The sequence below is a fragment of the Artemia franciscana genome, chromosome 1 (genome assembly GCF_032884065.1).
Source record: "Artemia franciscana chromosome 1, ASM3288406v1, whole genome shotgun sequence".
NCBI classification, from domain to species: Eukaryota; Metazoa; Arthropoda; class Branchiopoda; order Anostraca; family Artemiidae; genus Artemia; species Artemia franciscana.
The window spans coordinates 54202804-54447237 of NC_088863.1; the positions used below are offsets into that span (position 1 = coordinate 54202804).

Here is a 244434-nt window from a genome sequence, read left to right on the forward strand (position 1 = left end):
CGGAGAGCAAATCTAGTCACCCTTAAGGAAATGAGAGTACAAATTTCCTTATTATTTTGCCAACAATATCGTGCATAATCCTTGTACTACTTCTCTTTTCCCTAGTGAATATTTACCCACCCGCCACGTCAGGGGCGGATCTAGGATTTTTTTTTGGGGGGGGGGGTGTACATGAAAGGTTACTCCGATAAACTTGTGGACAAAGAAATACCAGCAATTTAAAGGGAACTGTAACAATTTGTAAGTCGTGGGTAGGTAGTGGACATGGACTTTAATTTAATATAAAATCTGATGAGTTCTATTGAAATTAAAGTCAATTAGAAATATTGATACAAAAAAAGTAAGTTTATAAGAACCACCTCGCCATAAAACACAATTAAAAGGTTGTTCACCCTCTACAAAAAATAATATATTTAATCTTTTCTGCATAATTTTTAGCATTTGCACTTCTGGCGACTATAGCGAGTTACTTAAACTTTGTATTGTCAAAAAAAAATTAGTACCATATTTTGGTATCATACATTCTTTGGAACTAATTATTGATTAAACATTAAGTAATAGTTCGTTTGGTGGTGTAGCAGGAAAAATAGAACAAAGAAATAGAAATATAATGCTTTCTTATTGTTGCTATTAGCAGCGGATTAAGTCAGAATTTTAAATCTCCCCTTCTTACGAATGAAGATTTTCGCCTCCCAGTTGGCATTTGTGGTAATACGGACAGATCCCCTTGATAAACTTAAATTTAATTAAATACTTTTTGGGGACATGTGTCATTAATAAAAATCTAATAGAGACTGCAAAAAGTAACTGAAACCTTGTTTCAAACTTGTTTGCAAAAAGAAACAGCCTTGATAACTAAAAACTTACTAAAAACTCGACTATTAAAAACCAAATAAAAAAAAAATTCGTCCCTAAAAGAACCAGAGCAAGCGGTCCCAACCACAAATCTACTGCTATGTCAGGGGGAGGGTGCCCCCTGCATTCGCCACTGCCCCACGTTCTAATTCAACAAAAATCCCCCTTCTTGCCCAAATAAGAGTTTCCACTGAAAAATATAGAAGAACGTTCATCCTTCACATATTTGAAATTTTAAATTACTAACCCTTCGCTCTTATCGCTCCACTTTTAACTTGTAGTTTTAATGCTTATTTTGCAACTGCAAACTTTACAATTCTTGCAAGGTAAACTAAATTGTCATTTTGTTTAAATTTGTTTTCCCGGTTTTAATTTACGACTTTTTATGGTTTGACTTTTTTACTGATTGCAATTTTATGAGTTTAAACTGGTTTGATATTTATTACTGATTGGCATTCACCATTTTTTTAAATTTTTTTATTGACACTAAAATGTGAATTTGGCCCTTTTGGGCTTGTGATAGCCGTTTTTTAGAAATAAATCTTGTCTTGTCTAAACCGTAATTTGAAAATAATGTGATAGATAACCCGTGAAATATGACAAGAGAAGAGCCAGAACTTGAGTACGAAGATGAGATTGCTAAAGAAATAGCGAAACAACTGCCGATTATTCTATATAAGCTTTAAATTGTTGGTAAAACCAACAATAGTGAAATTAAACCAACCTAATTAGATACCGTCGGAGCGTTCTGTTGTTTTGGGATGAAAATATCTTTAAAAGTTATCGAACATTCTTTCTCTATAGCAGAAAAGACAATTATCAAGAATTAATAAGGTACAAGTTGTATTAATTGCAACCCAGAATAATTCCCCATCCTAATAATTTTGATAGCAGTAAATCAATGACGTAAAATGAAAGACAAAGAAAAACTTACATGTGGTGAATCACGAGCTTTTCATAATTCTCAAAAAGGTAAGGCAGATCCACAATCCAGCGTGAGCCTTTTAGAAGGTCTGACCCCAAATTTCTTCCAGAAGTGATAACTTTCAACACAAAAGGGGAATTTGTTCCAATGCCTTCGGAACTTGATTCGTCGTGAACCGAAGCATCCGTTAAATCTTCTAACATATATTTTGGTAAACGCGGTCTGCCTCTAGCCCGATAATTTAATTTCAACTTTTCACGATGGGCCTGCACATTTGGCAAATGGAGCCCTCGCATATTTCTTTTTTTTCCCATGTTACTGTGGTCAATAACAAGAACTATATAAGAACTTTATTAGGGTTTTGACCATTTTTATCGGGGTTCACTTACTAAGGGGTTGAATTGTTTCTTGGAAAGGCCTTGGACTTGAGACTGGTCATTTGACTGCTTTAGTATGGGTAATTTTTATTGGGGTTTATTTACCAAGGGGTTGGATTGTTTCTTGGAAAAGCCTTGGACTTGAGACTGGTCATTGACTGCTTTTGTAGTTTGCTTTGGTAGTTCTACAGCAAGACTCGGGTCTTGCTATAACAAATTTAAATATTCTGGGGACATTTTGTTTCGTTCATTAGTTATTTTGTTTCATTCATTAGTTATTAATTAGCTTGTTTCATATATTTTTAATTCTTATTTCAGTACGAAGATTATGCAAAATTGTACTTATACTACAATACATAAATTTGTCCTGAATTTATTTTAATTAAACCAAAACGATAGATCAATCTTTTTAAAATAAAACCATTGCTTCTTATTCGGCCCTTGTGCTGTGTTCAATTTATCTCCAGGATTAGACGCAGCTTATCCTTAATTATTTATACAATACAATTTTCTTATATATTCATTAACCGGCAGTTTGGTGTCTGCACCTTACTTCTTCTCTAGACTCTGTTTAAACAGGTTAGAACTAAATAATGCTTGACTGAATCGCTCCTGAACAATCCGAGTGGTTAGCCCCTTGGTGTAATTTTTGCATTCTTAGATGCTCCGATTACAGCTCAATCTAACCTTTTGAGGGGAAATTTTGATTTCGGAACACAAATATGTAAAGTATTTGAAGGGACTGCAGCCAGGAGGTATATATTATAGAAAAAAGTTTCTTATTGATGAATAGAAAATTTTTTGCTCTATTTTTTGATACCCCACAACAACAATGTCAAGCATAGCAATCTAGAATGTAAACCCGAAACAGGTTTTATAATTATTTTGGAATTATAAAAAAAATAATTGTCGGCTTTAAGATTTGATTATGCCAAAATATTCACCAGATTTTTTTACTTCTATTGACATAAAAACCGCCAAAATCACTAATTCAGGAACGTCAGGCAAACTCCAAATGTTTAACATGGGAGGTATAGGAAGATTCTTTGCGAGTCTGTCCTGCCTTAAGATGGCTAGGACGCGTTCTGTGGATGAAGAATAACATATCGTCAAAGATTGTCCTTTTCGGGCAGCCGTCTAGGTTAAAATTAAAAATTAATTTTTATTACTTAAATTGAATATTTATTTGAAATTGATTTAGAAAATCAATCTTAAAATTATTTTATTTAAAATTGACCATTAAAAAATTCTTGAATTCGGTTATTTCAAATTGAGAAGCCGCATTGTCGTTCTTGATGGTGCTATGAGTCTTGACGCAGAAATAAATGACATAAAATTAAGAAGATTTTCAAATCAAGATTTTTTTTTTCGCCTTTCGATTTGTGATATGAAGCTTTCATTTCTTCAGGACAATAGTACTTAATTTTTACAAAGTGTATTAATGAAATTGCGGCTAAAGCTGTTAGAAAGCTTTCTTTTTAGTTTATTTTTAGTTTCGGGGTTGTTAGTATTGCTGCTTTCGAGGATTTTGTTTTATTTACGGTGTCTAGGAGTGCATTATTTAAATATTTCTTTTAAAGGTGCTTCAAAATTGGTTACAAAATGGGATATCTGAGGTTTCTATGAATTATAGATGCGGATGCTGATGCTAGATGCCTAAGCTAGATGCGTAAATCATTTATTACTTTTATGACTTTAATTTCTGCGTCTTTATAACGGCGCATAAGATTACTTTGTTGACACAAGTTTCATTGTTGCCCATTGTCTACTCTTATAATTAGTGCTGTCCCTAATGTTGATAATAGACCTGGATGTGCGAAAGTCTGTGGCACCACTCAGAACGGGATATGGTTATGCGCCTACGCTATAATTGCTTCTTGGTAATACACCTTCAAAAAATAGAAAATTGTGACAGATATGAAAAGTGCATGAAAATATACAGGACAAATACTGAAAAGGATTATTTTCTCAGGCACCCAGTCTTTCAAGCCCCTCACTATACATGTGCTTTTTACGGAGGGTGGGGGTAATTTTCAGCGAGTATGGAATTACCCGGGAGAAATTTTATGGAGGTGGAGTGTATTTTAGGAGGAACTTTCCACGGAAGAGTTTTACATGAGGGAAAGAAGTTTTTCACGGAGGGGGAGCCAGATTTACCGCTACTATTTGAAAAACGATAAGAAATGAAATAAACAAAACATGGTTTTTTTTTAACTGATAGGAAGGAGCAACCTTAAAACTCAACACGAATAGAAATTATTCCGTATATGAAGGGATTGTCCCCCTCCTCAATACCTTGCTCTTTACGCTAAAGTTTGCTGTTTGGCCCAATTTTTAGAACGACTCCTGAAACAAAAGTACTGCTTAATTAAAATAGGAATCCTGTGTAAAAAAGCTAAAAACTTAAGCGTGGAGTGCAAGGTATTGAGGAAGAAGACAAGCCCTTCATATACAGAATAATTTCCGTTTGTTTTTTTCGTTCAATTTTCGACAAGAGCAGGATAGCTTTCGGATATTGTTATTTGAGCAGTAAAATAGAAGAGGAAATCCGCATAACTCCATCTCCCCCCAGTGTTTGTTGAATCAGTATCCTCGAAAACCCTATATTTTAGGGCAGCTTCTACATCACAAAATATAAAACTGTTTTAAGCTGTAGAAAGGGTGAATAAGATAGATATTTTCTTAAGTTAGGCTTTATTGAGAAAGGTTGTTCCTGCTTTGCCTGTCTCTTAGTCTCTTTGGATTGTTTAAAATACTTAACTTCCTGCAGTTTAAATATAACTTCCTTCCGAAACCTTTTTTTTTAAATACTACTAATACCGCTACTGGTATACTACTATGATTACGGGGGGGGAGCAGTAGCCAAACTCCTGTTTGTAGTAATTTCTGTTCGTTTTATGTTTTCTTGAGTATTTACTTTAGTTTCTACTCCTTTTAGAATCCATTTGTTCGTCTATATCACTATTTGCTATCGTTATGTTTGATGTGACTGTTCATTATAAGTTTAATTTGTTTTGCGTTTCATCTATTCTTTGAGAGTAATTCCTGGTCTTTTTAACTTTGAATCATTATGGAGCTTCTTCTAGTCTTCAAATTTCTCCTCGTCTTAATGTTTAATACTGTTCTTAACCTTTTAGAAAACTTTGTTCAAAAAATTGGTTTTTTAAAGTTAATCAAAATAGGGAACGATATTTATTGTATGAGCAGAAAATCTCCAAAAAATTTATCTTCTGTTGACAAAGTAGTATTGTGTGCAAATGGTAGATACGTGGAGTTCTGGATAGAATAAGTATCAGAGGATTTTCCTTAACACCGTTTTTTAGCTTTTTGGCGGTTTAAATAATCTCAGTAGGGGTAGGGGGAAAGTCCTATCTATATAAAGAGAGAACGTAAGAATCACAGAGATTTTTGTGGGTCATTGTAGAGGGAGTCCATTCAGTAAATTTCCAAAATAGTAAGCCCAGACTTCATAGACAGCTGATTGTTCTGTTATCAGTTTCACCTCTGGGTCTCTAATTGGTCCTTGCTGTATTGTTTTTTCCTATTTGTTGATTTGTAAATCTATACAGTGCTTTAGATCCTCCTGTTTTCGTTGCCTCTTCAGCTTTGGTAGCTTTTGCTTCAACTAGGTTCCGCTTATCTGCTGGAACACTTTTCTTAGGTGCTTTGCCGACAGCTCTGCATTCTTCGTTCTTGTGCATCATCCGCTCAGGAATTAGTCTTTGGAGAAGGAGCAATTTTATTTTCTTCTTTTTATCAAGAAGCTGCCAAGTTTGGTCTGATTTCGTCCTCGCTCTTTTGATCTGGTCCCTGGAGGCATAGTTATTGATTCGTTTAACCATTGTGAGAAAAAATGGATATCTCAAAATTTTGAAGAATGTCTTTGGATGTTGGGGGGAGTTCAGGCGGGTAAGAGGGCATGAGAGGGGGCCTGGATGCCCTCCAATTAATTTGGCACAAAATGGCACTATTACTTTCGGTTTATAATTGAATGAGTCCCCTTCAAAGTTTCTACGACAACTCCTTCCATACTAAATATTCTAAAAAAAAAAAAAAAAAAAAAAAAAAAAAAAAAAAAAAAAAAAATCCGGAATCAACTTTATTCTTCACTTAGGCTCCGCTACTGTGCTGCCTATGATAATAGAGTCGTCTATTTGGTTTCTAATATGACCAAGAGGGGATATCCGTGAGTATGTCTTCCACGGAATCAGACAATTTTAAGAATTTTTTTGTATCTGCAGAGTTTTTATTTTGATTACTATAGACCTTATGAGATGGCTCTGAAGATTTCTGTCGGTTGTGACCTGTTCAGAAAAATAGCAGTGTATGGGTGTGAAGAACCTCAACCCCTATAAAAAAAAATATAACCTGAGTGCTAATATGGCTCTTGCATCTAACTGCAAATGCTTTGTACCGGATTAGGCTCAAATCCCATAAAGATGTAACTAGAACCCTAACTGCTAAACACTACCAAACGTCATCGAAATCCAATAAGTAATCCTGTCTGAAGGATTGCGATGACAGAAGTTCAGCCTTTTCCTCAGAGAGATTTGGTCTAGCTCGGACACCAAAAGTACTTGTAGCTATTGAATAGGTTTAGTTGAACGAATTGTGTCTTCCCACCCAGCAATTGGGCTTACAACAAAATATTTTGAATTTTTTTCCCCTCTGCAAACTCTAAAAATGTCACATCTTAAAAAGGCACAACTAGAAGCCCAACTCTTACTTACCATCAAGTTTGACTAGGACAGGACGTCTTTTTCTGTTAAACAGGCTCATGACAAGGAGCTAGGATGCCCTTCTTCCAGTTGCATCAATTTGCAGAGATGTATGGGTGCAATTTTATTGTTTTCCGATTTATTTTCAATGGAAACACCAAAAAAGCGATTTTGAGAAAATTCTCCGAAAAGTATATGCCAAAATATTTAGAGGGGGAAAACATCCAGGGGATGGGTCCCCCTACTACCTTCCTCCTTTCCTAGAGGACATAAACGGAACGCTACATCTTACTTCCCATCAAGTTTGACAAGAATCCCATGACCCCTTCTGAAAGATGTCTCGACAACAAGAACTGAAGATCTGCTTTTATCCTCCTCTACAGAGGTTGAATTGTTCCCTGACTTTATGAACGAATTCACCCACTTTTTAGATGTTGATAGATGTTGTGCAATAACGATATACTCATAAAAACTCACCGCAGTACTAAGGTCAACACAGCTACGGTTGCTCCTGCTCCATCCCAATCTATTCAAGGTCTCCCTCTTTACAACCTCCCAGGAAGTTCCCATTTCCCTTAATGTTTCTTTATGACATCCTCCCACCCCACACAAGGACAACCTGCTTTCTGTCTAGCCCTAGACGGTTGGCCGAAAAGGGCAATCTTTGGCAATCTGTCATCCGCAGAATATGCCCTAGCCATCTCAACCTTTCTTTCATTATAGCCATAGAAAGTAGGATTGGACCCAATTTTTCGTACAGCCAACTCTTTGAAATACGGTCAGTCAACCCAGAACAGTCCTATGGCAATTTCTCTGGTAAACATCTAGCAAATCTTCATCCGCTTTTCGGAGCGCCCATGCTTCAGAGCCATACTTGACCACTGTCATCACTGTAGCTTCCAATATTCTAATCTTGGTTTGCAGACTTATCTTCCTATTCTTCCAAACTTTTTTGTAACTGTGAAAAAGCACTCTGAGCCTTGGATATTCTACTTTTAACATTTTCACTGCTCCTACCGTCTTTACTAATAATACTAGCAAGATAACTGAAGGTGCCCACCTGATGAATCTTTTCGTAACCCAACGTCACCTTTTCATCTCAACTTATTCCTAGCCTTAATGACTTAGTCTTCTTAACATTAATTTTCAAACCATTTCTGTTACCCTGAACTCGTAAAACCTCTAATAGTTCATTCATTTTGATCACACTTTCATCTAGGATACTTAAATCATCAGCATAATCTAAGTCCAAGAGAGCTTTTCCTCCCTATTTGATTCCATGGGCTCCCATAGCCTTACCTATGCTCTTTAAGACAAAGTTCATCAAAATCCATATAAAGGTGGATAGAACACAACCCTGCTTAGCTTCTGATTTAATACTAAACCGGCTGCTAACCTCATTTCCTACTTTAACCGCAGCAGTATTATTCTCGCACATAGCACTAATCACTTTATAGTATTTGTGTGGTATACCATTCAAGGATAGCACTTTTGCAAATGCTCTTCTATCAACAGAATTTAACGCTTGCTCACAATCTAAGAAACTAATGACCTAAAATGTTTGACAAATCATAGAAACAGTGACGCTAATACGTGAAGGTACCTGGGCGAGGGGAAAGCAAAATCTGTTTTTCAAAATCTAGCCGAGGGATATTTATTTTATTTCTTTTCGTTTTTCCTATGAAAATCCCAAAAATACGTAGTCTTCGATGAAAATGGTACTTTTCAATGGTGAAATTTAATAGGAGAAATCTAAGACGAGCATAGTAAGAGTTTGACCTTCCAGCTCCTCAAACCCTTAATCCTTAACACCTACTTTATAGCATTATAATACTAATTCTAAGACTTGTTTTCCAATTTTCAACTGTGAAAAAACACTTAAATTTGAAAGCTAAACTTAATTCTCTTAAATTGTAATATAAAATATGAAAATAAAATTGCTATTACTGAAAACTTTCAAATGGAGACTTTCATTATAATATATTTTCCAACTAAAATGAAAGATATTATACAATCAAAGGCTTTATTCCTACTTCAAAGAAGATACTCCCTTGGGCTACAAATAGTAAAGGATCCCATTATTGATGAAAGTAGATCAGGAACTTAAATCAAGGCCGAGGAGGTATCCTATGCGGTCGATTTTCTATTTCCGCGCATGTATTTGTCTCTAGTTTTTCAGCGGAAGCTTGAATTTCCATTGGAGTTGTTTTATTGTCAAGAGAGAGCTGATACTAGCAACACCAAGGGAATAAGAAAGCCTTGCTATGTTGATCATTATAAAGGAAATAGATAGCATAACAAACTTCTTGCCAGTTCTGCAGAAATCTTCCCAAGGTTTCATCAAATGCTAAGGGAAATTCTTGTCAGTAATTGAACATCAGGTTATGCCTCTGGCGTTACAGGGAAAAACGTACTCAAATCATATGTAGTGCTATAACACTGCCAAATTAAAGAGCGATAAAGCTTCAATGTTATTTTTTTCTTTTCCCCAGGCCACTTAGTCGAGAAGGAGTTGTTAGTTCCTTTTTTTTGAAAGTACTAGTACCTCTTTAAGAGTCAAAAGTGATAAGCGAATAACCAGCCTCCCTCCTACGTTAGCTGCCCTCCCTCTAAAGATATCCGTTTAAGACTTAGAGACAAGAATTTCGTTAAACAGTTCGTGGTAACGAACTGTAGTAAGGAACAATCCGGCTCAATAGTAACCGAAACTCTAAAAAATGGAATTTTGATACCAATAGTTACATCAAAAGAATCGCATTTTAATGCTGATTTTAAATATATAAGTTTCATCAAGTTTAGTCTTACGCATCAAAAGTTACGAGCCTGAGAAAATTTGCGTTATTTTAGAAAATAGGGGAAACACCCCCTAAAAGTCGTAGAATCTTAACGAAAATTACACCATCAGATTCAGCGTATCAGAGAACCCTACTGTAGAAGTTTCAAGCTCCTATCTACAAAAATGTGGAATTTTGTATTTTTTGCCAGAAGGCAGATCACGGATGCGTATTTATTTGTTTGTTTTTTTGTTTTTTGTTTTTTTTTTTTCCCAGGGGTGATCGTGTCGACCCAGTTGTCCTAGTATGTTTAGAGAGGGCTCATTCTAACGGAAATGAAAAGTTTTAGTGCCCTTTTTAAGTGACCAAAAAAATTGGAGGGCACATAGGCCCCCTCCCACGCTAATTATTTTCCCAAAGTCAACGGATCAAAATTCTGAGATAGCCATGTTATTCTGCGTAGTTGAAAAACCTTATAACTATGTCTTTGGAGACGACTTACTCTTCTACAGTCCCCGTGGGAGGGGCTACAAGTTACAAACTTTGACCAGTGCTTACATATAGTAATGGTTATTGGGAAGCGTACAGGCGTTTTCAGGAGGATTTTTTGGTTGGGGGGAGGGGTTGAGAAGAGGGGTATATACTGGGGGAACTTTTCATCGAGGAATCTGTTATGGGGGAAGAAAATTTCCATGAAGGGAGCGCAGGATTTACTAGCATTATTTAAAAAAAAACAATGAAAAAATAAATATGAAAAAGTTTTTTTCAGCTGGAAGTAAGGAGCAGCATTAAAACTTAAAAAAAAAACAGAAATTATTACCCATATGAGGGGCTCACCTCCTCCTAATACCTCGCTCTTTACGCTAAAGTATTTTTAGTAATGTCAACCATTTATTCTACGGCTTTTGTGATTCCGGGGTCATTCTTAATGAATTGGAACAAAATTTAAGAATTAGTGTAAAGAGAGAGGTACTGACGAGGGGGCGAACCCTTTCATATGTGTAATAAAAACATAAGAATAAAAAATTCTTTACGTAAGCTAATTTATAAGTTACGTATATCTTTTACTAATAAAAAGATTCGTAAAAAAATTAAAAGTTCTAGTTGCCTTTTTAATTAACCAAAAAATTGGAGGGCAACTAGGCTTCCTCCCCCACTCTTTTTTTCTCAAAATCATTCGATCAAAATTATGAGAAAGCCATTTAGCCAAAAAAACTAAATATGCAAATTTCGTTTTAATTATTCCTCTGCGGAGAGCCAAAATCAAAACATGCATTGATTCAAAAACGTTCAGAAATTTAATAAAAAAACAAGTTTTTTCAACTGAAAGTAAGGAGCGACATTAAAACTCAAAACGAACAGAAATTACTTCGTATATGAAAGGGGCTGCTTCCTCATCAACGCCCCGCTCTTTACGCTAAAGTTTTTTACTATTTTAAAAAGAAGAGTTGAGAGAATGAGTCAAACTTTAGCGTAAAGAGCGGGGCGTTGATGAGGAAGCAGCCCCTTTCATATACGAAGTAATTTCTGTTCGTTTTGAGTTTTAATGTCGCTCCTTACTTTCAGTTGAAAAAACTTGTTTTTTTTATTTAATGCTTACGTATAGTAATGGTTATTTGGAAGTGTACAGACGTTTTCAGGGGGATTTTTAGGTTGGGGGGTGAGAAGAGGGATATATGTTAGGGGAACTTTCCTTGGAGTAATTTGTCATGGGGAAAGAAAATTTTCACGAAGGTAGCGCAGGATTTTCTAGCATTATTTAAAAAAAATTAAAAAAAAGTATGAAAAAGTTTTTTCAACTGAAAGTAGGGAGAAACATTAAAACTTAAAACGAACAGAAATTATTACGCATATGATGGGCTCACCTCCTCCTAATACCCCGCTCTATATGCTAAATTTTTTTTTGGTAATTTCAACTATTTATTCTACGGCTTTTGTGATTCAGGGGTCATTCTTAAGAAATTGGGACAAAATTTAAGCTTTAGTGTAAAGAGCGAGGTACTGACGAGGGGTGAACCCCCTCATATACGTAATAAAAACATGAGAGTACAGAAGTTCGTTAAGTAAGCTAATTTGTAAGTTACGTATATCTTTTAATAATAAAAACATTCATAAAAAATTAAAAGTTCTAGTTGCCTTTTTAAGTAACCAAAAACTCGGAGGGCAACTAGGCCTCCTCCCCCGCTCCTTTTTTCTCAAAATCATTCGATGAAACTATGAGAAAGCCATTTAGCCAAAAAAACAAATATGCAAATTTCGTTTTTATTATTCATCTGCGGGGAGCCAAAATCAAAACATGCATTGATTCAAAAATGTTCAGAAATTAAATATAAAAAAAACAGGTTTTTTAATGGAAAGTAAGGAGCGGCATTAAAACTTAAAACTAACAGAAATTACTTCGTATATGAAAGGGGCTGCTTCCTCATCAACGCCCTGCTCATTACGCTAAAGTTTTTTACTATTTTAAAAAGTAGAGTTAAGAGAAAGAGTCAAAATTTGGCGTAAAGAGCGGGGCGTTGATGAGGAAGCAGCCCCTTTCATATACGAAGTAATTTCTGTTCGTTTTAAGTTTTAATGCCGCTCCTTACTTTCCGTTAATTTTTTTTTTTTTTTATTTAATATATTAAAGGTCCAACAGCTAGGCTTCCCGCGATGTTCTTTGTTTTGCAAGTTTCAAAAAAGTTTACACATAAGTTTTGTTATTGGGAAAGAAGAAAATGTTTCATTATGCGTCTCCAAGAGGACTAAGGGTATTAAGACGAAAATTTCAGAAAATGTTGAGCGTGATATTGAGCTAAATCAAAACACACTGTTTGCATGGAAATTATCAAAAGGTTGCATTAGCAATATCTCAGAAACGGCTTAGTGTGCTAAGTTGGGGATTTCAGGACATTTTGCGGGGGACATCGAACTATCCATAGAACACTATGAGCATAATACTATTACTGCTGTTACTACTAGCACTACTACAAAGACAACTACGACTGCAATTACTATAACTTCTACTACTATGACTACTACTGCTTAGACTGCTACTGCTGTGACTACGACTACACTCTAGTTCGTTAGTAAACCACGAAAAATGGTTGCATCTTAGATTGCTCTGACCTTCGAATGTGCAATAAATAAAATTATGTTCCACAACATCATGAATAACAATTCATTATTTGTTATTATTTGTATTCTAAGCATTCTAGTGGCTAAACTTGTTGATATCTGCCATTTTAAGCCTTATGTATAGGCTTGATTAATAATAATCAATTAGTAATATAATAAATTATAATCAATTAATAGTAAATAATATAGCGACAAGCATTATTGCTTACCGTTTTTTGTATTAATAAATAAAATTAAAAATAATCCTTTTTCCTCCGAGACAACGGATAACCCTGCCTTTTAAGCTATTTTTTTGCTATAAGTGTGGAAACGGACAGCAATAGTATCCCTGCTTTATGTGTTCTATACATTTTAGGGGTTAAATTTGCTAATATATGCCGTTTTCAGGTAAAAATAATAATTTAATTATTATCTATGGCTATTATGTTCTCTAATACAATTTAAGAATGCTTATTTTTAATTTAACTCGGAAATTTATCTTTTTCCATAAATGGACCGATGTGACCTTTGAGTGTGACCTTTGAATCAGACAAATATACATGAATATTTGTTGGAGCCGGAGGGTCCCCAGTGCACACTCTTGCTTCAAATGGTGATTGCCGTTGCATCTTTTGTGGCTATCAGATGGTCTAAATTTTTTTCTCTAACCTCATCATGTTGCGTGGCTACGTGTTCAAAACATCAAAAACTTACCTTAATTTCAATACTTTCATTTCTTAAAACAACCTTATTTCTTAGTATTGAAATTTAACAACTTAAATTTTTTGAAAATTGATCGAGCGTAACTAAGTGTAAGTGTAAGTTAAGGATTGTAATTAAGTACAATGAAGTAAATTTGAAGCATAATTAAACAGGTTTATTTCAGAATTAATAATTAAAAAATGGTAATTGTGGTATTCTCAATCTGTTCAAAAATTAAAAAAATTACTAACTTTTTTCTTGGAACTGTGTTAGAAGTTCCTGAGCAGCTAGAAATTTCTTTAGTATTTAATTTTTTAGCATTAATCACTTTATTAATTAAATTTATTAAGTACTAATTAAATATATTATTTGATTTTTTGAGTTCAGATTTTGCAGTATTCTAATTTTTTCTTAATTTCGAGTTTTTTAAAATTTTGAAATCTTAAAAAAGACCAGTATACTGACTGTGATTTAAATTGCAACAAGTACGCTCATTTGGAACTGAAATCGACTTGTAGGATTGTAAATAAATGTTCAGAGCCATGACCAGTTGAAATATAAACCAAGACAGATAGTCTGAATAAGTGGTAAAGCTGGCATAAGTCCGTTTCAGAGATGTAAAAAAAAGTATATGGTTTATCCACACGGATATCCACATTGAATCTCTATAGCCACGATAGTGACGAAACTTACGTCTAATGGTGGACTTTGCGGTTCAGATAATATGGACTATAGTTCGTGCTTTAATATAAATTATGGACTATTACATTTCTTAGCATTTGACGTTATTGTTTCTTACTACGCTGCTTGCTACTACTACAACCTACACTTGATCGCTTCTTACTAGGCTGCAAGCTACCGTTACAACCCTGATTAAAAGAATACAAAAAAAAAGCCATTGGCTTTTTCCTATTTGGAATAACCCCATATAGTCAGGCAGCTATCCGTATTTGTAATGAACTTTGTAATTTCTTTTTGTTTTATTTGTTCACTTGAAACCATATATTTCCATGTTTAAGTTTCGATCCATAAAATCACGCATCAAATAGTTAGAAACTAACAAAAAAAGTCTAATTTGACATTTTCTGATGTTTTTCTAGTTTTAGGTAAGAAACTAAAACTATTGCCCAGACACCATAACTGTTTTTGTAGTTTACATCATAACTTTAGCGATTCTGAATTTAAAACTGAAATAAAAAGAAAATCTGCAGAAACTTAGCACAACGTTATAGAGATACGCACATTAGGTGTTGCGTCTCTGACGCCATTTGTAATTATGGCCTAATGTATTTTTTAGCATTGGTTGTGATTGTCTCTTAATATAATCTCGCCCAGTTGACCCGAGTTCGATTCCCGGTATGGTAAATTTTTACTTATTATGATTTCTTAAGGAATATAATTAAAATAAATTTGTGCTACACTATCATTTCTAAACATGAGTATGTTTTGCATCATTATCTGCTTATTGATTCCTTTTCATACTTCAGTTTCTATTGGCTACAGTTTGTTTCTTAATGTAAAAGCAGTTTGTTCTTTATAATCTTCCAACGTTAGTGGTATTACCGTCATTTACAACTGCATCTCGCAAATGAGTGTATTGTTCAGAGCGGAGCTTGGTCTGATTCAGATGGAGTAAATAACAAACGTTCTGATTCAATCTTTGCATACATATCAACGATGTATTGGTGAAACAATTGATTGTATTTTAAAATATAATTATCTTCATTGTGACGAATCATTAGTCTATAGGAATAATAATTCATTGCACTGCATTTCTTATCCGCTTGTTTGTTAGTGGATGGATCTATCAATTTATTATTAAAGTGATAGCCGTCGGCTCCATGCCAAAAAATGATAGGATATTGTAGGGCATCGTAGCATCGATGAGTTTCAGCAATTCTTATCAACTGAGCGTTTCGCTTATGAAAAATAATATCTCGAGGTAAAAACTGATCACCGACCATAACGATTGACACTTCGTCGATAGTTGGAGCATTGTATCTACGCACATGTTCGCCAGTAGGCGTTTTGTCAGCGGAAACAAAAATTTTATACGTATCAGTAAGCATCAAATCGATTGCTGTTTTGAACAGGCGCACTTAATCATTATTTTCGTGAAAAAGATGTTGCAATTGGGAAACGATAGTCCCAATTCAAAGTCGGGAGAAATTTCGCAACGTGCATTCAATTCAGAATTGCTATCACTGATGGAGTACAGTTGTAAAAATTTATGATTCTCTCCTGAAAATGGTAGAAAAGACCCTGCTCTATGATAAATTTGCCCTTTTACTTTGAAAGTAGGCATAAATTGATCTTGATTTTCGATTTGGGCACCAAACGATGTCATTTGGAAACATGGGTTGTATTTTCTGATGTTTAATAAAATACGCTTAGATTCTGACGTAGTTCCAGTAAGCAAAGTCTTCAATGGCTCTGGTGGTGCAGCCAGTTGAGGAAGTTTAACTTTTCCTGAGGCGCAACACATTCCCATTGTTTCACCATTAAATTTCAAGGCCTTGCAATAGGGACAAATTTTAGACGTAGTCCCGATTTGAACACATCTACTCAAGGTATAGTCTTCGACTGGGCTGTACCTGAATGCCAGGCGATTATACACGCACTGCTTTTGTAATACAGCGACACGCCTTCTTTCTTTACCTTCTCTATCAGCTGCAAGCCTGGTTTGCGTTGCTCTGGTAGTTCCTCGACACGCCTTCTTTTTTGCTTTCTCTGTCCACTGCAAGTCTGGTTTCGCGTTGCTCTCGTGGTTCCTCGACACGCCTTCGTTGACGTAAATTGCACATTCCTAATCTGGCCCTTTCTCTTTGAACCGCAAGCCTGGTTTTGCGTTGCTCCAGTGTTTCGTCCTGGTGTTCAATTATTGGTAACCGTCGAGGATAATTTCTTTTTGACATTAATTGACGCTTGGACAAATTTTCTTTGAGTACCAAGCATTCTAAAGCTCAAAAATTTCTAATAAACTTCAAACTTTTGGGTTTCTGTTTTAAGGTTTTCGAATTACTTTAATCCATTGTCAAAATATATTGAAATATTTGTGCAATTACCAGTTTTTTACATTTTAAACAATTTAATAAAGTTGGAAGAGCCTCAAGTCTTTTGAATACTTATTATTCAAAAAAAAGTATTATTGAATACTTGATTAAGATAGAGTGGTAGAGAAAATGAAAAAGAACTGAAACCTCTTTTTTTAGTTTTTTTAAATGATTGCCATTGTGCTTAGTTTTTTCTTTTTTTCCTTTTTCTTTTTTCCTTTTTTCAGTTTTTTCTTTTTTTAGTTTTTCTTTTTTTAGTTTTTTTCTTTTTTAGTTTTTTCCTTTTTTCGTTTTTTTCTTTTTTAGTTTTTTCCTTTTTTTATTTTTTCTTTTTTTAGTTTTTTCTTTTTTCTTTCTTTTTCTTTAGTTATTTTTTTTTATTCTTTTTTTATTTTTTTATTGTTTTCATTTTTTAGTTTTTTAGTTTTTTTTAGTTTCTCCTTTTTATGGCACTTGGTATTAACCAAGTGACATATAGCAGTCGCCAAATCTGTCGGTCTGTCGGTCTGTCTGTCGGTCCCGGTTTTGCTACTTTAGGCACTTCCAGGTAAGCTAGGACGATGAAATTTGGCAAGCGTATCAGGGACCGGACCAGATTAAATTAGAAATAGTCATTTTCCCGATTTGACCATCTGGGGGGGGGAGTGGGGGCCCGGTTAATTCGCAAAAAATAGAAAAAATGAAGTATTTTTAACTTATCAGCGGGTGATTGGATCTTAATGAAATTTGATGTTTGGAATGATATTGTGTCTCAGAGCTCTTATTTTAAATCCCGACCGGATCTGATGACATTGGGGGGAGTTGGAGGGGGAAAACCTAAAGTCCGGTTTTGCTACTTTAGGCACTTCCAGGTAAGCTAGGACGATGAAATTTGGCAAGTGTATCAGGGACCAGACCAGATTAAAATAGAAATAGTCGTTTTTCCGATTTGACCATCTGGGGGGGGAGTGGGGGCCGGTTAATTCGGAAAAAATAGAAAAAATGAAGTATTTTTAACTTATGAGCGGGTGATTGGATCTTAATGAAATTTGATGTTTGGAATGATATTGTGTCTCAGAGCTCTTATTTTAAATCTCGACTGGGTCTGATGACATTGGTGGGAGTTGGAGGGGGGAAACCTAAAATCTTGGAAAACACTTAGAGTGGAGGGATCGGGATGAAACTTGATGGGAAAAATAAGCGCAAGTCCCAGATACATGATTGACATAATCGGAACTGATTTGTTCTCTTTGGGGTAGTTGGGGGGGGGGGGGGTAATTCTTAAAAATTAGAAAAAAGAGGTATTTTCAACTTACGAACGGGTGATCGGATCTCAATGAAATTTGATGTTTAGAAGGATATCGTGTCTTAGAGCTCTTATTTTAAATCCCGACCGGATCTGGTGATGGAGGCGAGGAGTTGGGAGGGGTAAACCTAAAACTTGGAAAACACTTAGAGCGGAGGGATCGGGATGAAACATGGTGGGAAAAATAAACACAAGTCCTAGATAGATGATTGACATAAACGGAACGGATCCGCTCTCTTTTGGGTAGTTGGGGGGGGGGGGGTATTTCTGATATCGTGGCTCAGAGCTCTTATTTTGAACCCGAACGGATCTGGTGACATTGGGGGGGGAGTTGGGAGGGAGAAACCTAAAAATTGGAAAACACTTAGAGTGGAGGGATCGGGATGAAACTTGGTGGAAAAAGAACACGAGTCCTAGATACATGATTGACATAACCAGAACGGATCCGCTCTCTTTGGGGTAGTTGGGGGGGGGGGTTAATTCTGAAAAATTAGAAAAAATGAGGTATTTTTAACTTACGAACGGGTGATTGGATCTCCATGAAATTTGATTTTTAGAAGGATATCGTGTCTCCAAGCTCTTATTTTAAATCCTGACCGGATCTGGTGACATTGGGGGAAGTTTGGGGTGGGGAAACCTAAAATGATGGGAAACGCTTAGATTGGAGGGATTGGGATGAAACTTGGTTGGAAAAATAAGCAGAAGTCTTGCATACGTGATTTAAATAATTGAAACGGATCCGCTCAATTGCGGGGGGGGGGGGGGGGTAATTCTGAAAAATAAGAAAAATGACGTATTTTTAACTTACGAAGGAGTGATCGGATCTTCATGAAACTTCAAATTTAGAAGGACCTCGTAACTCCGATATCTTATTTTAAATCTCAACCGGATCAAGCGTAATTGGGGGGGGGCAGTTGGGGGGGACCGGAAATCTTAGAAAATACTTAAAGCGGTGAGATCAGGATGAAACTGGATGGGAAGAATAGAAACCTGTCTAAGATACGTGACTGACATAACTGGACCGGATCTGCTCTCTTTGGTGGAATTGGGGGGGGGGTAATATTGAAAATTGAGGTATTTGTAACTTACGAAAGGGTGACCAGATCTTAATGAAATTTGATATTTAGAAGGATCTTGTGCTTTAAAGTTCTAATTTCAAATTCCGACCAGATCCTGTGACATTCAGGGGAGTTGGAGGGGGGAACCGGAATTCTTGGAAAACATGAAAATTGGAGTATTTATATCTTACGAATAGATGATCGGATCGTAATGAAATTTGATTTTTAGAAGGAATTCATGTCTCAGAGCTCTTATTTCAAATCCCGACCAGATCTTTTGACATTGTGGGGATTTGGAGGGGGAAATCTTGGAAAAACATTTGGAGTGTAGGAATCGGGATGAAGCTTGGTGGATAGAATAAACAAATGTCCTTGATACGTGATTGACAGAATCGTACTGGATTCGCTCTCTTTGGGGGAGTTGGGGGGAGGGGTTCAGTGATTTGGCGAGTTCGGTGCTTCTGGACGTGCTAGGGCGATGAAAATTGGTAGGCGTGTCAGGGAGCTGCACAATTTGACTTGACAAAATCGTTTTCCCAGATTCGACCATCTGGGGGGCAAAAGGGAGAGGAAAAATTAGAAAAAATTAGGTATTTATAACTTACGAGTGGGTGATCGGATCTTAATGAATTTTGATATTTAGAGGGACTTTGTGACTCAGAGCTCTTATTTTAAATCTTGACCGGCATTAAGCCTCTTATTTTCCTTTTTAAATCAATCTATTGATTCATAGAATTTTGTTAGAGCTCATACCATATGATCTCTTGGCTCTTAGCTCTTCTCGCCTCGTCACAAGTGCCATATGAGCTCTTAGCTCTTGTTTTAATTTGTATTCTTTTTTAGTTTTTTCCTCTTTTTTTTAGTTTTTTATTTTTTTTAGTTTTTATCCTTTTTTCATTTTAGTTTTTTAGTTTTTTACCTTTTAAAGTTTTTTTATTTTTTTTCTTCTTTTTAATTTTCTTTTTCTTCTTTATTTTTTAGTTTTTTTTCCTTTCTTGGTTTTTCTTTTTTGTTTTTTTCTTTTTTAGTTTTTATCTTTTCTTGTTGTTTTTTTTTTAGTTTCTTATTTTTTTAGTTTTATTTTATTCTTTTTTTCTTTTTTGGTTTTTCTGTTTTTCTTTTTTTTCTTTTTTAGTTATTTATTCTTTTTTTGTTTTTACTTCTTTATACTTTTTTCTTTTTTAGCTTTTTCAGTTTTCGTTTTTTTCTTTTTAGTTTTTTCTTAGTTTTTTACCTTTTTTTAGTTTTTTTTCTTTTTTTTCTTTTATAACGGTAATAACGTGTAACGGTGTAAAGGTAAAGATAGTGTAACAGACGGCCAGGCAGACACTACATTTGTATATATATATATATATATATATATATAGAAGACTAGCTGTTGGTGTGGTGCTTCGCGCCACACCAACAAACGTAGTTTCCCTGTGTCCCATCTGTGAATATACATATATATATATATATATATATATATATATATATATATATATATATATATATATATATATATATATATATATATATATGTTTTAACTACGTAAAACTTGCGAATATACAACATTCTTCGCTGTTGTATATATATATATATATATATATATATATATATATATATATATATATATATATATATATATATATATAGAAGACTAGCTGTTGGTGTGGTGCTTCGCGCCACACCAACAAACGTGTGTCCCTGTGTCCCATCTGTGAATATAGATATATATATATATATATATATATATATATATATATATATATATATATATATATATATATATATATATATATATATATATATATATATATATATATATATGTTTTAACTACGTAAAACTTGCGAATATACAACATTCTTCGCTGTCCCATTGTCTGTGCATATACAAAGCCTTATATACTTATAATGACGTCATATGCAAACGCTCTTTTTACAAACAAACAAACATGCATACATACAACTTATTCTTATATAGATATATAGATAGATAGATAGATATACATATACAATACAAATTAAATACGTAAAACTTGCGAATATACAACATTCTTCGCTGTCCCATTGTCTGTGCATATAAATAGATTGTCAGGTTTACTGACCCTCGAACATGCAACGTACAATTGTCCATGGGAAAAACAATCTGTATTAAGATCTATACCGCATTTTCTAATGATTGCTTTTGGATTTGTTGATGGTGATTGCAAATGCTAATCGAATTGGGAATTGCAATCTTTTAAATTGAAAAGGCAGATCTGTTGGAGTCATTGGAATGCGAGGAATAAGAACAACCTCACCCTCAAAAGGCCCTGTCAAGATTGTTGCCTCTATTACGTTTTCCACTGTTTTTTTACGGTAAGTCGCGTGCCATTGCAAAGCTTTGGTGGGTTGATATTTTGTAACAGTATTATTGGTATGCCTATTTTTAGTTGTAGCACGTGTGGTGGAAACCCTGGGAGATCCAGGGAATTTAAAAATTCAGATGGATAATTAACCGCTTCGTTTGGTTCCAGAACTATGTCGACTGACTTGTAAAGGACTGCCTGGTCTCGAATCTTGGTCAAAATAATATTGTTGATTTCGTGGACGTCTTTATTCTTGGCTGCTTAATCGCTCGTTCACTTAGCCATTTATGATTTTTATAATTGGCTAGAATATTTGGAAATACCTTTTCAACCAATTCATTTTTGGACGTCAATAAATTACAGAATTCAGCAGGCAGTTGTATACGTCCTGAAATTGAGTCTACTTGGAGCTTTCCATTTCCAATTGCCAGCAATTGATCTGAAAATGATTGACCAGAGTCATCGTTTTGCAATCGGACATGCATATTTGTAGTTAATTTTAATGTCTTTATGTGTGCCCATAAATTATAACTTTTCAGGCAAGCATTCATTTCGTCTGCAGGGTTTGATCTAGGTATTATAAGTAATGTTTGCCTGAAATCTCCCGCAAGCAATATTAATCTGCTGCCAAAGGGTTTCGAATTTCCTCGCAAATCTCGCAATGATTGATCCAGAGCCTCGAGCGATTTTTTGTGTGCCATTGTGCACTCGTCCCAAATAATAAGTTTGCATTGCTGCAATACTTTACCCATCCCAGATGATTTGGAAATATTGTGCGTGGGAGTTTCTGTAGAATACAAATTCAGAGGCAATTTCAAAGCGTAATGAGCAGTTCTCCCACCAGGCAGCAACAATGCGGCTATTCTGGACGACGCGATTGCCAACGCTATGTCATTTTTTCATCGAATCGATGCCAGAATCAATTTTATCACAAACGTTTTACCAGTACCTCCTGGCGCATCCAAAAAGAAGATTTCTCCAACGTTGTTATCTACACAATGCATTATCTTATCATAAATGTCTTTTTGCTCAGACGTTAACTTAGAAATATTATTTTGTACTTACGACAATAGATCACTCGCGTTGTAACTTTGTTCACGATTCAATTCTACACATGTCGAAACAGTAGCGTTACGATTAGGTGAAGGCATTCCCAAATCCTGAAGAGGTTTGTTTGCCATATATACGCACAAATCTTAGTAATAACTAAAGTGTAGTTATAAATTTCTAATGTAAAATCAAAGGTCATATCTAACGTCTCTAAACGTTTTCAATGGAGTATATCCTCGGCCATTTTCGATTTATATTTCTCCCATAACTCTTTAGGAGCTGAAGGAGAGCAAGTTGTTAGTATGATTCCAAACAATGCACGAATTTGACTTGGAGTTGACGTTTCGCACGCGTCATTGATGCAGTTATCCCAGTGTTGGTCATTCTCTAATAAATTCAGAGCTTGGCATGCACTACGGTAAGTCTCATGTATAGTACCGTTTACAGTTCTCAAATACTCAAAGGACGTCGGACCGGGTACATTCACCGAAAGCAGGCGGAGAAAGAAGCATTCATGTTGATTGGGACGAATGGTGTAGAGTCTTCCTATCATGGTTTCTTTGAAGATGGTAGGTTGGCCGTTGACTGACTTACCCTGTTTTCGACGTTCAAATACTTTATTTTTAGCATTCCACGTGTAATACGAAGGCACTTCAGTATACAGCAGTTTTTTTGCAAAACAATCATTTTGACATAACGAAAAGAAAGCAGTTAACGTTGTATCCGGTGGATTCAGGGTTCTTTGCTGCACGTTGGATTCCGAAAAATAAACACGTTGACCATTCTGTAAATGTACCACTAAGTGAACAACAGCTGGACTTTGTTTATGTATCGGAAATGAAAGAATTCGCCAAACAGCTTCATTACTGCTTATGTATCTTCCAGCCTGATATTGTACGATTTCATTGATATCACTGACTTCGGACGGCTAGCCAAAAACTGCCATGTCGCTGCCTTTTTTTGACGTATTTACATATGTATTTGATTGCCTCTACGGAGTTACAGTATCCAACGTTTATGTGTGCATTAAATGTTTTCGACAATAAAGGTGAATATGGAACAACCCACTGATTATCTACTTCGATGGTGGTACTGTTATGCTTCTTTATTATTGCTGTTTTACCGCCATATTCAGTAGATCTTTTTCTATATTGTGGGTAACCATCATTGCCAGTAATCGTGTTGGGTACTAAAAGTCGAGGATATTGCTTTGTGCACCTTCCTTTGGCCATGCATGGTGATTTTTCATTCAGTGCACCGCAAGGTCCATGTATCATATTGTTTACCACAATATCATATATGCCCTTATCGACATTTTCATCAGGAATTTCAGCGGAAATCACATCGTCAATTTCATTAGAAGAAATTTTATCAAATAACCATATTAGTATATGTGCGTGTGGCAATCCTCGCTTTTGCCATTCCACTGAGTACAACCAGCATCGCACTGAACCAAACACTTTAAGTTTTACTATGTAGTTTATCAGTGATATCAACTTTTGCCGGAAGACACGGGCCGTAATGTCATGTCTATGAACCGCCGATTGTCCTTGAAGTAAAAGCTGCTGTATCTCGTCCCAAGATTGATTACATGTAAATGTAATAAATAAATCTGGACGACCATAGAGACGAACATACGCAATAGCATGTTGAGTATATTCATGCATATGACGGGGACTGCCAGCATATGACGAAAGTGATAGCCGTCGGCTCCATCCCAAAAAATGATAGGATATTGTTGGGCATCGTAGCATCGATGAGTTTCAGCAATTCTTATCAACTGAGCGTTTCGCTTATGAAGAATAATATTTCGAGGTAAAAACTGATCACCGACCATAACGATTGCCACTTCGTCGATAGTTGCAGCATTGTATCTACGCACATGTTTGCCAGTAGGCGTTTTGTCTGCGGAAATAACAATTTTATGCGTGTCAGTAGGCATCAAATCGATTGCTGTTTTGAACAGACACACTAAATTATTATTTTCGTGGAAAATATGTTGCAATTGGGAAACGATAGTCCTTTCAACGTCGGGAGAAATTTCGCAACGTGCATTCAGTTCAGAATTTCTATCACTGATGAAGTACAGTTGTAAAAATTTATGATTCTAACCTGAGAATGGTAGGAGGGACCCTGCTCTATGATAAATTTGCCCTTTTACTTTGAAAGTAGGCATAAATTGATCTTTATTTTCGATTTGGGTACCAAACAACGTCATTTAGAAACATGAGTTATATTTTCTGATGTTTAACAAAAAACGCTTAGATTCTGACGTAGTTCCAGTAAGCAAAGTCTTCAATGGCTCTGGTGTTGCAGCCAATTGAGGAAGTTTAACTTTTCCTGAGGCGCAACAGATTCCCCTTGATTCACCATTAAATTTCAAGGCCTTGCAATAGGGACAAATTTTAGACATAATCCCGATTTGAACACGTCTACTCAAGCTATAATAATTGACTGGGCTGTACCTGAATGCCAGGCGATAATTTTCAGGTTGCTCTTGTGATTCCTCGGCACGCTTTCCTTTGGCATTATCTCTTTGAGCCTCAAGCCTGTTTTCACGTTGTTCTTGTGATTCCTCGGCACGCTATCTTTTGGTAATTTCTCTTTGAGCCGCGAGCCTGTTTTCACGTTGTTCTTGTGATTCCTCGGCACGATTGTTTTTGGTAATTTCTCTTTCAACCGCTAGCCTGTTTTCACGTTGTTCTTGTGATTCCTCGGCACGATTTTTTTTGTAATTTCTCTTTGAGGCGCAAGCCTGTTTTCACGCTGTTCTTGTGATTCCTCGGCACGCTTTTTTTCTTACTTTCTCTATTTGCCGCAAGCGTTTTGGCATTAACTATTTGAGCAGCTTCCTCGGCTGTTTCTTCTGCCATTGTAGGATTTATACTAAAATTTCTCTTTTATTTAACTCTTTGAGCAGCTTCCTCGGCACGCTTTCTTTTGGTAATTTCTCTTTGAGACGCAAGCCTGTTTTCACGCTGTTCTTGTGATTCCTCGGCACGCTTTCTTTTCTTACTTTTTCTATTAGCCACAAACCTTTTGGCATTAACTCTTTGAGCAGCTTCCTCGGCTGTTTCTTCTGCCATTGTAGGATTTATACTCAAATTTCTCTTTGAATTAACTCTTTGAGCAGCTTCCTCGGCACGCTTTCTTTTGGTAATTTCTCTTTAAGCCGCGAGCCTGTTTTCACGTTGTTCTTGTTATTCCTCGGCAGGATTTTTTTGGTAATTTCTCTCAAAGCCTTATATACTCATAATGACGTCATATGCGGACAAACAAACACATATGCGGACAAACACAAAACATGGACAAACACACAAACTTACAACTTATTTTTATATATATAGAAGATAGATAGATAGATAGAGGATAGATAGTAAGAGACGAACTTTTGAGAATCAGGCAGCTAACTAAGTCTAATGTGTGCCAGGGTTTGTTCTTAACTAGGTTTCAGCCATCTCTACAGCCGTGATACTGATGAAACTTGCATAATACCTATTTATTAATAATAATTCCTATGGGTTTGAGTTCACTCTTTACAATAATGATGTTTTTTCCTATCAAAAAAAGGGCACTGTATTATAGTGATGTGCACTTTAGGAGTTGAGCCAAAAATTTTTGGTTCCGGGAGATAATTATAACTTTGAACTCACTAATGAAATAAAATTTCAAGTAGTTAAAACCAAACAAAAAACAACTATTTTAAAATTTTCAAGTATTTTTCTGGTTTGAATTAAAAAATTAAACTTATCGGTTGAACATCATAGATATTTTCGCAGTTTACAGTTAAATAAAATTGTTTTAATCAAAATTTTCAAAAGTTTCAGTTCACAAATCAGATTTTTTGTTAGTGCCCCCCAAAAATTACTGTATTTTATATAACTATATTTACATGCTTTTTATAATGGTAAAAATCCTATTTGATTTTCTATAGCTGGAAGACAATAATAATATTCGCTACTACACAGTTATAGAAAAATATAGTTTATCATAAAAAAATTGATTTTGCTAGATACATTTTGCTAGCTGTTGGCTAGGATACGATACAACCTTCTGTACATACAACTTTTATTAATAAAACAAGTTTACAAACATTATTAAAACACAAAACGAAAGCAATTAAACCACAAAAAATAAAATGTGAAAGAAAATTGTAAAGGATTAAATATAAGCAAAAACAACAATAAATTATAGAAAGATTGAAACCCTAGCAACCAATTCCAGGGAGGGGAAGGTTGGAGGGTTGTTATTAGATATCAACTTAAGCCTTATTAAGATGTGTTTCCGAGCGTTTTTTTTTACAATAATTCAATGTTTCTATTAGACACACTTGTGATAAAAACAGACACCTTTTTGGCATTTGGTTATTTATGAGAGGTTTTAACGAAAATGCCGCGTTTCTTTGAGCCAAGAATATAGACCCCCGGTCGACAAGCGTACATCTGCATAATATTTTCTCTTCAGATTTCACATAATCTGGTTAGAGGAAATTCTAGCCACATTAAAATATTTTTGAAGGCTTTTAATGCAAATGCACCGTTTGATTGAGCCAAGACTAAGCACCTCTGATTGACAAGCGCACATTTGAATGATATTTTCTCTTTGAATTTCGTTAGAGGTAAAATTAAGCTATATTACGATATTTGTGAGAGCTTTTGATGAGAATACCGCGTTTCTTTGAGTCAAGACTATGCACCCCCAGTTGACAAGCGCACATTTGAATAGTAGCTTCTCTTCAAATATCACATTTTCTTGTTACAGTTAAATTTAAGCCACGTTAAGATATTTTGAGGGCTTTTAATGAAAAACCTGCGTTTGTTTGAGCCACAACTATGCACCCCTGGTTGATAAGCGTACATTTTAATAATATTTTCTATTCGAATCTCACATAATCTTGCTAGAGGCAAATTTAAGCCACATTAAGATATTTTGAGGGCTTTTAATGACAAAGCCTCGTTTCTTTGATCCACAACTATGCGTCCCCTGTTGAAAAGTGCAAACTTGAATAACACTTTGTCTTCAAATCTCAAATAATCTCATTAGAGGTAAATATAAGCCCAATTAAGAGCTATTTCTAAGAGCTATTAGCAAAAAAGCTGCCTCTGTTTCAGCCAAGACTATGCACCCCTGGTTGATAGGCACAAATTTGATATATCTTTTCTCTTCAAATTTAAAATAATCACGTTAGAGTTAAATTTAAGCAACATTATGATATTTTGAAGGCTTTTAATGGACAAACTACGTTTCTTCGATCCGTACCTATGCTTATTCACGTCACCGTGAGAATGTGGACTTAGCCCAGCCTAGCAAGCAATTCCAGAGGGGAGGGTTGTTATTAGAGATAAATTTAAACCTTATTATGAGTTATTTCTGTGGGGTTTTAATGAGAACCCTTCATTCCTTTGACTGGATTTATGATTTCAGTCACCCCACCAAGTCACCTACCAACTTAACTTTTAGCTGTGGAACATATTAGTCCAAGCAATTGAAACGATCGTAGCAATATGTGTTTACTTCATGGCACCCTATGATACATATTATCATTCCTAAGATATTTTCATTATATAAATATGCTTGAAGTCTAGTGATTCATGTTTTTGCAAGCCACCCCTGAAGGTGATGCCCTTCATGGAAATTCACGCTACCGTGCTACATCTTTACTGACCCTCTGGCACCCCTTGTCACTCTTAAGACATTTTCCAGATATTTTCTTGTTGAAAATAATGCATTAAATCCATTAGTTCGTGTTTTTTGCAAGGCCACCCTATTAGGGTTGCAGCGAAACAAGAACTACATTACTTGAAACACCTTGTCCTATATCCCTATAGAAAAACTTATCGTCCCTTGGCTTGAATAGCGAGAAAAATCTATTGGCTTGAAAAATAAAGTGTCTGCAACCACGACACACTGCATCTGAGTCCTCTTTTTCTAGTCTTTCTCCTCAACTAAAGGGCACTGGAGCATCATAGAGCGTTGTTTAATGGCTTATTTTTAAGGAACTTGCTACATCTAGTGTCTTTTGTAATTTAAAAATAACTTCAGTTTTCAAATTAAATTTCAAAATTCAAATTTTTCAAATTAAACTTCAGTTACTATGGATTAGAATTCGTTCTTTAATGTCAACCTAAAATTAACCTAAAATTAGACTCGGTACTAGAGTTATTGATTTTGCTGTTCTTTGTTTATTGGCAATTATTTAAAGGATAAACTTGCAAATATAGTGCTCCTGTAGTCTCTTCTTGTTCGGTATTCAACCTATAAAGAAGATAAATTAGTTACATAGGGCGTTTCTTTTCTTCTCTATGAATTCTATTGTTTTCTTTTGTTTTATATTGTTTCATTGTTATATTCTTGTCAAATTTTTCTTTTTGATATTTTTTTAGCGCATTTTGGAAAGTGACGAAAATGGGATAATGGTCGCTGCAATACTGTTCTGAGACGTTCAAAGGGTGTGTTGATCAGAGGGTGTGTTAATGGAAATCAGATCTATTGTTGGGCTGTTAATTGTAGTGGGATCGTGCATGAGCTGTTGAAGTCGAAGGTTGGTAAGGGCCTATTTTAAAAAATTGTATTCAGTATTTGTTGTTTCTTTACTATTTATATTAAAGTCATCTAACAAGATTGTATGACCGTTGTTAATACGCGGGGATAATAAGTCGCTTGTGCAGTTAGTGAGTGTATTAATGCACGCGTGATTTGGCGTGTAAATGTAGAATATGAAATTTATTTGTTGTGGATGCTCCATTGTAACTTTTATTAGCTCAATGCTGTTACACCTGTAGTTTTCGACTTTATTGAGATTTGAGTTCAGGGTTTCAGATACGTATACGGCAGAGCCATACGGATTGTTGCCTGAGTTATCGTTTCTAAATAGTTTGAAACCAGGTATTGTAAGCGTTTCGCTGTTTATTGAAGGTACAAGTCATGTTTCCCACAAGAATAGTACGTCTGCTTCAACAGGTTTGGGCTGTACCCTCGAAGTGATCGAACATATTGATAAACGACTTTAAAGTTTCTATGGTCGAATTTGTGTCTTGGGTCAGTGAATCGTACCTGTTGCAGTCTTTTCATCTCTTCTTTTACATCAGGAGATACTGCTATCTTTTCTTTATTGAGTTGAACTATCTTCAAACCTTGGAGTGATTTGGCTCTACTTACGCCGACATAGTGAATGTGAGGAAATGCTCTGGAACCTGTTAAGCCTATCTCTACTTCTTCTAAGGTGTCTTCCTGCGCTTTGTATATGGTTTTGGCAGACGATGGTTGCAAAGAGAATTGGAATTTTTTTATTTCAGTTCCTTCTTTTTTCGTTATTCTGACCATCCTTACTGTGCAGAAGATTGAAGTCTAGTCTTTGAGTACTTCATTTGGAAATCTACTTTTGAAGTTGTTTCTAGTAGCTTTAACAGTATTTTTAAACAGTATCCAGATAATATTATCGCTGAGAGCTTGTACAGTTTCTTTATATCCATTGGCAAGATGATTGGTAACTTCTATGTTGATGGTGTATTCTATACGTTCCTTAATAGCGAGTCTAAGTTCAAATGATAAGCCTTGGTTTGTTTGGCCTTTCCAAGAAGACATTGTTTAACGGATTGGACGACATCATCTTTTATGGAATCTTTTGCGGTATATTGTTTTTTCTCTGTTGTTAATTTTTGATGCGCTACTGCCTTGAACGTGTCTACCGAAGTGTTGGACATGAAAAGACGTTGAACTGTCAATGGTGCTCTAGGGAGTTTACTCGTTTGAAACAGTTGAATGTCTTCTTCAGTATGATCTCCAGTTCATAAACGTTTAAAATCTTCGGCAAATTTTTTGTCTTCTATTGGTCTCATAATTTCGTCAAGCTCAAACATGATTACGTTATTTCACAAGAAACTAGGGAGGAGAGCTTCGTATGGGCTAGTAGGGGGTTAAAATACATAAAGGTCTGCTACGGGTTGCAACTGGTACAGAAGGGATTTGATACTCCTCCAAAGTCTTGTTCAATTTCCATGATTTGTTTTAGTCTACGATTTATCATTTCGAACATTTTCGCTCCTTCCATAGATACTTCATCAATAATCAAAAGCTTCAGTTTAGTTAATTTTACTCTTAGCTAATTTAGCTTATCAGCTGTCAAATCTTTGAATTTTTTCATTCCTTGACCTACTGGTAAACTTAGTGCATAGTGTAAAATTGATCCTCTGATATTACATTCAGCTTTACCTGTTGGTGCAGACAATAGTATAGCAGTCTTCTCAGGATCGTGTTCATTATCTTTCTTATGGATCATAAGCAGTTGGTGAACTATTGATTTTAGTACGTGAGTCTTACCGGTCCCAGCGCCTCCGGTTATAAAAATATAGCATGGCTTTTCTTCGTTTCTTGACAGATTCAAAAATGTATCAAAAACAAATCTTTGTTTCGAATTTAGTTGGTGACCTAAATTTGAAAATTCGTTATTGTTCATTTGAGTGATGTGTGATAGTTATCCTTCTGAACTATTTATTGATCTGTCAATTTGTTCCAGATACAGATTAAGCATATCTTCTTCCTTTTGAATCAACTGTCTCTTCGGCATTTTAAACTATTACTTCCGTCACTTAGCTTAAAACCCTTCTTTCATCCATAATCTGCTCTTTGATCAACAATGATCCTCAGACTGAGTCTAAACAAAACGCGTCAACCCTTTCACCAGTAATCGTACCAACAAACGGATAGACAGAAAACTTTTACGAAACCAAAGCTAAACCATTAGCTGAATTTTAGGATCTAAACAATTTTATTCACTCACAAAACGATTATATTATTTTATTGTGACTGAAACGTTTCCTATAACATAAAAAAGAAACATGTTGAACCAATACCTGAATAGTAGTTATTACTCAACAAGGGCAAAAGTTTCAAAGGGATCACAAAGGTCAACATTGTTTCCCAATGCAGTGGATGAGGTCTTGCGAATAGCTTTCAAAACGATGGAGATACCTGATCATCATAATAAATCGTTTAACTAATACCTATTATTTCTCCTGTATTTGGTTTTCCTCCGGGTCAGACCGGTCTGACCGGGTACGGGTCAGAGCTGGATTCACTATTCCTTGTTTTGACACAGAAAATTTGTAGTATCGTCTTTTAAGATTTATCTGCATAAACGAAATAGATAAAACATATCTTAACGAAAAGTATTCGAGCAGTAGGCATTTTAAGGATTCCCCTCTTTCCCGAACTCCTACACGACTTGACACGGAAAAATACATTATTAAGGGTTTATCGACGATTAACTGTCATCGGTTTAAGGGTAATGCAGTCTTAATCTGTATTATTCTTGTTAGATAGTTACTAAAGGCCTCATAAATATAGCAAGTCAAATTAATCCTAATTTCTTTATAACGTTCGGCAACATGAAAAATGAAATTCGCAGGCTAAGGCATTAATGACGATCAAGTATAGCCGGTTTTAATATAACATTTTTCTATTCTCTATTATTTTTCTCAGTAAAAGAAAAACAGTATACACACAGAAACGAAACGAAATAGATATTTAAAACAGACCTCAACTTCACTGCACCTGGAGACAAAGATATTAAAAAAAACAAATCCTACCTTTTCTGAAACTAGACCTCTCTGAACGCAATTCTTAAGAATTCTAAGATGTGTCAAGGATCCTCACTGTCTCTGTCATACATACAAATCAAACACTTCACTATTTACTTGTATCAACCTTAATGATCGAAGTTCCTCACTTCCCTTTCTTAGTAATGAAGAGCCCAAGACAAAAGATTGTACAATGTTGAACTTACGCATCGGACTTTCAAAAATATGACCGGGCCAAAGGCAAGACAACGTTGCACTGACGAATCTCCAAGACAATCTGAGAATGATGAGGAAATGTTGCAAGGTACCAAGGCGCCCTAATCATCTACGAAACCTAAGGAAACAGCACATATCCATCATTTTGCAATATAATAGTTGCGTTTTCGCAGAGATCGTGTTATTGCAAACCACGGTCTAAAGTCGCTTTTGCAGTTACCGTAGAATTATTAGTAGAAACAGTAATTCTTTTCTTAAAAGTAGTCATTTTTCTTAAAACAATTGATCTTTCTTGAAAACAGTCTGTTTTATAGTTGTTTTTATTAAAATCAGCCGATTGTATATCTAAAAAGTCATCTAAATCTCAACTTCTGTCGCGATGGTGGGAAAAATTTTTGGCAGTTAGTGATATAATGGGTATCAGTTTGTCTTTTGGCAAGTCTGCAACCGTATATCAGATACCACGGTAACATCGAAACGACTACTTGCATATCCAGTTAACATGGCATCAGACAAATAACGTGACCTAGCACTTGTCGACTGGTCTGGTCACCACATTGGACGCGTTCCACCCTATTTACTATAGTTACTGCGCATGATATCATAGATTTTTGCTGCTTGGCGTGTAGGCTGGTACGTATGTTTTTGGATCGCAAAAAAATAAGTGGAGGGATACCAACGACTTTGCAAAATTTGTCCGTCTGTGCGCTATATAACTCTCGAAGGAAACGAGATATTTTGATGAAACTTGGTGTGAGGACTGAAACTTGGTGGTTGTAGCCTTCATTTAGATATGGGGGAGGGGTTTTTTAACAAAGGGGAAAACAAAACATTTTTAAACAGCTAATGTGATAGTCGTCCGATCCGAATTGAAAATTGGGCATCTAAGACACGAGATCTTTCTATATATCAAGTTTCATTAAGATCTGATCACCCATTCGTAAGATAAATATACCTCAATTTTCATGACTTCCTCTGCCTCCAGCCACCCCAGATAGTAAAATCGGGCAAACGACTGTGCTCAAGTTAATTTGTGCAGGTCCCTGACACCCCTACCAATTTTCACTGTCCTAGCACGTCAAGAAGCACCAAACTCGCCAAAGCTCTAGAAATCCCTCCAACTCCCCCAAAGAGATCGGATCCAGTCCATTTATGCCAATCACATATCTAGAATATGTCCTTATTCTCGAACTCACCAAACCGCTAGAAATCCCCCCAGCTCCCCCAAAGAGATTGGATCCGGTCTGGTTATGTCAATCACGTATCTAAAACTTGTACTTACTCTTTTTCGTCCCGATTTCTCCACTCTAAGCGCTTCCCAATATTTCTGGTTACCAAGATTTCTATTTAAACCCTTCACCCCCCCCCCCCCAATTTCCCTGGATCCGATTCGAATTGAAAATGGAACATTTGAGACCTAAGATCTTTCTATATGTCAAGTTTCAATAAGATCCGATCACTCATTAGTAAGATAAACGTGCCTTAATTTTCACGATTTCCCATTCCCTCCAGCCCCACAGATGGTCGAATGGGAGAAACGAATGTAATCAAGTCAATTTGTGCAGATCCCTGACATGCCTACCAGTTTTCACCGTCCTAGCACGTCCAGAAGTACCGAACATGTGAAAGCTCTGAAAATCTGTCCCCCCCCCAAATCCCCCAAAGAGATCGGATCCGGTCCGGCTATGTCAAACTTGTATCTAAAACTTGTGCTTATTCTTCCCACCAACTTTCATCCCGTTTTCTCTACTCTAAGTGTCTCAATATTTCCGGTTTCCCCCTTCAACTCCGCCCTATGTCGCCGGATCTGGTCGGGATTTCAAATAAGAGCTCTGAGACACGAGGTTCTTCCCAATGTTAAATTTCATTAAGAAACCATCATCCGTTCGTATGTTAAAAATACCTCAATTTTTACTAATTTTTCCAAATTAACCGTCCCTTCACTCCCCCCTCCAGATGGTTAAATCGGAGAAGCGAATATTTCTAATTCAATCTGGTCCAGTCCCTGATACGCCTGCTAATTTTCATTGTCATAGCTTATCCTTAAGTGCCCAAACTAGCAAAATCAGGACCGACAGACCAACCAACCGACTGAGAGACCGATGGATGGACAGAAATTGCAATTGCCTATATGGCAGTTGGCTAGTGGACAAGTGCCATAAAACTAGCATTTCAATGCTACAGTTTTGCAAGTAACTTGAGTCGTGCTTCGAGAGAACATAAGCTCTCATTTCCAAGAAGTTGGGATAAAATATTCAATACCTCAGATGCTTAGTCCACAGAGGGAACGCTATCGGTCTTTTTGCACAGATGTGCAAATGGGCTGGAAGCTTCATTGAGTTTTTCGAGTTGTTCTCTCTAGAAAAAAAAAAGAAAAGCCAAAGGTTGCCTCTAGTTTACGCAGCATTTCCTTTTGCAAAAACTATTCCAGTGACATTAGCCAAAGTTCAATTGATATTTAGCAAGATGAAAATTGTCAGGAACAGATTGAAGTCAACTGTAGAAATCAGGTAAACGTATCACAGTTAATATTATTGACTTACCAATAAAGTGAACAAACCAGTCGATGCCTTTTTTCATGCTCTTTATGAATATAACAATCCCTTCTATCGCAAATTCAAATTTAAGCAGTTTTGGAGCTCTTAAAGATGACAAATTTTCAATTAAAGTTTGAATTACCGATCGTTTTCGACAAAATATATACTACATTTTCTCACTGCCAAAATTATTTATAGTTACGTTTGGTTATATTGGGTCAGGTTAGGTTAGGTCTAAAAGTGCTTAAATTTGAATTTGCAATAGAAGCGATTATTATATTCGTAAGGATTATAAAAAAAGCATCGAGTGGTATATTCAATTTATTAGTATAGTAACTCAATAAAATGAACTGCGATACGTTTACTGGAAAACATTGTCTTGACCATCTCGTGCTCATGTTTAACTAAAAATAATAGGGTAGTTTAGACTACTAGGCCTGTTTGATGTGGTAATATCTGATTAACCTACCAATGTGACAGCTGCCTTCCTAAGAACCAACCTTTCTAACTACCAAAAAACTTTGCTTCTGAGTCCTTGTTAATCTTAGCCTAGTAGCCTTTGCAAGATGGACCTAGCCCACCAAAAACCCTTTAGGTTCTAAATAATATGTTTAAGTTTACTTCTCCGAAGAGCTAAGTTTTATTATTTACAGTTTCCTTAGTCCTCGGCACAGTAATCCTGAGCTATCTGATAAAACGCTTGATTAGTAATCCTACTTGTCCTATAAAGTAATCGGACAATTAATCAAACGCAGGGGAAATATTTACTGGAATAAGCTTGAAGTAGGCCTACATTAGTCTGATCTGTAAGAATGGATAAAGTCAATTCTGGAAGAAGGGGCCACCTAAACTGAGAGAAATTCTTAGAAGACAGAGGCAAGATTCTGAGGTGAGGCTTGGGAGAGGCTTAGGTTCTTTCCAGGGTAAAATTCTAGCTTAGCTACTTTTTTCTATCTTGGAAAGGAGATAGTTTTGGAAAATGAAACTTTCAGTAATAATTAATATACAGCCGTTAGGAAAATGAAACTTTCAGGGATGGGTCTACAGGCTAAAGTATATCCTGGGAAGGTGTTTTAAAGTACCTATCTCCACTCCTTCTCGCTCTAGAGAGCCTTGAAATTCGTCTTCATGACAGGTCTTTACCTATTGAAATTTTGACAAAACAACATTTTACCTTAATTTTCAGTTACCAGTTGCTTTTTCTCTGCCTTTAGTTCTGAAATGCAATTCCTGTTATTTGAGTAGAATTCTGAGCTGTATCTGTTTTTTTTTTCAAAATTTAGGAAATGTATTTGCATATCTTTAAAACCTTGTAAATTAGGAGTGAGCAAAGTTGTGAAGCTGAAAATAATTTTGTTGTACTTCATTCAAGCAGAAGATCTATTTTGCAAGGTTTCACTTTTATAACACACATATTTTTGAAGGTCATCAAATGTCAGGGCCTTCTATAAGGAGAAGGAGCAGAGGTAGGTACTTCAAAATACCTTCCCAGGACATACTTTAGCCTGTAGACCAATCCCTGAAAGTTTAATTTTCCTAGCCTAACCCCTTTCTGAGATAGCAAGAAGTCACTCAAGTAGAATATTACCAGGCTAGTTTCTTCAAAATAGCTTCCCAGGACATACTTCAACAAAGGTCTAGATAGCCCACAGGGCATATGAAAACTTTTTAGAAACCAATTCTTGCTTCATAATATATAGAGTAATTATAATTTATCACATTTTGTGTGGGATAGCCTTTATCTTCTCTTATTTTATTCTTTTACACTTCTTTTACAAAATTTCTGAAAAAAAGCATGGATTTGGTTAGTATTTTCTCAGTTTTCAAATTTTTGCTGGAACAAATGGAACCCAAAAAAAGATAAACTTAGAGAATAAACAAAAAATTCTGAAATTGGTTTGAAAATATGTAAAATGATGAAATAAGTAAATATTTTCATAAATGATGAAATAAGGTTACCCCTATGCAAAATGTGTTAACTATGATTATTCTGTATATTATGAAGTGAGAATTGTTTTCTTAACATGTTTCCTTATGTCCAGTGTGCTATCTAGGCCTTCATCCATACTTTAGTCTGTAGACCCATCCCTAAAAGTTTAATTTTTCTAATTTAACCCCTTTCCAAAATAGAAAAAAGGAGTTAAACTAGCATTTTACCAGCCTTTTTTCTTATTGGTTCAACATTTTCTACTCAATTAAGAATGTTAAAGATTCAATCATTGATCAATGTATGCTAGACTCCATAGCTGACATAGGGACAGGGTGGATATACTTCTCGATTCCCTTTTATATGCAATCAATAATTTTTTATTAATAATTTTGTTTAAAATTTTATGCAATTATTAATATGTAATTAATAATTTATAAATAATATTCTTTAGTCACTGTATGTAAGAAAAATTATTCATAATGGGCTTTTTGTTATCTTGAAAAATTTGACTTTCATGTGTTATTACCGTAATTTAACTTAATCTTTATTATTAGTTTCTGAGACTGTTTTATTTGAGAGACTATTCCTTTGGTTTACTACTGTTGGTGATGTTAAGTTTTGACAGATGATTTGAACAACTACTTTGAATGTCTCCTCCTGTCAGTCCTAATATTTTGGGAAATTGGCAAATGAATTGGGGGGGGGGGTTCTTGTGAGGTAAGCTTATGTCATAAGCATATCTGCTCTTCACTGTTGGTAAACCAGTGTAGATAATTTAAGCTCCTTCAAACATTCATCATAAGGCTTGTCACTCATCTTAGATACTGCCTTTGTGCCAATCCTTTGCACTCCTTCCAGAAGGCTTCCATCACATGTGTATCTTGGTGATGCTATGCACATTCCAACCTAAGCACTGGGTGGCAAGGGCCTTGATTGGATATGATTATAAAAAGGTAAGTAGCCTATTACAAGGGTCTTGATGGGGATATGATTATGAAATGTGTAGTAGCCTATTAGTTTTTGTTTGATCAGGTCAAGATACCCATGAAATAGGGAGGGGGTGTCACCTACTGGAAGCAACTCTGAAGATCTAGTGAATATGAAATATTTAATAATAATGAAGTAAAAAAGTTTGCTATTAAGCTTAGGCCTATAGTAATTAGTTCAGAAAAAAGAGTAAAAATACTGTCACTAGATTAACATTTCCCTTAAATTGAGAAAGGATAGAGATTGGGTACTGTTCTTTTTTTTTGTTTTTTAGTTAGCAGAGGGGGGGGGGTGAATTGTCTAGAATTTCTCTCTGAGGGGGGTGGGTAAAGCTTTACTACTAGTAGTAGCTGAGCATGGCACCAACTGTCAGAAGCTGTCAGATGCCAACACAGTAATGCTCCTCCTTTATCCTAGTCTGTTCAAACCTTCCCTCTTTATACCCTCCCAGTTGAGGGCTGCTGTTAATCTTGGGACATAATTTAGGAAAGTGAATAAAACTCAGAAAGGAATGTTTAATGCTAAGGGTCTCCTGGAAAGGTATTTTACAGTACATCCTTCCACCTTTCTCCCTCCAAAGAACACTGACCTTCGTAACAATGAAGAGTTAGAGCTGTACTGAAGGAAGCAAACTAACAAAATAAAAGTAGTACCATTATAATCTTATTTTAGGCTGTTTCCAAATTTCTTAGCTGCTTTTTTCCTCTTCTGATGGTCCTATACGTAGTCATATCCCGCTGTACAAAAAGTGGGATAGCAAAGTAGCAATGCTACTTGGCAGTTTTCAAATTTGTTGACAGATTTTGTCTGAAATTATCATTTTTACATATGAAATCGCTTTTTGCTCAAAGAAAAGCTGTTAAAACACAAGTTGTGCTGCTAAACTGTTGGCAGCTTTTGGAATTCTGTCAAATACTGCTACTGGGAGCTTTGGAACTTTTTCCACACCTAGTCTTAACAATGTGTAAAAACCAAAAGAAAACATCAAAACAATTAAATTCTTACTTCATGACATCCAGTATGTTTCAATTAATCATATTACCACATTTCCTTCCATTGTTATAAAGTTTTGAAAATTATTTGAAATAATATGGTAAATAGTGGGTAAATTCTAGTTTAGCTACTTTTTGCTATCTTGGAAAGTGGTTTGGTTAGGCAAATGAAACTTTTAGTAATGACTCCAGAGCCAAAAACATACTCAGGGAAGGTATTGCCTAGGGTCTACAGACTAAAGAATTTCCCAGGGAGGCATTTTCAAGTACTTCCCACTCTAGAGGGCAGTGACCTTTGATAACCTTTCAAATTCTTTGTATTATGAAAGCAAAACCATGCGAAACAGAGCAGACCATCTACTTAAATGAAGTACAAGAAATCTGTTTTCAGCTTCACAACTTTGCTCAATCCCAATTTATGAGGTTTCAAAGATCTGCAAATACATTTCCTAAATTTAGAAACAATCCATTGATATGGCCTAAAATTCTACTCAAATTACAGGAATTGCATTTCCAGAACTAAAATCAGAAAAAAAACAACACATTGATAACTGATAAATAAAATAAAATGTTGTTTTATAAAAATTTCAAATAGTATAACTGGTCAAGTAGGCAAATTTCTTAGACTTAGAAATCAAAGGGGGGTTAACGTGGAAGCTTGTCAATACCTTCCAAGAGTATGTTTTTGGCCCTGGAGTCACTACTGAAAGTTTCATTTTCGTAACCTAGCCCCTGTCCAAGATAACAAAAAAGCAGCTAAGCTAGAATTATAACAAAAATTGCAACAAAACTAGATTCCATTGAACCAACAGTAGAAAACCTGTTTTGTTTTTACAAAAAAAAAACAAGAATTTACAATAAAATTCAGTTATTAAAGCGTTTTGTAATAAGGCCAATGGTGAATATATTTGAAATTCCATAACTGAGGTAGGGAGATTGATGAAGATGCTATTTCGTGTCTTTTTATATCCTACTCTTTTCAAATATAGTAAGCCAATTGTTTCCTTTTTAAATGATAATTCTTTTATGGTCTTATATACAACCCTAGGACATGGATTTGCATAAGAATAAAACAAACTAGGCTAATTAAATGACAAAAGTCTGAATTTATAACATGCAGCATGTTTTTAAGGTTTATCACATAATCATGCTTATTCTTATTGTTATCTGCATTTGCAAACCATTTTAAATTAATATTCAATGTCCAGCAGACCAGAAGTCTCTTATCATCATTGGATGAAGGTCTAATTGTTTTAATGTGCCAAGGAACCCATTCAATGCAAAGACAAAGTACTGCCAGACAGGGATACCACAACAATCAAGAAGGGCAGTTTCAGATATTCAAAGTTTCTGCTGTTGATTACTAATTGGCACCAAAATGCCTGTCTTAAAAAAATTATTTGTACAAAACCCATCAAAAAGTTTTCAGGATTTCATGATAAGTTAGCAATAAAAGTAACATTGAATTGGCAACATTTTTTTTAGTATTTGGTTTCTTCATTTATTTAGTTTTTCACTCCATTATATTTTTCATTATCATATAAAAGACAGCACTAATAGATTTATTTATTATTAAGTTTTAATGAATTTGATTGTTTTTGATCAGTGCCAGTTGGATATATAGTTTGGGAAGAATTGATTTAATATTGATTGGTATGTTTTTAACTTGGCCACTTTTCGTAACTCATTTCTTGTGCAAAAGATGCTGTATCATGTTCTTTACTGCTTGAGCAGTATTTGCCATTGTGAAATCTTTGTATTTACTATTATGAAATAAAATGAGAATATAATTGTGTTCCAGATCTAATAAAAAGTTAACAATATTTAATAAAAATTAAATTTACTCTTCCAGGTGAGAGCAAATTATCAACTGGAACAATCAAAAATGAACAGTGTTAAATTTTTGTGAATATGGTTGACTAGCAGTTTTACTATAGTAATTTCTGCACAATCATTATAAACATGGGAAAAATGGATGCAAACAACCAATAAGAATTATGAGTATTGAGGCATTAACACGTACATTCTTCATGTTTTACTCATTGCTCATTAAAATTACATTTTAATAATCAGTATAATGTATATCAAGGCAGGAAATCCATGAAACCATGGATTCATGGAAACTACTATATATATGACCCTATATATATAGACTGAGTAATGCTAAGTTAGAAGCATTTAACTTGTACCATAATATGCTGAAATCAACTATTTGCAGAGCTAAAACATTATATTTTACTAAGAGATTTGTTGATTGCAGTAAAAGTATAAAGAATACATGGGTTGTGATTAAGGAAGTTAGTCAGCCATCCATGAAACCAGAAGGTCTCCCTAAGTCTCTCGTTGTAGACAATCAACACATCACAGAAAAAGGCCAAGTACGACATCATATGAACAAATTCTTTGCAGAGATAGGGAAAAGAAACTGCCAATAGCCTTTCTTATTGCTCTGTGTCATAGTCTTGGAAGCAGTTCCTAGGCCCCTCGTTCTTGAAATCAATGGTTCTTGAGGAGTTAACACTGCAGGAAATTAGAAATATTGTTTTGTCTTTAAAAAATTCTTCAGCAGGTTTTGACAAAATTTCTGCTAAAGTAATTAAACATATCCATCCATCAACTGTCACCCCAATTTGCCATTTAATTAATAGGTCATTTCAACTAGGAGTATTTCACCAGCATCTTAAATTGGTGGATGTTATAGCTCTCTTTTTACAGAGGTGACCGTGAGGATCCTAGGAATTATGGGCCAATCTCTCTTTTGTCAGTGTTCTCTAAGATATTTGAAAGGGAAATGCTCAAACCTCTGGAGAGATTTCTTGAAGCTATTTTTTTCCATCAGCATCAGTTTGGGTTTCACACAAAATATTCTACAAAACATGCTTGTTGTGCACTTTAGATTCTATTTTATTCCTATAGCCATTTTTCTTGATGTAAAGAAAACTTCTGACAGCCTTACACACAAGATCCTCTTTGCTAAACTTTCTCATCATGGTGTGCATGGGGAAGCATTGTGTTGGTTCTCTTCATACCTCACTGACAGATCTATCGCCATGGAAAATACAGACAAACAAGTTCCAAATGAAATGTGGAGTACCCCAAGGTTTAATTTTTGGGCCAATCCTCTTCCTCATCTATGTGGAAGTTTTTCCCTCTACCGACTATTTAACACCCTACCGAATTTTACACTCTAATCTCTACCGACTTTTTACACCCCAATTACCAATTTTTGCTGTGGGTTATGTCATAAATTTTACTCTCAGACTATGTTTGCATTCACATCTGATAGTCGAGAAGAATTGATAGCATTTGAAGATGACACTGCTCTAGGTGCTGCAGCTCCGGATGAATCCTCCCTTATTCTAAAGCTTCAAGCAATGGCTGAGAAGATACTCAATTGGTTTGACATAAATCAACTAGCTTTAAATTTAAAAAAGTTGTACCTTCTTATTTTTGCTTGTATAGGTGTATGCTGCCCCGCAATTACTGAGTTTCCTACACCAAGAGCCTCCATAAGTCGCCCTCCTGATCGATATGTGTGATTCCTGGGAGTTCTTTTGGATGAAAATCTATCGTTTAAGTGGCATGTTCAAATAATAAGAGTGAAAATTTCCCGTGGACTTGGAATCATCCGAAAATTAAAGCATTTATTTCCTTTTTCTATCCTCAATCTTTTATGTTTCTCTCTCATTCACCCTTATCTCATTTACCTTATATATCTCTCTCATATTACTGTTCGTCTGTATGGATGTCTACATTTTCTTTGGTACTTGCTCCTATTCACCATATTGAGGAGAAAGCAGCAAGAGTTCTCCAGTCGACTACACACACTCCTGTTGACCTCCTTAAGATTAAAGATATTTATGTTGTGTCTCTATCTTTGTTAGCATATCAATACTTCCAGAGAGATATCCCATGTTGCTTTTCTTGACTACTTAAGCTAGTAGGGGAAATAAATTAGTACACAGTTAAAAACTGGGAGGATGATCGGCTACTCCCTTGGTTCATTCAGACGAACTAAGGGAGTTCGAGTCGGATAATTTTTAGTTGTTGTATGGTTTAATTTTTTTTTTGGCTGTTATTTTGTTGGTGTTGGATCCTCGGTGACGTAGAGAATTTTAAATCGTTTTTTTTTATTGTCGGATGATAGGAGGGTTGCTGTTTCGTGAGGACTGTCGTTGAAATAATTTCTTTTCCTTATGTATTTATATTTAGACGTTGTTTAGTATGTTTATGCCAAGTGTTAATATTATTTATTTATTCTATGATGTTTCACAAATAACGGGCCATTGAGCCTTTTGGGATATTGTTTTGTTATTTTTATTTTATGGAAATAAATGGAACTTGAACTTGACAACATTTTTCTTGCCTTTATTGAAGTTTTAACTCAAAAAGAAAACAAAAAAAATACTAGTATGTAAGGAGGAGCTTATGCTAATAGTAACTAGCTTCAAAAAAGGAGTCTTGGTACTAATTTATAGATAAAGAAATCGATTCCTCATTTTGACTCTAAAAATGTAACCTTCATTAGGTTTGAAACTACCCACCAAAGATTGTGAGCCAGTGTGAATTTGCTTAGTTTCCCAAATAGGGTGGAAAACATGCCCGTAAGGTACTGGTAGTAATAGTGCTGAAGATTAACCTCTCCAATTCAACTCATTCTAACATTCTCTCTTTGCACCATAGCAAAAGGATTAAAGCAAAGGAAAGTGGTGCTTTCTACCATTGTTTTTGGTGCAAAACAAGAATTTCAACTCAGAAAGGGTCAAAACAATATCAACTGAAAATTCTGAGAACTATTTAAAGGGTATTTATATAACCTCCCAATCTTAGAGGCAATATTGGTACGCAGTATACTATTTATCCCTAAGCAAACATGCTGTCCATAAAAAAGCAACCATTATTATAGAACACCTTTCTAACAAAACTGAAAGGCATAGAGTATAATGTATTTGCATACAGTTAGCATGGTGTTGCCAATGGATTCTTTTATAAGATGGGATAACTTGGGAGTTGGGTGTGTAAACATTGGATCTAGAGATTGAAAAAAAACTTATTCTATATTTTCAAACTTCAGATCAATAGAACAAGCAGGATGATTTCATGTTTAATCTTTGTTTGTTTGTAAGAATATATGTATGGATGAATGTAGCATGAAGAGGGATATAAGACTGCTGGGGGAGGGAACTCCTTTCTTTTCCTGAGACAATATTTTGTTCAAGAAAATAATCTTCAAAAGCTCTGCACTGTTCTTCAAAATGTAAAAGCGGTGTTTGAGGGGGGGAGGGAGGGGGCTATTCCTCCCTGTAGGTAGAGTAACCAGGGACGTAATTTTTTTTTAAATCCTTGGGAGAGGGGGTTAAGTTGGAACCGATTTATAAAGTGAAAATGTTGAAGTAAAAAATGAGCCATAATGTACCAAAGGGACAAAGCTATGGGCATACTGAAGAAAACTGATCTGTTTCTGTGGATGCTTGAATTATGACAATAAAACAATTTCAAAAACAATTTTGAAGACACTAAATTTCAGCTGGAGGGGAAGAAGGATCTGAGGTCTAGGGGGCAGTCACTCCTCCCTGCCCCATAGCAATTTATACCCATGAGAGTAACCTTGGATATGATACTAAAAGTAGATATAAATCAGATTTAAAAACCGTTAAATTGAAAATGAAATATAAAAAAAAAAACAGAAATTATTCCGTATATAAGGAGCAATGTCCCTCCTCAACTTTGTCCTCTTTAAACCAAAGCTTGGCTTCCCTCCCCTGATGCTTAAATAATGATTGCCAAAACACAAAGGTAATTTTATTGGAATGAAAAGTATATTTCAGATGGCACAGGAATGTAGGAGCTTATCTATAAGCATTTGCTTTGAAAGAAAGTTCACAGTTTAAGTATTTCAGAGGTAATTGATAAGTAAAACACTTGTAGCTACCCATTAATTACATTTGTTGTTGCTCGTTAATTCTTTCAGTTAAATACCATGAAACCCTAGCTCAAACAGGGGAGTGGAGAAGGGAGTATCCCTCCTCATATACCGAATACCTCTTTCTTTTCAGCTTAACTCTTGTTCTTTAATTTTATTTTAGAAGCATGTTTTTTTCTAATTTAATTAAATGAAAAAATGGAATACTAGGACTCTTCCTTACATAATAAAAATATGGTATGAGCTTGCTAATATCTTAGAAACATAGTTATTTTAATTTAATTGAAGGGAAAAAATGAATCCTGGACTCTTGCTTACATGATAAAAACATGATATGATCTTGCCAATATTTTGTGTATGAACGTTTAATATTATGCAACACTAATTGTATGGCCACTAACTCTTTGGCTTTTATTCATACAATTAGCCAAGGGGAGGGAAAAGGTCTCAGGATATTGAGCCAAACAGGGGAATGGAAATTTCTTCCCTGCCTTGAAAAAATTCTCTGGCTTTTGATATATTTACTTTTATAGATTTTTCGAATGTATAAAAGAATTTTGATCTTTTTGGTATTTCCCTCAGTGCAATTATTTATGCTCGTTTTCAAGCATTAGTTTTTGTTATCATGTTTTTGTTTTTTAGTGTGGATCTGACTGTCCAGATATTGATTTTGTATATGATGACTCAGATTCATATGCGAATGATATTGCAGAACTTTATACATATACAGAAGTCCCTGAGTTTCAACTGAATTTGAAGGTATGCAAAAAAATTTACCCTGTTATCTAAGGTTTATATACATTATATGTGATGTTTTTATTTTTTTGATATGGAAAAATCTTGTCCTGTAAATTCTTAATGCACCCTAAAAGTGGTGGATCAAGGCACAGCATGTATGTGTGAGGGGGGTTAATAACCCAATTTAGTTTTAAGTGCTGTTCACTTTCCCGTAGTTTGTGCTTACATTTATATAATACTGTTGAGCAAAAAAGTTGAAGCTACAACAAGAATTTCACGAATACATAATAAAAAGCTGAAGGAATTTTATGTGCGAAAAGAAAGGGTTACCATAGCTCGAGCCCCACTAAAAAATTTACAAATTTGTTTTGGAATTTAATTTTTCAATTATTGTTTAAATCATTGATGCAGTTGCTAAGAATATCACAATCTCGTTTTGAATGCACATCTGGTAGTAGTTCATATTAGTAAAGTTTCTGAAATACTTCCATGGGAATGGGTGCTGTTCCAACATATATCTGTTTCACAGACAACAATAAGAGAGGATATTGTCTGTCATAACTGGAAAGAATTTTCTAAATTGTAAAATTAGAGTCATGTATATCTTAAATATGTGCAGATGGTTCTGTCAGAAACAGTAGCTGGTAGAGTAGTTTGTAATCTCTGAGATCTTATGAAACATAATCAGACCAGCTTGTGAGAGCTCCTTTAATTCGTACTACTGAGCTATGAGGAACGGAAAAAGATTTTTAAGAAGTATTTAACGTATTGATGTAATTTTTCTTTACATTAATAAATCGTCTGAGAGAAACTTGCCTTAATCTATAAAACTCATCCTGGAAGCGCCAAAGAAGGCATACTATTTTTTTACCATAGGTTTAAGTATTTCACAATTTTAAATCGTAAAATTGATTAGAAGATTAGGATAACAGGGTCGTCTGGTAAGGTGCTCCAAGTCTGGTGGAACCTATTAACAAAACTTAAAACTCCTGCGTGTTTTTAAGACTCTGATGAGTAAATTTGATGCATGTGCTGATGTGTTGCGTGACCTTGAAAATTTAAACTCTGAATGGGTTTACATAGGGAATATCGTGAGCAATACAGTAGGTATTAATAAGGTCACATCGATTCCCATTGAATTCCAAGGTTGGTAATTCTAGTACTTCTGTCCATGCCTTATATGGTAAATGCTTACGGTACAGGACAAACTAAGATGCATGTCTTTGAATGTATTTATTTTTTACAAAGGATTAATATGATTTATTTGATGGATACCACATTGAAGAACTGTACTCCATGCATGGGGTAATAATAGTCTCATAGATCATTTTAAAATTTCTAAGATTGAATTTATTAAACGCCCAATTTAATCATTTGGATTGAAACAAGAATTCTTATGTAAAAACAAGCTATAACTCAACACTTTAACTGAAAACTAAACTATAAATTTATGTGATTTTAAGTTTTAGATATTTACTGTTTTCCATTAAAATTATTCTGCTTTTGATGTGAAAAAGGGGCTTGTTATTTTGGTCATGTTCGATTGAACACAGAAAAAGAAATGCCATTGATGATCCCATTTTGCAGGAAATAAAACCCCTGCCCCCAGATACTGTGTATCCATAAACATAAACCTTATGAAAATGGTAAACAAAACATATTTAGATAAGCTATGCCAGTGATATTTCCTGTGCGGCATGAGAGGCCTCTAGGAAATCTAGTTTCGGTATGCAACCTCAATTAATACCTATGAAATATGTGTTAAGACTTCAACCCAATATTTATAGACTTCAACGAATATTTGAAACGTCAAACCAATGATGAACATCACACTAATGTCTAAATTGGTTGAAGTGCTTTTAGAACACTTGCAATGATATATCAGAAAAATCATCTCGACACTAAAAAAATTGTCAAATGTGCAATTGAAAAGTCAACCAGTAATATTAAATAGAAACTACATGTATATTTAAAGTCCAGTCTCTTAAACGAAAATTGGCATTATGAAAAAAAATTAGTTTGATCCTGCTAGTTCAGACAATTCTATTGCATCCGAAAGATCGACTTTCTTAATTCAGTTTTGTACCAAAAGACTGCCTCCTCCTCCCTTCGTGAAGTCTTAATAATTAATTCAATTATTCATATAATTTGCGAGCATTTTTAAAATTTCTGCCCTCTCCACCCTCCCAAACAAAGTCATGTATATATACTTGCTTCTCAGTCCTTTTTTAGGCGTTTGAAGAAACAATGACAGAATTTGGTATGACCTTACAATGGATGACAGCATCACCTAATACTAGAAAAACAATTCTCATGAAGTTGTCTGATAGGCTGGAACTTACAAGCAAATTGCTGAGAATGAAAGCAGCTAGAGCTGTTCTTTATATTGCACTGGTCCGAAATATTTTTTTTCTTGTTAGAATCTTTGCTTTCTTTAGTAGCTATGTTTGGTTTTTAGTTTTTAATATTAATTAAATAAAACAAACTAATTTTTTTAGCTGAAAGTAAGGAGCGACATTAAAACTTAAAATGAACAGAAATTACTCCGTATATGAAATGGGTTGTCCCCTCCGCAATCCCTCGCTCTTTACGCTAAAGCTTTTAATTGTTTTAAAAAGTAGAATTGTGGCAAAAAGTCAAACTTTTTTATTTCTGAACGTTTTTGAATTAATGCATATTTGGTTTTGGCTCTCCGCACATAAATTATTAAAATGAAATTTGTATATTAATTCTTTTTTTGGCTAAATGGCTTTCTCTTAGTTTTGATCAGACGATTTTGAGAAATAAGGGGTGGAGAAGGAGGCCTAGTTGCCCTCCAATTTTTCGGTTACTTAAAAAGGCAACTAGAACTTTTAATTTTTAACGAACGTTTTTATTAGTAAAAAATATACGTAACTTAAGAATTAACTTACGTAACAAACTTTCATAACCTTATATTTTTATTATGTATACGAGGGGGTTTGTACCCTCGTTAATACCTCGCTCTTTACACTAAATCGTAAGTTTTGTCCCAATTCTTTAAGAATGAACCCTGAATCAGAAAGGCCGTAGAATAAATAGTTGAAATTACTAAAAATACTTTAGCATAAAGAGCAAGGTATTTATCTCCTCCTAAATACCTCGCTCTTTATGCTAAAGTATTTTTAGAACCCCTCATATGCGTAATAATCTCTGTTAGTTTTAAGTTTCAATGCTACTTCTTCCTTTCATTTGAAAAAAAGTTTTCATGTTTATTTTTCATTGTTTTCTTATAGTAATGCTAGAGAATCCTGCGCCCTTTTCATTGAATTTTTCTTCCCCCATGACAGATTCCTCCAAGGAAAGATCCTCCAACATAGCCCCCTCTCCTCAGCCCCATCCCCAAACAAAATAAAATCCCCCTGAAAACGTCTGTACACTTCCCAATAACCATTACTATATGTAAACACTGGTCAAAGTTTGTAACTTGCAGCCCCTCCCCCAGGGATTGTGGGGGAGTAAGTCATCCCCAAAGACATAGTTATTATGGTTTTCGACTATGTTGAACAAAATGGCTATCTCAAAATTTTGATCCGTTGACTTTGGGAAAAAAATGAGCGTGGGAGGGGGCCTAGATGCCCTCCAATTTTTTTGGTCACTTAAAAAGGGCACTAGAACTTTTCATTTCCGTTAGAATGAGCCCTCTTGCGACATTCTAGGACCACTTGGTCGATACGATGACCCCTGGGAAAAAAAAAGAAACAAAAAAACAAACAAATAAACACGCACCCGTGATTTGTCTTCTGGCAAAAAATACAAAGTTCCACATTTTTGTAGATAGGAGCTTGAAACTTCTACAGTAGGGTTCTCTATTACGCTGAATCTGATGGTGTCATTTTCGTTAAGATCCTACGACTTTTAGGGGGTGTTTCCCCCTATTTTCCTAAATAAGGCAAATTTTCTCAGGCTCGTAACTTTTGATAGGTAAGACTAAACTTGATGAAACTTATATATTTAAAATCAGCATTAAAATGCGATTCTTTTGATTTAGCTATTGATATCAAAATTCAATTTTTTAGAGTTTTGGTTACTATTGAGCCGGGTCGCTCCTTACTACAGTTCGTTACCACGAACTGTTTGATATACCTTAAAACAGGCTTGGCTGATGGAGTTCTTTCTGAGAATACCCGAAGTACCCTTCCCCCCATACGCACTTAACAAATTGCGTCCTAAACAGTTTTTTGTATATGTGTACCCTCTCCCCCAGTGGTTGAAAATTGGCTTATGTGTCCCTTTTAGTGTCAGGTTGGTCCAAGATTCAGGGAAAGAGATGACCGTAATGACCTTTTCGGGGCTTGTTGGCTATGATTTTGGGCACTCTATTTCTCTTTTTTGTTTTGCTTGATGAGCACGTGTATAATCCGTAGCGTAGAATTTGTTATTTTTTTGGGGGGGGGAGGGGGGGGGCTCAAAAAGACACGCATAAATGTAAGGAAGGAGTGGCAAATAACAATCTTAATCCATGACCCAACTTTAAGCTGACGTATTATGGTGATGGCCTTTGTGGCGTTAGCCTTAACCGAGTTTTGTGAGTCTGTTTATTTTACTAATCACCGTGCTTTAAGCCTATCCAAGGAACAGTCGAATTTAAACTTAAACTTTAATATTCACAGAAGTAGCAATTTATTAACTCTTGCCTTAAAGTTTAGACTCTTGGATATTTTCCGTGTATTATGGGAATTGTATAAAGAAGGGTTTTTATTCTGCGAAATTTTTAGGAACTGAAATTCTGTAACGAACTTCTGGACTGGTTGTGAAATCAGAAGTAGGTGTTTAGACAGTGTAGCTTGGATCACTTCTACGGATAGTTTCTGAGCCAGTCGGCTGACACAGTTCTTTGGTAGTATTACTTTTGGGTGCCTGGTGGAAATTATTATCGTTTTTACAGAACACTGCATACAGTTTTATTTTCAATAGAGAAACAAACTTTTTACAGAATTTCAGTTCATCTATCATGACAGGAAAGTAAAGAGTGAATTGTAGTCTTATCGAATGAGACGCTGGTTGCTTTCCAACCCACATCATCTTATAGTTTAAAAATGAACGCTAAAATGCACATTTAGGGCATTTGTTATTTTTAACAAAGTCAAAACTGATTATCAGGTGGAAGGGATATTGGCCACAACACATCAGAGGAGCCTTTTGCAATGTTTTAAATGATTGTGTGATGCTAATAGCAATTTCAACGATGTAGGAGTCAACGATGACCGTACTTACGACAATTTATTTTGCAATCACGCAAAAAGTGAAGAGATGTATAGCCACTTACAATCCCCCCTCCTTCCCGCACTTTCTACATCCATTTATTGTGAGCAGTTTTCAAAAAAGGGGGCTGTATTGTTTTTTGTTTCCATTGCCAGTCATCCAATGATTAGTCATCTAATGAATAAATTTTGGATTTCTAATTGATGAATTTTGTGTGGACTGATTTCTATGTAGGTTGAGTTTTGCTGGATAAAAATTTGTATGACTTGAGTCTTGTATGAGGTGGATACTAAATGAATTGAATTTAGCGTGGAGTATTAAGATACCTCGTTATTTCGTGTGTGTGTTTTTTTAGGCTCAATAATGTAAAGTCTAGAAGATTACCAGCTGTTTTTTACGTGTGTTTATTGTGAATAAGGAACTTACTTAAAATTACATTTTACATAAGGAACTCTATACCCATTCATTCATCAATCCATAGGTTATGTTATTTTATTCATATTATACCGACCTGGAAATTATTACCAGCCCATTATGGTCCCAGGTACTGAAATATTCCAAAAACTGGAAAAATCTGGGATTGGAATTTTGGGGTCAAAACGACTTTTTAAGGTTTCAAGATCTTAGTAAAGGGTTCTCCAGCCCTCCACGGGGCTTTCGAGCTTTCTGTTTAAATAAATCTTAATTTTATAAGATGCGTAGCCCAGTGAATTGGTAGGGAATGAATGAAAGAGAGGAAGGATATTTTAACATTTCTTTGTATTAACACAATTGACTGATATTTATCCTGAATGTAAACTATGGTCCTAGGAAGACTGTTCACATAAAAAATGTGAACACTCAAGAACTTTTGGGGTTTTGGAGTTGGCACGATAAATGGATTCCACTTTAAGTCTTCTGTAATGGGATAGGTAAGCTCCATGGGCAAAATGTTCTAAGTTAAATGAATCATGGACATAAAAATTGTGCCTCTGTAGTCATTTTTATTTGATTTTGTAGGTACAAACTACTCACCTGGAAGGATTGTTCCAACTAACGTTGTGTTTATTGTTTTCAGGGATGCTGGGGTGAAGTGCAAAGTGACGCGGAGCAGCAAGAGATTGCTAGAAAAAATTGCATTCTTCTCTACCGAAATGGCATCTTTCACATTTTTATTGAGCTCCTTAACTTGGAGGCAGAGTAAGCTTTACTTTTTGTTTCTTTTAACATAATTTGACCCTGCTTAGGTTTATCTGAGAATGCTTCTTTGCTGCTCAACATCTGGGTATTGGGGACAAAAAAAAAGGAAGAAGAAAAAAACCCTTTTTGTTTCCTACCGGCTTCCAAGCAAAGATGGAAAAAGTGGACGACTTTATACTAGCAGTAATCAGTTTCCAGTTCTTCTGTAATCAGACAATCAACAAGCAGAATTTCGAGTTAATATAACCCGAGACTTTCGTGAGGTTTCTTCTGACCATTGATATTTCTCATTAATTAGGTAGTGTAAGTGTTGTACTGAATTTTGTTTAACTATGTGTAATTATTTAAACTACAATGCACTTGATACGAAGATTTATGTACTCTGTTGTAAGAACCTTTGGTGAGGTACATAAGGGGCTACATACTACCTAATAAAATTTTGAAATCCAAAATGAGTTGGGATAAATCAAAATGCTTAAATCACTTGGGTAGAAAAGGAGTTATCTAAAAATAAACAAATCCTAAGTTAAACACAGGTGAAAACAATTGCCCGTATGTCACGAAAGAACATACATTTTTGTCATAATTTTCTATTTATGAATTCAAGTGAACAAATTAATTACATTTGGAGACTTCTGTTATTGAATATCTGTTCTAAATAAAAAACCATATATCAACATCTTGCCTGTGAAATTGCGACAACTGAATTTAAACTGAAAAGAAGCAAACATTTACCTCAACAGGGCCATACAGATAGACATAGCAAACGTTCAACGCGGACATATAGGTAGCTCATATACCATGAACTTAAAAAAAGTTACACATGTTGCCTTATGAATTATATTAACGCATGTATTTCTTTACCTAGGGGTTTGCGAACCTCAGACTTGCAGCTCAAACTCAAATTGTATCGAACCACCAAATACTTTTCAGGGTCTAGTCAATTTATTTTGGAAAATGAACGTAGCTAGGGACCCTTTGCATACGTGGCTGGTTGAAATGAATCAGAGTTTAGATAATCATGAATACTGCACTACCTCCATCCTACAAATGGTGAAATAAAACCAAATAAATGGAACTGAATTATCGCCCCCTCTCCCATCGACTAGGTAGGCCTACAGTCTAATGTTGTGCAGTTTTTACTTAGACTATATTTTTGAAGATTGTGTCGACTGCCAAGGCTGTACCTCACTGTATTGGCCCCACAGCTTCTCTTAATTTATTTTGAGTTTATTAGAAACCAATAGCCCTCCAACACATCAAATGAAATTGAATGTGTTTTGAATAATTCTATGAACAAATTTTGAGATAGCAATTTTGTTCCCTTTTCTAAGAACAGATAGGAATATAAAATTGGAGGCTGTGTTCTTATGCTTGTCTCTATACACTGCTCACATGAAAATATACTAGCAATGTACGTAATGACGAGTAATTTTACTCTCTCTCTCTCTCTCTCTCTCTCTCTCTCTCTCTCTCTCTCTCTCTCTCTCTCTCTCTCTCTCTCTCTCTCTCTCTCTCTCTCTCTCTCTCTCTCTCTCTCTCTCTCTCTCTCTCTCTCTCTCTCTCTCCTCTTGCACATGACCTACCGAAATATTGCCATGTCCCGCTTATGGGACCTGTGCCCCTTGTTGGGAATCACGGATCTAACCTAATGTAGAAGAGAGGAGTAAATGTCTTGGTGCGCTTGTCAGAAAATTCAGAATTAATTTTTTAACATGCTTACTACTATGCATTTAATAGTTTTTTAATAGTGTGCATTTTCTGTGATAATGGCGTGGTAGACTATTTTGCTGTTTTTTTGTAATTTATTTTGACATCATACATCTCTACTTTGGTGTTAGTGCGTCAAATGATTTAGAATTGTTTCTAGATGAGCTAGAAATGCTGTAAAAACGGGCCTTAAAAATTATCTTCAGAACCAAGTATTTTAATTATAAATTTGCCCCGCTTCTCTACGAATCCTAACTACAGTCAGTTATGAGTTGCGCTGCATTCAATATAAGCATACGACAGTGTAGACCGGTGCCGTGCTGCATGACAGATCGTTTCAGTAATTCTCTCATTCCTTTTTTTACTGGTGTGATAAATTGGATTTAGTTTTTACTTTATGTCGTAAAAGTGAGAGTAAATTATCTGTGACATTAGCCTATAACTACGATAGCAACTTTTATTAAGTGAATCTTGCATCTTGAAATATGAAGTGTTGTTCAACATGTTAGTGCTATCAGTATTCAAAACTGGAGAAATTTTATGCAGATAATTTTCACGTGGCTAGTTTTAAAATATGACGTTTAAATGATTTTTTTGTAAGATATACTTGAAATATTTACAAAATTCAAAAGAAAGTTTTTGTCTTCAAATATATTAACAATATTTTTTTCTTTTTTATTGGTACCAGAAAGTGTTTCCCTTGAAAAGCTATGAAAGTATCACGGTCCTTCTACGTTTTAGTTTTACAACTGATAAAATAAAAAACTCAAAAAATATATATAGCTCGGCTCTTGATTCTTCTAATTCCTTAATCTTTAATACTATCGTCTAAGAGTAATATATGCTTGATAGAGACATGCTTGTTCACCCTTCATGCTTACACTTTTTATAAATTTATGTATATGTATATAAGGTATTGAAACACGATTATTGAATATTTTTCTTCTTTGGGATTTCTTGTAATCAGTGTTCGATCATTAAATAGCTCACTGCAACAAACTGTAAATAGGGGAGGATCACTGCCGATAATAACTGAAGTTAAAACAAAACGGGAAGTTTGGAAACCAGAAATACCCCAAGAAATCTTCGTTTGTCCTTCTTCTAAATGTGTAACATCTACTAAGTTTAATCTTGCTCAACAACTGTTAAATTTTAGATGAAAAGCGAAAATACCATGGACTACGCTCTTGCATGGAAGATACAGTTAAGTGGCGAAAACGATGCGGGCCTCTTCTCCACCTGCAAATGCTGCTGATTTGATTGAAGTCCAAAATCAGGTGAAAGGTATCTCTCGTCCTTTTCGCAGGGTATGCAAGAGGCATTTTTTTTTATTTGTAGTTTTGTTATTTGACGCTTATGCATTGTAGATGATTTGCTACTCTTGATCTTGCGCAGTTAGGTTTAAATTTCTACCAATGTTAGTGTGTTTGCACATATGTTTGTGCCAACACTCTTCTCACACCGTTAGTGCGTTAACATACTATTTTGATCTCTTTTTATTCTTCAGAGTAGCCTGACGGACAACTGAAAAAAAAAAATTGTATGTTTAAGTCATATTTTCCAAGAGAAAAAACTGTACTACTGTTAAATTTGCTATTTATACTTTTCTAACCAATTTTGGCTAATATTCCAAAGAATTTCAAAATTAAATTATTATTATTTTTTTGTGATCTAATTTTGTTTTGGGACCGTTTTGGATTCTCAGAAGGATGAGTAATTTATTTTATTCCCTTTCCCGTAGTGTTGTGCCATGATTAACATCATAAGGTGTAGCCTACGACTTAATAAAACCAGTTTGGGGAGTAAATTTATTAATGGAGACTTGTATTATTTCATTAAGCTACTGCTAATTTAGTTTGGATAAATTTAAATAATTTCTTCATGGCGTAAAGCTTTTCTTATTTTTTCTAGTAAAATATGGCGTTCAATAATGAGCTTACCAACGGAACCATATACCATAGCCACATGATCTAAATGCTGTGTATGGTTTGTCATTTAAACTGAGTTAATGCTTTTTTTTCAAGAACAAGGCTGACTGACTCTTTAAAATATGCAAAAAAAGAAAAAAAATAGTCATAGAGTAAAAAAAAGGAATATAGATATAATATTAATGGAAAAAACAGATAAGAAATTAAACTTTTGATTTGAGAAGTCCCAAGACTTATATGCACATTCTAACGTCTAAATGGTCCGCCTCAGACTTAAGTGGTCGGTATGGCTAGATGAATAGTATATGTTATTATCTAATATATAACTGCTAGAAGTGAGTACAGTAACTGTTGGCTTTAGACGGTGGTACAATATCTAATAGACTTTAAACCTAGTTAGTACTAATGCTTTCTAGAACCCATTCACTCTTTTGTCCCGGCTTTGGGCTTTTGTGCCCAACTAATACTTGTTTAATTACTACTTTCGAATGGAAATACATTCTATGGCCTATCCTTTTGTACATTTCGATTAATACTATTTATACTTCTCTGCTTAATAGTTTAGAACCAATATTGACGCTTAAACGGTAAGAAGTTCTCTTAGTTCTTTGATGTATTTGTTGTGAAAAAAAATCAATTAGAACCTCTTAGTTCTTTGATGAATTTGTTGTGAAAAAATATCAGTTAGAACCAATTGACGCTTAAACGATAAGAATTTCTCTTAGTTCTTTGATGAATTTGCTGTGAAAAAAAAAATCAATTAGAACCAATTGACGCTTAAACGGTAAGAAGTTCTCTTAGTTCTTTGATGAATTTGTTGTGAAAAAAGATCAATTAGAACCAATTGACGCTAGAACGGTAAGAAGTTCTCTTAGTTCTTTGATGAATTTGTTGTGAAAAAAAAATCAATTAGAAGTTTTCAAAATTAAACCTTTTTTTGTTACAAAATAAACATTAGTACCAGGACCTTTTTTTGTCTGGTAATATTATCTAAATGTCACAACAGTAAAACTGAGTAATAAGAGACGAGAAAAGGACTTGATCAGCATGTATACAAAAATATGTGTAATTATGTGCTTGTATGTGCGAAAAGCAGTCAAAAAAGACAAGAAGATGATAAAATATGAAAATTAACAACAAGCTAATACCCATCAAATCAGTGAAATAGGGTGGACAAGGAAAAAGTTGATCGAAGAAGGTACCATTAACGCTCATAAAGTAATGGGAGGACCAGGCACTTAGATGGGGTGGTTTGAACCCCCATCTCCCTTAAAGCCAAGTGGTTTAAATACTTGCTTACTTTACTGTATGTGGGGACAAGAGAAAAATCTGTATAAAGAACATCAATGGACGACCGGGTGACGTAATCCAACCCACCTGTCAGCAGTATTATCTTTTGAAATAAATAATGACGAAGACCACGCTGCCTTTCCATATCAGACAAACACAACTTAGAAGCAATAAGGAAATTTTCTCAAGATTGCGGGATTCCATTCAGGGAATATTTCAGCCCTGTTTCAAGGGCCTATGTCCTTGGACATAGAGCCCGAAATGTTCACTGAATTGAATTCTACTGTCTTGAGAAAATCTCCCTATTGTTTCTAAGTTGTGTTCGTCTTCTGAAATCTTCAGCTAATCCTTATCCCAGCGATTGCTTTGTTGGTGAAAGACACCTAAGGATCTTGGTGATTCTAGACTGTCTGCTAGAGACTTTCTCTGGTCGCCCGGTTTTCGTTTCCAGATCAAGATGGGATGTCAAGTCTTACATTCCAGGACATTGTTCCAAGTGGTACCATGTCTAGTCATTTCAAAATTTTAATACATTCTTACAGATGTTTGCCACCGGCTTTCAGGAATATCATGTTCCAAGTTGTGATCACATGTTTGAATTGTAAAATCTCAAAGGCCAAAGGTTTTGGGACGTTGTTTGTTGTATTCGAAAAACCAATCATTATTATCTTCTCAAAATGATAAAATTTGAATTTATATCGCTCTAGGCATGTCTGAAGCATTAAAGGTCGTGTTTTTAATAAATTATTCTAGAAAGACCAAAGAATTGGATGAATATAGGCTACAGCATGTTTGCACGTTTTGCTGTGACGTACGTCGCTTTTTGTAGACGGAGTTGTATTAAAATTTATAGGGACTTGTGAAGCAGAGTTCACTTGATGAGTCATTGGTCAACGCACTCGGTGGTATTGATATGGACGGCACGGAAGCGTCATTAGATGATGAAATGGCAGAAATAGAAGAAAGACGTGCTCTAGAAGAAGCTGGGGAAATACCTCAACCACCTAGTCCAAGACCTACAACCCCTATGCCAAAGAAGGGTGAGACTTTCTATTTTCTGTAGTTTATTTTGTAATGGGATTTCGAAGTTTCAGTAGTAAACCAAATTAAGATAAAAAATAAAGTAAATTAATAAAAAAAACCTTACACATATAGGCTTCCAAAGTTAAAGACTAAATAAAATCTTTCGCTAAAATAAATTACCCCTGAAATCAAATCTATTGCTCTCAGTTATAGTTATGAAGGACTGTTAAACATTGTAAGATAAGTTTGCTGTGGTGAGTGCAATAATTTTCCAGTTAAAGCTGATGAAGGAGGGAAGTTGGTTCTCTGTTGCTATGAAAGAAAATATATATTTTTGCAGTCCTTAAGGAATTGTTAAAGTATCTTGACCAGGATTAGCCCACAAATTGCGGGATTAGACAAGAAGTTAATGAAAAGTTATCTGAAGACAATTACCAAAACATAGTCAAAGAAAAAATTTCGGTTATGTGACTAATAACCGTCTATGTCATAATCTAATACATATACTAAAACAATAAAACCAATAAGAATCTAAATAACTGAAAAGCTCTTCGAATAAATAACGAGGAACAAAAACTGTAAAATGCGGACCGGCCTTAGCTTCATTACCTCATAAAAGTTCAGTCAACATTTTGCCTTGGACTCGCGGCTTAACGTCAGTGGGATAATAAAGCTAGGGCTCTGTCCAAATTATGTGAACAGGCAAAATTTGTTGTTTTTTTTTGGGGGGGGGGGTAGGGGGTAACAACTGTTAGATCTTGTTAAGTGGTAAGTGCATGTAACCCTGCAAAAAGAGCCAAGGGATGACCAGTAAACCGAGCTTGGAACTTTTCTCCTCACTAAGTGCTTACGCACCTACCCAGGTGACTGCATTAATTTAGGAGGGGGCAATTTTTGGTGAAATTGGTTATCATTGCTTTAAAAAGTTCAAAATGTATTATTTTGTATGAGTAGTAAAATAAAACTACCAATTGATTTTTTTAAAATAGGGTCTGTTTGAAGATAAGTGCATAACGAAAGATTATTTCTAAAATGTAAATTTATTTTCAGAAAGTACTCACTTTGCTCAATTTTTTCGCATAGTTCCAAAGTTTACTCAGTGTAATTCTATACTAAGATTACTGTTTACTTTACAAGCTAGGTGAAGTGGTGCCTGAGCTTTTGGTCGGCTTCAACAGGGGTGTTGCAGGAGTAACACTTCGGATTGTTTTCTCTGCCATTGACTAAACTCTGTAGTTGTCGGCCTCTTAAAGCTTTTAAAATGATATTTTCCCAGAAGAATTCTTTCTTTAAAAAAAGTAATGACACGTTCCTAAAAGTGGGTCACATAATTCGCTTTTTCGCTTAAACTAAATTTATTATCTATTTATCAACATTTAATCAGTTTTATTGGCATTAAAGCACACCATTTATAAAAAAGATAATTTTGTTATACTTTGTTCGAAAGCAAAAAACCTAATCTAGTTTATTATTTCTAAAAATGACGTGCTTGTACAAGATAATGATACTTCGTTATAGCGCTTGTTATTCATTTCCAGTGCATTTAGAGCAAACCACACGTTGTTTTGCTCCAAAATATAGCACTTGTTATTTATTTGTGGCGCATTTCAAGCAAAAGATGTGTTGTTATTCTCCAAAACATAACATTTCTTAGTTTTTTTCTGATGCTTGTATAAGCTAACGATACTTTTCCAAAACATACTACTTTTTGTTTGTTTCCGATAAATTAAATGTAAACAACAACTTGATCCTATGTTTATCACTGTGTGATTACCACATAAACACTTAACTAACAACTTTAAAACTACGACATTTTTTGCAATGTTACTTAAAATGTTTTAGTTACTGCTTGTATAAAGAGAACGTGTGCTGTCCCAAAATGGATTCGACAAAAAAAAAAAAAAAATATCTAGAGATCAGCACAGTTACGTAGCCCCATCACCACTGAAGATGGACGTAACCTCCGATCCCTGCTGATATATCAGTTTTCATTAGAGAGGGAAAAGCGCCAAACATTAAAAATTTGAAGCCTGCTTGAGAAGGGGCTAATGTGGTAGACATTGTAAAAGTTTTACACGCCTACCCAACGATAAAATATTAAGCCTTGGGAAGAGTAGGGGGGGGGGGCTGTTTAAGGGGACATGTTAATTTTTGCATCATTAGTATGGATTGAAAATGCCTGCATTATTCCGCTTCCAACAAGCCTCTAGTCATAGAGGTTAAGATACCTCATAGAGTTAATTAAAGATCACTTTTGTCGCAACATGCCTAACTTACTGCAGAAGTTGATAGTTGGAGGGGTGAGGACGCTGCAGGGACCCTGGGCTTACTGTATGTCTTCAATTATATAAATTATAAATCCTTGTGTGATTTCCTTTAAAAAAAAGGCGCAACATGTCTATGTTTTTAATAAAAATTGATAAGGTTTCGACGGACCTCTGGTTGACTATGATTATCCAACCTTGCCGATTGAATTTATTTTTTTGATTGCGGTTCAAATATGCCGCGTATGACTGCCTTTCTGCCAGGAAATTTGGTGGTGGGAGGAGCGGGGAAGTTAAAGGGCCCACTTTATGCCTTTCCACTAAATGAAAATCTTTGTCAGGTATAGGTTCAAACAAGGAACCGCTTTTTTTTAAAGTCTGATTGAGTGGGGGAAGGGAGGGGCATAGAGAGGCCATACTTCCACGTTTGTCATCAAATCACACAGATTGAAAATACTTGATGATTTTTCTGCTAAAAAGATGGTTGCACCAGATCAAAACCTGGATGGTTTTTCTGTAGTCATTGTATAATTTATCTCTTTTTTTTCGACGTGTAACAAAGCAGCGAAGTGGTCAGCTCAGCAAAGTTTTCAAAAATTTCCAAAGTTTCAGAATCGTGTGTCTCATGAACAGATTTTTGTACAAAGAAACTGATGTCTTATCCTTTGATCGGCTCGTCAGAGATTTTTGATCAGCTTAAAAAAGTGTATTGCTTCGTTCTAATCTTTGTTTTCTTGCTGTCTGCCATCTATAATTTCGATTTGAAACTGGTGCCATCTAGAGAGTGGCTGTTCTGGCCTCTTGTGCACCCGGTCCAAAACCTCCAGTCTCCCACAAAATTTACAGATCAAATTAAAAAAATGATTTACAGACAAAGTTATTTTCTCTTTATTAAATAATTAAAAATTTATATTTTAGCTATTTTATATTTTTTTTTAATTTAGTTTTATTTATTAATTGATTAATAATTTATTAATTCTTTTCATTTAGTAACTGCACCCTCTACTTTATTTTAATAAAAATAAAATTTCAAAATTAAAAAACGGTTATATCTGTCAAATAATTTATTTGACATTTCACTCCCCTGAAATTTCTGCACCCAGGGCAATTGTCCCCTCTATTCTCCACCTGAAATCGTCTCTGCTACTGGAATAAAGATTTCTTTTTGAAAGAAGAAGTTTGGCTAGAAAAAACGAAACATTGGCGGAACAACTTCATACGAGGGGAGATTAAAAAAAGACTGAATTCAAATTCAAATTCACTTTATTAAAAAAGCATGCGACGGACAGAGCCGATTATTAGTTTTTCTTTGTCATGTACAGATGAAAATCATTCGACGAATTCAAATTAACATACATAAAATTATAATATATACAATTAACAACAATAATTGTCATATACACACGGAAATCAGTCGACAAGTCAAAATTAACATACACAAAATTATAATATATACAATTAACAACAATAATCCTGATTAAGGGGAATGAAGGGTTTGAAGTTGAAACTGATTAAGGAGGGATATGTACGGCTCTTTTGGGGCTTTTGAGATTACTAGGAGGGCACGGTATTGCATCTTCTCAACCCGGTCCGACTGTTCTCTAGTCAGCTCTAAATACCATACAGGGCAACAGTGCTCAAGTGTGCAACGAAAAAAAGAGAAATAGATACGTAGGAGGTGTGGTGCAGGGGTTCCATGGCGAGCCAACAACTTCAGAGACCTCATGGCCAAATTAGCTATTTTTTAAACATGCCATCAACACGTTTGTTCCACTTGAGATCCGAAGTGATATGAACACCAATCAGTCTAATTTCGGTCACGTGACTGGCACTGGGAATAAGTGGGTTAAAAACTGGCGTAGATTTTAAAAAAGAAATGGTTAAAATTACAGATTTGTCAAAGCTGACAGTCATTTTGTCCACCTTTGCATCTTGACATATATCATTCATTAGTGAACCTGCTCTGCTTGGGAGGTTTTTTTCGACAACATTCAATGAGTAACAGATCGTCGACATACTTCCAGCGATCATCCAGTGTTGTTGCTAAATCATTTATCATGACTAGAAACAAAAGTGGTCTCAAGAGGGTACTTGGGGGAACTGCACAAAAAATGGGCAGTGGGTCGGAGTAGGTGGACTTATATCCTGTCCGTCGACATCTACCAGAAAGAAAACTAGCAATTAAACGCACAAGGAATGAGTGTACACCTAGTCCAAGAAGTTTTTTTTTTCAAGAATATTGTGGCAAATTAAATCAAAAGCTTTTCTTAGATCTATTGTAATAAAATTTATCCAAGAATCTGGTTCATCCAGTTTTTGTAAAACACTATCAATTATACTTACTAAGTAATGAGATGTAGACGTTTCGGCATATTTCCAAACTGCCTCGGATCAATTTTCTCCAGAATACAGTCTTTCATCCATGCTTCAACAAAACTCTCATAGACTTTGCTAAAAATGGGTGTCATGGTGATAGGTCGGACACCCGAAAAATCATAGGGTGCATCTTTTTTTTTGGTATTGGTGTGATGAGCCCATTTTTCCAAATTGATGGATACTCACCTGTTTTTGTCACCTGATTCAAAAGGAGTTTTAGGGGGGCCACTAAAATAATCTGGAAATGCTTTGATGAGATCGACAGGAATATCTACAGGGGTAATGCTTGTTCTTTTAAGCCCTTTTAATTAAAAAAAACACCTGGACTCTGATATTAAAGGGAAATCAAAAGACTCAGGAGGAGGGGTGGGTACTTCCTCGCTCAGTAACGACGGGAGGGATTGCAAAATGTTACCCAGATGTTTATTAAGGGAGTTGGCTGTTACGGCGTCATCTTCATCAATGTCAAAATCGACTTCTTTTTCCACCTTGCCTGTCATCCTTTTGATTCGGTTGTACCACTGGCTTGGTTTAGACTCGAACAGATGATTAACATCACGTTCTACATATTTGTTCGCGTGTTTTTGAGTGACTTTTCTTAGTTTGTTTTTCAACATATTGGCTTGGTGGGTATTACCATGACAGAAAAGCCATCTCTTTTCCATTACCATTTTCTTAACTTCTTGTGTAATATACGGTCAATCTGACGAGAAACGTTTTGTTGACTTCTCAGGAAAACAGGCCTTGTAATTTTGCAGCAAAGTTTCTTGGAAAATAGTAGCTTTTTCATTACTACTTTTAGCATCTTGAAATTTTTCCCATTTCTCGCAACTTAACCATTGGCCAAAAGTCAGAAGTCCCTCATCTGTGATTGGTCGACTGATAGTTACAGTTGTAGTGTAATCGATCTTTGGTGGGGTTAAGTTCAAGAGAAAAGTCGTAACTTCCTCCAATCGGAGCCCCGGTCGTAGGTATGTTGTAAAATTCGTGCATATTTGTGGAAATTCGGTGAAGAGAGGTACCACCTTTGGTTGTGGGAAAATTGACGAGCTGCTTCAGGCTGATTCCGGCGTCCAGGTGATTGAGCTTTAATTCATTGGTATCGCCCATCATGAAAATTCCGTATGATGGGTATTTGCCAAACACAAAATTCGAACTGAGTTGCAGCTTTTCTACGAATGCTTGGAGGTATTCACTCGTCTGACCCGGCGAGTAATAATACGCGCAGAGAGCAATACCAGTGAATTTCCGGGGGAGATGTCGCGGTTTTAGAATGACCCACATTACTTCGTCGTACTTAGTAAAAAAGGGACATGAAGTCTAGCTGCTCTTAAAATTTTATGGACATAAATAAGAACCCCGATACCTTTTTTCCCCAGTGGGTGGTCATCAGGTCGCATTTTTATAAATTCATCAAAACCACATATTTTCAGGATTTCCTGTTTTTTTTTTGTGGTATTTCCTGGTTTTGTCGATGAACTTTAGAAACCATTAGGACAGATGCCTCTGTTGCCTGAGCTAGACTTTCTAACTCAGCCACATTATCAAAATTTAAACTTTCAGCATTTGCGTAAATAAACCTAGGGAAGGAAAAAACTTCAGAATTATAATACTTTATCTTACTGGTTTTTGATGTTCTTGTTGTAGGTCATTGTAAGAATATTTTGTTTCCCTGGTGGGCGTGGCTGTCATCAGGATTACCCACACCAACAAGGGGCTCAAATCTATTCAGTACTGGAACTGCGGCTAAAACGAGAAAAATTCTGCCCTCGCCTGTGGGGCTGCAAGGGTGGCCAGAAGGGGGAGGAGGTGCGGGGATTTCAAACACTTTCGGGGTTACTGCAAGTGCTTTAATAAAAAGTTGCAGTACCTACGAGATATTACGATGAATCTCTTTCAAATTAGTCCCTTACTGAATAACCGACCAATGAAAAAAGGATAGCCTATGCCAATTAAAACGAACTGAAATAAATTTTATTGAACTTTCCACAAAACACGTTATTTAAAGAAAAGTAAAGAGCTACATTAAACCGAAGAGGAGCAGAAGTCAAATCAAATAATGTATAGGGGTGAGTATGGAAAAGCATAGGACAGTGAGGGAAGCATTGGGGGAGTCTGTTATACGAAACAAGATGATCTTGGATGGGACAGATAAGTCAATTCTGGATACGGAATGTCGGTTGAATAGAATAGAGAGTATGCTAGAAGTAGGCAATTGGGGAGATGTCCAAACAGGTATATTCTATTTTAGTCTATTTGGAAAATTAAAAGTTGGGGTGCCAGATCAGAAAGTCTGGCTCTTGGTTTGTATTCTAGGATAAAAGAGGAATGGGAAGAGGAGATATATTTTAGAGGCTATCTAGGGAGGATTATAAGGGGATAATTCCTATTAGTGGTAATTTTAGGCCACTTTGGGGAAGAAGAAAATATTTTGGAAAGGTTAGAATGAAGAGGGTCTTACAGTTGCCCGATGTGTGGAGAGTAGGGGTAAAAGTTATTGCGTTTTTGGAGGAAGTTTAAAGGATTAAGGGTATTTAGAAAGGAAATTTGGAGTGGATGAAGGGTATTAGCCTTGGGTAGAAAAGTTGTTGGGAAAGGGTGTTTTGTTAGCATTAAGAATATGGTATAATTTATTGGTTATGGTATAACCCATCGTGAGCGTGTTATGTGATGGCCCTATTTGTTTGTTTGTATTAGTGTTTTTGTATAGTTTTCTGCTTTTTAATTGTTTTGATGAAAAATCTGAATTAAATCCTTTAACTGTATTTGTAATTTTTTTTTGTGGTCATTGGCTTATGTTTTGTGTGTGTCAAATACACTATACCATATCTCTTTCTTATCAGTTGGTTCAGGAAGCAGGTAGAAGTAAGCAGGGGGCACATTAGGGGAGTATGGAAGCAGAAGAAGGTTGGATTTGGCTGAAAATGCCTCGATTGAGAAGGTATAGTGCGGAAATGCGCTCTTGGTGATGAAAGATTCTACGCTTCTCCTTTCCTATGGACCGTTTCTTGTTCAGAAGCTGAAGGATAGTTCTCTTGTATTCTTGTTTGACTGTCTATTTCCAAGGGGAGATTCATAATACCTTAGAAGGTTCAACATTGTCTTCAGATTCCACCAACTTTGTCACCTTTTCTTCACTTGGGGTGAATTTGTTCCCTTCCATAGAGAATGTTACACTCTTTGTTTGGGTCATATCCAAAATCCATGGTTCGTCGCCATTTATTTCTCTGTTCAAGAATTTTAGGCTAATTTCACCTCGATTAAACAGTTGTTTGAACTCTTCAAGTAAGTGTTGTTTCTGCTCGTCCCGTAATGATTTTGAATAAATTTTTGCACACACTCTGTGCACGTTCAAATCATTAAATAAGATTAATTGAATCGCATAGAAACTCAAATCCAGGTTTTCAGCCATCTTCCTGATTGGAAGTCGCCGAGTCGAGTACTCTAGTTCGGTAACGTCGATACTTTTTAGTCAGTTTTGCTATGGAAATCCTAGCCGAAGGGTGGTTATCTTCGACTGACTAAGGACCATCTTTGAATCTGTTCAGCCAAATAAAAAAGTTTGACCAGGTTAGACATTTATCTCTAAAAGCTGTATTCAGAAGTTGGTATTCTTCAAAGCAGATTTCTCAGTTTGACACAAAATCTAGACTAACATGATGATTTAAAAAAAAAAATTACAGTTAATAATCCCCAAAAGCAGACACGCACCCGATCTCAAAAGGTTGCGTCAGCCCGCTACAGCCTACAGTGTGGCAGCTCGGCAGTCACAATATTGAATAAAAATTGCAATGCTTGTTTCGACACTTGTGGATTTCTCTGTGACATATAAGACAAAGCTTCGCTTCAGCTGACACACTGTAGGTTCTGACTCAAGGACAAACGGAAACCATCATTTTTGACCCCGGAAAATATTATATGCTGGTCATTTTCATCAATCTGGGCTGAGATCCTCACTTTCTATAAAAACCATTAGATTATCGGGTCAGACTAAAGGTAAACTTTAGAGGGTATAGAGGTCTATCCTTACCATTACGCCTTGCTTGCCAGCAAAATGAAATGAGTAGCATAAAAAAAAACTGCGCTAATCTAAAGTATTGCTTCCATAACACAATTATGCAGAATAATTTGGAATAGTCATAATGGGCACAGGTTGCAAAATCCTGAATATAATCAACTAAAAGAAAAATAATAACTGGAATATAACGTTATGATTTAGTAGGTGTGAAAAAATATAAAATAAAACACTTTAAATGGACTAAATGTGTATAGATAGGGTTATATTATGAATGGATGAAACAAAGCAGAGAGAAGGGTCACGGATCATTCGGGATTGTGGCTTGAATGAATTAAACGTGGAACATAAGCCTATTCTTGGTATACCCTGCGTGAATTTGTACGCAAAAGCTCTGCCAATTATATCAAGTTTTTTTTTTTTTTTTTTTTTTTTTTTTTTTTTTTTTTTTTTTTTTTTTTTTTTTTTTTTTTTTTTTTTTTTTTTTTAGCGTTAACGTGGTCAACGAAAGTTCGCGAAAAGGACATTGATATTTTTCTTAACAACACAAGAATGAAGTTTGTTGGCTATCATTTGTCAAATGACCGAGAGTCATTGGCAGGTTTGCCTGGCATTTCCGTTCTGAAACAGGTAATTTGCTTGGTATTGTGTGTCCTCTCTCTCTTTGTGGAAAACCTATTGCCAGGTTTAAAGTAAAGTGGGGAAAAGTTTAAAAAAAAATACTACATTTTGTGTTACGTAGAAAGGAATTTGAAACCTCTGTTCTTAGGTTTGTAGTCATGCAGAGTTTCATCGTGCAAATTTTGTCAAGAAACTACCCCTGTTTTGGACTTTCCCGTATTTTTAAATTTACGAAGCTATAGTTTTTTACTTTTGGCGAATAAATTTACATGGAATCAGCAGAAGAGCTAAATTTTTAATTTATATTCTGTTGCCAAAATCTTGTTTATAGATTTTCTCGCCATTGAAAATTTAAATTATCATGAACAGTTTGACATGTGCGAAAATTATCGGTTTGGATTTTAATCTGAAGAATTTCTTTTACTTATTATGGCTATTTTTATAGTAAGGATGTGAAATAATTTAGAATTCTTTTGAAGCAACTAAATGAAACTTTTCAGCCGATTCGGACAGAGTTGTTGAGGCAGCATGAAAGGCAGTAAGGGGATTGAAGTCTGATCTCGCCAATGGAGTAAATGGAATTCGAATATCAGAATTGCCATTCTTTTAAAATGTTGAATTTAGTTTTAGTTTAGCTTAGTGTATTTTAGTGTCAACTATGTTTACTTTGGATTTGGCTTGTTGTATTTGATTAAGGATTTGATAACCATTGATAGATTCGTTTCAGGATAACCGTTGTATAGTCCATGCGTCTTGGTGTTGATGTAAATCGTCACAAGGAAATAATTGTGAAAGCAGTTTCAGCTATTCTGTTGCTCCTGTTGAAACATTTCAAGTTGAATCATATCTACCAGTTTGAATTCATGAGTCAGCATTTGGTATTTGCTAACTGTATTCCTCTTGTCCTAAAATTCTTCAATCAAAATGTTTTGTCCTACGTCACTGCAAAGAATGCGTGATTTTTTTTTTTTTTTTTTTTTTTTTTTTTTTTCTGCTGAGACTTTTAATTGTTTTTTTGTTGTTGGTTGTGTAAACTTGCCGTTTCGTAAAACTTGCATCTTGCTTAGAATAGCCAGAAAATTTTCAGTTATTGTAGTTGTGAAAAATCTGGCTTTCCAGGACAAAAGGATGGTTCTGAAAGCCTTTTCAGAATTCACATGGTATATAAATATTCTGCCTTGTCAGAGACTTTTTAAAATCAATTTAAATATAAATTATGAAAAAAATCAATTATCAGTGAAATCATTAAAAGAACTTAAGGTGTGTAGTCAATATACTTTACAGAAGTTTGAGTTTTATTATTCTCGCTTTTTTTACTTCAACATTTTAGGAGAACTAATCATTAAAAAAGAAAACGAATTCATGTTTGAAAGAGAATACACATTTAAAAAAAAAAATATTTTGTATAAAGCCCTCTTTATGAGAAATCTTTTCGAAATTCAGATTCTCCTTGCAGAACTAGAGTCTATTCAATGTCACAATTGGGAAAACTAAAACTTATCTTATCCTGAATTACTAATTGACATACCGTTGCATAGAAGTTAGTATGATTGTATAGAAGTTATAGAATGTAAAGCTGTTGCTATCATGTTTAGTGATTGTTTTAAAAATATTAGGTTGTCTTTGTCTCAGCAGAAATCCACCATCCTTCTCTAGGTCCCACAAGCAACATCTCCCGCCCTCTGAATATACAAGCATATTTCTACCACTTATTAATTTTGAGGAGATTTTAAAGGTTATTAAGAATCTTAAAAATGGTAATGACATTAGGATATGACAGATAATCTACTAAAAAGTATTTCTAGACTGATTTTGAATCAGTTCTTCGTATATCTAATTCATGTATCCATTCCGGTGCATTTTCAGAAGATAGAAAATTGCACGTATAATGCTATTACAAAAAAAGGAAATAAATCCAGACAACTGTCACCCTGCTGTGATTCCGTTGCCGTATTGTTAAGTCACGGAGAAAATTCTAATAGGTTCGATTTCGTCTTATTTAAATAAAATAAATTTATATAACAAATATTAGTTTGGATTTCGTGCAGGCCATTCAAGAGAGCAAGCCCCCGTTGGAGCTCTATTATTTGAGGCAAATTAATGCTTAGACACTTAGACACTTAAAGTCTAAACCTTCAAAAATCTGTTGAATACATTAGTATTAGCAGACACATTAATTGGCTACTAAATCTATTTTCTTGTAAATGCCACTTTGCTGTCCCATTAAAAACTTGAGAATTCATATACCCCGAAGAGGAGTATTCAACAGATTTGTAAGTGTCAGGCTTGAATAGTATTAATAACCTGACCATTATTTAAATCCTATAACTGAAGTGTTTACATTACTTTATATCAAAACCTTCTGTTTTAAGGATTGCAATTTTGGATTTTCCTTCATGTGTTATTGGAGATCAGCCGGATTTGACAACGGAAACTCTGGAGATTGGTGTTAGTCAACCATATTGCTGGAGGAATTTGTTCGCTTGTATAAATTTACTGAGAATTTTAAACAAATTAACCAAATGGAAAAACTCACGGATTATGGTGACTTTTTTTTTATTTTCTTCTTTTTTTTTAAATAGCTTTCAACATTATATGCCTTATAGGCAGGAATGCCTATTTTCAAAAAAAAAAAATTTGGATCCAATGAAACTTTGGGCCTCAGTTAAACTGACTTGACAATGCCGTTTATTTTGGAATTTGTTATCATTTATATTATGAGGGTTAGCTCCCTTACCAAATAGTAAAACTCAAAGATTATGACAATATCATTTTTTTTTGTATTCTAAAGAGATGAATGATTTTGAGTTCATCGGCAAAGATGGAAGAACTTTAAAACCCCCAGGTTGGCCAAGATCCGATTAGACGCCTTTTCAATTCATAATAAGATAACGACTTTAAAAATTGCTAAAAATAGGGCAAGCTGTGGGTAACAGAAGAAATTATTGGAAAAATCGCAAACTGCTGTATTTTGCAAAGTTGAGCAGCATTCCTTGGCTTTCATAATTCAACCTAAGATCATAAATGCATTAATAAGTATGTAATTATGTGAAAATCTTATAAAAATCACATAATTGATAATAGTAGTTTATTATTTATTTCTACCTCTTGTCAAAGTGAATACACACCTTAAAGTTAAGAGCAGAAGAAGCATTAAACCTACCCTGTCCGACTTATGACACTGTCTTAAACAAAACCGATTCTTATAATTAAAGCTAACATTCTAGTTTTATTTTATTATTAAAAAACAGTTTCCCCTGAAGGGGGAAGGAATTATTTTGCCAGAGAAGTATGTCATGCTTTATTTGGCAGTGATATAGGGTGTATATAACTTATAGGGTGCAGCTTATCTACATAAGCTGCACTAAGCAACAAGTGCTTGGATCTGTTTTTTTTTTATTATTTATTTATTTATTTTTGTTCTGCTGCAGTGAGCTATTACTGGTAGTGGTATTGGATGAAAAATCGCAGGAATATATAAATTAAGCTTTTTAAAACTTGTTTCAGCTGAAAAACTTTCGAAGGTTTGTCATTTGAGAATTTAACATAGCTCATATTGTTTGATTCTATTATCATTCTAATTCACTGTGCTCTGAGTTAATTTTAAACACCTAATTGGAATTTTAGGACAGTAGTTTTCTTTATCATCATTTGGGATAAATTCTAATTTTTTTCCGCGATTTGGTTTATTTTGGATGGCTAATATATCTCTTATGCCAAACTGATTAAGGCTATATTTTGTAATTTTCGAGATTATCCATAGAGTACCTGATTTACTCTGATACGCTTGTGTTTGTAAGAAAATAACTTGAAAATTAAAACTAAATACCCAAAATTTATAACATTGAGTGCTAAATAGTTTTTATTATCCAATTTGATCATATTCGTGCTTAAGCATACTTACGTTTTTTCCACGATCAGCCTTCCAAAAATTCTGCAATCTATGTAAAAAGTTTCATGGAAAGTTGCTTGGAAAGTTTTATGAGTGCAACGTCTCAAAATTTTGGAAATAATCTCCGCAGATGTTTGGTGCATTAAAATCGAAACATTAATGTATCTTGCTTTTTGTTTGTTTTTTTTTTTTTGCTATTTTTTTACGTGGTTAATCAAATAGAGCAGCTAGTTAATTTAAAATAGAGTAGCAAAAGTTTTATACTTTTTATATACATTTCGTAGAGGAATCATAATAGTCCAGGACTTTTAGGATTTGACCCGGACAAAATTGCAATATAAATGAAAATGGTACCAAAATGATCAGAAAAAAATTCTGTACAACATACTAAAAGTCCCCATAAATCCGAGCGGGGCAAGTACCCGAAAAACAGGGGAAAAGGGGGAAATGCGGGGGAAAATGGGAAAAATGCCGAACATGTCCAGAAAATAGTTTAAAGTGAGTTTTCTGGGGTTTTCACATACGCTGATTACGAAATTGACATCTAAAATTCAGTATAGAAAAAGAGTACTACGGAAAACGGGGGAACAGGGGAAAGAGGGGAGAAAAGAGAAGAATACAGGGTAGGGGTAGAAAGTGGTTTGAAAGATATTTTCTGGGGTATTCCTATCTGGTGATTACGAAATTGAGAAATAAAATGATATAAAAAAATAGATTAACATAAAACGGGAAATGGGGGGGGGAGGGGAAAAGGGAAATATACAGGGTAGGGGTAGAAAGCATGTGGAAATGTGTTTTCTGGGGTTTTTCTATCTGCTGATCACGCAACTGACCCCTAAAATGAAGGAAAGAAAACGAGAACCATGAAAACCGAACAAAACTGGAGGAAACAACGGAAAAGGGGAAGGGAGGCCTGACTCCTGAGCCAGCTGCTAATGGCTAATAAGTAGGCCTATGGACAAAATAACTCGCTTAAGTATCAGACTTGTACTTTCTTGAATCACAGACATTTCTTACAATCATTTGAATTACTAAACATAAAGAAAACAACCGCTTGGCAGTTATATATAAAATGGCTATTATATGTAAAATTTGCACTTTCGAAGGGAGTATAGTTGACTTGAAAAACACAGCATTGATATCACTAGTCGAGCTCCTCGTCTTCGACAATCTCGTTGTCCCTGTTCAAACAGTTGATACCCTGACATTCTCCGCACGCGAACGTACACGCTAATCCATTTTTCTTGCAGCTGCATCGCGAGTTCTCGCAGCCTGTCTTACAGTTGCATCTCACGACACTCAAAAGAGTCTGAGGTGCGGGCAACAAATGGGTCATCACAGGTGAGTATTTATGGTCTCTGAGGACCCAACCCCAGTCAGCCGGGTCGAGGTCAGCTGGTTCCCCTTTCCAACGGGATACCTGGAGGCGCACTCGCTGGGAGTGGAATGAAGCTGCAGCTTCGGTTGGCGGAAGCCTTTCAGGCTTAACAAACGCCGTAGTATTAGACGAAGAAACTTTTTCCAAGAAAATTCGATGTCGCAGCTTAGTGAGATCTTTCGTTTGGTCGTGCTTTATACAAGCTGAGGAGAAGATATTCACCCGCTTTCACAATTTCATCTTTGGACGATGATTCATCCAGAAACACTTTGCATTTTTTTCTGAACACTTCGCTCTTCTTCAAAAGAGGTAGCACAGCTTGCTTTCCAAGTCCGAAAACTCGTGACGTCGTGTCACATCCCAAGAGTGCGTGCCCTACCAGAAGCAGCCTGGATACTTCTCCCATTTTTTTTTGCACTTCGTTGAGGCACCAGAACCGTGTTATCGCTTCTTTTGCGTTCGTTGACGATTCGAAGTAAAGTGTTTTTGCGTTAGGCGGGAGGTGATACAAGAGTAGAATCAGAAGGTCAGTGTCGTTGCCAAGAACTATTGTTTCAGAGTTTTCTGCTTTCGTTACGGCAGTCTTCACGATTAGATAGTGAGCATCGTCCTTCGCATGGACGACTTCAAATCCTTTGGCTCTGAGTTTTTCCCCGATGTAGCTTATAATTCGCTGTTTGTTCTGAGAGTTGCTCAAAAACTCTTCCTTCTTTTTCTGGAGCTTCATCCCTAAACTGAAATCGATCACTTGATGCTGGCTTCCCTTACACCGTCGGTTGTGCGTAGCATCTTTCGTGGTTGGACCAGCGCTGTATCCATCGAAGACAACAGTAGGGGAGGTACAGCGTCGAGTAACGAAACTAACATAGCTGTCACAGATTGAATCATAATTATCACCAATCTTCCAAGGTACTTGCTGAAGCAGCCAACCTCCGTCAACTACAGTGACACGATCTGACACTGGCAGGTGGTGAATCGAGTCCGTGTTCGCTTCTTTCCATATTGCTTTCGCTAGTGCAGGTTTGTCTGGCTGACGCATTATGCCAGGATTCTCAAACAAAGCGGGCGGATAACTGCACAGTTCGTAACGTAGAGTTTCTGCCATGTCATTTTCAGATGTATGGGCAGCAGTCGAAAGACGTTGAAAAAGCAGTGCAGGATCGATATGCAAAATCTCGCCATCTATCCTAATGTTCCAATCGGATGCCAGTGTAACGACTTTGTCTTTCTTCCTGAATGAAAAACTTTCGACGGATTGGCCATCCATGCGCTGGAGGATCAGCTCACCTACAGCTTTAGCATCCTCTGCATTGACGCCTTTATGGGCAATCAGCGCGGAACCTATACTTCTAAGCTCTGTGGAACTAGTGAAAGGAGAGTTCTCTAGAAGGAATTCAAGAAACGTCAGTAGATCCTTAGTATCTCTCTGTATTCGTGCTGCGGTTGCAGTAACGTGCTGTTCACTAGAACTGTACTCTAGACCCGTCAGTTTCTGCATTAGATCACTCACTAAAGCGAGTACTGGCATAGACATTGTCCATATGTTTCTCTGAAGCTCAGTCATCCCTTTTCCTCTTGTCAGCCCTCCATCTGTTTTTAAGCTCCTCATCAGGGTTGTCTCGATGACGAGGTCTGGAGCCAATCCAGCCCAAAAACGATCACTTCGTCGGGCAATAAACTTGCCGCTTGCAAACTGTTCGAAGAGCTGTGGATTCGATGCTTCAAGTTCCTGCATCATCTGAAGAAAAAGACGAACTGACTTGGCATAAAGATTATGCCCCGCAGCTGCGAGGTATGGGAGCATATCGGGATAGGTTTTGTCGTCGGCACTGGAACTCCGCGGTGACTAGTTTACCCTGCTTCTCTTACTGGATGTCGAATTAGAACAGGATTATGTTGACGAACCCACGCGCTTGTCGATAACGGCGAGGAATACGGAATAATGTAACTTCAGTATTTTTCCGTATTTCTTTCTCGAATTTTTTTTTTGCCTTTTCCGAACCTATGGGGTAGCCGAACCTCTATAGATCTCCTGTATTTGTTCTCGAACTTTGTTTTAGATGTCAATTTTATAATCAGCAGATAGAAAAACCCTAGAAAACACATTTCCACATGCTTTCTACCCCTACCCTGTATATTTTCCTTTTTCCCCTCCCTCCCCCCCCCCATTTCCCCGTTTTATGTTAATCGATTTTTGTATATCATTTTATATCTCAATTTCATAATCACCAGATAGGAATACCCCAGAAAATATCTTCCAAACCGCTTTCTACCCCTACCCTGTATTCTTCTCTTTTCTCCCCTCTTTCCCCTGTTCCCCCGTTTTCCGTAGTACTCTTTTTCTATACTGAATTTTAGATGTCAATTTCGTAATCAGCGTATGTGAAAACCCCAGAAAACTCACTTTAAACTATTTTCTGGGCATGTTCGGCATTTTTCCCATTTTCCCCCGCATTTCCCCCTTTTCCCCTGTTTTTCGGGTACTCGCCCCACTCGGATTTATGGGGACTTTTAGTATGTTGTACAGAATTTTTTTCTTATCATTTTCGTACCATTTTCGTTTATATTGCAATTTTGTCCGGGTTCGACCCTTTTTTGAGCTAAAAGTCCTGGACTATAAATCGTATAAGAGAAGAAAATTTCTTGATATAAAATCCCTACATGAGCTGAGAGTTTCCTCTTTTGTTTTTAAGATTGTAAATAATCTTGCACCAATGGGCCTATTCAATCTGTATCTATTCCTATGGCTCTAGGGACTATCTCCTATATTTCACCTTTTTCTTCGTCATTTTAGGGATAACATTACTATGCAAGAAGGGGTTCATTCTCTTTAAAAGGCAAGGGTGTTCAGATTTGGAATAAAATACCAGAAAAAACTAAAGAATCTGTTTCATTTCCGTCCTTTAAGTTTAAAATGAAGAAGTGTCTTCTGTAAGAAGAGTCTTAAGCAGTTTAGTTTGTACTTACGCGTTTTATTGTTGGAACTGAAGCTCCAACATTTTATGTTGTATTATTTATGATTTTTTTTATCCAATAACTGCTTTTATGAATGTTGTTCATTCATAGTGATTCCCTATTTTAATTCTGTGTTATGCTGAGGATTGCATCTTGACCAAATGGCATGGTTTTTTACTCCTGGGTTATTTTTTTCAGTACATTTTGTGAAAATAATAAAGTATGAAGTCTGAAACGATTTGGTTTTATGGCTTGCGTACAAGCTGGAATTGTTTTTCCTATGAAAACGAGGACAAGTCTCCTAAGTCGTTCAATTTTGCTTTCCTGATGGTGAAAAATCGACTAAAAAAAAAGAAAGAAAAGGCAAGAAGAACACTCAGAGACATGAGCCAAAAACATTGTTCTAGGCCAGTGATTGGCAAGCTTTTAAGCAAGGAGATGCTGACTTACTGAAAACATATACAGTAGGGGACGTGTGCCAAGCATTGTGGCAATTATGCCGCATGTAGGAGGTCTATGTCACGTGTGACTTAACTGTGTGGCTCACGCAGTGCTCTAAGATGTAAACCCGATGGCAGAAAGTGGCCGGCCCCTTGCTTATGAGGTCAAATGGTGATAAACCTTTAAAAACTAAAAAAAAATCCAATGAAGAGCAGCAGTTAGGGTGTAAAATATTATTCAAAAAAAAGTATATAGTTCACTTTGTAATCACACATTTCAGTAAAGAAATATAACCAAAAAAATTTCTGGTATCCAATCAGACCAATAATTTATGTTTGAGGCAAGCAAGAGTTAAGTAGCATTATTGCTCATGGAGTGTGTACCAAATTTTATCGGAAATAGCCGATAATAAAACTTAACTAGTTCTACAAATTAATAGTTAGTTATGGTTCAAAACAAGTATCCTAAACTAGAGCTGATGGCATCTGATTTAGCTAATCAGTTTTCTATATTTGAGATGCTCTCTGTTTTTAAGTCATTTAAAATAAACTACAATCTACACGGGGCAAATGATCATTTACTGTTTCTTAAATCAGTTTTCCTTTTAGTATGAAATAAATGATTGGCCCATCTATTTTGTATACTTAAATACTATAAAAAGTGTAAAAATTACAGTATGCAGAGTAATAGTGTTACTTCTTCTTATATGTAAAAAAGAATTCTTCCTCGTCACCTTCATTACCCCCTACCCCTCCACCTTCACGAGGCATCTTCCTTTTAACTGTATGTTTCTCCCGTAATTTCTCCCATAGCGTTTTCCCCATGTTGCTCTTAGCGTTTAAAAAAATATGTATTCAAATATCCACCAAGAGAAATCTTAATTAATTTCTCTCCATTTTTCAAATATAATGTGTATATAAATACGATAGACGTTTTAAAGGAAGACTTTTACAGATAAAGACATTACAAAAAATTCTTAAAGGCTGGGTTTTGATTTCTTTTTTATGAAAGTTCCATATTACTAAAAGTTATTATACCTTCATGCTCACCCCCTTAATGGATCCTGGTCAGATACGTGAAGTTAGGTATAAAAATCATAAAGGTCTTGATTGCAGAAAGGTGAATGCTGATGATTTGAAATCCAATTTTTATTTAGTTATGTCTTCATACTACTTAGTCCATTGCCACTAGATGAAAATAATTAGCTCGGAGTAAAGAAGTGATTTTTTTAGATGCTGGTTGTTTTTAAATCAGCTCCCACTCTAAAGAGGGCGTTAAAAGTGAAGCATTCATTTATGCAGCTCTATGTCTTGAAAATCCTTAAAATGCAGACAAAATATTTGGGTCGACAATGGAGGAAATCAAACATGAATACCTTGAGCGCCATCTATCAAAAAGTGCGACATCGTCTCAATGATGATTAGGCCTATGGAAATGGTAGGTCGGAAATGATTGTATATAGATTAAAAACCATAGGACTGACCAGCTCCGTTTCTGGAAACAAAAAAGAAAGAGCCATGTCATGCTGGATTATTCAGGAAAATCATTAAACTGATTGTGAAATAACTAAGTAAAGACATTTTCCGTTTTCTTTGTTTTTACCTTTTGTTACATTTACCTATTGTTTAAGCAATCTATGCTCTGAAGATCACCATACGCTTAGGTACTTTATAATCCAAAATAGATTCAAAAAATAGTTTGCTCATGGTTAGAAATTTTCTGTTGGTGAATTTGCAATTTTAATACATTAAACTGACAGGTTTTTCGTCTTTTTTTCTGCGCAAGCCCGTGCTGTCAGTGATGTGTATAGTTTGTAATTCCTAATAACTCATGTATATATGCTAATACAGATGCCGCAAGGGCCATAGCTCCAAAGATAATGAAGAGGAAAAAAAAAAAATACTAGCAAAGCTTTTGTTAGAATCAATATTACAAAGCGAAGAGAAACAAAAACTATAACTTGTATTTCTTACTTATAAATACTATATTTATCTTACTTGATAAATATAAGAACGCAACTAAAGGAACAAAAGGCTTGAAGAATTAAATTTTCTTTAGTTTTAATGGTTTCATTTCACTACTGAAGGGAATACATTAGTTAATCTTCTTGATTATTTTACTTTATCATCTTACCCCTTTATGCAGCAATAATAACTTATTTTACTAAAATCTGTTTTATAACCTAGTTAAACCTTATCTTATCTTTTATCTAGTTAAACCTTACCTAGTAAACCTAGTTAAACCGCTGTTGTTTTATACGAGCTTGTCTCTGTCGCTTTTTTGCTACTTGCTGCCTTCTACCTTCCTCTATTTCTATTTTGTGTCTGTTTTTTTTTTCTCTTATTATCAGGGGCGTAGCTACAGTACTTTTGTCGAGGGAAGGGGAGGGAGAAAGAGGGGTTGCTATTGAAGCTGGTGCTATTCAAGCGGTAGTAAAGAAAAGCAACTATTTAACAAACACGCTATATGGTGAATATAAAAACATTATGCAATACATTACAAACAATAAACACAAATTAAACAATCATAAATATACGTCTTGGTACTCGGTTTTTACAAAAGTGTTCAGCAATGAGCTGCTGTAGACGACGGTAGTATAGCGTAAACAAGCTTTCGGGTCTGCAAAGGTGAATGTCGTATAGACTCAGCTTATGTCAGCCAAATTCATCACTAATGCTGCAGTACTTACCCACCCTCCACTTCCCACGATCCCCACGCCCTCACAGGATGCTCAATATCATAATTGAACCAAGTCCTATTCTAATAGCCCCAGGTATTGCGCTATTCATTTGTTCGTAATTTTGAATTGATTTTGACTGCAGAATTAATTTGTTGTACTAAACTTATAATATACGTGATTTATTGAAATATTAAATAAAAATAACTAGTTTTTTTAACTGAAAGTAAGGAGCGACATTAAAACTTAAAACGAACAGAAATTACTCCGTATATGAAATGGGTTGTCCCCTCCGCAATCCCTCGCTCTTTACGCTAAAGCTTTTAATTGTTTTAAAAAGTAGAATTGTGGCAAAGAGTCAAACTTTAGCGTAAAGAGCGAGGGATTGCGGAGGGGACAACCCATTTCATATACGGAGTAATTTCTGTTCGTTTTAAGTTTTAATGTTGCTCCTTACTTTCAGTTAAAAAACTAGTTTTTTTAATTAATTTCTGAACGTTTTTGAATTAATGCATGTTTGATTTTGGCTCTCCGCACACAAATTATTGAAATGAAATTTGTATATTAATTTTTTTTTTGGCTAAATGGCTTTCTCTTAGTTTTGATCTGACGATTTTGAGAAATAAGGGGTGGGGAAGGAGGCCTAGCTGCCCTCCAATTTTACGGTTACTTAAAAAGGCTACTAGAACTTTTAATTTTTAACGAACGTTTTTATTAGTAAAAAATATGCTTAACTTAAGAATTAACTTACGTAACAAACTTTTATATTCTTATATTTTTATTATGTGTACGAAGGGGTTTGTACCTTCGTTAATACCTCGCTCTTTACACTAAATCGTAAGTTTTGTCCCAATTCTTTAAGAATGACCCCTGAATCAAAAAGGCCGTAGAATAAATAGTTGAAATTACTAAAAATACTTTAGCATAAAGAGCGAGGTATTTGTCTCCTCCTAAATACCTCGCTCTTTATGCTAAAGTATTTTTAGAACCCCTCATATGCGTAATAATCTCTGTTCGTTTTAAATTTCAATGCTATTCCTTACTTTCAAATTAAAAAACGTTTTCATGTTTATTTTTTCATTTTTTTTATAGTAATGCTAGAAAATCCTGCGCCCTTTTCATTGAATTTTTCTTCCCCCATGACATATTCCTCCAAGGAAATATCCTCCCACATAGCCCCCTCCCGTCAACCCCACCCCCCAAACCGAAAAAATCCCCCTGAAAACGTCTGTACACTTCCCAATAACCATTACTATATGTAAACACTGGTCAAAATTTGTAACTTGCAGCCCCTCCCCCAGGGATTGTGGGGGAGTAAGTCATTCCCAAAGACATAGTTATTATGGTTTTCGACTATGCGGAACAAAATGGCTATCTCAAAATTTTAATCCGTTGACTTTTGGAAAAAATGAGCGTGGGAGGGGGCCTAGGTGCCCTCCAATTTTTTGATCACTTAAAAAGGGCACTAGAACTTTTCATTTCTGTAAGAATGAGCCCTCTTGCGACACTCTAGGACCACTTGGTCGATACGATGACCCCTGGGAAAAAAAAAACAAAAAAAAAAACAAACAAACAAATAAACACGCACCCGTGATTTGTCTTCTGGCAAAAAATATGAAATTCCACATTTTTTTTTGATAGGAGCTTGAAATTTTCGCTATAGGGTTCTCTGATACGCCGAATGCGATGGTGTGATTTTCGTTAAGATTCTATGACTTTTAGGGGATGTTTCCCCCTATTTTCCAAAATAAGGCAAATTTTCTCAGGCTCGTAACTTTTGATGAAAAAGACTAAATTAATTGAAACTTATATATTTAGAATCAGCGTGAAAATTCGATTCTTTTGATATATCTTTTAGCATCAAAATCCGTTTTTTAGAGTTTCGTTTACTATTGGGCCGGGTCGCTCCTTACTACAGTTCGTTACCACGAACTGTTTGATTATTTATGATTTTTTATTAAATTGATTTGTTTGTGGGTTCGCCGATTTATATTAATAAATAGCATTGATATCAGCGTGTCAAAGTCCTAACAAAAATCATAGGCAGCACAATATCGTTGTCCAAGTCAAGATACAGAATAAGTAAAAGTATTACCACAGATCGTGAAACATTATATTGTGACTTGTCCGTCATATTTGAATAGCAACTGTATTTTAAATTTGAATGTATTTGAAAAATAAATTCGTGGGGCATGGTTTGGCAAAGAATATCCAGAAAGTCTGAACAATGCTTGGCATCATTGCGGCAGAAGCTTTAAATTCATTAAAAATTGCCAGGGCTGCCAATTAGAAGGGAAAATTGACCTCTAGACTTTGGAAATTACCTTCCTCTTCTTGTCTTTGTTAAAAAAAATCGAATTCCATAAAAACTATACAAAATTTTTTCTTAAATCAGGATATGGGGGTATACATTTCCGGAGGGAGTTGCACTGAATATCGTTTTTATGTCTAAAATTCCCACCACAAGCAAAGCACGTTCCCCCAATGCTGCTTGATAAAACTGATAACAAAAGGAAAAAGAGAATAGGTATGTACCGCCTATACGTGCACACAAAATTTCTAAATTGAGAGAAAAATATATATATTTTGTTTAAATTCCCTTTATTCTATTCTCAGCAGACATTGCGAGTAGCATGCTAATGCAAAGATAAATATCCACCAGTAGCCCTTGCGTTGTGTGAAACGTGACTAATTTAAGTCATAATTCTTAGTACATTTATGTCAATTCTTTTTTGGAGCTGGTTAAAAGAAATAATTACAAAAATGACAATTGCGACAAGTCAGCATGGTATCAAACAGTTCGTGGTAACGAACTGTAGTAAGGAGCGACCCGGCTCAATAGTAACCAAAAGTCTAAAAAATGGAATTTTGGTACCAATAGCTACATCAAAAGAATCGCATTTTAGTGCTGATTTTAAATATATAAGTTTCGTCAAGTTTAGTCTTACCCATCAAAAGTTACGAGCCTGAGAAATTTGCGTTATTTTAGAAAATAGGGGGAAACACCCCCTAAAAGTCATAGAATCTTAACGAAAATCACACCATCAGATTCAGTGTATCAGAGAACCCTACTGTAGAAGTTTCAAGCTCCTAACTACAAAAATGTGGAATTTTATATTTTTTGCCAGAAGGCAGATTACGGCTGCGTGTTTTGTTTTTTTGTTTGTTTTTTTCCCAGGGGTGATCGTATCGACCCAGTTGTCCTAGAATGTTGCGAGAGGGCTCATTTTAACGGAAATGAAAAGTTCTAGTGCCCTTTTTAAGTGACCAAAAAATTGGAGGGCACCTAGGCCCCCTCCCACGCTAATTATTTCCCAAAGTCAACGGATCAAAATTCTGAGATAGCCATTTTATTCAGCGTAGTCGAAAAACCTTAAAACTATGTCTTTGGGGACAACTTACTCCCCCACAGTCCCCGTGGGAGGGGTTACAGGTTCAAAACTTTGACCAGTGCTTACATATAGTAATGGTTATTGGGAAGTGTACAGGCGTTTTCAGGAGGATTTTTTGGTTGGAGGCAGGGGTTGAGAAGAGGGGAATATGCTGGGGGAAATTTCCATCGAGGAATTTGTCATGGGGGAAGAAAATTTCCATGAAGGGAGCGCAGGATTTACTAGCATTACTTAAAAAAAACAATGAAAAAGTTTTTTTTTCATTTGGAAGTAAGCAGCAGCATTAAAACTTAAAACGAACAGAAATTATTACCCATATGAGGGGCTCACCTCCTCCTAATACTTCGCTCTTTACGCCAAAGTATTTTTAGTAATTTCAACTATTTATTCTGCGGCTTTTGTGATTCAGGGGTCATTCGTAATGAATTGGGACAAAATTTAAGCTTTAGTGTAAAGAGCGAGGTACTGACGAGGGGGCGAACCCCCTCATATATGTAATAAAAACATAAGAATACAAAAGCTCTTTACGTAAGCTAATTTATAAGTTACGTATATCTTTTACTTATAAAAAGATTCGTAAAAAATTAAAAGTTCTAGTTGCCTTTTTAATTAACCGAAAATCGGAGGGCAACTAGGCTTCCTCCCTCGCTCTTTTTTTCGCAAAACCATTCGATCAAAATTATGAGAAAGCCACTTAGCCAAAAAAAAAATATATACAAATTTTGTTTTAATTATTCCTCTGCGGAGAGCCAAAATCAAAACATGCATTGATTCAAAAACGTTCAGAAATTAAATAAAAAAACAAGTTAAATGAAAGTAAGGAGCGACATTAAAACTTAAAACGAACAGAAATTGCTCCGTATATGAAAGGGGCATTTCCTGCTCAACGCCCCTGTCTTTACGCTAAAGTTTTTTACTGTTTTAAAATGTAGAGTTAAGAGAAAGAGTCAAACTTTAGCGTAAAGAGCGGGGCGTTGAGAAGGAAAAGCCCCTTTCATATACGGAGTAATTTCTGTTCGTTTTAAGTTTTAGTGTCGCTCCTTACTTTCATTTAAAAAACTTGTTTTTTTATTTAATTGTACATAGAGGCGGTTCAATATTTATGCGTTAGTATGTGAATCAAGAACGCAAGGAGTAGTACATTATCAGCGCTTATTAGGTATTTCAATGAGAACTAAGAGAATCGGAGTTTCAATTAAATTCTAGAAATAAAAATTATATCAATTGGATGATTCCTGGAGCGGATTCCTCTCTAGTAAACTCCATGACCAAACTACAACTGATTTGGCCTGTCTAGTTAGCGCGAATATCATTATAAAAAGCACTAAGTCTTATTTTCTTTTTCAATTATTTCTTTTTCATTCAGGACATTATATTCACTGTATATCTATCTTCTTATTCTTCAATGATTCCATTTCTGTCCTATTTGCAGATGTAGAGGGTGCGTTCATTTACGAAAAATTATTTTTTGTGAAAAACTTGAAAAATTATTTGTGTACTCATATCCATTTTTGAAAGTTTTAAAACAAGAAAATGATCTTGAACTGATAGATTTTAGGAAGTAAAAGTACTTTAAATATCAATAGAAAAAAATTGGCCAGACCAAATGTGGCGAAACAGGAAGCATTCAATTTCATTTAATGAAATTTATTCATTAAATAGGCTCACATTTTTGCTTGATGATAAGGTTCAAAGACAGTGTATTTCAATAAATATTAAAATGGAACATATTATAATGTGTAATGAACCCCTATTTTTCGCGTTTCCTTATGTTAAAAATGAGCATATATTAATTTAAAAAAAAGTTATCTGCTCAAAATAAGAGCAGATTTGACACTTACAACGAGCAACCGTTTTAACACTACTTAATAAATTGTGGTTTTGTTTCCAATTGATCGGGGATGGAACTGCCCCCCCCTCCCCCCTGTCCTTCCTCAACGACGCCACTGCTCATTATTATTATTATTATTATAAAATTGTGCCAACGCCTGGGAATAATTCAAAAGAAAGCTGATGGATTTGTTCTGCAGTTGCTGTAAATGGGTCGTTCGCTAGCCTCCTTCGGTATCTTCTGAGTAGTAAGCTTCAGATATGCTGGAGGGAAGAGATCATTGAGTTGTTTAAAAATGAACTTTGTATTCTACTTGATGCGCAGTTTATGTTGTTAGTTTTCGTCAGTTTTAGAATTTTGAATTCATCTTTAAAGATTAATTTCTGGCTTAAATGTAGTCTTTTTAGCATTGGCATTTCTGAGCTGAGCGTGTCTTTCACAACTCAGTGGGCATTAATAATAATTTGTTATATGTTTATAATTTTCATTCCAAGAAAGCACTGACACTTAATTACATGCAATTTGTATTACTGTAAGTTAGAAACAATTACAATGTTAACTCCTTTTATATATTAAAGCATTTTAACGGCTAAGTTTTATTGTTTCTGACATATTAAGCTGAAGGTGATAACAAATAATTAATAACCATTAATGATAATTAAGTTCTTGATAATTTATCCAAATTTAACTATAGTTTTCTTTAACGGTCATAACCATTGCAGGCAAAAATGCACAAATAAAAATGACTTAGCAATTTAAGTACTAGAAATAGACTTCTTTCAATAATTCTGTTACAAAAATGTTATTTTATCGTTTGACCTATGGAAATACCACAGAGATTTAGTTATCATTTACATGTCTATCAAGACCTTTTCAGTTGGTTTCAGATCAAATATCTCAATTTTCAATGACTTCTGACTTATTGGAGGAGTAGAAATCTTGTCCGCAACTTTAATCTTTTTCTTTTATTTGTACTTTTGTCCATATCTATCGCTGCAACTTAACAACAAATAGACATTGTTGACTGATATTTGTTGAGTAATATTGTTATTTATCCTATTTGTTTTTGAGAAAGGGATGCTCGACCATGGGATTTTCAAGTAGAAGAATGTAATTTGAGATTAGCTGTCGAAAGATTTAATACTAGGAGATATGATAAATCAGGGGCTGCAAAGGTAAGTTCTTATTTATAGCTTATTGAGACCTAGTCAAAGTATGATCCTTAGTAATAAATAAGTTTATAATAAAAGCGAATAGGTAAGCTTTTATTACTAGAATTAAATACTAGTATTAAAAATCTAATGCTTTGAGCTATGATAAATCAGGGGCTGGAGAGGTAAGCTCTTACTTATAGCCTATTGTGACCTAGTCAAAGTATGTAAAAGTAAAACTTAATAAGCTAGAAGACTGTGAAAGATATGAAAACAAGACGCAATTTGAAAAAAAGTAGTTTATCTTGGTTTCAAAAGGGTCCAGAAAGATCTACTAAATCTGTTGTTAGGTATATTTGTGCTTGAGTTGTAGTATAGATACAAAAATGAGTCGACACGGAATTAACAAAATACTTTTAAACCCAGAGCTGTTCTTATGCTAAGCTGGTGAGTGCTAGTAATTAACTAAGAGATTTTCAAAGGAGATATTAAATAGAAATTTCTTATTTCCTCTTACGCAAGTTCCATTAAATGTTTAATGTTAAAATGTAACACAAAGAATTATAGCAAGAACATAACATGGCCATAAGCCTCTTTCTGAATGTGTTTTTAATTTGTCAATATCAGCTTTGAAATGGAACTCGTCGGTTTATATGACTGTCGATCTATGGATCTAACTCTTTAATTTTCATCTGTTTTTTTTTTTTTGTTCGGTTTCTTTTTTTACGTAATTGTGTTGGTATGCTGATTAGCATCCATTTGCCTTTCCTTAGCTTCATTTGTTTCTGGTGTCATTAATTGTTAAGCCGTTAGCAAGGTTTTGTAAGTGACTAGCATTCCCGCTGTCCGATGTTCTTAGAGATGAACTCAGAGTTAAGCACATTTAGGTGTGGGGAAAATTGGCATTCGTATACAAGTCACACACAGAAGTATTTCTTTCATAAATAACAAGAAAGTGTGAAAGAGAAGGTAATATAGCTAAATATTGTGTATTTTTTATGGTATTGGGTTAGATAGACATCAAATCTGCTGTATCGACACATGGAGACATATGAAAACTGCTAAATGTCCCCTATTCTTTCTTCTCTAAGTCCAATAATGTGAAGCACAACGTGCACCATCGTTTTCTATATACGTAATAAAATAAAACGTTGTTTTTGAACGTTTTATTGTATGTGAAATAAATGTTTATTTCTACGTTTATTGTATATTATTGTAGCTTATTGTATGTGGGTTCTTAAAGCTGGAGTTTTCGATACTATTTAAGATCTCTAGTAGAATACAATCTTTGTCTTATTTTGCTAGAGGATCTCTAGTAGAATTCAATGTGTACCTTATTTTGTAAGATGTATCTGTTTCTGACTATTTGGACTCATACAGGATCCGGATTTTGAACCGGTTGACAATTGGCTTCCAAGTGTTCTAAATCGACCAATGGAATTGACAGAAAGCTTCAAGCGCCATTATGAACTGTGGCTCAATGAAGAGGTGTATCACCGTGAAGTAGATTGGGATCAACTTCTATCAACTATTCTTTTATAATTGTATTTGTTTGGTAATAGTTCTGGCTTTAAATGAATTCAAGGATCTAAAAATCAAGTTTTGTAAACAAAATGATAATACATGTTTATCTGTTCGAATGGTTTTCTCATAATTCCGTTTGTAAATATTTTAATATTGCTATGCCTGAATGAACCATGGATGACCCGTAATTCTCAGGGAGATTTAGTGATTAAAGAATCTTTTGTTGATAAACACTAATTCACCGCGGAGCTCAGGTGGAAATTTTGATCTGATGGAATAGTGAACAGCACGAGCTACAAATATTGATTCGGAAAAGTACAGTTACAAAACATAACTTCGAAGATCAGTGATAATAAAAAATGCAAAAACAACGTTTCCAACAACAAGAAATAAAAATAACGGGCTTCAAAATCAGGTGTGTTTTTATGTGGATACCCTTTTAGGCTAAAAGAGTGATTTTAAATTATAAATTCAAGCTCAATTATTTTTACAAGACTATCGCCGATGACGACATTTAAAATATGCAAGAACAATGTTGCCAACAACAAAACTAAAAGTAACGGGTTTTAAAATCATGTATTCATTATGAGACTCTCTTTCAGGCTAAAAGGGTGAATATAAGTTATAAGTTCGAGGTCAATAGTTTTTCAAAACTATGGCTGGGTGACAATATTTATCGAACGACATCAAAATATACTCAAAAATACATCAATGAAAATCGTCAAGAGCAAAACCATTAATAGAAACATAAAAGGCAGTTTTGCAGGAGCATCTTCGCATTTGGGGCTTGTAATCTGTACTCATAACCACTGATGACCTGATTTCTTCTATGTACAAGTTCACCTTAAGATTAACAATTCTTCGTTGTTTGTAGCTCTGCTCTGTTAAAGTTTTTATACCAAGAAGTTCGTTCATTGACAGCTTAGTTTTGCCTATCAGAGTTTTGTTTTGCCTTAAGGTTTGAATGCCAATCAGAGTATCCTGTTTTTTTTTTTTTTTTTTTTTTTTTTTTTTTTTCATTGCATCCAGTCATAGCCAAGCTTGTTTTTCTTACCTTCTTTTTTTGGGAGGGGGGCTTACAAAAAACTAGAGCTTGCAAAAACGCATAAAAATATTTTTACGCTTTTACAAGTCTGACCGATTTTTTTTTTTTTTGGGGGGGGGGGGGTTCCTGGATACGGTCTTGATGTTATCTAATGCCAGTTTCAACAATTTTTATTTTCTTAATCTGTAAGCACTGAAAATGCATAAATTGTAGCATCTGCTATCCTCAAAACTTGGTAATAAATATCCCTTTAAAAAGATCACTTAAGTTGCTATTTTTACGGACGAACGGCAATCGTTTCGCATCAAAAACTTTTGCTTCTAAACTGTATTTGATAGTTGTTTCTAAGTTGTTATCTCATAGTTGGTCTAGCTCCCAAGTCTATCAGCCACTTAATGTACGTCAGACCATCACCACTAACTATAAATCCTGAGGCATTTTTTAAAGCGGTACAATTTCCTATATTTAGATGGTGCAAAAACTATTCAAGCTAAACAGAATTACTATCTACACGACTAGCACCTACCTTGAGACCAGTTTTTGAAGCGGTTTCATCTTCTAACGGTTGAAGAAAAGCTGTATACTATTTACATATACTTTTATGGAATACGTCAATTTCACTATTTCATCGTATCAAAATCCTCTTGTGGTAAGTCATCTTTCACGTTATGAACCCAAAGGAAAGACTTGTTTTTACTAGAAGTTTTGGCTTGTGTACACTTTTGTAAGAGGTTATGTACATTATAAATTCCTTAATATTAGCTCACTTCAGGTGATCAATGAATGGTTGCAGGTCTCCAGAAGTTTTTTCTACACATTGGTACCAGCACACGTGTCCCAAGCTTTCTTTTGGTCTAGTGACTCATGAAAAGCTGTCAGTATTATTATCTTCTCTGAGTTTCTAGCTTTATAAATTTGCTCATCAATTCCCTAGACGCACGTAACCAAAATGTGAGATAACCAATATGTTGAGCATAGTCGAAAAGTTTAGAAAGTATTTACCTTGGGATGTCAACCTCCCCCCCCCCCCCCCAACAGCTCTTGGGGCAAGGGCCGTAAGTTACGCATTTCGCCCATTGCTTACACATAAGTATCTGCTATGTAGAAAGGTGGGATTGTTTAACCTTTAGTGTCCAAAAAGATATTCAGATGAATCTTTAGAGAATGTTGAGGGGGGTATTGAATTAAATCAAAAGCTGTTAAGTTCCTACGGGTTCTCAAAAGGACGTAACTCAGCAACGACTGAGTGCATTAATTTGGAACTTTCAGGAAATGATGAGAGGGATGATCAATTGACCAAAAAGGCAATATTTGCCCGTTACTAATGGTTTTTAAGTCAAAACCTACTATGTGCATACAGATTGTCAAATGAGCGTATCAGCAATATCGTTTGAACGGGTTACCGTATCAAGCTGATGCTTCAAGGGGATCATGAGGGAATGTTCAACAGACCAAAAGGCAACATGTGCATGCTACTAGTGCTATTAACACTGCTGATGCTATCGTTAAGTATGCTACTAATACAACACTAGTATTGCTCCTGCTACTACCACTACTACTGAGATACTAGTATTATTACGGTTAAGGGTACGAAGCCGAAAATTTTAGAGAATATTGAGGAGAATTTTAACTGAATCAAAACACTATGAGTATGTAGATTTTCAAAATGGTTATCTCAGGAATAGATTAGAGCATTAAGTTGGAAATTTCAGCTAATGCTTAAAGGGAAAGATGAATTGACCAAAAGCATAATCTGCGTGCAAATACTACCACCAGGACTTCTACTCCAAGAATTGCTTCTGTTGCAATTACTACTAAGGCTAGACACTACTAGAAGGACCAAAAAACAATAAGGTCCTATTGCTGATAGTGTGGAAATTTGTTTCTTAAATATGGCGGTTACGAGGTTAGAGATACGTTACTGAAGATAATGAATTTTGGGAAGTACCAAGTTATTTAGGAATACTCTAATTAAACATTCTACAAGAAATGTGAAAAGAGTGTGTGTGGTATTTAAGGTTCTGTAGCAAAAAAATTATTTAGTGTGAGGATACCTTTTAGACCTAAAGATAGTGAGGATAAAGTTTCAAGAGAAGAAAAGCGTTGTGTTATGAAGGAAAGGATGTGTGGATCAAACTTTCAGCCTTAGATTAATAATTAAGAAATACCTGAGTCGTCAAACATAATTAGTTCTTAGTTTTATTGATTTTGAGCAAGCGTTCAATTTAACTGATAAAATATCTTTACCGAAGGTTCTATCTTCGTACGGTATACCAGCTAAGTACATTAAAGTTATTTTTGCTATGTACACGAATAACATTGCTGTCGTCAAGGTACGAAATAAGGTTAACAGCTGGTTTAGTTTATGTTCAACGATTCAGAGTTCAAGGTAAATGCATCTATCTTAAAATTGGATATTTATTGACATTATCAAACGAGTAAGCTTTCTCAGTGAAATTTATGAATAATGAATTATAATCCCAGTGAAGCTAGCGAGATCTTGCAATATTTGGTAAAAGATCGGTTTTAATTAAAACTTGTCTGACTGGTTTACTTCAATTCCATTGCTGGATAAACAGATAACAAAGGAATTAAATTGAAAGTTGATTGATATTTCAGAAGGAAAAAGAGAGAAAAGAGAAAGAGAAAGTAAAAGAGGGAAAGTTTTTTAATTTTACAGAAGGAGCGGGAACGGTATAGAAGAGCCGCAGTACCGGCCGTACTTTTGTACTTAAATTCCTGGGGACAGGTGTACCGGGTCCCGTACTTCCCATTTGGAGATGGCAAGCGAAAAGCTTGTTTGGAACGCTGTTATGAACTATGTAACTCGTGCTTGTAAACGTGTCCACTCCAATGACATTGCGATTAAAGCCCTTGCCTTTTGGTATAGATTCCATTATGGCAGCTAAGGAGCTAGTTTGGACTCATGCTAACTTACCAACATCGTATGACATCCAGAAAAAACCCTGATGACAACGTGGTAGACGTCGTAAAAGCTATTCAAAGATGCGATGAAAAGAAAATTAGTCTCCCAAGATATGTTATTTTTGAACCTGATGAGGTCCAGAAATTGCTGGTGAGATTGGCGCTACTTTAAATAAAAAAGTGAACGAGTTGGTTGTTAAGTTTGACAACTTTGTCGAGTCAGGTCGATCCATTTCCGCTAGCATTAGTGGGTTTAGTAGAAACAACTCTGCGTCTATGTCTCCCGAGTCCCTCCTATGCAGTTGTTTTGAAAAACCCTCCCAAAGATGTGACAGATGCGACACCTTGGAACGAATTCTTGAAAAAGGTTTGTGGCAACGATGCTGCTTGCATCATCGAACTGAAGCCTCGTAAATCTCTCTCGACGGTAATCGTAGATAGCAAGAACGCCGCTAATTCTGTAGCTCAAGCCAGGACCCCCTAAAAGTAATATAATCTTAAGGAAAATCATATCATCAGGTTTAACGTATCAGAGAACCCTAGTTGTTTTTTTTTCCAGGGGTGATCGTATCGACCCAGTGGCCCTAGAATGTCGCAAGAGGGCTCATTCTAATAGAAGTTTAAAGTTCTAGTGCCTTTTTAAAGTGACCCGAAAAGTGATGGGCACCTAGGTCTCCTCCCACGCTCATTTTCCCCCAAAGTCACCGTATCCAAATTTTGAGATAGCCATTTTGTTTAGCACAGTCGAATAACCTAATAATTATGTGTTTTGGGATGACTTCATCCCCCACAGTCCCCGGGGGAGGAGCTGCAACTTACGAACTTTGACCATTGTTTACATATAGTAATGGTTAATGGGAAGTGTTCAGACGTTTTCAGGAGAACTTTTTCACGTTGAGGGGGGATGGGGTTACATGGGAGGATTTTTCCATGGAGGAATTTATCATGAGGGAAGAGAATTTCCAGGATTTTCTAGCATTATTTAAAAAAAAAAACATGAGAAAAAGAAATTTTTTCAGCTTGAATAAGGATCAGCATTAAATCATAAAACAAACAGAAATTATCACGTATATAAGGGGGTTCGTCTTCTCCACAATACCTCGCTCTTTACGCCAAAGTATTTTTAGTAATTTCAACTATTTATTCTACGGCCTTTGTGATTCGGGGGTCATTCTTAAAGAATCGGGACAGAATTGAAGCTTTAGTGTAAAGAGTGAGGTATTGACGAAGGTGCGAACCCCATCAAATACGTAATAAAGGAGTATAAATAGAGAAAAAAACAAAAAATAATTTTGACAACTGTTTTCATAAAGAGATGAAAAAGTTTGATTCCTTGAGTTGGATTTGTAACCCATATCAAGAAGATGTCAACAAAAACAAGTAAAGAACTCATTTATTTATCAGAAAATGTGTCACTCAAATAATTTTAATCGTAAAGTACAACTACTACTAACAACAACTCACTGCTGCAATAAGCCGTCTGAGGCCAACATGGCTCCACATGCTTCTCCTCCATCCCAATCTATTCCAAGCCTACCTATTTGCACCCTCCAAGAAGTTCCCATTTCCCTCAAATCTTTCCTTATGACATCGTTCCACTCCCTACGGGACGCGAATTTTGATGAATTTTGAAAAAGGCAATCGAAAAACGGAACTGAAACAGATTTATTGGGAATAGATCCCAATCTATTCCAAGCCTACCTATTTGCACCCTCCAAGAAGTTCCCATTTCCCTCAAATCTTTCCTTATGACGTCGTTCCACTCCCTACGGGACGCGAATTTTGAAAAAGGCAATCGAAAAACGGAACTGAAACAGATTCAAACAGAAATGAGAAAGAAAAATGGAATTCCGTTTCTTTTTTTCGTTTTTTTTTTACCAAAAAACAGAGACGACCCGTTTCTTTCTTTTTAACGAACGTTTTAACAATAATTTTTTTTTTTCACTTTTTAGATTCATGAGAGTAAAATGCACGTTACAAAACTTTGATTAATATAAAGATCAAAGATAAAAAAAAGAGCAAAAGTTCCCCAAAAAAGACCAAACAGGCCCCAATTTGCACCCACCCCAGTTGAAATTTAGTTTCTTCCAAAATGTTGTCAAAAGTACGATAAATCTGCTTAATTCAAGCATTAACAGAAACAGATCAGTTTTTTTTTTGTTTATATTTATCCTTATATTCCCCTGTTGTTTAATGTGTAAAGCAAATTCTTTCACAGAGTTTGAGGAAGCGCGTATTGTTGTCAAGATGGGTCTAATTAATATTAAGGATTCAGACATAGTTAGTGTTCAGCGATTTGAAGTTGGATCAAATAGTGCTCAAAGACCAAATAAAGTTGCCTCTGCTCTCGTCCAGGTTTGATCAAAAGAAATAGCACACCATGTGTTTAAAACGAAGAAAAAGCTTAGTGACTCAGGCTTATTTGTACCTTACGAAACATTAACGTGATCTTCTGAGCGCTTCAAGAGATAAGTTTGGAAATCGCAGTTTGTGGTCTGACCAAGGTCGTATTTTTGTGCGCAAAACTAATATTTTTGGAAAAGAGGAAGTACCTAATGATTTTTGGAAAACCTTAATTGAACCACTGTATAAGAAAGATGACAAGAGTGAGCGTCGCTCTTATCGAGGCATTAGTCTGGTCTCTATAGGTGGCAAATTACTTAGTAATATGATACTTTTTAGACTGAGAGATGCTGTAGACAAGGTATCGTAGATCTGTAGATGCTGTAAATTGAGAGATGCTTTTAGAAAATGTAGAGGATGTTTTGACCAAGTTTTCACTCTTAGGTTAATAATTGAGAAGTAACTTCGTTGTAAAACACCTTTGGACCTCAGTTTTATAGATTATGAGCAAGCGTTCGATTCTGTTAATAAAAGAGCTTTAGCAAAGGTATGGGATGCTGTAGATAAGGTATCGTAGATCTGTAGATGCTGTAGATTGAGAGATGCTTTTAGAAAATGCAGAGAATGTTTTGACCAAGTTTTCACTCTTAGGTTAATAATTGAGAAGTAACTTCGTTGTCAAACACCTTTGGACCTCAGTTTTATAGATTATGAGCAAGCGTTCGATTCTGTTGATAGAAGAGCTTTAGCAAAGGTCTTATCCTTATATGGCATACCAGAAAAATACATTAAAGTGATTTGTGCTATGTACGAGAATTATACTGCTGCGGTTAAGGTAGAAAGTGAGGTTAGCAGCTGGTTTTGTATTAAACCAGGAGTTAAGCAGGGTTGTGTTTTATTCCCCTTTATATGGACCATTTTGATGGACTTTGTCTTAAAGAGCACAGGAAAGGGCGTGACTTTGGAATGACTGAGTATTTTAATACGGAACTTTCAGGAAATGATAAAGGACATGATCAATTCACCAAAGGTAATATTTACGCACTATTTCTATTGCTACTGTTGTCATCACTACTACTGCTACCACTACTACCATTCCTACCACTAAATCTACGGATTCCATAGCGAGTACTACCAAGGCTAAGGATATTGAAATAAACATCTGAGGAAATTTTATGGGGAAAGTATGAACAAATCAAAACATACTATGTGCATACAGATTGTTATATGGGCGCATCGCCAATATTTTTGGAACAGCTTGCCGTATCAAGATGGAGCCTCTGAAGCATTATGAGTTGGATGGTCAACTTGCTGAAAGGCAACATGTACCCGCTGCTACTGGTATCAATACTGCTGCTACTACTGTTCCTGAGACTACCACTACTGCTATGATTCTAGTACAATTAATGCTATGCGTGTGAAGGTGAAAATTTCACAAAATACTGAGGCGTAATTTGAATAAAATAAAGTATTCTTTTTGCATACAGATTGTCAAAAGGGAGTATCTTAAGATTGGATTAGGGGGTTAAGTTGGAACTTTCAGAGAATGCTTAAAGGCAAAGATGAATTGCTGAAAAGGTAATAAGTACATGCCACTACAAATACTGCCACTACACCTAGTTTTACTAATGCTACTACTACTGCTACTAAACTACTTCAAATACTACTTCAACACCTTGTAAGGCCTAGAGTATTGATTTAGAAAGAGCGTCAATGGGGGTTCAAAAGAGCACACCAACAATATCTTTGGAACGGTTCACCGTATCAAGAGGAAACTTCTATCTTGGTGATGGGTGATCTTGATGATATATATATATATATATATATATATATATATATATATATATATATATATATATATATATATATATATATATATATATATATATATATATATATATATATATATCCATCCATATTAATGGATGGAAAATCATATGAATGGGGAACTTGTTAAAAATAAGTTTTCAGGAAAAAGGTAGATAAAATGTAGTAGGAATAAAAAACTTGTGTATGTGAGGAATTAGAAAGGTGGAAAGCTATGGAATTTAGAGCAAGAAGTAAGATAGTTAGGTTGTAAAGTGAATGAAGTAAAAGCGGAATAGGGATGAATTAGATTACAAATCAGCAGGGAGTCTGAGACCTTCTCCCCCTCCCAAAGAAGGGAGAAGGAGACATGATTGTTTTATTTTATTTTCAGGAGTTCGAAAAGAAACAATAACCAGTTTGATTCTATCCATTGCATGAAGTATCACCGACCCATCACCAAGAAAAGTAAAAGGAAGAGGAAACAAGGATAGGAGGACCAAATACCACTGGATAAAAGAAAGAAGAAAAAATTTGAATATGCATCAGAACAGGATTTTGTATATTTTCAATCTAATAGTCTATTTTTTGAATAAGAATGAAAAAAGGAGGCACAGCAATAGTGTGCATTCCTGGGAATTGTAGGATAATCAGACAAGGTGCGTCCAAATTTTACCATTCTACACTTAGTAGTTTAGATCGATACTTTAGATACTTTGTTTAGTTAGTTTAACAATCTTCAAATCATATCAAACGTTGAGAATGATATCTATCTTTTATTCGATGGCGACTAATCATCAGGTTTCCAAAATGGCTTTATTTATTATTTATGTGATGAAGCGTAAGCTTTATGATTAACATGACGGAGCATGAACATAGCAATAGAGCGTTCCTGAACCTGAAAACAGAGGGATGGAAAAATGAAAGAAAAAAGCAAATCGATTTTTTTTTTTACATTGACAGTTTTCCTACCTGTTTTTTCTTTTGTTTGTAAAAAAAAAAAAAATACTAATTTGAAAAAGAATTGCCAATTTTGCTAGAAAAAAATATGTCGCAATAGTTTCACGTTTCCCAAAAAGTGCCACTTTAAAATAAAATTGGCCCGAAAGTGTCACCCGTGGCAGCGCTATCAGGGTTGCCAAATTTTTGGTTCATACCGTTTTTAGGGTTGCCGGCTTTTTGGTTCATGAATTTGTCCCTTGAGCATCCAAAAAAGTGTCATTTTCAGCCAAATTATTTCCATATTTGGCTATAATATGTCCATCTTAAAATCTCAAAAATGTTGTTTTTTAAGACTTGTGTTATTGACCAAAAGACACTTTGTAAGCCACTTTTAAAGCGACCAGTTAACATCAAATATATTGGAAAGAAAAAAAGTTTCATTCCTTCATACAGAATGAATCAGTGTGAAAGCACTAAATTCATAAAAGCATGCAAATAGTAAAAAAAAACTACCTGTGGAAGCATAAAGTTCATCATCCAACGAGAATTCGTTCTTGACAGGTATGGTTGGCATAGGGGTTAGCATTTTCACTTCCTTTGGAAGCTGTTCACCAATCATAGTACTTCTTGTGTATGTCATAAGGTACTATCCAGGAGTCAAGCGACATTGCAGATCGCCAGAGAAGCTGGGATGTCCTCTAGTCCCTTTTGACTTAAATAAAACACTAGAACTTTCAATTTCCGATCGAATGAGCCCCTTTCGAAGTTTTTATGACAACTCTTTCTATACGAAGTAATTTGGTCAGGAAAAAAGAGAAAAAATTAATATGTAATAGCCCTCTTTACTTCAGCAGTGCTATTGTGCTGCCAATAATTTCTGGTCGTTTTGAGTTATACATGTTCTTTGTCAACATCACAACTTTGATGAGATGCATTTGGGAAAAAGAAGACTTCGGGGGGGGGGATAGTTGTCCTCCTATCACCTTTGATTCTTAAAAGAGAACTAGAGCTTTTAGTTTCAAATCGAAAGAGCACTTTCTAAAATTTATATGACCACCCTTTCCATAAGAACCTTGTAAGCCCCCGGGGCATAACATAACATCCTTATTCCCAGACTCTGGGGTGAGGGGTTCTGTCAACCCCCGATGGCCTAGTTATATGATCTTTGGACCGTTTTTTACAAAATGTTTATCTCAAAATTTCTATCGGATGCGTTTGGGGAAAAGAGGGGGTGGCTAGCTGCCCTCTGATCACTTATGAATCTTAAAAAGGACACTAGAACTTCTATTTTCCAACCCAATGAGCTCCCTCTGAAGTTTAAATGACCATCTCTTCCATCAAGACCTTATATGTTAACAATGGAAAATTATTACAACTCATAGACCTTGCCTTGACGGCTTAGACGGGCTGTCACCCTCAGTAACATAATTACTGAACCTTTCAATTATGTTGAACGGAATGGTCAATGGAAATTTTGATTTAATGTGTTTGGGAAAACTGTGGACGGGGAAGGGAGCTGATTACCCTCCAATCAATTTTGATTCTTGAAATGGACACTATCTTTCAACTTCCAATAGAATGAGCTCCTTTCGAGGTTTCTACAACAACTTCTTCTAAGCGAAGTGCCTTCGTCAGATAAAATAAAAATAATATTACATTCTGGCCATATTGCTCTTTTCTGAAAAATTTCAAACTGACAAGAATTCATCCTGAGTGCTTGGCATTTGTTTTAATTCCAGACCATCACGAATCTAAATTTTCATTTTGTTAGCTTTTCATCTTGGTAAATAATGCTTGATAAATAGATAGATGTTTTTGCCTGACTATTGGAAGCCAGAAGCGATTGTTAACGAAAAAAAATGCCTGCTTGCCTTTTATCTTGACTGCACCGTAAAAGCAATGAGAAATAAAATCTTTTATAGATGAAAGAATACAAACTTGTAAAGAATTTCAAGAATATTTGCAGATAGTTGTCTTCAAGAAAGAGCAAGCAGTTCCGAAAAACACACTATGAAATATAAAAAAAAATATTAAAAAGTAAGTATTTAAGCTTATTTTGTGCTAAAAAAAAAGTTTTAGCACTACTTTGATGCTAGTGACATTTTTTGTTTGAAGAAATATACATCCAGGAAGGAACTGGATACATTTGCAAATATATCCCTTTTATGTCCCAAATTTCTAAAGTATGTTCCTTATTTGCCCCATTATGTCACTGTCTAATAGGAGTATATCCTTTGGGAATAAAATGTATCCAGTTGGCAACCCTGCCCGTATTACCAAGATGAGGTCAAAACCACTGCGCCAACACAGGACAAAGACAATAATTTTGACTTCTTTGACTTTGGACACAGAAAGTAATTTTATTGTGTTGCGAGAGCAACACTTTGGTTTTGTCGTTTTTTTCGCCTAGCACCCCGATTTCAGTTTATTCCTAGAAAGTAGTAATGGCCTAACCTCTGCGGTTTTTACGGAAAGTGTGAACCTTAGACCAGATTGATGAATATGACTGCATTTTCGAAAGCTTCGTAGAACTCGTACCTGGGGCCAAAAAGGATGGTTTTTGCTTGTGTTTTTACCCATTTCTGTTCGTGATTTTAGTTGAGTTTATCATTTGGTTTTTCGCACTTGGGATTGCGGTAGAGAAATGGAATCAGATGTGCCTCTTAAACTTTAAAATTTCTCTCATTGCTAAAGAGATTACAGATATACCAGTTTGAAAGTTTAAAGGGGCTGATAACTTCAGTAGTAAGGTACACGCTGAAACCAAAAATAGGGTGACACAGAAATGACATCAGATGTGCCTTTTAAACTTTAAAAGTTCTCTCATTGCTAAAGAAATTAGAGTTTATCCTTCACTCCTTTCTAAATGATGACGTTAGAAACTTGGCCTATGGCAAAAAAGTCAGCTTTTGAACTGACAGATAAATTTTTTTTTCGACGGCAATCGATAGCTCTTGATGAGTTGATTAAAGTATATGTCATCCATTCATTGTTAAAAAAATTTCTTCATGAGATATACCAGTTTGAAAGTTTAAAGGGGTTGACAACTTCAGTAGTAAGGTACATAGGCTACTGAAACCAAAAATAGGCCGATACCAATAGGGGAGTTTTAAGCAAGAGGCAGCTGTTAGCTCATAATCTTTTTCGGCAACGAGGGGTTTATAACTTTTGCTAGTTGGTGTACCTGTCATTACTTTCCGGTGTATTTGATGGTAAGACCAATTTGGTTCCAGTGGTTAGACATGCAGGGGACTTGTAAGTAATAATCGGCTCTTAGTCTACAATCATATTCAGCATTGAGGGGTTTGCAACTTTTGCGAGTTGGTGTACCTAGTATTTATTTTAAGCTCCTTACAGATTAACAACTTCAGCGTTTAATCGAAGCGAGGAAACAAAACCGAAGTGTTGCTTTCGCAACACTTTACTCGGTGAAGCCGAAAGAAGATTGCCGTAATACCTCACGTTGCCGATGAAACGTAGATCTGGTTTTGACTGTTTTTCAGAGTAAGCTTTAATGGAAATTTTAACAGAAATGGTGGACCAGGTAAGCAACAAGGTGCAGCAAATACGCATAGAGAAAGAGCTATGCAATTTTCAAAATCATTAAGTACGATAGGTTCAATTTTGAATGGGAATTTTTTGCAAGAAGCCCCCAAATTTACGATGCTTCTTGACTACAAAGCCCTGCAGTGTTTTGCTACAGCCTGTTTCGATCTCTGGATCCCAGCACCACGAAAATATTTGTTTTACTTTCGAGGGATTCAAGAAAAATCCCCTTTCCTCCAATTGGAGCACTGGCATTGTTAAATGCTGCTTCATTAAATTAAACTGGTATTGTATTATTATTGAATTTGTTCCAAATATGGACAGAAAAGCTGGATTTTAGTCACCTTAGTAGAGACCTCTAAAAATCTCCAAAATCTTGAAAACAATTGCAACTGATTTTGGAAAATTTCTAAGTATGTGCCTTTGTTACCCACATAAAAAGTACTAGCTATAATTAGACTTAAGACAGGCCCAGGAGGTAAAACGGGAGGTCCCTCCCCCAAAGAAAGTGCGTCAAAATAAAGTTCCTTTCACTTGAAATTACGCCTTCCCGAAAAGTTTTACTCAGAAATTTCATCCTCAATGAAAATCCTCCAGATAATTTTCTTGTGAATGATTCCGCCTAAAAAAGTTTCCGTATTATGCTTTCATTTAAATAAGACTTTAATTTCTTATCGTTTTTTAAATGGTGCCGGAAATCTCTTTTCCATGGAAGATTTCCCTGAAAATCTTCCCACCGGAAAAGACCCCCCACGGAAAAATCCAACAGTATATTCTGAACCTGTTGAAAATTACCCTTGGAACATCTCACATTAATTTTAGTCAGCAAGGACAAAATAAGACAAACAAAAAGATGTTCAAATACAAATCGCACCAGTGCAAAATTTCCCCTGGAAAGCTTACTCCCAGAGACTACTCTTTTTCACGGAAAATTATCATCGTTGAGATGGAAAATTTCCTCTCTCATTTTCAAAAAATTGCTTGTACAGTTATGAATAACAAATACGATACGTAAGCAATGGAGAAATTTTATAAATTACAGCCCCTTCCCAAGGCGACCTGGGAGTGCATGGTATCCCTAAAGACACAGTTATTGGACCTTTTAGCTTTACTAAACAAAATTGATATTGCAAAATTTTGATTACAAAAGTATTACAAAAAAACTGCATACAAATTTATCATTTGTATACAGTTTATCAAGTGTGAACGCAAGAGCTGCATACAAAATATCATTTAGAGCAAATCAATCATCGAGCCTAAATAGTGCAGTGGAAACATGACAGGTACGGTTACCATCTACTAAAAGTGGAAAAGTTCCTACAAGGTTCGGATTTTTTTTTTTTTTTTTTTTTTTTTTTTTTTTTTTTTTTTTTTAGAGTAAGATATTATGTCTGAAAAATAAAAATATACTAACAAATTGTGTAGTTTTGGGACTACAAAAAGAATGTAAAGTTTATAATAAGAGTTATAAAGAAAGAAGTTAAACTAAATTAACAAAAGTAAAATGTTAGATCAAAACTAATTAGCTGAATAAGTAAGCTAGTACTAGTACTTGTTGCTAGAAAAAATCCCTGTAGAAAATGTCGATATCGCATATCTATAAAATTCAAAGGAAATCAAAAATATGTATGTGTTAATAACTATAGGTACAATTTGTTCTTTGCCAAACAGGGGAAAGGGATGATTTTGTAGGAGATAGGAGGAAGGAAAAAACAGGAAAGAAAATTTAGATGCATTTTCAATTTCCTTAGCGAAAATTCCAAAAGTAACTAATCCCCTTTTCAATGAAAGCACCACAAAAAGAATTTTTCTTTAGGGTGACTCAGGAAAAATTCCCCCATCCTCCAATTGGAGTGCTGGCATTAAAAAATTCTACTGCGTTAGAATAAAAGTTATATTGTGACATTATTCAATTTGCTTCGAATATGGACACAAAAGCTGGATTTTAGTCACCTTAATAGAGACATCTAAAAATTGCCAGAATCTAAAAAACAATTACGACTGATTTTGGAAAAATTTCCAAGTGTATGCCTGTGTTACCTATATAACAAGTACTAGCTATAATTAGACTTAAGATTGACCCAGGAGGTAAAACATTTCCATTTTGATGTCCTCATGATGCTCAAAGAATAAAGGAATTATATGACGGTTAAGATGCGCAACTTTTTTTGTGTTCAGTATCAACTTAGTACGTTCACTAGCATTTTGTCAATTCCTACTGCAACCAAAATTACCGAGTCCAAGGGATTATGCCTGTAAGAGCATTAACATTTATTACTAATTTAATATACCCAGTCTATCAAAGTTTTAATTTTTTTCCCAATTCACAGTTAACTCCACTACTAGCAGGGTTCTGGAAATAACCTGATTATAAACTTGTTAAGGTCATTCACAGAAATATTTCATAGCCATGAAATATTTTCATGAGAAAATACATTTCTCATGAACTTCTACAAATTTCCTAAAAATTGATCCCCTCCTCCTGTTTGGGATGGAACAGGTTGTACCTATAGTCATTAACACATAAATATTTTGATTTCCTTTGGATTTTATACATGGGGAATACCGTTATTTTTTGCAAGGACTTTTTTAAAAGCCCCCCCCCCAATTTCATTTACGCAATGATTTCTGTTAATTTCAAGTTTTTATATTTTTTTTTATTTTCAGCGGGAACAACTTATATTTTTTTAAATTTCTGATTACTTTTCTTATATTACTGGGAAATTCAAATTTTCTGTTTGTAAAACTCCCTCCCTCACAGAAAGTGCGTCAAAATAAAGTTCCTCTCACTTGAAATAAGTCCTCCCTGAAAAGTTTTCCCCGGAAATTTGATCCTGACTGAAAATCCACCAGAACATTTTCTTGTGGATCATTCCGCCTAAAAAAGTTTCCATTTTGTACTTCATATGCATGCAGTTTATCAGATATAAACACAAGAGCTGCATATTAAATATTATTTAGAACAAATCTATAATCGAGCCTCAATGGTGCAGTGGTAGCACGACCGATGTGGTTACCGTCTACTAAAAGGGGGCAAACCCTCTCATTTATGCAATAATTTCTGTTAATTTTATTTCCGGCTAAACAACCCGTGCTTTTTTTTACTTTCTGATCACTTTTCTTATAATACTGGGAAATTCAGTTATTCTGTATGTAAAACACCCTCCCCCATTCCTTCCCAAACAGAGGGAGGGGATGTATTTTAGGAGATAGGAGGAAAGAAAAAAAAGGAAAGAAAATAAGTTGCGTTTTCAATTTCCTTAGTAAAAATACTAAAAGAAACTAAGCCCCTTTTCAATGAAAGCACCACGACAAGATTTGTTTTACTTTAAGGGGCTCAGGAAAAATCCGAACTACATCCCATTGGAGAACTGGCATTCATAGATATTACTTGCTCCAAATATGGACACAAAAGCTGGATTTGAATCACCTTAATACAGACATCTAAAAATCGCTAGAATCTTTGAAACAATTACAACTACAACAGTAATTACAGCAATTACTTTGAAAAAAATTCCAAGTACGTTCCCGTGTGACCGACCTAACAAGTACTAGCTATAATTAGACTTAAAATAAGCCCAGGAGGTAAAAAATTTCAATTTGATGTCCTCTTGATGCTCAAAGAATGAAGAATATGACGCTCAAGGGGCAACATTTTTTGTGTTAAGCATCAACTTATTACATTCCCTAGCATTTTGTCTATTCCTACAGGGGGAGGGATCAAGTTTAGAGGGGTCAAGTTATACTTGACTACCATTACTTAGTAATACTTCACTAGCATTTTGTCTGTTCCTTCTACAAACCAAATCACTGAGTCCTAGAGGTTATTCCTATAAGAGCATTAACATTTATTATTAACTTAATGTACCCAATCTAGCAATGTTTTAAAATTCTATCCCAATTCACAAATAAATCCACTACAAATGACCTGATTATAAACTTGTTAAGGTCATTCCCAGAAATATTTCCAAAAATTGATCCCACCCCCCTGTTTGGGAAGGAACAGATTGTACCTATAGTCATTAACTTATAAATATTTTTGATTTCCTATGGATTTTATATATGTACGATATCGGCATTTTTTACTGGGATTTTTCAAAAAGCATACCCCAAATTTCGTGTTTTATACCTTAAAATTTTGTTTTGGTCAACGCTATCCCTCTCGTCTTAGAGCATCAAGCTTATTGCTTTCAACACTCTTCAAATAGCATTACTCATTTACTCATTCAAATTGAAGTCAAACGCATTCAATTTCAAAACTCTCTCAATTACGCATTGATTTCTGTCAATTTTAAGTTTTTATATTTTTCTTATTTTCAGCGGGAACAACTTGTGTTTTTTTTTTACTTTCTGATCACTTATCTTATAATACTTGGAAATTCAGTTCTTTTGTATGCAAGACTTCCTCTCAAAACAGAGAGTGCGTCAAAATAAAGTTTCTTTCACTTGAAATAACCCCTTCCCGAAAAGTTTTCCCCAGAAATTTCATCCTTACTGAAAATCCCCCAGAAAATTTTACTGTGGATGATTCTGCCTAAAACAGTTTCTTTATTATACTTTCATTTAAAAAAGACTGTAATTTCTTATCGTTTTTCACATGGTCTTTGAAGCGGCATATACATGGTACCTCCTGACGTTTCAGTTGGATATAACGATGGGTAGGTAAAGGGCTCCACACGATGGTTGGAATTCTTTAAACCGAGATTTTGTCATGTTATTTTACAACCATTTAATTTGATGGAAAACTATGGTTAGTATTAAAGTAAGAACAGTACAGACTTCATTGAATACAGGTAGGTTTAACCATCTATAATACACACTACCTGATGCAGTAAAAGTAAGCTGCAGGTTTTGGAGTTTGTTTTCCCATTCAAGGAGAACCTTAATTTACATCACCCTCCACCACTTCTAGCTTTTAATACAGACTACCTTTGGCAGACTTTTTTGTCCCTCGCAACATTCCTTCCAACAGGTCAATTAGGTTATAAGAGATCCCATAATTGAAAGGATGTGCAAGGCGTTCGTCAACAGCTTCACCAGGATCTAAAAGTACATTTGATTTTATGAAGGTGGTTTAAAACCACCTTGAGTGGTTTGCGACGGATGTGCAGCCAAGTTGATTCTGTGATAAATTTGTCTACCTTCTTTGAAGCAAAAAACATAATGACTATTGACGGTTCGATCATTACTTACGTTCAAAGAAGCTACAGCGAAACTTAAGTTCAAGTTTTGGATTCTTTTGTGGAGCTTTTTAGAGAGGAAGTGACGTTTGAAAAAACAAAACAAATCATCTGTAAATTGTGGAGGTGGCAATGGAATTCCACTATGCAAGCAGCAATCTTCAAGTGAATCACATTTGTTTGCTACTCTTCATTCGAGAAAACGGAGGATCCCACAATGAGTATATATATCTATATCTATATATATATATATATATATATATATATATATATATATATATATATATATATATATATATATATATATATATATATATATATATATATATATATATATATATATCGCTGAAGGGTTCCATTAACTAACAATTAACACTTGTGCAGTTTACGGCATCTTTGTAATGTATTTTGTGTCCTTTTGTTAGAGTCGAATATTGCGATGGCGTTCTTTTTCTCGACTTCGTTTCTCTTCCAACTAAATATTTTTTCGTTCCTCACTTTCGCTTTTGACTCGTTGGCACATAATCTTTTAACCACGCATTACTTGTTCTTCTTCGTGTTTGGCTGGATGTGATTATCGCTGTCGATTGTCTTTCAACACCATGTTTGTTTGTTCTTCCTTTTCGTTCTTACTCGTTGTGATTCTCACTATCGCTTATGTTCTAATCACATATTTCTTTGTCCTTCACTTTTGTTTTAGACTCGTCGTGATCCTCAGTGTCACAAGTCTTCATATATGTTTATTAGTTCTTTGTTTCAGATTATCCTTACTTGAGACATTTTCACAATACCCTTTGCTTTAGCTTCTCGGACTGGTCTTGCCAAAAAAAAAAGTCTTGCTTAACTTTCTGCGGACCCTTTGTATGTATTATAGGGAGGGGGAGGGGAGTTCCTGGTCAGCGCTGTTTGGTGGCAAAAAAGCGCCAATTACAAATAGCCATTGGGAAGCAAAGCTGACTTATAAGACAGGCTAGTGAGAATTAAACCGGCTAGTCAACAATTACGAGTGAAAACACAAGCTATTTTAACAGCTTGTATGAAAAAGGGGTCAGCCTCTTGTGACACACGTAATAAGAATTCGTTGATGGAGATACTTTAGCCACGTCCTACGTATGGACAATTCTAGGCTGACGAATGCAGTGTTCCAATGGCAACTATCGGGTACACAACTCAGGAGTAGACCCAGAAACACCTTACAACGAACAAACCAGACAGATATGCGAAACCTAAACACCTCAATCCAGCCACAGTGAGAGGTTTTTTTTTGCACCAAATTTGCAGGAAGATTGACGGCTCCTTCATGATGCACTGGGTGCCTCTGGAGGCACATGCAGATCTAGGGGGTGGGGGTGCTAAGGGGATAAAAAAGCACAAGTGACAAGCACGATTTTCAAAAATTCTACTAATTTTTTAATCATGATAATTTACATCATCCTCCTTTAAACCGAGATTTTTGTCACATTATTATACAACCATCAATAACTATTGATAAAGTTATTGATAATAACATAGCGGAAAAAGTTGAGGTTGGGAGTATTATTAAAGTAATGAGCAAAACAATTTGAATTTACTGCCAGAAGCACGTTTCAATAGCAGATTGGATTCGCTTTCCAATGCTTGCCTTCTCGCAAATAACAGTCTGGCAGCTTTTAGCAAGTTGCGAACCATAGAGACAAGCTATGCAAACTAATTCTGATTCACTTTTCAGCTCAAAAACTGAACACTAATAACTTAACTAACTGCAGCCTGGTGCAGACTAATTATCTTTCCGTAAATCATAATAAATGGAGGAATTAGTCTAATCATAAACAGTAAATAAAAACAAGAGCATAAATGAGTGAGACTGTAGTCACTGACAGTAAACGTCATTTTTGGAAAAAAACAAACAAACAAAAACAAACAAAGACAGCCCAAATAACTGATAATATTTAAACCTTTGTTTGAATAGAAACTAAAATACGAAAATATTCTGGGACAAATTAAGAGAAACCTCAAATTTATTGTAACTGATCAATTAGCATGAATATATGAATAGGCAACATAGAACAAAAAACTTTGGTACGGAGAGAATCGCTTAAATTAAAAGAAAATGAAGGAAATAATCAAAAGAAATTAATTTACTGGTCGTCTTAAGTTGGAAATAATTTTCTTCAAAAGCAATCGTATCTTACTTTTCCATTATTGGTATCAGTTCCATCAGGCTGATCAAAACCCTTTTTTCAAATTAAATAATGACACATCCAAGTACCCAAAATACCCGACGAAGACCTAGTGAAAAACGTGCAAAAATTCTCCACATTCTTTAAATGAAAACACACAAACACAAGGTGAACTATGGCGTAAGATCAAATTTACGCCCAATCACTTTTGTTTTGCAGCTCTTGTTTTTAACATTGATATCTCCTTGCTAAACATCTTTTTCTCTTCCAAGTTATGTATAATTAGCTTTCGTCTTGATCAATCATGTGATAAGCCCCTCGGTTAGCTGTGCTTCGCGCCACCGGGAAGACAGCACAATGTTAATTCAATATGGCTGAAAATAAGATGTGATATAAAACATAACAAATACACCATACGATTTACACTTGATTAAAAAAACAACAGGCAAAAAATTACATGTTAAGTCACATTAAGATTTTGAACCAGATTGGATACAAATATTTCAAGTTCAATTATAAAAATTATTTTTTTCCATTGGTCTTTGCCAGGTCTCTTTAGAAATCCTAATCCCATGACCTCTATTTTAAAACACCAATCTAATTTGTCATATTTGAAAATTTGTCGATTTAATTTTCAAATAGGAAATTTCCCCCAGAGTAATTATAATTTCAGACCCTCTTTCTTTGCCATGTTCTTTTTTTTTTTTAATTGCAACCTGTTTTTTTTTTTTTTTTTTTTTTTTGAGCAGTATGAAAGGATTTTATGAAAACAACTTGAATTAAATGTTCAAAACTGGAATTGTTCTAATTGCTAAGTGTATCTTTGTGTAGAATGATTCAAGAACAAGGTTTTTGAATTTGAGTGAATTTAAGGTATCTGTGGATTAATTGCGAGTCAATAAACTGTAGGGTCTTGGATGTTTTCAGTGAATAAAAAGTATCTTAATTCAATTTTGAGAACCATGGAATGGTATCCTGAAAAATGGCTAGGCAGATGCTTAACGATAACGGCGCTATTTATCTATAATTGCTCCAACTTAAAGGTTAAAAAAATGTATTGATTCTCAACCTTCTACCCTCTTGACCCCAGCAAAATATGTCAAAAATTTAGTCAGATATCCCAAACTCCCTTGAAATTACAAACACCCAATGAAATTACGCATTAAACTTAGCTTGCATTGGTTTTATTTTAATCCAAACGGTGTGTCTCGTATTTAAGCAACTGATCACTCATTACACTTTGCTTCTTCAAGAAAATTAATAAGTTTATTCCTAAACTGATCTATACACAAAATCTATCAATACCACCCCCATACTTATAAATTTTCCAGCCTACTGTATCTAATGACAAATTTTAATCGCCAAAGTTCTATTACAGATTTATTCAAAGCTAAATAATACCTAACAATCGGGGGGGGGGGGGGAAGGACAAAAACAATTACAAAAATGTGTTTTTACGGATTTTTAATACGTTTTTACGAGTCAGACAAACGATATAGCAATTTAAACACTTACGATAAAGTATTACGATAAAGCAATTTAAACACTTACGATAAAGCTACCAATCTTATCGAGGATGTAAATCATTCAGCAACTAAACTATTACTTGATGTCTTGTTTTGTATTTGATCAGTCTAATTATCAGCTTTGTAGTTCTCTAAATATCCGAATTCCGCATACACCAACAATAAGATCCGTTTTAATCCTTTTGCCGCGTTTCATTTGACACCTTCAAAAGACCCATAAAAATTTTTTGTTTTCATGTGATTAATTTTTCTTTGACGTATGAAGTGCTATCCATTTTTATTTTTATTATTATTGTATTTATAGATAATACGTTTATAATGTTTATGTGATTTTTTCATAGTCCCCTGTCTACAGGCTATGGAGCCTTTGCAGGGATTTGTAGTGTAATTATTTTACTCTTATGTCTAAAATAAATCTATTTATTTATCTATTTCAGGGGGGTCAAACCTCTTAATCCCTCCCTTAAATACGGCCTTGATCATTGATGACCGAGAGTCTAGCATGAGTACCTGCGAGAATGGAGCTCCTTGAGATTGGGATGCGTTATTCATGAAAGCTGCTCTTCCACCTTGATAAGTAGAATCTTGAGACAAAAGACCCTCCATTTGAGACTGAAATTCTCCAGTCAAACCATATGCATCTTGAGAAAGAAATTCATTTCCTACTTGCTGTTGTGATAGAGGTCCATAGCCTTGAGACATACCCTAAAAATAGAAACATGTAATTTGAAAAAATTAGTCATCAGTGACCATATACAAACAAGATCATTATTTAAGATGAATAGTTTATTGTTGAACAAAGAGAAGTAGAAAAAGAAGCTAAAACTGTCTTGAAGTTACAGAATTGTACTGAAAATCGTAATAATTAAGCCACTGGCACAGCTAAGGAAGTAGGGAACATGTGAGCTAGACGGTTCCTTTGCTATTTGTTGCATATAAGGATATGGTGTGGTATGAAAAAAGGATAGAGAAAGAGAAAAGGGCAAGATTCATTTGTAGCTTAAAGCTGTATTTTGTAGCTGTATTTGTGATATACTTTATGTGCTGTGTTTTGCAGATTAGATAGTGAAATACTCTGTAAGGGTTTAGTCACTAAATAAAATCATTCATTCATCCAAAGGCAATTGACTTTTCAGATTCTTAAGATCTCAGCTTCAAAGAACTTAACAAAACTGTGCACGCTCATAAGGAAAGTTAGCTAAAAATTTATTCACATAAAATTAGAACAAAAAAGGGAAACTTGGTAAGATTGGCTCTGGATATTCCAAAAATGTTAAGGATATATAAAAAAAGGAACAGAATTTTGATCTCAATTGGTTGAATCATCACATTCATCATCCAATCATCACGGTCGAAACATCAAATTCTACATCATTTTGATATTAGTGACACAGCTTCCATTTTGAACTAGATTTTTCTTCTTTTTTTTATATGATCTAGCACGCTAGAAAAAAATTCTAACAAGTTATCCAAATTACTGCAGCTTTAGAATAACTTCTTCCAAGGACGGTAGATATTAAAATTAAAATTACTCTTTTTTTTCTTTTTCATTTCTCCTTTGTCATATAATTTGGCAAACTAGAAAAAATTCTAACAAGTTATAAAAAAATTCTACTAGCTTTAGAGTGACTTCCTTCAAGAAAGTTAGAGTAAAATTCGATTTTTTTTCTTCTTTTTCATTTATTTTTTATAGTTGAACACACTAGAAAAATATTCTAATGAGATAACAAAATTCTAAAGGCTTTGGAGTAACTTCCTTCACGAAAATTAGAGATTAAAATTTGAATTTTGTTTTTCTTTTTCATCGCTTCTTTTCCATATAATTTAGCACGCTAGAAAATTTTTTTACAAGTTATCAAAATTTCTACACATTTCGAATAACTTTCTCTAAGCGAGTCATAATTTTTCAAAGTTATGAAAATTTCTACAAGCTTTGAAATAACATCCTACATGGAGGTTAGAGTTCAAAATATGAATTCCACATTTTAACAGTTTTAGCAGAACTGTATAATATTATTTTTGGAAGGTACAATTGGTACAATTTGGACAGTACAATTTTGTAGGAAGAAAAGACACATGAATACCGTTCAAGAATATACATTTCCACAAGAGATGTCAAATGTTATGTCCACCCCCTTCTCCTGATATTTTGTTGTTTTTTTTGCATATCTATTTCAAAATTCCTTCTTTCCATTTGATGAAAAGCAATACAATTTTTTTTGTTATAAAACATTCTTCTTAGTTTACTACTTGGGCAACCCAAAAAATTGGAGATGTTTCAGCTAAACCCCTTTTTACATCAAAAACTATATCTACCGTCCACAGTATTGCGATCAGTGTATTCAGCAAAGCTTTTTTTGGGGTTTTGTCCAAAATTTTCGAAGTGGGAGAGCTTGATATTGCGTTATCCCGTGTGGCTGCACACAGTGGAGGGTTACAATAATAAAATTTTTATCTTAACCCAATTTCAAAGAATCACCCATCTTTAGACAAACGGATAAATCCTGCGAGACTAGAAAAACAAAAATCATTATGTTTATTTTCAAAGAAGAAACTCGTTAGCTTACCTGAGACATGGCCTGGGCAGACTGACTGAACGATTGAGTATTTTGCTGCGACAGTTGTGACTGAGTGGGCTGTGTCATCACCTGACCCTTCTGTCCGCCTCGGTTACTCCTACCACGAGTAGTCTTTCCACCACGAGTTGTTGGTGGAGGAATAGACGTACGTGCTGAAAAGATCATAAGTGACAATAAAGACCAAGTGATAATAGGTTTCCTACTGATGCTGAGAAGTTGCTTACGAAAATGAATAAAAAGATAATATGGTTAAAATAAGTGATTTTGGGAGGAAATAGTTAGCCGTAAGTAGTGCCCCTACAAAGGCACAGAAAGTTGACGAAAATAATACGACTTGAAAGCTTCAAACCTGCTCAACAGGGATGTCGTTGCGAGATGGGTCTATTCTCTTTAAGTTTTCAAACAATTGGCATAATATTTAAAATCAGAATGGAGAAGAGTTCTACAAAACATGAAAACATGAATAATTTGATTTTGAATCCATTTTAAGGTGAATTTGTTTTTGAAGTTGTTGTAGTGTTTTTATAGTTGATTTTTTTTTTATTTGAGCACATATATACTCTCTTCACCTATAATAATAAAAAAAAAAAAAAGCAATTTAAATTTTATTTGAAATACCCATAGTTCAAAATGTAAAATGCGACGGAAGGGGAGGTGGCGTAGGTTATACAAAGTAGATAACTAACGAAAAAGGGGTACAGCATTTTAATAGTTTTCGTACCACTGTCTAGAGCATAACGGTGCCCCTCTCTCCTGCCTCAATAATATCACGGAAAGATGAGTGACATTAGCTCTGCCAACGTTAGTTCTTTAAAAGAATAATCCAACGTGACATGCAAGAAAAACAAAAACCACTTATTACTATTTAAGCCAGTGATCCCTAATTTATCTATTCTCAAGCTTACCTTCAATAAAACATCCCTGTGCATTAGTTATATCTTATTATATATATATATATATATATATATATATATGTATATATATATATATATATATATATATATATATATATATTTTAATAGCGAAGTAACAGCTTGAGTATCAGTTTCAGTCTCTAAATTAGTTTCTAGAGGGAAATATGGTAGTATTTTTCAAAAAATAGCATCCCTTAAGCCTATTTCTTACACTGATTTCAGAGTCTACATTCATAGCAAGTAGCAATTCTACAGCAGCAAACACCAAAATATTTCAAAGCGTAAAACGTTCAACAAGAGCCATTACAACAACAAAAACTGTAATATGTAACTTAAACATTAAACTGTAGTAGTTTGACATACCAAGGGCTTGCTGATGTTGATTGTAGAACCTCGGTGGAACGTGAGCCATATTAAGAAAAACGCCAATTGGAACAGGAACAGACATCGAAGTGCCCTGTTCGGGCCCAATGTAGCCCAAGGGATCATGTGTTGGCATAGGAGGACCAACACGGCTGTAATGGGCAGGAGCTGTTGGAGTAAAGAACAATAAATAAAATGCAAGGCAAAAATAAATGTATATATCAAATCACACTTGCTCCAGTTTTGGGTCAATGTATCTGCTAAAATCTAGCATCTTTTGACAATTAAAAATTTATAGAATTATCTATGAGATCTACTCTTGTGTCTCGTGGAGTTCATTCTGCTCTGAATATATATATATATATATATATATATATATATATATATATATATATATATATATATATATATATATATATATATATATATTTATCCGTAAAAAAAGTCCCATATGCAGTAATGCAGTTTGGGTTATAGCAGGTACCAAATTATAAACAACAGTTAAGAGCTCATATGGTACTTGTGACGAGGTCGGAAGAGCCAAGAGCTCATATGGTATGAGCTCTAGCAAAATTTTAAGAATCAATAGATTGCTTTAAAAGGAAAGTCAGAGGCTTAATGCCGGTCGGGATTTAAAATAAGAGCTCTGAGTCACGAGGTCCTTCTAAATATCAAAATTCATTAAGATCCGATCACCCACTCGTAAGTTAAAAATGTCTCAATTTTTCTAATTTTTCCTCTCCCTTCAGCACCCCAGATGGTCGAATCGGGGAAAACGACTTTATCAAGTCAATTTGTACAGCTCCCTGACACGGCTACCAATTTTCATCGTCCTAGCACGTCCAGAAGCTCCAAACTCTCGAAAGCACTGACACTGAACACCACCACGTAACTCCCCCAAAGAGAGCGGATCCAGTCCGGTTACGTCAATCACGTATCTACGACATTTATAAGCGTTTTCCAAGATTTCCAGTTTCCCCTCCAACTCCCCCCAATGTCAAAAGATCTGGTCGGGATTTGAAATAAAAGCTCTGAGACATGAGTTCCTTCTAAATATAAAATTCCATTAAGATCCGGTAACCCGTTCTTAAGTTAAAAATACCTCAATTTTTCTAATTTTTCCAAATAACAGCCCCCAGCTCCCCCAAAGAGAACGAATCCGTACCATTTATATCAATCTCGTATCTATAACTTGTGCTTATTCTTCCCATCAAGTTTCATCCCGATCTCTCCACTCTAAGCGTTTTCCAAGATTTCTGTTTCCCCCCTCTAACCCTCTATGTCCCTGGATCCGATTCGAATTGAAAATGGAGCATCTGAGACATAAGATTCTTCTATATATCAAGTTTCATTAAGATCCGATCACCCATTCGTAAGATACCTCGATTTTCACGTTTTCCGAGAATTCCGGTTTCCCCCTCCAACTCCCTTCGATGTCACCGGATCTGGTCGGGATTTAAAATGAGAGTTCTAAAGCACAAGATCCTTGTAGATATCACATTTCATTAAGATCTGATCACCCATTCGTAAGTTACAAATACCTCATTTTTTTCTAATTTTTCCAAATTACTCCCCCCCCCCGACTCCAACAAAGAGAGCGGATCCGTTCCGGTTATGTCAGTCACCCAGTCACCTATCTTGGACTTGTGCTTATTCTTTCCACCAAGTTTCATCCTGATCTCTCTGCTTTCAGCGTTTTCCAAGATTTCCGGTCCCCCTCCCCCCCCCTAATGACACTGGATCCGGTCAGAATTTAAAATATGAGATCTGGGTTTCGAGGTCCTTCTAAATATAAAATTTCATTAAGATACGATCACTCATTCGTAAGTTAAAAATATCTCATTTTTTCTATTTTTTTTTAATTAACCCCCCCCCCCGCCCCCCCCCCCAAATCCGCCAAAGAGAGCAGATCCATTCCGGTTATGTCAATCCCGTATTTAGGACTTGTGTTTATTTTTCCCACCACGTTTCATCCCGATCCCTCCACTCTAAGCATTTTCCAAGATTTTAGGTTCCCCCCCCTCCAACTTCCTCTTCACCAGATCCGGTCAGGATTTAAAGTAAGAGCTCTGAGACATATCCTTCCAAACATCAAATTTCATTAAAATCCGATCACTCCTTCGTAAGTTAAGAATACCTCATTTTTCTAATTTTTCAGAATTAACCCCCCCCCCCCGACTCCTCCAAAGAGAGCGGATCCATCCGGGCAAGTCAATCACGCATCTAGGACTTGTTCTTATTATTCCCACCAAGTTTCATCCCGATCCCTCCACTCTAAGCGTTTTCCAAGATTTTAGGTCCCCCCTCAATTCCCCCCAATGTCACCAGATCCAGTCAGGATTTAAAATAAGAGCACTAAGACACGATATCCTTCCCAACTTCAAACTTCATTAAGGTCCGATCACTCCTTCGTAAGTTAAAAATACCTAATTTTTTTCAAATTTGTCATAATTAACCCCCGCCTCTCAACTCCCCCAAACAGAGCAGATCCGTTCCGGTTGCGTCAATAACTTATCGAGGACTTCTGCTTATTTTTCCCACCAAGTTTCATCCCGATCCCTCCATTCTAGGCGTTTTCCGAGATTTTAGGTCCCCCCCCCTCCAACTCCCCCAATGTCACCGGATCGGGTCGGGATTTAAAATAGAAGCTCTGAGACACAATATCCTTCCAAACATAAAATTTCATTAAGACCCCATCACCCGTTCGTAAGCTAAAAATACTTCATTTTTTCTATTTTTTCCGAATTAATGATTTGAAAGATGTTCAAATCAGAAAAACGACTATTTCTAATTTAATCTGGTCCGGTCCCTGATACGCCTGCCAAATTTCATCGTCCTAGCTTACCTGGAAGTGCCTAAGGTAGCAAAAACGGGACAGACCGACAGACAGACTGACAGAATTTGCGACTGCTATGTCACTTTGTTAATACCAAGTGCCATAAAAAAACACGGGGAAAGAAACAGCACAAAATTAGCCAACAACATGCAGTACCGAATGAGTATAGAAGGTGTAGTTGAATTAACAGATTATCAATTTTTGAATTTTCACACACGAAAAGGATTGTAAAATTTAACTAAAAACTTTCTTTAACTAAAAAATCTTATTAAAGTCTCAGTGGATATATTATAAATGAAAATTTGACTGGAATTTCGCCTCAAAGAGAACATTGAATGCATTATTTCAACAGTAGCGAAGTATATCTAGAAACTGATCAAGTAGCAAAACATATGCAAGCCCCTGCTGAGATTTACATTAATAATTTTTTTAACGAAACTTACGTTGCCTGGGTGGGTATGGCGGAGGCGGCCCCATTACATGTCCATTGGCTCTATTGGCACGGCTGTACATAGAGCTAGGAACCAAAGCCTCTCTAGCATCATAGGTTGTAGTTGACATGAAGTGTTGACCTGGATTGACATTCATTGGCCTTTTGGCTTTTGGGAATTGAAGTAAGGACTCCTTCAAGTTGGTGAGCGGGCCTTCGACCAATACACCAAGCTCTTTGTAAAAGTGAAGCAAGTTGTTCCATACCCATTGCTGCAAAAAAGTTAAGCATTAAATGTATAGCAAGAAAAGGGGAGGAGGAGCACACACTTTGAGTTAACTTTTTAGGTTTGTCATCAAACCAATTTCTAGTTAATGAACTGTGACCAAAATTCTACTAGAATCAAATACACTTCCAACATAAAAAGACCCTTGACACCCATTTGAAAAAAAAAAACTGAACATTTACATTAACATGTATTCTATATTTCGAGAAAAAAAATAGCTGTCTTGCATATAGGGTCAAAGAGATTTCGAAGATGCATATTCTTTTATTTATAAGCATATTTTTCTGCAGTTATGCGAGACAGACAAGGAGAGAAAGAGAAAGAGCAGGCAAAAATGTATAATTTTGATTATATTCCCGGATAAGAAACACGGATAAGAAAAGAAAGGATAAGAAGAGGATAAGAAAAGCATAAAAAAACCTATGAATTTAGATGTGACTATACCAAATTTCACAGGAAACTAAAAAGTTAGAAAGTAACCAATATTTGAATATGTAAGAAGAAGAGAGGGAACGTTTGTAAACTGATAAAACAGACTTCAAGTAAGAGAGAAAGTCTAATCAAAAATTTATAACTTCGATAACACAATTATAAGCAAGAAAAAAAAAAGAAAAATAAAGGAAATTAAATGAAAAAAGTATTACCTTTGCAAGGACCTTAGGATTACCAACAATGATGATACCATATTTGGCACGAGTCAAGGCTACGTTTAATCGACGTGGATCATTAAGGAAACCAATTCCTTGATGCTCATTCGATCGAACACAGGAAATAATTATAATATCCTTTTCTCTCCCCTAAAAAGTGAAAAGATTGTAATTTTGTAAAAGAGTAAATGTTAAACAATACAATCCCGTCTGTATCTTAATGTTTGTAAAACCACTAGCAATTAATGGAAATTTTAAGGGGCACCAAAGGCATTTTGGGTCTCTTCCCCCTTCCAAATCTACAGGTTTTCCACACTTAGTTAAAATTTCGGCCCAGAGATTCCATTCGGAACAGTTTCTATGCCGCCACTTGAGGTCATTTACATGCACTATGGTGTAAACCAGCACTAAGCGCTATACTTCTCTATTTACGCTTCCTAAAATCATATTCAGCTCTTGAATTCCTAATTCAAAATGTTAAGTCTGATAATGTTTACAATTTACTCCAACAGGCAACATGAAATGCTTCAAGAACTAAATTTTGTCGGTGAAACTTGAAGAAAAAATATGGCCAGGAATGTTGTAAATGCATAAATCGTTTGTAAGTTGGTCTTAAAACACAATAATCATTTACGATAATCTTTTACATTTATTACGATAATCTTAAAATTAACACACGATAACAAAAGAAGATTATTTTTAGTATTGTCAGGACAAGAATAAATAAAACATCAACACTTTTTGATTAAGGGCAAGATAATTGGTTTCTAGAACATACAGAACATTAGAACTAATATCTATAGTGCAAAACGACCACCGCCAATGACAGTATCTTGGCCTGATATATCGTTATTGAATGAGAACGACTGTACCAAAGCAAGTTTGCTCTGGTGTGGGGGACGGGGGAGGTACTACAATAATGAGGAAGAGTGCTGTTATTTCCGGTGGAATTTGTCAAGCGGTCTCAAACAAGATGACCCTTTTTTCTTTCTTTTTTTTTAAGGAGAAATAGTTTTTTCCTACGGGTGAAGGTTCATAAAAAAAAAAAAAAAAAAAAAAAAAAAAAAAAAAAAAAAAAAAAAAAAAAAAAAAAAAAAAAAAAAAAAAAAAAAAAAAAAAAAACACGTTTCCAGTCATGATTGGTTTCCCGTCTTATGAAGGTAGAATAAAAAACAACATATTTTTTTCTACTGAAAAAATGGTCAAGATCAAAACTTATGAACATACAGAAATTACTCCATATATAAGGAGGGCTGCCTCTTTCTAAACCCTCTCTCTTTACACTAAAGAATCAATATTGTTTAATATATTTCTCATTCAAATTCTTTTTCCCTTGTGTTCGAGCAGTTTTTCTTTACTTTAGCGTCAAAGGGTAGGCCCTTTATATACAGAATAATTTCCGTTCATTTTAAGTTTTACTGTCCCGTCTTACTTCCTGTTGAAAAAAAACTTTTTTTTAATTTCAAACCGTTTTTCAAATCATGCAATAAAATCCCCTTTTATTTTTTATTTTTTGGCCTTACCAAAGTTTCAAGTATGATACTTTAACTCTTTTGATTACTGAATGAATCAACCGTCGGTTTTTATTCAGTTAATGAATTGATTCCAAAGCTCTTTGCCATTATTCAACACAAACGAACCGTTATTAAGAATTGGCAAATGTCATCACTTTGCCACTCAAATTTGCTACTCGGATTTACAATTTGTATGCCAACATGGAAAACAACAAAACGTTTTTTTTGTCGTCAAAAGACCACTGTCAACAACACTTTATACATCGAACTTCCACCGTGCCCACGAAAATCGAATACAACAACACAATTTCCTTTTGCCAACATCAACTAAGCTAATTCAGACATGACTTTCTTTTTGCGACTGTTATTCTTCTTTCCTTTTCTATTTTTCTTTTTTTTTTGTTGGCGGGCCCAATTTCGATTCTGAATTTAAGTTGTTAAGTGTCTGATAATAGTGACACAAGGTATTACTTGGATCAAATTTTTGTATTAGATACATATGACTTTTTTCATTAAAAAAAATCCATAAAATAAAATGATTTTCCTGTTCTCTGAGTGATTATACTCAGTAGCTAAAATACCAGCTTATGCTAAATCTGAGCACTAAATAAAGACAGTTTAGTTTCTTTTTCATTTCATACAACCTTTTCTGTAACAACCAAGCATATGCTTCATGTCAAAAAAATAAGAATTATAAGAAAAAGTATTGTCAATGATGGTAAAAACACCAAAAAAGTAACAAAGAATCAGCTGAGTTAAGCATACATATGAACTCTCACAAATAAAATTAGCACCCAGTGCATAGAATAAGAGCGCCAGGCAGATAATTCCCAAAAACAGTTTTTGACCTATTCCTGCTAAAATCCTTCTTTTTTTATAGAGGCATCTAGCATTATTCATAGAGTAGTCTTATAATTTTTTTTTTCTCAACTGAAGACTTACAAAATACTAGACTAAGGTAAGGGTTTATGTTAAATATAAACAAATTATATAAAATTACTCTGCAGGCCCTAAAGGTGCAAGCGAAGTTTTTTAAGACCAAAATTGGTCTTTAACTCTTTAACCCCCTAAAACACTGTTTAACTGACTTAGAGCCCCTTTAAAAAAAATTCTGGTGGGCAATATTAGACAACAGCACGAGATACACCCCCCCCCAAAAAAATAGTAAATTATCAAGTGTACTTGAAAGGCATCAACGCTGGCTATCTCCATTTCTTGGTACAATTTCGAATGAAGGGATCCTTGATATTGCAGATATTGGACCAAATAAGCCCTTTGGCCTTCGTACGGAGTAACAACACCAATCTGTTCAGGCTTAATACCAGATTTTAAGAACCTAGTTGCAATTTTTTCGACATTCGCAGCTTCAGTTCTGTTGAGATAAGATGTCCCAGACCCAGCAATCTCTTCTTGTCCCAAAGTTACATAGAAAAACATCGGTTTATCAGGTTGCGGCCATGGGAAATCCAATCCTCTCAGCTGTCTGTCATCTGAAAAAAAAATACTAAATAAAAGTATATAATGTGAAATTTCAATGTTTAAAGTACTAATATTTGATTAAGTTAATTAAATATTTAATACGTAATGAAAAAAAAAATCTTGTATTACTGTGTGATTCCCGAGTTGATAGAATGTTGATAATACGTTCTGGGCTAGTCATGTGGTCTCAAGTAGATCAAAAACGTACTTATTGTAAACATAGTAAATTAATGTAATGTAAGCATTAATGTAATCATTAGAAATAATGTAAATTAATTTAATGTAAAGCATTGGAAAACTTAATGTAAGCATTGGAAAGCGCTGAAACTAAGGAATCTAGTGATATAATTATCTAGAAAGGTGATTCCAAACCAATTCGATCCATGCCCCATCTAGGCATTTCTAAAATCCTGATCCCCACCCCACTTGTGGAATTTTGTTGTTCAAAATTTAATGTTTTCACCTGAAGGAAGCTTAAAAGGTTATTGATATTTGGTACATAGCTTAATATTATTTATTGTTCAGGTCTTTTTCAAGGAATATTTTATGTTAATGAAAAATAATGTCAATATAAAACACCTTTTATACAATGCATGACCTCATTGCAATACTATCATGTGTTTTTTTTAGATGCTTTTGAATGCGACAACTGTGGGGCCTGCACCCCACGGATCTATATTTTTCAGAGCACATTACAGCTGCGGGCTAGTCACAAAAACCGTCTCTTTCACAGAGATTTATAGGGAACATAAAATTTAAGATACTGGAATAAAAAAAAAGAGATAATAAACGACCTTAAGCAGCTACGAAATGAAACATAAAACCTGTGATAATAAATATCTTGAATTAATGATGAAAATTGCTTTATTTTTTTGTTAGTTTCTAGTTTCTACAGACAAACACGTTACATATGGGACGACAAACAAAAGCACAACGGGCATGCGGTTGTGCTTCTTACAAGTTGGTATGTGACCAGTAAGAAAAAGCAGCTGATAACAAAAGAAATTCTTTCATGTAAAAGCAATCATTTACCGTTAGTAAAAAAAAAAGAATTAAAAATATTACTTTTACAACTCACCAGATGATACCCCATTTTGAAGTGACCCTTCATAGAAGAAATTAGAAGGGAATTTTGACAGCTCTGGGTGCATACGATATTGAACCTCGAGACGGAATGGTCGCATTCCGAGAACTACTAATCGTTCAAAAAGCGACTGCGAAAGTCCTGCCTTCGCTGCAGGCTTACACATCACAACTGGGCCAAGCTGACAATGATCACCGACAAGTATCAACTAAAACAGAAATAAATCTATAATTATACCTTTATAAGGTTATCCCTTCAGTTTAGGTCTGTATTCTTGACACCATTCAAAGCTCCAAAGATTGAATTGTATACTAATTGAAACACAATATCAAATAACAAATTTCCTGTTTTGATCAATTTATACTTCCTGGGATCTTATAAATGTACAAGCACTATAAATTTTAACCTCCAGATATAAACTGATCAATAAAAAAAAATGCAAGGTTACTTTTCGATATGATCAATTTTACAAGGTGATTTCATACCTGTGAACAAACTTTGCAATATCTTCTTTAAAAAAAATCACATCCAACAATCTGAGGTGAGTTTTCACGGTTTCTATGAGCTCCTTGTTGGTTTGTAACCAATTCACCTCCCCTCCGAACCGCTCTCTCAGTTCAAGGAGAAAATGGAACATACTAAATATTTAGGTTATACAGAAATCTAAGCGCGAATATAAAAGCAGTTTGTGCTGTGCTCACTTGAAAGCGGGGGGTCCAAGTAATTAAGCCACTTGGAGACATGTATATAAAACTGAAAAGTGTACATCGGTCACTCTTTTTCGAGTTTGAAGTAACTACATTATTCTAACTATTGCAGGTCAGTTTTTAGTGCTCTTAAAACAACCTCTGCTGCCAAAGCAGGACCATTGTAGCGTTTTTGGTACAATTTAGAGGTACTAGCACAAGTCGGTACGTTTGGAAATTGTGTAGTATAAATACAAAATTTCCAATACATTTTGGTTTTACTGCTTCTTTCTGACTAGGATATCAGTTCAAGTTTATCAAAAATGTCTTTCTGGGTCGACAAATTTTAACCTGCTATTCAGATGGCACAAATTAGTCTCTCGTGGTACAACTTCATTTCAAAGTGTTTGCAACGCTGAATACTACTCTAAAAGCATTATTTCTTGTAAAGCTATCATTTTTTTAAATTGAAATTCGAGTCCATTGTTTTACCCAAGTCATTGCATGATAACCGGTCTAGGGTCAACGAAGCCAAAGGATCCAGTAATCTTGACAATGATGGTATTTTAAAGAACCATTTAGAATTCGATCAGCCTGCTTTTTTTGTCATATGCAACTGATACTCCAAGCATGCCAAGCCTAATCTATTCAACCGGATAATCATTTAATCTGTCATATTAGCTGCATTCTAAAGCGTGGAACAGAAGTAAATAATCGCACTAGCTACTAGTCAATCACAGTTTAGTCGGTTTTGAACCAAGTATTTGAACATTTATCACAACCAGAAATTAATGCGAAGTACGATTTTACGTCTATGCACGTTAGTTTCAGTAGCAGTTTTATTTACTCAAAGGTTCACCGTATTCTCACGTGCTTTATGAAATATTCAGTTAAAGTCAAAGATCTACTTTGTTCCAAATATTCAATCCAAATGAATAGAGCGGTTGAAAACTTAAGGATAGCGTATATGAAAATTTCTTCAAATAAAGGTTAGTCAAAAGAGACTTTGCAGTTTGTTCCACACTTTTAGTTCCACAGTTATTTTTTTTCCATTTTTGCACAGCCATTTGTACTATTTCGAAAAAAATATTGTAGCACCTTTCACATGGAAGATTTTAGAAACTGTGTTTTGGCTCTGTTTACCATGGTAATACAGAAACAAAGAAATAGTGAATAAGTTTCACTTCATACATAAACCAACTCAAACAAATGGTCTCTAAAAAAATCTCTATCTCTGAGTATGACCCTCTTTGGGATTTTTTCTTCCTGAAGTTTGTCAAGTAATTTTTCTTTTTTTGCATTCATTATTGTGCTGTTTTCTATTTTCTGTTATTTCCAAAATTATTATTATTTTTACAACAATTTTGCTTTGTTTTTGAAAGTAAAAACTACTATAATGACAACTGAGGACTGCATAGTGGTTATTCGTAAATGCCCCTTAAAATAGCTCCAAGGAGAAACTGATGAGGAGCTGCGACTTTTTATAAGTAGCATAACAATCCACTACCGTAAGTCAAACTAGGTTCTACCAATCAAAATCTCTTAGAAAAAGCAATGATCAAAGTGCTCTAAGAAATTAGCGACGGCTCTTCCCCTCAAAAGTTATGTTAAATCATTTTTATTTTTTTATCAGGGACAGAACCTAGGCCTTATTAGCAATATTTTCTTTTGCACTTTATCATCTCAATGAAAATCTACACAAGTTTTTTTTTCGTACCGTTTACTTAAACAGGTATCGTGGCGTTAAAGAATGAACGCTAAATTAGACTACTTTTAAAACCACAAAAGACGCAGAAAATGAAAAAAAGAATAAGAAAAAAAGGATACTTCTTCAATACGCTTACAAAACATGACACGAAGGATTTAAATGGTTAAAACAGTCGTCACTTAAAAACAGAGATATCGCGAACGCAAGCAAACTAAAATAAAAATAATATGGTATGCAAGCCTCCACGGTACAACGCCATATCCAAATTACGATTCCCTTACTTTCAATGCAGCCATTAAAAAGAAGAAGAAAAATGGTGGTGATGAATTGCTGTCAAAGGGGTATGAGAATAGCAAGAAGAGTGGTTATAAAGTAGTCTACAGTTAAATCAAGAAATTTTTTCAACTGAAAGTAAGAAGCAACATTGAAGCTTAAAAAAGAAAATATTCCATGGAGGTGAGGGGCTGCCCTCCCCTCAACTCCTCGCTCACTACACACAAGTTTTCTTTAGTGCTTTGGAGAAGCTTCTTATTCCAATTCAACGGCTTTTGTATTTCAGCAGTCGTTCTTAAAGAATAGGGACAAAAAGTCTAAGTTCAGCCAAAAGAGCAAGGAGTTCAGGAGGGACAGCCTCCTTACAAATGGAATAATCTTTGTTCTTTTTAACTTTTAATTTTGCCCGTCACTTTCACTTGAAATTTCTGGAGGGCGGAAATGGGAATTATTTCGAAAAAATATTGAATTCTATATTTGAATAGATAGGACCTTGAAACCTCTACAGTAGAGCTCTGCGAGATGGTGTATCTATCGGTGCGACTTCTATTAAGATCACTTGACTATTTGGAGGTGTTGCTCCTCTTTTTTCAAAAATCAGCCAAGTATTCACATGCTCGTAGCTTTTGATAGATAACACAAAACTAAATGAATTTTATACATTTGGAGTCAGCATAAAAAGCAAATTCTTTTGAAGAATTATTTGGTATCAAAATTCCTTTTTTTGCAATTTCTGTTACTATTTGCCTGAGTCACTCATTACTTGCCGTTCTTTACCATGAACTGTTTGAAATATACATCTAGAAACTGCAGATAAATGTAAAAGATGATTTACTATTCTATCCCTTTGCAAACAAAAATTTTTATGCTGATGACTGTTAAAAATGCGAAATTCGACTTCCTAGTAAACGTCCCTGTAGCTATGGATCGATGATGCTGCAGATTACGACCAACAAGAACATCCAGAACATTTCTGTAGTTAATGTAACCAACGATCTTTTTTTAAACCTTTTTATATATGGTTTAATGGGCCAGCTTCGGCATCTACCAAGTAATATCAATGATATTGGTAAATAAATCTAATTAGTTTTTCCAACAGCTCTTTCTACAGTTAGCGTTTGTTTATTCAAATTATGTGATTCAAATTCCAGATTATGATTCAGTTATTCAGCGCGACCGGAAAATTTTAATTCATCCAACATCTAGATTTTGTAAAAAAAAATTGTAAAAAAAAACGTTACTTTAAGTATGTTATCTTTAATTCTGCCACCCCCCCAAAAAAAAACAGCAACAGCACAAAACAACCTACAAAGCGCAGTAGGCTTCAACTAGCAATACAATCTGTAGCAAATTAATTCTTAAAACATTTGAGCTCATTTCTGAAGATTGTTTGGGTTGAATGAATCGGTTTAACTAAACAGAGCATAATTCAATATGAGTGCCTTCAAAATGAATAAACTCTCCCAAAAGCAGTGTTTCTACATGTACCTGAAATAACCTTGACTAAAATCCACCGTCCATACTGTCTCCATAAAAAACAAAAACAACAGAGAACACTTAATTCCATATTTATCGTATTGCAACATAATATATTTCTTAGTTGGAAAACTATTGGAGGATACTGTAAATACAAAACAAAATTCAACATAAGAATGGGTGATTATAAATAAAATAGTCCCCTGCATAATGTTATTTCCATTAATTTTTCTATTATTATTAATTTTTTTTTAGGAAAAAACAATAAACAAACCATAAAACTTCAAATAAAAGTCATAATTAAATATGTGTTTAAACACTGCTCGCAACTATACTTGTGTACAAAGGGAGGCGGGGAAGCACCTCCAAAATCGACCTGAAAATCTTCTAGAAAATACCGAATTGAGATGTTTTTTTCTATGTTTATTCCCTTTCCCTCTAAGGGCCAAAACTATGTGTATCAATTATGGCTATATTTTGCTGATTCTAGTATTGAGTCAACATTTTGGAGGTTAAGGATATTTGTTAATTGTTCAGTAAAAATAACTTTAAGGTATGTTCAAACGTTAGACAATAAACTGCAAAGCGACCTGCCAAAGAACCACATTTCTTCCAACTATTAAATAAAAAAAAACAAGTTTTTTCAACTGAAAGTAAGGAGCGACATTAAAACTTAAAACGAACAGAAATTACTTCATGTATGAAAGGGGCTGCTTCCTCATCAACGCCCCGCTCTTTACGCTAAAGTTTGACTCTTTCTCTTAACTCTTCTTTTTAAAACAGCAAAAAACTTTAGCGTAAAGAGCGGGGCGTTGATGAGGAAGCAGCCCCTTTCATATACGAAGTAATTTCTGTTCGTTTTAAGTTTTAATGTCGCTCCTTACTTTCAGTTGAAAAAACTTGTTTTTTTTTATTTAATTTCTGAACATTTTTGAATCAATGCATGTTTTGATTTTGGCTCTCCGCAGAGGAATAATTAAAACGAAATTTGCATATTCTTTTTTTTTTTTTTTTTTTTTTTTTTTTTTTTTTTTTTTTTTTTTTGGCTAAATGGCTTTCTCATAATTTTGATCGAATGATTTTGAGAAAAAAAGAGCGGGGGAGGAAGCCTAGTTGCCCTCCAATTTTTTGGTTAATTAAAAAGGCAACTAGAACTTTTAATTTTTTAGGAATCTTTTTATTAGTAAAAGATATACGTAACTTATAAATTAGCTTACGTAAAGAATTTTTTATTCTCATGTTTTTATTACACATATGAGAGGGTTCGCCCCCTCGTCAGTACCTCTCTCTTTACACTAAATCTTAAATTTTGTCCCAATTCATTAAGAATGACCCCTGAATCACAAAAGCCGTATAATAAATAGTTGACATTACTAAAAATACTTTAGCGTAAAGAGCGAGGTATTAGGAGGAGGTGAGTCCTCATATGGGTAATAATTTCTGTTCGTTTTAAGTTTTAATGCTGCTCCTTACTTCCAGCGGAAAAAAAAAAATGTTTCATATTTATTTTTTCAGTTTTTTTTTTTAAATAATGCTAGTAAATCCTGCGCTCCCTTCATGGAAATTTTCTTCCCCCATGACAAATCCCCCGATGGAAAGTTCCCCCAGTATATCCCCCTCTTCTCAACCCCTCCCCCCAACCAAAAAATCCTCCTGAAAAGAGTTTTGGTTTCTATTGAGCCGGGTCGCTCCTTACTACAGTTCGTTACCACGAACTGTTTGATAATCCAAATTAAGACATAAACAAAAAGGAGGAAACGACGACAAGCAATAAGTTATAAGAACCATGCTTGCTAACTTGACAGGTTAGTACCAATCTATCAGAGATCTGAAAATGGTTAAAATAGAGCCCTTTATTCTTCACAATAGAACAGACACATGGTATTGAAAGAAAGCTCAAGAATTAAAATTATGCAAAAAATAAGGTACAAATGAAGACAAATAATGGTCAGTCAAATTAACAAATGATAGGCTTCGATTTTGATGACCCAACGAAAGGACGAAAGGTTTAGCCTTCCTGTACAAGTCTTCGTTGTAAATCTGACACATATTTATGGAAAATATAACGGTGAGTTTCAGGCGACAGACATTTGAAGCCAAATTTCATCGTTTAGTCATTTTAATGTAAATACAGTAGAGTTATAAAACAGAGAAACATACTTGTCTTGCCCCAAGGACAGCGGGGACCATACATTCTGGTTCAGTAGCTTGCATAGATTCGTCAATGAGAATTGAAGAAAATTTCAAGCGAGACAGACGAGGATCACCAGCACCTACACAAGTGCAACAAACAACATCAGCGGCTTCTAATAGTTGACGTTCTGCAGCTCTCTTTAGGATACGGTACCGCTTTTCATCGTCACTTCGCAGCTCACCCATCTCGTCACGCAATTTTAAGAGCTTTTGTAATTCAGTATGACTGAAATCAAAAGGCCAAATAGAGCTAATACTAATACCAAAGAGTAAACACTTCATAGTCACTTTTCACATGGAAGGGGATAATGTAACAAACGAAAAAGAAGGAAAAAACAAAAATGACAACGAACTGGGGAGAGCAAATGAAATATGTTAAAAGTTATATAATAAAAATAAAATAACATTCTCGTCAAAATTTTGCAGCTAATTAAGCAGTCCTATTAATTAAATGTTTTTCAATAAATATATTTCACAAGGTCAGACAACCCCAAAAAACAATATTTTACAAGGACAGACATAAAACAAAATAAATACTGAATTTCTATTAAACCATCAACGCAAACCATCTACTGGATAATAGAACGCACTGATAAAATTAGTACTTATGTTATCCAACCAATTTGTAACTGGTTGGATAGTCTGGAAAAAAAGAGGAAAACTTAGCTAAAAATATTACATTACAAGGGGCAAATTCGATTTAGAAAAGAGAAGGTGCAACACTGTGCAACAGAGTTGAGAGGAGAGAGATGGGAAAAAATGGGGAACCTTCCCAATTATATACAAAGGAGTTTCCCATAGTAACTTCAAGCTATTCGGTTTTGTTGAAAAAGACAATTAAAGGACAATTAACAGAACTTTTAATATCTAGCACTTCCCACACTAATTTTTTAGCACTAAGTTCCAAAGCGAATGTTATAATTCAATAGCTTGATTTAGTACAACTTATTAAAAGAGCACTAGGATAAAAATTTAAGAACCTACCCTTCTAAATTTGCTACTTGATTATGTAAAGCTAAAAAGGACACAGGCGAATCGATTGCTTCTCTTGATTTAGCGCAAAGACGAACCACTTTCAATCCAGTTTTGTGTATCTTCTCAGTCAACTGATCAACGGCAATGTTGGATGGCGCACATACAAGCACAGCGCCGTTGCCATTCTTGGCCAAATGGTAGACAATCGTAGCAGAAGTGACCGTTTTTCCAGTTCCAGGTGGTCCTTGAATTAAACTTAGAGGGCGCTGGAGTGCCTGTTTGACAGCATATACCTAAATTATGGATCTAAAGTTTAGTCCATTTTAACAACTGGCTGGTCATTTTTATTGACCTTAGGTTTGGCAAAAAAAAAAAAAAAAAAAAAAAAAAAAAAAAAAAAAAAAAAAAAAAAAAAAAAAAAAAAAAAAAAAAAAAAAAAAAACGCTAAAGATATAGCTGGTTACTTACCCTTCAAAAAAAAAAAAAAAAAAAAAGAAAAAAAAAAAAAAAATGTAACATAGTCAGTTTTGGACACGCTTCCACCTCAAATGGAAACAAGGCCCTTCCAGAAAATTAAGACAGATTGGCTCCAAGAGCCACCCTGTCTTGACAAAGTAAGCGATAAAGCAGAGCGAGTCCTTAGAATATCAGCACTAACAATACCTTGGAAAAAAATCAAACACTAGTTCTATATTTTCCATTCTCTTCTGCTTGTTAATGATTGAATTTTCAGTGCAGTCTTTCTATTCTAAGGCTTTCCATAAGACAAAAAAGACTGGAAACTTCTATTTCACGACTGCCATTTATTTTGTTTATTTAAATAACTGAATTTATTTATTTCAAATCATTATATATATTTTAAGTTTTTACAAATTTATTTCTATGAATTTCAAAGATGTCTGTTGATTTATTAATCCTATTTATTACTATAAACACCGTCAAGTACAATACTTGTCGTATAATTTAAGACGACTTGCCGCAAACACATATCACAGATCAAGATACAGGATATAATGCAAAAAGGATGGCGCCGAGTAAATAAAAATCAATAAATAAAAAAAAATGCACCAACATATCTTTTTTTTATTTACTTTTTTTTCAGATCATTTGACTATTTTGGAAAATTTCCAGGGTGGTAACATTCAAATGTTAGAAGTTTTTGTTTCATGCAATTTAGGGCAAGAAGATAGGCTTTTCAAAAACACAAAACCTTTTTTAACTTGACTTATTATTAGTATAGCATAGACAGTATGTATGTATAAACTTATTTTTCCCAGTACAAATTGTTTTTGATGTTTGGCTGAACCACTGGAAGTTCCAGCAGAAAAGACAAAGATTCAATTCCTGGTAGATAATATTCTTGAAATTAAAAAAAAATCCACATCAAAACACGCAAATTTTGTCAAAATACAAAACTTCAAAAATAATTACTTAAAATCTAATGTCAATAAAAAAATCTCCAAAATTAGTTTGATACCAGCATAAAAAAACGATAACAAAATAACGCTAACGATTGAAGAACAATCTTAAGGTATTACGTATTATAAAATAACAAAACAAGAAATCTGACAGCCAATGAAAAAAAGGACAATATAAAATGTTACCTGTGAACTATTAAGTTCTGGAAGATTTGGAGCAGAAAAATGCTTTGGCACATGCACTCTAAACAAAACATCAACCACTTCATGACCAAGCAAGCGATGATATATATAACTGGACACTGCTGATTCATCAACAGCAAACTTCCTTAATGCAGCTTGCATTCTATTAAAAAAGAGACAAAAAAATATAAACAAAAAAATATAAATAAAAAAAACAATATACAAGTATGTCTCTACCCTACTACAATGCCTCTTGCAATTGAAAGTGAACAAGTTTTGGTTCTATTGTAGTTAATCCTTTCTTCTAAGTTAAACACTATAATAGGCAAATTTTACTTTTTTACGCTTAGAAAGTTGCTTTTCAATGGATTTTTAGAGCTACTTCTAGTTGAAGAGCATCACAGCCTCCTCGGCTATATGCAAAACTTTGCTGATTTTGCAGGTTTGCATTAATTTTTAGTCTTTTTATATCATCAAGAGTTACTCAAAATCCCGGATAAAAAAAAGGAGGTAAAAAAAGGTAAAGGATACGGCATTAGACTTTACAGTACGTACCGGCGGTGTTGATCTCCGTTTCTTGGCCCTTCAGCCAGGAAGTGCAATGGGGTACAATCCCGGATACATACGATTGGAAGACAAAAACAGCAAAATCAACTATTTTCCCTACATATCCTCAATTTTTTAGATAAAAAGGATCGAGTTTCCTTGTTTAGCTCAACGGGCACACACCTGACGCTGTGTGCCCGACTATGATTTATTTCTTCTTTTTTTTTATCTAATTTATGTTTATATATCCTGAATTAATGTTGTCTGTTTATCCCCTTTTCTGTACTAAATACCATTTTGAAAAAAATTACTATTTTAATCAAATTTGAAATATGCTAATTGAATGTTATATTCAAAAAATTTCCATAATTAGATAATGAATTTAACGGCGTTATTTTTAGGAACTTGACTTCCAGTTTAACCACATCCCAAGCCCTCTCTCTGATAACACAATTTAGCCCTTCTAAGTTTGCCATTTTTTTTTTGTATTATAATCCAACGACTGTTGATGAGAAATAAACAAACACAATCGAATACGTAAGATTTTTGCATATAATCAGGCAAGCATGTTGTAATTACGGTGTTTACTTGAGAAGAGAGACCAAAAAAAGAAAATATTTTAGCAAAAAATATCTGAGCCATTCTCAATCTCTTTGCAAAATAGTTTTCTTGTTTAGCCTAACGGACACACCAGTAACGTCCAACTTGGAGACCGGATAATTTCTAAGGAAGCTGCATATTCACAGCCTATAGGGGTAGCAACTAGTGGTAAGTTATACTTGCGACAAAAGCTGAAGACTATCACATAGTAGAGCCGCATTGGCTCTTGTCCGCATGCCCTGGCATTCCCTGAGAAGAGCCTGTATTATGTCTACAAAAACCCACTCGTGTCGAATAGATTTTTACGTTTTTAGCTTCACTTCAAAACCCAAACTTTACTGATCTAAACCTTGAGAAGAACACTGTTGATATATATTTTTCAAACATATATTACTTCTAAAACAACTAATATGTTTGGAAAGCTTCAACAAAAAATTAGGGGGAGGAGAGGGAGAACATCAAACCTCAAAATAAAAAAAATGAACATCATAGCTGAAGAAATTTATATATTTTATGCAAAGTCATTCACACTGCTAAAGAGGTTTAATTGACAATTCTCAACTATTCATTTTATTTCATTCTATTCTTGTTGTCTCATTTCAATTTTAATGGACGATAAAGATGATCCAGCTGTATTCTTTTATTTCTTAATATTAGTGTACGTTTTTTCTATAAAAGGTAATCATTGGTACGAACCTATCGAAAGATGTCGACTTCCAGATAAAGTCAACGACAAAGTTCCATGTACAATCCATTGGAGAATTACTGTTCGGCCTCAATTCGATTCCAACTTCCTCGCCAAAGTTATCTGGGACTTTGATAACATGGCCAATGCTAGACCAGGGCTTGTGAAGCTCACCAACATATCTCAGACGGAGTTCATCACCTTGCATGAGTCTCACGTCTGAATCTGCTTTAACAATGACAAAATAGGCAATAGTTCTATTATTCAAACCTGTTTCCCAGCGAACGGCGACGTTTTCTTGCGTTTGTGATTCTTTAAGTCGCTTATCGTAGTCAGCTTCCAGTTTTACAAGGGGACCGAATATATTCTGGTACTGATAACCATCTTCATACCTAGTCAAAAGGAGTAACTTTCAATGAAGTTTGATAATTATCTTCAGTCATCTCATAAACCACAACAACTTTTTTTATGTGGTCCATTTGGAATGTGAGCGCGTACATGTCATTTTAACGATAAAAAAAATGCAAATACATTTTTTTAATATTTTCCTATTATTTTATTTTTGTCATGATTCCACGGACCATACGGATCTTACTGAATTTATATAGCGATAAAACGGGGCAGGTTTTATCTTAACGTTTTTTCTCAGGTAAGTTATAAATTTTTAATTTGTCCGGACTATGAAACCTGAAAATTCGAAAACCTGTTGCATGAAATATCTATAAAATATTTGAGGCATCCCACACATTAAAAAAAAAAAATTCATCAAAATTAATAAAGATTCTCATTTACGTACTATAACAAAGTCCTTTTTTTTGTTTTTAACCGCAGATATATTCCAGAAAAACATAAAACAGATACTGCGTATAAAACAAAATGTTGTTAGAAAGAAACATTGAGAAATCGAAAAAAAAAAAAAAAACAGCCAATACCACAAACACCTTTTTATCAAAGAGAGAAAACTCAGCGAAGAAAAGAGGCAAAACGAGGGTAAGGTTTATATTAACAGACTATTCATGTAGCTAAGAAATAACATCCTGAATCCAAATTTAACATGCATTTAGGAAATAAACTTTACCCCAGCCCCTATATACACCAATTCAGGGTATATATTTGCACATTAGGGGAGGGGGAGTAAAGATCAAACTTAACCTATTCTGAAGATTACGTTTCTTTCTTATTAGTCTTTGGTAACTTCTTTCATGTTTTTAATTAGAATCATTCACTTGTTAAACAATGATTCTGATTTGAACACCAATTCGACCATCACTGGCAAAATAAAATCTTGATCTTAATTTTAGATCAAGAGATATCTTTTTGCCTATGTTTTAAGAAGAAAATAACAAGCTTTCAACGAAAAGAAAGAAATCACAATTTGTAGAATTTCTTATAAAGATAATATAGAAAATAGCCCAACAGACCACAGTTTATTCTCATAAATTGGGCTTAAAATAGCATTTATATGTTCAAAGTGATTGAGTGATCTAGTAAGTCATTAACAAGATCCCATAGAAGAAAAAAACAATGAGGAATAGCATTTTGAAAATATATGCTACATCAACATATCTGAATGTAAACAATAATCCCAGTAATCAGTATTTAAATGATTTACTAAATATATTCATTAAGGAATAAGGCCGATTTACTCTTCGACTGTCCGCATAAGCCTAGAGCTACATTTCAAAGCACCGTAGGTATTGGAAATGAACATTTAATAAAAATATCAGCCCTAGCCACTTCAGATATACATGTAAATAATTTTGGATACTTTCTAAGTGTTTTTCTTTCCAGGACCGAGATCAACTGGATCCTTTGACTTTAAAAAAGGTAACATCTATAAAAATCCAAACAATGATATCTTTCTGTCTTTTGGGTTTACGTGCTAATTTTGAACAAGTAAATAAAGGGACATACCGAAGAAGGACATGTTGTGCTTCTTCATCAACCCCTGGTTTTTCTAAATCTTCAAACGTAGCATCTGGATTCTCTTTCCAAAGTTCTTCGAGCCTCTGAATCTGATTGGCCGTCACTTGACGTGCTCTCAGCTGTTCAGCTTCCATTGGAATTCGTACGAGCCAAGACAAAAAGGAACGATCAGATATTAATGGTTTCCACTGATCCACGTCCCTAAGAAGGAACAACAACTTCTATTAGCATAATGACCCGCTAGTTTAAATATCACCACTAGCTAAACTTATCACAAAAAAGCATAGTCAGAATAGTAGAAAAATAATAGACAAAGGCAGCTTTATGTAATTTATATGTGCCTGTAATTTCAGAGAAAATTCGTTCCTTTGTATATATTAATACACCAAGGATGTAGAACCAACTAAGAGACCCAATTATCTCAAATGGCTGAGCACTAGACTCCCATACTCTTTCTGCGAGTTCGAGCCTGACATTAGGCTATTTTCCGTCATCAACTATATAAAATATTGGGAGAACAGTCAGTTAATATTTGAGAAAAAGTGATAGATGATGAAAAAAACAATATTATGTGATTTAACGCGTGCAGATGGATTATGAGTTCGACTGAAGGAAGGGGGATGTTATCTTCGTAAATGAGTATCCCAAAGACCCGGTTTTGCAAGTCTACCCTATTTTGGCACAAAACTAGAAAATCTAATTTACACTTCAAAAAACACTTCAGTCAGGCGAGGAGATATTCTGTCGTTTGGGCAAATTCAAAATTTGTGTTTGGAGGGGGAACAAAAAATTTGTCTGTTCCACAAAAAAAAAATTGATACGTTCTTTTTATGTCTGTCGTCCAACAAGCTTCAGTGCTAGTAAGCATCTAATTTACAAGACACATCAGTTCACCTAAATCTGAAGTAGCAACCGTTCCTAAAAAGATGAAAACACACTTTTGGAACAATGCGCATATATGTTTTTGCCAGTTTCTACTAAGTTTATACACCCAAGTTTTTGTTCAGACAACTAGAAGTGCAAGATCAAGTTACGTCAGATCTGCAGCATTTAATAATTATTGCAAACAAGCAAGCAGCTATGATTTGCTCATGTACTTGTCTATTATAATTCTATGTTTCTATGGATATTGCTATTATTTTCCCAGCATGTAACACTTTATTGAAACTGATTGAGTTATTTGAGGAAGAAATTGACTAGGCTATCCTACTCAGTTGGCATGGTTTGATTTCAGAATAGTAAAAAACATGTCAAACCACCTCATCAAAGCACCGTAGCTAAAAACACGACATAATGGTATCCATTCAAGACCAAGGCACTGACAGACACCATTCCAATCCAACCCAACCTGTTTCGAATTTCTACTTAGGCCTTCTTCCACAGAACCTCAAAGATTTACGATCAACTTTTAGTTCTATACAAGACAAACCACAAGCTTTATATTTGCCTCTTTTTTCTTCTTGGGAAATTATCAAGAACAATTCCAAAAATAAATAAGAAAAATTATTACTACTACTATAGAAGCTTCATTTCTGTATGCCTGAAGTCTATATGCATAGTTCGAAGTTGTTACCAAACAAAAATCAATCTTTGTCACTGCACAATTGGAGTTGAGACATTTACGGTTATTCTATAGGATATGTATTTTTTTTTTTTTTTACTTTTTCAAATGCGAATAAGTTTCGGTTTATCAGGCTTGTTTGTCTCTTGTCTGTATCAAAATACCTTGACTATAGAAATTCCCTAGAGAACAATCTATAGAGAAGAGAAATAAGGCTATTTGAAAAAGATACGCTAAATGTTAATTCAACCTCTATTAGCATTTTCTTTCCCCAATTAATCTTGAAGACTTCAAAAATGACTTTAATTTCATGTTAGAACTATTTTAATCTTTGGATAGAAATCTATAGGACTTTATAATCATTCAGCTTATTCGAACTGAGACTACTTGATCTTGAATATTGCTGTTCTCCATTAATGATTATGCTGATTAAAGATCCTAACAACACACTTTGCAACACTGAAGCTGCAAAAACATTTAACTACGAACCAAAAATTCTGAATACATTACAAGGACACAATTAAAATATGTTTAAACAGGATAGCGGGAAGCTAAATATAGCTCGCCAAATGTCCATGATTGGTAGAAGATCCTCGGAAATGAACGCAGGATGTAACAACTTATATTAATGAGAGCAATAATCTCTCATAAGTTTGCTTCATATTGTCGTCCCTAATGTGGATAGAACAAAAATAAACCGAAGGTTTTTATTCCCAGTTAAAGAGGCATGGCAGTAAATCCTAAATGTTGTGGGTTCCTTTGAGATTTTTGTCAGTCTGGAAAGAACTGACCACATTTCTTTAATTGGAACGTTCGAAAATAAACAGCAATGGATTTACATAAGTTCCTTGGACAAACAAAAAATTCAAACAAAAGTTTAACAAACACAAGGCTATAGCAACAGAGGTTGATTACTTGTGAATTTTATGCACCCGGGAACAGCAAATACTACCAATTCTTATTGAAACCTTGCGAGGCCGTTACACCTCTCTAAAGATCATTGATGGTATTTATGAAGAGGGTATTACAAAACTTGTTCACGGATGTTAGATAAGCCTCAATCGTTAAAATGGTTATTTAGAGAAGTAACCTTGATTTCACATTACTTTTGGTACGGCATGTGACGGGCTTGTACATGTGATTCACACTCTTGCTTATGTTATCTGCAGATTAATGTGAACTTCTTTTCCAGCTCTTCCCCCAGTAATTCCGTTTGATTTAATTACGTTACTACATAATTCAGGAACAACCAGGCATGTTGCTTATAACACCCCCTGAAATATCTGAATTACGCCACGGGGTGAGAAATCAACAATTTCAACTGGATTGAGAAATTCTGGCGTAAATTCAACCCTTCCTTCCTGTTTATCCTACAGAGTCATAACTTTTATAAGACCTGTATTCCCTCCAGGAAGGCGATCAACAATCCCAGCACAAATTTCACTAGCCCCTTTGCTGAGCAGCGCTAAAACAACACGGTACGTCATTCCAATATAACTTTGATTATTTTACTAATTATGCCTGTTCAGGATTGACAAGCATATATATATATATATATATATATATATATATATATATATATATATATATATATATATATATATATATATATATATATATATATATATATATATATATATATATATATATATATATATATATATATATATATATATATATATATATATATATATATATATATATATATATATATATATATATATATATATATATATATATATATATGAAATACTTCCAGAGATGACTTTTTTATCAACAAATTGAGTGTCTCACTACAGTTGCTTCAGAGTTGGACACGGTAGTACTGACGGTATTAATGTCCAGCGACTCACATTTTTGATTATGCTCTTTGCCATATGTCTTGTAAAGCAGAGTTCACTCCAAAATTATTTTCGTTTGCAATTCTCGCCTTTGCTTGTCCTCTAGTCGCAGATTTCAATGCGCAACATTTTTATTTTCCGTTCGTTGCGATTATCGCTGTCGCTTATTTTTTAACGGCAGATTTCGTTCTGGGTACATTATGATGCTCGTTGTCGCATGTCTTCTACCCGCAGATTTAGTTGTGCTTTCGCATGACGCCAAAGGTACTAAGAAATGTTCGATACGATCATCCCTGAAAAAAAAAAAAAAAAAAACGAGATTTCCCAAAGTCGTGACCTCTCTAAATCATATTTCACCTTTTATGAAAAAGTTGCTTCGTATATGACTAAACTACCTATGAGCGCCCAAGCAAAGAACCTCCTACACAAGGAAACGAGGGACCATCTCACTGATCATGAAGTAAAAACAAGATTCTTTGATTTATTAGGTTGTATTAGTAATTAAGAATAGCACAAGGAATTTTTCAGAATCTAACTGATAATATTAAAAGTCAGGATATAAACCAAAACTATGATAATTGTTTTCCTTAACCTAATCAAGATTTCAAAAAATCATTAAATGAAATTGATTGTGATCGCGAGGACCTTGCAGTTAATATGCGACCTCAATCATCAACAACACAACTTACCAGTTCATATCTTTCAGTGAGCTTTGAGCGGCACAGGGCTGACGACAGAGCAGAACAACTACAGAATCAGCCTTTGCCGGAATAAATCCAAGCACAAATACATTCCTCAGTCCACAAGAATAACATTCCAGTATAGTTTCGCCAAGTGGCCCATCTTTGTGAAGAGTTACCTCCTAGAAAATTGAAACAGAAAATAACTACAGAAGACTCTTATTTAACATTATGTCAAAATTACTGAGATCGAAGGATAACGCATAAGAATAAGTAGCGGTTTACTCTATTAAGCATTGGTTGAGTTGAAAATCGAGGACTGGTAAAACGAGTTGGATGCTTTATGTTTAATAGAGAGGAAGTGGGGCCTGTATGAGAATTAAATGAGTGATAGATCATATGAAAATAGGAGGAATGTAAAGAAAGTGAAGTGAAGGCCATGGATATTATTGCCAAGTACCAGGAAGATCCAGCTAGACGACATAATAATAAAACATAGTAACGGTATGTTAATAAATTGAGAGGGGACAGTCAACGAGGACATGTCCCAATTAGGATAGGAACGGGGCCACAATTAGTAAGAAGGAAAGAGTTGAAGAGAGATGAACAGAACATTTTGAGAAGATAATAAACCGTGAAAAAGTTAGAGACACTTTGAATGGGAAGGAAGATTTATTTTGTGAGGAAGCAGTGACAGTACTAAAAGGATTTAAAAATAATAAGACCCCAGTTGCTAATAGTGTGGTAAATGAGATTTTTAAATATGTTGGTTGCAAGGTTGGAGGTAAGTTAATGAAGATTATTAATATGATTTTTGAAAAAGGGAAAGTACCGAGCGATTTCACAAAAACTCTTATTAAACCCCTCCGTAAGAAAGCAGAGAAGAGCGAAAATGGCAACAGGAGGCACTAGCCCGGTTTCTTCAGGAAGCAGATTAATGAATATGATGATATTCTTTAGACTTAGAGATGCTATGGATACAGTTTTAAGAGAAGAATAGTGTGGTTTTAGAGGATACGAGAAAAGTAGAGGATGCGTCGACCAAATTATCACTCTTAAATTAATAACTAAGGAGTACCTGAGTAATAAATCAAATTTAGTCTAGTTTTATGGACTATAAGCAAGCGTTTGATTCAGCTGATAGAAGAGCTTCAGTGAAGGTCCTATCCTTGTATGGTATACGAGATAAATACATTAAACTGATGAGTGATATGTACGAGAATAACATTGCTGCAGTTAAGATAGAAATTGAGGTTAGTAGCAGGCTTAATATTAAATCAAGACTTAAGCAAGGTTGCGTTCTATCCCTACTTATGTGTATCATTTTGATGGAATTTGTCTGAACGAGCAAAGCAAAGGCTAAAGTATCCTAGACTTAGATAACGTTGATGATTTAAGTATCCTGGATGAAAATGTTCGCAAAATGAATAACCTTCAGAGGTTTTGTAAGCTCAGGGTACAAGAATATGTTTGAAAATTAATGTCAAGAAGATTCCTAATAAGTAGAGGTGAAGAGGTGATGTTGGGCAACGAAAAGAATGATCAAGTGAACAGCATCACTTACCTTAAGTAATATTATTAGTAAAGACGATGGGTGTAATAAAAATGTAAAAAGTAGAACAGCCAAGGCCCAGGGTGTTTTTTCACAGTTGAAAAAAGTTCGAAAGAATAGGAAGATAAGTCTACAAAACAAGATTATAATATCAGAAGTTAAAACGATGACAGTGGTTAAATGTAATTCTGAAGCGTAAGCAGTGCAAAAAACCGAGGAGGATTTGCAAGATATTTTCCAGAAAAGTTACCTACGGACTGTTTTAGGTACCCGACTGACTGGCCATATTTCAAAGAGTAAGCTGTTTGAAAAATGTGGTTCAATCCTGCTATTTAGGGCTACGAGAGAAAAGGATGAAATGGCTAGGACACGTTCTGTGGATGAAGGATGACAGATTATCAAGATTGTCCTTGTCGGCCATCTATCTAGGGCCAAACAAAAGTGGGTCACCCCAAATGAGGTGGGAGGGTTTCCAGGGAAAGATTCAGGAGAAATAAGAGATTCTTGGGAGGGTGTAAAAAGGGAGGCTTCGGATAGACTGGGATGGATGAGAGCGCGAAGCTATGTTGGCTCAGAAGGCTTGGCACTGCAGTGAGTTTTAGATAGTAGTTAGTAATAGCAGTAGTTAAACGAAATTTATTTTGTGACAACAAAGGCCATTGGAGCGGCAAGGAATAATTGAGTAACTATATGTTAAGACTCCTTCTAGATAATCATTTGGTTATCAAAAGTTGAATACACCTTTTATTGAATCTGTTAAATGGTTGGAAATCTCGATTACAAATACTTCCCAGTCCTTTCATTCGTGAAGAGTTTCCGAAGCTTTAAGCTCCAAATTGAGTACTTAAACATTTGTTTGTAAAAGTTGCTAAAAGAAGTAAAAATAACCGCGAAACAGTAGTCGACTTACTGTCACCACTGATTTGTGTTTAGCTGGTTTGATTCAAATTTTCTTCAAGCAATTTATCCGAGTACTCTGCTCAACATATTTTTGGGATTCAAATTTACTTTATTTACAGCCAAAGTATAATAGTACAAAAATTATGTCAAATTTTACGCTCAAGATATGATGTTGAAACTGGCCCTGCTACACAAGGAACTGTCCCGGTCAGCTATTTCAAAGATCAAGCCATTTCATAGTCTTAAACGATGTTTTTTCCTAGTTTTACCTACATTTAGGCAAAAATAGGTCAACTATAGACAAAATCTAGGTTTTCAATTACAATTCGTCAATTAGTGGGAAGCATTAAAGCTGACGGTTAATATTTAAAATAACGTCGGGGGAGGAGAAAGCAAAGTGTATCAAAATCGTAATCGTGAATTTATCACAGAAAAATTTCGTCTATAGGCATTCCTATGATAGCATACATTTGTGTTTGGTGAAAACAAGCCACATATGCCTTCGTTGAAAGCAAGTCACATTTGTAACGCATCCATGGGCACCCTAAAGTTGAATTTTTAAGGGGGAGGGCTTACTTAGTGTGATCGGTACTCCCCTTGTTGTATATCGACCCTGGCGCCGCGCCGGTGCATGTATCGAACACCGCCGACGAGAGGCCCGATTGACTGCCGCCGAAGTGTAGTAACGCCCCCCCATGCGCAGCCCCCAGCCGAGGTAGCGTTCCACTGACTTTGAACTAATTTGAGCCAACTGTCTATTGCGCCAACCGCAATGTTGGAACTTTTCCTTTCTCGTGTGGTTAAGAGTCTTAATCTTCCTTCTTGGAAATCAAGAGCTGTTTTCAAAATTAAACAACAAGTGCACACACAAATAGTTTGCAAGAATTCCTTGTGCTTCCGGGGTGAGTTTTTATTCAGCACTAGTTCTTGTAGCACATTCATTGAATAGATAATTGTCTTTCCAACAGACACAAGATTAGATTCGAGGTAGGAATTGGAGATTTAAGGTTCTTTCTTTTTCAACACACCTGTATAGCAAAGAATCAACGTTTCTTGAGTCCTTGCAATAGGAAGGTATTTATAAATACTGAGGTTCAATTCCGTAACATAGCAGCGTTACTTGAAACGGTAGGTTCTGAAAATTCTCGAGTTCCGAACTGTTGAATTCTGAATTTAACATCGAGGACAATTAATGTGTTCCTTTATTTGTCGTAAAACCTCTGGAGGTGTAACAACTAGGATCAAACTAGGAGGTGTCTAATTACAGGACGGTGACTTATTTCAGACATCGACAGAAATTAATCGGAAGAAAATACAAATGCAGGTCTCCCTAATCACCCTCTCACTAGTTATATCTACTATACCACCTGGAAAATTAATTTTTCTCTACTAACTCTTTCTAAATTTTTTAAATAAGTATTTCATTGGTTTGAATATTTCACCATATACAATGGTAACTATTTTAAATGCACAGACAGTTCATAGTAGACCCATTTGTAATTGTAAATTTTTAGCTTGACGCTAATCTTGAAAATAGGCTACTGCCCAATCTTGAACAAATCTTGATCTAAAAATTAAAGCATCCCAATCATGGATAGATTCAATCACTGACATGAGTTGTGAAAAAGAGTAATTATATTCATAGGCTCGGCTATAAGATTGTAATCAATCCCTACTATCTACATCAGGTCCAAGATTAAGAACATACTGTCCTTGTTTAAGGATGATACATTTTAATCAAAACATTTGTCCAAGATCATACTCTGTCCAACCATTAGGATTTTTACCCTAAATCCTCATTCATTAAGTAGATATGATGTGTCTCTTCTAGCCACTTTCGCACATTATATCTCCCACCACTCATAATCGTCACACTAACCTTTAGAGTGGGTTCTATCTCCTCCCTAATGGCCCTCATAGATGACTTTTACCAACTTGCCAACTGCAACCCAAATCAAAACTAAGTTCACATTCCTTTTCAGTGTCTTACCCAAGAGAACTATCTGAGTTGTCATCAACAGTCGCCGTCTGAACCTTTTCAGTTTCATTTTCACCCTCGGTGCTGTCTTCTCGCAAAATCTTTTCACAGCATGCATTCTTTGTTTTTCTTGCTTTTGTTGCTTCAATTTTCTTTTCCCACCTCTTCTTTGCCTTCCTTGTAGCAAAGGCAGCTTCAATCATGGCTTTCACTGATGTATCAGTGAGTGTTTTTGTTCTGTCCTTTCTTCCATGAAGCATTTTGCTCTTCTTGGTGGTGCAGGAATGTGGGTGTACTTGTTCAGGTATGACTGTCCCATTTCACAGTGGCTGCAAAATCACAGGGCTTCCTGAAAGTATTAGGTGAGAGGATGGCAGTGAATGTAGTGATGGGGTTGGAACCACTGTTGAGCTTGGCAATTTGCTACCAGCTTATTGGGCTAAAAAATATTTGATTGGTCTGTATTTAAGAGAATAGATCTTCATTATCAAAACAATCTGGATTGAAAGGGGATATACCTTCCGAATCCCTTCTGGATGTTTGATGGTATGAAAGCTAAAGGGAAAGATTTTTCATACCAACCCAGCTGTGACGTAAATGGTGACAGTTCTTCTTGATGGTGACAATTGCTCGATGAAAAGAAATACTACTAATTTGATTTGCCCCCACCGCCACCGACTTTCCCTTATCGGCACAACACCAGGGTCTAGTTGTAGCATATGGCACTTTTTTCTAGTTTATTTTTCAATGGGTAATCAGCAGCAGGAAACATTTCATCATTTTTTTTAGAGTGATTGTTTTCTTTTTTGTTTTGTGCGTTTTCGTTTTTCCTTTCATTCAATCCATAGAACCCTACAAAAAGAATTTGATGATGTGAATACCTTTTATTGTATATTAATTGTGGAATAGATGCATCTATCTATCTATACAGCAATACCTCAGAGGGTATAAATACATAAATATTCAGATTACTTTTGAATTATAAAAAAAACTATTAATATTTATTGCTCATAAAAATGTTAAATGCAGAAAGTGTTTAAAAATAGTTCTTACCTTATGTTTTGCTCGAACCAAATGGTTGATGATGTGTGATCCAGATGTGGAGCCCCGTCCATTGCAAAACCACTTCTTACATATATTGCACATTAAAACTGTTCCTGGGTCGTGTATGCTGCAGTAGTAACATGCATGCTCAGGTAAATCCTATGACATAATATATATATATATATATATATATATATATATATATATATATATATATATATATATATATATATATATATATATATATATATATATATATATATATATATATATATATATATATATATATATATATATATATATATATATATATATATATATATATATATATATATATATATATATATATATATATATATATATATATAGAGAGAGAGAGAGAGAGAGAGAGAGAGAGAGAGAGAGAGAACCAATGACAATGCCCAGAGGCTGCAGTTTCTAAGAGACTAAAGAAAACATAAACAAATACAATTGAAAAAAAAAAACAACGAAAGATGCTTGATTTAATCAGCCTACGACACCCAAATAACACAAAAAATGAAATCTTTAAACAGAGAAAGTCAAAGGTTGTACTGTCATGAGGCTTGGTGTTGGGAATCTCTCTTTTCTTTATTTTTGTCATCTTACCAACTTAAAAAGGATCATTCTTGGTTTAGCTTTATTTTTGTCACCACAAAATGTAAGGTAGCAAATGAAGCAATTCCATCAACCTGACATTCTTTGTTTTCTTTTTTTAATATCATTTATAATACCAGACACAGATAGGAGCCACAAAGATTTCGAGCTTGCTTCAATGTCCCATGGCTTTTCAACTTTTATCCTGTGTAAAAAAAAAATCAGATCCATCCCCCCCTTTTTTTTACTGATAATTATTAACGTGAAAGGACATTCATGTCAGTCTTTAGATGCCTTTCTTCAAGTATTCTGAGAGTTTTTGTTTTCATTTTTTTGTTTTTAAATTGTAATTTGATTTCGAACGTGGTTGGTTTGAATTTTCCCGATTTCTCATCTCCTCTTGCTTCTTCATGTCCCTTTCTCTCTTAACTTTCTCCATAGCTTTTCTCTCCCACCCTGTGTTTTATTGGTTCTTCGGTTTTTGGTCAATGAAAATAATACAGCATTTATCCAAGAAAATACCAAAAAAAGGTATTTTACAAAATCTAGGGCCAGAGGGGGGGACACCCCTGAAAGAGGAGCCAAACTAGTCTTCATTAATAAAATCTATCATATACCTTACCTTCTGTCAAGTATAGAAGAAATATATTAGTACTATGCCATATTCATAAGTCCTAATTGGTAATTCCATCAGAGAGAAGAGTCAGACAGAAGCTGAATTTGAAAATATTTTGGCACAATCTATCCCTAATATATATGAATGTATATTCAGTAAATCCTGTTGTTGAACGAATTCAACAGCAATCTACTTCCTAAGAGCAGAGACCGATCAAATATAAGTTTTTGACAAGAAATTTTTTTGAAAAAAAACCTTTGAGCAGAATCCATCTTCTTCATCTTCCTCAAATTGTAGGTCTGAAACGCCTTTGAGAAGCTCTTCATCATCTCGATTTAGCAATACCTAGAATTAAAAGAGCAAATTAAAGAAGGTAAATTCTTTCTTGACTCTGGTGCTGAAAGTTACTTAACTTTCTTGTAAATCGTCTGACAAATATTTCATGCCAACTCTTCCAAGATAGTGCTTTAGAGCCAGCTTTGGCGGAAATAAACCTCATTTGGGAAATATGCGTCTTGTGTCTTAAAATTTATGATTACATAAAAAAAAAACTAGTTTTTTTAACTAAAAGTAAGGAGCGACATTAAAACTTAAAACGAAGAGAAACTACTCCGTATATGAAATGGGTTATCCCCTCCGCAATCCCTCGCTCTTTACGCTAAAGCTTTTAATTGTTTTAAAAAGCAGAATTGTGGCAAAGAGTCAAACTTTAGCGTAAAGAGCGAGGGATTGCGGAGGGGACAACCCATTTCATATACGGAGTAATTTCTGTTCGTTTTAAGTTTTAATGTCGCTCCTTACTTTCAGTCAAAAAAACTAGTTTTTTTTATGTAATTTCTGAACGTTTTTGAATTAATGCATGTTTGATTTTGGCTCTCCGCACATAAATTATTCAAATGAAATTTGCATATTAATCCTTTTTTTGGCTAAATGACTTTCTCTTAGTTTTGATCAGACGATTTTGAGAAATAAGGGATGGGGAAGGAGGCCTAGTTGCCATGCAATTTTTTTCGGTTACATAAAAAGGCAACTATAAATTTTAATTTTTAACGAGTTTTTTTATTAGTAAAAAATATACGTAACTTAAGAATTAACTTACGTAACAAACTGTTATATTCTTTAATTTTTATTATGTATATGAGGGGGTTTGTACCCTCGTTAATACCTCGTTCTTTACACTAAATCGTAAGTTGTGTCCCAATTCTTTAAGAATGACCCCTGAATCAGAAAGGCCGTAGAATAAATAGTTGAAATTACTAAAAATACTATAGCATAAAGAGCGAGGTATTTATCTCCTTCTAAATACCTCACTCTTTATGCTAAAGTATTTTTAGAACCACTCATATGCGTAATAATCTCTGTTCGTTTTAAGTTTCAATGCTACTCTTTACTTTCAATTGAAAAAAACTTTTCCATGTTTATTTTTTCATTGTCTTTTTTTTATAGTAATTTTAGAAAATTCTGCGCCCTTTTCATTGAATTTCTGTTCCCTTATGACATATTTCTCCAAGGAAAGATCCTCCCACATAGCCCCCTCCCCTCAACCCCACCCCCAAACCAAAAACCCCTGAAAACGACTTTACACTTGCCAATAACCATTATTATATGTAAACACTGGCCGAAGTTTGTAACTTGCAGCCCCTCCCCCAGGGACTGTGGGGGAGTAAGTCATTCCCAAAGACATAGTTATTATGGTTTTTGACTATGCAGAACAAAATGGCTATCTCAAAATTTTGATCTGTTGACTTTGGAAAAAAAATGAGCGTGGGAGGGGGCGTAGGTGCCCTCCAATTTTTTTGGTCACTTAAAAAGGGCACTAGAACTTTTCATTTCCGTTAGAATGAGCCCTCCTGCGACATTCTAGGACCACTTGATCGATACAATGACCCCTGAAAAAAAAAAACAAAAAAAAAAACGCACCCATGATTTGTCTTCTGGCAAAAAATACGAAATTCCACATTTTTGTAGATAGGAGCTTGAAAATTTTGCTATAGGGTTCTCTGATACGCTGAATGCGATGGTGTGATTTTCGTTAAGATTCTTTGACTTTTAGGGGGTGTTTTCCCCTATTTTCTAAAATAAGGCAAATTTTTTCAGGCTCGTAACTTTTGATGACAAAGACTAAATTTGATGAAACTTATATATTTAAAATCAGCATGAAAATCTGATTCTTTTGATGTATATTTTAGCATCAAAATTCCGTTTTTTAGAGTTTCGTTTACTATTGAGCCGGGTCGCTCCTTACTACAGTTCGTTACCACGAACTGTTTGATAGTCCAATCGCATACAAACCTATTTTAATAGTTGGTTATATGATTAATAGTTAGTTATTTTAGACAAATTTCCAAAACAATCCATGAATGACCACAAGAGGTGTATATGCAAATTGGAGGATAGGTGTTGTCAGAAGGTGAAATGGACACAATGATCCAACTCAAAGCTCTGTTTATCCGTACCATTATTTTTCCACTGTTTCTGTTTTTCTTGAACCAATTTTTTTTTCAAATTTCATTTCTGATAATCAAGTTTGTTTTCAGAAACATCAAAGTAGCCATATTACAGACAATATCATTATTTTATCATTAGTATCACTCACGAAAGCTCAACCAGAGTTAGATATTCAGTATCTAGCACATTTTTTTTTCTTTTTTTTTTTTTTTGCTTAAGGCTAATGGTCTTAATTTGTGTCCAATGCTATTTCTCCTATGATAGAAAATCATGAATAACTTCTGCGATTTTGGTGATTTTGAACTGATTTTTTTTTTGATGACTCTCGAGTTAAAAAGGAAAAAAATGTTGGTTTCACTTTTTCTGTATATGCTTTACCTATTGTGCAAAAAAAAGAAATCAAGTTATTTTAGTTTGGTGAATAAAAATTTAGTGGATGGGAAATGACAGTAGATTTTTTTTTTAGTTCATCCTGCCAGTATTTAAAAAAAAATGTTGGTTGCAGAATTGTTATATTTTTATTTTTAACGGTGCAAAAAATTATTTTTAATTTTCAACATTTTTCTTGCTAGAAGGTATGAAGTTGGCTCCAGAGGGTAGAATTTTGGATCATATGTAGATTTTATAATCTACAACCATTACAGAAAATTTCTGATGTCTATCATAAATAGTTTGAAAGCAAAATCAGAAAAATACAATTTCAAAATGTGCTTACTTTTTACTTATTTTACCCCTGTTTCCGGCTTAATAGCGTTGTTCATCAGCCAATAGAAAAAAAGGCGGGATTCTTATCCAATTTTAGGCATTACGCCTCCAAGGCATTGTGTCTCTGATTAGTTGACTTGTCAACTGAAGTCAATAAGACATTTGAGATATGAGGAAGAAAATTATCAACAAAAGGTGGCTGAATTTAAAATACCGGTAAGTAAAAATTACATATACAAGTTTCATTCCCTCTTGTCCATTAAATAAAAAAAAACAAGTTTTTTTTAACTGCATGTAAGGAGCGACATTAAAACGAACAAAAATTATTCCGTTTATGAAAGGGGGTAGTCCCTCAATGTCCCGCTCTCTACGCTAAAGTTTGACTCTTTCTCACAACTATACTTTTTAAAACAATAAGAAACTTTAGCGTAAAGAGCGAGGCGTTGAGGAGGGGACTACCCCTTTCATATACGGAATAATTTCTGTTCGTTTTAAGTTTTAATGACGCTCCTTACTTGAAGTTAAAAAAAACTGTTTTTTTTTATGTAATTTCTGAACGTTTTTAAATTAATGCATGTTTTGATTTGGCTAACCGCACAACGAAATTTGCATATCTTTTTTTGTCTAAATGGCTTTCTCATATTTTCGTTCTGACGATTTTGAAGAAAATGGGGTGGGGGAGGAGGTCTAGTTGCCCTCCAATTTTTGGTAACTTATAAAAGCACCTAGAACTTTGTATATTTGTATTACATATATGAGGGGGTTTGCCCTTTCGTCAATACCTCGCTCTTTACACTAAAGCTTAAATTTTCTCCCGGTTCTTTAAGAATTACCCTAGAATCACCAAGTCCGTAGAATATATAGTTGAAATTACTTTAACGGAAAGAGCGAGGTATTTAGGAGGAGATGAACCCCTCATATGCGTAATAATTTCTGTTCGTTTTATGTTTTAATGCTGCTCCTTACTTTCAGTTGAAAAACTTCTTCATTATTATTTTTTCAGTTTTAATAATGCTAGAAAATCCTATGCCCCTTCATTGAATTTCTTTTCCCCCGTGACAAATTCCTCTAAGTAAAGATCCTTCAACGTAGCTCCCTCCCCTCTACCCCCCCCCCCTCAGCCAAAACCCCTCAACCGTTGACTTTTAATTAAAAGGAATAGTTGTGGGAAAAGTCAAGTCATGGCCAATTGTAGAAAAAGCCAAGACAGATTGTCCAATTAAGTGGGCATCAGGTCAAGGTAAACACTGATCAAAGTTTATAACTTGTAGCCCCTCCCCCGGGAACTATGGGGGAGTAAGTCGTCCCCAAAGACATCTTATTATGTTTTTTGACTATGCTTAAGAAAATGGCTATCTCAAAATTTTGATCTGTTGACTTTGAGAAAAAAATGAAAGTGGGAGGGGGCCTAGGTGCCCTCCAATTTTTGGTCGCTTAAAAAGGGCACTGGAACTTTTCATTTTCATTAAAATGAGCCCTCTTGCGACACCCTAGGACCAATGGGTCGATACAATCACCCCTGGGAAAAAGAAAACAAAAAACAAATAAACACGCACCCTTGATCAGTCTTCTGGCAAAACAATTCTATGACTTTTAGGGCGTGTTTCCCCCTTTTTTCCAAAATAAGACAAATTTTCTCAGGCTCTTATCTTTTGATGGGTAGGACTAAATTTAATTAAAATCCGATTCTTTTGACGTATTTATTAGTATCAAAATTTCGTTTTTTAGACTTTCGTTTACTATTGAGCCGGGTCGCTGTTTTGTTTTTCTATGGTTCTTTTCATTTTTTTTAGAAAGGTGCTGCTTGGAGAACAAGATAAAGATAATTTGTCAAATGGATCGAAAATTTCAGAAGAATTTTCAGCAAATCCTCTCATAGACGATTCAAATAAATTGGGAAACGGTAGTGGTTCTTACGGTGTTGATTGCCCCGATACGAATACTGAGATAGACTTATCTGGAATTCCAGATGGAAACTGCATTGTGAATCTAAGGTATTTCCTTGCTGAAGTAATTTCAGCATTCAGACACAAAATCAGTTGCGATCACGGAAAATTGATTATAAAGCAATTAGAAAAGAAAGGCCTGAAAACTGAACTGAAAGTTAAGTGTAATAAGTGTAACTGGGAAAAGAGGATTAAAGGTGAACCAGAATGTCCAGCAACAAGCGTAAAAGAATATCTTTCAAGTTTTACGGACCAGACACAGGTTGCTTTTTCCGAAAAAAAATCAAGTCTTAAAGGCTGCTTGAATTCGAAGGCTGTTTGGGGAGCCATGGGTAGTGGAGGAGGGTATTCTACACTGTGTGAATTCTTCGGGGTGCTTGGAGTGAAACCAATGTCACGAATAGTTTATTCCCGTATTGAAAGGCAGCTTTGTAATGCTTGGATGAATAGTTTATCGAAAATTTTGCTAGAAAATGGACGAGAGGCCTTAAAATCAGCCATTCATGATGATAGGTATAAGGAGGACTCATACTGGACAAAAGTGATATGTGATGGAGGCTGGAATAAGCGTAGCAAAGGACACGATTATTCGGCCAAAGGATGTGTTGCAGTTATCATAGATGCATTTACGAAAAAACTGTTATATGTTGGCATAAAAAATAAATACTGTTATATATGTTTTTCTTCTGCAAACGCCAAAGTAATTCCCAAAGATCATTTCTGCTTTCTGAATTATAACGGAAATTCAAGGAGCATGGAAACAGATATTCTAGTTGAAGGCTTTCGTTCCAGTGAGGAGATGCACGGATTACAGTTTTTAGAGTTTATCGGTGACGGTGATTCCAGTGTTTTTTATAAGCTAAAACAAAGTGTTTCCTACGGTTCCAACATACGGAAACATGAATGTGCAAATCACGTCACAAAAAACTATACAGCCCATCTATATAATTTGTGCAAAAATAAAAAAGGTTTGTACACAAAATGTCTTCCCCGAGGAATTATCCAGCAACTGACAAAAAATTTAAGGGGTGCGATAAAAATAAATTCTGAAAATAATGGAACAGCAGAAGAATTGAAAATCTTGTTAAAAAGAGGTCCGTACCATGTTTTCGGAAACCACACAAAATGTGATTCTGGATGTCCTAAGATTGCTGAATTGACCGTGAATAGTAAAATAGAAGATCGGTGGAATAATTTTCCCCTGCACGTGTTTGAAGATGTTATGACAGAGGTCGATATTGTGTGTCGAAAAGCAGAGCAGCTTCGAAATGACGCAACTACAAACTTAGCTGAAAGCTACATGTCAGTTGTTGCTAAATTCATCGGAGGAAAGCAAATAAGCCGGTCTAAACGAGGTTCATATCATGCAAGAGTTCATGGAGCAAGTCTTGCTTATAATTCAGGTCCAAAATGGCATCAATTAGCTTGGAAAAATATTTTTGGGCTTAGTCCTTCTAGCGTAACAAAAAAATATTGTAATAAAACGGCTAAACTCCGTGTAATATCTAAACGTAATTTGACCAGTTATTATAGTGCTCTTGGAGGAAAACACGTTGCTAAGTTAAAAAATAGAAACTATAACTTTGGTAATCGTGACTATGGACCAAATTGCAATAAGCCAGACATGACTTCTGATGAAATGAATTTGGCCATACAAAAATATACTGACGAGAATTTAAAATTGGATTTTGCCAGTACAAGCTGTTTGTTCAACAGTACCAAGGGCCAATCCAAAAATGACACTTGGGTTGAAGAAAGATCTAAGAGAATAACTAGTAGTTACTTCCACAGAATTGCAACCAGAAAAAAGAGCACCAGAGTTGCCCCAATTGTTAAGCAAATTCGAAACTTGGGACCTAGATTCTGCTCTGCCCTAATGAAAAAGGGCTTAGATTTAGAAGTAGTGGCACTAGAAGCATATGAAAACAAATTCAACTTAAAAGTCGTAAAGGGAGATCAAATAGGACTCAGTGTGCATCCACAGTATCAGTATCTTGCTGCATCTGTAGATGGGCTGCTCCCTAATGGCACACCTATAGAGATAAAAACGGTGCATAATATACCAGAGTTCAAAACCATTTATGATGTGGCCCAGTCAAAAAATTTAGTTAAAGCATTTTTTCTTGAATTATCCAGTGAAGGTCTTCAGCTAAAAAAAATCACAGGTATTTCGCCCAGATACAAGGCCAACTCGAGATACTGGATAAAATGGTATGCCACTTAATAGTTTATAACTCTATTGAGGATTGGGAAATAATTACAGTTCACCGATCGAAAGACTACTGGGAAAAAATATTTCCGAAGCTTGAAGCCTTCTGGAATGAATCCTTACTTCCTGAAATTTTAGACTCAAGGGTTGCAAGGAATATGGAAATCAGAGAACCTGTGTCTGTAAAATGTACAACAGCCCACCAACCGAAGGACTCAAGCTTGTCTCAAGAAATAAAAAGAGGAAAAAAAAGAAGGTTGAGTCGAGTTGAAGTGAACAGCAAGAAAAAAAACGCACAGAAGGGATCGGGGGAGAACAGTGAATTTACCAGGAACTCAATGCATGAAAACAGTGATTTTGAAGAAATAATTTGGTCTGATTTGGAATAGATAAATCTTCGTGTTTGATAAAAAAAATGTGTTAAAAAATATTGGCAAGGAAAATTATTTTTTCCTCCATAAATTTCTGTCTCATTCTTCGTCAATGTCCAAAAATAATGAAGTTTCTTATCTGGTCTGAAGTATATTAAATACATTTAATACAAACAATTTTAGTTTTTTTCTTATAAATTTCTTGTATGTTACTTGGGCTTAGTATTTGTGATTTTTATAGTTTTTCCTACAATTATTACGTTTTCTGTACAATTCGTTCATTTTTGGTATTTAATTAAAGCGTCTTTAAGTTTCTTTCCGAAATCTTGTGCATCTCGCCCTAACACAAAATAACGTTAATGCCCTAATCTTATTACAAGGAAAATAGCTTTCATCTTATTAATTCCAAAATACTGAAAAAAAAACCACTATAAAAATCAAGGTGACTGGAAAGATATTGAAAATGAACTGAATGTGTAATGTATAATTATTTAGTGTTTAATATACTAATTACAGGAAACATCAACAATTAAGGTTTACAGATTCTATTTAGCGACAATTTTTTATTTTGGTTTACGGTTAGAACGGAACTCTAGTCGAACTCCTATGGGCAGTAATTTGTGTCCTTTTTGGTTTAACTTTAGCACTCATTTTAATTTTTAATCGTTTAGGATTTAATTATTTGTATATAGCAGTACCCATTTCTTTTATGTTTGGTATAATTATTTATTTTTATTTCTCTTCATTTTCAGTCAATTATGCATAGACAGTAATGTTTGACCGTTTCACATTTAGATCATTGAAGGATTTTATTTTCTGTCCGTCTGTTTCAAATGGCTCTTTAATTTTCAATTACTTAACTCACTAGCCTAATTGTATAATGTACATTCCCAGATTGCTATGAAATCACGATCTTGTATCAGACTTAGCAGACATCTGCCATGCTTGGGATACTTATGTCATGCTTGGCACAGATCATTCACTCTTAGTATTGTTCTCACAGTTCCGCTATGCTTGGCACACTTCTGCCATGCTTGGTACTAGCCACCTGAGGTATATGATTTCTGAGAGTGAAAAACCTCTCAAACATTCATCCTTTTTCTTTGGGTAGTTTACTTTTGCATGTGCGGACTGTTTGTTTTCGTTGTTGTATTTTAATGGGGGCAGATACGATGGACAAGGGTTTTTAAATTCCTTTTGGGAAATCCCAAACTTTTTACTGTTATCGCTTTTCTTCTATTTCAATAAAAATTCTTTTTTATGTGCTTTAACCCGTATGCGCCTGAGAGGCTATATTTCTTCCAAAATAAGTTCATTAGTACGGGTATGCATTGAGTTTTTCGTTTTACACAAACTTTTCCTCTTGTTATCTTCCCAATAAATTAGTTTTATTTCCATCAATTCTGTTTATGTGCTACTTTTTCATAGTAAATTTATGATGGAATGGCGGATTAGTCTTCTTAGTTATTTAGCAGGATGAGATTGAGGAGCACAAAAACACAAACGTACGCAAACACAGGAACAAGTCTACACACACACATCAAATTACCAATTACGCACTTATTGTTTGATGCAAGCTGTGCTAGAGTTTTGTTCGCAGGAATTCTTCAATTCAATTCAATCATATATATTTAAATAAAAACACATAATTACATGTACATAATCTGCCAGGAAAGCACAAAAGTGCTTGACTAGGGCAGAAACTTAACTAAAGAATAATTAAACAATCAACTAACAGAAACAACGAATCAACTGGATTTATCAAAAAAGAAAAAAAAGAGAAAAAAGGGGAGTGACGAAGAGAAAGAAAAGAAAAAAAAGAAAATAAAAGAAAAGATCGAAAAGAGGAGGACCGCATGATATTCAAATCTAAACAGTATTTCTGGAACGACCCTTCACTGCTCGCTTGAAGGTAGTAAGGTTATTTGAGTTCCGGATTTCCAAGGGGATTGAATTCCAGATAGCTGGTGCATATCCGTAGAAAGTCCTTTGCGAAAGCCAAGTTGGGTATCGCACAGAAGATTCTACTCCTGGAGGTAATCATACATTCTTTCATGGATTACTTTCTCATAAATCTTCGAAAAAAAGGTAAAATAGAAATGGATCGGTAATTACTCGGTTCATTTTTTGACTTCCCTTTGTGAAGGGGTAGCACTCAGGCTAATTTAAGTCTTTCTGGAAAAGTTCCCTCTTCAAGTGATAAATTAATCAGATGAGTCAAAATAGAAATAACAATTGTTTTTGTTGCTTTAACGATACTTCATCTACTCCACAGGATTGTTATTTCATACACATAATTATTTCATTTATTTCATTTTCATCACAATTTGTAAAAAGGAATTCAGAAGTAACATGACGAGGTTTAAGTTTGGGGACTGGTGGACTTCGAGAACTGAAGATTAAAAGAAAATAGCCAGGTGGGTGTTTCACCCACCTGGCTAACTGCTTGCAATTCTCAATACCCAAGGGTTCTCCCAATAGCCAAACAATTTTCATTTCCAAACGGACTCGGTTGAGGTTGAGGTTTGGGAGAGTTCACGCTTTACATTTCAAAACAGACACCCATCTCGAAAATAAAAGATTTGTCTACTTTTCGTACAAGTTCTACCATTTGCATTCAATGCACATCGAATCAAAATCTCTGAGCGAAAAAATATAGGATTACCCTTTAAATTGATGTGCAAAAGAAAACACTATTTTTAGCTCAGCAGTGGGTATATTTTCTTTTACATAACCTGTTCATTTAAATTAATCTCCGTAGAATTTAACGTGCTTTTGCTAAACAAACATCTTTTGTTTTTTTCTCCCACTTGTTTATGTTTTTGTCAAGTCTCATAAACGAGTTTGCTATCGAATAGATACTAGCAGTGGCGTTATTAAGATTCTTAGAATCTGTTTCAGAAATTGGGCGGGAACAAAAAAGACCATTAGCCTTAATTCACCAATGAAGTTGGGGTAATACTTTCATTCAGGTTTGTTGTAAGAAATTTTGCCTGATTTGATTTTTTTTTTTTATCACATATATTTATATTAAAACCACTCTTATCTACTAACAAATTCCGGGTCCTCTGCCTTTGGCCAGGATTGCTATGCGTGGCTGGGGGCAACAGGTATCAAGGTACCTATTTGGAGCTGACTCAACTCTGGCTGACCTTTGAGAGCCTCACCACTAACCCTCCTTCCAAACCAAGTAATCACCAACACAAGGACTGTCCTTACAAGCACGGAATTGCAAGTCCAGCACGTCAACCTCTTGGCTGGTAAAAACCAAAGGCAACCCTTAAAACACCTGTTTACTTAAATAAAAGAAGTTGACTTTGGTTTTTTGTCAAGGAAAGAAAAGAAAAAAAAGAAGAGAAAATAGAATGGCATATACTGCCGTGTGAAAAGAAGGTAGCAAAGTACCAACGGTACTTGGCAGTTTTCAAATTTGTTGGCAGATGCTGTCAATACACAAGTTGTGCTGCAAAAGTGTCGGCAGCTTTGGACGTTTTTTTTTCCATACCTGGGCACGTACGCTTTTTCCATCATCAGAGCTTGGTTTTCTAATTACTGTTCTGTTTCAGCCATTACATTTCTGTTTCAGCCATTACATTTCTGTTTCAGCCATTAATTAATTTAATAATAATGTTCCAGCTAATTAATAATAATGTTTCAAATTTAGTAATAATGTTTCAGCCATTAATAAGAAATGTAATTAATTAATAAATTCCATTAATTATATTTCTGTTTCAGCCAAAAACAGACATGCTGCTGACCCCTACTTTTAAAGTTCCAAAAGCAGGGATTGGAAATCCTTACATGAGTCACACTTAAATAAAGTGTGGTTCAATCCTGCTTTCTAGGGCTATAACAACACAAAGGTTGAGACGGCTAGGGTATGCTCTGTTGATGAAAGATTGCCAAAGATTATTTTTTTCAGCCAACCATCTACGACCAAATAAAAAGCAGGTAGTCTACAGTTGGGGTAGGAGGATGCAATAAAGAAAGATTTAAGGTGAACAGGAACTTCCAAGGAAAGTGTAAAGAGGGAAGCTTTTAATAGATTGGTATGGACCAGAAGAGCGTAGCTGTGTTAGCCTCAAACAGATTGAGGGAGAGTTGCTGTGGAGATATGTTAGTAGTAGTAGTATGTATATATGAGATACTGAATTCGTCAACTTCACACTAATCCTAGAAAAGGCTTTGATTGCTAACCCATCCATAACACTGGCTTAGACAATACCTTGGCTCCATTTTCTTAAAGCTATGGCTATTCATAAAATTCACTGACATGTTTAATAAATATTTGATAGCTAAGATGAAACAGCCCCTCAGACTTGAGTGGAAGTTTACCTTGTACAAGCAGCAGTTGGCCAGTACCTTGAATACAATGCCAAACAAGAATTGGGCATTAAGACCACCTTACTTAATAAATCACAATACCAGATAGCTGAGCCCAAGTTAAATATTTATTGCCCTTTTGGTAAAGACACTTTTAGTTATTGTTTTCTGAGTTAACATTCACAAATTACGATTTTTTTTTATCAGATGATAATTTCCTGAACTCAACTCTTTAATGAACGTTTCGCATTGCCCTTATGACAACACCACAGCTCCCAGTTTCAGTACTACTGACTTCAATCATATTGAGCTTTTTGATCAAAACAAATTTTATCTTCCCTAAACAGATTTGGTAGGGGAAGCAGTAGCAGGGATATGGTGACGGACCACCACCACACAGTGTCCTTGCTCATACAAAGCAAACTCCATCATTTTGGTACAACTTACTATGTCCAATGCAGTCTATTTCTTGTAGGCAGTAGGCCTTAGTTTAATGAATATATGTTTCTATATCAATACCACCCTATTTCTGCATCACTTTACGCTATAAATTTATTGTAACTACTTTCCAAGTCTACAAAGCCAACACATACTCACTGACAGAGTTTAGCTGAACTCTGACTTGTTTAATTAAAAATTCTACATTGTCCCTATAACAACAACACAGTTCAAAGTTTTAGAATTACTAAGTTCAACCATTTTGAGCTTTTCTTGACTAAAACTAAATCTGTCTTCCCTAAACAGATTTGGCAAGGGGAGCAGTAGTAGGGAGATGGTAATAGACTGACTGCTTGTACCAAGCTAGGTCCATCATTTTGGCAAAACTTGCTGTGTCTGATGAAACTTTTTTCTGTAGGCAATAGGCCTTAGTTTAATATATTTCTATACTGGTATAACTATATTTCTGCATCACTTTAGGCTATGATTTTATCTCATCTACTTTCCAAGTCTACAAAGCAAATACATGTTCACCAGACACAAATTGGACTGTAAATTTATTGCTAAAAGTCTCATTCTACAAACTAAACTGCTGTATAAGGTAGTGAAAAGCCTCTAAACTAGAATTATAAATAAAAATAAAGTTTTTGACTTTTAGGGGACAGGAATGGGGGTAGAAAAGACAAATACTTTCCTTGGACATACTTTTGGCTATAAAGTAGGATGAATAATTTTCATTAGCCTATGCCAAAAGACTAGTGTGTACCAAGAAAGTAATTTAACTATAATAAACCCTGGATTCTGTTGCATGCGCAGGGAAAAGAAGCAAAATATCTTTACTGGACATAATTTAGGCTCTATAATTCCATTTCTAAGAGTTACATATTCCAAACTTAACTACTTCCCAAGATACCAAAAAACCCCTTAACGAAAATTATCACCAGAAATGAAGTTTAGGAATTTGGGGGACAAGGATACCTCTCCTGGACATACTTCAAGCTACAAATTAATATTTTCATTAACTTATATCAAAACAGTCATTTAACTAGAATAAACTTTGAAGTTTGTTTTATGTTTGTGTGTAGGAGGGGGAGGGGGTCAACAACATCTTCACTAGAGGTAATTTAGGTTGTATATGCATTTTAAAAGTTTTTGTTTTCATTAAAAAAATTTCCATCATGAAAAATGTACATTTTTCTATTATTGGGCTGGTAAAAAAATCTGATTGATTTGGCCCTAACAACTTTAGAGATCTAGTTAGCTTAAAACATTTAGCTAACATTCAAAAAAGGTTTAAACTTCAAATTCAAAAATGAAGGAACATTTCATTGGATTGAGAGCCATTACCCTTAACTTAAAGGCTGTCTCTAGAGGGTATTTTTGCACCATTTTCTTATTAGACTATGTCTCATGTCATGATAAGGCAATTAAACTTCTACAAAATATGTGACATCTAAACTTGGACTGGTGTGAAATAACAAGAATACTTTGCAAAATATTCCGCTTGAAGCAATTTTTGACTATAAAAACCTGATTGTCTTTTTAGGTGAGCACAAATTAAAATTTATAACATATATATATACGCACAAATATGAACAAAACTGGGCATCATATGGAAAGAAGAGGGATGGAGGAACATGAATCAGAATAGTTTCCCATGACCTAAATTTAGGTTCTATACCCAGGCTGAAAGCTGCATTTCCTAAATGATACTACCACTATAAACAACTCACTGCAGGACCAAGCTGCCCAAGGCGATTACAAATCCACATGCTCCTCCTCCATTCCAATTTATACCAAGCTTTGCTCCTTACACCCTCCCAAGAAGTTCCAATTTCCCTAAAATGTCTCCTTATGGCATTCTTCCACCCCATTTGGAAGTGGCCTACTTTTTATTTGGCCCCAGACAATTTCCTGATAAGGATGATCTTGGCCAATCAGTCATCCCTGATTTGAACAACATGACCTAGCTATCTCAAACTTTCTCTCATTATAGCCCTAGAAAGAGGAAACAATCCATATTTTTTACACAGCTTACTGTTCGGGATACAGTCAATCAGATCCAAAATAATATGTACACAATATCTCTGGAAAACATCTAAAAAACCCTCCACCATTTTTAAGAGTGCCCGCACTTCCAAACCACACCTGACCACTGCAGCTTCCAATATTCTAATCTTGGTACACAGCCTTATTTTCCAAACTTTTTTCAACTGTGAGAAAAGACCCTGGGCCTTAGTTATTCTACTTTTAATATCTTTGTTGATTACACCACACTGTCTACCCGATGAATCTTCTTGTTACCCAACATCACCTCTTTACTTATTCCTAGTTTTAGCAACTTACTCACACCACTTTTTAAGATTGCAAAAGCCCTTGATCTAGAAATTTAATTCAAATACATGAAATGTCAGTATTGCCTGATTCTGAGATTTCTTTTGTTTCTTCTGCAACAACTTGCTCATCTACTGTTTCTTCTTTGTCATTTCATAGTGCTGTATTCAACAACCTTACTCTTTGGTTCCTGCTTACTCTAGTCTTGCATCCTCTTAGATTCCTACCTCAAAAGGAATGAGGTTCCTAAGCTCCAATGTTGATAGCCTCCCTAATAAGCTTCCTGAACTTTCCTTCTTATGATATCAGAATAAGTGAAAGTTGCAGCAATTATGGAAGTTTCACCAAAAACACCTTGTCAGTCTTACCATCTGATGAAATCAAAATCAATGGTTACCAACTCTTTTCTAACCTAAATTCCCAACTTTGCCACAAAGGAGTGTGCTTATATATAAGAGATGGACTAAAGATAAGTCTCATTCATTTTAATTCTCCAAATACTAATGAAATTGAGTCTATTTGGATAAAAATACATAGTCAAGCAATCTCAATTGTAGTGAGTGTTGTTTATAGAAGCCCTGTTGCTTCCTGTGCTTTTGACTCTGAATCTAATTTGGCTGTCATGTTATCACATGTGATATCTGCAATGTTGAGACCCAGCTAAATACCCACCCCTGCTTGCTGCCTGTGGTTATTGCATAGTGCTTATTTATTGCTTGCTTTTACTTATTGTTTTTTTTTATAGGTGCTTGGGTTTCCAATTAAACATTAAATAGAAGAATTGTTCATGGTGTCAGAACAATGGACCCATCTACACCCTCTCCATTCATCGACTGGAACCAGCCTAACTTGAAAGATGCCTCGACAAGGTTCTCCAAGCATGTGGAGTTAATGTTCAGTGGCCCCTTGAATGGAAAATCTAATGCAGTGAAGTGCTCCTACCTCCTCGTATGGGTAGGAGAGAAGGGCAGAGACATTTTTAGTACCTTTGTTGTTCCGGATGCCAGTGAAAACAATCCAACTGAGTACCCAAGACTGTTCAAAAACCATATTGAGCCCTCTTCCAATCCCATCTTCGAACGCTTCAAGTTCCACAAGCGGAACCAGAAAGAGTTTGAAACCATTGAACAGTACATTACTGATCTCAAGCTAGTTGCACAGAATTGCAGCTATAGCCAGCAAGATGAGATGGTGAGAGATCAACTCATTTTTGGGCTGAAGAATGATAGGCTCAGAGAAAGACTTCTTGCTGAAGGTGGGAGCCTAACTTTGGACAGAGCTGTCCTGATATGCAGAACATTCCAGGAAACCCAAGCACAACTACAAACCATGCATGATGAAGCAAAGCAGACTATCAAACAGGAAGTTGATGTAGTTGGTAGGAGAGTAACTGATAGCAGAGCAAACAAAGATTGCTATTTCTGTGGTGGCCCATACAGTAATGAACACAGATGCCCTACAAGAGGAAAAAAAATGTTCAAAATGTTGTAGATTAGATTAAACTACTTCGCCCGTGCATGTAGGAGCAAATCAGTCCATAATATCCAGCATGATCGCCTGATGGTTGTTGAAGACTGTGCGGCAACCTCAGAATTTTTCATAGACTCCATAGACAGTGCTGCTGAGAGCAGCACGATTGCTACCATCAGACTAGTTGAACAAAACACTCGTGTGAACTTCAAAATCGACACTGGCGCCAAAGTCAACGTGCTACCGTCACAAATCTATAGCATGCTAAACCCACAGCCGTCTATGCTTAACACCTCTGATATACTTACTTCTTATTGTGATGGCAAACTCAAAGTACTAGAAACCTGCAACCTGAAACTACAAAGAAAAAACAACCAAGATCCAGAGGTCCACAAATTCTACATCGTCATTACCGCTAAACAACCTCTCTTGTGCAAGAACTCAAGCGTCTCACTAGGCCTGATCAAATTCTTAAATGAGGTTACCAAGAGGCCAGATCAAACTGTCGACAGAATCCTTTCTGAGTACGAGGACGTCTTCCAAGGAATTGGAAAACTAGAAGGTAAATGCCACATTTACTTGAAGGAGAATTGTCAGCCTACAGTACAGCCACCAAAAAGGATCCCTATATCCATGCAGGATCGATTCAAAGCAGAGCTTAGCCGTCTGGAAACCCTTGGCGTTATCGAGAAAGTATCAAAACCGACGGAATGGGTTAATTCAATAATCATTGTTGAGAAGCCCGACGGAAGTCTCCGTTTGTGCCTGGACCCTAGAAACCTGAACAAATGCATCAAGAGGCCGCACCACCCAATACCAATATTCGACGATGTTGCCATAAAATGCGCCAATTCCAAGAAATTCTCTAAGCTTGATGCACGCCATGGCTATTGGAGCATGGAACTCGACGATGAGTCAGCTAATCTAACTGCCTTTAACACAGCATTTGGAAGGTTTCGCTTCCGGCGATATCCCTTTGGTCTGAATTGCGCCCAGGACGACTTCCAAAGAAAGATGGAAGAAATATTCGTTGAGCTTATCGAGACGGCAGGTCTGGGCCTCCTTATCGACGACATTGTTGTCCATGGAGCAACAGACGAGGAACACGACAGCAACCTGGAGAAAACTTTACAAGTCGCGCGTGAAAAAGGTGTTCGTTTCAACAGAGAAAAATGCATCTTTGGCAAGACAGAAATTCCATACTTTGGGCACATATTGACCTCGGAAGGTATCAAACCAGACCCAAATAAAATTCTTGCCATTCGCCAAATGCCCAAGCCTAAGGGACCTGAAGAGTTACAATCGCTGCTGGGTATGGTCAACTACCTTGGCAAATATATCCCGAATCTGTCAACATTGAACCACCCACTCAGAACTCTTTTAAAAGAGCACAGAACTGACGGCAGTTTCCAGTGGACCTCAGAGCACGACAAAGCGTTCGCCAATGTCAAGAACAGCATTTGCGAAAATCTAAAATACTTCAACCCGACTTCTGAGGATGTCGTACTGAAAGTTGACGCGTCGCAGCATGGCCTTGGAGCTACATTAATGTGAGACGGTGGAATCTGTGCCTTTGCATCAAGATCGCTTTCATCAGCCGAAAAAAAATACTCACAGATTGTAAAAGAAGCACTGGCCATTGCCTTCGCATGCAAGCATTTCCACCAATGTGTGTATGGACGGCCAGTCAAGGTTCTCTCCGATCACAAACCACTCGAATCCATCCTATCTCGAGGCATTTCAGTTGCGCCTCCACGACTGCAACGTCTGATGCTACAGATCCAGCCGTACAACTTGTCAGTTGAACACGTGCCCGGAACAAGCATCCCTGTGGCCGATGCTCTTTCACGCCTCCCACTCCCTGAGACGGACGCAGAATTCGAACGAGAGACAGAAGTCTTTGTTCACACCCTATTCAAGAACGTACCGATGAGTGACAGTCGACTGTTGTGCATTAAATCATCAACCAAATCCGACCCCGAACTATCCTTTCTAACCAGCAACATCATCACTGGATGGCCAGAAACCAGGTCCAGCTGTTCTGAGAAAATTCAGAAATACTGGAACACCCGTCATGAGCTATCGATAGCCAACGGTATTGTTCTGAAAGGAGACAAAATCGTCATCCCGGCGACAATGCGCAGAGAGATCCTGCAACAACTAAACCACTCACACATGGGAATGGAGAAAACGAAACAACGGGCCAGATCAATCGTCTACTGGCCTGGTATCAACAGAAACATCGAAGAAATGATCAGCCAATGTATCACTTGTGGCCGCTTACAAATGCAACCTCGGAAGCACCCTCTGATCAACACGGAGCTACCTGAATACCCCTGGGAACGTATCGGAGCTGACATTTTCTCGTTCAGGGGGGAGGAACATCTGATCATAGTCGATTACTATAGCCGCTATTTTGAAGTGGACAAACTCACCAGCATGACCTCCAAAGCAGTCATCCAAAAGATGAAGCCACATTTCGCAAATTTCGGCATTCCCAGAATGTTAATGACCGACAATGGCCCACAGTTTTCTTCAGCCGAGTTCAGTACATTTGCAAAAGAGTGGGGAATCAAACACATCACTTCCAGCCCCCACAATCTAACGGTTTAGCAAAAAAAACTGTGCAAACAGCAAAACGGATTGTTGAAAAATCCTACCAGAGTGGAACTGAGCCATACCTTGCATTCCTTGAATATCAGAACACACTAGTTGATAACCTGACATCCCCTGCTCAACTACTTATGAGCAGACAGTTGAGGTCCATGCTGCCAGCTCATCCCAAGCTGTACAAACCAAAACTTGTCCCATCAGTACAGTTTAAGGAAACTAGATACTACCATCAAAAACCTGCAAAAAAAGTATTTCGATCGTGGAACAGAAGATACGTGCAGCCTACAACCTCGGCAACCTGTCTGGATCAAGGTGGTTCCAGGAAAAGAATGGGAACCAGGAAGAGTCCTGTCAGCAGCTGATGCCCCCAGATCATACCACGTCAAAACAGAAGCTGGGGACATATACCGTAGAAATGCGAAAGATACTGTCCCACGCTCTGAGCCTGTTTCGGGAAACCACCAAAGGATGGATCTACCCGATAGTCGCGAGCCAGCGGGATCGATGTCACCTACAACTCTCCCGCCTCAGGGGAATGTACAAAGCTCACCAGCTTCGAGATCTGCAAACCCTGGAGTTGGTAAAAAGCTCTCCAAAGCTAGCAGCCCACCAGCTACTGAATCCGAACTCCTGCCAAGTGTCTGCCATGTGCCCCAGACACTTGGAACAGAACGCCCTGCTTAATCTCCTCGCAGATCTGCGCGCGATCGCAAGGCCCCTCAGAAGTTCCGCGACTACAAGCTCAACTTGTGAAGAAGGGAGATGCAATGTTGGGACCCAGCTAAATACCCACCCCTGCTTGCTACCTGTGGTTATTGCATAGTGCTTATTTATTGCTTGCTTTTGCTTATTGGTTTTTTTATAGGTGCTTGGGTTTCCAATTAAACATTAAATAGAAGAATTGTTCAATATCCAATTTTGTCAGTAATGATTTTGTCCTTCTGGGGGACTTTAACCTTCCTGAAATCAAAAGGATTGATAGAACTGATTTTTGTACTATTGATTTCTCTTTTTGTCTACCCTCTCTGATAATTCCCTCTGTCAAACAATAACACAGCCAACTCGTTTCAGGGAAGGTCAAGTCTCTAACACTCAATATCTGGTTATTCTCAGTAACCCTGATCTTCTTATTAAGAATCTAATAAGCACATCTGTTGGTAATAGTAACCATGTAGTAATTATTTTGGAGTTATGTCTGGCTACCAAACAACCTTCTTCTAAACAACAAAATAGTCTCTGAAAAACTTGCCATTGTCAACTAGAAAAAGCTTATTGCTGACAATGTTGATGAAAGTTGGTCAAATGTATAAACAAAAATTCTGCAGGTTAAAAAGTCTTACACCAGAATTTTTCAGGTGAAGCAGGCAAAAGTTTACCTTTTTTAACTTACAAAATAAGCAAGTTAATCAACAGAAAACACCAAGCATGGGATTGCTACAGAAAAAATAAGACCATAGAAAATTATCAAGTCTTCAAATCTTTTCATAATCATACAACCAACCAAATATAGGAGTTGAAGAGAAGGTTTGAGGAAAAATTGGCTGAGGGTGTTAAGGATAACCTAAATCTTTCTGGAATTATGCCACTCAAAAATGTAGGAGACATACAGTCTCAAGTATCCTCCACAAGAGTCAATCAATTACTGATCCCGAGCTGTAAATTAAAATTTTCAACCAACATTCCTCATCTGTTGAATCCTCCAATCCTAGTATTGTTTATCCCACACCTTCTTTATATGATTTATCACATAAGATGGAACCAATTCTGATTACTGATACATTGGTTCTAAAGAAACTTATATCCCTCAAACTGAAAAAATCTGCTGGTCCAGATTGCATTTATCCTGAATGAATGTTGTACAGTTGTATGTCAACCTCTTTCCCTGCTGTTCAAGTTTTCATTAAAACTTTCCAGACTACCTCTGGATTGGAAAATGCCCATATCATTCCTATATTTAAAAAAGATAGAAAAGACCTTGCTGAAAATTATCAAGCCATTAGCATGACATCAGCAGTTGTTAGGGTTCTTGAAAGAATAATCAATTCTGCAGTTGTTAAACACTTTGAAGAAAATAATGTTTTACAAGGTTCAAAACATGGCTTTTGTTCAAGAATATCTGTTGACACTAATCTCTTTCAACTGTATGATCACATCACCAAGTTGCTTGATATGGGGATGCCTGCTGACGTGTTTCTGTTTGACTTTTCTAAAGCTTCTGACAAAGTGTCACAAACAACTTGCAACTAAATTACATGCAGTCAAGCTTGAAGAGAAATCCTAGCTCTAAGTCCTTGATTTTCCTTATTTATGATTTCAATGTGTTCAGTTATTTGATGACTGGTAAGCATATTCTTCCTTCCTCTATATATGTTCTGAGTGGAGTTCCTCAGGGAAGTTTTTTTGGGTCCTACACTATTTAATATCTTCATCACTGATGCTCCTTCCATTATCAGCAGCAAATCAACTCTTTATGCATATGACCCGAGGCTTCTTGGACCAGCCTTGTCCTTTGAAGATCATGCCTGGCTACAAAATAATCTTCAACTGCTGGGTCAATAGGCTGAGGCCTGGCTTCTGGAATTCAATGTTGCCAAGTGCAATATCATTCACTTTGGCAAACTAAATGCTGCTCTTATTTTCTTAGGCTACCCACTTTCTTAGATCACCACTCTGTAAATAATGAGCAGTATCTTGGTGTCACTATTGACAATAAACTAAATTTCAGCATTCATGCTAAGAGGTCTGCTGCTGAGACTAGCTTAACTATGGGACTGATTAAATATACTATTTCCACTTGTCCCCCTAAAGTCATGAGTTTTCTATATAAGGGAATTCTGTATCCAAAGCTTGAAGCTGGAATGTATCTTGCCTACCAAATTTTAAAAAAAGATATAAAAGTTCTTGAAGATGTGCAGAAACATGTCGCCAAAGTGATATCTGGCATGCGGGAGCTTTCCTACCCAGTATGATCAAAACTGAATCTCCCTACACTTTTTCACAGGGGAAATAAAGGGGATTCCATTTTAGCCTAGGAGTTATTGAGGGCTAATACTCTCCCAGCATAATTCCCCGCTGTTGGTACCAACTAAAAAACTAGAGGTCATCATTTGAAACTTGTCAAGCAATCTACAATATCTAGAGTCTGCATCACAATTTGTCAACAGTTGGAAGAAACTATCTAATGAAATCAATTGCTGCTAAATCCATTGATGTTTTCAAACAAAGATTGGATGCTGAGTTGTCCTCCAGAGTGTACAATTGGGATGCTACTGATCAAGGAACAGCACCTGGTCACTAAAGAATTTTGTGTGCAACTCAGTTATCATTTTGAGTCCTACAAGGAGGAATCCTTAGATTGCTCCTTGCTGCAATTTCAGAAAAATTTAAGGTAAATGCTTACCAAAAAATGGACTTGGTAAATATAGAGAGACCTTTCTATAAATGAGCTATGAATTAGGTGAATATCCCAGTTCATGAATATTCTTATGCTCTTTCCAAATATAATCACTTTACATAGAAATTCAACTTTAAACCCTTTATGGTAGCTTAAAGATAATACCTTTTTCTAATATTTGGCTAGAAGAAGGTTAAAAACAACAATTCATACATCATAATATGCAGAATAGTTATAGTTGACACATTTCAACTGCATCTTCACAAAACTGTACCCCTCCCTCTTGGGTAAATATATGCCCCAAATTATATATTTCCCAATTCTTGTTCTTGATTTTCTCACCTTCTCTATTATGCAAGGATTAAAGGAAAGTTACCTTGTGATACACCTGCCTGTGATAACTTCAAAGTTTGGTTGAGGACTCTTGGGCATCCCAGTGTAGACACCACATCTTCTGTTCCCACCCCACACCATATGTAAATGGCTCCAGGGTTTGAAATTGGATGGTTTGATTACTTAAGGAGTTTTAAAGTGGAGCAACATGGTTCGAAAAGAAGTGGAATTGTTCTCTGTGGTTGGTTACTTTTTTGGCTTATTTTTTGGGGGTTTCCCCTAGTTCTCTGGTTGGGGTTGATGGGAAGAAGGCTTGAGCTAGGATTAACTTACAGACGCTTAAAAGCCATAATGACATCACTCCTTCTCCTTTGGTAAACAAGGGTTGAAATTCTCAATGATACAAGCCTCTCTATCAAACAGTTCGTGGTGACGAACTGTAGTAAGGAGCGACCCGGCTCAATAGTAACCAAAACTCTAAAAAATGGAATTTTGATACCAATAGCTACATCAAAAGAATCACATTTTAATGCTGGTTTTAAATATATAAGTTTCATCAAGTTTAGTCTTACCCATCAAAAGTTACGAGCCTGAGAAAATTTGCGTTATTTTAGAAAATAGGGGGAAACGCCCCCTAAAAGTCATAGAATCTTAACGAAAATCACACCATCAGATTCAGCGTATCAGAGAACCCTACTGTAGAAGTTTCGAGCTCCTATCTACAAAAATGTGGAATTTTGCATTTTTTGCCAGAAGGCAGATCACGGATGCGTGTTTATTTGTTTTTTTTTTGTTTTTTTTTTTTTTTCCAGGGGTGATCGTATCGACCCAGTTGTCCTAGAATGTTGCAAGAGGGCTCAATCTAAAGGAAATGAAAAGTTCTAGTGCCCCTTTTAAGTGACCAAAAAAATTGGAGGGCACCTAGGCCCCCTCCCACGCTAATTATTTTCCCAAAGTCAACGGATCAAAATTCTGAGATAGCCATTTTATTCAACGTAGTCGAAAAACCTTATAACTATGTCTTTGGGGACGACTTACTCCCCCACAGTCCCCGTGGGAGGGGCAACAAGTTACAAACTTTGACCTGTGCTTACATATAGTAATGGTTATTGGGAAATATACAGGCGTTTTCAGGAGGATTTTTTTTGGTTTGGGGGAGGGGTTGAGAAGAGGGGGATATGCTGGGGGAACTTTCCTTCGAGAATTTGTAATGGGAGAAGAAAATTTCCATGAAGGGAGAGCAGGATTTACTAGCATTATTTAAAAAAAAAAACAATTAAAAAATAAAAGTGAAAAAGCTTTTTCAGCTGGAAGTAAGGAACAGCAATAAAACTTAAAACAAACAGAAATTATTACCCATATGAGGGGCTCACCTCCTTCTAATACCTCGCTCTTTACGCTAAAGTATTTTCAGTAATTTCAACTACTTATTCTACGGCTTTTGTGATTCAGGGGGTCATTCTTAATGAATCGGGATAAAATTTAAGCTTTAGTGTAAAGAGCGAGGTACTGACGATGGGGCGAATCCCCTCATATATGTAATAAAAACATGAGAATACAAAAGTTCTTTACGTAAGCTAATTTATAAGTTACGTAAATCTTTTACCAATAAAAAGATTCGTAAAAAATTTAAAGTTCTAGTTGCCTTTTTAATTAACCAAAAAATCGGGGGGCAACTAGGCTTCGTCCCCCGCTCTTTTTTCTCAAAATCATTCGATCAAAATTATGAGAAAGCCATTGAGCCAAAAAAAAAAAAAATATGCAAATTTCGTTTTGATTATTCCTCTGCGGAGAGCCAAAATCAAAACATGCATTGATTCAAAAACGTTCAGAAATTAAATAAAAAAAAAACAAGTTTTTTTAACTGAAAGTAAGGAGCGACATTAAAACTTAAAACGCACAGAAATTACTTCGTATATGAAAGAGGCTGCTTCCTCATCAACGCCCCGCTCTTTACGCTAAAGTTTTTTACTGTTTTAAAAAGAAGAATTGAGAGAAAGAGTCAAACTTTAGCGTAAAGAGCGGGGCGTTGATGAGGAAGCAGCCTCTTTCATATACGAAGTAATTTCTGTGCGTTTTAAGTTTTAATGTCGCTCCTTACTTTCAGTTAAAAAAACTTGTTTTTTTTATTTAATTCTCAAGGTAAGGATGGTCCTCAAGTTGTATGGCAGTTATAGTTGAATAAATTCAACAGAACACAAGTTTAGACAGGAGTGATAATAAAACAGCAATTCCAGGGACTATAAAGGGCTTAAAACTGAATTTCTGAGTAAAACGCTAATTATACTTGGAAAGAACATAAAAAAGACATCAAGTAGTATGTTGACCTAATTCATAGCTCAGTAATGGAAAGGTTTCCATATTTACTGTTTGTTCAATTTAATTAAGAAAAACTTTTGGTAGACTATGCATAGGTGTAGGGTAAGGCCCCTAGTGCTTGACCAGTGCCCAAGCTTAGACATATATCCTGACTAAAAAGTATGTTTTTTCAAACAGTTCGTGGTAACGAACTGTAGTAAGGAGCGACCCGGCTCAGTAGTAACCAAAACTCTAAAAAATTGAATTTTGAAATCAATAGCTACATCAAAAGAATCGCATTTTAATGCTGATTTTAAATATATAAGTTTTATCAAGTTTAGTCTTACCCATCAAAAGTTACGAGCCTAAGAAAATTTGCCTTATTTAGAAAAATAGGGGGAAACACCCCCTAAAAGTCGTAGGATCTTAACGAAAATGACACCATCAGATTCAGCGTATCAGAGAACCCTACTGTGGAAGTTTCAAGCTCCTATCTACAAAAATGTGGAATTTTGTATTTTTTGCCATAAGACAGATCACGGGTGCGTGTTTATTTGTTTTTTTTTTGTTTTGTTTTTCAGGGGTCATCGTATCGACCAAGTGGTCCTAGAATGTCGCAAGAGGGCTCATTCTAACGGAAATGAAAAGTTCTAGTGCCCTATTTAAGTGAACAAAAAAATTGGAGGATATCTAGGCCCCCTCCCACGCTCATTTTTTTCCCAAAGTCAACGGATCAAAATTTTGAGATAGCCATTTTGTTCAGCATAGTCCAAAACCATAATAACTATGTCTTTGGGGATGACTTACTCCCCCACAATCCCTGGGGGAGGGGCTGCAAGTTACAAACTCTGACCAGTGTTTACATATAGCAATGGTTATTGGGAAGTGTACAGACGTTTTCAGGGGAATTTTATTTTGTTTGGGGGTGGGGCTGAGGAGAGGGGGCTATGTTGGAGGATCTTTCCATGGAGGAATCTGTCATGGGGGAAGAAAAATTCCATGACAAGGGCGCAGGATTCTCTAGCATTACTATAGAAAAACAATGAAAAATAAACATGAAAACGTTTTTTCAAATGAAAGGAAGAAGCAGCATTGAAACTTAAAACGAACATAGATTATTACGCATATGAGGGGTTCTAAAAATACTTTAGCCTAAAGAGCGATGTATTTAGGAGGAGATAAATACCTTGCTCTTTATGCTAAAGTATTTTTAGTAATTTCAACTATTTATTCTACGGCCTTTTTGATTCAGGGGTCATTCTTAAAGAATTGGGACAAAACTTACGATTTAGTGTAAAGAGCGAGGTATTAACGAGGGTACAAACCCCCTCGTATACATAATAAAAATATAAGGTTATGAAAGTTTGTTACGCAAGTTAATTCTTAAGTTACGTATATTTTTTTACTAATAAAAACGTTCGTTGAAAATTAAAAGTTCTAGTTGCCTTTTTAAGTAACGGAAAAATTGGAGGGCAACTAGGCCTCCTTCTCCACCCCTTATTTCTCAAAATCGTCTGAACAAAACTAAGAGAAAGCCATTTAGCCAAAAAAAGAATTAATATACAAATTTCATTTTAATAATTTATGTGCGGAGAGCCAAAACCAAACATGCATTAATTCAAAAACGTTCAGAAATTAAAAAAAAAAAACTAATTTTTTTAGCTGAAAGTAAGGAGCGACATTAAAACTAAAAACAAACAGAAATTACTCCGTATATGAAATGGGTTGTCCCCTCCGCAATCCCTCGCTCTTTACGCTAAAGTTTGACTCTTTGCCACAATTCTACTTTTTAAAACAATTAAAAGCTTTAGCGTAAAGAGCGAGGGATTGCGGAGGGGACAACTAATTTCATATACGGAGTAATTTCTGTTCGTTTTAAGTTTTAATGTCGCTCCTTACTTTCAGCTAAAAAAATCAGTTTTTTTTTATTTAATCCTATAAAATGACAACGGGCTCTTAATCTTTGACATAATGTATACAGGTTTAGGTAGCTGGGATTGGCTGACTAAAATATTGAACAAGAGCTAAGAGCTCATATGACACTTGTGATGAGGTCAGAAGAGCCAAGAGCTCATATGACATTTGTGACAAGGTCAGAACCTAAAATGAGACTCGGTACTAAGATTTCCAAGACTTCTGTTTCCCCCCCTCCCCCCTCAATATCCCCAGATCAAATCCGAATTGAAAATGGAGCATTATGACATCACATCTTTCTATATATCAAGTTTCATTGAGATCCAATCGCTCATTCATAAGATAAACATACATCATTTTTCACAATTTCCGCTCCCTCCAGCCCCCCCCCTCCAGATGGTCGAATTGGAGAAACAACTGTTATCAAGTCAATTTGTGTAGGTCCCCAACACGCCTACCAATTGTCATCATCCTAGCACATCCAGAAAAGCTGAACTTGCCAAAGCACTGGAACCCCCCCCCAAACTCCCCCAAAGAGAGCAGGTCTGGTCCAGCTATTTCAATTGCATATCTAGGACTTAGGTTTATTCTTCCCACCAAGTTTCATCCCAATCTCTCCACTCTAAGCATTTTCCAAGATTTCTGGTTTCACCCTCTAACTCCCTCTGATGTCACCAGATCTGATTGCGACTTAAAATAAGAGCTCTGTGATACAAGGTCCTTTGAAATATCAAATTTCATTAATATTCGATCACTGGTTTGTAAGTTAGAAATACCTAATTTTTTCTAATTTTTCTAAATTAATTGTCCTTCCACCCCCTTCCAGATGGTGGAACGGGGGAAGCAACTATTTCTAATTTAATCTAGTCTGGTCCCTTATACACCTGCCAACTTCCTTTGTCCTAGCTTATCTGGAAGTGCCCAAACTAGCAAAACTAGGATCAACAGACAGACAGAAATTGCTATATGTCACTTGGTAAATACCAAATGCCATAAAAACTTCTGATTTTTCAGCATTTGAGTTTAGGCAAATGTTATCCCTTTACTCTAGCCTATCTGAATAAAATTATTCTTTTTCATGACATTTTTCTTGGATTAAATTTGTCCAAGACTCTGTCTGTGATTTAGATATGCTATTCTACCCTTAAGATCCTGTTCCCACAATTAGAAAGTGTTCTTCTCAAGCTTCAAATGTCAAATTGCCAAGATTAGGCTCCATCCCTGTCTATCAGTATGGCCTAATCTATTGGATGACTAAAATATTCAAGTTATCCACATAGCTTAGGCTACTTATTAAGAAGATTTGGACTAATCCAGCAGTAAAACCTGCTTTCACCATTGGATATGTTTATTAAGAAACCTGCTTTCTAGATGGTATGATAGAGATTTTATTCTGAATATAAATGTTGAACTGGTGATTATCCGTTGGGCTAGTGGGTATCATACCATAGGTCTTTTAGTATCTTTTTTTTTTACCTAAACAATTTGCAAAGCTTTAGAAATATTAAGAGTATAGATGTAATAAATGATGCAATGGTCTCTCACCTTGAAGAAAAATCATTCACTTTCAAGGCATCAGCATGGTTTCCATCAAGGTCGCTTAATCAAAACAAACCTCACTGAATCATATGATTTGTGATGATGGCCTTCTAGTGGATGTCATATTGCCTGATCAAGAAAAAGCATTTGATAAAGTACAGCATCAGTTTCTTCCCCTGAAACTGGAAGCATACAGAGTGCATGATGATATAGTTGCCTGGATTGAAGCCTTTCTTGCTGGAAAAACCTGGAGGATAGTATAGTACCATCAGTAAATTGCTTATTCAGACAAAATTCCTGTTGTTAGCGGAGTTACACAGAGCACAATCCCAGAGCCAATATTGTTCAGCATGGGTATTAACAACTGTAAAACTCACCAGAAAAACCCATTAAAACTATATGCTGAGAATTCCGAGGTCCTAGGACCAGCCCACATAAGCCCTGGCCACTCAACAATGCAAGAAGATATGAACTATCTATATTGTCATCTGAGTGGAGTTCACAGTTCAATGTTTCAAAATTTGAAGTGACAACGGAGTGAAGCGGAGTAACACAGAGCACAATCCCAGGGCCAGTATTGTTCAGCATGTATATTAACAACTGTAAAACTCACCAGAAAAACCCATTAAAACTATATGCTGAGAATTCCAAGGTCGTATGACCAGCCCAAATAAGCCCTGGCCACTCAACAATGCAACAAGATATGAACTATCTATATGGTCATCTGAGTGGAGTTCACAGTTCAATGTGTCAAAATTTGAAGTGACAACCTTACCATATCACACAGGCTCAAGTTGCTAAAGTACACCAAGCCCTAGAGCTAATAAAACAAACATTTACCACCAGGACCACATTTGACAGAACATTTACCACATGTGTGGTCAAGAACCTGGTCATCTGAGTGGGGTTCATAGTTCAATGTGTCAATATGCAAAGTTCTCCATCTTTGACATGAAAACCTTATTATATCAAAGATGACTGCCACATCCACACACAAGAAGTTCCACTGTCACACACAGGCTCAAGTTGCTAAAGTAAACCAAGACTTATGACTAATAAAATAAACCTTTACCACCAGGAAACCATGTATGGCCAAGAAGCTGTACAAAGCTATAGTACATCCAGCCCCAAAAATGAGCAGCCAAGCTTATATCAGCTTTGCAAGACGAGTTGCACAAGGAAGGTCTTGTGTCCCTCAAACTCCCCACCCTAAGCTATCAAATGAAGAGAGGATATGCAATTGCTATACAAAAACTAATTGAAAATGAACTCAAGTCAAGTTTTCTCCTCATCCCTTGCAATGGCAGTGAAAGTTCAAACAGAGAAGCTGCAAGTCCCACACAGCCATCAACATGAGCATTGGCACTTCTCTGTATGCACTGTCCCTGGAACAGCCTCTCTAAAGCCCCCATCCAGTCCCAAGCCACATATGCATTCAAGAAAGAAGTTGACTTTGACTGGGCCAAAGCAGAGTGCAGGCTAACCCGGGATGCCAAACAATAATCATGTTACACTGCCAGCAAGATGTTCTACAGGATGTTCAAAAATACATTAGAAAGGCAACAAATGAAAAAAAAAAATTTATACAACCATATATAAATATCTTACATTATATCAATAAAAGAGATTGTTGTTTAAATGGTCCTTTGAGGTTTAGTTAGGATTTGAGTTGGGCTAAGAATTGTAATAAGTTAAGCTAGTTTGTGTTTTGCCTGCAGAAGACAAGAACTGGCTAACTACTGCTCAGCCCAGATACAGTTTGTCTGAAACCTCAGGATTAACTTTGCATCCACCTAGCATTCTTTGTATCATTATCAGTTTGGACTAGAATTTTGTGTGTAATTATTGCATAGTCAGTGACATCAAAAACCCTAAGAAGAATTCCTCTAAGTTGTAGCATTTGCATGAGGTTTCTCAGAGGAGGCCTAGAAAACACAGGCAATCCTATGATGATCTGTTTTTGGTTTGTATTTATGTAAACAAAGCCTTTTCATACCATGCAAATGAAGTTGCACAAAATTTAATACACAAATTGATAAATTTCTGACCAAAGGAACTTCCAATAGAAATGGCTAAGGATAGCCTTTCTTTCAAAACTATATTTCTAACTTAAAAGCAGCAAAAAAAGTCAAGTATTCCTGTCATCAGCTAGTTGGTTAATGAAAATTTTTCTGGGGAAAAGTTACTTCCCAACTAAATGGTTAACAGAAGAATTTCGGGGGCAATGATGTTTCAAAGCAAAGTTAAATATATTGGTGTTCTGGGGCAATGTTGTTTGTCAGTTAGTTGGTTTACAGAAGAGTTTCTGAGGCAACCTCTTTTTCCAGCTAGTTGAAAAAGGAAATTCTTTCAGGGGCAAAGTTTCTCATCAACTAGTTGGTTAGTGAAAATTTACTCACCAACAAGATGGTTGACAAAAGAGTTTCTGGGGCAATGTTGTTTGCCGGCTAGATGGAATTAAAATCAAATAGCTGTGGACATCAAGCCATGGTTAATTGTAAAAAAAGACAGATAGTCCAATTGAGTGAGAGGCTTATATTTATTATATAAACATGATGTTAGTTCATTAGAGTGAAAGGTTAATGGTGCAGGATGTTTGACTTTTCAGTAAAATTCTGGTTAATTGACTTCTTGCTATCTTGGAAAGGGTTTAGGTTAGGAAAATGAAACTTTCAGGGATGGGTCTACAGGCTGAAGTATGTCCCGGGAAGGTATTTTAAAGTACCCACCTCCACTCCTTCTCCCTCTAGGGGGCCCTGAAATATGCCTACATGACAGGTCCTATACCTATTGAAATTTTGACAAAACAACATTTTACCTTAATTTTCAGTTACTAATTACTTTTTCTCTGCCTTTAGTTCTGAAAATGAAATTCCTGTTATTTGAGTAGAATTTTGAGCCATATCAATGTTTTTTTTTCAAAATTTAGGAAATGTAGGGGTAAAGCGACCGGTACTGGGACACTTTATTCACTCTTCACACTTTTTGACATTTAATCTACTATAACTACTCTATTATACCACCTAGAAACTTGATTTTTTCACAGTTAGAATTGCCTCTGTTTTCTGAACAAGTAGGTTATTAATTTGAATAGTTTTGCTTATACAGTTCTACCTATTTTCGAATTTAGCAATAGCTGTCTGTTCAGCTAATACTGGGACATACGTTTCTCTCATTGACAAAGATATTACGCAATAATACAGAATCTGAGACAGAGGCTTGCTTTATCTTGGACGTTTCCAAAAACCTGTTTAGACATTCTCTGCTGAGATCTATATCTCAGGCTCTTTATCTTGTTATTAGACAGTTTAATGTCTTGAGATTTGTTATTTTAAATTGGTTTTTCAGAGAGAAATTAGTGGATCCAGGATTTTCTTTGGGGGGGGAGTGCGCATAATGGGTTGCTTTGATGAACTTGCAAACAAAGAAATACCCACAATTTAAAAATAACTTCGACAATTATGCGTTGTAGGTAGGTAGTGGAAATGGTCTAAGTGCTAAAGAGTTTTGCCTTTATTTTAATGTTTTAGGACGAACAGAGGAGGTGATATGTCATATAATGCAGGGCTTTAATTGGATGAAAATAGGCAGTAAAGTGGCCACCATTTCCTCACAAAAATTCAAAACTTAAATTAATAATTTTTGCACTGCTCATACATTTACTTTCTATTATACAAACCCCCTAAAAAGAACTAGACTATGTTGTAGAAGCCACCCCTCTTCGCAAAAAAAAACAAAAAAACAAAACAGACTGCCAAAAAAGTAATGACAGGCCTATCAATTTCTTTGCCTCAGTGCCATAGCAAGACTCAAAAACAAATTTTGACAGTAAAAAGAAGTAAATATTTTGCTTTTCAGTCCCATTGTGACCAGGGCTTCCACTTCTCATGTTTTCCCATGAGATCTCATGTTTTCGGAAGATTTCTCATGCGAAAAAAAAAATTTCTCATGTTCTCAAGTTTTTCTCATGTTTTTAGAGGTTTTCTCATGTTTTAGAGATATTCAGGTTTTTCTTCTCATATTTACCTTCATTCGATATAATCTCCCAATTTCTGTTGATTTGAACTCTGTCCAACTTGACGTTTATGATCTTTTGCAATTTTCTGCCTGCACGTGTGCAACCCAAGAAGTAGGCCACTGACCTCTCCTAGGGGGTAGGCGGCTTTTATACTTCTATTATCTGTTTCTTTACCAAAATAACATGTTTTAACTTGAAACCAGTTCTTAGCCTGTTGCCAGTTCAAGAATTCTATAGCACAAAACACTATTTTCACGGATCTTATAGATATTCGGTATTTGCCAGACTAATAGTCTAGTCTATATCAAAATAACGATTTCGAGTGCCGGTAAAATCGGCTTCACAATATAGGAGGATGGTTTTTAAGATGTGGGCCAAAGCCAGCCATACCAAATCTGTTTTCAAAGTGCCGATGTTTTTAAATTTTATGTCACTATGTTCAAAGTGTATTATTTTACTTTTCTAAGTGTGTTATTTTGATCTGTTTTGGGGAGACCGGAAATCGCGAAAAACGGATAGAATGGAGGGATCAATTCATCAAGAACCCGATCAAACTGACTTAGTAAATAAAATTTTACTCGGTCCAATAGTCGTGGAGGAGTGGAATCCGGAATACCGAGGCATGAATAAATTTGGAAGGGTGACCAGGGGGTACAGCCCCTCCCCCCTCATCTTTTTCCAGAATTCCCCATAAATTCCGGAAACCTGAAAGTTTTAAAGCCCCCTTTTTCCGGATTATTTTGATATACTTTCGGACCGGTTCGTATTCCAGATGACAGGAAGAAGACGTCAAAGAATAATCTGGAAGCCCAGACTCCGGAAGTTCCGGGAGGTGAAGACCGGACTTAAGACTCTTGAACATATTTTCGATCTACTTTGTTCTGTCTCTCTATTACTGACATTTTTACCGCCAATACAAGTTGTATTGGTGGTATTATACAACTGGTATGTAAGACAGAAAAGCTGTTTTCCCCTATATTAAATAAAAAAAAACAAGTTTTTTTTAGCTGAAAGTAAGAAGGGACATTAAAACTTAAAACGAGCAGAAATTACTTCGTATATGAAAGGGGCTGCTTCCTCATCAACGCCCCGCTCTTTACGCTAAAGTTTGACTTTCTCTCAACTCTGCTTTTTAAAACAGTAAAAAACTTTAGCGTAAAGAGCGGGGCGTTGATGAGGAAGCAGCCCCTTTCATATACGAAGTAATTTCTTTTCGTTGCAAGTTTTAATGTCACTCCTTACTTTCAGCTAAAAAAAACTCGTTTTTTTTTATTTACTTTCTGAACGTTTTTGAATCAATGCATGTTTTGGTTTTGGCTCTCTGCAGAGGAATAATTAACACGAAATTTGCAAGTTTATTTTTTTTTTTTCGCTAAATGGCTTTCTCATAGTTTTGATCGAATGATTTTGAGAAAAAAAAGGAACGGCGGAGGAAGCCTAGTTGCCCTGCGATTTTTGGTTACTTAAAAAGGCAACTAGAACTTTTAATTTTTTACGAATGTTTTTATCAGTAAAAGATAAACGTAACTTATAAATTAGCTTACGTAACGAACTTTTGTGATCTCAGTTTTTTAATACATATATGAGGGGTTCAACCCCTCGTCAGTACCTCGCTCTTTACACTAAAGATTAAATTTTGTCCCAATTCATTAAGAATGACCCCTGAATCACAAAAGCCGTAGAATAAAAAGTTGAAATCACTAAAAATACTTTACCGTAAAGAGCGAGGTATTAGGAGGTTAGCCCCTCATATGCGTAATAATTTCTGTTCTTTTTAAGTTTTAATGCTGCTCCTTACTTCTTGTTGAAAAAACTTCTCGTATTTATTTTTTCATTGTTTTTTTTTTTTAATAATGCTAGAAAATCCTGCGCTCCCTTCATGGAAATTTTCTTCCCCCATGACAAATTCCTCGATGGAAAGTTCCCAACATATCCCCCTCTTGTCAACCCCTCCCCCAACCAAAAAATCCCCCTGAAAACGTATGTACACTGCCCAATAAGCAGTACTATATATAAGCACTGGTCAAAGTTTGTAACTTGTAGCCCCTCCCACGGGGACTGTGGGGGAGTAAGTCGTCCCCAAAGACATAGTTATAAGGTTTTTCGACTACGTTGAATAAAATGGCTATCTCAGAATTTTGATCCGTTGACTTTGGGAAAATAATTAGCGTGGGAGGGGGCCTAGGTGCCCTCCAATTTTTTGGTCACTTAAAAAGGGCACTAGAGCTTTTCATTTTCGTTAGAATGAGTCCTCTCGCAATATTCTAGGACCACTGAGTCGATACGATCACCCCTGGGGAAAAAACAACAACAAAAAAACAAATAAACACGCATCCGTGATCTGCCTTCTGGCAAAGAATACAAAAATTCTACTTTTTTGTAGATAGGAGCTTGAAACTTCTACAATAGGGTTCTCTGATAAGCTGAATCTGATGGTATGATTTTAGTTAAGATTCTATGACTTTTAGGGGGTGTTTCCCCCTATTTTCTAAAATAAGGCAAATTTTCTCAGGCTCGTAACTTTTGATGGGTAAGACTAAACTTGATGTAAATTATATATTTAAAATCAGCATTAAAATGCAATTCTTTTGATGTGGCTATTGGTATCACAATTCCATTTTTTAGAGTTTTGGTTACTATTTAGCCGGGTCGCTCCTTACTTCAGTTCGTTACCACGAACTGTTTGTTTGTTGTTTTTTTTTTATTCGCTGGTGACTTCTTTAACCCATTTTCGGGCTCATTAGTGGCTAGTTTTGCCTCATCATTGTAGACTCTCCAAAACTTGTTCGGGAGTCAGGTTCTAGTAAGAAGTAAGCGGGGTGTGGTAAATAGATGAGACCAAGAATCTCCCTTGTAGGTGCAACACCAAACCAGCGCCAAACCTCAGTGAGTAAAAACCAGACACTACTAGGAGTGCAGAATACGTGCCTATTAGTTGAAAGCTGAGTTTAAATAGAAATGAGTGATATAGTGATCTGCTGCCAAATTTGGGTTTCGTTTGAACACTGAATTCAAAATATAAACAAAAGAAAATTCTCATGCAAAATCTCATGTTTTTCAAGTTTCAACGTTCTCATGTTTTCTCATGTTTTTTGGCTATGATAATATGTTTTTGACAATTTCGAAGTGGAAGCCCTGATTTTGACAGCACAATCCTGAAATATCATTTTGACGGCCTAAAGAAGTTAAGATTTTAAATTTCTCCTCCTTGTTATTATCAAATGAAGTTTTTCACCTTGCAGTTGGCTTTTGCGGTAATACGAACATATTCCGTTGATAAACCTAAATTTAATTAAATACTTTTTGGCGGTATGTGACATTAGTAAAATCTAACAAAGACCACAAAAAGTGACTAAAGTCTTGTTTCAAACTTGTTTTCAAAAAGAAACAGTCTTAATATTGAAAAATTTTTGAAAAACTCACTATTAAAAAACAATTACAAAGAAAAATTACTTTCGTCCAGACCCGAACCAGAGCAAGCAGTCCCAACCAGAAATTCAACACCATGTCATAGGGGTGCGCGCCCTTGCCCTCCTTGGACCCGCCCCTGTTCAGATTGAAAGATGTAGCTGTTATTTGAAGACTGGGCTACTTTGAGGTGAAGACGCTTACATGAATGAATTTCAGATGCTTAAAACAAATTTAATATATCTTAAAACCATATAACATATGACAAGTCTTAAAACTATATAACATATAACATGTATATGAAAGGGATTATCCCTCCCTCAACGCCCCGCTCTTTATGGTAAAACTTTGTATAAGAATTCTAGCAAATTCCCCTGGTGTAAAATTTCTCATGAGAAATTTACCCCCTAGAAACTTACCTCCCATGGGAAATTCTCACCGTAAAAAATTTCACTAGCAGAAAATCTCCCCCGCTCAAAAAATGCATGTATACTTCCCTATAATGGACTATATAAGCAACGGGCAAATTTTGTAACTTAGACCTATTCCCGGGAGGATCGTGGTATCTCGAAAGGTATAATTGTTTAGCCTTTCAACTATTCTGAACAGAATAATACTTCTACTACTAACAAATTACCGCAGCACCAAGTCGCCTTAGGTCAACACGGCTAAGCTCAGTCCTCTTCCATCTCAGTCTATTCAAAGCTTCCCTCTTTAGACTCTCCCAAAAAATTCCCATTTCATTTAAAGATATCTTTATGAAATCCTCCCACCCCAACCACTGGACGGCCGGCCAAAAAGGACAATCTTCGGTAATCTGTCATCCTTCTTCCGCAAAGCGTGCCCTAGCCATCTTAACCTTTCTCTCATTACAGCCATAAAAAGCAGGATACTATCTCAAAATTTTGATTGGACCATTCGAATAAAAAAATTCTAGTGTTGGATTTCTTCCAGAATTTTTTTTTTTTTGCATAGGCTACGATTCCAGCTAAAAAATAGCCTACTCCTTTAACATACTTATATTTGAAGATAGATCTGTTTTCACTTAAGTTATGATCCTTTTCAAGATCACGAGGGACCCCAACGTGTGGCAAATATTTTCGGGAAATCCCCCTCACCCCAATGAGAAATTTCTCGCACAGAAATTTTCTCTATTGATAATTTTATGAAGAACTTAAATGTTAGGGTGGTTCTTTTTCAAATTGTCACATAAAACTTTTTTATATTCGAAGAAAGAAGTAGGTCTAGTCCTTTTTTTATAAGTCAAAAGTGATTAGAGATCAATCAGCCATGGAAGTAATTTCTGGGAGTAAATACTCCCCCCCCCGAACAGAAAATAGAATCATTGTTTAAACACTTTCAGAAACGCTTAGGCTTATTAGCCTATTCATAACAAGGGAGCAATATGGAGCAACCCCCCTCACGTAATATGCTAATTTATGTTCGTTTTAAAATCTATGTTGGTTCTTACTTTCTTTTGAAAAAAATTTTCTCCGTTATCTCTTTCAAAATATAAGTTTAAATTACAATCGCTAAAATTTAACAAGTTACTCAGACAACACTAAAATTAAACAAGAGCTAAGAGCTCATATGGCACTTGTGACGAGGCGAGAAGAGCTCAGAGCCAAGAGATCATATGGTATGAGCTCTAACAAAATTCTATGAATCAATAGATTGATTTAAAAAGGAAAATAAGAGGCTAAATGCCGGTCAGGATTTAAAATAAGAGCTCTGAGTCACGATGTCCGTCTAAATACCAAAATTCATTAAGATCCCATCACCCACTCGTAAGTTATAAATTCCTAATTTTTCCTCTCCCTTTAGCCCCCCCAGATGGTCGAATCTGGGAAAACGACTTAATCAAGTCAAATTGTGCAGCTCCCTGACACGCCTACCAATTTTCATCGTCCTAGCATGTCCAGAATCACCAAACTCGCCAAATCACAGAATCACCAAACTCGCCAAATCACTGAACCCCTCCCCCCAACTCCCCCAAAGAGAGCAAATCCAGTACGATTCTGCCAATCACGTATCAAGGACATTTGTTTATTCTATCCACCAACCTTCATCCCGATTCCTCCACTCCAAGTGTTTTTCCAAGATTTCCCCCTCCAACTCCCCCCAAGATCTGGTCGGGATTTGAAATGAGAGCTCTGAGACATGAATTCCTTCTAAAAATCAAATTTCATTAAGATCCGATCATCTATTCGTAAGATAAAAATACCCCAATTTTGACATTTTCCAAAAATTCCGGTTTCCCCATCCAACTCCCCCCAATGTCACAGGATCTGGTCGGAATTTAAAATTAGAACTTTAAAGCACAAGATCCTTCTAAATATCAAATTTCATTAAGATCTGGTCACCCTTTCGTAAGTTACAAATACCTCAATTTTCAAAATTACCCCCCCCCAATTCCACCAAAGAGAGCAGATCCGGTCCGGTTATGTCAGTCACGTATCTTAGACAGGTTTCTATTCTTCCAATCCAGTTTCATCCTGATCTCACCGCTTTAAGTATTTTCTAAGATTTCCGGTCCCCCCAACTGCCCCCCCCCCAATTACGCTTGATCCGGTTAAGATTTAAAATAAGAGATCTGAGTTACGAGGTCCTCCTAAATATGAAGTTTCATGAAGATCCGATAACTCCTTCGTAAGTTAAAAATACGTCATTTTTTTCATATTTTTCAGAATTAACCCCCCCCCCCCCAATAGAGCGGATCCGTTCCAATTATGTAAATCACGTATGTAAGACTTCTAATTATTTTCCCCACCAAGTTTCATCCCGATCCCTCCAATCTAAGCGTTTTCCATGATTTTAGGTTCCCCCACCCCAAACTTCCCCCAATGTCACCAGATCCAGTCAGGATTTAAATGATTGCTTTGAGACACGATATCCTTCTAAATATCAAATTTCACTGAGATCCGATCACCCGTTCGTAAGTTAAAAATACCTCATTTTTTCCAATTTTTCAGAATTAACCCCTCCCCCAACTACCCCAAAGAGAGCGGATCCGTTCCGTTTATGTCAATCATGTATCCAGGACTTGTGCTTATTTTTCCCACCAAGTTTCATCCCGATCCCTCCACTCTAAGCGTTTTCCAAGTTTTAGGTTTCCCCCTCCCAACTCCCCACCAATGCCACCAGATCCGGTCGAGTTTAAAATAAGAGCTCTGAGCCACGATATCCTTGTAAATATCAAATTTCATTAAGATCCGATCACTCGTCCGTAAGTTAAAAATACCTCATTTTTTCTAATTTATCAGAAATAACCCCCCCCCCCCCAACTACCCCAAAGAGAGCGGATCCATTCCGTTTATGTCAATCATGTATCTAGGACTTGTGTTTATTTTTCCCACCAAGTTTCACCCCGATCCCTCCACTTTAAGTGTTTTCCAAGATTTTAGGTTTCCCCCCTCCAACTCCCCCCAATGGCATCAGATCCGGTCGGGATTTAAAATAAGAGCTCTGAGACAAAATATCATTCCAAACATCAAATTTCATTAAGATCCCATCACCCGCTCATAAGTTAAAAATACTTCATTTTTTCTATTTTTTACGAATTAACCGGGCCCCCACTCCCCACCAGATGGTCAAATTGGGAAAACGACTATTTCTAATATAAGCTGGTCATGTCCCTGATACGCTTGCCAAATTTCATCGTCCTAGCTTACCTGGAAGTGCCTAAAGTAGCAAAACCGGGACCGACAGACAGACCGACAGAATTGGCGATTGCTATATGTCACTTGGTTAATACCAAGTGCCATAAAAAGATTGTTTTCAGTTGCTAGCCAGCAAAACAAACTAATTTATAATGAGATCTATACTAGATAGAATTAACGGAAATGACAACGAGCTATTGTTACAGTTTCATTTCAAGAAGTAAATTCTGTCTACGATGACTTAAGATAAACTTGCGAACAAAGAAATACCCGCAATTTAAAGGGAACCTCGACAATCATGCGTCGTAGGTAGGTAGTGGTAATGGTCTAAAGTACTAAAGAGCTTGGCCTTGATTTTAATGTTTTATGATGAACAGTGGAGGTGATACGTCATATAATGCAGAGCTTTAATTGGATGAAAATAGGCAGTAAAGTAGTCACCATTTCCTCACAAAAATCCAAAACTTAAATTAATAATTTTTGTATTTCTCATACATTTACTTTCTATTATATAAATCCCTTAAAAAACAACTAGGCTCTGTTGTAAAAGCCACCCCTCTTTGCAAAAATGCAAACTCAACACAGACTACCAAAAAAGTAATGATAGGCCTATCAATTTCTTTGCCTCAGTGCCATAGCCAGACTCGAAAACAAATTTTTGACAGTAAAAAGAAGTAAATATTTTGCTTTTCAGTCCCGTTGCGACAGCACAATCCTGAAATATCATTTTGACAGCCTAAAGAAGTTAGGATTTTAAATTTCTCCTCCTTGTTATTACAAAATGAAGATTTTCGCCTCGCAGTTGGGTTTTGCGGTAATACGGACAGATTCCATTGATAAACCTAAATTTAATTAAATACTTTTTGACGGTACGCGTTACTATACATTAGTAAAATCTAACAAAGACCATACAAAGTGACTAATATCTTGTTTCAAACTTGTTTGCAAAAAGAAACAGTCTTAATATTGGCAAATTTATGAAAAGCTCAACTGTTAAAAATCAATTACAAAAAAAAAATCACTTTCGTCCAGATCCAAACCAGAGCAAGCAGTCCCAACCACAAATCCAACACCATGTCATGGGGGGTACACCCCCGTGCCCTCCTTGGATCCGCCCCTGTTCAGATTGAAAGATGTAGCTCTCATTTGAAGACAGCCGCTTTGAGGCGAAGAGGCTTACATGAATGAACTTCAGAAGTTTGACTTTCTCTCAACTCTACTTTTTAAAACAGTAAAAAAGCTTTAGCGTAAAGAGTGGGGCGTTGAGGAGGGAGCAGCCCCTTTCATGTACGGAGTAATTTCTGTTCGTTTTAAGTTTTAATTTTGCTCCTTACTTTCAGTTAAAAATACCTTGTAATTTTGTTTATTTAATTTCTGAACGTTTTTGAATTAATGCATGTTTTGATTTTGGCTCTCCGCACACGAATAATTAGAACAAAATTTGCATATTCATTTATATTTTTGGCTAAATGGTTTTCCCATAGTTTTGATTGGACGATTTTGAGAAGAAAGGAGCGGGGGAGTAGACCTAGTTACCCTCCAGATTTTTGGTTACTTAAAAAGGCAACTAGAACCTTTAATTTTACGAACATTTTTATTAGTAAAAATATACATAACTTACGAATTAACTTACGTAACGAGCTTCTATATTCGTATACGTATATGAGGGGTTTCGCCCACTCGTCAATACCTCTCTCTTTACACTAAACCTTAAATTTTGTCCCAAATCCTTAAGAATGACCCCTGAATCACAAAGGCCGTAGAATAAATAGTTGAAATTACTAAAATTACTTCAGCGTAAAGAGCAAGGTATTAGGAGAAGGTGAACCCCTCATATGCGTAATAATTTCTGCTCGTTTTAAGTTTTAATGCTGGTCCTTACTTTCAGTTGAAAGAACTTTTTCATATTTTTTTTTTAAATGCAAAAAAATCCTTCATGGAAATTTTCTTCCACCATGGAAAGTTCGCGTGGGAGGGAGCCTAGGTGCCCTCTGATATTTTTGGTCACTTAAAAAGGGCACTAGAACTTTTAATTTCCGTTAGAATGAGCCCTCTCGCAACATTCTAGGACTTCTGGGTCGATACGATCACCCCTGGAAAAAAAAAAAAAAAAAAAAAAAACAAAGAAACGCGCGTCCGTGATCTGTCTTGTGCCAAAATATACAAAATTCCTTATTTTTGTAGGTAGGAGCTTGAAACTTCTTCTGTAGGATTCTCTGATACGCTAAATCTGATGGTGTGATTTTCGTTAAGATTATATGACTTTTATGTGGTACTTCCCCCTATTTTCTAAAACAAGGCAAATTTTCTCAGGTTCGTAACTTTTGATGGGTAAGTCAGTTTCTTTAGAGGTTCGGTTACTATTGACCCGGGTCACTCCTTACTACAGTTCGTTATCACGAACTGTTTCATTAGCCATGGTTTGATGTCCGCAACTATTCGATTTTAATTCATTTGATCTCTTGAATTCTCTTGAAAGTTTTTCTTGAATTTACTGGATATTTTGGGATACACATGAAAACAAGAGCTAAGAGCTCATATGGCACTTGTGACGAGGTTGGAAGAGCCAAGAGCTCATATGGCATGAGCTCTAGCAAAATTCATTGAATCAATAGATTGCTTTAAAAGGAAAATCAGAGGCTTAATGCCGGTTGGGATTTAAAATAAGAGCTGTGAGTCACGAGGTCCTAAATATCAAAATTCATTAAGATCCGATTACCTACTCGTACGTTAAAAATACCTCAATTTTTCTAATTTTTCCTCTCCCCTCAGCCTCCAGATGGCCGAATCGGGGAAAACGACTTTATCAAGTCAATTAGTACAGCTCCCTGACACGCCTACCAATTTTCATCGTCCTAGCCCGTTCAGAAGCACCAAACTCGCCAAATCACTGAACCCCACCACCTAACTCCCCCAAAGAGAGCGGATCCAGTCCGGTTACGTCAATCACACATCTACGACATTTATAAAAGTTTTCCAAGAATTCTAGTCTCCCCCTCTAACTTCCCCCAATGTCAACAGATCTGGTCAGGATTTGAAGTAAGAGCTCTGAGACATGAGTTCCTTCTAAAAATCAAATTTCATTAAGATCCGGTCACCCGTTCTTAAGTTAAAAATACCTCAATTTTTCTAACTTTTACAAATTAACAACCCCCCGCTCCCCCAATGAGAACGGATCCGTACCAATTATGTCAATCTCGTATCTATAACTTGTGCTTATTCTTTCCATCAAGTTTCATCCCAATCTCTCCACTCTAAGCATTTTCCAAGATTTCCGGTTTCCAAGATCTCTGTTTCCCCCCTCCGGCCCTCTATGTCCCCGGATCCGATTCTAATTGAAAATGGAGCATCTGAGACATAAGATTCTTCCATATATCAAGTTTCATTAAGATCCGATCACCCATTCGTAAGATACCTCGATTTTCACGTTTTCCAAGAATTCCGGTTTCCCCCTCCAACTCTCTTCAATGTCACCAGATCCGGTCGGAATTTATAATAAGAGTTCTAAAGCACACGATCCTTCTAGATATCAAATTTCATTAAGATTTGATCACCCGTTCGTAAGCTAAAAATACCTCATTTTTTCTAATTTTTCCAAATTACTCGCCACCCCAACTCCACCAAAGAGAGCGGATCCGGTTCGGTTATGTCAGTCACCTATCTTGGACTTGTGCTTATTCTTTCCACCAAGTTTCATCCTGATCTCTCCGCTTTAAGCGTTTTCCAAGATTTCCGCCCCCCCCCCCTAATGACACTGGATCCGGTCATGATTTAAAATAAGAGATCTGAGTTTCAAGGTCCTTCTAAATATGAAATTTCACTAAGATACGATTATTCTTTCGTAAGTCAAATATACTTCATTTTTCTAATTTTTTAAAATTAACCCCCCCCCAACTCCCCCAAAGAGAGCAGACCCGTTCCAGTTATGTCAATCCCGTATCTAGGACTTGTGCTTTTTTCCCACCAAGTTTCATCCCGATCCCTCCACTTTAAGCATTTTCCAAGATTTTAGGTTCCGCCCCCCAACTTTCCCTTCACCGGATCCGGTCAGGATTTGACATAAGAGCTCTGAGACATGATATCCTTCCAAATATCAAATTTCATTAAGATCCGATCACTCCTTCGTAAGTTAAAAATATATCATTTTTCTAATTTTTCAGAATTCACCCTCCTCCCCCAAAGAGAGCGGGCCCATTTAGGTTATGTCAATCACGTTTCTAGGACTTGTGCTTATTTTTCCCACCAAGTTTCAGTCCGATCTCTGCACTCTAAGCGTTTTGCAAGATTTTAGGTCCCCCTCAATTCCCCCAAATGTCACCGGATCCAATCGGGATTGAAAATAAGTGCTCTGAGACACGATATCCTTCCAAACTTCAAATTTCATTAAGATGCGATCACTCCTTCGTAAGTTAAAACTACCTCATTTTTTCTAATTTTTCAGAATTAACCCTCTCTCCCAACTCCCCCAAACAGAGTAGATCCGTTCTGGTTATGTCAATAACGTATCTAGGACTTGTGCTTATTTTTCCCACCAAGTTTCAGTCCGATCTCTGCACTCTAAGCGTTTTCCAAGATTTTAGGTTCCCCCTCCACCCCCCCAACTTCACCAGATCTGGTCAGGATTTAAAATAAGAGCTCTGAGACACGATATCCTTCCAAACATCAAATTTCATTAAGATCCCATCAAACGTTCGTAAGTTAAAAATAATTCATTTTTTCTATTTTTTACGAATTAACCGGCCCCCACTCCCCCCAGATGGTCAAATATGGAAAACGACTATTTCTAATTTAATCTGGTCTGGTCTTTGATACGCCTGCCAAATTTCATCGTCCTAACTTACCTGGAAGTGCCTAAAGTAGCAAAACCGGGACAGACCGACAGAATTTGCGATTGCTACATGTCACTTGGTTAATACCAAGTGCCATACAAATATGGGCTATCAATGATAGCAAGACCGAACCCAGGAACCAGGATTAGGTCCCCCTCCCTCTCCCTCCAAAAAATGTTTCTTCAACACAAAAAGATGTTTAAAGTATAAAATGTGTGAGATCCAACATTTTATGTATAAAACGTTTTATGGTCGGGCGGAGGGGGATACGTGGGAGGATCTTTCCAAGGGGTGAATTTATCACAAGGAAGAGCATTTCCAAAAAGGGGATGTTGGATTTTCCAGCTTTATTTGAAAAAAAAAATTTTTGGTTACTTTTTAAGTAACCAAAAAATTGGAGGGAAATTAGGCCACCTCCTCCGCCTCTTATTGATCAAAATCGTCTGACCAAAGTTTGAAAAAACAATTTGGCCAAAAAACAAGAGCTAAGAGCTCATATGGCACTTGTGACGAGGCGAGAAGAGCTAAGAGCCAAGAGATCATGGTATGAACCAACGTCACAGGATCTGGTCGGAATTTAAAATTAGAACTTTAAAGCACAAAATCCTTCTAAATATCAAATTTCATTAAGATCTGGTCACACTTTCGTAAGTTAAAAATACCTCAATTTTCAAAATTACCCCCCTAAATATGTCCTTCTAAATATGAAGTTTCATGAAGATCCGATCACTCCTTCGTGAGTTAAAAATACGTCATTTTTTCTTATTTTTCAGAATTAACCCCCCCCCCCAATAGAGCGAATCCGTTCCAATTATGTAAATCACGTATGTAAGACTTCTGATTATTTTCCCCACCAAGTTTCATCCCAATCCCTCCAATCTAAGCGTTTTCCATGATTTTAGGTTCCCCCACCCCAAACTTCCCCCAACGTCACCAGATCAGGTCAGGATTTAAAATAATTGCTTTGAGACACGATATCCTTCTAAATATCAGATTTCATTGAGATCCGATCACCCGTTCGTAAGTTAAAAATACCTCATTTTTTCTAATTTTTCAGAATTAACCCCTCCCCCAACTACCCCAAAGAGAGCGGATCCGTTCCGTTTATGTCAATCAGGTATCTAGGACTTGTGTTTATTTTTCCCACCAAGTTTCATCCCGATCCCTCCACTCTAAGTGTTCCCCCCCATTTTCCCCAGATCCGGTCAAGCTTTAAAATAAGAGCTCTAAGACACGATATCCTTCTAAACATCAAATTTCATTGAGATCCGATCACCCGTTTGTAAGTTAAAAATACCTCATTTTTCCTAATTTTTCAGAATTACCCCCCCCCCCCAACTACCCCAAAGAGAGCGGATCCGTTCCGATTATGTCAATGATGTATCTGGGACTTGTGCTTATTTTTCCCATCAAGTTTCATCCCGATCCCTCCACTCTAAGTGTTTTCCAAGATTTTAAGTTTCCCCCCTCCAACTCCCCCAATGTCATCAGATCCGGTCGGAATTTAAAATAAGAGCTCTGAGACACAATATCATTTCAAACATCAAATTTCTTTAAGATCCCATCACCCACTCATAAGTTAAAAATACTTCATTTTTTCTATTTTTTACGAATTAACCGGGCCCCCACTCCCCCCAGATGGTCAAATTGGGAAAACGACTATTTCTAATTTAAGCTGGTCATGTTCCTGATACGCCTGCCAAATTTCATCGTCCTAGCTTACCTGGAAGTGCCTAAAGTACCAAAACCGACAGACCGACCGACAGAATTGGCGATTGCTATATGTCACTTGGTTAATACCAAGTACCATAAAAAAAAATAATATGCAACTTTCGTTTTAATTATTCAGTTACGATGACCCAAAATCAAAACCTACATTAATTCAAATGCGTTCAGAAATTAAATAAAAAAAAGTTTTTTTCCCTGAAAGTAAGGAGCGACATTAAAACTTAAAATGATTCCGTACATAAAAGGAGCTGTCCCCTCCTCAATGCCCCGCTCTTCACGCTAAAGTTTTCTATTGTTTTAAAAAGTAGAACTGTGACAAAGAGTTAAACTTTAGCGTAAGGAGTGGGGGCGTTGATGAGGAGACAGCCCCTTTCATATACTGAATCCATAAAGCAGGATGAAGGGGTTAGACCCCTCCTCCTACCCCGAAAAATTTTCTCCAACACAAAAAGACGTATTAAAAATACATAAACGTAGTTTTGATTTGTTTTTTAAGGTTTCTTTTTGCAACCCCTCCCCCCAGCAAGCCTTAAAAGGTATTAAAGTTTAAATAAACAAACCCAAGTTTTTTTTTAAACTTGAAAAGACTTCTAAATTGCAATTTGACATCTGATGACAGGTTATGGTTTTAAACCGACAAGACCGGAAAGATAACGAACAAAGTTTGTTTCAAATATGCCATAACATGTCACTTCTCCCTGGGTATTTGGTAGAACAGATCGTGCGTAATGTATCAAGAAATAATAAACATTAGGGTGGCATTTCGCGTTTGGTTAATGTATATTTGTTTTGAATATGGGAAGCAATTAGTTTTGGGTTTACTCCCAAAGCAATTAATTTACCTCCACGGAATAGCTCGTACAATCGAGAAAATACTTGGGAAATTATAGAAGAAAAATTATCGTTAATACAAGAAAGTTAGAGAGATCTGGAGTGCGTGTTGATGGGGGATTTTAATGCGAATACCGGCATGGAGGTTGAGATCTTAGATGTGTTGATCCCAGATTTAGGTGATTTTGTCCCAATTTGTTGTAGAATAACACGAAGTAACAAGGATGAAAAAACAAAATAAATGTATGGGGAAGAAAGCTCCTGGTGCTTTGTGGGGAACATGGTCTGATTGCAAACGGTAGGTTTGGGAATGATAAGGGTACGGGGAAGTATACTTGCCTTTCGAGACCAACTCCAAGTGGTGTAGATTATGCGCTAATTAAAACGCAATTTGTACCTGGATTAATTAATATGGGAACATTAACTTTAGTTGGATCTGATCATAGAGCTATTAAGTTTCATGTGAAGGTTGGGCAGGTTCAGGACCGCGTCCCACGAGCAAGAAATTTCTACAATGTGGAGTTTAGAAAAGTAGGTTTAGAAAAACAAATTAGAAGTGATTTAACAGATAAAGATATTGAGGCATTTAAAAGGGAGCTCTTGGAATCGATTCATAGCCTGATTACCTGACAAGCTGATTCATGGCCTGATTACCTTAAAAATTGGAAGGTCATTGCCTAGATCTTCAGGAGATAACGCACACCCCAGAGACAGTTATTTATCCTATGAGGGAACACGATTATGATCTAGTGGGTGATGTGAATCGCCAAGACATTAAGTTGGTATTTAAGAAATCAAAAAGGTGGTACTGCAGTGGGTGGTGATGGTATACCAATAAAGTTATTTAAAGACTGTCTTACCATTTTATGCCGATAATTGTTCTTCTTTGTAATAAGGTTTTAACTTCAGGACAATGGCCAAGCGTTTGGAAGACATCATTGTTTATACCACTTTTTAAGAACCCGGAAGCTCATGAGAATTATCGTTTAATTGCACTTGACTCTGCTTTAAGTAAGGCATTAGAGGAAATATTCTGCAAAATAGTAACCCAACCACAATATTTCGAGTGGGAGTGTATATAGATACATCCTTAGTAAGAAGAAAAAGCTTATATGATTAATTTCTTTTGTCATTAGATTAGGTATTTTCGCGCTGTATTCTGTTTCTGTGCGTACTTGTAATTTCTACTGTTGTTCATTTCCTTGCTTGTTATCTATTTATATTTTTGTGTGTATATGGCCTTTGGGCTTTTGAAATAAACGTATCTATCTATGCAATAACAAGAAGTATGTTGGTGGATATTAATAATATTTTTCATGGGAAAATCTTGCCAGACAATTTGATTCAATTTGCTGAAAATTTCCTGTGGACAATTCCACCACAACGTTCTCTCTCTGCATAAAATTGTGCATTCAAAGAGGAATAAAGACAAATTAAAAAGAATTAGCCTATGTAAAAGAATTAGGCTATTATGATATCGTTATTGTCTCAAACTAAAATAAAAAAGTAACATTAAACCTTAAAACAAAGATACAATATTCAATATTTGTAAGAAGTTGTGGCCACTTTAGCATCCTGTTGTTTATGTTATTAAATAAAAAAACAAGTTTTTTAATTGCAAGGAGCGAAATTAAAACTTAAAACGAACAAAAACTGTTCCGTCCATGAAAGGGGTTGTCCCCTCACGCAACGCCCCCTCTTTACGCTAAAGTTTGACTCTTGTCATAACTCTACTTTCTCAAACATAAAAAAAACTTTAGCGTAAAGAGAGAGATGTTGCGGAGGGGACAACCCCTTTCATGGACGGAACAGTTTTTGTTCGTTTTAAGTTTTAATTTCGCTCCTTGCAATTAAAAAACTTGTTTTTTTATTTAATAACATAAACAACACGATGCTGAAATTGAAAAAAAACTGAAAATAAGTAGCGATATTAAAACTTAAACGAACAGAAATTATTACTAATGTAAGGGGAGGCTGTCCTCTCCTCAATTCCTCGCTCTGTACGCTAAAATGTGACTTTTATCCCAATTGTTTAAGAATGACTCCTGAAATACGCGGTCTGTTTAATAAGAGTAATGAGCTTTTTTCAATGTTCTAAAAAAACTTTGGCGTAAGGACCTTGTGTGTGTTTTTCTCTGTATGTCTATCCCTCTCTCTTTCTGTGACGGTGTTTCTGTTCGTCACTTCCTTAGAACTAATTACCCTATGTATTTGTCTGGCGGTTCAATGAGAGCTGGGATGTTTTGACATTAAAATGCACTGTTTTGAAACATCTCCCTGTCTAAGTACGAAACAATCAGATAACTAACCGTCTAGCGGGTGATATATTATTGAATATTTTAAACCCAACAAGGAATCAAATAATGACACATGAAAAGACAACAGTAGCTTGTTGTCATTTCCTTTAAGGTTATTGAAATTCATTTGTTTAGCTGGCTAGCAACTAAAAACAATCTTTTTTAATGTTAGAGTTGACTGAATAACTAATTTTATTTTATTGTTAGTAATTTAAACGTAAATTTGAAAGACGGCGAACAAAAAAATTTTCAAAAGAGTGTAAGGACCAACATTATAATTTAAAACGAACATTAATTAGACTATTACGTGAGGGAGGTTGCTCCATATTGCTTTCTTATTATGAATAGGCTAATAGGCCTAAGCGTTTCTGAAAGTGTTTAAACGATGATTCTATTTTTCGTTAAGGGGGGGGGGGTATTTACCCCGGAAAGTACCCCCATGGCTGATTGATCTCCAATCACTTTTGACTTCTAAAAAAAGGACTAGGCCTACTTCTTTCAGCAAAAAAGTTTTTCTGTTTTTCTGAAGGGCGAAAAAACAAAGAAGCTTGGGCATTAGCTAAATATAATAAAAAGTTGTATATGGCAATTTGAAAAAGAACCACCCAAACATTTAAGTTCTTAATAAAATTCTTAATAGAGGAAAATTTTGAGGGAGAATATTTTCATTGGAGGGGGGGGGTCCGGAAAATATTTGCCGCACGTTGGGACCCCTTGTAATCTTAAAAAGGATCACAACTTAAGTGAAAACAGATCTTTCTTCAAATATAAGTATGCTAAATTCTGAAGGGAATCCACAACTAGAATTTGTTTTTTATTAGAATGGTCGAATCAAAATTTTGAGATAGCATCCTGCTTTCTATGGTGTAATGAGAGAAAGGTTAAGATGACTAGGGCACGCTTTGCAGAAGGATGACATATCCTTCTTTGGCTAGCCGTCTAGGGCTAAACAGAAAGGTTGTCATCCACGGTTGGAGCGGGAGGATTTCATAAAGAAAGCTTTAAATGAAATGGGAATTTTCTGGGAGAATGTAAAGAAGGAAGCTTTGAATAGACTGAGATGGAAGAGGACTGAGCTTAGCCGTGTTGGCCTCATGTGGCTTGGTGCTGTGGTAATTTGTTTGTAGTAGAAGTATTATTTTGTTCAGAATAGTTGAAAGACCGAACAATTATACCTTCGAGATACCACGATCCTCCTGGGAATAGGTTTAAGTTATAAAATTTGCCCGTTCCTTACGTAGCCTATTATAGGGTAGTATACATACGTTTTTTCAGTGGGGGAGGGGGATTTTCTGCTAATGAAATTTTTCACGGGGAGAATTTCCAATGGGAGGTAAGTTTCTAGGGGGTAAATTGCTCATGAAAAATTTTACACCAGGGGAATTTGCTAGAATTCTTATACAAAGTTTTACTGTAAAGAGCGGGCGTTGAGGGAGGGACAATCCTTTTTATATACATATCATATGTTATATGGTTTTAAGACATATGTTATATGGTTTTAAGATACATTATATTTGTTTTTAAGCATCTGAAATTCATTCAAGTAAGGGTCTTCACCTCAAAGCAGCCCAACTTGTTGAAAGCTGTCCAACTTAACAACTAGATTTTTCAATCTGAACAGGGACGGATCCAAGGAGGGCACGGGGATGCACCCCCTAATGACATGGTGTTGGATTTGTGGTTGGGACTGCTTGCTCTGGTTTAGGTCTGGACGAAAAGTAATTTTTCTTTGTAATTGATTTTGAATAATATGTTTTTCCATAAATTTTTCAATATTAAGACTGTTTGTTTTTGCAAACAAGTTTGAAACAAGATTTTAGTCACTTTGTGTGGTCTTTGTTGGATTCTACTGATGTTACATACCGCCAAAATGTATTTAATTACATTTAGGTTTATCAACAGAATCTGCCCGTATTACCTCAAAAGCCAACTGCAAGGCAAAAATCTTTTCATAATAACAAGGAGGAGAAATTTAAAATCCTACCTTATTAGGCTGTCAAAATGATATTTCAGGATTGTGCTGTCACAACAGGACTGAAAAGCAAAATATTTGCTTCTTTTTACTATCAAAAATTTGTTTTCGAGTTTTGCTATGGCACTGAGGCAAAGAAATTGATAGGCCTATCATTACTTTTTTGGCAGTCTGTATTGGTTTTCTGGGTTTGCTTTTTTTTGCAGAGGGGTGGCTTTTACAACATAGCCTAGTGGTTTTTAGGGGATTTGTATAATAGAAAGTAAATGTATGAGAAGTACAAAAATAATTAATTTGAGTTTTGGATTTTTGTGAGGAAATGGTGGCCACTTTACTGCCTATTTTCATCCAATTAAAGCTGTAAATTATATGACATATCACCTCCTCTGTTCATCCTAAAACATTAAAATAAAGAAGAAACTCGTTTAGCACTTTAGACCATTTCCACTACCTACCTATGATGCATAATTGTTGAGGTTCCCTTTGAATTGCAGGTATTTCTTTGTTCGCAAGTTTATCAAAGCAACCCATTATGCGCACTCCCCCTACCCCCTAAAGAAAATCCTGGATTAACAATTTTCTCTCAGAAAATCCAATTTAAAATAATAAATTTCAATACATTAAACTGTCTAACAAGAAGACAAAGAGCCTGAGTCATAGATATCAGCAAAGAATGTCTAAACAGGTTTTTTTGGAAGCAACCCAGAAAAATGTACAGATTGGATGTCCAAGATTAAAGTCTTTTGTCCCAGTATTGGACATGTTACAATCAAATTATATATTCTGTCCCAGAATAGGTCTGTGTCCCAGCACTGGTTGCTTTACCCTATTTACACATCTTTAAAACCTTATAAAATGGAATTGAGCAAAGTTATGAGCTGAAAACAATTTTGTTGTACTTGAATTAAGCAGAAGATCTATTTTACAAGGTTTCACTTTTATAACACAGATATTTTTAAAGGTCATCAAAGGTCAGGGCCCTCTAGAGGGAGAAGGAGTGGAGGTAGTTGCTTCAAAATATCTTCCCGGGACATACTTTAGTCTGTAGATTCATCCCTGAAAGTTTCATTTTCCTAACCTAAACCCTTCCTGAGATAGCAAGAAGTCAATTAACTAGAATTTTACTGACTTTTCTTCAAGAGAAAAAACAGCCAAGGTGGATCCAACCCTAGCAAGTGTAAACATACCAACATAGAAAGTAAACTATATCCAACAGAAATTTATTAGCCAACCAAATGTTTTCTAGAGAAAAGGATGCGTCTAAAGAGGTTTCACAGCTAAGTTGATTAATTTGGGGTTTCTGGGGCAATGTTGTTTGTCAGTTAGTTGGTTAACAGAATTGTTTCTGAGGCAACCTCTTTTTCCAGCAAGTTGGAAAAGGAAATTCTTTCTGGGGCAGTTTCTTGTCAGCTAGTTGATCAATGAAAATTTTTACGGGGAAAAGTTAGGCTACTTGCCAATTAGATGGTTAACAGAAGTTCTAACAAGATGGTTAACAGAATTGTTTATGGGGCAACCTCTTTTTAGAGCTAGTTGGAAAAGGAAGTGTTTTCTAGGGCAGTTTTTCATCAACTAATTGGTTTAATAAAAAATTTTCTGTGGAAAAGTTAGCCTGCTTGCCAACTAGTTGGAAAACAAATAGTTTTCTGGGGCAAATTATCTTGTCAAACAATTAACAAATTTGAATATTGCTATCAGGATTGACTAAATATCCAACTAGAGAGCAAAAATATTTGTATTTATAAGAAGATTAGATAGAACCTTTTTGCATAAGCCTATATGCTATTGTTTCTATTCGTCAAAGGGTGGTTTCTGTTAGAATTCATTTGTAAAAGTTTCACTCAATAGCTTACCCTAGCACAACCATTTTCAAAGAATGCAAAATATCTGCAATTAGCTGAACTTAACTTTATCATTACATTGAAATCATTACGACTCACCAATTTCGAGCCAGTTGCAATTTCCAATTCTCTCTTTGTAATTCCATCATCATTTTGTTGATGTTGACTTTGAGACTGGGAGGGTATAGTGAAATCAGTAAAATCAAAAGCTGATCCTTGAGTATCAGCACCTAAAAGTCCATCATTTTCTTCCAGCTCAAGAAATGTCAAAGTTTGAGAGCTCGGTCCATAGGCGTCAATACTCATCCTAAAATAAGATAGCCCTATATATTTCAAATTATCAGCACTAGGACTACTATGAGGTTTCAGCAAGATGGGACTAAATGATGAATATGAAAAAAGGGATAGGAATGTGGAAAGTGCTACCTATTTTACAGATATTGAAACTGAAATTACGTATATAACGAAAATAAAATATATTTTTATTTATTCATGAATTTCAAGCTATAATGGCATTAAGAATTGGGAATCTCTTTTATATCTAATTTATTTTAAATCAAAAGCAATTGCATCCTAAAAATTATGTGACTAAACAGTAGGCATTCACGTGCACGTGCTGCATGGTGGATAATTGAATCTAAATATAGCACATGCCGATTTCTAGCTTGCAAAATGTATGCAAATTTTAAATTATATTTGTACTACTCTTGAGTTGCTGCCTCCATGAAGGAAAAATCTCGCTAATTTAAAAGTAGCATGGCTAGATTCCTTATTTATAGAATACTCCTTTTTCTACAGGCTATAGCCTAATAGTTTGTACCCTGACAATGCTCTCCACTGCCCTGATGGTTCCCTTATTTAGCCTAGTATCCTCTATTTCTACGTTAATAAACGTGCAAACATCAGAGGCTCCTCATTGAGGCATAAGTGCATTTTCTGCTGTCAAAACTCTAGCCTATATCTTTATCTGTGATTTAGTGCAATACTCCACTTTCCAAGGACTATTCCATCCAATCTATCTTCTAGGCTCTCTAGAAGGAGAGATGTCAGAACTAAGACAGAAATCTTGGTAGTTTGCTATTTTTTGGCTAATTCTTGTGGGTTTTTTCATTTTTGATAATGCATGACTCTTATAGGTAAATTTCTAGTTTAGCTGCTCTTTGCTATCTTGGAGAAAGGGTTATTAATAAATTAGGTTAAAAGCTAAGTGCCAAGAGCTCATATGGTATGAGCTCTAACAAAATTCTAAGGATCAATAGATTGATTTAAAGGAAAATCAGAGGCTTAATGCTGGTCAGGATTTAAAATAAGAGCTCTGAGTTATGATGTCCTTCTAAATATAAAAATTCATTAAGATCCAATCACCAACTTTTAAGTTATAAATACCTAATTTTTTCTAATTTTTCCTCTTGCTTTAGCCACCCAGATGGTTGAATCTGGGAAAACAACTTTATCAAGTCAATTTGTGCAGCTCCCTGACACTCCTACCAATTTTCATTGTCCTAGCATATCCAGAAGCACCAAATCACTGAACCTCTCTCCTCAACTCCCCCAAAGAGAGTACATCTGGTATGGTTATGTCAATCACATAGCAAGGACATTTGCTTATTCTATCCACCAAGCTTCATCCTGATTCCTCCAATCCAAGTGTTTTCCAAGATTTCCCCCTCCAACTCCCCCTAATGTCAAAAGATCTGGTTGGTATTTGAAATAAGAGGTCATATACCTCATTTTCAAAATTACCCCCCCCCCCCCCAACTCCACCAAAGAGAGCAGATCTGGTCTAGTTATGTCAGTCATGTATCTTAGACAGGTTTTTATTCTTCCCATCCAGTTTCATCATGATCTCTCTGTTTAAGTATTTTCTAAGATTTTGTTCCTCTCCCCCCCCCCCAATGATGCTGGATCCGGTTGAGATTTAAAATAAGAGATCTGAGTTACAAGGTCCTTCTAAATTTGAAGTTTCATGAAGATCCAATCATTCTGTTGTAAGTTAAAGATATGTCATTTTTTCTAATTTTTCATAATTACCCCCCCCCCCCAATAGAGTGGATCCATTCCAATGATGTAAATCATGTATCTAAGACTTCTGCTTATTTTGTCCACCAAGTTTCATCTCAATCCCTCCAATGTAAGTGTTTTCCATAATTTTAGGTTCCCCCTCCCCAAACTCCCCCCAATGTCACCAGATCTGGTCAAGATTTAAAATATGAGCTTTGAGATACAATATCCTTCTGAATATCAAATTTTATTGAGATCCTTTCACCCATTCATAAGTTAAAAATATCTCATTTTTTCTAATTTTTCAGAATTACCCCCCCCCCAACTACCCCAAAGAGAACGAATCTGTTCTGGTTATGTCAATCATGTATCTAGGAATTGTGCTTATTTTTTCCATGAAGTTTCATCCCAATCCCTCCACTCTAAGTGTTTTCCAAGATTTTAGGTTTCCCCCTCCCAATTCCCCCCCCCCCCCAGTGTCACCAGATCCGGTTGGGATTTAAAATAACAGCTCTGAGACACAATATCCTTCCAAACATCAAATTTCATTAATATCTGATCAACCATTTGTAAGTTAAAAATACTTCATTTTTCCAAATGAACAGGCCCCCCACTCCCCACCCAGATGGTCAAATTGGGAAAACGACTATTTCTAATTTAATCTGTCTGGTCCCTGATGTGCCTGCCAAATTTCATTGTCCTAGCTTACCTGGAAGTGCCTAAAGTAGCAAAACCAGGACCAACAGACAGACTGACAGAACTTGCAATTGCTATATGTCACTTGGTTAATACCAAGTGCCATAAAAACTAATATCTAATTGCTCTAAATTGTGTAAAACTAAAGCGCACACACCTTGTTACTAGAGAGAAATTGAGAAGAAATGTATATATCAATAAATACCTAAAAATTCAAGCTATGCATCAATATGGTTATTGTTAAAATTGTTTAAGATCAAACAGTGAAATTATTACTTTATTGGCTTACCTACAAGGACTGCTTTTTGGAAATACCAATTGTACTATTTTGTTTGTATATACCCTTTCATTGTTTCAGTTTTATTCATATATTAACAGAAAGCTGATTTTATTCCAATTGTAGATATATAACTTTTATTGCTTAACATTTATTCTTAAAATCACAAATATTAAATATAGCCTATTTTTTGTTTTCAATTGCTTGTCAAAACAGAGACCACATTTTAGATTTATGCTGATAAATTATTGGTAAAAATGTTGGTAAAATTATAGCAAACCATATAACTGGCTTTTGTATAAAGTGAATATACCACTTGATGCCTTTTTATGCTATATACAAATATAATAATTGCTTCTACCTCAAATTCAGATTTAAGTGCTTTTTGAGCTCTTAAAAATGACCTAAATGCAGGGTATAAAAAAGGCTAAAAACATATTTCAAAACTTTAAAACATTGATCTCAAACTTTTTCATTTAAAAAAACTTGTTTTTTTTTCATTATAAATCCATTTTTTAATGGTATATAATCCATAAGCACTGATTTTCCAACACTAATTTGGATTAATTAATTTTACCAATGTTATGGCGTTTTCTTCTTTGCACTGAAAAAATGTAGCATTATTTTGTTGAAAACAGCATGGAGAAAACATAGTATTATTTTGTTGGAGACAATGGATAACTTGCACTTCAATTGAAAATTTGTCATTTTTAAGAGCTTAAAAAGTGCTTAAATTTGAACTTGTGGTAGAAGCAATTAAGTTAGTTATATTGACTGTCTTATATTGACTGATTAACTGTCATAATTTTTTGAAAGTTTGTCATTCTTAAGAGCTAAAAAAAGTGCTTAAGTATCAATTTAAGGCAGAAGCGATTTTTATATTTGTAAAGAGCATAAAAAAGCATTGAGATGTATATTCACTTTATACAGAAGCCAGTTATATGGTTTGCTATAAATTTACCAAAATTTTACCAAGAAGATTAGGCTCTTGTTAACCTACTATGCACATTTTGCATCATGCTCTTGTAAAATAGGGGTGGTCCAAAAGCCCATCTCTATTTTCCTGGAAAACCAACAAAAAGTGGCCTTTCCCAAAAATAGATCTTCTACCCTAGTCAGGGAAGGTATTGCCAGACTCCAATGTTAGTCCTCTTCTGATTTGTGAGTCTTAGAAATTTGGGCAAAAGTATAGCAGTTCATATAACTGGCTTACCAATAAAGTGAATATAGCACTCAATGCATTTGTATCATGTTCTTTATGAATATAATAATTGCTTCTAGTGTAAATTCAAATTTAGACACTTTTTAACCTAGCCTATCCAAAACTAACCTTATTATAAATAATTTTAGTGTTGAGAAAAAGTAGCATTCTTTATTCAAGAACAATGGAAAAAGATGGCACTTAGAAAATGTAGTATTATTTTGTGAAAAACAAGTGATTACTCATACTGTAATTAAAAATTTTTCATTTTTAAGAGCTCAAAAAGTGCTTAAATTTGAATTTATGGTAGAAGTGATTATTATATTCATAAAGAACATACATAAACCATCAAGTGGTATATTCACTTTATTGGTAAGCCAATAAATATGAATATACAATATGAACTGCTATAATTTTACTGAAATTTGCCTGCTAAACAGGTATATCAGAATTTTGACAAAACAAAATTTTCCAATTTTTCTTTTTCTGGTTTTAGTCTTGAAAATACAATCCCTGCCATTTAAGCAGGCCTATAATTTTAGGCATAAAAATATGTTTTTTCTGAATTTAGGAGATGTGTCTGTAGATTTTGAAACCTCATAAATTGCGATTTAGCAAAGTTGTGAAGCTGAAAACAGTTTCCTTGTACTTTGTTTAAGCACAAGATCTGTTTTGTAAGGTTTCACTTTTACAGGCCTAACACAAAGAGTTTTAAAGGTCAGTACCCTCTAGGTAGAGAAGGAGCAGAGGCAGATAATTCAAAAATTAGCTAAACTAGAATTGTATCAACTAATTTATATGGAGGGGGGTCTAGGAGTGATTTGTCAAAAACCCAAATAAGATCATAGAAATTGTGTTTTTGTAATCTTTTCAGCCTATGGAGTTTATTTGTTGTTGTGGTACCAATCAATACCCACTTGTCCAATTCTTGTTGTTTATTGTCATTTTGTAAAGAGACAAGCCTATGGCTTACTCTGTTTTTTTTTTTTTTTTTTTTTTTTTTTTTTTTGTTTTTTTTTTTTTTTTTTTTTTTTGAATGCCTTGTCTGCCTTGTCTCCTCCTAGATAGCTGCTATTCTTAACCTTAACTCAAAAATATTATATGTTGATGGATTATTCAAACTTGTTTTGATCTTTGGCTCATGCCATTGAATGGACATTGGCTATTGAAAATATTTCATAACCTTCTTCTTCTGTTTCAGCAAACAAGGGCTTTTCAGTCAAGACTTTCAGCACTTCTCCTTTTGATTCACTCTGAGATGAACAGAGCTACTGAATTAGTTGCTTCTTATTTATCCTGAATATATTCAGATTCCTTTCCATAATTCTTTTGATTCTAGGAGTTGAAATATAAGAGGATAAACCTTGAGTTCTGAGCTCTGTGTGCAGGTATAGTCAGATAGACTCTTAGCTGATAGTGATATTTTGTGGTGTTTGAATTACTTTAACAGTTTACATTGCAGAGTATACTATGCAGATGTCAGCATATTAGATTCAAATAGGCAATGGTCAGTTGTTTTATTTTTTTAATTACAGTACCTGCAAAGAGGGGAGAGGGAACCAAGTCACTTGAATTAAGTAACTGATATGAAAACACCTGAAAATTTAGCCTATTTGAGCCAGACTGAATTCTATGATACATTTGACACTTCCAAATATGAAACCAAAATTTTGACTTGGCATGTTCCAGGTTGCTGGCCTTGCATCAACCCACACTCAATGTGGGTTATCTTTTCAGCAATGCATGGTGCATGTACAATTTCATTATAATATGTGTTGAGTAAAATCTGAATTTCAAAAACTCTAATTCCAGACATCTGGGAGGTGAAATACTTGTTTGATCTTTCTAAGGATGACATCACTTATGCTTACAAAAATGGGCAGGCCAATTTTGCCCTAGTCACAAATTTTATATCATTTGCTGGTATCTCTTGATTTGCAAGGATTAGTTAGGTTTGACATGACAGGAAAGGGGTTCCTGATTGCCAAGTGATCTGAAATTTGGAATACTATAAAATAATACTGATACTTAGACTAAAAGACAAGGACGTCTTTTCCATATAGAGGAGGGGGGAGTATTGTAAGAAGTATAACTAAATGAATATAAACATATTGTTGATTAAATGTTAAAAAATATTCCTTTTCAAAAATCCAATTAAATCCCATTCGAAAATCTTTATCAAGTTTTAGCTGGTTTGGCACACGTCAGTTAATCGCAGAAAAGTTGCTGGCTGGAAAAATGTATTTTTTTGGGAAAGTATAAAAAGTAAAGTTTTCTAGCCTTGGCTCTTGTTGTTAAGATATTTGTCATCTAACTATACTGCAATCAAAAAGATATAGCATAAGTCTTAAGTGAGGTTGGTTTAAGTTTTAGGTTTTGTTAGGCGTTTTTTATAAGTGTTATTGGTTGTCTTGTGCTTGCCCTGCATTTTCAGTTACTACAGTAGTTGAAAGAGAACCTTGGATTTCCTTAGTTTGGACTTGGTCAGGACCAGCGCATACTTGCCTAGGCATTCAGGATCAACTGTGGTGTTGTGGATATTACGTCTGTGGCTGCTAGTAATGGGTGTTTTGAAACTGGCGGTCTTGCCTTAACAAGCATTAAGGACCCTCGAGAAAGATTCGCTCCAGGCAGTTGACCATTGGGCTAGTACAGTCTTCAGTCACAGCAAACTGAGTGACGAAAAGCATTACACTTCCAATAGAAGTGGCTAAGGATAGCCTCTCTTTCAAAACTTTATATTTCTAACTTAAAAGCAGCAAAAAAAAGTTAAGTATTCCTGTCATCAGCTAGTTGGTTAATGAAAATTTTTCTGGGGAAAAGTTACTTCCCAGCTAGATGGTTAACAGGAATTTCTAGGGCAATGTTGTTTGTCAGTTAGTTGATTTACAGAAGAGTTTCTGAGGCAACCTCTTTTTCCAGCTAGTTGGTTAATACAAATTTTTCTGGGGAAAAGTCACTTGCCAACTAGATGGTTCACAAACGAGTTTCTGGGGCAATGTTGTTTGCCAACTAGATGGAATCAAAATCAAATAGCTAAGGGCATCAAGTCATGGCTAATTGTAAAAAAAGCCAAGACACAAAGTCCAATTGAGTGAGAGGCAATTGTGGCATTAAACCCCTTATTAGGATTGTTTGAACATGATGTTAGTTCATTAGAGTGAAAGGTTAATGGTGCTGGATATTTGACTTCTCTTCAAGAGAAAAAAACAGCAAAGGTGAATCCAACCCTAGCCCTACCAAGTGTAAACTTACCAACATAAAAAATAAACTACATCCAATAGAAATTTATTAGCAGAATGTTGTTTTTCCAGAGTAAAGGATGTGTATTTTCGACTGCTATAAAATACTCAAAGTCCCAAAAGGATTCTGGTAATAGTTGGTTCTGCACAAGAATGGCAGTGCTACTGCTAGGTTAACTCACATCAGAGTGTTTGGCAGCATGGGAGTGAGTAACAGAAGTATCAAATGTTTAGTAGATTAAGACTGTTCATAGTTAGCAGGTGCATATGCAAATTCATTCACTCCACATTGTGTTTGTATTGTTTGGAACTTCAGATTGATAAAAACACCTTCATTTATATTCCAGTGTTATTCTGAGTCATTTTAGTCATTTTCTGAGACGCAAAAGCTTGTGTGCTACACAAGATTTAAAACTAACATGGATGATCAGTTTTGGAGCATAGTGCACATATGACACTATTTTGGCAAAGGGAGTTGTGGTTACTCAAATGACCCTTTTGTATACAACAGAAGCAGCAAATAGGAGCTTTACAGACTGCAGGTATATGTCCATAAGTCTGACAGTTGAAGTACCAAGCAGGCAAGGGTACATAGTCATCAATTTTCATCTATTCATTTTTTGAACCCCAACAGAGTGCAAGATGGCAGTAGTCAGGTCATCATGGTGCAAGAACCCCAACTTATAAAACTGGGTTTTTCTGATTTAATAGCCTCTGCTATGTTAGTTGCTGTAGTCAGGTCACTGACAATGAGTTACCACAAAGACTTTATGTAATCTATCTGCTCCTTATGGTCATTCAATTGTTAGGTGGATTTTTCGAAACAACTGAGTAAGAAGGCTTCAGGGGCTGGACAGGCGAAGGGCTGTTATGCAACTGAACAAAATTATCTAGTTTTTTGCACATTTCATTGGCTTTACAGGACAACATGGAACTAACTTTCTCTGTTATAAAGGACACTTTTTCAGCTCATAAACCACAAATCATGGTAGTACCACTTTTCTTGATACAATTTTGAGGGTTTTCAAAATATCCAGACAGTTATTTGATGCCTTCTGCCTATCTGTAGAAATAGATCAAGCATTTGCAAATACCTAAAGTATTTTCTTTAGTTAAAGAATCTTCTAATTTTCAAAAATTCCAATTAACATTCCCAGCATTACAAGTCTGACCTAGAAAGTCAAGTACTGGGCACCACACTGGTTGATTAATAAACATTCTGGACACCATTGTCAGCAGAACATGGGACCAGGACAATACAGATGTGATGCCACCTTCCCCCTGGGATATACCCTGATAAACAAGGGATATGTCACTCCCCATTCACATAGTCACTAAACTTTAAAGCATGAAAATAGTTAGAATGAAGGGATGGAGATTCCATTGCTTAGAGTAAGCAATTATACCTGGACAAAGTTTACATTTTAACAAAAGTAGCAGATCAGTGAAGGAAACTTTAGGGAATAGACAAGTGTCCAATCCTGGAATTATCTGAAACTTCAATCATTTAACAATATCTCTTTCTTTTAGCCTGTGTGAAAAGTAATGCATTCCCCTATTTTTGATCAAGAAAATGAAATTCTTCTGACAATACTTGGGGGGGGGGATAAGGCAAAATATTTTTTTGGTTGAATTGAATTAATAGCTCTATCATTGAAATGGAACTTTGTATACAAGTCAATGTCCTCTTGGTTTTTGCAGACACAAATAGTTTCAAATCATGTGGCTATCCATTTGGAAAAACAATATATCTGACTGCACAAGATAGAAATAAAGAAAAAAAGAGAAATGTCAAAAGTAAATCTATTTCCACTTTTAAAGCACCAAGGACAGTTTAAAAAAATAGATTATTGGCTAAGTTAAATGGTAGATAGAACTGGGTAAGTGGTAATCTACACAAAAAAATGTATCTTAGAAATAAAAAAAAAATCAGAATTAAATTTTCTAACGAAATAGATGTCTCTATGCAGTGTTTAGAAATAGCTGGTATGAAGCTTAAAAAATCAATCTATAAGGGAAAAATAAGTTAAAACATATGGCATCAAACTACTTAAAACGTTTTGGCTTTTCATTGAAGGTAGAATTGTCTTTAGGAACCAACAAATTGTTATTGTTTGAGGTTTAATGATCAAGCGAGTTGTCAAACTAGTTCCAATTTGTTCCTGCGATTTGGCTTGCCACCACCGACTAAAATTTGGCTCTGTCCTCAAAACTTTATATTTTAAAACATGCAAAAGAAAAAGCATATAAAATTGTTTTGTTTTTTTTCTGATACAAATAGACCAAAGATGGATCCAAAGAGACAAAAAATGTTTTATTTTGATGTCTCTGACACTTTGAGAAAATACTGATACTACATTATAGGAAAACTTGCCTCCAAGGAAAATCTTGCCCCAAAATTTACAAATAAAGGAAAACATAATACTTAAAACAAGAAAAGTCAAGCTCAATTTCCTCCTGTTGAACTTTTTCCACAAGAAAACCTCACCCTTAAGTACTTTCTACCAACAAGCTGAGTCTTTGGGGCCAAACAACTATTAGCACTGCTTGTTAAAAATATTTCTCATCTACATTTAAATGATCAATTAATGTCCAATGGAGCTTGTCTTCTGAGAAAGTAAATGTAAGTTTCTGACAACACCTCCCTTGTGCTTACCCCTTGAATTAGCTCTCTCCCTAATTTTTACAATCACTCCTTCCATAAAAAATGTCTTGGAAAAATATGACACAAGAATTGCTCTTTGCTAAGCCAATGACTCCAAAAGGCTCGAAGTATATTAGAATAGGATAATATTTTATTATAAAGCAAACTCTTATACTGCCAAACTTGTTGCCTTCAGTCAGCTAGCCTACATAGTATACAAAAATAAAGAAACACAGATATATAAGTGAAATATTAAAACACTGCCTACAGTGATGAACCAAACTGGTTGGTCATATAAAATGAGTACAATGAATAAAATGAATGAAAATGAGTACTTAAGTACAAAAACATAAGTACATAAGTAAAATGTGAGTAAAACAAGTAAAATGAATAAAAATGAGGGTACAAGTAAAAACATAAATACATTATAAAACACATACAGCAATGAATCCAACTGGCCAGTCAAATAAAAAAAACGAACACATTAACGATACAAATTACACATTAACATGATGCATTACAAATTTCACTTATTTATGCTTTCGAAAATTAGATATTACCATCCTTTCATCTTATTTATGGTATTTGTTATTGAGTTTGAGGTAAATTAGTGCTGGATGGTTAAATGTTGGTAGATTCATTTAGACCTTAGTCTATATCCCTCCCATAACAGTATTTTACTCTTGTGTTATTTGATAATTCTAGAAAGTTGGTTTTCTTGTAGCTTGATATGTTTTTTTTTTTATTATTATTATTATTTCAGGGAACAAGGAGGAGAAATCAATGATATTTTTGAACTAATATCATCAAATCCAAATCTAGCTTTGACAGCTTTCCAGGATTCTACAAATAATGTAAGTGCTTTATTAGTTAAAAAGGAAGTAAATTCAGATCAGTTATTACTTCTACTACTATTACAATGTTGTAACTTCGTACACGGCAAACACAGATGAAAATTCCTCCATCCCATGCACAAAGTATTTTGCTTTACATCTTGTTTTGAGGCCTTGTGTTTAAGATTGTTCCTAAGCAATTTGTGTCAGGCATGTTAAGCATGTCCTCCTTTTTTTCTTTTGATTACTATTGTTTCTGTCCTATATTTAGTCATACTACAGATAGCTTTTACTACAGGTAGCCAAAGTGGTAACAGTGCTTAGATTCCCTGCTTGTGTATATTTCAAGGATGAGGCAAAATACCTCATATTTTTGTTTTTCCACTTTATACATTTTTCCTGTAACCTTTACATTTAAGTTATGACACTCTCACAGTAGAGAAATTTAGGTTCTTCTTCTTATAAAAGCTATGCATTTTATCAGCTACATTAATATTCAGTTCTCCAAAATATTTGTCTTCTTTGCATGTACCTTCACTTATATTTGCTACCACTTAGCTAAGTTATTTTCTATGAACTAGATTTAGACCTACAAATATACAAAAAAATGTGAAGCCATGGTTTTTGGAGGGAAAATGTTTTGATATTCAGAAAAATATACTTATTAGCACATCCAAAATCACTGTTTTAAAATTTTAATTAAATTGTTTTCATATGTCTTGAATTTAAAGATCTAAAGGGCAACATGGTATTGATTTGAAGAATGTGGACGATCATTTCATTTCTTTAATAAAAAAAATCTGTAGCTGCATAAGACATTAAGCATGAATCACTACCTTTGTTGCAAGGCGACTTTGCAGCTTTCTTAGAACTACTTTGGTGGAGCTGGTATTTTGCCAGGCTTCAGTGCAGTTGTGTGAGTGTAATATAGATATTAAAGACTCGTTATTGCCCAGGAATGGAGGCTGTGCAGTTCTTAGTTCTTACCAATATTTTGTCAAAGTGTATGTGACTTATCTCGTTTCTACTAAATATTATTATTTGTTGTTACACATGCGAAAGATGTTTCTAGCACACAGATATCGGTATGAGTAAAATTGAGTCCTTCCCCCCTTGTACCTCTGAAGTTGAGATATTTTTTCACTTCGGCCTCTGATCTTGACTAGGGGGGAATGACATATTGAATAATACAATTTGCTGTTCGTGATATCATGTTCAGTCTTTTCGGCTTGGATCAATAGAAAATGGCCGTTCAATCCATAAAACATTGTATAAAGCAAAGTTTTATGTTTTCCCTCCATTACCCCTAGAAAAAGAGATGGTTCTCTATTGGTAATTTCAATACGTTTATGAGCAAATTTTTCCAAAGTTGTTCCCAAGAGACCCTTCCCTATGCAAGCTTCAGTGTAAAACGAATATATGAGGCCTACCCCCCCCCCCCTTATCCCTATATGGAAAAATCTTCTAATATATCTCTAAGGTTGGATCACTTTGCATGAATACTGCTTACTATGAACTATTTAGTTTTAGTTGCTTAATTTTGAGGGGTTGGGGGCTGTTTATGGTCAGTTTTAAAGTGATAAATTTAGCAAATTGCTTACGTTCTGTATCATATTTCAGAGCTGCCACATGTCAGAATTTAAATCAAAGTCAGGAATTATGTCTTGTCAGAATAAAACCATAAAAGCTACGTTTTTTTTATGTAGCCTAACTATAGATATGGATAAAAAAGAATATTGTTTGAGTTTTTCCAAAAAGTTGCTTATGGAATTAATAAGGCTCAATGTCAAAATAGATGTACATGATCTGCTGCTTCCCAGCAGAGCTGTTGCGACACAAGCAAAAACAAAACCATTGCTAACTTTCAATCAACACCCTTTGTTTGAGTTTTTCTAGGAAGTTGCTTGTGGAATTAATAAGGCTCAATGTCAAAATAGTTGTACATGATTCTTCATAGCCCAGCTGTTGTGACATCACAGTACATAATTAAAAAAGATAAGTTTTAAGGCTTGTTCACGAGGCTAATGCCAGGAAAAGAGATCCAATTAAATGAGGCATGAGCATGGGTAGATGCTATTTAAAAAGACATTTGGAGACTGATGTAAAGGTCGGGAAACATACACCTTGACTAGTGAAAGATTTCAAATAATACCTACCGTTTCGGAGCATTAGTCAGGAGATATGGTTCAATCTGCTTCCCATGATTTTCTTTCGTAATATTGGAGGATTTTCTTATCTGACATCTAAGATTTATCAGGTTAAATTTTTTTTCGTTACGCTAAATATTAGCAGTTTCATTTATTTTGGTTAAAATTCAAGTTGTAACAGTATGCCCTCATAACTTAACAGCTTCAAACTGCAACTTCCTAAAGTTTAAGTTTGGTATTTAACACAATTTTATTTTGACAGGAAATATGCCATCAAATGGTTTGTTTTTAAGACTAAATTGCTCCAACTTTCACAAGGGTAAGTTTGGACTAATTTCAGTGATGCTTTGCATGTATGTGTTCTCTGTTTACAATTGTAGGCGGGTCCTTTTAGTCATGTATGTCGTTTCTAAAGCGATTTTGAGATTTTGGCAAACTGAATTAAAAGTTGTTTCTGATCTGGTTTCTGATTACATAAAAAAAAACTAGTTTTTTTAACTCAAAGTAAGGAGCGACATTAAAACTTAAAACGAACAGAAATTACTCCGTATATGAAATGGGTTGTCCCCTCCGCAATCCCTCGCTCTTTACGCTAAAGCTTTTAATTGTTTTAAGAAGCAGAATTGTGGCAAAGAGTCAAACTTTAGCGTAAAGAGTGAGGGATTGCGAAGGGGACAACCCATTTCATATATGGAGTGATTTCTGTTCGTTTTAAATTTTAATGTCGCTTCTTACTTTCAGTTAAAAAAACTAGTTTTTTTTATGTAATTTCTGAACGTTTTTGAATTAATGCATGTTTGATTTTGGCTCTCCACACATAAATTATTAAAATGAAATTTGCATATTAATTCCTTTTTTGGCTAAATGGCTTTCTCTTAGTTTTGATCAGACGATTTTGAGAAATAAGGGATGGGGAAGGAGGCCTAGTTGCCATGCAATTTTCCGGTTACATAAAAAGGCAACTATAAATTTTAATTTTTAACGAATTTTTTTATTAGTAAAACATATACGTAACTTAAGAATTAACTTACTTAACAAACTTTTATATTCTTTAATTTTTATTATGTATATGAGGGGGTTTGTACCCTCGTTAATACCTCGTTCTTTACACTAAATCGTAAGTTTTGTCCCAATTCTTTAAGAATGACCCCTGAATCAGAAAGGCCGTAGAATAAATAGTTGAAATTCTTAAAAATACTATAGCATAAAGAGCGAGGTATTTATCTCCTCCTAAATACCTCGCTCTTCATGCTAAAGTATTTTTAGAACCCCTCATATGCGTAATAATCTCTGTTCTACTCTTTACTTTCAATTGAAAAAAACTTTTCCATGTTTATTTTTTCATTGTTTTTTTTATAGTAATTTTAGAAAATCCTGCGCCCTTTTCATTGTATTTCTGTTCCCCCATGACATATTTATCCAAGGAAAGATCCTCCCACATAGCCCCCTCCCCTCAACCCACCCCCAAAACCAAAAAAAAAATCCCCTGAAAACGACTCTACACTTCCCAATAACCATTATTATATGTAAACACTGGTCGAAGTTTGTAACTTGCAGCCCCTCCCTCAGGGACTGTGGGGGAGTAAGTCATTCCCAAAGACATAGTTATTATGGTTTTTGACTATGCGGAACAAAATGGCTATCTCAAAATTTTGATCTGTTGACTTTGGAGAAAAAATGAGCGTGGGAGGGGGCCTAGGTGCCCTCCAATTTTTTTGCTCACTTAAAAAGGGTGCTAGGACTTTTCATTTCCGTTAGAATGAGTCCTCTTGCGACATTCTAGGACCACTTGGTCGATACGATGATCCCTGGGGAAAAGAAAAAAACAAACAAACAAATAAACACGCACCCATGATTTGTCTTCTGGCAAAAAAATACGAACTTCCACATTTTTTTAGATAGGAGCTTGAAAATTTTGCTGTAGGGTTCTCTGATACGCCGAATGCGATGGTTTGTTTTTCGTTAAGATTCTGTGACTTTTAGGGGTGTTTTCCCCTATTTTCTAAAATAAGGCAAATTTTTTCAGGCTCGTAACTTTTGATGACAAAGACTAAATTTGATGAAACTTACATATTTAAAAACAGCATGAAAATTTGATTCTTTTGATGTATATTTTAGCATCAAAATTCCGTTTTTTAGAGTTTCGTTTACTATTGAGCCGGGTCTCTCCTTACTCCTTACTAGTTCGTCTGAGAACAATTTAATTGTTCCTTAATTTAGTTATTAGATTTCTCTGTTTCCTGTTTATTAAATCGTGGAAAATATATACATTATGCATTGTATTGATTAATATCTGACTGATTCTATTGTTTCCTTTTCTGTAAATAGTTGTCTTTTGTGGAATCGGTTTTCATTTGTAGCAAAAGTTCAAAATTAAGAGTCTAGCTACCTTTGCTTTGGTCAGTAAAGTTGTGCGCAGTTTGTTATCATGGAAATTCAATGCAAAAAAAGTCCACAGTTAAATATTGTAATTTACAGCATATATTTTAAGACTGATGGTTTTTATGGCACTTGACATTAACCAAGAGACATATAGCAATCGCAAATTATGTCGGTCTGTCGGTCTGTCTGTCGGTCCCGGTTTTGCTACTTTAGGCACTTCCAGGTAAGCTAGGACGATGAAATTTGGCAAGCGTATCAGGGACTGGACCAGATTAAATTAGAAATAGTCGTTTTCCCGACTTGACCATCTTGGGGGGGGGGGAGTGGGGACCGGTTAATTCGGAAAAAATTGAAAAAATGAAGTATTTTTAACTTATGAGCGGTGATGGGATCTTAATGAAATTTAATGTTTGGAATGATATAGTGGCTCAGAGCTCTTATTTTAAATCCCGATCGGATCTGATGACATTGGGGGGAGTTGGAGGGGGGAAACCTAAAATCTTGGAAAACACTTAGAGTGGAGGGATCGGGATGAAACTTGACTGGGAAAAATAAGCACAAGTCCCAGATACATGATTGACATAATCGGAACGGATTCGCTCTCTTTGGGGTAGTTGCGGGGGGTGATTCTGAAAAATTAGAAAAAATGAGGTATTTTTAACTTACGAACGGGTGATCGGATCTCAATGAAATTTGATATTTAGAAGGATATCTTGTCTCAGAGCTCTTATTTTAAACCCGACCGGGTCTGGTGACATTGGGGGGGGGGGGTCGGGAGGAGGGAACCTAAAACTTGGAAAACACTTAGAGTGGAGGGATCGGGATGAAACATAGTGGGAAAAATAAGCACAAGTCCTAGATACATGACTGACATAACCGGAACGGATCCGCTCTCTTTGGGGTAATTGGGGAGGGGTTAATTCTGAATAATTAGAAAAAATGAGGCATTTTTAACTTACGAACAGGTGATCGGATCTCAATGAAATTTGATATGTAGAAGGATATCGTGTCTCAAAGCTCTTATTTTAAATCCTGACCGGATCTGGTGACATTGGGGGAAGTTTGGGGTGGGGGGAACCTAAAATCATGGAAACGCTTAGATTGGAGGGATCGGGATGAAACTTGGTGGGAAAAATAAGCAGAAGTCTTACATACATGATTTACATAATTGGAACGGATCCGCTCTATTGGGGGAGGGGGTTAATTCTGAAAAATAGGAAAAAATGACGTATTTTTAACTTACGAAGGAGTGATCGGATCTTCATGAAACTTCATATTTGGAAGGACCTCGTAACTCAGGTCTCTTATTTTAAATCTCAACCGGATCAATCGTAATTGGGGGATGGCAGTTGGGGGGACCGGAAATCTTAGAAAATACTTAAAGCGGTGAGATCAGGATGAAACTAGATGGGAAGAAAAGAAACCTGTCTAAGATACGCGACTGACATAACCGGACCGGATTTGCTCTCTTTGGTGGAATTGGGCGGAGGGGGGTAATTTTGAAAATTGAGGTATTTGTAACTTACGAAAGGGTGACCAGATCTTAATGAAATTTGATATTTAGAAGGATCTTGTGCTTTAAAGTTCTAATTTTAAATTCCGACCAGATCCTGTGACATTGGGGGGAGTTGGAGGGGGAAACCGGAATTCTTGGAAAACGTGAAAATTGGGGTATTTTTGTCTTACGTATAGATGATCGGATCTTAATGAAATTTGATTTTTAGAAGGAATTAATGTCTCAGAGCTCTTATTTCAAATCCCGACCAGATCTTTTGACATTGGGGGGAGTTGGAGGGGGGAATCTTGGAAAACACTTGGAGTGGAGGAATCGGGATGAAGCTTGGTGGATAGAATAAACAAATGTCCTTGATACGTGATTGACGTAACCGTACTGGATTAGCTCTCTTTGGGGGAGTTGGGGGGAGGGGTTCAGTGATTTGGCGAATTTGGTGCTTCTGGACGTGCTAGGACGATGAAAATTGGTAGGCGTGTCAGGGAGCTGCACAATTTGACTTGATAAAGTCGTTTTCCCAGATTCGACCATCTGGGGGGCTATAAGGGAGAGGAAAAACTAGAAAAAATTAGGTATTTATAACTTACGAGTGGGTGATCGGATCTTAATGAATTTTGATATTTAGAAGGACATCGTGACTCAGAGCTCTTATTTTAAATCCTGACCGGTATTAAGCCTCTTATTTTCCTTTTTAAATCAATCTAATGATTCATAGAATTTTGTTAGAGCTCATACCATATGATCTCTTGGCTCTTAGCTCTTCTCGCCTCGTCACAAGTGCCATATGAGCTCTTAGCTCTTGTTTGTCATGAGTATGTCATGAACATGTCGTCAAGTCTGAGTGAAGGTGAATGCTTTCCTTTCATTGTGGCAAAAAAAAGAAAAAAAAATATCAAATTACGCATGCCAATGCTGTGGATTTTGAGCCTTAAACATTTCGGAAAAATTAATTTATGGTGGTTGTAGTTTTCGAATTAATATTTATTCAGAACGTTCACAGAAAAAGAAACTTATTCTTGGTATTGGAAAATGCTAAATTTACTCTTTTTTCTGTTGAATTTCTGTTAAAATGTTTCAGAATGACTCGCTAGATTTGGCTCCGGCTGTTGCGCCTTTAAGAGTGAGTCACAATTCTCAAGTGTCCCATTACTATTCACCAATATATAAAGGAGAGTTTGGCTTTGAAGTAGCATTTGAAGAGAATGGGCAATCGACAAAATCCTGTAGCTGGACAGTAAGTTCAATATTTCTGGATTTATTTTAAGTTGCCAATTGAATGAAAGGATTTTCATGTATTAAAAGGCTATAAAATAGTATACTTTGTTGCAATCTGTACCATTAAATACATTAAGTTTTTTTTTAGCACTGAATTTTATAACGCCATATAAGAAAACCCACCCGGGTTCCAACTTAGAAAAGGCTGTATTACAGTTTTGGCTGTAACACGCTGCAACCAGAGGGGCTCCCAAGCTGAAGGATCCTACTTTTAATCTAAATACGGAATATCTTTTGAAAAACATACTCTATCAAGGACCACTCCTTATTAAAATCTTTACAATTAATTTATAATGAGGAATTAGGTTAGTCTATTAGAGACGTGAGGGAAATCTTCATCATTCTTTACTTCTCTGTCAAGTGAAGAAATAAGTTGCTTTACACCAATGAAAATATTGCACAACTAAGGAATAAGGCCTTACAGCCTACAATGATGTATAGACGTTTATTGGCTGCATTCGAAGGTCTCAAAATCTTAGAGCCTTATTATTTTTATATAAAATATGTTTTTGACCTTAGTCATGACAAGAATAGTCAATACTAGAATTTAGCTGTTGGATTGTAATTTTGAGGTTTTTAGCCATAATATTATTTTTGTATTATCGTTGTTATTATAAATATTATTTTATCAAGAATGATCAACACTATTTTTGCAATTATAGCTATTACTGGTAATTCACTGTTGCACCAAGGCTTCTGAGGCCAACACAGCTCCTTCTCCCTTCACCAATCTAAAGCTTCATCACTCGGTACCCACTCCCGTGAAGTTCCACTTTTCTTCGTATTCCTTCTTAATAACCCCATTTGGGGACGAGGTGCTTTCGATTTGGCCTCAATTGGATGACCAAATAGAACAAGCGGTGACAATCTGCCATCCTTCATCTGTAATGTGTCCTAGCCATCTTAACCTTTCTTTCATTAAAGCATTAGAAAGTGGTGTAAAATCACATCATATGTGCTTGTTGATATACATACGGTCAGTTAAATGGGTAGCTAAATCATTCGTTTACAATTCAAAGGACCTACGCTCAGAAAACCATATTTGACCGTGCTAACTGGTTTCCAATCATTTTCGACTTCTGAAAAAGGACTAAAGCTCTCAATTTTCGATTGAATAAGCATCTTCTGTTATTTCTACTACCATGAGGTGGAGGCTGGGGATGAGAAAGGGGCGGTCCTCCTGTACGGAATAAATTCTTCCAATTTTCGGATTTAATGTTACTCTTTACTTTCAAAATAACTGCATAGCACAGAAATCACGAGGGATTAAACATCAATTTCTAGATTCCACCCCTCCCGCTCCGTACCTTCCTTAGAAACTAATACTAGACTGTATGGGGCGTGTCTTAAAATCGCATTAGCCATGGCCTGTTTTAATCTGGTCGGGTCAAATTTAAATCATAAAATGTATTGAACGCGTTTTTAGAATTTTGTTTTAGTCTAGAAACTTCAGGAAGTAAGAATGTTGTCATCAAGTTGTTTCATTAATATGTGTTTATCTCCTAACTAAATATTGCCTTCAATGTTTTAGTGAGATTATCTTTAGCTAGAAGTGTGCATTTGTATATACTTGTGTTTTTGCTGTAGTGCGCAGGTTGTGTCTGTATTATGTGTAAAACCTCCGGAACGTTCGGGAATAAAATATTCACTGTCATACTTGCGATTTTCCCCAATTTTTCTTTTCAGTATTCCTCAAGTCTGAAGCGGCTTTATGTTAAAGATAAGACCGTGATTCCGTTCCTTTTGAAAGTTATGTCTTACGCACCATATGTTGACGAGAATCTCTACGTGAGGGCTCAGTTGCAATTTTCAGATCGTCAATATTTACAAGATATTGTATCAAGATGTCCTAATCATACAACACCGGATCATCCAACAAACATATGTAAGAATGTTTTTTGTTTTTTTAAGGCTGTGGAATAATTTGAATGTTATCGAATAGGATAGGATATATTTATTTACTACAACAGCTGGAGCTAACATGAGTATGTCATGATTAAAAAAAACAAGACACAAAACAAGATTAAAAAAAAAATAGCAACAGAAAAATATTAAAGCACCATGTGTGCTTCAAGGTCAGTAAATTAAAATGAGTCATAAATAAAATTAATATATGTAAAGAGTCAATTTTCACGGTTAAAATAACGACCGCTTATACAGAATATATCAGAATACTAAAAATATAAATGGTTGGTTCATTCGAAAGCACTCACAGGCAAAAACCTGAAATCAACTACATCAAACATTAAATATTTGTCAAGTTAATGTTATTAAAATACCGAGTAAAATAAAGGACACAAAAATAAAGGATTTGCAATATCTCTCGGTACTATAGGCTGGTTTAGTAATTCTTTTTTATTTGTTGGAGTCTAGTGTCTGGTCCTTCAGTAGGGGGGCTTTCAAGGTTGTATAGTTGACCACGATGAGTTGGCGAATTCAAACAATTTAGTCCAAATCGATATGTCTACAATTCTCAAATAAATTCAAGTTGATCTGTTTCAATGCATCATCATATGTTGAGCAGTTTTGTCCAAGTATAATTTTTACAGCTCTTTTTTGTGTCATCTTAAGTCTATCTGATTGATCTTTCGTCAAACCTGGATGCCAAACTGGAGATGCATACTCAAGAGAACCTTTTTAGTCTCGTGACCACCTCCCCTTCACCCTGAAAAAAAATGTACAAAAGAAAGATGAATGGTCACTTAAAATAGCAAAAAGTACAATGTCAATTTAGCCAAACTTAAAACTGTCACAGATTAAAACCGACAAGGATGATTTTATGCCAGTAGTGTTTCATGGTGTAACACTTTTACCATGAATAAATGTGATATTGCTGCGCCCCCTCCCCGAATCAGTATAGCGTTGTTTGTCGCAATTGATGGTCATGTCGGAAGTTTATTTTCATCCAGTTGATTTCCTAAATATTTGAAGGCACTGTATTTTAAAGGTTTAAAAATATTGATGCTATTTTGTTATAATTAGTTAAACTAAAGGGACTTTAACAAATATAACGACATCGAAAAAGAATTCATGAAAATTGGGGTTTTATCTTATTCTTTTGTATATTATATGCGGAAAAGATAACAGTAACTGAAGCGCGTTTGTTCAGAAAATTACAAATTATACTCTGGCCTTTTTGGGGTTTTGAGGGGTGACAAAACCACCCATATTTTGGGTAATTTATGTTTGTTTTAAGTTTTGCTTCCTTGTTCAGTGCAATTTCTGCCTGAAACTTCTATTTTTATGTAATCTCTATAAATTTTTGTAATTTCTTTTTTTTGTATATTCGTACTTTATTGGGTTATTAGCATTAATATTAATAAATATGTAATAGTCAAGTATTAAACTTGCAATTGTGTCCGGAGGTCGCAGGTTCGATTCCTGCCACAGGCATACTTTTAACTTGCGATGACGTAGTGGATAAGGCTGCAACTTCTGAATGAAGGTTGCCAGGTTCAATGCTAAGTGCGGAAAGGCAATCGAATAGTAGTAAGGGTTGAAGTTCGTAGTAGTAACATTGATAATTCTTTTTTCATAATGATAGTTAATGTTAATTGATACTACAAATTTGGTGTTAGTTGTCGTGGTTAGAGTAACTGCACAATTCAGATTTTCTTCAGTGCTGCAATATTAGGGCACACAACTGTTCTACGGGGAATTATGCCCTCTTCAACTGCCATTATTTGAGCGTTGCTAATTATCATGCCCCGGAGTATTTAAGAAATAATATTTTTTGTTATAAGTTTGTTTGATTCCAAAGCTTATGAATCGTAATTAATGTACAAAAAAAAGAAACAAAAAGAAAAGCGATTATTTTCTGTCAGCAAATAGGGAAAACAAAGAAGTGTCTCGGCAAGGACCTCAGCTGGGTCCTCATCAACGTGGAAAAAAATATATATACTATAAAAAACAAGAGCTAAGAGCTCATATGGCACTTGTGACGAGGCAAGAAGAGCTAAGAGCCAAGAGCTCATATGGTATGAGCTCTAACAAAATTCTAAGCAGGTAACGAACTGTAGTAAGGAGAGACCGGCTCAATAGTAAACGAAACTCTAAAAAACGGAATTTCGATGCTAAAAGATATATCAAAAGAATCGTATTTTTATGCTGATTTTAAATATATAAGTTTAATCAAATTTAGTCTTTGTCATCAAAAGTTACGAGCCTGATAAAATTTACCTTATTTTGGAAAATAGGGGGAAACATTCCCTAAAAGTCATGGGATCTTAACGAAAATCGCACCATCGCATTCAGCGTATCAGAGAACCCTATAGAAAAAATTTCAAGGTCCAATCTACAAAAATGTGGGATTTCGTATTTTTTGCCAGAAGACCAATCATGGGTGCGTGTTTATTTCTTTGTTTGTCTGTTTTTTTTTTTGTTTTTTTTTCCAGGGGTCATCATATCGATCAAATGGTCCTAGAGTGTTGCAAGAGGGTTCATTCTAACGGAAATAAAAAGTTCCCTTGCCCTTTTTAAGTGACCAAAAAAATTGGAGGGCACATAGGCCCCCTCCTACGCTCATTTTTTTCCCAGAGTCAACGGATCAAAATTTTGAGATAGCCATTTTGTCCCGCATAGTCGAAAACCATAATAACTATGTCCTTGGGGATGACTTACCCCCCCCCCACAGTCCCTGGGGCAGGGGCTGCAAGTTACAAACTTTGACCAATGTTTACATACAGTAATGGTTATTGGTAAGTGTACCGACGTTTTCACGGGGATTTTTTTTTGGTTTGGGTGTGGGGTTGATGGGAGGGGGCTATGTGGGAGGATCTTTCCTTGGAGGAATATTTCATGGGGGAAGAGAAATTCAATGAAAAGGGCGCAGGATTTTCTAGCATTACTATTAAAAAAATGAAAATATAAACATGAAAAAGTTTTTTCAATTGAAAGTAAGGAAAAGTATTAAAACTTAAAACGAACAGAGATTATTACGCATATGAGGGGTTCTAAAAATACTTTAGCATAAAGAACGAGGTATTTAGGAGGAGATAAATACTTCGCTCTTTATGCTAAAGTATTTTTAGTAATTTCAACTATTTATTATATGGCCTTTCTGATCCAGGGGTCATTCTTAAAGAATTGGGACAAAACTTAAGATTTAGTGTGAAGAGCGAGGTATTAACGAGGGGACAAACCCCCTCATATATATAATCAAAAATATAAGAATATAAAAGTTTATTACGTAAGTTAATTCTTAAGTTATGTATTTTTTTACTACTAAAACGTTCGTTAAAAATTAAAAGTTCTAGTTGCCTTTATAAGTAACCGAAAAAATTGGAGGGCAACTAGGCCTCCTTCCCCACCCCTTGTTTCTCAAAATCGCCTAATCAAAACTAAGAGAAACCCATTTAGCCAAAAAAAGAAGTAATATGCAGATTTCATTTTAATAATTTATGTACGGAGAGCCAAAATCAAACATGCATTAATTCAAAAACGTTCAGAAATTAAATAAAAAAAACAAGTTTTTTTTAAATGAAAGTAAGGAGCGACATTAAAACTTAAAACGAACAGAAATTACTTAGTATATGAAAGGGGCTGCTTCCTCCTCAACGCCCTGCTCTTTACGCTAAAGTTTTTTACTGTTTTAAAAAGAAGAGTTGAGAGAAAGAGTCAAACTTTAGCGTAAAGAGCGAGGCGTTGAGGAGGAAGCAGCTCCTTTCATATACGAAGTAATTTCTGTTCGTTTAAAGTTTTAATGTCGCTCCTTACTTTCATTTAAAAATACTTGTTTTTTATTTAATTTCAATAGATTGATTTAAAATGAAAATCAGCGGCTTAATGCCAGTCAGGATTTAAAATAAGAGCTCTGAGTCACGATGCCCTTCTAAATATCAAAATTCATTAAGATCCGATCACCCACTCGTAAGTTATAAATACCTAATACTTTCTAATTTTTTCTCTCCCTTTAGCCCCCCCCCCCCCCAGATGGTCGAATCTGGGAAAATGACTGTATCAAGTCAATTTGTGCAGCTCCCTGACACGCCTACCAATTTTCATCGTCCTAGCACGTCCAGAAGCACCAAACTCGCCAAATCACTGAACCCCTCCCCCAACTCCCTCAAAGAGAGCTAATCCAGTACGGTTACGTCAATCACGTATCAAGGACATTTGCTTATTCTATCCACCAAGCTTCATCCCGATTCCTCCACTCCAAGTGTTTTCCAAGATTCCCCACTCCAACTCCCCCCAATGTCAAAAGATCTGGTCGGGATTTGAAAAAAGAGCTCTGAGACATAATTCCTTCTGAATATCAAATTTCATTAAGATCCGATCACCTATTTGTAAGATAAAAATACCCCAATTTTCACGTTTTCCAAGAATTCCGGTTTCCCCCTCCAACTCCCCCCAATGTCACAGGATCTGGTCGGAATTTAAAATTAGAGCTTTAAAGCACAAGATCCTTCTAAATATCAAATTTCTTTAAGATCTGGTCACCTTTTCGTAAGTTACAAATACCTCAATTTTCAAAATCCCCCCCCCTAACTCCACCAAAGAGAGCAGATCCTGTCCGGTTATGTCAGTCACGTATCTTAGATAGGTTTTTATTCTTCCAATCCAGATTCATCCTGATCTCTCCGCTTTATGTATTTTCTCAGATTCCCCCCCCCCCCAATGACGCTGGATCCGGTTGAGATTTAAATAAGAGATCTGAGTTACGAGGTCCTTCTAAATATGAAGTTTCATGAAGATCCGATCACTCCTTCGTAAGTTAAAAATACGTCATTTTTTCTAATTTTTCAGAATTACCCCCCCCCCCCCAATAGAGCGGACCCGGTCCAATTATATAAATTGCGTATCTAAGACTTCTGTTTATTTTTCCCACCAAGTTTCATCCCGATCCCTCCAATCCCTTCAATCTAAGCGTTTTCCATGATTTTAGGTTCCCCACCCCAAACTCCCCCCAATGTCACCAGATCCGGTCGGGATTTAAAATAAGAGCTTTGAGACACGACGTCCTTCTAAATATCAAATTTCATTGAGATCCGATCATCCGTTCGTAAGTTAAAAATACCTCCTTTTTTCTAATTTTCCAGAATTAAACCCCCTCCCCCAACTACCCCAAAGAGAGCGGATCCGTTCCGGTTATGTCAATCATGCATCTAGGACTTGTGCTTATTTTTCCCACCAAGTTTCATCCCGATCCCTCGACTCTAAGTGTTTTCCAAGTTTTAGGTTTCCCCCTCCCAACTCCCCCCATTGTCACCAGATCCGGTCGGAATTTAAAACAAGAGCTCTGAGACACAATATCCTTCTAAATATCAAATTTCATTGAGATCCGATCACCCGTTCGTAAGTTAAAAATACCTCATTTTTTCTAATTTTTCATAATTACCCCCCTCCCCCCCCACTATCCCCAAGAGAGCGGATCCGTTCCGGTTATGTCAATCATGTATCTAGGACTTGTGCTTATTTTTCCCACCGAGTTTCATCCCGATCCCTCCACTCTAAGTGCTTTCCAAGATTTTAGGTTTCCCCCTCCCAGCCCCCCCCCCCCCCCAATGTCACCAGATCCGGTCGGGATTTAAAATAACAGCTTTGAGACATGATATCCTTCCAAACATCAAATTTCATTAAGATCTGATCAACCGTTCGTAAGTTAAAAATACATAATTTTTTCTATTTTTTCCCCCCAGCAATCGCAAATTCTTTCGGTCCCGGTTTTGCTACTTTAGGCACTTCCAGGTAAGCTAGGACGATGAAATTCGGCGGGTATATCAGGGACCGGACCAGATTAAATTAGAAATAGTCGTTTTCCCGATTTGACCATCTGAGGGGGAGTGGGGGACCCGTTAATTGGGAAAAATAGAAGTATTTTTAACTTACGAACGGTTGATCAGATCTTAATGAAATTTGATGTTTGCAAGAATATCGTGTCTCAGAGCTCTTATTTTAAATCCCGACCGGATCTGGTGACATTGGGGGGGGAGTTGGGAAGGGGAAACCTAAAATCTTGGAAAACACTTAAGAGTGGAGGGATCGGGATGAAACTTGGTGGGAAAAATAAGCACATGCCCTAGATACATAATTGACATAATCGGAACGGATCCGCTCTCTTTGGGGTAGTTGGGGGGGGGGTTAATTTTCAAAAATAAGAAAAATTAGGTATTTTTTAACTTACAAACGAGTGATCGGATCTTAATGAAATTTGATATTTATAAGGATGTCGTGTCTCAAAGCTTTTATTTTAAATTCCGACCGGATCTGGTGACATTGGGGCGAGTTTGGGGTGGGGGAACCTAAAATCATGGAAAACGCTTAGATTGGAGGGATCAGGATGAAACTTCCGATCCCTCCACTCTTAAGTATTTTCCAAGATTTTAGGTTTCCCCCTCCCAACTCCCCCCCTCCAATGTCACCAGATCCGGTCGGGATTTAAAATAAGAGCTCTGAGACACGATATCCTTCCAAACATCAAATTTCATTAGGATCTGGTCAACCGTTCGTAAGTTAAAAATACTTCTATTTTTCTATTTTTCCGAATTAACGGGTCCCCTACTGCCCCTCAGATGGTCAAATCGGAAAAACGACTATTTCTAATTTAATCTGGTCCGGTCCCTGATACGCCCGCCAAATTTCATCGTCCTAGCTTACCTGGAAGTGCCTAAAGTAGCAAAACCGGGACCGACAGAATTTGCGATTGCTGGTGGGGAAAAAATTCGGAAAAAATAGAAAAATTTAAGTATTTTTAACTTACGAACGGTTGATTAAATCTTAATGAAATTTGATGTTTGAAAGGATATCATGTCTCAAAGCTGTTATTTTAAATCCCGACCGGATGTGGTGACATTGGGAGGGGGAGCTTGGAGGGGGAAACCTAAAACTTGGAAAACACTTAGAGTCGAGGGATCGGAATGAAACTTGGTGGGAAAAATAAGCACAAGTCCTAGATACATGATTGACATAACCGGAACGGATCCGCTCTCTTTGGGGTAGTTGGGGGAGGGGGTTAATTCTGAAAAATTAGAAAAAAGGAGGTATTTTTAACTTACGAACGGGTAATCGGATCTCAATGAAATTTAATATTTAGCAGGATATCGTGTCTCAAAGCTCTTATTTTAAATCCCGACCGGATCTGGTGACATTGGGGGGAGTTTGGGGTGGGGGAACCTAAAATCATGGAAAACGCTTAGATTGGAGGGATCGGGATGAAACTTGGTGGGAAAAATTAGCAGAAGTCTTAGACACGGGATTTACATCATTGGAACGGATCCGCTCTATTGGGGGGGGGGGGGTTAATTCTGAAAAATTAGAAAAAATGGCGTATTTTTAACTTACGAATGAGTGATCGGATCTTCATGAAACTTCATATTTAGAAGGACCTCGTAACTCAGATCTCTTATATTAAATCTCGACCGGATCAAACGTAATTGGGAAGTCTTAGGGGGCAGTTGGGGGGACCGGAAATCTTAGAAAATACTTAAAGCGGTGAGATCAGGATGAAACTTGATGGGAAGAATAGAAACCTGTCTAAGATACGTGACTGACATAGCCGGACCGGATCTGCTCTCTTTGGTAGAGTTGGGGGGGGGGGGTAATTTTGAAAATTGAGGTACTTGTAACTTACGAAAGGGTGACCAGATCTTAATGAAATTTGATATTTAGAAGGATCTTGTGCTTTAAAGCTCTAATTTTAAATTCCGACCAGATCCTGTGACATTAGGGGAAGTTGGAGGGGGAAAGCAGAGTTCTTGGAAACCGTGAAAATTGGGGTATTTTTATCTTACGAATAGGTGATCGGATCTTAATGAAATTTGATATTTAAAAGGAATTCATGTCTCAGAGCTCTTATTTCAAATCCCGACCAGATCTTTTGACATTGGTAGGAGTTGGAGGGGGAAATCACTTGGAGTGGAGGAATCGGGATGAAGCTTTGTGGATAGAATAAGCAAATGTCCTTGATACGTGATTGACAGAACCGTACTGGATTTGCTCTCTTTGGGGGAGTTGGGGGGAGGGGTTCAGTGATTTGGCGAGTTTGGTGCTTCTGGACGTGCTAGGACGATGAAAATTGGTAGGCGTGTCAGGGAGCTGCACAAATTGTCTTGATAAAGTCGTTTTCCCAGATTTGAACATCTGGGGGGCTAAAGGGAGAGGAACGAGTGGGTGATCGGATCTTAATGAATTTTGATATTTAGAAGGACATCGTGACTCAGAGCTACTTATTTTAAGTCCTGACCGGCATTAAGCCTCTTATTTTCTTTTTTAAATCAGTCTATTTATTCATAGAATTTTGTTAGAGCTCATACCATATGATCTCTTGGCTTTTAGCTCTTCTTGCCTCGTCACAAGTGCCATATGAGCTCTTAGCTCTTGTTCAGTCTTCCATTTACTTTTTCCCTTAATGTCTTTTGAATCACCACATTTGAAATATACGACATATTCGTTTTATATTATCGTGGTAAAAATAAAAGTCTATACCAGGTTTCCCGAATCCCGAGCATGTTGTTCGAGCCGATGGACTGGAAGAAGTAGAATATTTGAACGATGGAGCCAAAGCTGTGCGCTTCAAATTTTCCATACCGTTAACTGGATCAAGCCATGGCTATGCTAGGCTTCGATTCATGTGCCCCAATTCATGTCCAGGGGGCATGAATAGGAGAAGTACGGACCTAATCTTTATCCTGTTAAACTCAAGGTGAGTTTTTTTGTATTTTAGGCTTTGTCTGTATGCTAAAAAAAAGTATTTTGTGTGTTGTCAGTTTTGGCACTCTGACGATACATAAAGATAGTAATGCAATCGGCTTGATTATCCATATTCACAGAATATCCAGAAATTTTTGATTTTTGTTGCTATGCTGGGTTATTCTCGCTAGCAACGGTATTTATTTTAGTGAACAACTTTTTTTGCGAAATCCTCAAATAATTTTGGAATAATTTTTGAATGCTTTTTTCGAAAATTTGCCGTCTGAAAACATTTTATCGCTTATACAAATCCTAAGAGTTGCAACAACGCTGACAGATGCTGCGTGATTGGACCTTAACAAGACCCCTTAAGAATTATGCTTTGAAAATTTTATTCGTGTTTAGCAGTGTAGTCAAATTTATTGTTGATGGTTAATACACCTCACGTTATTTTGAAGAAGAGTGTCACTTTTAATTGCAAGTCTTGCCATTTATTTCATTTGCACATAAAGTACATTTCAGTTTGTTACCGTTTTCGATGCATCCATACCTTTCTGTTCAAATGCCTTAAAATAACCTCTTTTTTTTCTTTTTCTTTTTTTTTTCTTTTTCTGTTACATAATTTATTTTACTCAGCTAGCTGAGAGATGATGCTGCGTTTCTGTGTCGCTATACTTTTCATACTGATTATGATTCACAACTGCAAGAACGACATAAACCGCACACCTAATAATGTTGAAACTTTGTTATCGAATTAAAATGTCGTTCTTGATATGTAATCGCAATTTCATTTCTTTATTCTTAAAACATTTATTTCTAATTTGTTTATAATTTTGTCTTGTTTTTATTTTAAATTAATTTCCGAAATCTAATCGCCTTAGCCGAGTGACTGGCTCACTAGAATTGTAATCCTATTTTCATCTGGACGGAGATTCAAGTCTTAATGTCGTCAATTATTTCGCTTGGCAGGCGAGATGGAAAAACGCCTGGTCCTGTTTCAAGCAAGTAATCCGGAACTGAAGTGGTTTACTTGAGTGGCTGATTCTAGATCCTCGGATAAAAAGTAGCTGAACCTGTCATAAACCTTTGCTAGTTTTTAAGACTTCGACGCTTCTTTTTCACCAAAATATATATTAGAAGATTTGGATTCGGGTCTCTTTTTGTCTTCTTTGTAGGTCTTCCTGTTTTAGTTTATCAATTGGTGTTTGTACATGTAAATATAGGCCACTATGAATGTTTTTATGGCACTTGGTATCTACCAAGTGACATATAGCGATCGCAAATTCTGTCGGCCTGTCTGTCTGTCTGTCCCGGTTTTGCTACTTTAGGCACTTCCAGGTAAGCTAGGACGATGAAATTTTGTAGGCGTATCAGGAACCAGATCAGATTAAATTAGAAATTGTTGTTTCCCCGATTCGAAAATCTGGGGGGGGGAGTGGGGGACGGTTAAATCGGAAAAATTGGAAAAAATGAGGTATTTTTAACTTACGAATGAGTGATCGGATCTTAAAGAAATTTGATGTTTGGAAAGATATCGTGTCTCAGAGCTCTTATTTTAAATCCTGACCGGATCCGATGACATTGGGGGGGGGGACCTAAAATCTTGGAAAACGCTTAGAGTGGAGGGATCGGGATGAAACTTGGTGGGAAAAATGATCACAAGTCCTAGATACGTGATTGACATAACCGGAACGTATCCGTTCTCTTTGGGGGAGTTGGGAGGGGATAGATTAATTCTAAAAAATTAGAAAAAATGAGGTATTTTTAACTTACGAAGGAGTTATCGGATCTTAATGAAATTTCATATTTAGAAGATCCTGGTAACTAAGATCTCTTATTTTAAATCCCGACCGGGATCCAGTGTCATTGGGAGGAGGGCGGAAATCTTGGAAAACGCTTAAAGCGGAGAGATCAGGATGAAACTTGGTGGGAAGAATAAGCACAAGTCCAAGATATGTGATGGAAATAACTGGACCGTATCCGCTCTCTTTTGTGGAGTTGGGGGGGGGGAGAGTAATTCGGAAAAATCAGAAAAAATAAGATATTTGGAACTTACGAATGGGTGATCAGATCTTAATGAAATTTGATCTTTAGAAGGATCTTGTGCTTTAGAACTTTCATTTTAAATCCCGACCAGATCTGGTGACAGTGGGGGGAGCTGTAGGGGGAAACCCGATATCTTGGAAAGCGCTTAGAGTGGAGAGATCGGGATGAAACTTAATGGGAAATTAAACACAAGTTATAGATATTTGGTTGACATAATTGAAACGGATTTGTTCTCTTTAGGGAAGCTGGGGGTTGTTAATTTGGGAAAATTAGAAAAATTGAGGTATTTTTACTTAAGAACGGGTGACCTGATCTTAATGAAGTTTGATATTTAGAAGGAACTCATGTCTCAGAGCTCTTATTTCAAATCCCGACCAGATCTGTTGACATTGGAGGGAGTTGGAGGGGGCAACCGGAAATCTTGGAAAACGCTTACAAATGTCGTAGATACGTGATTGACATAACTGTACTGGACTCGCTTTCTTTGGGGGAGCTAGGGGGTGGGGTTCAGTGCTTTGGCGAGTTTGGTGCTTCTGGACGTGCTAGGACGATGAAAATTGGTAGGTGTGTCAGGGACCTGCACAAATTGACTTGATAAAGTCGTTTTCCCCGATTCGACCATCTTGGGGGCTGAAGGGAGAGTAAAAATTGGAAAAATTGAGGTATTTTTAACTTAGAAGTGGGTGATCGGATCTTAATGAATTTTGATATTTAGAAGGACCTTGTGACTCAGAGCTCTTATTTTAAATCCCGACCGGCATTAAGCTTCTGATTTTCCTTTTAAATCAATCTGTTGATTCTTAGAATTTTTTTAGAGCTCATACCATATGAGCTCTTGACTCTTCCGACCTCGTCATAAGTGCCATATGAGCTCTTAGGTCTTGTTAGAAATCGGACTCGCTTTAATAGCCAAATATATTTCAAAAGACCTTAGTTGGAAAAGATAGCAAGTCTTCTGTGGTTAGAAGACAAGTGATAATGAGGATCAATATAGAAGCCTGCCGCGGGCCTAGTGCCGGGGCCCGGCTGCTGGCAATTGCAAAAATGTTTGTATATATTTTAACAAGGGATTGCAACAATTCAAAAACCTTAAAAAAGAAAACCAAAAGTTTGAAGCTTAGTAGATATTGTTGTTACAAATCGGACTTGATATACTAATCAAACCCCAATATGAAAAGACAGCAAATCGTCTCAAATTGTGTTTTATTCACAATATAGTAAATTTACTATTTACTGTACATATGTTTATTTATACCTTAGTAACATGGAAGTTGGTCGGTTTTCCACACCCATTAAGATTTGTAGTTGCCCTGGTCGCGACAGGCAGAAAGACGAAGAGAAGGATGAAAGGGGACGAGAGAGAAGAAATTTTCATGAAAATTCTCCATTTTCGGTAAGTTTCTTCTTTTTGTATATAGAGCACATTTGAAAAGGTTGTAAATCGAAATAGTTGGATGGGACATGGAGTTGATCTCAACTGAGGGTTCTTCTAGCAGACTTGCGCATTAAATAATATGTTTAACTAAAAACCTGTTCAAGCAACTTTGCACCCAAGGTGAATGCAACCAATAGATAGTATCTACAAATTTAGACATTCAAAGTTTTTTGTTTTTTTTTTAATATATATATAAAGGAGAGGTAGGGTGAAAATTGATCGAGAAATCCAAAGACAACGTGGCAGGCAGGTATGGGGGATCTATAATAGTAATATTGGCTAATTTTTGTCTAATATCCACGATGATCACCATTATCCATGTGTAACTTACAACAGTGGGCGTACACGGACTGCGCAGTGCTGTAATAGATGATACTTATCCTAGGATCGTTCAGTAATATGCACATGATTGTACACATAGATGTAGGAGAAAAATAAATAACAGAAATACAAGTAAGAAAAAAATTTATCAGATAAAAGCTCATTTCATAAGGTATCTCTACAACCAACATTCTCCTGAAAGATGAATTCTATCCTTGCCAAACCAACAATGAAACAGAGACAAGGCGAAGGGGCAAGAGAAATCGTCAACAACCAAATCTGAACAGCTCTGCTCTTTTTTTCTGTTCTTTTTTTTCAAGCAGTCCGTGGTAACGAACTGTAGTAAGGAGGGACCCGGCTCAATAGTGACCGAAACTCTAAAAAACAGGATTTTGATACCAATAGTTACATCAAAAGAATCGTAGTTTAAAGCTGATTTTAAATATATACGTTTCATCAAGTTTAGTCTTACCCATCAAAAGTTACCATCCTGAGAAAATCTGCCTTATTTTCGAAAATAGAAGGAAACACCCCCTAAAAGTCATAGAATCTTAACGAAAATCACACCATCAGATTCAGCGTATCAGAAAACTCTACTATAGAAGTTTCAAGCTCCTATCTACAAAAGTATGGAATTTTGTATTTTTTCCCAGAAGACCGATCACGGATGCATGTTTATTTGTTTGTTTGTTTGCTTGTTTTTTGTGTTTTTTTCCAGGAGTGATCGTATCGACCCAGTGGTTCTAGAATGTCACAAGAGGGCTCATTCCAACGGAAATTAAAAGTTCTAATGCCCTTTTTAAGTGACCAAAAAAATTGGAGAGTACCTACGTCCCCTCCCGCGCACATTTTTCCCCGAAGTCACTGGATCAAATTTTTAGATAGCCATTCTGTTCGGCTTAGTCAAAAACCTAATAACTCTGTCTTTGGAGACGACTTAATACCCCACAGTCCCCAGGGGAGGGGTTGCAAGTTACAAACTTTGACCATTGTCTACATATAGTAATGGTTATTCTGAAGTGTACTGGCGTTTCCAGGGGGACTTTTCGCGTTGGGGTGGGTCGGGGGGAGGAGATTACGTGGGAGAACCTTTCCATGGAGGAATTTTTTCATGAGGGAAGAGAATATCCATGAAGAGGGAGCAAGATTTTCTAGCATTGTTTAAAAAAAGAGAAAATAGATAAAAAAAATTCCAACTGTAATTAATGAGCAACATTAAAACTTAAAACGAACATAAAAATATTACATATATAAGGGGGTTTGTCTACTCCACAATACCTTGCTCTTTACGTTAAAGTATTTTTAGTAATTTTATTTATTCTACAGCCTTTGTGATTCAGGGGTCATTCTTAAACATTTGGAACAATATTCAAGCTTTAGTTTAAAGAGCGATGTAGTGACGAGGGGGCGAACACTCTCATATATGTAATAAAAATACACAAATATAGAAGTTCGTTGCGCAAGTTACTTCGTAAGGTATGTATGTTTATTACTAACAAAAACGTTCGTAAAAAATGAAAAAATTTAGTTGCATTTTTAAGTAACCAAAAATTGGAGGGCAACTAGACCTCCTCTCCCACCTTTTTTTTCAGAATCGTCCGATCAAAGCTATGAGAAAGCCATTTAGCAAAAAAAAAAATGCAAATTTCGGTTTATTTATTCATGTGTGGTGAGCCAAAATCAAAACATGCATTAACCCAAAAACGTTCAGAAATTAAATATATAGAAAACGAGTTTTTTTTTTTAACTGGAAGTAAGGAGCGACATTAAAACTTAAATCGAACAGAAATTATTCCGTATATAAAAGGTCCCCTCTTCAACGCCTCGCTGTTTACGCTAAAGTTTTTTAATTGTTTTAAAAAGTAGAGTTGTGACAAAGAGTCAAACTTTAGCGTAAAGAGTGGGGTGTTGAGGAGGGGACAATTCCTTTAATATACGGAATAATTTCTGTTCGTTTTAAGTTTTAATGTCGCTCCTTACTTGCAGTAAAAAAAACTTGTTTTTTTTTTTCATTTCATAACCATTATTTTTTTTTCATTCCTAATAGTTCGTATAATGAACTAAAAGTAAGGAGCGACTCGACATTGAAACTCAGAAAAAGGAATTTTGACTACAACTAATCCATCCAAAGATTTGGTTTTGATACTAATCCCAAATAAAAAGAAAATCATTAAGTTCAATGTTACCCACGAAAAGCTACGAGTGTGATAGATATTGCTTGATTTTCGAAAAATAGGGGAACAGTCCCACAAATTCAACTAATCCTAATGAACCTACTATTAGTTTCAACGAATCAGTAAGTCCTATTGTGGGGGGCTTCAAGCTCCTATCTAAAAAAATCAGCAATTTTGTATATTTTGCTAGAAGAAAGAATATGTATGTGTGTTTTTTGTGTGTGTGGGGGTGATCGTATTGAACCAGTTGTTTTGAAGATCAGGAAAGGGCTCATTCGAACGTAAATTCAAAGTTTTGTGGCCTTTTTAAACCACAAAAGAGATTGGGCCACGGGGAAGTAGCATTTTCTGCCATTTTGTGGCACCAAAACAAATAAAAACTATACTCCTGGGAAGTCGCATACAAAAATAATTTGTTATTTGGATGTTTTTATTAATGCTTCATTTAAGTTCGTTAATGCGGTTGATTTTTCATCAAATTTGCTTAGTGATGCATTTGAACCCGTGTTTTTCAAAGATTTGGCCTAGTTTTGTTCATATATTACATAAAAAAAACTAGTTTTTCTAACTGAAAGTAAGGAGCGACATTAAAACTTAAAATGAACAGAAATTACTCCGTATATGAAATGGGCTGTCCCCTCCTCAACGCTTCGCTCTTTACACTAAAGTTTTCAATTGTTTTAAAAAGTAGAACTATGGCAAAGTGTCAAACTTTAGCGTAAAGAGCGAAGGATTGCGGAGGGGACAACCCATTTCATATACAGAGTAATTTCTGTTCGTTTTAAGTTTTAATGTCGCTCCTTACTTTCAGTTAGAAAAACTAGTTTTTTTATGTAATTTCTGAACGTTTTTGAATTAATGCATGTTTGATTTTGGCTCTCCACGCATAAATTATTAAAATGAAATTTATATTTTAATTCCTTTTTTGGCTAAATGGCTTTCTCTTAGTTCTGATCAGACGATTTTGAGAAATAAGGGATTGGGAAGGAGGCCTAGTTGCCATGCAATTTTTCGGTTACACAAAAAGGCAACTATAAATTTTAATTTTTAACGAATTTTTTTATTAGTAAAAAATATACGTAACTTAAGAATTAACTTACGTAACAAACTTTTATATTCTTAAATTTTTATTATGTATATGAGGGGGTTTGTACCCTCGTTAATACCTCGCTCTTTACACTAAATCGTAAGTTTTGTGCCGATTCTTTAAGAATGACCCCTGAATCAGAAAGGCCGTAGAATAAATAGTTGAAATTACTAAAAATACCATAGCATAAAGAGCGAGGTATTTATCTCCTCCTAAATACCTCGCTCTATATGCTAAAGTATTTTTAGAACCCCTCATATGCGTAATAATCTCTGTTCGTTTTAAGTTTCAATGCTACTCCTTGCTTTCAATTGAAAAAACTTTTCCATGTTTATTTTTTCATTGTTTTTTTTTATAGTAATTTTAGAAAATCCTGCGCCCTTTTCATTGAATTTCTGTTCCCCCATGACATATTTCACCAGGGAAAGATCCTCCCACGTAGTCCCCTCCCCTCAACCCCACCCCCAAAACCAAAAAAAAATCCCCTGAAAACGACTGTACACTTCCCAATAACCATTATTATATGTAAACACTGGTCGAAGTTTGTAACTTGCAGCCCCTCCCCCAGGGACTGTGGGGGAGTAAGTCATTCCCAAAGACACAGTTATTATGGTTTTTGACTATGCGGAACAAAATGGCTATCTCAAAATTTTGATCTGTTGACTTTGGAGAAAAATGAGCGTGGGAGGAGGCCTAAGTGCCCTGCAATTTTTTTGGTCACTTAAAAAGGGCACTAGAACTTTTCATTTCCGTTAGAATGAGCCCTCTTGCAACATTCTAGGACCACTTGGTCGACATGATGACCCCTGGGAAAAAAAAAACAAATAAACACGCACCCGTGATTTGTCTTCTGGCAAAAAATACGAAATTCCACATTTTTGTAGATAGGAGCTTGAAAATTTTGCTATAGGGTTCTCTGATACGCCGAATGCGATGGTGTGATTTTCGTTAAGATTGTGTGACTTTTAGGGGGTCTTTTCCCCAATTTTCTAAAATAAGACAAATTTTCTCAGGCTCGTAACTTTTGATGACAAAGACCAAATTTGTTTAAACTTATATATTTAAAATCAGCATGAAAATCCGATTCTTTTGATGTATATTTTAGCATCAAAATTCCGCTATTTAGAGTTTCGTTTACTATTGAGCCGGGTCGCTCCTTACTACAGTTCGTTACCACGAACTGTTTGAAAAAGAATACTTTTAAAAACCTTAAAAATAACAGCTGTTGATTTGGAAAGTATTTTTGTTTAAGTATTTCGGAGAGGCCACTATTTATTTAAACAGTGCATTGGGGGAAATTCAGGAGCTGAAGCCTGCATAATTAATTTGTTGCTGAAATATTGACATGGATGCAGAATCGCATCGAGACTCTGAAATGAGAAAAAACTGATTCTTGTTTGACGGCTGGTTTAAAAATTTCAGTCACTCATTGAATTTATTACCTCACTATGAAAGGTAATATTGCGGAGCAGATCAATAAATTTTGTTTATATTTGAATCAAAATAGAGGAGTAGAATCTCCAGGAGCATTAGTAAAAACAATAGGGATGTAAAAGAGCATAAGAGATAGTTAGTATTTAGAGGAGCTTTCGAGTTGATAGGTGGATTTAGCGGATAATAGAATATATTATTCAGAATCAGAGATTATAAGATTATTTTCTATGCGGCAAATTGATGAGAATTTGTCCATGAGTTTATTTGGATGGTGAAGTAAACCTGTCCTTTTTCGCGTAATATGGATATTGTATATAAACCTGTCCTGCCCGCGTGGAGATTGTATTGCAGCAAATTTGGAGAATTGGAGTAGCCAATTAGTGGAGCACATATTGGTATCGTGACGCAGAATAGTTTCCCTGTGTGATTTGTAGTCCAGCTAATCCAACTATAATGTTGCTGTATTTTGACGAAATTTTGCTTTTTTGTTTTCCTCCATAACCTTTTTGATTTTGCAATTCGAGGATTTGTGTGAAGCGAATTGAGTTGATATTCGTTACTTCTTTGTCGAAATTCTATGAACTTCAAATTATTATTTGAATATCATGTTGTGTATCTTAAATATAGTACAAGAAGTAGTGGTTGTAGTTGTAACAGTGTTAGTAGCATGCAAATATTATTCTTTTTGATCATATCCCTTATCATTTACCGAATTTTCTAAATTAATATACTCAGTAATTCCTGCGTTACACACTTTTGACAATCGTTATACACATAACTTGTTTCGATTTAGTTCAACTCTTCCCTCAAAATTCTCTGGCTTATCTGAATGCTGTTCGTCTTCTTGAAAAGTAAGGTTCAAACATGCATACCTTCCTCAATAACATATTCTATGTGTTAACAATGAACGAATTGCCTAGCTTACAGCCCTTGTCCTGTAGACTGTGAGGAGGTCGACATCCCCAAAGACATAATTACTGGACCTTTCAACAAGACTGAAATAAACAGATCTCTTAAAGTTTCGATCGAATATGTTTTTGGGAATGATAGGCTTAGGGAGGGGGGGCTGATTGTCAATCAAATGACTTCCAACTTTCAATCAAATGAGCTTCATCCGATCCAAGGCTTGTGCAACCAATCTTTCCATAAAAATTTCATATGCCCAGGGTTATAGCTTACAACCCTTGTCCGTGGGCTCTGGGGGATTGTGTCTACCCTAAAACAGTGTTGTATGATTTTTGAGCTATTGGTAGCAAAATTGCTATGTCACAACTTCAGTTGAATGCGTTTCCGGAAAAGAGGATGTTGAGGAGAGGTGGACTAGTTGCTCTCCATCAGAGTTCCTTCTAAAGTTCAAACGAATACCCCTTTCGTAAAAACCGTATATGCCCTGAGACATAACTTGCAACCCTTACTCCCAGACTCTGGGGGATTCTGTGAACCTCAAAGGTCTTATTATATGGTATTTGGACTATTTTTGAATCGATGGTTATCTTAAAATTTATATCGGATGTATTAGCAGAAAATATGATGTGGGTGGTGGCTTTCTCTCCGATCAATTTGACTCATAGAAAGGTACTAGAACATCTTATTTTCAATCAAATGAGCCCATTCCGGAGTTTTTACGATTATCTTTTCCAAAAAGCCTTATATGCCCTTGGGGTATAACTTACAACCGTTACTCTGAGGGCTCGGGGGGGGGGGGGCTGTCATCCTCAAAGATATAATTTCCAAACCTTTCAACTGTGCCTAACAAAATAACTATCCAAAATTTTAATTATATACGTTTTGGAAATTGATGGGCGTGAGGGGATTTGTTGCCCTCCAATCATATCTGACTAATAAAAAGGACACTAGCCCTTTCAATTTCCAATCGAATGAGATTTTTTCGAAGTTTCTACGACAAAAAATGGCCGTTTCAAAATGTCTGTCAGATGCATTTTTGGAAAATACCCGGTTTGGGGGGTATCCACCTTCTGATCATTCTGAATCTTAAAAAGGGCACTAGAACTTCTGATTACCAATCCAGTGAGTCCCCTTCGAAGTTTGCACGATCACGCTTTCTATATAAATTTATATGCCCTCAGGGCATAACTTACGACCCTTGCCTTGAGGGCTGTGGGGGGGTGCTGTCATCCTCAAAGATATAATTTTTGGATAATTTAACTACGTTGAACAAAATGGATATCTCAAAATATTGATTGGGTGTGTTTTGAGAAATGGTGGGTTTGGGAGGGGGTTAGTTGCCCTCTAATCACTTTCGATCTTTAAAAAGAGCTCTAGCCCTTTCAATTTCCAATCGAATGAGCCCTTTTCGAAGCTTCTACGGTAACGAATGACCATCTCAAGATTTCTATCAGATGCATTTCGGAAAAATTCGAGGATTTTGTATATGTGTGTGTGGGGTAGGGATTCCGCCCACCAATCACTTGGAATCTTAAAAAGGAGCATTAGAAAATTCAGATTACCAATCCAATGAGGCCCCTTTAAAGTTCCTACGACCACCCTTTCTATAAAAAACCTTATATGCCACCAGGGGTTAACTTACAACCCTTCTCCTGAGGGCTGAGCAGGCATTTTATCCTCAAAGCCATAATTTCTGGACTTTTTAACTACGCTGAAAAAATGGCTATCTAAAAATTATGATTGGATGTGTTTGGGGAAATGTTGGGTGTGGGAGGATGGTTAGTTGCCGTCCAATCACTTTCGACTATTAAAAAGGACACTAGCCCTTTCAATTTTCAAACAATGTAGGCTATAATTTCCAGTCTATTGACCGTTTTTTTGAAGTTTTTACGAAATTTCTTCCGATACAATGTTCCCTGGTCTAAGAAAAAAATAATAATAATAATAATGATACATTGTGCCAACATCGCTCTTTACCTACATTGTGCTGACATTGCTCTTTACTTACATTGTGCCCACATCACTCTTTACTTACATTGTGCCCACATCGCTGCCTATGGTTGCGCGAATTATCGTAAAGTCTCACAGACGCTAGTGTTCTGCTGTGTAGCGTAAAATATGGTACTTATCTGTTATAGCGACCCCACTCAAGAATTACGCTGTGTAAAACTGGAGAACAAACCGGTTTCAACCGCCTGTGTTAAAAGACAATTAGCTTACGCTCAGTGAAAACGAAGTGGTGGGTGACAGAATACATACATAATTTGGGCTATATATTTGCACATTAGGGGGGGGGGGGTAAAGTATTTCGACGATGAAGTTAGAAAGCAATTTTACTTCATAATATGCAGAATAATTGTAGCTAACATATTTTGCATACAGACCCGCTATACTTTCCCCCACTCTCCTAATGTGCAAATATATAGCCCAAATTGTACAAGTCTGATGTATTCTGTCATCTGCTTCATATTTTCTACTGAGTGTAAGCTAATTTTCTCTTAATTACAGACAGATGAAACCGGTTTGTTCTCGAGTTTTACACAGCGTAATTCTTGAGTGGGGTCGCTACAACAGATTAATGTCTTGAATATTATTATTATATTCTTTACTCCCTAATGGATCAATGGAAAATGGGGTAAGATCCTGTTGTTTTTTCAGTTTACCCACTCCTATAAAAAATCCGGGATCTTTCTTGGTCTCGGGAATTGTAATAATAACGGTTAGGAATATTTTAATGCGTCTTTTTGGGTACTTGTCTGTCAAACAAAACATTCTCAAGCATTAATGTAACATCAAAGAAAACCGGTGTGTCAACCTACAAAGACAAATAACGCGTTACAGAATGCATCGGAATTATACAATTTATTGGGTTATGTATTTACACATCAGAAGGGGTTTGAGGTTAGGTTATTTTACCCCCTCCCCTAATTTGTAAACTTAATAACCTAAATTAAATAAACTAAAGTATTTTATTATGATTACATAACTTCACTTTTCGAGGATATTCTGTTTAACAAGACATTTTTTTTTACGAAACATCCCACCAAATATCAAGAGTCTTTGGATAATTCTCCCGTCTCTCTGCCACTTTAAATATAACAAAATATATTATAAACATTCTTGTTTCGGTTGAAGTAAGCAAATTGGTTATTATGGTAAAAAAAAAAAATGGATTTTAGACCGATATCCGTTCAAGCTACATAGGCACATGTGTCTAATGAACCTACTTTGATAATTGTGCTTGTTTTTATTTAATGAAGGTAATTTTCATGTCTTGTCTAATTTAATGAAAGATTTTAATATCCTTTGCTTGAGGGCCACCCAGTGTCTTCTGGCCATTATTTATGCGTCAAATATGGTGATTAAAGCGCATTAAATAAGCTCAAAGGGGAAAACCCACTTTCCCCTCTCCCTGGTAAGTTTTTGGCTCTTGTCCCATTTGAAGACGGCAAAAAAAATCGAACGGAAAGTGTGTCTGAAAAGCGGATTAGAATGCTAGAAGAGATTTACGGACTCGGCCTCGTAATTGAGATGTTACAGCCAAGAGATTTACCCTCATAATCGAGGTATGCGAGGTAGTACTTACATAATAGATGGCCAAGAAGGACGATTTTGATAATTATCAAATCCTTTTAAATGTTTGAAATTGATGTAAAGAGAATTATTTAATTTGGTGACAACTAATCAACGGAAATTCGATTTTTCCTTAAAGACTGTGTTTTGGAACCAATTGGCATTTGCAACGAGAACTTCGTAAATTGTTATGTTAGTTAAGATTAGGTTAGGTTAAATTTGGTTATAAATATCAAAAATGGGATAAAACCGAAGCTAACCAAAAATAATCAAATCTAACTTGTCATACGTACATATATATATATATATTTATATATATATATATATATATATATATATATATATATTTATATATATATATATATATATATATATATATATATATATATATATATATATATATATATATATATATATATATATATATATATATATATATATTAAGTTATCTTATTTACGTATTTCAAATTTAAATTTTAAAACAATCAACATCGAAAAAATTACAAATTTAGGTGTAAACAACCCACGAGCTAGGATTGGAGGATAATTTGTGGTTTTTTTTTTTTTTTTTTTTTTTTTTTTTTTTTTTTTTTTTTTTTTTTTTTTTTTTTTTTTTTTTTTTTTTTTTTTTTTTTTTTTTTTTTGTATAGAGGAAGTGTGTAGTACTGAAAAAAGGTCAAGTGTTTTGAACAGTAAGTAAGATGTATTTTTTGCTATATAAGAATTGCTGTAAATTTAGAGGTCAGGAATTTGAAGGAGTCATGGGAAGACAGGGGTCAATTCCCCTAGATTTTGAAAACTTCTTTTTGGTAGTTTCATTAAAGAAAAAATGTGTCCTAACCCCTACACCCTCCCCAGATTTTAAAACTTACAATTTTTTGTAGCTTTGTTTTTTCTGATTTTTTATCGAACAGAAGTACTTACATCCCTTTCCCCTGCTTTTTATAATTTTGCCCCACTAGATTAAACTCTAGATTTTGGGCTTTTTAATCTATTGAATTATAGTTAAATTAGGTAAATGGAAATCTTTAAGAATTAATTCTAAGCAAAATGGATCTCGCAATTGTATTTGCAGCTTAATTTTATGCTTGTCCAAACTTTGACAAAAAAAAATCTTTCTTAATCTTAGTTTAAGAATATTTTTTTCCTACTCAAAGTCTCAATCGAGATCTATATGCACCCAAGAGGAGTCTGAAGAGAAATAAATCCCAGGAGACGGTGTTTTTTCAATTCTCTTGATAGTTTCATCCTTGAAGATGAATTTAGGACGTCGAGGTGAGGTTACTTCGAACATTTCCGAGAACCTCAAGTAATCTACCGAAAATTTCGTGAGCTTGAGGTCTTTTCAAAAGGCCCTTATGCTAAGCTCTAGTGAAAACTTATTGCAATTTAAAAAGTCAGCACCTAGTATCGTACCTTTGGTTTAGAGGTTTTTGAAACTTTAAGGATGAGCATTCAGGAAATCAAGCGTCGAGTGTTTCTGTTGGAATCCATATTGCTGATCACCAGTAAGGTTATTTGATTCCATGCATGCGTTAGCGGTTTGAATACCCTCGTAGACCTTACCAATGGAAGAAGAGGTGTCTTTGAGCCCCCTTCTATCGGGCTATATGAGGCAATTTTGGTCAGGGTCACTTTCTGGTATTGTAATTGGAAACAACGTGTGGGGACTTCCAATCCTTGGGGAGGGGTCAAAGCTAGAGTAAAGCCGGAAGAATTTTGACAGGTAATGTTGAATCTTATTGACAATCTGAATAGGATTAGCAATATTAGGCTTTTATTTCAATTTATAACTTTTTTTCTCCTATTTATTAGAAACTGGTAAATTAAAATTTAGAAGAGTTTTGAGGTCCGAAGCACTATTTTGCAGTGCTAACTTTAAAAGTTTTTCTTTTATAACATATAGTTTTATCAAAGCTCATCAAAAGTCACTGCTATTTGGCATGAATAGGTGTGGTCTCGGCATAGTTTTAGATCCGAATATATTCGTAACTGTTTTCTGAACATTTCACCGTTGAAAAAAGGCTCATTTAGAATTTGGTGGGAGTCAATAGGCCAAAACTTCTACAAAAATTCTATATGGCTTCTTCTATACGCTATATGGGTATCTGAATAATATATTTGATCCTCAAGACTATTCATCGATAGGTCTCGTTTTTTTCTTGGCTGGACTTAGCACCCCAAGGCCTTATTGCAGTTACACTTGTCGATTAAACGAAAATTACTTACGAGTAGTTACTTACAAGTCCAATTACGTATCTTGTGCGTAATTTAGCGATTTGAACATTATATAACCAACAACTGTAAAAATACGATTGACCAACAAGAGTAAACCATGTGTTCTGTTTTTTTTTTTTTTTTTTTTTTTTTTTTTTTTTTTTTTTTTTTTTATATATATATAGGGTAGTTGTCGAAAGGTAATATGAAAAGAAATTAACGGGGTTAGGCCTAGAGAACGAAAACAAATGAACAAAGTGTTCCTATTGTATACTTACGGGTGCAAAACAGAAATAAAAGTAAAACTAAGCAAGAATTTGTGGGACACCTTTCAGGCGCCAGGGATTCAATATAACCTAAAAACAATGAACCAGTCTCAAAAATTGTCTGAAATAAATTTTTCTCCTTGCTATCTTTAATTCAAAACTACCCAATAACAATATACTAATCTCATCAAAGTATATTTAGAGATCATTTTTCTATCTGTAGATTTTCTTTCTTTTTTTCTCCTATATAGCCTTCGTTTTCAACTGACATACAGACCAACAAAAAAAAAAAAATGCATTTCTTAGATTTTGACGAAGGTCGAGAAGGTGTAGTTGACTGTTTACTTTATTTTGACGCCGGGACAAAGAGGGATTGTACCCTATTGAATCTTTTTTAGACCATATTAAGATGGTTGAAGGAGACTTTAGCAAGGTGAATTTGTTGTATAGTTGGAGCGTAATCGTGCGATTAATTTTTAAGACTTACATTCAATTCTTTCATTACTCACTTTGCACAATCTTCCGTCCGGTTGTTATAGTTTTTTTGTATGTGATTGAATCTGACAGAACGCTATGCATTTGCTTAGTGCGATATTTAGGATTAATTGTCAATAAGGACTATTAAGGCATATGTCTGAACATATGTGGTGTTTACTTCTATTTGTGTGTTATGGTTACTATTATTGTATGGGTCATGCCAATTTTCATGCTTGTTTGCTTTTCATGTTTGTTTACTTTGTGGTTGCCTGACTTTAAACAAAAAATTCAGCCGTAGGACTGCGTTAAACATTAGTCTATTTTATAGGGAGGATTTGTCTCATTATACCCGAGCAATAAGAGGAAGAGAACAGCTCCGGAGGGACAAATGTCAGTAGCGCCAAAAAAAGTGACAACCAGGGTTATTTTGGATGTAAGTTCTCTCTCTCTCTCTCTCTCTCTCTCTCTCTCTCTCTCTTTCTTTCTCTCTTTCTCTCTCTCTCTCTCTCTCTCTCTCTCTCTCTCTCTCTCCTCTCTCTCTCTCTCTCTCTCTCTCTCTCTGTCTTTCTTTCTTTCTTTCTTTCTTTCTCTCTCTCTCTCTCTCTCTTTCTCTCTCTCTCTCTCTCTCTCTCTTTCTCTCTCTCTCTCTCTCTCTCTCTCTCTCTCTCTCTCTCTCTCTCTCTCTCTCTCTCTCTCTCTCTCTCTCTCTCTCTCTCTCTCTCTCTCTCTCTCTCTTTTTTTCTTTCTCTCTCTTTCCTTTCTTCCCTTTCTGTTTGTAATTATTGATTTTGGCAATTTATGAAAGGAAATTATGGCGGTTTTGTATATTTGTATGCACTTTTCATGGTATTTCCGAATATATAGCATTCGTCGAATTTAAACTCATTAAAAGTTATTACGCCCAAGAAAAACTACATTGTTTTAGAAACACCCACAATATCTGCAATATCTTAGAAGTGTCTAAGAGCTTTTAAGCTGAAATTTTTAGGGCATGTTGAGAGGGATGTTAAGCTTAGTCAAAAGATACTATTGCCATCACTATTAACTTCAGATTGTACTAAGTTAAAGCTTTCCTGTCATATTGAAGTCATAATGAACTAGATCAACAGACGCTGTTCATTGAAGTTTGGGGGAAATATTTATCTGCGATACCTCAAGAACATCTAAGGGAATTCATATGAAACTTTTGAGGCCCTGTTAAAGGGAATAGTCGATTTGTATGTGTCTATAGTCAGGGCTATAACTTGATAGGCGTGATAATGGCTTGAATCCTATAGAAGCTCAAAGACTGCAGAATTTCAACTCATTTATTTGAGTAAAATCTTACCCATCCATCCAAATTTCTATAGTACGCCTTCAATCTTTTTTTTTTTTTTTTTTGGCAAAATTTTGTCGAATATATAAACAGCAAGCCAAAATCTTATAACTAAGCTTTTTGTATAATTTATATGTTTCTTAGGCTAAATAAAATATAACGGAACTGTACTATAATGCTACTGTACCATAATTGCTTTTGTTTTCCTCCAACTTTAGAACCTACGAAGAAACTTGCTCATAAGATTTTTCAGGGTTTGTAGAGTTCTGGAAACTCAATACCGACGCAACTAGACCGTATTAGGATCAGAAAATCCTTAGTTAACCTACAGAGTATAAAAGATTAATTTATGTAGCTTCCAAAAGCCTTGTACCCGACATGAAATAAAAAAAAACATGGTATTTAAAAATATTTACAATTTTAATTTTCTAAAATGCCTAAGCACGCATAGTTTTCAGTAAAGCTCTAGTTTTTTATGATTTCTGCTAACATGGAAAAATATTAGGAGTCAGTTTATTACCTAGTTATAGTTATAAAAATATATTAACAAAGCGTAAATGTCTTTTGTCTTGGTTCTCTTTATCTTTAATCTAATCCTTTACCTTGATTCTTGGCCCTTGGCCTTTAATAAAAAATTAAAACAAAATCTTGATTCTTAAGGTTTTTAATCTAATCCTTTACTTAATTCTTGGCCCTTTAATTATCCAATAAAAATTAAAGTAAACAAAACGAACAAAAATTATTTTGAAAAATTTTTTTTGGCTAAAGGTGTTTTTCAAAAAAAGTAATAGCTACATTAAACTTAAGAAGACCGGAGATAAAGTCAAATAGCATTTCAAGTGTAAAACAAACAAGAATCAATGCCAATGAATAAGTGAAACTCAAAACGAACAATGACCAGAGCATCAATTGCTCTTTACTAAAAACAAAATACATTTTGAAAATTTTCTTTTTAATAGCTTTAATAAATACAAAATTGCTGAGATGAAGGAACATCAAAATATATTAAGTTGTCAATCTGCATTTAATCGCAATAATTTAGTGATCTTGGTTAATATGATTTCTTTTCTTTTCGTAATTTATTTTTATCTGTTAAGACAAATAAAAACTCACGGCTCGAAAAGAGATTCGTTTTCAGCAGATTGTGAATGACGTCTTGGACTTTGTAAGGCATAGGGGGCGTTATCCCTACTCCTGTTTGTTGTAGTTTCTGTTCGTTTTGAGACTCGCTTATTTATGGTTTGTGTTCGTTTTATACTTGAGCTACTTATTGACTTTATTTCCGCTCGTCTTAGTTTAATGTAAATTAATTAATCTAAAAACTGAATAAGATAGCTAAGCGTAATAGTTTTATCACTTTCTCGTATTAGTTTCTAAATTACCCTGTTTTCTAGATGGCAGGTCCTGATTTAGCTGATTGGATAGAACGGGTAGCAAAAGAAGTGAATGAGCGGCGATGGAAAGACTTGTAAGTCCTTTTTTTTGTATAAGAAAGAAGTCGCACATTTGTCAAGATGTTTTCCCCCTAGGTTTTGAATTGTCCTTCAGTTTAAAGAGAATAAGTTTTTTCATCAGTATATTGTCAAAGCAAATGGGTCAAATCAAACAATTTTTGCCCTGAAACGTCTAAATACTAATGTTGCAAATGTTTCGCTTCGCTCAAACAACTTATCTTTTTATTCATTTTTTAAGGTTTATTGGGAAAGGTCTTTGTAGCAATGCCCTCCAACCCCAAGACCCTACAGTTGGTTGTCGAAAAGAATGAAAATGTCTTTAATGTATAGTGAGTCGGTTTTTCTCAGCCTTGCTCCAACCCACTCCATGGGAATAATTTCAACTGCCTGTTCCCCGAAGAAGGGCCTAAAAGGCATTCCCATTCAGTGACTGCTTTCAGTATTCTAATCAAAATAAGATTTGAAAGTATACAGTGTTCTAATTTTCCAGTTCGGATTCGATTCTGTCAATGAATAAATTCTTCCAGTACTAAACTTACTTTGTTGATTGAAAAACATTTAAAAACTGGTAGATTCCTTGTTGATCTAATTTATTACATCAAGCGACCAAATGAAATAATTGTTTAGCAATTACAAAAAATGCCAAAGTAATTATTAAGTATAGTTAGTTTCTGAAATTATGTTTAACAGCTCTTTGCTGTTGGTGAGGTATTTTCTGGCAGATACCTGCCCAAATATTTATCTGCTATTTTCATTACTTTAGTTGGCCAAAATGGGAGGGAAAGGGAGTAAGTACATATTTTTGCTACTGTTCTCTAGTTTTCCTTCAAAAGTAGAAGTTAACTCTTATAACTACTTAAGTGTATTTGAACTCATAGAATTGTATTAGCTCGGATATTTCTGCTTCGTGTCTCGT

The 244434-nt window shown here is 35.6% G+C and overlaps 2 protein-coding genes and 1 pseudogene across 3 annotated transcripts; 2 read left to right on the plus strand and 1 right to left on the minus strand.

Moving 5' to 3' along the window:
* Positions 1–32431: 32431 nt before the first annotated feature.
* On the plus strand, positions 32432–86111 carry LOC136034459 (striatin-interacting protein 1-like; annotated as a pseudogene).
* A 19650-nt stretch (positions 86112–105761) lies between these two features.
* On the minus strand, positions 105762–196355 carry LOC136031406 (regulator of nonsense transcripts 1-like). 2 transcript variants are annotated; one of them, XM_065710954.1, is made up of 17 exons: positions 196073–196355; positions 143311–143400; positions 141834–141983; positions 136360–136532; positions 132257–132469; positions 130354–130734; positions 128515–128674; positions 126920–127203; positions 125903–126161; positions 119594–119807; positions 118219–118526; positions 115520–115672; positions 114603–114861; positions 111324–111491; positions 110035–110198; positions 107978–108172; positions 105762–106315 (listed from the first exon to the last, which is right to left on the minus strand). In XM_065710954.1, the coding sequence occupies exons 1-17, from the start codon at positions 196277–196279 to the stop codon at positions 106307–106309; spliced, it is 3387 nt and encodes a 1128-aa protein (XP_065567026.1). In that variant the 5' UTR covers positions 196280–196355; the 3' UTR covers positions 105762–106306. The 2 variants fall into 2 exon arrangements, with proteins under 2 accessions (XP_065567026.1, XP_065567035.1); XM_065710963.1 differs by lacking the exons at positions 136360–136532; positions 141834–141983; positions 143311–143400; positions 196073–196355 and adding an exon at positions 135683–135860 and having other exon boundaries at positions 106102–106315.
* Positions 196356–196567: 212 nt separating this feature from the next.
* LOC136034530 (cellular tumor antigen p53-like) lies at positions 196568–243536 on the plus strand. Its single transcript, XM_065715791.1, has 8 exons — positions 196568–196647; positions 206798–206888; positions 213988–214143; positions 215871–216069; positions 224613–224826; positions 228120–228252; positions 241078–241182; positions 243459–243536. Coding segments are annotated over exons 1-8 (978 nt in total). The 5' UTR covers positions 196568–196645.
* The last annotated feature ends 898 nt before the right edge of the window (positions 243537–244434 follow it).

Bases quoted from the DNA above. Each gene is read 5' to 3' on its own strand.
- LOC136031406 (XM_065710954.1), bottom strand. From the start codon at position 196,279: ATGAGTATTGACGCCTATGGACCGAGCTCTCAAACTTTGACATTTCTT. The intron at 126,162-126,919 runs GTAGGTTCTTAA...TTTTGATTTCAG, and splicing joins CAAGTAGCAAATTTAGAAGG to TCATACTGAATTACAAAAGC. The intron at 119,808-125,902 runs GTATGTTTCTCT...TTTCTGTTTTAG, and splicing joins CTGTCCTTGGGGCAAGACAA to TTGATACTTGTCGGTGATCA.
- LOC136034530 (XM_065715791.1), top strand. The intron at 216,070-224,612 runs GTAAGAATGTTT...AGTCTATACCAG, and splicing joins GGATCATCCAACAAACATAT to GTTTCCCGAATCCCGAGCAT. The intron at 241,183-243,458 runs GTAAGTTCTCTC...CCTGTTTTCTAG, and splicing joins CAACCAGGGTTATTTTGGAT to ATGGCAGGTCCTGATTTAGC.